The 288,358-nt window shown below is 44.6% G+C and overlaps 4 protein-coding genes across 6 annotated transcripts; 1 reads left to right on the top strand and 3 right to left on the bottom strand.

Annotated features, from left to right (window-relative positions):
- The first annotated feature begins 2,876 nt into the window (after positions 1-2,876).
- Positions 2,877-50,689, top strand: NRGN (neurogranin). Its single transcript, XM_035140203.2, has 3 exons — positions 2,877-3,239; positions 24,262-24,465; positions 46,876-50,689. Exons 1-2 carry the CDS (start codon positions 3,225-3,227, stop codon positions 24,460-24,462), a joined length of 216 nt encoding a protein of 71 aa, XP_034996094.1. The 5' UTR covers positions 2,877-3,224; the 3' UTR covers positions 24,463-24,465; positions 46,876-50,689.
- A 692-nt stretch (positions 50,690-51,381) lies between these two features.
- VSIG2 (V-set and immunoglobulin domain containing 2) lies at positions 51,382-79,451 on the bottom strand. The gene is made up of 7 exons (XM_035139703.2): positions 75,346-79,451; positions 69,485-69,648; positions 68,125-68,332; positions 66,673-66,831; positions 65,326-65,445; positions 54,551-54,704; positions 51,382-53,226 (listed from the first exon to the last, which is right to left on the bottom strand). Exons 1-7 carry the CDS (start codon positions 75,410-75,412, stop codon positions 53,082-53,084), a joined length of 1,017 nt encoding a protein of 338 aa, XP_034995594.2. The 5' UTR covers positions 75,413-79,451; the 3' UTR covers positions 51,382-53,081.
- A 1,600-nt stretch (positions 79,452-81,051) lies between these two features.
- On the bottom strand, positions 81,052-170,896 carry ESAM (endothelial cell adhesion molecule). Of its 2 annotated transcripts, none has more exons than XM_035139065.2 (7): positions 170,508-170,896; positions 102,439-102,596; positions 88,748-88,955; positions 87,318-87,473; positions 85,899-86,021; positions 84,637-84,775; positions 81,052-83,774 (listed from the first exon to the last, which is right to left on the bottom strand). In XM_035139065.2, the coding sequence occupies exons 1-7, from the start codon at positions 170,548-170,550 to the stop codon at positions 83,306-83,308; spliced, it is 1,296 nt and encodes a 431-aa protein (XP_034994956.2). In that variant the 5' UTR covers positions 170,551-170,896; the 3' UTR covers positions 81,052-83,305. The 2 variants fall into 2 exon arrangements, with proteins under 2 accessions (XP_034994956.2, XP_034994957.2); XM_035139066.2 differs by having other exon boundaries at positions 102,439-102,593; positions 170,508-170,629.
- Positions 170,897-182,475: 11,579 nt separating this feature from the next.
- Positions 182,476-201,428, bottom strand: MSANTD2 (Myb/SANT DNA binding domain containing 2). Of its 2 annotated transcripts, XM_035139807.2 has the most exons (4): positions 200,895-201,428; positions 186,876-187,134; positions 185,926-185,986; positions 182,476-184,055 (listed from the first exon to the last, which is right to left on the bottom strand). In XM_035139807.2, exons 1-4 carry the CDS (start codon positions 201,405-201,407, stop codon positions 183,203-183,205), a joined length of 1,686 nt encoding a protein of 561 aa, XP_034995698.1. In that variant the 5' UTR covers positions 201,408-201,428; the 3' UTR covers positions 182,476-183,202. The 2 variants fall into 2 exon arrangements, with proteins under 2 accessions (XP_034995698.1, XP_034995701.1); XM_035139810.2 differs by lacking the exons at positions 182,476-184,055; positions 185,926-185,986 and adding an exon at positions 187,719-187,759 and having other exon boundaries at positions 186,959-187,134.
- Positions 201,429-288,358: the final 86,930 nt, after the last annotated feature.

Consider the following 288,358-nt stretch of genomic DNA (forward strand, 5'->3'; position numbering starts at 1 on the left):
GAACCCTTATCAAAACCTTTTACAGTGGTACCTTGATTCTCAAACTTAATCCATTCCAGAAGTCTGTTCCAAAACCAAAGCGTTCCAAAACCAAGGTGTGCTTTCCCATAGAAAATAATGCAAAACTGATTAATCCGTTCCAGACTTTTATAAACAACCCCTAAAACAGCAATTAAACATGAATTTTACTATCTAACGAGACCATTGAGCCATAAAATGAAAACAATAAACAATGTGCTGCAGTCACACAATCAATCAGTAGCTGAACTGGGTTCCGCACAGTCACAGAAACGAAACAAAAAAGCCGCAAAAACAAAAACGCAAAATAAATAGCAAAACCAGACGGGGCCGGCCCTAAGGCAAGGCTGGGTGGTGCAATGCGCCAGGGCGCCGGGCTGCCAGGGGGCGCCACGCTGTGCCTGCGACAGCCGCACTGCGCCTGCCAGACAGCCCGGCCACCCTCTCGCTCACCCTGCTCCTTGCCTCCCTCCCTCCCACCTGCCGCGGGTTTGGTCCCACCTGCCTGGCGGGTCGGGTCGGGGGCATGAGGAGGACAAGAGGCCGGGCGCTGCGTGGCACCCCCCCCCAGCAGAGGCCTCCGCGCAGTAGAAGGCTGTGCTGGCACCCCGGAGGACAACCAGGCAGCCCGGCCCACCTGCTGCAGTGCCCCTAAGCCTGGCCCACCCTCAGCGCCCGGCCCGCCCATGCCATGTCCCTCCTCTGCATCCGTGGTGAGTTGGGGGGGGGCGGCGGCGGAGGGACCTTTGTGCCACTGCGCTCGATGCGGTTAAGACGGGCATGAAACCAGACAGACCTCAGCGTAACACTCCAAATGGAAGTGTGGCACTCAAAATGGAAGTGTGGCACTCAAATCGGAAGCGTAACACTCAAACCTGAGCACGTTTGGTTTCCGAAAAAGTTCGCAAACTGGAACACTGTTTAGGTTCCAAGTAGTTTGAGAACCAAGGTGTTTGAGAACCAAGGTGCCATTGTACTAGGGCTGCAACCTTTAACTAACTGGTTAGGGACATAGGAAGCGACCTTAACGTTAAAGCAAACCATGTCTCTCCCACACAGGAGAGGAAGGTACAGGCAGGCTTGAGGGAACCTGAAGGTTTGCAAAAGTACAAAAAAGTCTCTCTAGAAAAAACGCAGGAGGAGGAGGCTCCTAAAAAGTCCTTTATGTACTCAATGACATGGCATATTTAGGGTCTGAGAGGGAAAAGAACAACACATGAGAGCCAGGTGGGGAATGGAATGGGATGGAGCAGCTGCTAAGGGATCAAAAGACTTATAGAGTAGATAACAGAGAGAACCACTTCTTTGTCTCGATAGGTTATTTCCTGGCTCATGCTGAGAAGCTATTTTCAAACGTTCCCAGGGTTGGAAGTGACAAATGTTAATAAGAAATCAGTGGAGAAATCCAGTATCTTTATGTAGCTGGGCTTAGGCCTTTTCCCCTCAAAAAAATGGCAACCCATGATCTAACAGTGTAACTGAATGCATTTTTTTGCATAAATAAGTGCCACTGATATCAAGGGGCTCCTAGAGAAGCATGCATGAGCCTGCAACCTGCAACAGGTTAGGAAGAGGGAAAGTGGAGTGCGTTCTCTCCCTGCCACGCTTCTCTCAAAAGTGGGCACCTGCTCATCTTACACACATTTGAAGTTTGCACACAGATGGTATAGTCCAGGTGTGGGGGATTTCTGGCCCTCTGGATTTTGCTGAACTACAACTCCCACAATCCCTAGCCAATGGCCATGCTTCCTGGGGCTGATGGGAGCTGCAGTTCAGCAACGTCTGGAGGATAACAGGCTCCCCCACACCTGCCCTAGACAGCCACGTTTTGCATTTTATCTCATGTTTACGTTTCCCCCTCTGCAGTCACCAGGGCAGAGGCTTCACACACACCTGAAGAGACGGGTTCTACTACTCCATAAGAAAGGCAGCGTGGTGGAGTGGTTAGAGGTTTGGACTACTAGGACATGGGAGATGGGGGTTCAAATCTCCCCTCAGCTATGGAGGTTGTTGGGTGACCTTGAGGCAGTCACTGCCTCTCAGCCTAAAGCGCCTCACAGGGTTGTTGTGCGAATAAAGTGAGGAAGAGGGGAGCCATGCATGCCTCATTGAGCTCCTTGAAGCAAAGGTGGGGTATAATAATAATAATAATAATAATAATAATAATAATAGCTTATGGATCTTCCATGATCGAATTCAAGGCACTGAACACACATGCATACCTTCCAACATTTCTCTGATGAAAAAGGGACATCCTATTCAACAACAACAACAACAACAACAACAACAATATTTATACCCTGCCCATCTGACTGTGTTGCCCAAGCCACTCTGGGCAGCTTCCAACATATATAAAAAAACATTAAAAAGTTTAAACCTAAAAAACCCTTCCCTGTACAGCGTTGCCTTCAGGTGCCTTCTAAGGGTTGTATAGCTACTTATCTCCTTGACTTGGGGGTTTGCATAACTTCATACCCTCCAACATTTCTCTGATTAAAATAGGGGCGTCCTAAGGAAAAGCGGGACATTCTGGGATCGAATGAGAAACTGGGATGGCTTCTGTAAATCCAGGACTGTCCCTAGAAAATAGGGACTACTGGAGGGTCTTAGTCTGCAGGCGACCTCCCCTCTAAGAGCTTGCCAGATCCATATTTGCTTAGCTTCAGTAAGGTCACTCCATCATGTGTCTTCATACTATGCCCTGGGACCAATACAACTATTAATATTTGAGGCACCGCCCTCTAGGTTCTTTTTCTGGTGTCTGATCTGATATAAATTGGGCACTTGCTAGAGACCTGTGGAATTGGCCATTATATGTCGAGCTGGGTACTGTTTGTTCTTGATTGTGTTTCTATGGCACAAAGAGCTCTCTAATGCCAACCGGGCTGCCTGTCTCTTTAAGTATTTAAAGGGTGTTAGAAGCGAGGGGAGTTGCTGTAAAACAAGCTGGGGAAAGAGAGAGAGAGAGAAATTAAAAAGCAAGAGAAGAACTGGAGCTCCCTGAGTAGGTCTGATAGGCTCCCCAGCTGAGAGTAAGTGGGTTACGTAGGCAATAAGCTGCTCAACTTCAGCACCTACGAAAAGATCTGTTCTGGAGGCAGCAGGGATAAAAAGCAAGTTCTCGTAAGTGGAGAAGGAAACGGATCTTCCCAGGGTGTATCTACCTCCTGTTGGCTGGGGAACTCTTAATCAGATTGGCATCCACGATGGACTGCTGTAATGTACGTACACACCTGTACATTATTATTATTATTATTATTATTATTATTATTATTATTATTATTTATGGAATGCGCAAAGAAAAATCATACTAGAATGTAGTAAGCTGGTGGGGAAAGATTGAAGTTGAGGTCATAGCTGTCAAGTTCCCCCCTTTTTAAAGGGAAATTCCCTTATGCTGAATAGGCTTCCTCGCGAGAAAAGGGAAAACTTGACAGCTATGCAAGCTGCGGTGCAGCACTCAGGTTGTTTTGTTCGTTTTTATTGCTGAACTGTTATGAATGGCAGTCTGTGATCAAGTGCTGAGCTGTCTCTGAATCTACTCTCATATTGATATGGCGCAGGGGGAGGGGGGAACACGCCCACCTTTTCTTTAGGGTCTTTTCTTTAAGGTCTTTCCTTTAGGGTCTGAAAGATCCCCGCTCTGGGATGGTTGTGGACGAGGCAAGCAGCCATGGCACACCATGTACCTGAACCCTGTGACATTTTGGAATCTCCCCCCCCCCCCCGTCTGATGGATAGGAAATTTTACCAGCTGCCCTGAGCCTATTTAATAACTTTAAATTAGATGCAGTGCATTGGCTTTTTTATCGCAATCTTTTAAATAAAAGGAGTCTGCTTTTTGAACCCTTTAAGTTGGCTGCTCTGCACGGCACAGCGATTTCTAGTTGCCAGAAAGCTAAGCATGGAAATAGCAATAACAGGACCAGAAGAACTGTTAGTTTCTGTGTGGGAGTTTGCTGCTTATTTCTGCTCCTGTACTGGGGAGAAAAAGAGATGAGGGGAAATAATGGCTCTTTTATATATATATAAAGGGGCTGAGAAAGAAGAACAAGCAGCAACCGCTGACTAAATTCACAGATCAGGATTTTTCTTTTTCCCCCCACCCTTTTGAAAGAAACACACTAAAACAATGAACTTTGGACTGCTGGAAGTCTTAAATCGGATTTGCGCTTTTGGGTGGTAAAAGCATTTGAAGGCTGGCAGCGCTGGGTAGAACATGCATATTTTGCAAGCTCCCCCCCCCCCCCGGGATTCCTTCATTTTTCAACCTTTGGAGCAAGGGTAGCCAACATTGTTCCCTTCTAATGTTGGTTTTCTGGCTCCCATAAGCTCCAGCCAGCATGACCAGCAAGGCAAGTTGTGGTGGAACACTCTGTTGGCTACCCTTGATTGCGAGACTAATCTACACACAGAAATAAGTGCTGTTGGTATGTTCACACGTTCTGTTGGCAAAGGGGCTAAGGCAGCGAAGGGGAACATGTGGCCAATCATTGACCGTGTTGGCTGCAGGGGCCACAGATTCCCTCATCCCTAGCTTAAGGAACTACAAACAATACTGGAAATATGCCCATGATAATTTCCTGCTTATTAGGACTCCTTTGAGGAGGGCTACGTTCAAATTTTCTAAGTGTGGGTTGGTAGTTGTGCAGGATTCAGTTCCATTCCCAGGGGTTGGAGAAGTCTAAAATAACCGAGTGGTTGGGTGAATGCATCTTGATGCCATTAGTTAAAAGGTAAAGGACCCCTGACCATTAGGTCCAGTCGTGACCGACCCTGGGGTTGCGCACTCATCTCACATTATTGGCCAAGGGAGCCAGCGTATAGTTTCCAGGTCATGTGGCCAGCATGACAAAGCCGCTTCTGGCAAACCAGAGCAGCACACGGAAACGCCGTTTACCTTCCCACTGTAGCGGTTCCTATTTATCTACTTGCATTTTTATGTGCTTTCGAACTGCTAGGTTGGCAGGAGCTGGGACCAAGCAACGGGAGCTCACCCCGCCACAGGGATTCGAACCGCTGACCTTCTGATCAGCAAGCCCTAGGCTCAGTGGTTTAACACATCCAGATAAATGCCTGTGCATTGGAACTGTGAAGAAGATACGTCTGGCTACTTCGCCAACTGTTGATAACATATTCTTGGGCAATATTGGGTGGGCAAATATGTTTCTCTGTTATATCTTTAACCGGAAAGGACAAACATGCTCTTGGCTTTTAATTCACTGCATAATCAATGGATATGGCATTTATCTGAGTGGAGAAGGGTGTTCAGCATTTTTTAACAGTGGAGAAGGTGGGTGATGCCAGTTTGAGGTTTCGGGGGGCCCTTGAACAAGGTATGTTCCTGTTGGCTTCGTTCCTTCGTAGAATCATGGAGCTAAACAGGACCTCAAAGATCATCTAGGCCAGGAAATCTGCTGCCACGGCTTCTCTGATTGGTGGTAATACATCACCTGCTTTAAAAAGTCTGAAGTAAGAGATTTCTGATGCAATCTTATTTATTACATTTATATATACATATGTATATGGGACAGGGACCCAGGTGGCGCTGTGGGTTAAACCACAGAGTCTAGGGCTTGCTGATCAGAAGGTCGGCGGTTCGAATCCCTGCAATGGGGTGAGCTCCCATCGCTTGGTCCAGCTCCTGCCAACCTAGAAGTTCGAAAGCATGTCAAAGTACAAGTAGATAAATAGGTACCACTCTGGCAGGAAGGTCAACGACGTTTCTGTGTGCTGCTTTGGTTTGCCAGAAGCAGCTTTGTCATGCTGGCCACATGACCTGGAAGCTGTACGCCGGCTCCCTTGGCCAATAACACGAGATGAGTATCGCAACCCCAGAGTTGGTCACAACTGGACCTAATGGTCAGGGGTCCTTTTACCTTTATATACCACATTTTTTTTTCTTCCAAGCAGCTCAAGGTGGTGTATATGGTTCTCCCCCCCCCCATTTAATCCTCACAACAACGCTGTGAGGTAGGTTAGGCAAAGACACAGTGACTGGCCCAAGGCTGCCTAGTGGGGATTTGAACCCTGCTCTCCAGGTCCTTAGTTCAACACTCTAACCATTAAGGGTGGGGAGCCATGGGGTTGGTACTCTCTATCTTGCCTTTGGTAATTCCCCCAGGGCTACCTCCACCCTTGCTCTCACACTCCTTTGCCAGAGGCTAATCTACACTAGAGCCTCGCTTCACACCCTTTTGGGTGTTTTTACCTGACTGGAATATGCTTCTGAACTCTGGCAATGCTTCTTGCTTGCCTGGATAGAGGAGAGAGGGGTGTGTGTGAAGAAACCAGCCTACTATGCAAAAAGGTGGTAAAACTTGCATTTGTTGCTCCACCTGCTTTTGCCTCTGGCCCCAGCCCACACTGCCATGTGGCCCCCAGAAGCTTGCAATGAATGGAATGTGGCCCTCAGGGTGGAAAAGCTTCTCCACCCCTGTGCTGCAGCTCATGCTATGAAATTCTCCCTGTTGTTTCATTGAAATCCCCTTTGTTGTGAATGGAATGTGTTGGTTCAAGTCCTGCCTTCTGGATCAATGGAAAATCAATTTGATCTATCATCATGACAGCCCTTCAGGTATCTGAAGGGAGCCACAACATCACCCACCTCTTAGCTGTCTTCCCCGGGGAAAACACGCACTCATTCCACCTTAATTCATTGCACTTGGTCTCTAGGTCCCTTCACCAGCATTGCCACTCTTCTGCTATGGACACAATACAGTCCTTACTACCATCCCCTCCCAGAGAGAGAAATGACAAAGTGTATATATGGCTATCTTACATTGGCTCCCAGTATGTATCCGAGCACAATTCAAGGTGTTGGTGCTGACATTTAAAGCCCTAATGGCCTCAGCCCAGTATACCCGAAGGAGCGTCTCCGCCGCCATTGTTCAGCCCAGACACTGAGGTCCAGCTCTGAGGGCCTTCTGGCAGTTCCCCTCACTGCAAGAAGTGAGGTTACAGGGAACCAGGCAGAGGGCCTTTTTGGGTAGTGGCGCCCGCCCTGTGGAACGCCCTCCCATCAGATGTCAAGGAAATAATCAACTACCTGACTTATAGAAGACATCTGAAGGCAGTCCTGTTTAGGGAAGTTTTTAATGTTTGATGTTTTAGCGTGTTTTTAATAATCTGTTGGGAGTCACCCAAAGTGGCTGGGGAAACCCAGCCAGATGGGTGGGATAACAACAACAACAACAACAACAACAACAACAACAACAACAACAACTCTCCCCTTTTCTAAGCTCTTCTTGCTGCTTGCTTGGAAGAGGGAGTGTGAGCAAGCAGCAACAGGAGAAGTAGCAGCAGGGAGACGAATTGGGAGTGGGCCCCTAACCGTGGGGGGTGGGTTGTGCATCGTAGATGCTCAACCACGCAGATTCCTTAGGCTGGTCCTGGGTATGTGGCTTATGACGAGAACCTTGTTATTAGAATGGGAATGTTGTAAGCATGTCCCCATCGTCACCTGTCAGTTACTAAGGCAGGGATGGGGGACTTATCATTGAGCTCTCATCAGCCCCAAAGCAGCATGGCCAGTAGTCAGGAATGATGGGAGCTGGAGTCCAACCACATCTAGAGGAGCACACATTCCCTATCCTTGTGCTGGGAGCATATGCAACTGCACATCCCACAACACTGGCTAGTGTTCACATACCCCACTCTATGTGGGGCTACTTTTGAAGGTGACCCGGAAACTACAATTAATCCAGAATGCAGCAGCAAGACTGGTGGCTGGCTGCTGAGACCACATAACACCAGTCCTGAAATACCTACATTGGCTCCAGTATGTTTCCAAGCACAATTCAAAGTGTTGGTGCTGACCTTTAAGGCATTAAAAGGCCTCGTCCCAGTATACCTGAAGGAGCATCTCCACCCCCATTGTTCCGAGGGCCTTCTGGCAGTTTCCTCCCTGCGAGAAGTGAGGTTACAGGGAACCACGCAAAGGTCCTTCTCAGTAGTGGCACCCACCCTGCGGAACGCCCTCCCACCAGATGTCAAGGAAATAAAACAACTACCTGACTTTTAGAAGACATCTGAAGGCAGGCCTGTTTAGGGAAGTTTTTAATGTTTGGTGTTTTATCGCGTTTAGGGATGTGAAAAACTATAGCAACCTTTCCCCAAGCTGCTATGGTTTGGAATCCCTAGTCCCTGGTCCTGTTGGCTGGGGCTGATGGAAGTTGCCTTCCAACCACACCTGGAGGGCAGCAGGTTGGAAAAGGCTTCTCCAAAGGTTATTGGACTTGCAAGGTAAAATGAGAGTTGAGTCCCCATCGACTGAAACCCATCAGCGTCAAGAGGAAGCCTGGATTTCTTCTAACAGCCTGACCCAGAAATTCTCCCACGTCTGCAGAGCTAGATGGGGAAAGGACGCAATATGCTCACTTAGAGCTTTTGTTGGAATTTCCCCGTGATCCTATTTGCCAAGCCAGGGGGTGTCAGTGCCTGTGTGTTGGCAGCTCCCAAGGGACTTGGGTTGGTTTTCAGCAACTTCAATTAGAAGATGGCTGGCGGAGTCGCATTTCGTTGCATGAAGTGGGACTTGTCTGCAGAAAGCAAAACTTTGTGCCACCTTCTTTGCTTATTTATATATTTGTCTGCCTGCATTCACTGTCAGGGTGTGTGGGCTGCTGGGGTGCCTTATTTGTGGAGGCAGCCTTCCAATTTGAAGGGAGCGCAGCTACTTTTCTTCAGCATGAACATATTACCAAAAGAAAAGGAGAGGGAGGAATTTGGGGATATGGTTTACAATGAACAACAACAACAAAAGTTTAAATTAACCTGCGCCAAAAAGACCCAAAGCCTTTCTCTGAGGTATTATAGGTATAGATATACCAAAAGATTTGAGGACATTATTTATGTATGCAGCCACGGCCACAAGAATGTTATCAGCCCAATGCTGGAAAGGAGATAATATACCGTCAAAAATGGAATGGCAGACAAAATTATTTGAGTACGCTGAGATGGCAAGACTAATGGGGAAAGTTAGGAATCATGACGACCAAAAATTCATCACAGAATGGGACAAATGCAGACAATCCTTAAAAGATCACTATGAACATCTGAAATCTTTGGCAGGCCTTGAATGATTCCTGCAATGTGACATAACTTATGGACATACTGGATAAATATGCACTAGATGTTATTCAATATGCAGTTAATATAGAATTGTAGAGGACCCACGTTCGGGTGGAGGGAAGTCTTAATACTTTTTTACATAATTTTATTTCATTTTCAACATTTAAGTATTTTCTTCTTATGTATATCTCTGATGGAGAATGATAATTGTGATGTATACTATATATAAAAAAACCCCAATAAGGATTAGATGCAAAAAAAGGAGGGTGAGAAAGATGGGTGGTTAGGGGTTAAGTTCTAATAGAGCCTTTAAGAAGGAACCTCAAAGCAGGACCACTTAACTCAGCTGCTCTCCTCCCTTAAGCACACTGGCACAGATCCAAACGATGCATTCCACAATGTGCCACCAGCAGAGAACAGGTGTGAAGGGCTGGTATTGCTGGGATCCCGACAAGGCCCACATCTGAGCAAGTGGGGACATCTGTTCATCCCCACCCCCCACCCCCAAGCCCTCTGGCCCTGCTGCTGCTCTGCCTTCCCTCTGCTGCCTATCACTTGCCTCCCTTCTCCAAGCATGTAAGCCAGGAGGGCTAGCATAGGGCTCTTCTGATATCTTTGATAGTGATGTCCACATGATGGGACTTCACTGAATGCCCACTGTTGGGGGGATGTGTGGCTGCAAGGAGGGCAGCTCAGGACCTTCCTGGAGGCATCAGCTGAGTTGTGGTGAGCAAGTTGATGCCCATCTGTCTGTCTCTCTTTTGCAAAGGATTGCCAACTGTCCAGGAAAAAACTGTTGTGTCCTATTCCTATTCCTTCAAGGGGTTCGCTCTGCATAAATCAGCTGCTATATATCATCAGCCTAATTTCTGCACCTAGCTCAGTATTGTTTTTTTTCTGACCAGCAGTGACTCTCTCCAGGGTCTGGGGTGAAGACAAAACCTTTCACACCATCTGCTACTCGATCCTTTTAAACTGGAGATGCCAGAAATCGAATCAGAGTGTGGCTTTGTCCCTGAGCTGCAGTCCTTTCCCTATAGATGCCACCCATGCATGGCAGCTCCTTCCTTATCCTACACGATGATTCCAGTTTTCAGAGTAGATTTATCGCAAACAAAATGCAACCGATTGACAGGCAGAGATTTGGAGAAAATGTTCCCAGTGTACAGCTTCATTGGCTGGATTTCTTGTTGTCTCGGTTATTAAAGGAAAGGGAGCAAAAAAACACAACAAAACCCACAACCTTGCACACGCAGCACACATGTAAAGCACATTTTCTCCCCTCCTGGGAATTGTAGTTTGTTAAGGGTGCTGGGAACTGTAGCTCTGTTGGGGGGGGGGGCTAAAATACAGTCCCCATGATTCTGTGCTGTTACTACAGGGGAGTCAGTGCAGTTGAAAGAAGCCATCAGGTGAGTCTCAACAAAAGGGCAGATCAACATGGAGGCATTTAGGGGGATCAGGTGGGAAGACGAGTTTTGTCTTTGAGTTCCGAACAGCAAGTGCTTCTGGCGGGTTGACCTTTCTGCACTGAGACGTGCCCCATGCATTTCCTAGAAATATCGTTGCTGGCATTCTCATCCCACTCCATCTGCCCTTATTTCCCTGTATCTCATCATTAGCTGTGACCAGGCACGGAGTCAGCCTCTGGCCTCCTTGGGAAGCTGCTAGGGGTCAAGACTCCCTGGCACGGCCCACTGTCGCCAACACCTCTTGTCCGGGTCCACAAGCCATATGTCTAATTTCCTGGAGTGAACTTGACATCATGTCTCTCCAGGGCATTAGTGTCGTGGAATTCTACTCAATATTGATCCAGAGTAGAACTCCAGTGTGTAGTTAGCAGAGTAAAAACTTAAAACACGTTGCAGAATTCCCAAAAGATAGACCAGAGGCAATTAATATTTCATCCAGCAGAGCTTTACTGCTATTGAAGACAAATGAGCACAACGGTCACAAATCCAATACATTCAGGATTGGCCCTGTCCATAAGAAATCCAGTTGTAGCAGACTTAACTTAAATTTACAATAGCTTCTACTAAGTCTAAGCCTTAACACTAAGCATACTGTGTACCAGGGCCGGCTCTAAGGCAAGCCCTGGTGGCGCAGGGCGGCGGGCCGCCAGGGGGGTGCCGCGCGGCTGCGCCCACCCGCCCACCGCGGTGAGAAACGGGACGGGGGGGAGTCGCCAGAGCGATCATCGCACCACGGCGCCCGGGCGCCCGATATGCTTAAGACGGCCCTGCTGTGTACAGAACACCACACCGGGTGGAAAGAGAGATAAGAAAGAGTGAAACCCAGGCTCCTTCTGGCCTTACTATTATAGTCAGCATGACCTTGACAGAGGAGATCCCAGAACCAGTTTAGACCAGCTATACTCAGCTTCTCTGAAGGAACAACCCAAATATCATGAACCTTCTGCTTGTTTCTTTCACACACACAAGCTTCCAGAACCCTCTTGAATTAATTAGAACAGGAAAGATCTCTACACATGAGAACAATACTTTCTGCACCAAGAAATGCAAACTGATAATTAGTCCCCATACACTCGCACAGGAGGCTGCCTTATAACAAGTCAGACTATTGGGTAAGTCTAGCTCAGTAATTATCCACACGTACTGGCAGAAGCTTTCCTGGGTTTCAGACAGGAAGTCTTTCCCAAATCAACCCAGACTTGCCAGGATTAAACCTGTGACCTTCAGCGTGCAAAGCAGATGCTATAGCACACTGAGCCATTCCACAAAATGTGGGGAATTGTGACCGAGTGTTACAGACCCTCCAAGTGTCCCTATTTTCCAGGAACAGTCATGGATTTACAGAAGCTATCCCGGTTTCTGATTTGATCCCAGAATGTCCCACTTTTCCTTAGGAATGTCCACTTTCCTTTCTTTTCATCGGAGAAATGTTGGAGGGTATGGAGTTATGCAATGCCCGAGCCAAGGAGATACAACCTTTAGAAGACATCTGAAGGCAGCTCTGTATAGGGAAGTTTTTGTTAATGTTTAGGGTTTTATTATGTTTTTATATGTGTTGGAAGCTGCCCAGAGTGGCTGGGGCAATCCAGTCACATGGACAGGGTATAAATAATTGTAATTACATTAATTATCTTACTTATAATTATTATGGAATAGGATGTCCCTACTTTCACCTGAGAAAGAGTATGGTGTTATAGCCAGCTTTCCTTACTAAGTAAGACATTTCTGGGACAAGGGCCTGCAGAGAAATGAATGTCAGGGGCAATGAGATTATCCAATCTGGAAAGTTTTTCATGAAAGTATGACAGCAGAGGTGTATGTGAACATATATCGTTTAAAGCCATCTATAAAAAGAATGCCCACAAAGCTTCTGTACGAACAGAGGTCTAAATGCCATCTTTCCATGAATGAGTCTGGCCATGGGCAATGTATTCTTAAAAAAAGGTTTGGCATCCATGCCACATGAACACACCTAGAACTGCCATGACAGTTTCTGGGTGGGTAAGAAGTGTGCAGAAAATTGAGTGAGGTGGGTGGTCTCGGCAGGGTGGGGGGGATACATCAATAAATTAATTTGAGCTGACTTTATATAGGGACAATTTGAGAGGCCAACAAATGGGAGCTGTTGAAGAAGAATAGGACGGATGTGGAGAAGGATCTGTTGGGAAATTAACCAGGAGTAAATGAATTGAAGAGGAACAGATCTGGGGGGGGGGGTGCAAATTAATTGTAGAATTTATCCGAAGATATGTATGGGAAATTAGTTGGTTTGTCTTCTCTCCTGTGACATTTAAATTCTAGATTTGCATCTGCACATATCAATTAGTCTGTGCAATGTTAATGCAAATGTCTGTCTCCGGGCTTGTCTGTTGAATCTTTTAAGAACCTAGCAACGCCCCAATTCCGCTTATCAGATTAGTCCAAGAGGGCCCATTCTGTATCAGTTAACTATCAAGTAACATTGCACTGTTGAAAAACAGAGAGAAAGTCTTTAAATTATGTATCAAGGTTATTCTAGGGCAGGGACAGCCAATGCGGCGACTAGGGATTGGGCAGAAAATTGATTCAGTTTGTACCTAAAGGCAAATTTCCTGATTTGCACTTCCTGAAACAAAGCGCAAACCGAAAAGTGGTCATCCTATGGGGTGGGGGGTTCTGGGAAATTAAAATGGTAATTAGACCAAGCCCACCACCTTGAGCTTCTCAGAGTGCTGTCCCACAAGTCCACAAGTACTAGTTAACAGGGTGGGAGCAACACCAGTGGTCATTTTGCACAGGGCCCCCTCAAACCTGTTGCCGGTGCTGATCACCACATTTTGCCACAGTGAATGCCATAAGTTAATTACCGTGTTTTCCCTTTTTTAATACGTACTCAGAAAGTAAGCCATGGCAGGGTTTTTATGCATTCGCGAAATATTAGACATACCTCGAAAATAAGACGTACCATGTTGTAGAGCCTCGGAGAGGCTTGAGACCAGATGGGAGGGGGTGCATGAATTGAGCGCGCCACCAGGCGAGCCACGCTGGGAGCCTCCCCGCTCTTCCCAGGACTTTTTTCCACTCGGGCCAAGCGCCCAGACAGGGAAACCTCTCGGCGTCGGGAGCCCTGCTGGCCCCCTCCGCGCCGCCAGAACATTGTGGGCTGCATGGCCCAAGGCAGAGCAGCGGCCGGAGGTCCGCTGGCCCTTCTGCGCCGCCAGAACATTGTGGGCTGCATGGCCCAAGGCAGAGCGGTGGCCGGAGGTCCGCTGACCCTTCCGCGCCGCCGGGGCGACTGACGGCGGCGGGAGCCCTGCTGGCCCCTTCCGCGCCGCCAGAACATTGTGGGCTGCATGGCCCAAGGCAGAGCGGCGGCCAGAGGTCCGCTGGCCCTTCCGCGCCGCCGGGGCGACTGACGGCGGCGGGAGCCCTGCTGGCCCCTTCCGCGCCGCCAGAACATTGTGGGCTGCATGGCCCAAGGCAGAGCGGCGGCCGGAGGTCCGCTGGCCCTTCCGCGCCGCCAGAACATTGTGGGCTGCATGGCCCAAGGCAGAGCGGCGGCCAGAGGTCCGCTGGCCCTTCCGCGCCGCCGGGGCGACTGACGGCGGCGGGAGCCCTGCTGGCCCCTTCCGCGCCGCCAGAACATTGTGGGCTGCATGGCCCAAGGCAGAGCGGCGGCCGGAGGTCCGCTGGCCCTTCCGCGCCGCCGGGGCGACTGACGGCAGCGGGAGCCGCGCTGCCGGAACGTTGTGGGCTGCATGGCCCAAGGCAGAGGGGCGGCGGGGCGACTGACGGTGGCGGGAGCCCTGCTGGCCCCTTCCGCCTTCCGTGAGCAACAAAAAGAAAGCGAGCCAGCCAGCCAAGAGCTTGCGATCGCTCCTCCAGACCACTCCGCCGAGAGCCTCCGGCCTCTCGAGCGGCGATGCTCGGGCGCCCAAATGGGAAGAAAGACCCCCCTCACCAGATTCTGAGCGCTCCCTGCTCCCCGGCGGATCGGGCAAAACCTGGCGCGCAGCGCAGGCGCGGGACGGAAGGCGCGATCCAGCCATTTAAAGCTGTGGCCGCTGCTGCTTTTTAGCCCCCTCCAGCTGTTTGCCAGTTTTCTGCGTCTTTTTTGTGGTGTGTGAGGAGCGCTGCCATCAGGCTGCGCTCCGGCCACCTTTCTAACCTCCCCCCCCCAGTTGTTTGGTAGCTTTTGTGGCGCATGAGGAGTGCTGCCATTGGGACGCGCTCCGAGCTTTTTTCTACCCCACCCCCCCAGCGGTCTGGCCGGCTTCTCCTGCCTTCGCAGAGTGCTGCCAGCCCAGCAGCAGCAACGCCGGTCGCGGCAGGAGGAGGCAGGAACCATACTAAGACACCCCCTGAAAATAAGCCATAGGCTTATTTTCTTGAGTAAAAAAATTATAAGACGGTGTCTTAAAATGTGGGAAACACGGTATGTGCTCTATAGACAGTTACTGTATTGGCCCGAATATAAGCCGCACCCGCAATTAAGCCACACCTTTAAAATTCAAGGGGGGGGGAGAGGAAAAAAAAGAAAATACCTGAATATAAGCCGCTCCCTTAAAATTGGGTTACAGGCTGAAAGTGGCTGCAGTTGGTAGAATTGTAATTCCAAGCCCATTTAAGCCTTTGATCTTGCAAGCCCGCAAAAGTTACCGTACAATCGCTAAAATAGCAAATTGCTATTCAATTACTATGATTCCGCAGGCACTCACACCCGTAAATGGCAAATGTAGAAGAAAATTCTACGGATACTGGAGAGGACCTGCAAGTGGGTTAAAAAACACCTGTTCGTAGCACCATCAATGCAAATAAAAAAACCAATACTGCAGTGTAGAATACGGGGAAAGCGATGAATGACTTTAGAATTAATTGCACAACAGTCTCAAGGTCGCATATCGGCAATAAAACTTTTTTTGTTCTGTTTTACCGTATGTCTGTTTCAGCGGCAGTATCGTAAAAGCAAATTTTTTTCAGGTCGTGAATTTAAGCTGCATGCTAACTTTTCAGTCAGAATTTGGAAGAAAAAAAATGTATGGCTTATATTCTCCTGTCGTGAATCATCTGCTAATCAATAGACCCCCCTCCTGTCCCACTTGTCTTGTCTCAGGATGCAGCAAACAGCTGGACCGTACATCATTTGCTAGGATAAAAAATAGCAGTTTTATGTGATGTCTGTCCACCTCCTCTCCTGCACAAGCAGAGCAAAGTTGTTCATAATCGGACGAGGCTTTCTGAGCATCAAAAATGGAAGCCCACTCAGGGGTTGTAAATCGCAGGGGTGTTAAGAATGATGGTCACCCCGCCAAAAGGAGATGGGCTTATGTAACCATTCCCAGCAATGTAATGTTAATGCGCCAAACGCATGCTGGAGAAAAACGTGATATAACACAGCCAATGCTTACTATGTGGCATGGTTCATTTTAAGTGCACCTCAAAATAGCTTCCAGAAAATTCAAGCCTTCAACAATTTGATGAGTTTAAAATAAAACCAAAATAAAACAAATGAGAGGTTTAAAACATGAGCAGGTTTTAAGGGTGGCAGATCATTTATGCTGCTACAGTGCCGTCAAAGTAATAGGACTTACAGTAGTGTATGATCACATTTATAAGCATACAATGCTGATTTGAAGTGTTGCATTTTGTACAGCATTCTTTGTTTCTGTGAGTCGCTGTCAGACTAACACAGAACACTTCTTAAGATGCCTTGGGTGGATGGCGAGAAAAAGCATCATGTTTATCTCTAAATGCTTGTATGCCATGTGTATCAAGGCAATAATAATAATAATAATAATAATAATAATAATAATAATAATGCCCCACCCTAGCCACTCTGGGAGGCCTACAACAAAATATTAAAAATACGATAAAACATATAACATTAAAAACTTCCCTAAATAGGGCTGCCTTCAGATGTCTTCTAAAAGTCAGGTAGTTTATTTCTTTGACATCTGATGGGAGGGCATTTCACAGGGCGGGCGCCACTACCGAGAAGGCCCTCTGCCTGGTTCCCTGTAACTTCTCGCAGTGAGGGAACTGCCAGAAGGCCCTTGGCTCTGGACCTCTATGTCCAGGTTGAACAATGGGGGTGGAGACACTCCTTCAGGTACACAGGGCCAAGGCCGTTTCGGGCTTTAAAGGTCAGCACCAACACTTTGAATTATGCTCGGAAACGTACTGGGGGCAAATGTAGGTCTTTTTAGACCGGTGTTATGTGGTCTCAGCGGCCCCTCCCAGTCACCAGTCTAGCTGCCGCATTCTGGATTAGTTGGAGTTTCCAGGTCACTTCCCTGAATTTTGCAGCGCTGTTCTCCAGCCAACTTATGTGTAGAAAACTTCACATAGTAAAGTGTGCGTAAAAATGCATGTAATAGTCAAAATAACATTTTTAAATGTGCTACTGGTATATTAATGAAGATTGCTTTGTGACACTGTATATGCTAGGCAAAATTGCATACAAAAATTCTCCGATGCCTTTTTGTGGCAACTTTAAAAAAATAAAAATGAGCAGAATGATGTAGAAATGTGGGGGGAAATAAGCTACTGAGTGAAACCCAAATTAGTATGTTTAGCCATTTTTTTAATAAGGTAGCTTCCCAAGTTCCTGTGTTCCTAACGTGTCTTGGTAGATAGAGGGATCAGCTTTAAGGATTTAAAGATGGGACTGGGATGATCATAATCACTTGTGACCCTTGCAGAACTAGAAATTAAGTGGTTTACGGGAACACCTTGTACACTACAGTTATATGATGCCCTATTTATTATGTTGCTACTGTAGAATTCAGCGAAACCCTAAGAGATGCCATTCAGCTCTGTGTAATTCAGCAGTCTGTTATTAGCCTAGGAAATGAAGACTCTGGAGGTGTTTATGATTCAACACTGTTTGCATGTTGCAATGGAAAGCATTTTGAGGAAGTCATCTATTCCCCTGCTGTGTGTCGACCCCAAGAAATAGATTCCTTAGAGTAGGAGAATCAAAAGGAAACACATATTCACACAACACATAGATAAATGATGACATTTGCTACTGTAAGATATGGTGATGGCCTCCAACTTAGCTTTAAAAGTGGGGTGAGACAAATTGATTGAGGACAAGTCTACCAATGACTACTTGTCATGATGGCTGTTTATTGCCTTCAGGATCAGAGGCGTCCTTGCTGATCAGAAGGTCTTCGGTTTGAATCCCCGTGATGGGGTGTTCTCCCGTTGCTCGGTCCCAGCTCCTGCCCACCTAGCAGTTCGAAAGCACATCCAAGTGCAAGTAGATAAATAGGTACCACTCTGGCGGGAAGGTAAACGGCGTTTCCGTGCACTGCTCTGGTTCATCAGAAGCGGCTTAGTCATGCTGGCCACATGACCCGGAAAAACTGCAGACAAACGTTGGCTCCCTTGGCCAGTAAAGCGAGATGAGCGCACAACCCCAGAGTCGTCTGTGACTGGACCTAATGGTCAGGACCTTTACCTCTACCTTTAATGTCATCAGCTTCTGTTTCTGGGCTTCCCAGAAGTGGTTGACCACGGTGACAGCCTCTATAGCAGCAGCAGGAGCCACCCAGTGAGGACTTCCTAGACTTGGTGGCACTAACATTTAGCTGCTTCAACAGCCAGGAGATTCAGCTACAAAATGGCATTTGTTGGAACATAGAGTACAAGGCGGGGGGTGGGGGGGGCGACAACGGGACTTAACACACACCTTGTACTGCCATAACAACATTTGCATCTGAAGAAGTGTGCATGCACACGAAAGCTTATACCAAGATGATGACTGTGATATGATCTTCTGCTGATGTTTTATTTTGAAAATTTTTCATCATCTATGTGTTTTATATTTGTATGGGCTTATAGCCGTAAATCAATCAATTAATCAATCAATCTTATTATACCAAGAACAAACTTAGTTGGTCTCTAAAGTGCTACTGGATATATTTTTTATATTTTTTAAAATATATTTCAACATTTGTATCACTGTCTGTTTAAAGGTAAAAGGACACCTGACTGTTAGGTCCAGTCGTGGATGACTCTGGGGTTGTGGCATTCATCTCTCTTTACTGGCCGAGGGAGCTGGCGTACAGTTTCTGGGTCATGTGGCCAGCATGACTAAGCCACTTTTGGCGAACCAGAGCAGCGCACGGAAACACTGTTTACCTTTCTGCTGGAGTGGTACCTATTTATCCACTTGCACTTTGATGTGCTTTCGAATTGCTAGGTGGGCAGGAGCAGGGACCGAGCAACGAGAGCTCACCCCATTGCGGGGGTTCCAACTGCCGACCTTCTGATTGGCAAGCCCAAGAGGCTCAGTGGTTTAGACCACAGAGCCAACCACGTTTAATTGTGTTTTAAATATATTGTAAGGCATCTCTAGAACTTCTGTTCATAGGTGGGGTATAAATATTCATTAATACATTAATAAAATATAGAAAACATTCTGGATTAGTTGTAGTTTTGATCTATTTTTAATCCACTAAAAACTAAACAAAAAAAGAGAGAAAATTGTCTGGGCCATATGATGTCAGGGTGTGACCTGCCCATGCTTGTGGGTCCTGTTCACCTTGTAGCTGGGGGTCAGAGACATAAAACCACTTTGGCAAAGAGGTTAAAACTTCAAGCTAGATCTCAGGCTCAAATCCTTGCTCACCTTTGATGCTTGCTGGGTGACCTTGATCAATCACCATTTCCCCTTTAGCTTACCTCACAATGCTGTTGGAAGGATAACTTAGGGGGGAGGTTGAAAGAAGAAGTAATCTCTTTAAAAAGAGGTTTGGACACTAAAGCTGTAAAAAAATAAATAATGTTCTGTGCTTCCTTCTGATGTCTGTGGATAAATGGAAGGTCCCAAAGTTGCAAAGTCTAATTATACGGGCTTCTATTCAATTGATCGCCTGCCAGAATCCTGACAATAATACCGATAAAACAGTAATGGTGATTCAATTGTGGGCAGGAAAAAAAGACTACAATTGTGTTATTGTGTGTAAGAATGGCAGAAATCTAATCTTTTAGAACAGGAAACATTTTTCCTATGCAGCTAGGCAACACTCTGTGCATAGAATACATTCCTCCACCACTCAGCCAAAAAGGCAGCTTCGGATCAATTAAATCTTTAGGACAGATTGAAGCCAGCAAGACACTTTTCTTTAAAAGGCATAGTTCTATTTTAGCACCATGAGAGCTCTAGGAACAGCACTGGAGGTGTGTTGGGGGGGGAGTGCCATTTCATAGACAATGCTCAGGTGTATGCAATATATATTCAGCAATGAATATCACATGTGTGCGAGTTAGCATGGCTGGCTGTCAGAAACTCAAATCTGGCAGGTAACCAATTATCCCATTATGGTGTTTTAGCTTCTTTGGCAGAATCGCTTCTTTACCCTCTCTCCCAGATGAGGCGTAATGTGAGTCACAATTTGGGGCGATGAGCCTTCCTAGATGACTACACAAAGAGGGGGGGAGAGAAGGAGGCTATGTTTTTTATTTCTAAAATGTGTTTTTTGTGCAACTCCTCCGATCCAGTGGCAGTAGGGCTAGTGTTATATAATCTGATTCCTGAGAATGAATATAAGGGGAGGCTGGGCTAGGCTGTTCCATATGTCCCACCTTTTCACAGGTGAAAACAGGGAAACAGTTATAAATACAACACGACGCAGCACCCAATGTTTATATTGTGGCTCGCTACTCAAGGCATATGTTCACACATGCATCATTATACATTGCTAAAGCTTCCCCCTTTGCTTGTTCTACTTGGTCCTGGCTGTCAGTGGTTACTAGCCATGATGTAAAAGGTAAAAGGAGACATGGGCCTAAACCACTGAGCCTCTTGGGCTTGCCGATCAGAAGGTTGGTGGTTCAAATCCCCGCTCCAGTTGCTCTGTCCCAGCTCCTGCTAACTTAGCAGTTTGAAAGCATGCCAGTGCAAGCAGATAAAAAGGTAATGCTGTGACGGGAAGGTAAACAGCATTTCTGTGCACTCTGGTTTCCGTCACAGTGTTCTGTTGCGCCAGAAGCGGTTTAGTCCTGCTGGCCACATGACTCGCAAAGCTGTCTGTGGACAAATGCCAGCTCCCTCGGCCGGAAAGCAAGATGAGTGCTGCACCCCATAGTCGCCTTTGACTGGACTTAACCACCCAGAGGTCCTTTACCTTTACCTTTACTGGCCATGATGTCTATTTTCTGTCGTAGGCAGTATACAGTAATACCCTCCAACATTACTCCAATGCAAATAGGGACGACCTACTTCCTCCTCCTCCTCCTCCTCCTCCTCCTCCTCCTCCTCCTCCTCCTCCTCCTCCTCCTCCTCCTCCTCCCACTCTGGGTGGCTTCCAACATATATAAAAACATAACAAAACATCAACAAAAGCTTCCTTCAGGTGTCTTCTAAAGGTTGTATAATTACTTATCTCCTTGGCTTTGGAGTCACATAACTCCAACATTTCTCCAACAGAAGCAGATACCTCCTACCATACCATCCAACATTTCTCAGCAGAAAATAGGGACATCCCAAGGAAAAGCTGGACGTTCCAGGATCAAATCAGAAACTGGGATGACTTCTGTGAATCTGGGATAGTCCCCGGAACATAGGGGCACTTGGAGGATCTGTGGCATGCCTCTGAATATCAATTGTTGGGAACCACATCTGCACTCAGGTCCTGCTTGTGGGTTTCCCAGAGGTGTCTAGTTGGCCACTGTGAGAACAGGATGCTGAACTAGATGGGCAACTACCCTTATCCAGTAGGGTAGCTCATCTTCTGTCTGCATCTACTCTGCAATAGTAACCTGCCGTCCAGTGAGGAGTCTGGTGTTCTGGTTGGGCAGTCCCTTAACACATCATCAAAAAGGAGGCACAGATTTGCATGAAATTTGCATATGTACAGATGCAATGCTAGAAATCACAATGATAAATTATATCAATCAAAGTAAAAGGTACCCCTGACCATTGGGTCCAGTCACGGACGACTGGGGTTGCGAGCTCATCTCGCTCTATAGACCGAGGGAGCCAGCGTTTGTCTGCAGACAGTTTTTCTGGGTCATGACTAAGCATGACTAAGCCGCTTCTGGCGAACCAGAGCAGCGCATGGAAACACCGTTTACCTTCCTGCCGGAGCGGTACCTATTTATCTACTTGCACTTGACGTGCTTTCGAACTGCTACGGTAGGTTGGCAGGAGCTGGAACTGAGCAACGGGAGCTCACCTCATCGTGGGGATTCAAACCACTGACCTTCCGATCGGCAAGCCCTAGGCTCTGTGGTTTAGACCACAGCGCCTCCCACGTCCCTTACATATCAATCAAACAATCAAATCTTTATTACAGTCATAGACCAGCATAAGTAGGGTGGGGGTACAATCATTTAAAATCTGTAAACCATTTTGGAAAGCTAAAAAGTATTAAAACAGAAGGTAAATCTAAAAGACTACAAGAAGCTAAAATAATCTAAAAGAAGGTTTAGGAGCATTAAACAGATGGGGAAGAGCATAAAAGGTTAGTATATAAAAAACTATAGCTATCAATTTAGAGAGCACTCTGATATGAGTGTTCATTAAATCTAGTTTGTGGCACAGGTCGTCCATCACCTGTGCAGAATCTGGCAGCATTGTATGTTGTAGCAGGGTTGGTATCTGAAAGCAGTAGGGAGGTATAGAATTGTCCGGCCCTAGGTACTTATGGAGTAGTGGGGAGGGGAGGCTAATACAAATGTCTCTATAATATAGGCACTGGAGAAGCACATACTCTATTGTTTCTATTTGTCCAGAGTCACAGAGGCATTGTCTCTCTGAGTAAGCCATTGACCTTCAATGACAGCCGAGGGGAGGGCATGACATTATTTAGATATGCCTTCAAGGGAGGCAGAGTACCTGGTGGATTCATTGGTGATAAAAGTTGGGGTCCTGGCTAGATCCAATTGGCGCTCTGTGTCCGCTACACGTTGTTTAATGAGTGCTTTGGCCTGATTGTATCGCATGCTGAGTAAAAGACCTGGAGAGAATTTAAATCAGGCATCCCCAAACTTTGGCCCTCCAGATGTTTTGGACTACAATTCCCATCTTCCCCGACCACTGGTCATACCTGCCAAGTCCTGGACTGCAGAATCCAGGACCGGCAGCCGTGTGACATCGGAAGTTGCGTAGATGCAACTTCCGGTGTCGCTTTGCCCATCTATGGGCACAAAAAATGGCTGGTGCCAACACCGGAAGTCGCGTCTATGCACTTCTGGACATGCGTAGCTTTCGGCGCTGGCGCCGGCCATTTTCAGTGCCCATAGATGGGCAAAGCAGGGGGGAAAATGGTCGCTGGCAGGAGAATATAAGGGAGAATAACGGGAGACGAAGTGATACGGGGGACTGCCGCGAAACGGTATGAAAAAACGGAGGTTTCCCGGGGAAAACGGGGTACTTGGCAGCTATGCCACTGGTGCTGTTAGCTAGGGATCATGGGAGTTGCAGGCCTAAACATCTGGAGGGCCGCAGTTTGGGGATGCCTGATTTAAATTATATCTCACCTTAGTGAGGAAGACTATGGCCAGGGGACCTGCTGGCTGGCCTGAACAATCTACTATCCAGTTGTGGGTGAGCAGCTCAAAGTCTGCACCCTGCTCTCCCTTTTTATGGTATCTTGATCTTTGAACTAAACTTGGACCACAGAGCCATTCAAATGAGGAATGCTTTCTAATAGAGAACTGTTCTCCTTGGTCCTGGGATGAAGTCCTATACACTAGAATAACAGAATGTCTTTATGAGATATGACCCATTCAAAGGAATACAGTAAGCTGCTTTTCCCCCCTTTCCTTTCCTTTCCTTTCCTTTCCTTTCCTTTCCTTTCCTTTCCTTTCCTTTCCTTTCCTTTCCTTTCCTTTCCTTTCCTTTCCTGCTTTTCACCTCAATCTTGGCTGCCTCTTTTGTTTTGAAAGGAGAGAAAAAATACAATCTCACACTTGTCTGAGAAAACCACAACAAAGCCTAGTCATTTCCAACAAACCTATAGCTATTTGCAGTCTGAAGTTATGGTGGGTTGAAGTCAGCACCAAGCTGTAATTAAAGTTAGCACAAACAGCCCTTGATGAGAACTTCAGGGATAAATGAACATTGGTTAGTTGGTTGGTTTTGCTTTGAATAATATGACAAAAAGCAGCCATGGTCCAGACTGACATCAAACCCATATCTTGGAAAGCTGTCAGTTCATGCTGGCTCCTGAGACCAAGTAGCAGGTTTTTGTCTATGTTTGGATACAATTGGATGACATTTTGAATCAAGATGGTGATCTGAACTTTTCTTTTTCTTTTTTCATTTTTTATTGCCCCCCCCACCCCATAATTTTATCATTTTAACAACCATTTCAGACATTAAAGTACAAGGTTCTTTTGAATCTCCCTTCCTTCCTTCCCTCCATGGGTTCCATGTTTAAGATTAAATTTGCTGCATCTTTTACCATTATCCATCTGTTAATAACCATAATAATCATAAATAATTCCACATTACAAGTGTCCTTACATCCCTGCCAAAGATTTTAATTGTTTACAGTGGTCTTTTAAATAAATTACTCCAGTCTTTAGAAAATCCTTGATCTTCCTGGTTCCGGATCTTCCCCGTCAGTTTCGCCATCTCCGCATACTCCATCGGTTTCATCTGCCATTCTTCTTTTGTTGGTACTTCTCCTTTGTACCTGACCAGAATGTACCTGATGGCGTGAGGACTTCCTGTTTTTATTTTGCTTCCTTCCCTCTCTCACAGGAAGGGGCTTGCACCAAGCTGGATGAAGACATCATGGATATTCCCTTGGATGACCCCAGTGCCAATGCGGCTGCCGCCAAGATCCAGGCCAGTTTCCGTGGCCATATGACTAGGAAGAAGATCAAAGGGGGAGAGCGCAAAAGCAAGGACCCCGAGTGCACGAGCAGCACTCGTGCGGGGGACCTACGCAATGGAGATTAAGTGGTAAGGAGCCTAATGCCCCAGCCCAGCTTACTTGTTTGTTTTTATTGAGAACCATTCTTTTGCATGTACCTAGTTTAATTTACCTTCCTACTAAGAGTCTTGTGGTACCTAAAAGATGGAACAATTTATTGTGGCATACGTAAGCTGCTGTGGTCTAGAGCAGGAATGAGGGGCCTGTGGGCCTCCAGATGTTGTTAGACAAGTGTTATCACCACCCCTGGACATTGGCTAGGCTGGCTGGTGCTGATGGGAGTTGTAGTCCAACAGCACCTGGAAGGCCACAGTTTCCCCATCCCTGCAGTAATCTCTGCCCTTATTCTCTTAACAAAGGGTCAGGGAGCCTGTGACCTTCCAGATATCAATGAATCCCAGCTCCCATTATCCTTGACCATTGTCTATGACCAAGCCATCATGGTCAATGGTAGGAACTGAAGTGTAGGTGGCTTCCCATGAGGCAAGACACAGTGATAACAGCAAGAACTTTGATTGAACTACATAACTAGGAAACAGAGGAAAAGCAACTGCTTATATACATTTCTGAAGGCCTGGGCCACTCCCACTCCCCACGTGATTGGCTGTTTAAACTTGCAAACTGCGAATCACGACTCAGAGTTCAAGGGCCAATGGCAGAGGCCCAAATCCTGAAATGTTCCGTGATTGGAGAACATGTATCAAATCAGAACACCAGAGCTCAGAATCCTTAGTCCAGGCTCAAGCTCAGGCAAACACAGACCACTGAATACATAACAGGAATGACGGGAGTTGGGGTACAGCAACATGTCAAGGGCCACAGTTAACTCCCCAGGGTGTCAAAGATGCCAGATTCCAGGGGGGTTGATTGAACAAAAGCTTCCTATAATTTCAGAGGCAATTTTAAAAAGTGCATATCCTGTACACTTCCCATTGATTTCTGTGAAAGATTCAGACAGTCTTCCGAGGGGTATGGTATCATCTTGGGTGCTTTTCATTCCAATGACATGAAATTTGCAGTCATTCTATTATTCCCTCTGGGCATCAGACCTGCCAATTTTCAGATGGATTGGACAAAGGGTTCCCATTTAATAGGCAATTAAACAAGGAGCAACAGACTCAGCCTAACTGCAGTCAAAACTAAATAGAATTTACCACCAATCTGTCAATTTCATGGCTGTCTCTCCTCTTTCCCCGAGACATTTTGGTGCACAGATAAGTAATGCAAACAATTCAGTCTTTCCCATCCTGGTGTACTTCAGATGTTATGGACTACCACTCCCAGCAGCCCCAGTGGCATGACAGTGCTGACTGGGGCTGCTGGGTTTTGTAGTCTAAAACATCTGGAGGGCTCCAATACAAGCTCATTCCAAGTGCATGCAAAAAGAAAACAAATGGAATTTCATTTCTGGGCACGTTCGTTCCCGTTTTTCATTCGTTTTGAACAATCATTTCTGCAACGCATCCGAAGGACAAAACAAACAGGCTTCGAAAAGCCTTGTTGCAATTACTGCATTGTAACCAATACTATCATTGTACAGTATCATTTTAATGGCCAAGATAACCATTCATTATTCTACGCAGCAATTTTGCAGTAATTATGATGAATACGCCCACTATGCCTGCCCTGTAGAAATATCTTACTTTATTAGGCTGTCATTGTTGAGAGAATGAAAACTCATGCTTTCTATTAATGTTTATGGTCTCCAGAATTGATCCCTGCCCTTTCCTCATTTTCCCACTTAAGCACATACAGTGGTACCTTGGTTCTCAAACTTAATCCATTCCGGAAGTCTGTTCCAAAACCAAAGCCTTCCAAAACCAAGGCACGCTTTCCCATAGTTAGTAATGCAAAATGGTTTAATCCATTCCAGACTTTTAAAAACAACCTCTAAAACAGCCATTTAACATGAACTTTACTATCTAACGAGACCATTGATCCATAAATTGAAAGCAATAATCAGTGTACTGAACTATAAAATAAGTAAGACAGTATTGTAGATGATAAAAAATTCAATTTTTTTTCCTTACCTGCACTGATGATAGTCATTGTTTGGTTGTGGGGCTTTTATCCATTTACGCAGTCACACAATCAATCAATCAATCAATCAGTAGCTGAACACAAAGAATCCCGGGAATTGTAGTTTATCCCCCCCCAGAGCTACAATTCCCAGCACCCTTAACAACCTACATGGATTCTTTGGGCAGATGTTACGTGTGTTACATATGCTGTAAGTCAGGCACCCCCAAACTGCGGCCCTCCAGATGTTTTGGCCTATAACTCCCATGATTCCTAGATAACAGGACCAGTGGTCAGGGAAGATGGGAATTGTAGTCCAAACATCTGGAGGGCCGAAGTTTGGGGATGCCTGCTGTAAGTGCACAGTGTGTCTGCAGCCTTGGAGGAAGACACCTTATGCAAGGTGGCCAGAGATGTGTGGTGGAATCCAGTGCAGCAGAACAGCACATTTGGCCGGTGCATTTTGCAGAATTAATTGCTGCACCAGATAAATTCGTGGCATGGAGGTCCTATTGGCAATGATAGCTAAATGACATCTTTTATACTCAGGGGAGCTCCAAATACAATTTTGCTGAGGTCGGGGGGGGGGCAGGGAGCAATGGAGACACTTCATAGCCTGCTTGTTGGCTTCCTGGAAACAACTGCTTGCCCTTCGTTGGGAAGAGGATGCAGGTTTAGATGGACCCTCAGCCTGGCTCTTTTTTTGTCCCCTGTTGCTACAACATTAATGACAGGAAGGGAGAAAATATTGCATGACATGAAATAATGTCTGGGAATCCTGTATTTATTTATTTTTTAAAAAGAATATTGAGATCATACTGACCCTTTCTCTTTCTCCATGGTAGTCAGCAGCTTGATAGTGCGTCCACCACAAAAGCAGTCTCCCGTGGTCTATTGTTGCTTTTAGATTTAGCTCCCTACAGTTTGGTGAACTTTCAGTTGGGTGAACTTTCCCGCAAGGGTGAGAGGCACCAAAACCACACGTGAGAGCCGCTGTTGATGCTTTTAAAGACGTCCTGGTTTTGTTGCTGTTGCTTTTCATGCACCGCTTATTTGAAGTCGTTTTAATGTTTCCTTATAAGCTGCCTTGATAATGTACTGGGTGCAAATCCCTTCCTCCATTATTGGTTCTCCCTCTTTTTAAAACAAAATGTTGAATGCTGCCATGGAAGGGTAGGCACAGTCCAGATCAGGGCTGCAACAATGAAGGTTTTTTCTAAACCTTCATTAATCCTCCAATACATTTTCCCAGTCTGAATGGTCACACCGCCCCCCCCCCCCGAGCTGCTATTAGCCTTTTACGCATGGGGGGAAAAACATATGCTGTCAGGAGCATCTGGATCGGTGTGCAGCTCCTCTAAGTGGGGAGCCACCAAGCTGCAAATAGCAGCTTTTCTGCAAAGCACCTTCAAGCCCCAGATTGACTCTGCCCACCCTGGATGGCCATTGGATCCTGTTGGATGGGAAGGACTATGGAAGACTTTCCTCTTGCAGTTCAGCCTCACTTGAGCAATGCGAACCTTCTGTGCTCTTGGGCCCCTATAGCCTTGGTTCGTCTTTGGTTCTGACTTCTGGTTTGGCCTAGTCTTCAGCTCTGGCTCACCCCTGACTGCTGCCCATGGGCCCAATCCTGGCACACAGAGTTGTTTCCTTAACGGCTGCCAGCACCTCAGTTCCTTCCTTACCTCCAGCCCCTTTGCTGCCTTTCACAAGCTCCCATCACTCTGTCTTCTACCTTCAGGGCATAGCTCAAGGACAGAACATCTGCTTTGCATGTAAGTCCCAAGGTTCAATCCCTGGGATCTCCAAGTAGGGCTGCGAGATAACACTGCCTGAGACCATGGAGAGCTGCTTCTGGTCACTGTAGATGCAATGCTGAGGCAGATCGACTGATGGCCTGATTAGGCATATGTCAGCTCCCTGTGTTTCTATGGTCTTTCGCCAGTTGCCCGGAGAACTTTCTCCTGCTGAGGCAGGAGCAGACTGGGCTTTCTGCCTACAGACATGTCACAGGGGAGGCTCTGTGGTTTAAACCACTGAGCTTCGGGCATGCCGATCAGAAGGTCGGTGGTTTGAATCCTCACGATGGGGTGAGCTCCTGTTGCTCTGCCCTAGCTCCTGCCAACCTAGCAGTTCAAAAGCACGTCAAAGTGCAAGTAGATAAATAGGTACCACTGTGGCGGGAAGGTAAACAGTGTTTCCATGTGCTCTGGTTTCCATCATGGTGTTCCGTTGTGAAGTGGTCTAGTCATGCTGGCCATATGACCTGGAAAGCTGTCTGTGGACAAACACGGCTCCTTCACCCTGAAAAGCAAGATGAGTGCCGCAACCCCTTAGTCACCTTTGACTGGACTGAACCATTGAGGAGTCCTTTACCTTTTTACTTTTTACAGGGGAGAGAGGACCTGGGGGTGTACAAAGCACAAAGACACCAAAGCAGAAATAGATCGAGAAAAGCGGGCCACGTGACGTATCCAGTACAGCTTGCCCTTTGAGGCTGTCAGATTGAGGACAAGAAGCAAACAATTTGACCTGCTCTGTTCCAGATGAGCGAGTTCAACGTGGCATACTTGGCTCTCCTCCCCACCCCCATCTTTATTCTCATAACAAACCTGCCAGGTAAAGTTAAGCCAAAAGTAGTGACTGGCCCATGGTCACCCTGTGACAGTGGCGTAGCGTCGGTTGCTGGCACCCAGGGCATGGGTGAGGCAGGAACATATGTGCCAGGTGGAGGGATGTGTGTAGACCCCAGCCCTTGCTCCCGTTGAAGTGACCTCATCTACATCAGAGCAAAGCGGGACCACTCTGAGTGACCTGCCTACCTGCACAGGGATGAGCCTGGCTGGCTGACGTGGTGGGCAGAGAGGAGACCAGGCTGGGCCAAGTGGGGTCACCTGTGTGGGGACACCTGGATTGCACCCTCTCTAAATGTATGCCCAGGGCCACGACCCTGTGGCCCCTTCACGCTATGCCCCTTCCCAGTGAGCTTCATGGCTGAGTGAGGATTTGAACCTGGGTCTCTCTCGGCCAAGTCTAACACTCACACCTGGGGACAGGTTTCCCGTTCCCTCCTTCAGAGGTTATCAGGTTCGCAGTTCCCATTGGCACCAGCCAGCATGGTCAGTAGCTAAGGATGATGGGAATTGTAGTCCAACAGCACCTGGGGAACCACAGGTTTCCCATGCCTGCTCTAACCTCCACACCACAGAGGCATTTGTTGGTTCCTCACTGTGATATTCAAAAGCGTATGATGGGATGACACATCCATTAAGCAAGTGTGTAGTGAAACCTGTTGTTGTTGTTGTTGATCTTGTTGTTGTTGTTGGTCTTACTACAGTCCTGTTTTTTGCTTTCTTTCTTCCAATACCCTTTTTTAAAATAATAATAATAATAATAATAATAATAATAATAATCTTAAAATGCCACAGCCCACTTTTCTCTCTCTCGAAAAGAAATGCAGAGTGGCTGATAAGAATTAAAATACATCCATTAAAAACAATTTCCAATGCATGCAATAAAAACAAATTCAAAGGCATCCAATAAAAATGAATTCAGAAAGTGCATCAAACCACCAACGCTCTAAAAACCAAAAACAACAGATTTCCAAAAATCAACAAAAACAACAACTTGTAAACAGCAAAGAGAGAGCAAGGCAAAGATGGCATCTTGCTGCCTCCAGAAGGGCTAAATTTACATTTTATATCATTCATCTATCTGGGTATTTTAAAACCATAAAGCGCTTTGGGTACCTTGGCAGAATCAGCCAGTTGGTGGTTTGGAAAGGAAAATAGCCTTAATAAATACATAACGAGGAGAAGAAAGTTTTCCAGTCCTATGAAAATATTGAAGCAGTTTATAAGTTGCTTTAGTCACATGGCCCTGGGGAAGCAGAGGGGCATCCATGCTGGATTTCTGCAGTCGTATTTTATTCCCTGTTGTAGAGCCTCTTCACAACAACCCTGTGAGGTAGGTTCAGCTGAGAGAAGCAGTGAGCAGCCTAAGGTTACCTAGTGAATTTAGTGGCTGGAGGGGATTTGAACACAGGCCTTCTACATGTGACACTCCAGCTACTGAAAAATGGCTTCTATGCACAATTGTGTGTTCTCTCACTTCAAGTTACTTTCAGGGCAGCTTTGTTGTTGTTTAGTCATGTCCGACTCTTCGTGACCCCATGGACCAGAGCACGCCAGGCACTCCTGTCTTCCACTGTCTCCCGCAGTTTGGTCAGACTCATGTTGGTGGCTTTGAGAACATTGTCCAACCATCTCGTCCTCTGTCGTCCCCTTCTCCTTGTGCCCTCCATCTTTCCCAACATCAGGGTCTTTTCCAGGGAGTCTTCTCTTCTCATGAGGTGGCCAAAGTATTGGAGCCTCAGCTTCAGGATCTGTCCTTCCAGTGAGCTCTCAGGGCTGATTTCCTTCAAAATGGAGAGGTTTGATCTTCTTGCAGTCCATGGGACTCTCAAGAGTCTCCTCCAGCACCATAATTCAAAAGCATCAATTCTTCGGCGTTTTTCAAATTAAAAATTTACAGAGATATATCAAACATAAATAATGAAAACAAGATTCCAAGAAATTTCCTGGACTTCCATCCTCCCCTTTGTGGATCTTCTTATTAATCATTTCCTTCTGCATCTTTTATGATGATCCAAATCTTTTACATCTCCATTGTGTCCAAATTTCACTCTTAGACTACATACAAGTCATATTCCAATCCCACTAATGATTTTAACTGCTTACAATAGTCTTTAAATTTTCCCCATTCTGACTCTTCTGGTCATTTTAGCCATTTCAGCATAGTCCATCAACTTCATCTGCCATTCTTCTCTGGTAGAAACTTTATATTTTTTCCATCTCTGGACCAATAACATCCGCGCAGCCGTGGTTGCATACATAAATATTCTTTTCTGCTCCCTTGGGATTTTGGCATCTAGAATTCAGGGTTGTTGTTTGTTTTTTAAGCAAAGGTTTAAGCAAAGGTTCTTTTAAACATTTTTGAAGCTGAAAATATTTCTATTTGAACAGGCTCTTAAAGTTTATCACTGCTGCTGCTTTTAATATGTAGGAAAAATAAGACCATCTAGATTAGCGTTTTCTACAGTCACTGGAAGCAGTTCTTCAGGGAGAAGTGAGTTTAATGACTGCTTCTTTTAATGATTGCTGTCCAGATTTGTGACTTTAATATTGTGTATTTTATTTCTGTTTCTTTTGAGAGTCACTCTGGCTGCCCATTTGAATTGGAGAACTGGCTACTGGTGCTGCTGGTGTTAAATTTTATACCATAAGCTTAGAATTAGATGCCGGGCAATCTTTTCAGCTCCTTCCTTCCTTCTTTCATTCCTTCCTTCCTTCCAAGTTGCTAGTGCTCATAGTTGCAATGAGAACTGTGAACAATGCCTGTTTAAGCTGATGTGTCGGCATGAGAGCAGGACTTGCACTGGGGGCTTCAATCCTTTGAACTATTTCTTCACACACACACACACACACACACACACACCCCGATGGCCAGCAGAAAATACTTATGCAAAAAAGAAGCAAATGTATTCAATTTTCATAATTTATTCCAGGTGCCAATTTGGATCCCCCTCCTGTTTTATTGTATTTTACGTATTTTTTTTTTAAAAAACTTGTCTCTAGAGTATCTTCCCTGTGTAGTCAGACTAGATGATTCTTGACATCCCTTCCTACTCATTTCGGTGGAAAACAGATGCTACGTGCTGTGCAGACTTGCTGGGAAGATTTCTGGCAGAGAAAAATAATTATTTCCCCGCTACTCGCTCCATGTTGGGTGTTGTCAACTCAACAGCAAGCTAGCAACATCGCACAAATTGTGATTATTATGGATAAATGGTAAGGCAGGCTCAAGCTTAGTTCTGTCCCTGAAGCAATTATTATGATCATGATTATTAGTGGTAGCATTTATATTAATTAGTTGCTTTATTCATAGAAACGACCTATGGACACAATAGACATGCTAAAAGCAATTACAGTCGTACCTTGGATCCCGAATGCCTTGCAAGTTGAACGTTTTGGCTCCTGAACACCATGAACCCAGAAGTGAGCGTTCCGGTTTGCGAAAGTTTTTAGGAACCCAAATGTCCGTTGCAACTTCCGTGGCTTCCGATTGGCTGCAGGAGCTTCCTGCAGCCAATCGGAAGCAGCTCCTTGGTTTTCGAACGTTTTGGAAGTTGAACGGACTTCCGGAACAGATTCTATTCGATTTCCGAGGTACCATTGTACAATGAACAGAACCCATAAAAAGCTTTAAAAAAAAAAGCAACAACCAAACAAACCTTAAACATCTATGCAGAAAAAAGACAGGAGTAGCAGAGGGACTAGCGCCTTTAAAATCCAAATGTGTTTGTGAATTCGGTACTGTCTAGAGCTGCAATTTCCTATCCTTTTTCATTGACAGCTATGTGGCAGGAGTAAAGAAATCAGATGCAATTCTCCTGTACTTCTGTACTCAGGTGGTGTGTGTGTGTGTGTGTGTGTGTGTGTGTGTGTGTGTGTGTGTAGAAACACCCATGCCATTAGCAACTGTGAATAATGGAAAACTTTTAACCACTGTTATAGAAAAAAACTGCTCCTTTTCCCTTATGGGGTATCCAAGAGCCTGTATAGAGTCCTTAAGTGGGTTCCCTATCGGTAGAGGCCAACCAGAGAATCTTGAGAAGCAAAGTGGCTAGTAAGCCTGATCTTTATTAACTGTTGCAACAGGGTCCCCACTCACCACATGCAGGAGGGAGGAGAGAACCCAGAGCAATGGTGCACATGCCCTTATATAGACTTTTGAAAGTGCCCACCCTGTAGCTTAAGACCACGCCCGAAAACATCATACACACATCACAGAAAGAGGTGGTCTACAGCAGAAATCCTGTCTCCCAGGATACCTGACAATGGTCACTGATTGCTTTACCTGGGCAGCCTGGCCGTTCTTCTGCGATGGTAAATACTTTAATTCCTGAATCCAGGTCACAGGCTCTCCCTATTCATGCACAAATACGCCCTTAAGACAGGTAAGCAAAAGACAATGGAGAGGCTTTCCCATTTTTTCCTTCTTGCAGAGAAATATTTGAGGTCAATTTGAGAGAGTCAAAACGGTTTGGGAGAGTCAAAATGACTTCAGGATTGCCCTCCTGTACTATTTCAGACCAGAGACCAAATAGCAAACATGCGCTGGATTATGGAGAAAGCTAGAGAGTTCCAGAAAAACGTCTACTTCTGCTTCATTGACTATGCAAAAGCCTTTGACTGTGTCGACCACAGCAATCTATGGCAAGTTCTTAAAGAAATGGGAGTGCCTGATCACCTCATCTGTCTCCTGAGAAATCTCTATGTGGGACAAGAAGCTACAGTTAGAACTGGATATGGAACAACTGATTGGTTCAAAATTGGGAAAGGAGTACGACAAGGTTGTATATTGTCTCCCTGCTTATTTAACTTATATGCAGAATTCATCATGCGAAAGGCTGGACTAGATGAATTCCAAGCCGGAATCAAGATTGCCGGAAGAAATATCAACAACCTCAGATATGCAGATGACACAACCTTGATGGCAGAAAGCGAGGAGGAATTAAAGGACCTTTTAATGAGGGTGAAAGAGGAGAGCACAAAATATGGTCTGAAGCTCAACATCAAAAAAACCAAGATCATGGCCACCGGTCCCATCACCTCCTGGCAAATAGAAGGGGAAGAAATGGAGGCAGTGAGAGATTTTACTTTCTTGGGCTCCTTGATCACTGCAGATGGTGACAGCAGTCACGAAATTAAAAGACGCCTGCTTCTTGGGAGAAAAGCAATGACAAACCTAGACAGCATCTTAAAAAGCAGAGACATCACCTTGCCGACAAAGGTCCGTATAGTTAAAGCTATGGTTTTCCCAGTAGTGATGTATGGAAGTGAGAGCTGGACCATAAAGAAGGCTGATCGCCGAAGAATTGATGCTTTTGAATTATGGTGCTGGAGGAGACTCTTGAGAGTCCCATGGACTGCTAGAAGATCAAACCTATCCATTCTTAAGGAAATAAGCCCTGAGTGCTCCCTGGAAGGACAGATCGTGAAGCTGAGGCTCCAATACTTTGGCCACCTCATGAGAAGAGAAGAATCCTTGGAAAAGACCCTGATGTTGGGAAAGATTGAGGGCACTAGGAGAAGGGGACGACAGAGGACAAGAGGACAGTGTTCTCGAAGCTACGAACATGAGTTTGACCAAACTGCGGGAGGCAGTGCAAGACAGGAGTGCCTGGCGTGCTATGCCATGGGGTCACGAAGAGTCGGACACGACTAAACGACTAAACAACAACAACTATTTCAGACACGTGGTTTATAGACTTATGTATGTGTTTGCCTTGTACACTTATGAACATTTATTTTATATTTGGGGCCTTAGAATTCTTATAACACCACCCACAGGCAAACCTAGCTCTCCCCTCTGGAAATGCAAACCACCGGCCTTTGTTTAGGCAGCACCCCCTGGGCACAATTGTGCGGGTTTTTGAGCCTGTTCACCCCTGTGGTTGTGGGAAACAACTGAGCAAGGAGAGGAAAATGTGCTTACACATTAGGAGCAATTTGTTTGGAATGGTTATTAGCTCAGCAAGACGCCACTTTTCTCCCACCCACCACCCTGAGAAAGCTGTGCTGGAGCACCAGCCGAGAGGGGCAATTAGACAACCACAAGATGCTACTTTTAAAATCTGGGATCCCTCAAGCATGCAGTTGCGTCAAGACAAATAAGTTGCATCTGCTTCAGCCAAGAATGAAGTTGCATTCCACACACACACACACACACACACACACACACACACACACACACACCCCTTTGGGATTGTGTTCCGCAAAAAGACGGTTTAGAACAGTCCACATCTAGCCCAGGCAACCTGTGTGTAATAAACCATCAATCTGTCTGCTCCAATCATTGCTTTCCACTTTTCTCTGATAAATCACAACACTGTCTGCTAAATCCACCCCACACTCCTGCACTTCTCCTCAATAGAGAAAGTCGCATTTTAAATAACTAAACATACCTTTCAACCTTGGAAATAATTATGCAGATTTGATTAATTCCCTTTGAGATGAATAAATGAAATTAACTAGCTCATTGTTGTCAACACCATTCTGTTTTCTGCATATAAATGTGTTCGGCATCTCAAAAAAGAGCTTTTTAATTCCTAAAAAGAACCCAAAAAACTAATTTAACTTTTAAAGTTACAATTACATGCCGGGAAGAAAAGAAAAACATTAGTTGTCTAGCTTTTTTATGTATTATTATGAATATTAGAGTTTATTATTGTGCCATCAATGTGTGTGGCAGTTCACAAAGTATAAGAAGTCAGGTCCCTGCATTCAAGGAGCTTCCAAACTACAATTCAAATATACTGGTACCTCTGGTTACGAACTTAATTTGTTCCAGAGGTCTGTTCTTAACCTGAAACCGTTCTTAACCTGAGGTACCACTTTAGCTAATGGGGCCTCCCGCTGCCACCACCACGCAATTTCTGTTCTCATCCTGGGGCACAGTTCTTAACCGAAGGTACTACTTCCAGGTTAGCGGAGTCTGTAACCCGAAGTGGTTGTAACCCGAGGTACCACTGTATAGGGGAAATGATAGAGGAAGGGGAGAGGTAGCAAATTCAGCTGACGTCGAAAGGGCTTAGTTCCAGATAGACATGTACAGCAGACTTCCCTAACAGGATGCTCGTCAGATGATTGAACTACAACTCCCATCAGCCCCTGCCAGTGTAGTATGCTAGGTGGGACTGATGGGACTTATAGTCCAAAAGATCTGGAGGACACCAGCTTGGAGAAGGCTTATTTTAGCTATGGATTTCCAGCCTGCAGGTGCAGTGCTGGGCACCTGGTTCAGACACCCTTTCAAATCAGGGTGGGGAACCTTAATGTGTCCAAGGGCCACAGTCCTTCATGGCCAACTGTCAGTCTTCAGGAACTCTGCTCCCCCCCCACCTTTTTGGCCGTAGATAAACAGAACAAAGCGAAAGGAGTCTCTTACCAGTTAGAAATCTTAATGATCACAACGAGAGAACAAAAAATCCCTGTTCTGGGAATGGCGGTGCTCCCAATTAAGGGTTCCACCCACTTCCTCCCGAGTCACCCACTTCACTTCCTCGCCTTGCAACCTGATCTTGCAACCCCTGTGCTTTCTGTGCTGCCACCTTATCCGCTGTCTTTGACCTTGGGCTGAGCGGCTGGACGCTTGCCAGCAATAGTGAGTCTGTTAACTCTCTCTCTCTCCCAGTTCTCCTCCTCCTAGCTGTTCTCCACCCAGTACTTCCCAACTTCTGCCTTCTGAACTATGCCCCTCTGCAAACCACTGTTCCAAATCTATACTACTTCCTTGCTCCTGGGAAGATTCAGGATCCTGATCAGGAGCAGGGGGAAGGGGAGGGGAAGCTCCCACCATTCCTTCTCAGTGCAGCCCTCCTCAGCACGGTCCCTGACACTAACCTTCCAGGGGCCACATACCAGCGGTGGGTGGGGCCAGATGCAAAGGAGGCAGAGCAAATGGGTGCAACTCTTCCCCGCCATGCAAATATCAGAGGAAGGAAGGAATCAGCATCGTTACAGTTCCAAGACACATTCTGGCCAATCAAACCCGTCTGTGGGCGGGTTTGTAACCTGGGGAGAATCGCATACCCTCCAAGTTTTTCTATTTCCCAGTGACAGTCCTGGAATTATGAAAACTTCTGGCTTCTGATTTGATCCCGGAATGTCCCTCCCTCCCCAACCATTGCTACCACCGCCAAGCTGGGAAAGGATGAGGATGTTCTATTGCTTGTCCTGAGCTGCGACGGCGGCAGTGGTGGCTGCAAGGGGGCATACTGTTGCCTCCCCACGGCCTCTCCTCCCCATGGCTGCCACTGCCAGCCTCCTCCCTTGGGCAACTCATAGCAGCTGCTGGGAAACATTCCAGGATCAAATTAAGAACCGGGGCGGCTTTTCTAAATCCGGGACTGTCCCTGGAAAATAGGGACACTTGGAGGGCAATAGCCTTTCCCTGCTCAGGCTCTCCAGCAACTGGCATTCTGAGCCATACCCCCCAGCTGCGTGAGGTATGCAGGAATATAAAAAGTAGTCCCCTGTGATGTTTTAAACACCCTTATCATATACTGGAAGTACTGGAGGCACAATTGCACGTGGAAAGATTTATTGTGTCTTCAAAAGGCCCTTGGGTCTGTGGAATTAAGACATCCTAAAAGACATCAGAATTTGCCCTCTCCATTCCAGGCGCACAGTTTCCCCCCCTGCACAAATAGGCTTGCAATCCTATTCAACAGCATGACTTCATTAGCCCAATCCATACGGGGATATCGGTTGCATATGCAAAGCTTATAGCTTTCCCCCCGAAAGCATTTGCAGACCAAATGTACAGGTTTGCGGGGGAGGAAAGACATTAGAAGGGAAATGGAATTTGGCCTTCTGACAAATTAAGATAGTATTTGATGTAAAAAAGCAACGTAGTCTGTTTCCTTTCATCTTTTCTTTTTAAAATTTAAATAAAAACCCTAAAGCCACATTTGCTGATGAGTTGTTGCATGTATGCTGCGGAGTGCAAGTCAGATAGATGGAGTGTGTCTGACGCTTGTCATATGGGGACTGCAAAATATTGATGTGAATTATTGACCATTGAATCTCAGCCTGTTGCCGTGAGGGGGGAGGGAAGGAAGAGAGAGTGACTGGGCCAGCTTCTAAATAATGGCAAGTAGGTTTTTATCACCCAGCCCAGAAGTTCTCAAATTGTGGTCCATGGAGCAATGATCGTCTTTGAGCCCCATTCAACAGCTGGGGATATCTGTACTTAGCTCTGCGTTTGATTTTTATTTTTATTTTTTACTGATGACAGAGATGGAGGCTGTTTTGACCAGGGCAGAATTAGGGGTGGGTGAATCTGTCAATTTTGGCTTCTCATTTTTCCAGTCCCCAGTTCAGCCCATTTCACATCATTTTACCAATTTTTTACAAGAAGTCTACATGAAAATTTGCATGCGTTTTCATACATGTCTCCCTTAATGCCCACAGTTTTTGCAAGTATTTGTGCCAAATGTATACGTTTTTGCAAGACGTATATGTTTAGCAGTTCGAAAGCACGCCAGAGTGCAAGTAGATAAATAGGTACTGCTCCGGCGGGAAGGTAAATGGCGTTTCCGTGCGCTGCTCTGGTTCGCCAGAAGTGGCTCAGTCATGCTGGCCACATGACCCGGAAGCTGTACGCTGGCTCCCTTGGCTAGTAAAGCCAGGTTTGCGACTGGACCTAATGGTCAGGGGTCCTTTACCTTTTAAGCAAATGGCAGCTCATAGAATATAGGAAGGTCACTTCCTCTGCACCCTATATTTAAAGCACATGGCTTTCCTCCAAAGAATTGTGGGAACTGTAGTTTGTGAAAGGTGCTGGGAGATTGCAGCTCCATTAATACCCGCTGCAGATACCAGGGATTAAGCCTGTGTTCTTTTACCGGTATATAACAAGCTGCATGTTCTCTGCACCCCATGAAAGATCCAGGAGTTGTCTTGCTTGATCTCCCTTTAGAATAGGTTCGTTTTCCTGTTTTCATTTTGAATGTGTTCATTTCAATTGGGCCTGATTCCTTATGTGTGTATGCATGCACTAGAAATCCAAAACAATCATTGAACCCTGCATGGTTCCTCCATTTGAGCTTGAAAACAAGGAAGGAACCAGTTCCGCTTTTCACGACGACTCTGGTTTGTTTGTTTTTTCTGTTTCTTTTCTGCAAACTTCCCACATGTAGAACCAGCAAAGAGTCGCAACTGTATGTCCTAGTTTTTAACGTGGCAGGCAGCAATCCTACACGCTGGTAGTTCGCATGGAAACAAGGACTTAACGCCCCAGCGGAGATGAAGGAGCTGGATTTGAATTTGATTTCTTCCTTAGCAACACCAGGCTGAATGCCTCACATCAGCACATGCTATTTTTAAAACTTGGCAGGAAAAAGGTATAGAAAAGTGGAGTAAATCAAGGGCGGATACCGTTTGAGACTCTCGGGCCTCTCGGTCCCATCGGTGCCTTGCCATGCAAGAAAGGATGAGTGTGTTTTATCTCTCACAAACACATGATCACTAAGGCTGCAAAATAAAATTAAAAATAAATAAATAAACCCTGTCTCCATTTTCCTGAGAAGAAGCCCCAGCCAAACCCAAACTCAAGAGATTTTAAAAGAAGGCAGGAGACAGACATAAGCCAGCTCTCCTTTTAGTAATTAGGCTGAACGGTCGGCGTGGGCGATATCTCCCAAGTGGAGCCTCGTTACTCAACTCCAGGTTTCTAATTGAGATATTTATTAAACGATTCTAAAGGAAAGGGAGGGACAGAAGGAAGAAGAAGAGCAACAACAACAACAACAACAACAACAACAACAACAACAACAACAACAACAACAACAATGTAGCATAAATAATCCTTACACTTCCTATGGATTCCGAAATCAGTTTTAGGTGGGACGGCCCTTTTATTAGGTAGAGTGAGGAAATAGCATTGGGCAGCAGATTAGGGTAGAATAGAAGTTGGATGGGACCCAAAGGGTCATCTATTGCAAACCCCTGCAATGCAGGGTGCTCCAGCGACCCCCCTTTTTTGGAGGACAGAGCTGCGTATGCTGCATGGATTGGATTGCCCATCCTCCCTACACTAGCCTGGAGGTAAAGGTAAAGGGACCCCTGACCATTAGGTCCAGTCGTGACCGACTCTGGGGTTGCGCGCTCATCTCGCATTATTGGCCGAGGGAGCCGGCGTATAGCTTCCAGGTCATATGGCCAGCATGACAAAGCTGCTTCTGGAAAACCAGAGCAGCACATGGAAACGCCGTTTACCTTCCCGCTGTAGCGGTTCCTATTTATCTACTTGCATTTTTACGTGCTTTCGAACTGCTAGGTTGGCAGGAGCTGGGACCAAGCAACGGGAGCTCACCCCGTCACAGGGATTTGAACCGCCGACCTTCTGATCAGCAAGCCCTAGGCTCAGTGGTTTAACCACAGCACCACCTGGGTCCCTGGAGGTAGGGATTGGCAAATACAGTCATACCTCAGAAGTTGAACGGAATCCGTTCCGGAAGTCCATCCGACTCCCAGAATCGTTCGAAAACCAAGGTGTGGCTTCTGATTGGCTGCAAGAGCTGCCTGCAGCCAATCGGAATCCACGGAAGCTGTGCCGGACATCCGACTTTCAAAAATCTTGAAAACCGGAATAATTTCTTCTGTTTTTCGATCATCGGGAGCTAAAACATTTGGCAACTAAGCCATTCAAGATCCAAGGTGGAACCTCGGTTTTCAAATGTCTCAGAAGTCAAACGTTTCGGTTTTCGGAAGTTGAACGTGCCACGCGGCTTCTGTATTGAGTTTTCCGTAAGTATTTGCTTCCGGAAATGTATGCTTCGGGTTTTGGATGTCGAACGGTCTTCTGGAACAGATTACATTTGAAAACCGAGGTTCCACTGTACAGTCATACCTCGTGTTGCGTTAGGTTCATGTTGCGTCTTTTCGGCTTGCGAACACAGCAAACCCGGAAGTGTATACTTCTGGGTTTCACCACGTGCGCACACGCACAAGCATTCTGCGTGCTTCACAGATGCGCAGAAGTGCTCTATCACGCGCCACGCTTGCGCAGAAGCGCCGCTCTATTTGCGGAATATTTGGGGTGCAAATGGCACCCCGGAATGTATCGTGTCTGCAACTAGAGGTACCACTGTATGGCAATTTTGGTTTCTCTCAGTTTCTCGTTTTCCAGTCTCAAGTTCAGTTCTACGCATTTTTGCATCATTCTGTGAGGTTTTTTTTAAAGAAATCATGAAAATTCATTGTCATTTTGTTGCGAATATCTCCTATCATTATTTTTTTAAAAATTTGTCAGTAGCTTAATTGCTCAATCTTGCCCAAGGCAATCTAAAGCCGCTTAAGTTACAACAGGGACTTGTTGGTAAGGGTGGTAAGGGGCTTTTTGCCTGCTGCTTGGCCACATGCCCAGAACATGGGATGGGGCTGCAGGAAAGATCACCCCAGCTCTGTCCTATTGCCATTCTTGTCCAACTTACAGAAGGCAAACATCTGTAGTAGGGACATTTTGTACCTGTGGAGGCTTTTAGACCCTTGGAAAATGAGGGTTCTAAATTGCACAGAGAGCTTTCATCTCCCACAAGCTGGAGGGTGGCAAAAAATGAAGCTCCAGTGAGCTCATTTCAACTGCCTCCTCGAGTGTTTAATTAACACTTAGACATGAACGCACAATGAGGGCTATAGTGAATAAAACACTTTTGGGAAATGGACTTTGTTTTATGTTTTATACCAAATGGTTCCTCTCTCTATATGAAATATCCGGCTCTGCAAATGCATCAACAAACATAAAACAAGATAAGAATTCCCCAAGCGTGCAATAAGATTAAAATATTGAGGGTTGTATCAAAATGTGGCATTCAGTTAAATTCCCTTAGGGTATCCTTGTTCTTCGGGGGGGGGGATTTGTGCCTGTGGAACGTGGCTGTGCTAGGCAATGTATACATGGGTTGTGCAAGAGATTGCTGAGTCTGTGGCAAAATGTCCAAACTTCCCTTTTGAGCCACGCTTGCTAGGCACAGGTCCGGTCTTTAAAGCTCCATGTTTGAGCACTTCCCCCCTGACCCACTGCTTTGCCCCGGAAAACTCACTCTTTAACGCTGAATTCGGTTTCCCCACAGATTGCTGTTTGCTCCGATTCAGCAGCAAAGAGCAGGTTTTTCTGGGGAGAGTGCTGGGGCGAAAAAGAAGCCTCACGCATTGACTAGCACGTGAGCCCTTGCGCTAGCAGAAAGGAAACACTAGACACAAGCCTATGTTTTAAAAGATAAGCAATGCTAGCTCACCTTTCAAGTATCAGTGCAGTTATAGGCTGCCATTATGGGATAGTTTTGCAGCAGCCCTGTTTGAAATACGAGCCCCCAGAATAGGATGCGGATCTTGCAGACTGTTATGGGATGGAGAGGACATTGCAGCAAATCCGCTGTGAGCTCATTAAACAAAGGCAGCAATGATTAATGTTGTTTACGATGATTGTGATTAGAGTTGATGCTTTTCCCTAGCAAAAAGCATTAAAAAAACATAAAAGATGTGGAACTGACAGATAGAACTGATCTAGAAGCAATCTGAGGCTTATAGACTCCCAAATGCAATTGTACTAAGTGAATCAGGAAGAGACAGAAGTGGGTGGATTCTCCTCCTCCCCAACACTGTAATATTTATTGGTACTGTATTCCATAGCTGCCCACCTGCACAACATTGCAATTAGATAATATTCTAGACAACAGTCGCTCATTCTTCTTGCTGGGTTCTGTAGGATGCATGACAGCTGGGAAATTTGAAAACTAAAATTAAGTATATTTTAGTGTTGCAGCTTCTACGCTTAGGAACCCCCTGACCATTAACACCAGGCAGGTTCCAGTGCTGTGCTCTTTTGGGTCCCTGCTTCAAACATTTTTGTTTAGGCAATATCCTATACAGACATGTAGGTTTTGTTGTGTTTTAATCTCTTGTATTGTTATTTTTAATTATTTTTTGAATTGTTGTAACCTGCCCATGGAACCTTGGGAGTGAAGGGCAGGTAATAGTTTTTTTAAAAAAAAATTAAAAAAATGTTTCTAATGGTTTTAAGCTATTTTTAATTGATAAGTTTAATATTTATTGTAAACTGCTTTGAGGTTTCACTACAATCCTGTAGTATACACAAAACACATTTGCCTTTTGGACATCTCTGCATTTGCAGTCGGGAGACAGTCCTGCAGCCTATGGAGCCTGAACAACCACCGTTCTAAGTCATTTTGCTTTACTTCTGTACAAAAAGCAACCAATAGGTTCAAATAATGGTAGTGATAATGAAAAAAACGACGATGAGACGGACAGTTGGAGATGGAAGGCAATGCCGTGCCTCAGAAGGGGTGCTTAAATTAATTTAAAAAACCCAACCCTGAGGTTCATTGAAGCCTGACACACATTTATCGGAGGCTGCAGAAAGTAGGTTCCCTGCAAAGGAGGCAGATTTTGTATAGCTCTGACACACCCTGAGAGATTTCACAGAGGGAAGCGGGGACTTGCCTGTAGCAGCCCCATCCTAGGAACATAGGAAGAAGCTACCTTATACTTAGTCAGACAATTCACTCATCTAATTCAGTTCCGTCTCTATACTGATTGACAGTGGCTCTCCAGAGTGGTTTATTATTATTATTATTATTATTATTATTATTATTATTATTATTATTTACAGTATTTATATACCATTTTTGGGTGGACCTCACAAAACAGTTTACATAAGATTACAGCAAATAGCATCATTTTTTATTTTTATTTTACAATAAAATGGAAAAGAGGACTTGTTTGTTCAGAAAAAGCTGTTTCTGCTTCTTCTCCATTCCCCACAGGGCAAGATGGTCCTTCATATGCCCCTGTGATGGGCATCTGGTACATTCAGCAAACATAGCAGATGTTCATCTGCTGAGTTAGAGCCCCTCCCTAAGACAAGTGCCTTGAGGATAGAACTATAAATGGCAATTGGCTATGATGCCCTTGTGGCAGAAATTTCATGTTCCCAGATAAATGCTACTGAATACCGATTGAATTGCTGCTGGGATTGGTGGTGCCCCACAAGGATGGCAGGTGGAGCTATGGTCTAAACCACTGAGCCTCTTGGGCATGCCAATCGGAAGGTCGACGGTTCAAATCCCTGCGACGGGGTGAGCTCCCATTGCTCTGTGGCCAGCTCCTGCAAACCTAGCAGTTCAAAAGCACGCCAGTGCAAGTAGATAAATAGGTATCGCTGCAGCGGGAAGGTAAACGGCATTTCTGTGTGCTCTGGCTTCCATCATGATGTCCCGTTGCGGCAGAAGCAGTTCAGTCATGCTGGCCACATGACCCGGAAAGCTGTCTGTGGACAAACGCCGGCTCCCTCGGCCTGAAAGCGAGATGAGCACTGCAACCCCATAGTTGCCTTTGACTGGACTTAACTGTCCAGGGGTCCTTTCCCTTTACAGGGATGGCCTATCCTGAACTTTCTTGGAGGCATCTGCTGAGCTGTGTAGGTGCGGGGGGAGAACAGCTAGATGCCAAGCAAGATGGACTTTTGATCTGATCCAGGCATCCCCAAACTCGGTGCCCCAGCTGTTTTGGGACTACAATTCCCATCATCCCTGACCACTGGTCCTGTTAGCTAGGGATGATGGGAGTTGTAGTCCAATAATAATAATAATAATAATAATAATAATAATAATAATAATAATAATAATATATTATTTATACCCCACCCATCTGGCCGGGTCTCCCCAGCCACTCTGGGCGGCTTCCAACAGAAGAATAAAACACAATAATCTATTAAACATTAAAAGCCTCCCTGAACAGGGCTGCCTTCAGGTGTCTTCTTAAAGTCTGGTAGTTGTTTTCCTTTTTGACATCTGTTGGGAGGGCGTTCCACAGGGTAGGTGCCACCACCGAGAAGGCCCTCTGCTTCTTGCAACGAGGGAACCGCCAGAAGGCCCTCGGTGCTGGACCTCAGTGTCCAGGCAGAATGATGGAGGTGGAGACGCTCCTTCAGGTATACTGGACCGAGGCCATTTAGGGCTTTAAAGGTCAGCACCAACACTTTGAATTGTGCTCGGAAACGTACTGGGAGCCAATGTAGATCTTTCAAGACCAGTGTTATGTGGTCTCGGCGGCCGCTCCCAGTCACCAGTCTAGCTGCCGCATTCTGGATTAGTTGTAGTTTCCGAGTCACCTTCAAAGGTAGCCCCACGTAGAGCGCATTGCAGTAGTCCAAGCGGGAGATAACTAGAGCATGCACCACTCTGGCTAGACAGTCTGCAGGCAGGTAGGGTCTCAGCCTGCGTACCAGATGGAGCTGATAGACAGCTGCCCTGGACACAGAATTGACCTGCGCCTCCATGGACAGCTGGAGGGCCGAGTTTCGGGATAACTTGATCTGATCCAACAAGCTTCTTCTCACGGAACCTGTGGTCCTGCAGATGCCGTTGAGTTGAGAGCTCCCATCAGCCAGGATGGCCAGCAGTCAAGTTATGATGGGAGGGGTAGGTCAGCAATGTCAGGACGAGCCACAGGGTCCCCCTATGCCCATCCTTTTGAATGTACTAGCAATGCAAGTCTCAGTAAAGCTACAGAAGCAGAGAAAGGAACCCGGTACCTCAAATGTCAGCTTGTCTCCTGTTTTGAGACACCGGTGCCAGGTTTTGCAGGTGGCGCGGGGCAGCAGTGCAACACCCATCAGTAGACCATGGGGATGATTCACACCTCCCCGAGGATGAGAAAGGTGCCAAGGCTTTGCACGGTATCACGGCAATGTGAAAAACAAGAATGAGAGAGAGAGAGAGAGAGAGAGAGAGAGAGAGAGAGAGAGAGAGAGAGAGAGAGAGAGGAGTTATCAGCAGCCATCTGGCAGAAAATAGCAGGAGCCAGAGTTGCGCACCACCCACACACCCTCTGCAAGAACTGTTTTCAAGTCAGATCCAAAGCCCTCGTCTCCTACACTTCCTCATCCGAATGGAGACGGCGAGTTCTCCGAATGCCTCCTTAAGCTTCCTGAGTGCCCCACTGCTTTCCTGCCTCTTTCCTAAGACCGCTGTGCTTTCCAAACAACGCCCAGAACACCAACTTCCTTTCCACCAGGGATCCGGCACAGCCAGTCCAGGCCTGGGTGATCATCACAGCATTCATTCAAAGCGGGAGGGGGAGATTTCCAATTGTTCACAAAAGGGAGGAGATGCTTGAGTTGCTTGCACATTATTAGCCTGCATCCACGTGAGCTGAGTCCCACTTGAGCGCCCCGGCCTGCCCAATCCAGTATACCTGAAGGAGCGTCTCCACCCCCATCGTTCTGCCCGGACACTGAGGTCCAGCTCCGAGGGCCTTCTGGCAGATCCCTCCCTGTGAGAAGTGAGGTCACAGGGAACTAGGCAGAGGGCCTTCTTGGTAGTGGCGCCCTCTTTGTGGAACGGCTTCCCAGCAGATGTCAAGGAAATAAACAACTACCTGACTTTTAGAAGACATCTAGAAGGCAGCCCTGTTTAGGGAAGCTATTCACGTTTGATGTTTTAGCGTGTTTTTAATATTCTGTTGGGAGCCGCCCAGAGTGGCTGGGGAAACCCAGCCAGATGGGCTGGGTATAAATAATAAATTATTATTATATTATTATAATTATTATCCACCACTGAGAATTCAGAAATGTTATTTGAAGGAGAATAAGGGCAAATTCTAACTCATTGATGGTTCCACTTTGGAAACAAAACCCTGCAATTCGGGGCTCTGAAACCTACCAAGAAATCTGGAGGGGAGGTTTGGAAGCAAGCCCTACACAGGTGAGGAAGGAAGCTGTTGATGCAGGTCTGTGAATGCCAGAGTCAATATGTCTCTTTTTATTTACAGTGGCTAAGAAGAAATGGAATGGCACAGAAGCATCCAAGCTGGTTTCCCATTGGTTCTCTCAACAGCACCCTTTCACTTCCAGAAGAACAATCACCACCCCATTGAGTCTGATCACAGAAGAGATGCAATGCTCTCCTGGACCGCCTTCCTTTTTAGAGCCGCTATCCCTATTCTTTCTGTTAAAAAAAAATCATATTGGCACTCCTTGCTTCTTCTTGCAGTGCAGACCCCTGCATTTATCCTTTGCACGCTGCCTCTAAGCCCTCCCTCTGTACATATCAGTAGTTCTTCAATTTCCCCCACCCAAATTATATACACGTATATCACACCCACACCTGTGTGATATAGAACGGAGCTTTCTTTTGCAGCGCTCATAACCTGTAAGCTTGCCTCTCCACCTCTCAGTTTTTGGGGGGCCTTCAGGCTTTCGCTACTCAGTACTGCATTCTAAGCAGTGTGAGCAAAAAGGCTGTTACTTGTATAGCTTGGCCTTTAAGCCTTTTCCATCACTGGCCAGAGTCTGGAGACAAGGCAGTGGAGCTGCAAGTGGTATGATAGAACGGCTTGCTCTACAGCACACAAGCATGTATTTGGTTCCAATGTAACAGCTGGCTCGATGGGGCATAATATTGGCTGCTGTTTTTAATTAGATCCTTACTGCAAAACAACACCATACACACATAAAATAAAACCACATTAACATCGCCTATAGCTGTGATTGTGAACGCAATGATTTTCTTAGATCTCCATTCGCCCACCTTTCATCTTACTAATTAAACAACATTTTTAAAATAATGGAGTAGGAAATGCATGTTGATGATGTTACGGGTGCCATGTCGAGATGGTTTAACCTGTCAGTTTTGGTTCCTCTCAGTTTTCTCGTTTATCCAGTCCACCACATTTCTGTATCAGTTTTGCAATTCCTTTAAAAAAAGATTCTCCTGAAAATTCATCAGAATTTTAGCCTAATGTACAAATTTTTATATGCATTTTTGCCTAACAGACAAGTGTTTGCAGTCAGTTCCCCCTCATATAATGCACGTATGGTGCTATTTTCACTAATATATGCCTTTATCTGCCTAGTTTCCCCAATATATATATTTTTGTATACTTCATTTGTTTGGAGAACTACGTCACAAAATTCAGAGAAGGGCATGCTTCAAAGAATAGCTGTGCTTCGGTTCATATATTCTCCCTCGTCCCTAACACCAACTCGAATGTGCCCATCACAGCTCTGTGTCCCCACCCCCACCCCCTGTCCCAACACACAGAAAAATTGCAGCATCGTTCCTTGCCTGCTGAACTTGTGCCAGGCAGAAATCTGTACATAATGTTATTTGTGCAAGGAAGGTCCATTCAAACGATCTCCCCACGACTGAGGCTGCAATCCTGTGCTCACATACCAGAGAGTAAGTACCATTGAACTTTAATGGGGCTTGCTTCTGAGTACCGCAACTATGCATAGGATTGCAACATCAAAATCCTGCAAAGCTGTTTCTGAAACCTTTCTCTCCTACTACCTTTCACACTTTAAATTTAAAATATCTCCAGCTAGAAAGGAAACACCCTTTTCCTTGGTCAGCCCAGAGAGATGTTCCCATAAAGCCTTTTCTTGCATGTTGCATGCCGATTTATTCTTTTGCATCTGACAGTTTTAGAAATTCTTTTTGAGGCGTTACGCAACCAAGCTCCATTTTTAATCAGTCTAGCCTTTGTTGAACGTTCCTGTTCAGTTGTGGTTTGAAGGTTGAAATCTTAATTCTGTTGGTGTCCTCAATTCTTGTCATGGTGTGGTTGAGCCCTTTTTAAGTGAACTTACACAGTAGCTGTAGGACAGCCATTGGTTCCCTTTGATTCTTTGGGCCAGTAGATCATGGTGAGTGCTAAGTTGCTCCCAGTTATTAGCCTTCAGGTTCTTCATTTGCACAGACCCAATCTGATAGTCAGTGCGTATCATCCCCCCCCACCACCACCACCATGCAAGCTGGTCGTTGTGGCTGCCCTAACCTCCTAGCCCCAAGTTCTGTAGGGCTGGCCCTACCATTGTACAGAGGGAGGCAGTGACTTTAGGGGTCAGGTGCTGGGGTGCAGCAATGGCAGCCCCTGGGCTGTTGCTCCTGAGCTCCTCTTCCCAGCCACCACCCTCTGTTGGAAGCCAGGACTGCAAACACTGCCTCAAGTGTGATGGAGAATGTTGTCCCATCACCATTGCTGAGGTAAGATTCATGTACCAGTCCAGTTGGTTTGGGGAAGTAGGGCACCATTCTTGTTTTCAGGCTGCAAAATATACAGTGGTACCTTGGTTCCTGAACAGCTTAGTTGTCGAACAAATCGGCTCCCGAACGCCGCGAACCAGGAAGTGTTCTTATTTGCGAATGTTTTTTGGAAGCCGAACGTCTGACGCAGCTTCCGCTTGAGTACAGGAAACTCCTGCAGCCAATCGGAAGCCGCACCTTGGTTTTAGAACAGTTTCAGAATCCCGGAATGGATTAACTTTGAGAACCAAGGTACCACTGTAATGGTCCAGCCCTAGAGTTTGGGGATCAACTGTGTGGTCCAGTTAAATCATTTTGCCTTCCACATTTGCTATGAACCCACCCTTGCAATTAAGCACTAGCCCAGAAGCCATCTGCAACCATGAAAATCTTGCAGCTCGTAGAGGAGGAAAGGAGCTTTCCATCCCTCCTTTGCACCCAGGGTAGGAAGGCAGGGCAGAGGAAAGGAAGAGCACACCACAAGGCAGGCATTGGTGGGCACCTGCATGAGCCCACTGCTGTTTTCTGGTATGTCTCCCTCCTCTCCTGGAACTGTCTGTTCATCTGCTCTTTTTGAGCCTGCAAGCCAGAGCAAGGAGACAAGAACTGTCTCCACCCCTCTCCCCATGCTCAGCTTCAGGACATTGTGCCGATTAGGCCCAGAGGGAGGGAGCAAGTGAGAGAAGAGGAAGCCACTCAGTGTACCTTGTCATAAGAACATAAGGCGGCCTTGCTGGATCAGGCCAAGGGACCGTCTTACAGTGCCCCCACCCCCCGATGCCTATGGGTAGCCCAAAAGCAGGACCTGAATGCAATAATACACCAGTTCTGTCCCTCCAATGCTAGCCCACAGCAGGCTAGTAAATATTTTTGCAGGCAACCACTTTTTTTTTTTGGCAAGGCTGCATTAATCCGATCCCCCTTCCCCCAATTGGCTCCCACGACTCATCAATTCCCTCATTCTTGTTTTCTTACTTGTACTCAAACCTCTAGCTTTATGCGCTCTATAGAGCACCAAGAACGGTCCAAGTTCTCTAAAAGGCTGGCAGGTTAGGAAGAAGATGTGATCCTGGCTTTTTATGCTTTCTTCTTCTTCCCTCGCTTCTTACAGGGCTCAGAGCAGGCAGGAGAAAGGCTGATGGGGTGGGGAAGAAGGCCATGGGATAAGCAGAAGTGCAAACTCAAGCAGTGACTGTATTCTCTGCTTTGAATTTGCTGGGCTTTTAGGAAGATTCTCTAGGTAGCAAGAAGGACTGGAGAGATGATACACCATCCAACCATTCCAAGAAATGTTCAAAAGGCCTTGACAGCATGCAGGAATTTCCTTTCTGCTTATTCAGCTACATTTTACACCATCCTACACTGTTCTTCCATCTGCCTTGTGAACACCCCACAGTCCCTCGGCCTCTCTGCACCATGCCCCACTTTGTAAGTCCCCCCCCCTCTGCATCCATACAGTTTAGGCAGGAGCTGGTGCAGCTTTCTTTCTAAATATCTTTTAAACATTTTGCATGTGATTGCTTCTACCAAGATGGAATGTTAATAAAGGAATGTTGATATGAAAATCTGGACCCTTTGTTGTTGTTGTTGTTGCAGCTGCCAGCCATCTTGCCCATTGCGTGCCAAGGCACCCAAGCCACAAAGTTCCCAGGAGAACAATAAAACGCACTGGGTTCAAATAGGCCACAACTTTATTGATTACAGATGTGAGGGGTTTGGCTTAGGCATTGGAGTGAAGCCAGGCTATATCTTGACTCCTGCAGGTCTGCAGGGAGTCCACGGAAGGCTAAACCACCAATAGGGGGTGCCCTATAATTTACATCAGATAGTGGGGCAAGGAGAACAACGTGTTAAAAGCTCTTGTTTTGTCCTGGCTGGTGTGTATGCAGCACGACTCTGGAAGTAGCAGCTCCTCTGGTATGCTCTCTAGAACTATCTTCTCTAGACTAAAACCCAGACCATTCAGATTTCTTTTACCAGCTGACAGCTCTAAAAATAAGTAAATATATGCAGAACAGCCTAATTTGTGCACAGTGGGTGCTGGTGACAGGTTTGAGCTGTGTGTGTGTGTGTGTGTGTGTGTGTGTGTGTGTGTGTGTGTTTGGGTTGCCTGGACACATTTTTTTGGCAGGGGCACACATTGAAGAAGAGAGAAACAGAACAGCTCCAGGGGGAAAAATCCCTAAAACTGGGATACTTTGGGCAGCCGTGTTTAGCCTTAAAGCCAAGGATAAAACCTAGGGTTGTTCAGTTTTAGAAAGATGGGGCTTAATACAACAAGACACTCATTATTTATTGGGGGGGGGGGCGGCTTGGTTAACTTACTCTTCATGCAACAATCTTCATGGTAAGGAAATGATTTTTTTAAAAAAGAGAACAACATGAAATACAGAATCAGAACAATGATGGTGGAAACACACAATGAGAGAAACCAAACCAAGAGCATTAACACATGAACCTGACCGTAAATAGCCTACGGATACAAAAAAGAAAAGAAAAAAAAGTTAACAGTCTCCTCTAAAGGAGAAAATTCCTGGATTATCTGGCATTCTGTAACATGAACCTGTTTCCAGTTCCAAAGTTGAACCTGTTTCCAGTTCCAAAGCCATAATTGAAGAAGCCTGATTGGTAGTCATCATCAGTGAAATACACTGTGGGAACCACCAGCAGAGTCTCAGTGACCCATCTTCAAGAGCAGGGAGGTACTTATGGGAGAAGGCACTCTCTCAAATAGCCTGGACTAAGACCATAAAGCAGGGATGGGAAACCTTTGGTCCAAGGGCCTCTCCATGTGGCCTTTGGAATTATCCCCAGGCTAACACCCCCCTCTCCGTGGCTACATCTTTAAGGGCCCTGCTTTGCACCCTCCTTGAAGGTGTTTGACTGGCTAGACTGTGCCCTTGAACTCTGATAATGCCTCTTGTTGGTCTGTATGGAGGATAGAGAGGGTGGTGGTTGGTCTATTAGCATTTATTGCTCCACTCACTTCTGATTCTGGCTCCGTCCACCAGCATGTGGTCCTCAGAAAGTTGCCTAGAAGCAAATGCAGCCCTCAGGGTGAAAAAAAGGTTGTTCCCTAAAAGGGATGCAGAAGGAACCCGGAAACAAATGGACAAATACAGAATCAAAGTTTAAACGCTCCCCGCATTTCACACTAAAAATAAGCCTGGCTCCCATGTTCCAAAGGAATTTTCCGAACAACTTTCGAGCACAGGTCAGGTAGTCCAGCTGGAAAGCTACGGCAGATTGCACAGCGGTGTATGGTCACTGTCTCCAAGTCCTGTGAAAATTCACAACAGGAGCTAAATTCTAAGGGTAGGAAGTCCACAGAAAAGCTAGTGTTCAGTGTTACCTAGCAGGGAAGCTTGAGGAGTCATAGTAAACTACACTAAAAACTCTGATTGGAGAAGGGGGCAACTGAAGTTGAGCCACAGCTCCTGAAGGAAGTAGCTAGAAGTTATTATGAAAATTCACCAGGATTTTAGTGTGAATTATACATATTTTTGTTTGCAATTTTTTCCTAGTAGACACATTTTTGCAAGAAAATACCCCCCCCCAATATGATGCATTTTCATATGTGTTTTTCACAAAGATGTACTTTACCCTTGTTTATTCGTTTTTTGTACACATTACTTTGCTGGAGAACGGCATTGCAAAATTCAGAGACATGAGAATTTCAAAGGATAGCTGTGTCTCTGTTTGCATATTGTTTTGGAAAGTGAAAGCAAGGTAGGCTGAAATGCTAGCTGAACAGAATTTCTCCACCATCTCTAGTCAGGAGGAGCTCTCAAAAATCTAATTCAAGTTTTGACAATGCAGCAAGCAGATTAGGGGCAGTTTAGAACACCCTTTGAAGGATGTCCTAAACATCTTCAGAGGAAATGTTCTTTGTGCAGCAAAACGAAATGATGTAAAGCGACAACAGACCAACCCCATGGTCACAGAGCAAGCTTAGACAAGAAAATTCTTGAGCTGGGATTTGGTAGTGCTGGTAGTAGATGCAGGCCTGGTAGATATGCTTTCCAGAAGATGATTTTCTGACTGGCTTTCTCCCTGCAGAGAGGCCTCAGAGATTCCTGGAGCTGTGGCATCTTCCCTTTGGAAGAGGAGAAGGAAAAAAAGAAGAGATGTTGAAGCAACTAGCATCAGCCAGATGGTCACTATTTTCAAGTGAGATACCAGTGAATTCAGACTACACAATTATACTCTAGCTGGAGATGCTAGAGATTGATCCCAGGACCTTCCCCATGCAATACATGTGCTCTGTCCATAAAGGACCCCTGGATAGTTAAGTCCAGTCAAAGAGGACTATGGGGTTGTGACGCTCATCTCGCTTTCAGGCCGAGGGAGCCGGCGTTTGTCCACAGACAGCTTTTCGGGTCATGTGGCCAGCATGTCTAAGCCGTGTCTGGTGCAGCAGGACACCGTGACGGAAACCAGAGTGTACGGAAACACCGTTTAGTTTCCCGCCACAGTGGTACCTATTTATCTACTTGCACTGGCATGCTTTCGAACTGCTAAGCTGGCATGAGCTGGGACAGAGCAACTGGAGCTCACCCCGCCACAGGGATTTGAACTGCTGACCTTCTGATCAGCAAGCCCACGGGGTTCAGTGGTTTAGACCACAGCACCACCCGCTCCCCTATCCATGAAATACATAGATGCATGGATTTCTGCCCATGAAATCAAACTTCTCTCTACATTTAGATCCTGAACAGCAGACTGAGCAGGAGCACACATCAGCTGGTCACAGTTTCCCCTATTGTAGCCTTTTAAGTGGAGTAGACTGCATTGAAAGCTTTTTATATTTTATATCCCATGCCTTGAAAAGTCAAGATGGGTAGCACACAGACAATAGCGGAAAAGACTTTTTAATTATTATTTTTTAAAGTTTCAGTATGAAATTAACTAAACCAGAAGCTCTTTACAGCTGTCTGGTCAACATCATTTTTTTAAAAAATTACCACTCAACAGGACCTAGGAATTGGGAAGGGAGACTTCTCCTTCACTGCACCTCCTTCACTGCACCTTCTCCTTCTCCTTCACTGCACCTTTACCTCTGCTCCATCTGATTTGCAGAGCTATCAAACTTACCGGTTGAATTGGACCTCGTGCCATCATAGTGGGAAGAGGGAAGATTGATGGCATTGCATAAATTAGCCTTAGTGTCAACAGGCCTCTGTGTATTTCTGACCTTTAGCCAGCCTTCCCCAACCTGGTGTCCTCCAGAGGTTTTGAACTACAACTCCCATCACCCTTAGCCAGCACTTGCGAATTGTAGTCTACAACATCTGGAGGGCACCAGGTTGGGGAAGGCTGCTTTTAGCTCCTGGCTTCCTTGTTTTTTGCATCTTTTAAGGATCAGTTGGCAAATGATGCTTGCTTAGAACCAAGGTGACCTCAAGGCGAGCCAATCTAACCTGATTTCATTCCCGCTGTATATGGATTGGGTCTTCTTCTTCTTCTCCTTCTGCTTCCTAAAGCGTAAGAACCAGAGGACTATTGCACAGAGCAACAGAAGCGCTAAGAGGACCCCTATGACAGCTCCCGCAATCGCTCCAGCTTCTGCAGTGCCTGTTTTATGGAGAGACACAAAACGCAAGGCTTCATTCCTCAGCAGCGGCACAAATATCTTAACGATTTAGTCTATTTATTAATTGCTTTTCACAAAGCGGTCTCCAAACAACTTGCAGTATTTTACCAGGACAAAGGACAACAAAATCAGGAAAAAAAATAAAATCGCTGTACTGTACAATGCAAACCAGCAGGACAGACCCAATAAAACAGTGTTATGCCTCTGAATACCAGGGGGAGGGAATCACAGAGTGCTGCCCCAAAGCTTCCCATTGGGGCATCTGTTCGGCCACTGTGAGAACAGGATCCTGGACTAGATGGGCCATTGGCTTATCCAGAGGGCTCGCCTTATGTTCTTAGCAGCAAAAACATGCTCCCAATAGAAAAAAAATCATTATAGTCCAGCCAATGCCTGGGAGAAAAGATAAGATTTTACCTGGTATGAACTCATGGAATGCCTGAATAGGGCTGTCATTTTTTAAAAAAATTCTGTTGTATTATTCTTCCTTGCATCTGGTGGCAGAGAGTTCCACATGCCAAAAGCATTTCCTTTTCTACCTTCCTGCGTTAATTTCACTGGAAACCTATTCTTACACCTCAATCATGTGAAGATCTTCTCCCTGTTTTACACACCCTCCTCTTGTGAAAGTGTTGCAAACTCCTATTTTTGTTGCTGCTCTCTACTTCTATTTCACTTCTATGAGAACCATTTTTTCCTCAGATACTCCCTGACCACGTGGTGCCAATGGAGATGCTCAAGATATACCACTTCACACCATATGGCTCTTCCCAACTGCTCTGCTTTTATAAGCCATTCATTTTCAGAAATGGATTTTGAACATGAAGATGCTCAAGATCCTACTTTCTCTACTTCCTATAGATATTTTTTTCCCTCCTCAAAATCTGAGAGAAACAAAAATAGACTTGTGAGCTGGAAACGTCAAACTGTTAATTTAATTTCAGAATATTTGACTTTTCTTTCTTTCTTTCTTTCTTTCTTTCTTTCCTTCCTTCCTTCCTTCCTTCCTTCCTTCCTTCCTTCCTTCCTTCCTTCCTTCCTTCCTTCTCCTACCCTGATGTAAGGAGAGACAAGTTCTCAGCTCATTTATTTCCAGTACCCTAAAAATGTGGACCTTTTCTTGACAACTTAAGCATGGGTGAGAAACCCTTGACCCTCCAGGTGTTGTTAGTCTGTTTATTTTGAAATTTTCTTAATCACTTTCCATTCAAAGAAATCTCAAAGACACGTATAAAACTGAAATCTGATGCAACCTATTAATTGTTAAGCTGGGGATTCAATCAACATTGGTGCACTCCCAGACCAATTAATTTGCATCCATCTGTCTTGAGAGACGATGGAGTGTGCCGGGGGTGAAGTGAAACTGCTGTGCTAACAGCACCCAAGTGTGACATCCCCAGGGCACAAGCCTGGGCAGCATGTATGAAGGTCCTGGGCTGCCCAAACAACAAGATCCCCCTCTCAGCCTCACTGATGTGGTCAAAAGAATCTGCTTGGCTGCAGGAGTCACTGAAATCCAACCCTCTTAGGGACTCCACTCTGGATTTGTGTAGGCCAAACTCCATAGCCTTTTGTGGGATGTAACCTCACTAAAGCAGTCAAATACAACATTTCCTGTTTGCCCAGAGTGGACACATGGGGGAATGTTGCTCCAGACAGGAGGCCTTCCTATCACACCTGGTCTGGAGCATCCCCCTGCGTGTGACCAGGTAGATGGGTATGACCCTGGCAGACCCTACAAAAGGGCCAGTCATGTAGCCATCTCTCTCTCTCTCTCTCTCTCTCTCTCTCTCTCTCTCTCTCTCTCTCTCTCTCTCTCTCTCTCCATTTTGACTTTTGCTGTCTGCTGGCTCTCAGCCAGCAGCACATGCACTCATCCCTCACAAAGGATGAACCCACACTTTTCTCTGTAACTCCAAGCTAAAGCCTGCCTTCAGGACTATACTGTGAACTGAATGTAAGTAAACCTTACCATTACTTTTAAAAGAAGACTGTTGTGTCATTATTGTTCTTAAGAGGGAACTAAAGGGGATTTATCAGGAACAATCCAATCCGGACAAGCCAGACTGGATTGCTTAACTCAAATGGTTCTAACGAATCCATCAACTAGCTTCCAGCAATGTGCAAGGGAATGTGCTCTGCTACTAGCTCACTAGCTTGAGTGAGGCAGGATAATATTTAATCAATATATCCTCTCCTACTATCCTCAACATTCCCACACCTTTTTCTTCTCCCAAAGCTATCCTGCAAGACAGTGGAGGTTTAGGATCAGAGTTTTTCTTCTCCTAGATGGGATACTTTCCCAGGCTAACAAACCCCTCTGCCCCTCACTCCCCTCCGGGGCATGTGCAGAAACCGCCTTGTTGGCCATTGCAGGTCCCGTTTCATCACGGTTTATAGCTTAACAAATAAAATTATTACCTACCTACCCTTCTAACCTGCACATATTTTGGAAATAAAGATCCCAAACAGACCCCAAACAGAGAATATGTTTAAATGCATGCGAAAGACGTAGAGGGGGGGCCCCCAACAAGATGTGACTTAGGGGAGGGTGAAGCTTCTCTCCTGCCTTTTAAAGTTAAAACCAAATGCAGTAGCGATTGTGGGAGAATTGGATCAGGGCTGTAGTGCAGGGAAGGAGGGTGTTAATCCTAGACCATTTTCCCAGTTTAAATTTCCTCCCTCCGTGGATGCTGCTACCTGCTTCATAGGAAACAGCCAGGTAACCTTGAAAGCTTTTTGGAAACTGAAGTGAAGCAGTTTCTTTCAGGATAGGATATGCATTTATTTACTCACATTTCACTTTGTTTTGTATAGCCCATCACTGAGTGCTTCTCTCTCTCTCTCTCTCTCTCTCTCTCTCTCTCTCTCTCTCTCTCTCTCTCTCTCTCTCTCAAATACTCGTTTAAACATCCTTAAAATATCAATGACTTCCCTTCTTCTCCTTCCATGGTTCATTTTGCATATCATAAATCCCCGCATATTTTACAGAAACTAAACCATTCAGTATTCCATTATTGCATCCATCAAAAGTTATATTATTATTATTATTATTATTATTATTATTATTATTATTATTATTAGCCGGCCCATCTGGCAGGGTTTCCCCACCCACTCTGTTGAATTTATATTAATCCTGCCAATGTTTTCAGGTGTACACAATTCCCCCCCCCCATATATTCAATAAACGTTTTCCAATCTTCTCTAAATGTATGTTCTTCTTGCTCTCTTATTTTATATGTTAAGTCTGCAAGCTACGCATATTTTGTTAGCTTAAGCTGCCATTCTACTCTAGTTGGGACCTCACTCGTTTTCCATTTCCACTTTATCTTTTGAGGCTCTTCCAAGTCCTAAGAAGTCTCTAGTATCATTTTTAATTATATATTTAGCCATTTCTCGTGCTTCCCCCATGTTTCATTTTCACTTTCTGGGGAAGGGCTGTAGCCCAGGAGTAGAGCATCTGCTTTGCATGCCAAAGGTCTCAGGCTTGATCCTGGCATCTCCAGCTGGGGCTGGGAAAGATCTCTGCCTGAAAGCCTGGAGAGAAGAAGAAGAGGAGTTTGGATTTGATATCCCGCTTTATCACTACCCAAAGGAGTCTCAAAGCGGCTAACATTCTCCTTTCCCTTCCTCCCCCACAACAAACACTCTGTGAGGTGAGTGGGGCTGAGACACTTCAAAGAAGTGTGACTAGCCCAAGGTCACCCAGCAGCTGCACGTGGAAGAGCGGGGATGCGAACCCGGTTCCCCAGACTACACCACACTGGCTCTCCAGTCAGTGCTGCCAGTCAGTGTAGACAATATTGAGCTTGATGGAACACGGGTCTGACTCAGTAGATGGCAGCGTCCTATGTTCCTAAACCAAACCAGTCCCTTGCCTTCAATTAATATCACGTTTGTGTGCCGCCATCCTCTCCGCACCCTCACACCCCTCCACATGTACGCTTGGTGTTTTTATCCTTCAATCGTTCCCAGACGCCGTCCAATTTCTCCTTCTAAGTCGCCGTTCAGCCAAGAAGCGAAGCCAGCGAGTGGGGGGAATCTGCCCACGGAAATGAGAGCTAATTAAATGAAAGGACCTGACCTGAGTAGGAAGCAAGTCAGAAAAACGGGATGTGAGTCGTTGAGGCGGCAATCAAAGCCCAGCACATTCTGGAAAGCTGTCAGAGCATAAATGGGCCAGATATCTTGCTGGTACCAGAAAATTCCAATCAGTGAGTACCAGCAATGCTTAATTTAAAAGAAAAGAACGCTGCTATGTATTTATTTGCATGCCAAAAATACGCTTCCAGTATAACTGGGAGTCACATTCAGTCACCCAGAACTCTTTTCTCCTGTTGCCAGAGTTGTTTGTGGATATCTCAGGCTGCAGCAGAATGAGAGACGAGGGCTTCTGGGAGTGGCTGCCGAGATCATATAACACTGGTCCTGAAATACCTGCATTGGCTCCCAGGTACGTTTCTAAGCACAATTCAAAGTGTTGATGCTGACCTTTAAAGTCCAAACAAAGTGCCTCCAACAACAATTTCACAAATTGCCAAAGGCATGGTGGACAGAGCTTGGTTTCTTGGTGTTCATGACGTCATGGACAATGACCAATAGGTACCTTTCTATGGCACTCACATAGCCACATTTCTGTTGGTAGCAATAGATGTTCATTTTAGAGGAAATACCACAATTTCCCATGTAAAGGATCACCTTTTCCTGTGTACAAGGTGTGTTGTTGTTTAGTCGTTTAGTCGTGTCCGACTCTTCGTGACCCCATGGACCATAGCACGCCAGGCACTCCTGTCTTCCACTGCCTCCCGCAGTTTGGTCAAACTCATGTTCGTAGCTTCGAGAACACTGTCCAACCATCTTGTCCTCTGTCGTCCCCTTCTCCTAGTGCCCTCAATCTTTCCCAACATCAGGGTCTTTTCCAAGGATTCTTCTCTTCTCATGAGGTGGCCAAAGTATTGGAGCCTCAGCTTCACGATCTGTCCTTCCAGGGAGCACTCAGGGCTGATTTCCTTCAGAATGGATAGGTTTGATCTTCTTGCAGTCCATGGGACTCTCAAGAGTCTCCTCCAGCACCATAATTCAAAAGGTGTATGCACAGGGAAAGGTGAGATCCTGTACATAAGCAGCATTAATCCAAGGAGAGGCAGCTGTAATGTGCGAAGCAAATGAACTCCACAGCTGGCACAGGTTTGTTTGTTTTTTTAAAGCACCTTCTCGTGGAGAAAGGTCTTACAATGAATTCCCTAAAGACTTTAATGACAACCTTCAGTACAGCTGCAGCAATTCATATCCCTAGAAATATGATCGAATGCCTATTATGTCCTGGGCATTGATGAGAACTGGCTCTGAGCCCAGAATTCTCTTGTAGAATTAACAGCAACATCGTTGGGGTGTCAAAACAGAGATTCGGTGAAGCAGATTTAGCTCTGCTGAATAGGTGGGAAAGTGTTATTTCAGTAGGAACTGTTGAAAGCTGACAGCGAGAGGTGCAAAAGACAGGCAGGCAGGCAGGCCAGGAGAAAGTTGTTGGAAATACCTGACTTCATTTTAAAGGTGACTCTATCTGTCTCCAGATTGCATGACTACCTTCCAAGGATCCTGTAATGTACTCTAGCTATTATTTTAGCCATCCTGTTACAAATTTGTTCTTTGCATGTCAAGGACCCCACAGCCACCCTCAAATAAAGACACAACTCACACAGAATTTTTGTTTAAGGTTTTTGGCATAAATTTTGGGCACAACTTTTTTGATTGTAGCATGTGAGTGGTTGCTTAGGCATTGGTTCGCAACTATCTGTTCCCGCCTAGAGGTAGGAACAGAACTGACACCCGCAAGCCTGCAAAAGTCAGTAAGGGAAAACATTTTGGGGAGAGCATAGAGCTGGGCGCCAGGCTCTTACTTCTCCCCAAATGCCCAGCTCTTGCATGGCCCAAGCCCCTTGACAGGGGTTTGGAGAAGAGCATGACGAGCCCCTGGATTCCTTTAACAGAATACCCTTGCAGCAGCAGCATTGGAGGGGCCAGCACAGCCAACCATACCCCCTCCATCCACCAAATTAACCTAACTGCAACCTTACAAGTTGTGACGATTTGCTTCGCAGTAGTCGAAAACCAAATGGCACCAGCCAATCAGCCAAATGGCAAAATTCCTACCAGGCCCCTGCCCCAAAAGCAGATGACCTCATGACAGGCATAGCAAAGTCAATGCGAACAGCCCTAAATATAGGGAGGGTGGGCGGGTGATCCAATGCGCGCAGCGAAAAAAGGAAGCTCAACGCTGCGCGCAGGGAACAAATAGCCCCTCAACAGTCACTCATAAAATTGCTACACCAAATTCTCCTCCACAACTGAGGGGTAACCAATCAGATTTGTGGCCATCTATGCTAACCCGCCCAGCGACAGAGGGATGCCTTGGTTGCCCCCACCACAACACATGCTCTCCATGATGGAGAACACACTTTATTTCAATGCACACTTAGGCATGAGATGAGGATTCAGATTCATTAAAGCGTTTGTGAGGCAACTTTGGTCTTTCTCCCTCTGCAGTGCAGGATCTGTAATGCAGAGGTAGAAAAGGTAAAGGTGAAGGACCCCTGGGCCCTGGATGGTTAAGTCCAGTCAAAGTTGACTATGGGGTTGCGGCGCTCATCTTTCTTTCAGGCCGAGGGAGCTGGTGTTTGTCCACAGACAGCTTTCCGGGTCATGTGGCCAGCATGACTAAACCGCTTCTGGCGCAACAGAACACCACAATGGAAACCAGAGCACACAGAAATGCCATTTACCTTTCAACCGCAGCGGTACCTATTTATCTACTCACACTGGCATGCTTTCAAACTGCTAGGTTGGCAGGAGCTGGGGCAGAGCAACGGGAGCTTACCCCGTCACATGGATTCGAACCGCCAACCTACTGATCGGCAAGCCCAAGAGGCTCAGGGGTTTAGACCACAGTGCAGAACACAACTGCAGCATATCTAACAGATGCCCACCCAGGATCTGCTTAAATGCCTCCAGTGAATGAGAGTCCGCTGCTTCCCAAGGCTGCGGGTCTGCTCCACTGTCAAACAGCTCTTGCTGTGAGGACATTTCTCCCAATGTTTATACGAAATCTGCTTCCCTGTCATTTCCAGCCATTAGTTCTCCTACTGCTTACTAGAGCAGAGGTAAGGAATCTCTGGCCCACAAGCCAAACTTGACCTGCCAAGGGTTCAAATATTTGGAAGGCTACAGGTTCCCCACCACCATCTTCTAGTGTCAGGGAGTGAAAAGTCTAGGATTCATTAACACAGATGCAAGGCTGCAATCTCATCATGTGAGATATTATGTACAATTTCTTAATTTAACACACCACTTGGGAAGGCAGGCAAACTAATACCAGTGTACTGGAAGAAGCAAAGATCACCAGTGTTGAAGCAATGATTCTTCAACTTTGTTGGACAGGCCATGTTGCTCAGATGCCTGATTTTCATCTTCCAAAGCAACTACTCTATTCTGAACGCATAATGCTGGTCGTCAACAGAAGAGGTTTAAAGACTCTCAAGGCAAATCTAAAAAAATGTAGTATAAACACCAACAACTGGGAAACACTGGCCTGTGAGTGCTCCAATTGAAGGACAGCCTTTACCAAAGGTGTCATGGACTTTGAAGACGCTTGTACTCAGGACGAAAGGGAGAAATGAGCTAAGAAGAAGGCATGCTTGGCAAACCCTCACCGTGATCAACTCCTGTCCGGAAACCTATGTCCCTACTGTGGATGTGTGGATCCAGAATTGGCCTCCACAGTCATTTACAGACTCACTGTTAAAACCGAAGTCAATCTTACTTGGCTACGAGTGATAGAAGAAGAAGAAGAAGAAGAAGAAGAAGAAGAAGAAGAAGAAGAAGAAGAAGAAGAAGAAGGGGGGAGGAGGAGGAGGAGGAGGAGGAGGAGGAGGAGGAGGAGGAGGAGGAATTTCTTAAGCCGGAGAACATGTTGAAGGAAGACAGATCTCTTTGCAGTCCCAGCCCAAGACATTTTGTTATATTAAAAGAAGCAGCAAATGACTCCTTATCTCCACTTTCTGCCAGCCCCATTTCAGTAAACCCAGACTGCATCGCAGGGCTGTTGGTTGCCATTCACTCTCTCAATTTCAGCTCCTTCTTCCATAATATAAAAGTAACATTGGAGGGATGTTGTCAGCCACTCTCAGCTTTAGACATGCTTCCAACCTGCCAGTGAACTGTCTTGGAGCACTACCATTAAGTCATATTCTCTCAGACTCACCCCACCCCTAGGGATGGGGGACAAATGGGATTTAGTTCACATTTCAAGGTGAATCTGCCTAATTTGTACCTTCAGAAACAATATGGCAGCCAAACTTGGCCATCCTTCAAAATTCTCACTTCTTCAAATTTTGCAGTGCAGTGATACAGCTATGTAATGCATGCAAAAATCCATTTACTGGGATAAGGTGTGCATAAGAATTATCTATTACTGAAAAACAACATACAAAAATGAATTCTATCAGGGGAAGTTGCTTTGCGAAAACTTGTACGTTAGGCAAAATTGCAGAGAAAAATTACACACAAAATTAGGAGAATTTTCTGGTGCGTTTTCATCAGGACTTAGAAAAAAGTGGTGTGGAAATGTGAAGAACTATATGAAACAACGGCAGCGAGAATGCTACTAGCCCAGAGATGGAAGGAAGGAGAAGTACCAACAAAAGAATAATACCAGATGAAACCGATGGAGTATGCGGAGATGGCGAAAGTGGCAGGGAAGATCCGAAACCAGGAAGATCAAGGATTTTCTAAAGACTGGAGTAAATTTGTAATTTATTTAAAGGACCACTGTAAACAGTTAAAATTTTGGCAGGGATGTAAGGACATTTGTAATGTGGAATTATTTGTTGTAATTATTGTTATATAATAGATGGATAATGGTAAAAGGTGCAGAAATATGAATCTTGAATATGGAACCCATGGAGGGAGGGAAGGAGGTCCGAAGGTTCAAAAGCACCCCTGTATTTTATTGTTTGAAATGGTTATGTTTTATATGTATAAAATTATCAAAAACTCAATAATTTTTTTTTAAAAAAAGGAAATGTGAAGAACTGAACTTCAAAACCGAAAATGAAAACCAGGGAAAGTTAAACTGATAGATTTGCTCATCCCTACCCCCAGCGGGTGGCGCTGTGGTCTAAACCACAGAGCCTAGGGCTTGCCGATCGGAAAGTTGGCGGTCCGAATCCCTGCAATGGGGTGAGCTCCCGTTGCTCGGTCCCTGCTCCTGCCAACCTAGCAGTTCAAAAGCACATCAAAGTGCAAGTAGATAAATAGGTACTGCTCCGGCAGGAAGGTAAACGGCATTTCCGTGCGCTGCTCTGGTTCGCCGTAAGCGGCTTAGTCATGCTAGCCACATGACCCGGAAGCTGTACGCCGGCTCCCTCGGCCTGTAGAGCAAGATGAGCACCGCAACTCCAGAGTCGTCCGCGACTGGACCTAATGGTCAGAGGTACCTTTATCTTTATCTTTACCCCAAGCACACCTGCAATGTGGGAACATTTATGCTGGAGTATACTGTTTCTCTTTCTCTCTCAACCACATCCTACAGAGACAAGACCCATCTTGTAATTTGGCTCAAGCCCAGATTCTGACTATACTGGGACACAGTTGGGAAGGGGGGAAAAAATCGCATGTCAATAAATAAATAAATGCAGGTACATGTTGGTCACTAGATGGCACTGCAAGCTCAAGGAGATTTGCCTGAAATAGAGGGATAAATTTTTGCAAGTGGGGTCTATATTGTCAAAGAGCATGAGCGGATTTATCTTTCTCAAAGGTAGCAGGCACCCCTCATTTCTCTCCTAGGCTGTGCTGGTGTTGCATCAGGGATAGCAATAGCTCAATGATGGGGCCTCTGCTTTCCATGCAAAAGATTCCTGGTTCAATTCCCGGCATCCCTGGATTAGGATTAGGACAGCTGCTGCCAGTCAGTGTAGACAATACTAAGCTAGATGGAACAATGTTCTGACTCAGTATGAAGCAGCTCCCTATGATCCCAAATATTCCAAATAAGAAGGGTATGGCTATCAGAAGTTATTTGCCATTATATGGCTGTGTGCCACCTCCAACACGGGCTGGCCCTGTTAATAGGCAAAGTGAGGCAACAGCCTCAGGCATCAGATGCTAGGGGCAGAAGCAGTAGCATCCTGGACAGCTGCGAGGATGCTACTTGCCCAGAGATAGAAGGAAGATGAGGTTCCAACCAGAGAAGAATGCATGATCAAGACAATGGACTATGCCAAAATGGCAAAACTGACCAGGGAAATCAGAAACCAAGACAAGAAATTTAACAAAGAAGGGTGGGGGGTACAGATTACCTTGAAGAACACTGTAAACATTTAGAAACGTTAGCAGGATTCACATAACACTTGTAATAACTTTATGGTTAAAATGGTATGAATTTCTTTTGGATAAATATTATAAGATGCAGTAGAAAAAAGATTTACAATGGAAAGCAAGGGGAAGCAGAGGGAGGTCCAAGGAATGAGGGAATCTTATACATGTATAAAATTGATTATCTTTGAACGTAAACGACATTCCTAAAATAAGGCATGTCCTCACCTGTCACATGAATGGTGAGCTGGCATTTCTGCTGTCCAAACTCGTTGGAGGCAAGACATTGATACGTCCCAGAGAATGCGAGTGAGATGTTTCTCAGCCACAGACTCCCTGTTTTGTCATCTGTGGGGAGGGAAGAAGGAAAGAGTGATGTTTAGGGTCAATTTGCCCAATCTCAAAAGAACGGCACAGCTTGCCTATTAATTGCTGGACCCTGCAAGCAGATGAAAACATTAGCAGGATTTTAATCTCACTTGTAATGTAACAAATACTATGGACAACATGGTTAGATTTGAAATATAGATTCTGAAATAATATGCAAAACGTTGACAATAGGACCCATGGAGGGGATTGGGGGGGGGTGTGGATCTTGAGATTCAGAGAAATCTCTCTATATGGATAAGTACTTGGTTTTGTTATAAACTTGTACAGTGGTACCTTGGTTCTCAAACTTAATCCGTTCTGGAAGTCCGTTCCAAAACCAAAGCGTTCCAAAACCAAAGCACGCTTTCCCATAGAAAATAATGCAAAATGGATTAATGGATCTTCCAATCCGGGCTGTTGTCCAAGCCTGTCATTTAAAGTTTAATGACACAGTAACTCCCAAGTTGTTAAATTGTAACTGTTCACGGTAATTTCCCAGTGTTAAATTGTTAAGCATACTGTTTGCAATATTGCAATGTAAATGAACTGTATTCCACAGATATAAGTCATTTGGCAATCAATCAGCTTTCCCGGAGACCACACAAACCTCCTCTCTGGGCCCTAGAAGGGGGGCTGCTAGACATCCACTTAGCCTTCTCTCTCACTCATAATGAAGTGATTGGGTAAAGGGTAAAGGGGCCCCTGACCATCAGGTTCAGTCGTGTCCGACTCTGGGGTTGCGGCGCTCATCTCGCTCTATAGGCCGAGGGAGCCGGCGTTTGTCTGCAGACAGCTTCCGGGTCATGTGGCCAGCATGACAAAGCTGCTTCTGGCAAACCAGAGCAGTGCACGGAAACACCGTTTACCTTCCCGCCGGAGCGGTCCCTATTTATCTACTTACACTTTGATGTGCTTTCGAACTGCTAGGTGGGCAGGAGCTGGGACCGAGCAATGGGAGCTCACCCCGTTGCAGGGATTCAAACCACCGACCTTCTGATCAGCAAGCCCTAGTCTCAGTGGTTTAACCCACAGCGCCACCTGGGTCCCCAAATCAACCAAATCAACCCCCAAATCAACCCTGAATTACCGGCATGGCTTAGGCCCAATCGTGTGGGAGTCAGACATTTCTTACCACCGGAAACAGGAAGCTCCTTTTCCAAAGTTTTCCTTTGGATACATATCTGAAGAGAGCAGTTATTCACTTACCTTGCACCATATTGTACAGTGGTAGTGGGGTCTTGGTATCCAGCCGTGTCCAGGAATAAGTTGGCGAAGGAACACCTTCGGAAGAATTGCAGGTCAGGCGGGCGTCCGAACCCACGGAAGCAGAAGTGGTCCCTTGGCACACTGGAGTGGATGGAGGCACTGTTGGGAAGGGGGGGAGATAATTCAGTGCCAGAACACATAGAATCATAGAATTGTAGAGTTTGCTTTTAGATTTATTTATTTGGTTTTTCAAATTAAAATTTTACAGAGATATACCAGACATAAGTCATAAAGTCATAAAGAGGAAGCAGTCCCGACTAAAGAAGATTGGCAAACCAAGTTAATGGACTATGCTGAAAAGGCGAAACTAACTGGAAAGCTCAGAAATCAAGATGACAAGAAATTTAAAAAAGAATGGGAAATGTTTATTTTGTATTTGCAAACGTATTGTAAACAGGTTAATTAATACATTGGCAGGATTTTAAGAACACTTGTAATTTTAGAAATAGGACAGGAAATTTGAGGTGAAATAATAATAATTTGGAGTAGAAATGATATGCAGTTGAAGGAACCAGGGATGGGGGAGGGAGGGAAGACAAGGGATTCAGAAAATCCCATTTTATGGATTTGACATTGTTTTTGTGTATATTTTTCTCTGTTTATGGTTGTTATCGTATTTGTTATTGTGTGTCTTTTACTTTGGTTATTTTTGTTGAAAATTTAATAAAAATATTATATAAAAAAGGAAGTGGTTCAAAATGGACAAAGCCCCCTTGAAGGCATGCTCCTAGGCCCCCATCTGCACTATGCATTTAAAGCAGTATCATACCACTTTAAACAGTAAAGAAGAGCGTGTGATGTATCACTGTAATAAATGTTAAACTGAACAATCATGTGTTCTTGGCTATTTGTGTGCAGGGAGAGAGGGACTGGGGGCTTTCAGGTGTACCCCTTTCCATGGAAACCCAACACACTCTGAGGGATGTTTCCAGGGTTTGGGGTGGGAAGAGAGAATGTGCTTTAAATGTACGGTATGTTGTCTATGCAGCCATAGAGTCAAAGATCTGAAAGGGGGCTTGCCATCTCTCTGGTACAATTCCCTGCTAACTTCACGAAGTCCAAGGACGAGAGCATCCCCAACAGATGTTTGTCCAGATTCTGCTTGAAGATGTCCTCTGGAGATGAAGATCCGCCATCCTTCTAGGTAACTGGTTCCCTTGGCGAACTGCTCTTAAACTGAACACATTTCTACTTATACATAACAAAGTTCTCCCTGCCTGCAACTTAAACCCATGCAACTGAGCGGGTTAACATGAACCCAACTTAAACCCATTCCCTACCCTGCCCTCTGGGGAAACAGAGACAAAACGTTTGGCCTGCTTTCAGCCTGTCATTGAATGGCTGCAGGACTGCGTCCCTCCTATTCAATGATAAAAGGGAAATGGGACTTACTTAAAACTGTGAGCTGGATGAGCCCAACACTGGTTCCATAGAAGTCCGGGGGATTGTTCACCTCGCAGATATAGGTGCCAGCATCGGATGCGTGCAAGTCAGTCAGTTGGATGGAAGCATCACCCAACGTGGGAGGATCTTGAAGGAGGCTTAGCCGTTCACTCTGGGAGCCTGGTTTGTACAGCTTGTTATTTGTGAAGTAGAGAATCTGTAGAGGGAAGGGAGGCTTCACTGGATACAGGCACCTCTTCAGAGTTAGTTACCTGGGTGTATCCCTAACCCGTTGATAAACCCATGAGGTTACTTGAAGGAAAGACACTTTTAACATGGGCTGTTGAACCTGTGGCCCTCCAGCTGTGGTTCTCCACCTGGATCTTTGGTTGTGTTGCCACCCAACAACATATGGGCAGCATCAGGTTCCCCATCCCTGACATACAAGCTATAACTGAATCATGCACTGGAAGGTAAAATAAAGCTGCAATCCAAACCATGCTTATTTGAAAGTTAACACCATCAAGATCAATGGGACTAACTTCAAGTAGGTGCATAGGCAGCTATGGATTATGGCCCAGGCTACATCTGTGCCACAAAATTTTTATACCAGTTCAACAGCTGTGGCACCCTAAAGAATGTTGGGAACTGTCATTTGTTAAGGGTTCTGAAATTTGCTAGGAGACCCCTGTTCCCCTCCCAGAGCTACAATCCCCAGAGTTCCCTGTGAAGAGGAATTTAGTGACCCAGAAACTACAACTAATCCAGAATGCGGCAGCTAGACTGGTGACTGGGAGTGGCCGCCGAGACCATATAACACCAGTCCTAAAAGACCTACATTGGCTTCCAGTATGTTTCCGAGCACAATTCAAAGTGTTGGGGCTGACATTGAAAGCCCTTAAACGGCCTCGGCCCAGTATACCTGAAGGAGCGTCTCTACCCCAATCGCTTCTGTGCATGTCCAGATGCGATTTTCAGCTTCCAGACAGGCGCAGGAGCGATTTCTGGCGCTGCGGACATTTTGGACATGGGCAGCACGGGTGCCGGAAATCGCTTCTGTGCATGTCCAGGTGCAATTTTTGGCTTCCGGACATGCGCAGAAGCGATTTCCAGAACCCGGGATATGGGCAGCGCAGGTGCTGGAAAACGCTTCTGCACATGTCTGGTGCATGTCCGGCCCACAGACGATTGTCCGTGGGAATGATCCAGCCCATGGCTGGAAAACATTGCTGACGCCTGGTTTAAGCAGAATGTACTCTCTCTCCCCCCCCCATTTTTTTTTAACTCCAAGGTTAGGTTGGTTGAGATCAACACATTCTCCTTACGCAACCTTCGTTATGGGTCACACCATGGCCCCCAACCCCTTCACCTGCTTCCCGTGGTCGGGAGGAGTTGAGCCAGGGGCAAACCTCCATTCAAGCACAAAGTTTTTGTCAACAGACGTTTTGTAATGGCATGGCAGCTCCACACTCGAACCTCTCTGCTGCATGACTGGATCTTGTGGTACAGTCACCTCCACACACACCCCACAGCCTGCAGGGGAAAGGAAAGAAGAAGCTCACCAGTTTGATCATTTCATCTCTTGGATTACTACAGGAATGAGGAAGTTGTCCCCCACCCCCAGATGTTGTTGGGATTCCAACCTCCATCAATTTCAGGCAGCATAGTCACAGGTTAGGAATGACTGGGTGTTTTAGTCCAGAATGAATGAATGAATGACATCTTTATAGTTAAAAGCTATAAGCCGTCACACTTGGTCACAATGCATAGAATACAAATAATTGATTTAAAACTGAACAACAACAGCAAAACAGACATACAAAAATGCCAAAAATCACACCTGCATAAGTTAAGCACTCCACATCTCACACTCCCCCCCTTTATGATACTTGCCTTGGTGCCTAGCTCTCAACTTACATGCAGCCAAGGCAAATTTTGCAACCTGTGCAGTAATAAATACTAGCTATTCCCCTAATCGCTTCCAGTGGTTTGACACCCGCGGGCGCTGCCTGGCTTTAAAAAATAAATTAAAAAATACTAGATATATAGGTAGGTAGCCATATTGTTCTGCCGTAGTCGAAACAAAATACAGTAATAATAATAAATCCTTCCAGTAGCACCTTAGAGACCAACTAAGTTTGTCATTGGTATGAGCTTTCGTGTGCATGCACACTTCTTCAGATACACTGAAGCAGAGATGAGAATCCAATGTGTCTATTCAGACCAGGTCTCTCCATGGTTTTAAGTTTGGTAAGTTTGGATTCTTATCTCATTATACATGATAAAGCTATTTTGAGCCATCTCATCCCTTGCTTTTTCCTGTAAGACCAATTGCAGTCGTTAACAGTCGTCAACAGGTTTACCACACCTATCAGCCAATCACCCATTCCCACCGCCCTTCTGAGTAATACTCCTCCCCACCCCCTCACTATATACAAAGGTCTGGTGACTTCTGTTTCAGTGTATCTGAAGAAGTGTGCATGCACACGAAAGCGGGTGGGACGCAGGTGGCGCTGTGGGTTAAACCACAGAGCCTAGGGCTTGCGGTTCAGAAGGTCGGCAGTTCGAATCCCTGCCACGGGGTGAGCTTCCGTTGCTCGGTCCCAGCTCCTGCCAACCTAGCAGTTTGAAAGCATGTCAAAGTGCAAGTAGAGAAATAGGTACCGCTCGAAGCGGGAAGGTAAACAGTGTTTCCGTGTGGTGCTCTAGTTCGCCAGAAGTGGCTTTGTCATGCTGGCCACATGACCTGGAAGCTGTACGCCTGCTCCCTCAGCCAATAACGCGAGATGAGCGCCGTAACCCCAGAGTCGGTCACGACTGGGCCTAATGGTCAGGGGTCCTTTACCTTTATCTTTAAGGTGCTACTGGAAGGAATTTGTTTGTTTGTTTAGTAATAAAAATAGAGATTTGCTCAAGGGGAGGTTGGTTGGAAAGAGAGCAAAGGATGTAATCGAGGAATTATTGTCTAGGGCCCGAGGATGTATATAAAGGGCATCATAACAAATAGTGTTGGATGTCCTCCATGTCTCCTGACTCACCGATGCAGAATCTTTGGTACACATGGGTGTTAGTTTTAGTCCAGCAACACTTGTAGGGTGTTTTATATTGTGTTTTATTCTGTGAACTGTCCTGAGATCTTTTGATGAAGGGCAGTAAATAATAATAATAATAATAATAATAATAATAATAATAATAATAATCCTAGGGGGCACAGGTTCCGCATCCCTGGATTGTTAGCATCTTCCTATCTCTGGGTTGTTGTTGTTTTGGTACTTCCTGTATCATGAAACTGCTAAACACACCTTTAGGTTGCTTGTTCCACTCACCCTATCCCTGCAGCAGAGGGATGAAAAAACCTCTGGCTCCCCAGATGTGCTGAATGACAACTCCCATCAGCCTCAGCAAATAAAGCCAATGGCCAGCAGAGAAGGGCAACATCCAGAGGCCAAAGGTTCTTCACATCTGCAAAATCCAGAGGTTTGCACACACACACGCAAGCACAAGACATCGTCCCAGCTGAGGGACACGTTCCAGCCAGGCAAATATCGCTTGAAGAAGGAGCAGGACCAGTGAGTGATCTGGTCTGGGGAGATGATATTTCCAAGCAACTATCCCAGTGACCAGATAGAGATGTCTGCAGAGCTATGGTTCCCCACCTCTGATGTACCTAGTAAACTAACCATAAACGGCTTTAGATGGTTTACTTTCAGAATTGACATGCCTGTGGTTCCTGCAGATTAGCTGTGACGCAAAGATACTCAGCCACATTTACAATCGCCCTGCCCATTCTCAGAGACTTAAAACCCTAGTGATAGGAAGCAAGTCCTGCTTTCAGGACATAATGGTCTCTTTTTTATGTGAAATATTTTTGTTGGTTTTTACAAATACAAATTCATAGCAAAATTATTTAAATAACCTATCTCTGAGATTCTCTGAATCTCCAGACTTCCCCCCATCCCCTACATGGGTCCTTATACCAATGTTTACAGCTACATATCAGTCCATTTTCCATAGTTTTTTCTACTCACGAATTATCTATAATTTTCGTTACTTTACAAGTGAATCTTAATAGTCCAGCTAAAGTTTTAATGGTCTCCTAAATAAATTATTTAAAAAAATTCCCATTCTTTTTTAAACTTCTTGTCTTCTTGATTCCTGAGCCTCCCGGTTAGTTCAGGGCATAATGGTCTCTGATAAGTGTGATTACGACTGCAGCATGCTAGGACTAGGCAGAAGGTAGATTGTGGGCAGATCTCTGGGTGAATTGAAGACTTCTGACTTCGAGTTGCTTAACGATGGTGACAACTAAAAGACTCCCCGCCCTCCCACACGTATGCTGCTCAAATGAAGAAAATTGGGGTGGGGGAGTTGTAATCAAAAGTGGAGGCAGGTCTACTCAGAAGTAAGTTTCAGTGAGTTCAATGGAATTTGCACCCAGGCGTGTGGGTATAGGTCTACAGCAGGCATCCCCAAACTTCAGCCCTCCAGATGTTTTGGACTACAATTCCCATCTTCCCCGACCACTGGTCCTGTTAGCTAGGGATCATGGGAGTTGTAGGCCAAAACATCTGGAGGGCCGCAGTTTGGGGATGCCTGGTCTACAGCTTTCCTCTCCAGAGAGTTAGGAATGGGGTGGAAGCAGGTTCCCTGGTTTGGTTTTTGTTAGGTTGGTGTTGGTTAATTGTTCCCAGGTGTCAAAAAAGGTAATTTATGTATGCTACTACTGTGGCCCGTGTTTTGTTATCCCCCAAATGGAAAACAGGCGAGGTCCCAACTAAAGAAGAATGGTAACTTAAGCAGACTTAACATATAGAATAAGAGAACAAGAAGAACATATGTTTAGAGAAGATTGGAAAATGTTTATTGTAAATACGATTTGATGGATGCAATAATGGAATACTGAATTTGTTTAGTTTTTGTAAAATATGCAGGGATTTATGATATGCAAAATGAACCATGAAAAGAGAAGAAGGAAGTCCCTGATATTTTAAGGAGGTTAAAATGAGTATTTTAAATGGTAAAACAGAACATTGAATAAAAATTATATTTTAAAAAATGTTTAGTTGGGGTTGGCGTTTCTTTTAATTTGGGTATAACTATAAACTGTTCGTTGTTGTTGTTGTTGTTGTTGTTGTTGTTGTTGTAAGCTAACCCAGCCAGGTGGACGGGATATAATAAAAGTTATTATTATTATTATTATTATTATTATTATTATTATTATTATTATTATTATTATCAAGCCTCTGAAGTTTAACAGACTGTCTCACAGATCAAGATGAAAGCCAGCCACCAATGTGCCAGGGATACATTCCCACACAGTTACAGAGAGGATTAGAGAGCCTATCATCTTATCCTCAGAAAAAAACTGCAGATTGAAGGACACACAGGGCCTTTTATTTGACGGGGATCTTATGCTCCTTCCCTAATTTGTTTTGATTTGCAAATAGTTCACATGGAAACTATCAGTAGATCAAACACTGCTTAGCAAATGCACTGTCAAACATGTGCAATTCCAGTTGCCATTTATGCACTTCATTCTGTAAAATGACTCCAGTTTACAAATACTGTGGTACCTCTGGTTGCGAACGAGATCCGTTCTGGAGGCCCGTTCACAATGTGAAAAGGCCGCAACCTGAAGCGCCGTATCTGCGCAGGTGCGCGGTGCGATTTGGCACTCGTGTGCATGCGCGAAGTACCTTTCCGGTACTTCCGGGTCCGCAGGATGCAACCTGAGCAAACGTAACATGAGGCATTACTGTATTTAAAATGATATTTCACACCTGCCCATAGCAGAAGGAAGGCGTGCTCTGGCCTTGACCACTGGCCTAGGCACCAAGGGCCTCTGTATGCTGCCTGCACCCCTTGATGCCCCAAAAGACTAGCACAGCAAGGGGAAGACTACCTGACCCCCCATCAAACAGCCATGGAAGGTTCAGCTGCCCCAACACATGCTTTCCTCTTCCCTCCCCCTTCCTTCTTCCTTGTATATCACATCTATGAGCCTGTGGGCAATGGCTACCTTATGGTATTAGCTTGTTGGGGAGGCAGTCTGGATGATGCCCTGAGTCCCTTCCAGTTCTTGGGATCCTGTATCTTTGGGGGTATGAGAGCAAGCTTGCCAAACCAGTTCCTTTGTCTAGGTAATGGCTTTGGCCGACTGGTTAAGCATTAATATAAGCAAAAATGTTGCTCTGTGTATAACAAATGCTTGGTTCTCTCTGCCCCCCACCAACCAGCTACTAAGCAGGAGAACAATAACCTACATTTGGGAGAAATAGCCAGGAAGCCAGAGACACTGATTTATGCTTGCTATGTGCTGGAGCCAAAGCTGTGACAAATGGTGAAGCAAGATATTTTGGGGTATTAATCCTGTGAGCGCCTCTAACCTTATGCTCAGGCTGGATATATATGTAAATAAAACTGTATATCCTAAAGACGTGATGCAGGTGGCGCTGTGGGTTAAACCACAGAGCCTAGGGCTCACTGATCACAAGGTCGGCGGTTCGGATCCCCGCGACGGGGTGAGCTCCCATTGCTCGCAGGGCCGGCCCTACGTGCAGGCTGGGTGGTGCAGGGCACCATGGCGCCAGCCCGCCAGGAGTGCGCTGCGAGCTGCGCCCACCCGCCCACCGCACTGGGAAACGGGGCGGGAGGGCGCCAGAGAGATCGCGCTGTGCCTGCTTGCCCGCCCGCCGCGCAGCGCGCTGCGCCCACCCACCCGCTGCACTGGGAAACAGGGCGGCAGGGCACCGGAGAGATCCGGCGCACCACTGCGCCAGGGGCGCTTAAGACGGTCCTGGTTGCTCGGTCCCAGCTCCTGCCAACCTAGCAGCTTGAAAGCATGTCAAAGTCCAAGTAGATAAATAGGTACCACTACAGCGGGAAGGTAAACGGCGTTTCCGGGTGCTGTACTGGTTCGCCAGAAGTGGCTTAGTCATGCTGGCCACATGACCTGGAAGCTGTATGCTGGCTCCCTTGGCCAATAATGCGAGATGAGCGTGCAACCCCAGAGTCGGTCACGACTGGACCTAATGGTCAGGGGTCCCTTTACCTATCCTAAAGACACCACAGACTCTGCTGATCTTCAGTCCTAGAAAACTGAACACTGAGAAAGCTCTGGAATCTCTCATGAGGTGGCATGTAGCAACACATACAGGGCTTAGGAAGTATTCAGTGTCTTGTGAGTGCCAAATATTCAGAATCATGTATTTGCAAATCTTAGGTACTCACCAAAGAGTGAGATGAGAATCAGCCCGCAAGAGATGGAGGAAGTCAGGAAAATCACCGTGAGAGCCATTCTTCTGCTGGGAGGCTGTCACTTTTGGTGCAAAAACTGAAACTCTACTGAGACTAAGCAGGATTGTTCTTTATCTCGTACGTGAGCTAAAGCAAACAGCCGAGTTGAAAATTCTGAACCACCCTCAAGCACAAGAACCTCCCTTGATGCGAAAGGGTGTAGATGTTTCTCCTTTGTGCTTGCTGCAGCTTAGGGGCAGTTCATACAAAGGATGGAGGAACAATTCAATTCAGTAGGTTCTACCTACTCAGTGCTTTTATTTTCTAGAAAAATAGGTGCCGGTACTCACCATGAAGTTACTACAGTAAGTGCCACACTTTATAACAACAACAAAAAGAGGTACTGGTACTGTGTACATTTAAGTACCCCCCTGAAAAATTGCTTTGCCAAAACACTGTATATTAGGAGACATTTGCTGGTGAATTTCCACGATGGCGTTTATTTTAATATATATATAAAAATACTAACTGATGTGGAAAAGTGGAGAAATGAACTTGAGATTGGAAATGGACAGATGTATCCACCTCCAGTTCACAAAATAAGAAATACACAGTGGTATTTGTTGTGTATTGAGTCAAAGGATTTTTATATCTGTATTGCTATTGTCTGTATTTGCATTAGGGTAAAGTAACTGCCTTTTGGTTCCAGAAGGTACAGCTACTATTGGTTCATTTAAGCTGCTGTATTTGGATCCTCTGTCTTATTGGTTTCCTCTAAAAGGCAGCACTGTAATTGCCTGATATTGTTCCCTCCCAAATGTATCCCTTTCTAGCTAGTCCCCCATCCCTATAAATGTAGTTTTCCTCTCCTCAGAGCTTAGTCTTGTTTGCTTTAATAAAGAAGTGTTACTAGAGAACTGTCTCCAGCATATTATGTCAAGAGAGCTGAAATCACGAACCCCACGTCACAACAGTATTGCTATTGCAAACAATAATTTCCTTTATTAGTTGCCTATTACAAAAGGTTTCTAGGAGCAAAGTAAAATGATTTTGTTTTCCAAGCCTTTTCCAATTCCAAGTATTTTGCTGGCACAACTACACACATCTTCACTATTTAATTTGCATTCTCTCTGTGTGTGTTTAGGTTAATTGTTATTAGATTTTTTTCTAATGCCAATCTTTTGATTATTTCATTTTCAAAGAACAGGTTGTCATGCAGACATGGGAAAGCAAGATGCAAAATGTTTAAAATGTATTGACAAGACAAGGGAAATGCAGACATCACTCAAAAACTCTCAAGAGTTTACCCAGTACACCCAACATTACATAAATCTGACCCCACATTTTGACTGGAGACTGTTGGAATCCAGATGATTTTAAACACACACACACACACACACACACACACACCTGTGATTGGGCAGGTGTGTGCACTCAGTTTAGTCCTTATGGGAATCTTCCAGAGTCCAAGTAGCTACATCCTTTGTGATGGATAAGAGGTAACCTAGGAAGAGAAATATCATGGGCTCTCTCTTGTACCTCTCACCCAAACCAACAGTGAAAAATTGGTATATGACTTCTCTTTAAGGAAAAAAGTTAGAGATGTACAAGAGACAGAAAGAGATTGCTGAACTCTGGAAAGACAAGACTCACCACTTTTTAAAAATATATATATATATAATTTTTATTAAGGATTTTACACAGGTAGTACAATGTCTCATATTCTCATATTCTTTCCCATGCATCATTTTTACACATTAAACTTGACTGTTAAGACATTAGGAAGAAAGGGGGGGAGAGGTAGGTGGGTGGGGTGGGGTGCCAATGTTTCTATTTTCCTTGGTATGTGTAGGGGTTCAGTGTCAGCGTTGGTCGTGCAGGTTCTCTGTGGTTCGCTTGTGCTCCTTTGTTGGTGAGAGAGGTCGGGGGTTGGCATAGGATGCACTTGTTCATTTGTGTTTGGCTGTGGTGGTCTTTGGTTTCTTGTGTGAGTGGAGTGGGTGGGTGTTTTGTTTGGGTTAGCCATATTGGGTTGTTTAGGAGAGCCTGTATTTGGTTTTGTGCTAGCCAGGGTATTTGGGTGTCTTCTAGTTTGTCCTGTATTTCTTGTGTTGTCAGGGGTTTGTTGTTTTTATAGAAGTCTGATAAGCAATATAGGCCTTTGGGTTGCCAGGTTTTTATTTGGAGGTTTTGGGCTGCGTGGTGGAATAGTGGGGGGTAGGCCAGGGGAATTAAGACTCACCACTTTCACGTTCTACAGGGCAAATTGGTTCTCCTAGTTGACAGCTGAAGTTATATGTGCAGGGATCAGATTGGCATGTGCTTGTGACGTCATGAGACATGGAGCTTTGCAACAATTTAAAACTTTACTCCGATCCGACCCTCAAACCTCCTCCCCAATAAGGCAGCAAATGAAATCCTGATTGCTTAAACATTTCAGCTGGTGGCACCAGCTGCCCCCTTCATGGCCACTATCCTGCAGCTTGGTTTGACTATCTGAATGCACACTGCCTTTGAAGAACAGTCAGAAAGCAGTTACAGGATGCTGTGGGCCAAGGGCAGATGTTTTCTTGAGGATGTTCTTCTATTATCATTTTAGTTCCATTGGCTCTTGGCCTGGTTCCAGGTCTAATTCAAAGCGCACTTCGAATGCCTTAAATAAAGGATGGGGAAAACTTGTGGTCCTCTAGATCTTGTTGGACAACAACTCCCACCAGCCCCAACCGACAGGAACGAGGGGAGCTGTGGCCTAGCAAGAGCTGGAGCACCATAAATTCCTGATCCCTGTCCTAAATCATTTGGGAACCACCTTCTCCGACATGATCCCACCTGTCCACTGTGTTTGGATCTGCTCTGCATCCTATCACCACCAGAAGCATCATTGCTGAAAACATGGATCAGGACTTCTTTGGTTGCAGCACCCAGACTGTGAAACTTCCTCCCCTGGAAGGTCCTTCTGGCCTTTTCCTTGTCAGCCTTGTGGCATCTAGATGTCAGCGCTGGACCATGGCTGGGAGCTAGACATGAGTCAGGAGGTATGGGACAAGCTAGTAGTCATGAAGCCGGAGCAAGACAGCTGTCAGGACTAAAGGACAGCAAGGATACAGGAATGCACCAGAGCTCAGGAAGAAGTTGTTGCTTGAATGAGGAAGTCATCTTCTGCTCCACAGATCCAATGGCCAGTCTGAATGAGTGGATTCAGTCTCCAACCTGAAGGCACTTCACCAAGGAGGCTGCCACCAGCAACTCAGTGCTGCTTCCCCTGTGCAGTTTGGCGGCATGCAGATGTTCCTTTGTGTGCAAAGTGTGGCGTGGGGCTGTTTAAAAGCCCTTTTGTAAACACCCTTGTGCTGCTCTTTAAACCTTGCACAAGCTGCCTGCCTCCTCGCTGACCACCCCACTTTTCGACCACACTGGACCAATCTGGCTGGGCAAACCAGATCCAGGGTTGTCTCTCAAACCAGTGTAGCTGGCAATCTAGATCCAGTGTGCATCCCTAATATTTTCCTCCTGTTTAATCTGGAGTTACACTTCCCAGAAAAAATCCATTGTTGGGGGAACCCCAAAAAGCCTATTGCCAGCACCTGATTGCAATGTTTGAATGACCTGCTTACAATATTAAGTCCCCACCCTTGCAGTGAAGTTATTAAACTGAATCATCCATTTGCATGCTCCTGAACTTAACTAGATGGCTGTTCGACTCCTACGCATAAATGCAGGCTTCAGAGTAGATGCAGTGGTACATCTGGGGTTTTTTTAATTGGAAGCAACAGAAAGTTCCGTTTATTGACTCTGCAAAGGAAATACAGATCAGACTGGGAGATTAATTATTAACAGAGCTGTCAAAAGAATCGGGCAGCACCTTCCCAGCACAAACACTATTCTCCAGATAAGCTGAGAACAGGGCTGAGGACAACTTCCCCCGAATGGTTCTCCTAGCACCGTGATCCCTAACATGGGGCCCACCCCCACAGGGGGGCAATTTAATTTTTAAGGGGGGGCAATTTGATAATGTTTAGACCAAGTTGATGGCCTTTTAGGCTTCCTCCATGTGAATAGTTCACTTTTTGAATAATAAGGATTATGCCACCGGGGGTGGGGGGGGTGGGAATCAGGATTTTTGAGATGCTTAGGTGGGACATGGCCAAAAAACCCAGGTTGGGAACCATTGTCCTAGCACATCTTACCAAATTTCTCCACTGAGCACAAAATACGCTACCCGGACATTTAGCTGTTGCAGGATTGGTTGTTTGTGGACATGGGTGCAACATGAAACTTGACTTGACACATTTTGGCCGTCATACCTAAGGTTATGAGTTCGAACAGGGGATCTTTCTGTGACAACTGGATCAGGTGGCATTGTGAAAGTCCTGAACCTGTGACTGAACTCAGGTAATGGGCTGGATGACAGCCAATTACCTGAATCCCAGTGAGATGGAGGCTCTGGATTCAAGTGTGCCCAGGTCGGGGGAATTGTCCATTTGCTTGTTCTATATGGCGTTGCGCTCAATCTGAAAGAACGGGCGCAGCGTTGGGGTTGCTCCTTGATTCAGCATTGCCTCTGGAGGCTGAAGGTCTTACGTGTGTGCAGAAGTACCTGCTGTCAGCTTTGGCTGGTATGCCAGCCACAATGGTGGTCTAAGCCCTGGTAGCTTCTGGACCCAATAACTGCAACATGCTGGGGCTTCCTTTGGTTAGGAAGCTGCAGCTGGCATAAAACTCTCATGTGTGGCTGTGGTCTGGGGCAACCTATGGACAACTTATGACACCCCTGTTAAAAGTGTTGTAAAAGGTAAAACAAAAGTTAAAGGAGCCCTGGACGGTTAAGTCCAGTCAACGGCGATTATGGGGTTGCGGCGCTCATCTCACTTTCAGGCTAAGGGAACCGGCGTTTGTCTGCAGACAGCTTTCCGGGTCATGACTAAACCACTTCTGGTGCAATGGGACACAGTGATGGAAACCAGAGGGCACGGAAATGCCGTTTACCTTCCTGCCACAATGGTACCTATTTATCTACTTGCACTGGCGTGCTTTCGAACTGCTAGGTTGGCAGAAGCTGGGACAGAACAACAGGAGCTCACTCCGTTGCGGGGATTCGAACCGCCGACCTTCTGATCGGCATGCCAAAGAGGCTCAGTGGTTGAGACCACAGCCCCACCCGCGTCACAGCTGCCAGTTTGCTACTGTGTTAGATTCAGAGTTTTGCTACAGGTATATAAAACCCTGTGTGGTTCCAGACCAGGGCATTTGAGAAGCTGTCTCTCCAGCTACATCCCAAACTAGTCACACACACTTTTAGCAACATTGTGCCAACAATGTTAGATTGCTGATATTTGTTGAAAACTTTTCTTTTCACCTAAGCCTTTCCAAATCAATCTATTTTATTCCTGCTGTTTTTAATTCCTGCCAGTTTTTCTGTTTTAGTACCATTCTAGGATCTTTAAGCGATTCCTCAATAGTTTAATTAATTTTTCAGTTTGCTCAGCTGGGAATTATTTTCAATTGCCCTCTTAAAGCATGCTTTCTTATGTGGTTGCAGTTTTATGTCAGACACCTTGCAAGGTCATTGACCCTGAAAGGCAGGCTGAAAATATTTAAAATAAATATATAAAAATAATGAATGAAGCAATCTGCTTTGAGGTGGAACTGCTTTCATACGCAACAGGCCACAGAAACAAACACTTTTCCCAAAGTTTTTTTTTTAATATAAAAAACAAATACTTTTATTTATGAAAAATAATATGTTTTTCAAACTGTACATAAAAATATTTCAGTGCTTTCCTAGCTTCTCATGTAACAGAAGGATCTCATTGCCATTTAAAAAAATTAGCCAACATGAAAATGGTTAGAGGACTCTAGCCAGGATTCACAGACCTGTTGATATCTATAAGTATAAATTATGTGCTAGATCTACTTTTATAAAAAAGAAAAGAAACAGAAGATCAAAAGTCCATTGAATAAACATAATTGCACAATATGTATTAAAATACTGAAGGCGCCCTTAGAGAATCCATTGTTAGGATATTCTGATATAAGGTTACATACAGGTTAGTTGCAGAAGCTTTTGGGAGGGGCAGGAAGAAGAAACATCTTATTATTGAAGATGCAAAGAGTCTACTCATCCCCAAGGTGGCATTGTTGACTGGGTGCAGTTCCTCTGTGCATCACAAGGGGGCAGAAGAAACCAACCAAATATTCTCCGTTCTTAAAGCCAAAACTGCGAGGATTCATCCAAAACTGGGCTTCAAGTTACTGTGGGAGTTTTTGGAGGAGACGGGAGTGGCTCAGTGACACAATGAAGCTGTTTAGAAGGGGTTACTCAGAGAAAACAAAGAGAAATTGCAGGGGAGGTCCAATGCCTGCACTACAGATGTTCCCCACTCATCCCAGCATTTGCAAATCAATTTTGAAATAGCTTTTTTAAAAATAACTATTTGCAGTTGTAAAACTTGCATTTCTTTCCGCATTTAAAAATAGCAGTAAAAGTTGGTCACCTAAATGGCAACGAAAAGAAAAGCCAAAGGCAGCCTCCCTCCCTTTGCTGGCCACTTTCGTCGAGGGGGATTCCTGCTCGGTGACAAAAGACACACTCTTGCCCTAACCTGCCTAGTCTCCCCTCCCAGGTACTCTTGATAGCAAACAGAAAATGATCCAATTTACACATCAACTTTCATATCTGAATAACTGGGAACTGCAGGTGGACAGAGGGCTCTTGCTATTTTGAGTGGCATGGAGGACATCCCATTTCATCCCCCCCCCCCGATAATAATAATACTAATAATAAAAGCAATTTAAGAACAGAGACTGGACTATAGAAGAAGAAGAAGAAGAAGAAGAAGAAGAAGAAGAAGAAGAAGAAGAAGAAGAAGAAGAAGAAGAAGAAGAAGAAGAAGAAGAAGAAGAGTTTGGATTTGATATCTCGCTTTATCACTACCCGAAGGAGTCTCAAAGCGGCTAACAATCTCCTTTCCCCTCCTCCCCGACAACAGACACCCTGTGAGGTGGGTGGGGCTGAGAGACATCAAATGACTAGCCCAAGGTCACCCAGCAGCTGCATGTGGAGGAGCGGAGACGCGAACCCGGTTCTCCAGATTACGAGTCTACCGCTCTTAACCACTACACCACACTGGCTCTATCAAAGCTCTTTGTCCAGTGCTGAGATAATACAAATTCTGCAGCAAGAGACAACCTGCAAACATTCTGCAAACCAAACTAATGTGCATTCATTTCCTTTGCTTGCATAATTCATTCTGCTGCAACCAAGTTATGGAAAGCGGCCAGTGATCTAAAGGTGCATCACACATTGAATATCCTACAGATATTCCTACTCTGAAGAATCTCCCATGGTCTAGAAACTTGAAAAAGGAGAGGTGTCATTCTGCAGCTTTCCCGCACTAACTCAAGTTCAGAGAACATCCCCCCCTCTTCCCTTTAACCTAAGCTGCACTATTTCTTTGCCATCTGCTCCAGAGCACCCAATGCCCTCTGATCCTTTTGGGATACTCCAAGGAAAGGTGGGTCAAGGAAGCACCTCACTCTGGCTGCAGGTTTCAGATCTGCCCTGGCACATTTTTTCCATGTCAAGAAGAGCCAATCCCAGCATGGCTGCTTCCTCCAATAAGAGAGAGAGAAAAAGGAATGAATCACATCTTGCAAAGCAAAGCAAAGACCCACTGGTATTTTTTCGAGTAGTTGCAGCCTCTTGGACACGACTCGGGCACCAAGAGGAAGAGTTCTGAAAGGTGTTACAAAAAGCTCATCTCACAAGTCCTTGCGAAGTCTCATTGATGGTGGTTCCTTGAAAACTGCTCCTTCGAAGGACACACCTGCAAAACCTCACCCAGGAGCTCTGAAGGCAGGCAGGCAGACATCCCAGAGCCAGTGCTTCCAGCTTCTCTGCATTGCATGGGATTGCTAGAACCACTTGAAGCACTTGGAGGGTGCTGCCAAGCCCTTACACCAAGGATCCTGCTTGGCTCTGAGCAGGCACCATGACGGGTACGGCCCCCATGCGGCTCAGGGTGGAGGAGGTGAGCCCTTGGGTGGGGGCAGCAGGCTCGTGTAGTCGGGGGGCCTGTGGCTGAGCCCCGTTTGTCCTGTGGAGGGTGTTCCTATGGATTGGCACATTGGCGTGGTGGCAATGGACCCCGTTTGCCATTGGGGGGAAGTAGAGGGGCAAGGACTGGCTGGAGAGGCTGGGCGTTGGCGTGTGGGTCCCGCTGCAGTGGTTGCTGAAAGGGGGCTTGTAGCCCACCGTGCTTCCAGTGGCTGTGGTGATGGAGGCCGTGTCTGAGGGCGGCTTGGATGGGTAGAGTTTGTGATCCCGGGTCGTGTTCATGGAGGACAAGGTGCCGTTTTTGGAAACGATATCAGAGCCAGGACTTTTCGCCCAGGAAAGAGTCTTTGGGGCAACAGCATCTTCCCTGTGAAGGTGGGGAAGGGGAGAGAAAAAGACGAACTCGTGAGGGGAAAGGAGCGAGAGGAAGAACCTGTCCGTTTTGGTTTCCTGTTTCTGTTATAAAACAAGTGCTGCAACCTGATCCTAGGGCTAGGTAAAGGTAAAGGGGCCCCTGACCATCAGGTCCAGTCGTGTCCGACTCTGGGGTTGTGGCGCTCATCTTGCTGTATAGGCCGAGGGAGCCGGCGTTTGTCCGCAGACAGCTTCCGGGTCATGTGGCCAGCATGACAAAGGTGCTTCTGGCGAACCAGAGCAGCACACAGAAACGCTGTTTACCTTCCCGCCGGAGTGGTCCCTATTTATCTATTTGCACTTTGATGTGCTTTTGAACTGCTAGGTGGGCAGGAGCTGGGATTGAGCAACGGGAGCTCACCCCGTTGCAAGGATTCGATCCTAGGGCTAGCTTTTATTAAATCTGTTTATAGATGACCACAAGAATTTACTGTTTAGGAACTACCAATCTTTTTCATGTCTGCAGGTGGAAATATGTTAACACAATACTGGAAAACAACTACTAACCAGACTGGCCTAGACTATGGAACAGCTATGGTGGATATGAATGTAATCAACAATGCATTGTACCCGAATGAATCTCAGGGAAGGGAGAAATAAGGGACAATTTCTCCCTTCCCTGAGATTCATCTGGGTATCATGCGTTGTTGATTTCTGTTTGATATTATTGCATTTGTTTCTTTCAAAGACAGCAATCTGTTCACTGCTGTTGCGTTTAAAAGAAGTATTTCCAAACAGCATTTAGCCTCTTTAGTTGTGCCTGGTCACAACTTGCCTGCCTTGTGGGGCAATTTAAGAACCTCGTTTTCACTCACTTGATCTCATTGGCCATTTCCTCCTGCGTTTCTTTCTTCTTCCTTCTGTAGAAGAGCATCTGAAGTGGAAACAAAATGATCAGGCCAAGTCCAATGAGGGCTCCTATGACGGCACCAGCCACCATGGCTCCATTGATCGCTGCAAAGGAAGTCACAGCAGAGAGAAAACAGAAAATGGTAAGAGTGGGAAGAGAAGAGATTCTAGGATCACAGCCGTGGGAAATCTGATAGGAACATAAAGAAGGGCCCTGCTGGATCAGACCAGTGGTCCATCTAGTCCCGCATCCTGTCCTCACAGTGGCCAATGAGATGCCTATGAAAAGCCCGCAAGCAGGAACCGAGAACAAGAGCACTCTCCCCTCCTGCGGTTTCCAGCAACTGGTCTCGAGGAGCGTTACTTTCTCTGACAGTGGAGATACAACACAGCCATTGAGGATTGTTGTCAGGCGGCAGAGGAACCAACCCCCACAGCAGGTTGTCAGGAATGGACAAGGCAAGGAAAAGTCCTTACCTTCTGCTTTTATTCAATATTCACAGAGAGAAGCTTGGGAATGCAGCCTCTCAGAATAATGGCATTGTCCCAAGTGAATCTCCACCCCCTCCATCTCTCCCACTTCCTCTTGAGTCATCACTATGGGTGCTGATAAGTGCCCTCTGCTTTTGAGCTCTTTGCTCTCCTACTTTCAAGGCTCACCAGGGTCGGGGGGGCAGGAATCCTTTCTAAAGACACTGAGTCCATCAGCTGTTGCCCCCCCCACCGGTGCTTCTTCTTCTTCCCTCTCCCCCATTATTTCTCAGCTTTTCCCCTCATCTGCCTCTGTGACCTCCCTCAAACCCCTGTTGTGATTCAGAACTGTCTTCTCCTTCTCTGGGTCAAGGCTAGGGAGGCGGTCTCTACCATTCCTCCTCTGCCCAGTCCCTGACATCAGTAGAGACTCAGCTACACCTGTCAATTATAACATTTAAAATGTGTTATAAAAAATGTGATACCAGATAGCGCTACAGAGCAGCAATATATCGACAGTGGTAAATTGCATTGGGAGCTATATAGTGTTTTTATAGCGTTTTTCATATCTGTGTAGATCCAGCCTTGATGTGGCCCCAGAATGCAGCACAGGCCCTCTTCTCCTTCCCTAGTCATGTCAAAAATGTGCAGCAGGAGAAGAATCTGAATATGGAAGGGTTAAGAACCCTTGACGCTTCCATTTCCATGCAAAGGGTTCACTGGCAGCTCCGTAGGGTGAAACCAAGATTGCACTCACGTGGATACACCTCCAGGGTGATGGTGCAGCTGGAAGAGCCAGCATCGCTGGAAGCATTGCAGAAATAGGTTCCGGACATACCCGCCGTGAGGTTGTTTAGCCTCAGAATCCCCCTCTTGCGGTCTGCAAAAATTACAACAGAAACAAGGCTTCAGAGCAACAGCTTATTTCGGTTGGGATCTTTTCATCCAGTGATATTGTCCTAAAAGCCTGGAATGAGCTTGGCTGGGTCAGGCCAAAGGCTTATCCAGGCCAGCTTCCTGGTTTTTGTACAGTGTGAGATGCCAAGCAGGGCAGGAGCACAACGCCCACTTGCTCCTGCCTGTAAATCCCAGAAACTGTTATTCAAAGGGATACTGCCTCTGCTGCCACAACCAGTAGCCATGGATAGCCTTATTCTCAAGGGACAGATCTACACTTGTTGTTTATAACGTTAAAATGCATTCTTAAAATGAGACACCAAGGGGTGCTGCAGAGTGGCGAACTACTGACAAAGGGAAACTGCCACTGAACCTTATAGAAAGTTCAATTTAATAATGTTTGGAAGATCAATGTAGATCGAGCCCAGCTGTAGACAGGCTGTGTTTGCGCATAAAGCTAAACTGCCATTTGCCAGTTCAGAGACAAAGCTGAACCCCTCCTGTACTTCAAACATCTTTACATCTAAGATAGGCTTGGGGAACCTGACTCTAGCTCCCATCAGCCTCAGCTAGCATGGCCAATGATCAGGCATGATGGGAGTTGTAGTCCAACAATATATGGAGGGCCACAGGTTGCCCCTCAAGCCTGGTCCTTAGATGTAGTCTTTGTCTTCATCTGTGCAAGAGGCATTAACTCTATGTAAACTGCTTTGTGGTTTGTTTAGAATTAATCAGTGCACAAATTTTATGAAATAAATAAAATTTATTAATTAATGACCACTTGAGCCCTTATAGTCCATAAACTTTATGAGTTTTTCTTTAAACCAAGCACTATCTACTGATGTTTTCTTATAGAACCATGGAATTGTAGAGTTGGAAGTGACCACCAGGATCACCCTTGCAATGCACGAATCTTTTGCCCAACCCACGACCCTGAGATTAAGAGTCTCATGCTGATATTTCAAATTCCATCTTCTAGATATTTAAGGACCAGCTGTATTTGTTTTATATGTTGTAGGCTAGGTTGTTCTATTTTATGAAAGAGTGGATTATAAATATTTTAAAAACTCATTAAGAAATTTGCAGAATGCTAGTGCATGACTAAACAACAACAAATTGCATGGGCTCCCCAAACCCTCTGCACCTCAGTCTTCTCTCTTCTGAGGTAAGCCTACCCAGTTCCCCCAAGCGTTCCTTACAGGACCTGCTTTGCACATCCTCAACCATCTCTGTGACCCTCCTCTGAATCTGTTCCCACACGGACATATTCATTTCCTACCTTGCACGGGTTCAAAGAAAACTTGACTGGTGGGTCCAGTGCGTCTCCAGTTGTACATAGGGATAGGCTTGCCAAAAGTAGAATTGCAGGTCATGGTAATGTTCCCCCCGACACGAGGGCTTCCATGAATCTGACACTTTGGCAGGGATGGTGGAACTGCAAAAGGAAAGAATGAGGCTTAAAAATCTGTACCAAGTGGCCCATAGTAATGAAGGTAAACAGATGGAAAGTTATAACATTGCCATCTACTGGCCACAAGCAACACTGCAGTTGGTTCTGCATAAGGAGGGGGAGAAATCCATTCAGTTTGCATTTTAATGCAAACCTATCTAATTTGGTGCCTCCCATGCACTGAAATGCAACTATCATCTGAAGGCAGCCCTGTTTAGGGAGGCTTTTAATGTTTAATAGATTATTTCATTTCATTTTTCTGTTGGAAGCCACCCCGAGTGGCTGGGGAAACCCAGCCAGATGGGCGGGGTACAAATAAATAATCATCATCATCATCATCATCATCATTTGAAATTCACACTTGCCCCATTTTTGCAGTGCAGATCTCCAACAACTAAAATGTGTACTGAAAAAGCATGCATAGTCGTACCTTGGAAGTCGAACGGAATCTGTTCCATAAGTCCGTTTGACTTCCAAAATGTTCGGAAACCAAAGTGCAGCTTCTGATTTGCTGCAGGAAGCTCCTGCAGCCAATCAGAAGCCCCATTGGATGATCGGCTTCCAAAAATAGTTCGCAAACCAGAACAGTCACTTCTGGGTTTGTGGTGTTCAGAAGTCAAAACGTTCGAGAACTAAGCTGTTCGAAAACCAAGGTACGACTGTATTAGGGGAAAGTGTGCACCAAACAACACATACATTAGTGAAAATAATGTGCACAACATCTTTATATGCAGGAAAATTGCATGCAAAGATGCAAACATTAGAAGATATGCACACAAAGGCACATGTGAATTTTCATGAGGGCATTAGAAAAATGGGGGAAAGATCACAGGAATAGGGTGTGAGCAACTGAAATCAACAGATTTGTCAATTCCAAGTACTGATAGCATTGGCAATCATTGTAGGGCTGTGTCCACATCAGCTCCCTCTCTTGAAATCCTGACTGCTTTGATTCTTAATGCCTTGGTTCATATTGCCCTAGTGACACTACAGGGGATAAACCTTGTTGCTACGTTTTTGTTTTAAAAATATTTTCAAAATTTGTCTTTGTAAAATGTTACCACCCAGAAGAAAAACAACGCCCAACTATTAAGCACATTTGTGATATGAAATTATGATGCAGAATTTTCTGGCGAACTCAGTCTGGTGTACTAAAACGAGGGCTGTAAGCAGCTGCTTGTCTAGTGACCGTAGGACAGCAGAAAATACCTCCAAGTTCAGGTTCCCCCAAACCCACAGCTAGTCAAGGCTCAATTCACCTAGGACTGTAAGGTTGATGAGTCCAATGTTTTGCTCGCTCCCACTGTTGAGGAGGTTAACTGTGCACATGTACTGCCCTGAGTCGGCTTCTTTGGTATTATTAATTGCAATGGAGACATTATTGAAAGGCATGGGATAGAGGAAGCTGAGCCGACGGTTGAAATCCGAATCTACCACCTTTGTCCCGCCAGACATGTACACCATGATCTGAAAGGCAGAAAAGACAGAAAAGGGATTTAATACAGCAGCATTGCCAAAATAGGAAAACAGAGAATTCAGAGTGGCTAAACACAACAACAACAACAATTTTTTTTTATTTTTTGCATACTGCCCTTCATCCAAAGATCACAGGGTGGCTCACAACAAAAGGCTGAGACAGAATGCATAATCAAAACAAGAAGAAACCAAAAACTCCCACTCCCAAAACTTTATGCTAGGAAAAGTAGCTTGACGTTAAATCATAGCTGCCAAGTTATCCCTTTTTTACAGGGATTTTCCCTTATGCTGAATAGGCTTCCTCGCGAGAAAAGGGAAAACTTGGCAGCTATGCATTAAATGGATGCTGTTGTTTTTATTAACGATATGCATATGCTGCCCAATCAGTTCAGTTTTTATTACAAAGCCAGCAATACAGAATAACATAATTCCAAACGAAAGAAAATCAGCTATAACAACACCAGAAATAAAACAATTACACAAAAGGGATTTGCAATGTGTCATTCAATAGAAGGGATTTACGTTTCTTGATAGCTAAAGTGCAGAATTTAGCCATGTCATATGCTGCCCAATAACAGAGCCGACTGCGTTGAAGTGTTGGAAAAGTGACCAGTACCTGGAGGATGTCACAAGAAGGAGAATTGTATGTTGAAACAAATGCTGTGGCGCCACAGAAGGTGATTTGTTTTATAAAAGAACCACAAGGAAGAAGAAGCAGAGGAGGAGGAGGAGGAGGAGGAGGAGGAGTTTGGATTTGATATCCCGCTTTATCACTACCCTAAGGAGTCTCAAAGTGGCTAACATTCTCCTTTCCCTTCCTCCCCCACAACAAACACTCTGTGAGGTGAGTGGGGCTGAGAGACTCCAAAGAAGTACGACTAGCCCAAGGTCACCCAGCAGCTGCATGTGGAGGAGCCGAGACGATTGGGTATCTATCTTCTTAGGTCAGTGTTTGAACCAGTGTGCCATGGCACCCTGGGGTGCTTTGAATGATGGTCAGGGGTGCCGCGGTCAACACTGGCCTCAATCCCTTTTCCTTTCCCTCCCTTCTCTGATGCCTTCTTGCATCTCTGGTTCCCAAAGGCTTGCACACAAGAGTTTGGAGTCAGTGCTAGTTCTACTCAGAGTAGACTCATTGAAATCAATGGCCTTAACTTGCTTAGGTTCTGTTATGAGTTTGGGGTGGGGTGGGGGTGTCAGACCTGTCTAATCCCTGGAGCCAGCAAGTGTTAAAATCTAATCAAACCTTCTAATTTCTGGATCCAGCACAGATTCCATTGCTGGAATAGCCAGCCTGGTAATGGCCCACTAAAGATGAGTTGTTATGTGAACACAGGGAGTGGCTCTGTGCTAGAGGGCAAATGGGTGGGCCTGCCTCCCTGGTTAGTTAGTTAGTTTATTGAATTTATATACCGCCCTATACCCGGAGGTCTCAGGACGGTTCACAGAAAAGATTGCTATATATAGATTCAAAATAAGAACAATAACCCAATAACACCCCCACCCCCAAAGAGCCACATTTTAAAAAGGGTATAGGATGTCAATCAGGTCAACCAAAGGCCTGGTTAAAAAGGAACATTTTTGCCTGGCGCCTAAAGGTGTATAATGAAGGCGTCAGGTGAACTTCCCTAAGGAGAGCATTTTACAGTTGCAGAGAAGACCCATTCTCATGTTGCCACCCTTCAAACCTCTTGAGGAGGAGGCATGCGAAGGGGAGCCTCAGAAGATGATCTCAGGGTCCGGGTAGGTTCATATGGAAAGAGGCGGTCCTTGAGGTATTGCGGTCCTGAGCCGTTTAAGGCTTTATGGGTCAAAACTAGCACTTGGGCCCAGAAACTAATCGGTAGCTGGTGCAGTCGGACCAGGATCGGTGTAATAGTTGAGAGTTTTGTAGTGGAGCAGGCAATGGTTGGTTTCTGTTTTGAATCCAAGGCTATGGCTATGGGAGAAGCAAGTTCTTCTTGAGGTGTTAATGTTGTGAACCCCTAAAGCAGAGGCTCAGGTAGTATATATGTGTAAATAAACCATATATCATAAAGACACCACAGTTTTCACTGTGCCTCATTCCAAAGAAATTCAGACTCTAGGTAAATGCCTGGGACCCCTGGGATTTTGCATCGCTTGGAGATTGGGGTGGAGTGCAACAGTTCATTAATTTTAACGAGTCAGCTCATTGAACCCGTTATGTGAAAATATACATCAATAAATGCATACTGCTGAAAAATAGATGCATGTCACATAAAATGGAAATATTGCAATTGATTTTTCATCCTTGTGCATTTTTGCTGCTGGCTACAATGAAAGCTACCATGGTGCTGTTGTATGTGCAGGAAGCTCCCCCCCAACCTCTACAATGTTTATTATTATTATTATTATTATTATTATTATTATTATTATTATTTTCATTGCCACTGATCCCTGATTTGTTGTTACTTGGTCATCCTTTCCTGAATGTCAACAAGACAGTCCCCCCCCCCGACTCCTGGGGAATTCCAACAGGAATAGGAAATGGGAGGAGAAGTTGATGTTGGTCACTTATTCCAGAATTGAAATCTGGAAAGGAACTCATGGTCAGAATGGAAATCAATCCAGTCTGTTGTTGTTGTCTTCAGTCCTCAAACAGCATGAAATTGGCAAGAGGTCCCCACCCCCACACATTTCATATAAATTGTGTCTCTATTGCATTGAAACAAATGGTGTGGAAAGAATTATGTTAAATCCAAAATTTACACAACCAACCAATTCTGTAAATTCTGTAAAATAATGTGGGCAGTGAGATGAACAGCAAAGCATTTGATGGCACCTGAACTGCGGTGGAATGGAAACAGTGCTGCTTGTGGCAAAGCAAGGCCATAAAGGAAAACAGCCCTCTTACATCCACACCTGTACTGCATGGTCCTATATGATCCTCCACCAATCTGGTGCTTTCTAGAAGTATTGGTCCCCAACTCTGTTTAGGGAAGTTTTTGATGTTTGAAGTTTTCTTCTGTTTTTAGTGTTCTGTTGGGAGCCACCCAGAGTGGCTAGGGAATAATAATAATAATAATAATAATAATAATAATAATAATAATAATAATAAGTGCCCGTCAACACAGCCAAATATCACCCGTGATGGGAGATGCAGGACAACCCCGCTTCCTGCTGAACTTCCACTGAAGACCTTTCTATTTCAGCTGGCATTTTAAGTATTTTTTTATGGTTTATTATAGAGCACAGCTTTCCAAACTTTTCATGTTGGTGACACACATTTTAGACATGCATCATTTTGTGATACAGTAATTCAGCTTTACTAGCAAACATGAGGTTAAATGAACGCCTTTCCAGCTCCGGGAGGAGTGTAGGGAGCGTTCGTGCCACACACCTATTCACTGCTGCCGACACACTTACGTGTCGCGACACACAGTTTTTTAGAAAGCCCTGGCTTAGAGGGCTATGGTGCTATAAGCAGCATATAAATTGTTGAAATATATAAAATGAACAATAACCCAAGGCATCTAGTGTGGTCAGGGGAGGCTATCTTATACAATTGAGGACCACACGGCGAACATCATAGAAGGATGCGCCAAGGACATAGTGGGGAGGGCTGCCAGGGCAATGACCTCGGGCAGATTTCTTTCGGTGGCACATTTGGCTCCTCACTGGACAAATAATTCGGATCAGATCCCAGCATCGCAAAACGACTCCGGGCTGGCAAGGCAGCATGAGAAGGATGCAACAGCCATGAGCCAAGGCTGGGATGCAAGGGCGCATGGCTGTTGCGTCTTTCTCATGCCGTGGCTGCCCTGCCAGCCCCGAACTGGAATCAGCCTCACAAAGTGGCTCAGAGCTGGCGTTGCTCCAGCAGCACTGGCTGGACTGGCACAGCAGGCTCCGTTTACCTTCTGCGCCCTGCGCCATCCCTTGGTTTGTTTGTGTGCCCCGGGTGGCAGCAAACCATGCTATGCCACTGGGATGTCCTCATATATCTGAGTAGCTCTGTGACATCATCACAGTCACTATGTGATCCCTCTTTGTACAGGTCAGCCATTTGCAACCTGGTGCCCTGAGCCAACTGCGGCCTCTCCAGAATGTGTAAATGGATGTGCTTTAGCATGTTCTGGTGCAAACAGAGCAGTATCAAGGGTTTCACTACTGCAGCATGGCTCCAGTCTGGTTGCTAAGGTAACAGCATATGTTCCCTCTCCCTTCCAACAAATACTTCACAGCACATTCAACAATCGCTGTATACAGAGAACACTTTGAGGGACCCAGAAATGTTTCCGAAAGGTATCCCCAATCTGACCTCTAGTTAGGGTCATATTTACTAAGAAATCCCTGTTGCCTTGCAGCCAGTGTCTTTGCAAGTGAAGATGCACTTCAGGAAGAAAATGTCATAGATGCACACATACACTTAGCGGCTGAGTTTGAACATCACATTCTATAGTTTATCGTGATGGGAACAAGGCCTATTCCCCTCTTCAGGTTTCCATCAATCTGCCTCCCCATTTTTCCTCCACCGCAGTGACAAGGAAAAGACTGGAAGCTTTTGCATCCAATTTCAGTTAGCCACAGTTTAGTGTTACGTCTGAACTCTAAACTGTAGTTCATCTTAACCAGGGTTTGTTGAAAAAAACACCACACACCTGGCTTGAAGCTGTCTCATTTCAAACAAGCCATAGTTAAGATCAGTGCTTTTTTTTCCCTTAAAAAAATGTTCAGGGGTACAATGGAACCTCTACTTATGACCACAATCCGTTCTTGAGGCCCGCCCTTATGGCAAAATGGGTTGCTGGTAGAAGTGCTGTTGTGCGCAGGCGCATTTGGCGGCACCCCGCTTCTGCGCATGTGCGAATCATGGCAAACCCAGTGTTTACTTCCAGGTTTGCTGCAGTAGCAACTTGGAACGGGCCTAAGTAGAGTGGGACGTAAGTAGAGGTTCTACTGTACTCTCATTTTGACACAAGAAAACCACCATTTTATAGTTCAAATCGGGAAAAATAAATACAGTAAATGGATAAAGTACAAAGATTCACAAAATGTTTAGGGGTATGCGTATCTTTGCGTTACCCCCATAAAAAAAAAAAGCACTGGTTAAGATCAACCACAGTTTGTTGGGCTTGGAGAACATGGCGAGGTTCAGTTAGTCAAACTTGAAAGCCCAAGCTTCTAAACTTCTCCTCGTGGCCATGTTGGAAATGAAGAGGAGGGGGCCGTGTGTGAGCCAAAGGCTCCCCATGTCTCAATCCTGATATGACACTGTAGTCAAAGCAGAACCTGAGATGGAGTGGAAAATGCCCCTGCTCCTCCCTGCAAGGTGTACAGTACCCAAGGCAAAGCAACTCAGAAAGGATTACTGCCACCAAGCCAGCTGTCTGAGGGAAGAACTGTGAGGCACGAATCGCTCTGTGCTCCTGGTATGGATGCTGTTCCCGGTTCTGCTCCTGCAGGGCAGAGGGGAGACTGCTCTTTATTCAAGGGCAAGTAAAACTGCTCCTGACATTGGCTGTACCTTTAAGAACTGTTAACCTGTGTTCGACTTTTCTTTTTCCTCCTCCCTCCCATTTAGCTTTTCTCGTGTGCCATGTACTTTTAGATTGTGAGGGGGGACCATCTGAGAACCGACTGTTGTAAGCCGCTCTGAGAGCTGTAAGAGTTGAACGAATCAGCCATGTTTGTTAATTTCAGTGCGCCTACAATTTTAAGTTGTAAAAAGGGACGCGGGTGGCGCTGTTGTCTAAACCACTGAGTGTCTTGGGCTTGCCGATTGGAAGGTCGGCGGTTCGAATCCCTACGACGGGGTGAGCTCCCGTTGCTCTGTCCCAGCTTCTTCCAACCCAGCAGTTTGAAAGCACGCCGATGCAAGTAGATAAATAGGTACCATTGTGGCAGGAAGGTAAACAGCATTTCTGTGCGCTCTTACACTCATCATGGTGCCCCGTTGCGGCAGAAGCGGCTTAGACATGCTGGCCACATGACCCAAAAAGTTGTCTGTGGACAAACACTGGCTCCCTCGGCCTGAAAAGTGAGATGAGCACCACAATCCCATAGTTGCTTTTGTCTAGACTTAACCATTCAGGGGTCCTTGACCTTACCCTTTACAACGATAAGTAAGTAATATTCTTTTGGTACCCCGAACAGAAAACAACACCTCTCAAGGGAATATTAATAAATTAAACAACTTATGATTTGCTGCCCTTTCATGGTACCCCAAATCAGTTGCCTGGCATGTCCCTCTCACTCTCTAATGGGAGGGCTGGCCCTAATAGAGACCTGGCCACATTGACCTGGACCTCCTTCTTCCTGTCTTTTTCGAAGAAGCAGAAATGAATAAGTGATGCTCCAGAGCTCCTCCGCTTTGACAACCCATTCCCCATTTGCCACAGTGACAAGTCTAGCACATCAAGCGGATGCTGCTTGGTTGCCGTGGCAACAACATCCAACAGCTTGGATTCAGGCACACAGGGAGACCAGCATTGCTCTTTGGAGGCAGAAAGGTGTGGCTGGAGAAATCAGGGCAGACCTCGGCTGAAGTCACCTGCTAATGCCAGACTAAAAGCGCCCTGAGAGTGCTCGAAGCTTCAATTCCCAGAGTTCCCTGGGAAGAATCGTAGAGCTGGAATAGTCCACGAGGGTCATCTAGTCCAATCCCCTGTGATGTAGGAATCTTTTGCCCAATTTGTGACTTGAATAATTGATTGTTAAACCACATTGGGATTCTGTGAGGAGAATAGGGTCTCCTGACAACGCTTGGCACCCTTGACAAACCACATTTCCCAGGGATATTGGGTGGGGGGCAGGTATGATGGCTCAGAGCTTGTTGAGATTTTGGTCCTCCAGGGCAAGGTGTGGGGTGGGTTAAGGTAAGTCTGAGATCTCCATCTTTCTGCCTTGCTCTAGTTATTTCTGTGCATCAAATCAAAACACCAGAAATGAACACAGGTAAGCCTAAGAAAGATCTGAGGGTGCCTGATGCTAAGCGGGTTTTAAGCCAGGCATAGGCAACCTTGGCCCTGCAGCTGTTTTGGGACTAGAATTCCCATCATCCCTGACCACTGGTCCTGTTAGCTAGGGATGATGGGAGTTGTAGTCGAGTTATAGGGCCGAGTTTGCCTATGCCTGTTTTAAGCAAACTGCAGCAAGCAGGAGTCCACCCCCCCATCTAATGCAAATAGCAGACATGTGGTCTCAGATATGGATTAATTTCATTGAGTAAAGGTGAGCTGAATGTAATCCCTACTCTCTTCACTAGGGTCCCAATCCAGGTCAGCTACCCCCAATACATCTGCAATTAAAAAAAACACAGAATATAAATCATCATAATCATCAGAACTTCATTTTATTTCGTTTAATGGTTTTTTTGGAAGCCGCCCAGAGTGGCTGGGGGAACCCGGCCAGATGGGCGGGGTATAAATAATATATTATTATTATTATTATTATTATTATTATTATTATTATTATTATTATTAAAAAAGCAAGCGAATTTGCTAAAGTGGAGGGAACTTATCTATATACTGGGGAAAGTTTAGCCTGCTTAAATTTATGATGGATGTTCCCACCTGGGAACTAATAGTGGCTTGTGAACAGGGTAGCGATTTTAATCTGGAACTCAGTACAAGCTAACAGAGGCAAATTCTCCATCCTCTGCTGCATGCTGTGCTCCTGATAACCCCCAACACTAGTTATTTGCAATTTATTAAAAGGTTGTGCAACTGCAGGTGAAGCACTGAGTGGGATAGGTAAGTGTGTGGACAGCAAAACTGCCCCTACCATCAAGGCAGCTGCCTCAGGAACAGAGTTCTGTTTGGATTTTGATGTGAAACCACCTAATTCACACTTATGCAAACAATTCACACATCTCTGAATATTGTGATGCAACCAAATTATGAATACAAAAATGTGTCTATGAGGGAGAATTGTCCATAAAAATGCACAGACAGTATTACTGGGCGGCAGCGGGGGGTGGGGAGACGACACATATCGGAATTATTTATATTAGGGAAACTTGCAAACAAAACTGCAAAATTGCAAACAATGCTCGCAGTAAAATACCGATTAATTTTCACGATGACTTTAAAACAACAACAACACTGATGTGGAAATGTGGAGAACAGAACTTTAATATAAAATGACAGAAATTGAACTTCAGTCATGCCTACCCAGGAGGGCGGCAGTCCCCCAAGCCATTCCTTCTGAGTCCTCTCTGGATATTTGCCCCAAACCATGAAGCCTGACAGTTCTTGCCATTGGTGCCTTTCCAATGGGCTCCTAAGCAAGCCTCTTGTCCACAGGTGCAATCAAGGATGCTGTACCATCATCAGTTTGGAAGTACAGTGGTGCCTTGCTAGACGAAATTAATTCGTTCCACGGGTCAATTCGTGTAACGAATTTTTCGTCTAGCGAGTCCCAGTTTCCCATAAGAATGCATTGATATGATTAAACTGCCTGTCTGTGGAATTTAGGTAGGGGAGGAAGTCTTTTGTTGCCTCAGGCAGGAAAATGTATTGGGCTAGCCTGGGCGAACAGAGAGGGCAGATTTTACTTTTGAATCAGTCCGCGGCTTCATGATCTGCAACCTCTCTAGACTGCGTCAACTCACCCAGCTGTAAAATGGGAAGAATGCGGCTTCTCAGCTTCCAACGGTCTTTGGGGTCTGAATCCATTACTAACTGTAAAGTGCTATGAGATGTACTTAAGGTGTGCATGCACACATGCATGCAAAAATTGGGGTGTGGGTGGGTGGGGAGAGACTCGGGGACGCGAAGGGAAGGGAAGGGGGGGGGAAACAAAAAACTGGGAAAAGTCCATTTGGATTTTCGGAATGGTGTGAGAAATGCACTTGGGCATCAACAGCAAAGAAACATTTCCTCTATCAGCCGTGCTCTCTCACCCCTCTTCAGCAAGGAATAGTCCTTTCTGAAGTGCCTGTGGCTACTTCCTTTATGACGTTTGCAAGTGATTGCAGATGACGGACAGATGGTGGCACTTGATTGAAGTGTGGGAGGGGCTGGTTTAGCAATAAATAAATAAAAGGGCTGGAGGGCAAAACTAGACCTCCTGGCTTGCCAAGAATGGCCCCTACGCTGGACATTCCCCCACCCTTGGTCATACTTGCAGAAAAAGACAACATTCTCATGATAACATCTCTTAGCTGACTTTATTTCCTTTTATTCAGTTAATTATCCCTTAAAAATAATAATTCTCATTTCCCAGATTTAATTCCTTTTCGATTTGTTACTTTGCAGTATGCCTGCATTTGTGCTGTGCCTAATTATCAATGACAATCTTTTCTGTTACTGTTCAGTGGTATATTTCTTTTTTCATTTATGAATTGCTTCCCATATAGATCCGATCATATAAGCCCCCACCTGCAGCCTGAAGAGATAACAACCTTGACCTCACTCCCCATGAGAACTGTGGCTGCAAAAGTGAATAAATGGATTTTGTTTTATATTTATTTCACAAAATGGATTGCAAAAGACCTCGAAGCTGTTGACAAATGAATGAAACAAGATTAGTGGTAGAAACAGTTTAAAGCAACTACCTAGAATGTTGTTTAAAAATAAAATAAAATCATTGCTAAACTAAAAACAGATTAAAACACACAGAAACTTTCTACATTTCTGGGTAGGTTTCTCTAAGCAAAAATGTTTCTTAGCAGGCATCTGAAAGTGTGATGAAGGAGCCTGCCTAATAATAATAATTTATTCATACCCCACCCATCTGGCTGGGTTTCAAGAGGCAGGGAGTTCCAGAGTCCAGGTGCTGTGACATTAAACAATTGATTCCTTATAAATGTAAAATGGGTATTATGTAATAGTGCCAGGTCTGCTGCCTCCCACTCCCAGCTGAAAATATCCTTTTCTCCAAACCCCTCTCTTCCTCAGAGACTCCATCTCTGCTCCCACCCTGATTCCTGCCTCTCCTGGTAACAGCCGGTGCTGCTGTCACCTTCCTCTTAAACTCTTAGCAGAAGCTCCCTTTGTATGTGTGGCAGAGCCTTCCCTATAACATCCACAGAGGCAGAGGGCAAAAATAAGCAGATTGAGTCGCAGAATACATTTTCATCTTGGCACCATAGCAGCCGCAGTTTACAGTACTCCGATTTCTTACAAGCTCCTATTCATTTTTCTTACCAATGAACACCCCCCCCCCCCAAGAAAAAGCCCCTACCAGTTTTTGTATGATAATTTGCTTAAAAGTCTCAAATTTAGACAGACCTTGGCGACCTTTCCTTTTTGTCCCATGTAATTGATACATATCTATCTATCTATCTATCTATCTATCTATCTATCTATCTATCTATCTATCTATCTATCTATCTATCATCTCTATCTATCATCTATCTACAGTGGAACCTCGGTTTATGAACACCTCGGTTTACGAATTTTCGGTTTACAAACGCCGAGGACCCATCTGGAATGGATTAATTCACTTTCCATTACTTTCAATGGGAAAGTTCGCTTCAGTTTATAAAAGCTTCAGTTTATGAACAGACTTCTGGAACCAATTACACCCATGCTTCGGGTTATGTACGCTTCAGGTTGAGTACTCCACGGACCGTCTGGAACAGATTGATCCACTTTCCATTACTTTCAATGGGAAAGTTCGCTTCAGTTTATGAACAGATTTCCGGAACCAATTGTGTTCATAAACCGAGGTACCACTGTATCTATATCTATCTATCTATCTATCTATCTATCTATCTATCTATCTATCTATCTAATCTGCAGGTCTTCCCTGAAAGGTGAGTCCATTCCCTTATGAGAACTGGTTGGCAGGGATTTCTGCATACAGTTGTACCTTGGAAGTCGAACAGAATCCGTTCCATAAGTTTGTTCAACTTCCAAAACATTGGCTGCAGGAAGCTCCTGCAGCCAATAGGAAGCCTTGCCGGACGTTCGGCTTCCAAAAATAGTTTGCAAACCAGATCAGTCACTTCCGGATTTGTGGCGTTTCGGAGCCAAAACGTTCAAGAACTAAGCTGTTCGAAAACCAAGGTACGACTGTAATTGAAATGAATTGTACCTGTTTGACTGTATTTTATTACGGTTGGTGTCATTGAAATTTATTGTATTGATGGCTAGTTTATTTTGTTAGCCATCTTATGAAAGTCTTTTTTTTTTGCTTTTGCTTTGAAAAGCAGGGTCTGAGTTTCTAAATAAAATAAAATAAGTGGCAGAGTATAAATCAGTGTTAGCCAATGTGAGGCCCTCCATATGTCATTGGACTACAAATCCCATCATCCCTGTCCATTCACCATGTTGGCAGAGGCTGGTGGGAGTTTCATAGATTTCATAGAATTATTAAGTTGGAAGGGAGTACGAGGGTCATCTAGTCCAACCCCCTCCAATGCAGGAATCTTTTGCCCAATGTGGGGCTCGAACCCATGACCCTGTGATTAAGAGTCTTAATCAATTGGGCTATCGGGAGTGGAAGTTCAACAACATCTGGACGGTCATAGGTTCCCCTGCAGGGCTGAGAGCTCCCGGCAGATGCCCAACTACACAGACTGTTGACGCCAGTTCTACACATATATAGCCAAATGTGTGGGTGCTGGTGTTATAAGAATTTTAAGGCCTCAAATATAGAATAAATATTCATAAATGCAAACATAGCTAAATGTATGAGCCATGTGTCTGAAATAGTATGGGAGAGCAATCCTGAAGCCATTTTGACTCTCCCAAGGACCTCAAATATTCCTCTGCAGTAAGGGAGGCAAATGGGGAAAGCCTTCCCATTGTCCTTTTGCTTGCAAATCCTGCCTTTAGGGCATATTTGTGTATGAATAGGGTGAGCCTGTGAGAATGGCCAGGCTGCCCAGGTAATGCAACCAGTGACCATTATCAGGTACCCTGGCCAACAGAAGGCTGCCTCCTTCTGCGATATATGTATGATGTTTTGGGGGGTGGTCTTGGTCTACAGGGTGGGCAATTTCAAAAGTCTATATAAGGGCTTGCACACCATTGTTCGGCGTTCTCCCTCCTGCGTGTGGTGAGTGGGGTTGCAACAGTTCCTTGAATAAAGATCAGGCTTACTAGCTGCTTTGCTTCTCAATATACTCTGGTTAGCCTCTGTTATTTTCTCCTACCGATAGGTAACTTACTTAAGGACTCTATACAGGCTCTGGAATACACCATAAGGGAAAAGGAGCAGATTTTTCTTATAACACTGGGATGTAACGGTCAGGAGAGGCTGTTGTCCACCCAGCCTGAGAACCTCCCTAACATGCTTATTCGATGCCTAATCGGGACATTTAAACCACCATCTTTTTAATAGCAATTCTTGGGAGGCTAGGAAGCTCTTCAAATGTCCTGAAGCTTCATCTTAATGCTAAGGGTTGTTACGTGGAGACGAGAGGCCCATTTTCTCCTACAGATTAGTTTAGGGGAAATGTATGAATCCCTGCTTGCAATAACAGACCCTTCAAATCATCACAATTATCTTTGCACAACGCTATTTCTCGGTGACGGGATGACAGGCTGCTAAAATCCACTCAGCATTGAAGCAAAGCTTTAGGAGTCCGTCAGCTAAAAATTCTCTCAACTCAAGTGGGCTTTGGACAATTTTTAGCAGCCTGTCAGCTGGTCAAAGAACCGAGCAAAGATGGAAATAGGAAATGAAAGAAACAGTCTCTCCCCAGTCACAAGACCAATTATAAAATAAATAAATAAAAACATAAATTAAACTGTCATTCTGGACTGGTAAAGGCCACTTCTACCCCAGGAAGAAATTCTGCAAATTGACTGTGCACATGCAACTTTGCTTACTGGCACACTAATGATACCTTTGAGTATGAAGCTAAGCCTAGGATGGGAAACCTATAGACCAGGGTTTCCCAAACTTGGGTCTCCAGGTGCTTTTGAACTACAGTTCCCATCATCCCAGACCACTGGTCCTGCTAGCTAGGGATGATGGGAGTTGTAGTCCAAAAACACCTGGAGACCCAAGTGTAGGAAACAATGCTATAGACCTTCAGGTGTTAGATGCCCTGGTAAATCAAAGCTCACAGTCATCAAATATCTCCCTCTGATACAGTGTATATTTCATGCTTTGCCATCGCAAGGAACCCAAATTGCAACACAAATATTACAGAGCTTTAAATCAGCAACAATTACAACAAGGAAATTCAGATTTCAAATTTCATTTCTGGGAGGGGAAGTCAATTGTGAAAAATGGAAGTGTGTGTGTGTGTGTAGGGGGGGGGGACAGCCCGCACTGCAAACATCAACCAAGAAAATCTTTTTAAACAGCGAAGTGACGTAGATTAATAGGGACGGAGGGGGGGGAGTGACCTTAATTAGGAGCACTGCCATTCTGGTTAGATGCTTTCTTTTGTCCTTTGATGTATTTATTAAAGAAACTAACTGGCAAGAATTTCCTTTCATTTGATCTGCTCATTTACGGCCACGGGGGAGGAAGCCGGTTCCCTCAAGCCTGACACTGGGTAGGCTAGGCCAACCAGTGAGCTTCCTGCCCAAGCAGAATTGGACTTTACCTGTGAACGTTTATGAGGCCTTTCAAGATGCCATGTGACAAAGGGCTGCTCCGTGCTCTCAGGTGTATACCAAATGGGCAGGATGGCCCGCTGTCCTTGAATCACCACCACCGATTTTGCTCCAACCTGGACCTGCAGCGCACCGTAAGAAAGGCCTGCTGAGAGAAAGAGAGAGAGGTGTCAGTTGCTTCTCAAATCCTAGGATCCATCACCTATGAATATTTAGTAGGCAAGGCCCCGGAGCAGGGGTCAGCAAGGCTTACCGGGCATGGGCTGGATCACTTCCACGGAGATCCTCCGTGGGCCGGGCCGGTGCAGCACGATGCCAGAAATCGCGTCTGCGCATTTCCGAAAATAGAAGCGATTTTCGGCATCTGGGCATGTGCAGAAGGGGTTTCTGGCACCGTGGGCATGCGGAGATGCAATTTCTGGTGTATGGGCATGCGCAGAAGCGATTTCTGGAGCCGTGGAAGAGAGTCCCCGCTCTGCGCTCCGCCGGTTTAGCGCAGCGGGCAGGGACTTGCCGAGCGGGCGGCTCAGTTCAGGGGCGGCTCATGGCTGGTTAAGTGACCCTCATGAGCCGCTTCTGGCCCATGGGCCTTAGGTTGCCGACCTCTGCCCCACAGCATCACTGCATACCTTCCAAGTGTCCCAATTTTTGAGGGACAGCCCCCAAATTACAGAAGCCATCCTGGTTTTTGATCTGAACCTGAAATGTCCTATTTTTCCCTTTTCCTCCCTGCTACATCTCACAGAACTATTAAAAGTGGTGGAATGATCAGACCCCCTCCCACTCCAGTCCTTTTTCGAAGCAGGAACCTTTGCTGTGGTGTGTGTGCGTGCAAAAACAGAGTCCTGTTCCTACTGAAAATAAAATACCTGCACCAAATGAAAGAAATGGCAAAGCTGACATATGAAGCCCTTCCTATAATTTTGAAGGAAAATGTTACCAATCCACTTTAAATTCTTTAATTGCAATGCTTCGGCAGCCAGTAATATTTAAAAAGACACATGGAGTGTTTATTCCTTTCTTATAAACGGAGCCTTATCCTGTAAGCCTTTGCATGTCTACTCAGAAATAAGCCCCAATATATTCAATAGAGCTTAGTCCGAAACAACTGAGTAAAGACTGCAGCTTGACCGGAAGAATCAGAAATCAGGAAAACCAAAACTTTAATTAAGAAGGGGAGGAGATTATAATTTATTTTAAGAACCATTGTAAACAGTTAAAATTGTGAGTAGGATTGGAATAACACTTTTAGTCTAATGGTGAATTCTGGATATAATGGAGATGTAAAAGATTTGGATTATTACAAAATATGCAGGAGGGAATGATTAACAGTAGGACCAAGAAAGGGGAGGAGGGAAGTCCAGGAGATTCTATGGAATCTTGTCTTTATGTTGTATGCTGGATATGTGATTGTAAAACTGTAACTTGAAAAACCAAATAAATAAATTTACAGTGGTACCTCGCTTTAAGTACACAATTGGTTCCGGAAGTCTGCACTTAACCTGAAGTGTACTTAACCTGAAGTAAACTTTCCCATTGAAAGTAATAGAAAGTGGATTAATCCATTCCAGACAGGTGCGTGGAGTACTTAAACTGAAGCGTACTTAACCTGAGGTATGACTGTAATTGGTTCCGGAAGTCCGTACTTAACCTGAAGCGTACTTAACCTGAAGCGAACTTTCCCATTGAAAGTAATGGAAAATGGATTAATCTGTTCCAGATGGGTCCGCGGAGTACTTAAACTGAAAGTACTCAAACCGAAGCGTACTTAAACCGAGGTATGACTGCATTAAAAAAGACTGCAGCCTTGCACTACAAGCCTATGCATTTTTACTCAGAAGTAAGTCCCACTGAGTTCAATATTCCTGAGTTCTATTCCTGATGTAGAATAGAATGCCCGTTTTCACCTAAGAAATGTTGGAGGCTATGTCACTGTGTAGGTCAGACATACACACAACCCTCCCATGATGCCATAAAGGTTGGATTAACAACAGTGGTAAATCTGGTTAAGAACTTAATTCGTTCTGGAGGTCCATTCTTAACCTGAAACCGTTCTTAACTTGAGGCGCGCTGTCGCTAATGGGACCTTCTTCCGCCGCCGTGTAATTTCCGTTCTCATCCTGGGGCAAAGTTCTCAACATGAGGTACTACTTCCAGGTTAGTGGAGTTTGTAACCCGATGCGTTTGTAACCCGAGGTAACACTGTATCTAGTTCAGTATGCTATAGATCAGAAGAGGAGCAATCAACATGATACCCCCCAGATGTGGCTGAACTCAGCCCCCCTCAGCATGGTTATCTGAAGCCAAAGTCTATGCTGGGTATTCCTGGATTAGAACATGCTCAGCAAAAATAATAACTGGGTAGCACAGACACAGATGTTGCTTATTTACTATAGGTGGTGCAGATGTCATCCCTCAAATGAAGCACCACCAGGAAAATGAAAGCTTTCCTCAGCCATTGGAAGCGAGAGTGCCAGCTACCAATCCGGTTGTGAAGTTTTTATGGGCTCCTATTGGAGAGAATCCATCGCATGACTCAGTGTTGGCAATTGGTTCTTTTTCAGATTGTTTGGTGATGTTTAAATGAATTAAATGTACGCCATCTGGAAATTCTGCTACCCTGCTGGCAGTGTATAAATATTCTCGGAATAAATACATTTTAAAAACCATGGGCAATGACCAAAGCTCATCAGACTGCCAACTTCCCATGCCTGTGCCATTTTTGTAACTGTTTCTGACATTATATTTGGTGGTTGGAGATGAGCAAGTGGGCGTAAATCTCTTCTATACTCCATTTGGGTTCATTATTAAATTGCGCAGCTACTTAGTTATTCGTTTGCTAAAATGACACTTGGTTTTTACTCATTCATCACTACTATTTCATGCGTTCTGCTTAACTGTTGCTTTCAGTGGGAGGTAGGGCTGCCACAGCCGGAGGCAAGATTGGTAGGTGTGCTTTAGCATTTAGGATGGTGTGTACAGTAATTTAGCCCTGAGCTTGCCCAGCTCTCATGTTTGTGCTCCTTTATTGTGGTTATGAGCTAAATTTAAAAGTGGGAGCAGGTGCTTCCAACAATAACACAGCTTCCCTCCTATAACTGGGAAATGTGGTTTTATTTATTTACTCTAGTTAATGAAACAAGCCAAAATCAGAGGAGGGTTTCAGGTTGTAAATTGCTCTCACTAAGCAGCACTTAAACAAACCACAGTTCCCTGAGTTCTGATACCAAAAGGAACAGAGGTTTGTTTAAAATTGGAAGCAGGGCTGTAGGATTCCCATATCATCCCTGCAGCTGCAAATGGGGAGGAGAGAGATGGGGAGGGAGGAGCACAGGACCTTAAGCTTATGCAAGCTCATTCATGTTGCAGAAAACCATGGTTTCCTATTATGTCTGAACCAGGTTTAAAGTTAATATGGTGATGGGGTCTGAAGAGGAAAACAGCTAAATGGGAGGCCGATGAATCAGATAAGTCCTCAGTGTGCCTAGTGACCCAAATGATCCTTCCATCACAGGGGTGTGTGTCAATGACATATTTTGCCTAACAATCTTGTTGCTATGGGTTCCAACATCAACTGCTCCATTAAAAGAGATTCTAATGGAGTTTTTTTTTTTTTTTGCTTTATGCTAGCTCTTCCAATGCAACAGCCCGCCCAGTGCAATAATCCAATTTGTAGCAGTTCTTCCAAGAGAACAATGTTCACCATTTCTGGAATGTTCCACACATTCTTTCAGTGTAATTCCACCGGTTTAGGGAGGGAAAATGCTTGGACAACTCTGGTCTACCATGCAGAATTTGCATGCAGCAATCCTTAGAATGGCAGGTAAAGACAGTTCAATCTGTGCAAATTAATTGGAGCACAGTTGTCGCCTCCAGACATCCAGCCTTTCTGAGGGTTGCGCTTTCCAAAACAACCCATCAAACTCACAGAGGCCATAGCGGTGCTACCCTCTCTCATTAGTATTTCTATTTTGGGACTGTGAAAGATGATTAATTAAAGAAACACACATGCCTGAAGAGGGCAACTGTTCTCTGAACTCTGAGCACAGAACATTCTTGATGCCAAAGCATTTTACATCAGCTATCGACAAAACAACTCCATTCCAGTATCCAGCCCACTCGCGAGCGGAAAATCACGCAAAGGGGGAAAATGGGAAACTTGCTGACCACGACTGCAAGCCGTGGTTCTGCTCATTCAGGCCCTGTCTTCACTATGCATTTAAAGCAGTGTCATATTACTTTAGACCATCATGAAATCTCCCCAAAGAATTCTGGGAATTGTAGTTTGCCAAGACTGCTGAGAATGGTTAGAAGATTCCTATTCCCCTCACGGAGTTACAATTCCCAGGGTTACCGGGAAGAAGAATTGATTGTTAAACTACTTTGGGAATTGTAGTTTTGTGGGGAGAATGGCTGGGGCTTATGGGAGCCAGTACCCTGAACAGTTTGGGGCCAGGATACCCAGAAGATCACCTCCCCACCAATCAGTGCATTTGCCAGCAGATATCATCTCATTCGGATGCCTCTTCCGTATGATGTCAGAATTAGGCCTTCAACATGGCGGCACCTGCCCTCTGAAACTCCCTATCTACACACATCCATGTGCACAGACTTTATACAGTGGTACCTCGGTTTATGAACACAATTGGTTCCGGAAGTCTGTTCATAAACTGAAGTGTTCATAAACTGAAGCGAGCTTTCCCATTGAAAATAATGGAAAATGAATTAATCCGTTCCAGACAGTCCGCGGAGTACTTAAACTGAAGCGTTCATAAACTGAAGCGAACTTTCCCATTGAAAGTAATGGAAAGTGGATTAATCCGTTCCAGACGGGTCCACGGAGTACTTAAACTGAAGCGTTCATAAACTGAAGCATGGGTGTAATTGGTTCCGGAAGTCTGTTCATAAACTGAAGCGTTCATAAACTGAAACGAACTTTCCCATTGAAAGTAATGGAAAGTGAATTAATCCGTTCCAGATGGGTCCGCGGCGTTCATAAACCGAAAATTCATAAACCGAGGTGTTCATAAACCGAGGTTCCACTGTACTGTATTATATACATAAATAAAAACAAGTGGGACCTGCAGCAAAATGTTGCAGAGCGGAATGTGCCTCCGTTCAAGGAAGCCATGCCCTCTTCCAGAAAACTCCATTCCGTACCGCTCTACATCCTTGATGGGCTGTGTCATGAACAGGATGTTTTCCCCAATCCCCTCAAACCTTAAAGGATCTCTATCTCTCCCCACCCCTCTTGGTTTTTGTTGTTGTTGCAAACCTAGCAGGTCCTCTAACTATGCTGACACATCTGTGTTGGGCATGGATAGTGTCCTTTTAGCGATTTACAGATCACCCCTGAATATGGCAAAGAGAAGGAGCAGTATCCCCCTTCCCCCACCCCACCTTCAATTTTCTTCCACTGAACATTTTGCCTGTAGCCCTGATGACCAATGACCACTGGGCAAGGAGCAAACATGAAGGGGAGATTGAAGGTGTGGCGCTGCATTCGTGTTAAGCCCTTTCCAGGCATGAAAAAATCCTCCTCATCATCATCAGAGGTCCGCTTGGGGAGCTCTTAATGATTTAATTGTAGCAGCCCCAACCAGCATGTTCGAGAGAGAAGCTAATGGCTCTTGAAAGTGATGGGCTCGATTCTGACTGTTCCGATTGGAGCGTGGAAGCTCCGGGGCAAAACATCAGCTGAAATCGCATGCTCTTGGAACGCTCTGCATCTTCCTGACACTGCAATACCACAGAAGATGTCAGTGAGAAGAGAGAATTGCCCACGAGGTTGGGAGAATTATCATGCATCCTTCAGACATTGCCCATCGCCTGCTCCTCGCCTAAGTCCCAGAAATAATATGACGGCAATGTTGGTTAGCATCAGAAATGCAGTCTGTTACAGGGGGAGCTTGGTGTGCAAGAACTAGTGACCAGAAACCAGTTGTCTGATGAATTTCGATGCACCAGCACCCTTGCAATTCCCTTTACAAAATATCAGTCATCTGTGCTTTCTCTAGGCATAGTCACTAATGAAGTGGGATGGGCAGGAATTTATTTATTTTTTGCAGCTTTGAGTGGAGGGCTTTCTAATCTGACATGGAAAATAACTTGAGAGCAGGGAAGGATCTGCTATGAAACTAATGAAACTTTAAAAGCTTCAGGGCCCCTAATCCGGGAAGGGCCCCCAGAAACGATGTTTGGCTTGCATGTATATAAGATTTCCTTAATTTACACACACACACACACACACACACACACACACACACACACACACACACACCTCAAAAACTATAAGGCATAGGAATGTTTTGTTTTATTTACAGCGGTGACTTTTGACATGTAAGGTAATCCAGTAGATGGAACAACCCCATTAAAGAAGGTAACAGGTAACAATGGTTACTCAGACCTTGTTGATGGTTGCAAAGCCCCCCCCCCCCCCCCGCAAAACAGTTCAAGCTTTAGGACCACCAAACTGTAGGTCCACCACCGTGTGGAAGGGCACTAGGACCCTGCCAGAGCCTTCGCCTTCGCCTCCATCCCACCTAATTTATTGGACTTAGGCCATTCTGCGAGGGCTGCAGGTGTCAGTTTGCATTTCTTAGTGCAGAAAGTATTGTTCTGATGTGTTTCCTATTCCACTTAATTCAAGAGGGTTCTGGAAGCTTCTCTGTGTGAAAGAAACCAGCAGAACGTTCATGATCAGGGGTCCCCAGACTATGGCCCGGGGGCCGGATACGGCCCATAAGGCTCGGTGACCGCCACCGCCCACTGCCCGCTCTTATTGGCACAGCATGGGTCCCCACTTCCAGGTCGCCGGGAGCGTCGGAAATAGCTTGTGCGCATGCGCCCGCATCATTTCCGGTGCACTTCCGGGTTGGAGGAGGCCATGCACATGTGCACAAGTTATTTCCGGTGTTCCGTCACCCCGGAAGTGCACCGGAAATGATGCTGGCACATGCACACAAGCTATTTCTGATGCTCCGAGCGACCTGGAAGTACGCCGGAAATTGTGTATGGGCGTGCGCTCCTGCGCGCTCTGGCCCGCTGCACAATTCGGCGCTCGAGGCACCGGCCAAAGGGCAGGTAAGTCTGGGGGGCCCTATTCATGATGTTTGGGTTACTCCTTCAGAGAAGCTGAGTACAGCTGGCTTAAACTGGTCCCAGTTAACTCTTTCTGTTAAGGTCATGCTGACTATAAAAGTAGGGCCAGAAGGAGCCTGGGGGTTTCTCTCTCTCTCTCTCTCTCTCTCCTTCTGGTGTTGTGTTCTGATAGTATACTTAGTGTTAAGACTGTAAGTTTAAGTCAAGTCTGCTGCAATTGAATTTCTTATGGACAGTGCCAATCCTGAATGCATTGGATTTGTGACCATTGTGCTCATTTGCCTTCAGTAGCAGTAAAGGTCTGCTGGATGAAATATTAATTGCCTCTGGTCTATTTTTTGGGAATCCTGCAATGTGTTTAAGTTTTTATTCTGCTAACTCTACGTCGGAGTTCTGCTCTGGATCATATTGAGTAGAATTCCATGACAGCAGGAAGGGTGTCAACTGTTGGCCTCACACAGGGCAGCATATTACCAATGCACACCCCTGCAGATATAGTTTCTGGCCCAGCCTAGTTCACCGTAATTTTTATATATTACACTAGCTGGCCCTGCCACGCATTGCTGTGGTTCAGTCTGTTAAATGGAGTCTCAGAGTCCCCCTTCAGACTCCCCTCACCTTCAGAGTCCCCCTGTTTTACATCCTGGCCCCTCCTCCCCCCACCCCCGGCTCATCCCTGTGATTGGTCCCACCCTGTCCCGACCCATTACCTATCCTGCCCCTCCCCCACCCAGGTAAGCCCCCACCTCCACTCGGCCCAGTCTGGAAAGCTGAGCCAAGATGCTGTGGAGAGGGAAGTTTTCCTAGGTGCAGTACCAGTGTAGCCGTCGCTAGAGGGCGTCATTTTGCAACCTCTGCTGTGCTCCCAGCATGCACTTTTGTCTGATTTGTGAGTTCTGGAACACGGGGTTTTCCCTGGCCCAGGTGCGACATCTGTCTACGCAAATGGTATGGGCTTGCTCTCGTACTCACATTTGACTTTGTGTCCAAATTTGAACGCAATCGGTCAAGCGGTTTCGTTGAACATTGGAGACGAACACACATCCCCAGTTTACATTTATATATAGAGAGATTTATATTGCACCCCTTCCTCCACGGAGCTACAGGCAGGGAAGATGGGTTTCCCTCCCTGACTTTAGCCTCACACAACCTCACAAGGTCAGCCGTCAGCCTGGCCCAATGTCGCCCAGTGAGCTTTGGGTCTGAACAGAGAGAAGTTTGAAAAAGAGAATCCCCCAAATGGACCTGAACTCTGGTTTAGTCCTAGGCTGTTCCTCATATATCAGCTGCTAAGGCGGCTCCTGTGCATGAGGAACGGCCAAGGTGCCATTCTTCTCCCACCCTGCTTGGTCTCCTTAAAGGATGCGCCATCTGCTTTCAGACCAAAGGGATTTCCTGCCTTCCAAGGCCAAGCGTTTCAGTGGAGGATGCAAGACAATGGCAATAAGATGCCCCCGCCTTGCGTCACAGGAACGGCACGCTGACATCGGGCCCAGCTATTTCCACAGAACACTTTGGTGGAACAAAACCCTGGAAACGGCTGAGACAACAACAGGAAGCCACACTTAACATCCTGCTTGATAAGGCGTCTAGATGATTTACCAAACAATTCCGGCTCCTTCACTTCTATCAGCTCCTTGCAGATTCAAATGGAATCACAATTGCAGACCTCAGCGTTAGCACGAGCCTTTCCCCATCTTCTGACATGAGATCCTCCCCTCTGCCCCTAAACAAAACAGGGACGACCCGTGCTGGCTCTAGGATTTTGTGTGAGCATAGTGCCCTCAGCAAGCACCCTTAATACGGAAAGGGTGAGGCATGCAAACTCTTTAGCTGCCTCAGATCTTCTTAGGGTTGCCATACTCTGAAGAGCAAAAAAAATAGGACACTATGACGACCACATTCCTATAAAACTGGGATAGAAAAGCTATTCACCACATGGCTCCTAGAATCTCAGCTGAGGTCGCCAAAACAGAAGGTCTAGACGTATTTTTTTATAAATAAAAAATAAATTAATAAATAAATCAGCAACAATTTTTATTAATTTATTGTGGCCCTCTGGTTCGAGTCCCAAGCTTACCACAGGCTGGGGAGACAAAACACTCCAGCTTTTAGTTTAAAGTCTCTCTCCCCTCCCCACCTCACAGCCTTGAAGAATGAAGCCTCCTCTTGCCCCAGAAACTACGAGATGCTCCATTTCTGTAAGGATACACCTTATGCTAAATAACTGCAAACCAACGGCAGGCACACTATATTTTCCTTTGTTTCAGTGTGTCCCTCACAAGGGAGCGAAGGGTCCACCCCCCCCCCCAAAAAACTGCTGCTTTTCCACTGCCAGCGTAACTTTCGGCCAGGTGGCTGTGGTGTCCCTTTCTTCAAAAGTGTTTCACATGGACCTGAGGCTCTGCCATCCCCCGCACGGTTCTGAAGGAATTCCCCTTTCGCACAAGACAGCCAACACACTTGTCCTGCTGTCACCGCCACCCCCTCTCCCACCCCCACTTCTGTCCCTACATCTCAGCCCCCTACCTTGGTATGTGAGGCTGGCATGTATGCCCACCACCACCAGCAGGGGTGCCAAGCAGACCAAGGGGCTCCACATGTTGCACTTGGTCAGGCACCCCGCCAGCTCCCACTGGAAGGCGTGAGACCTGGGAGCATGCTGAGTGAACAGGCAACAGGGGCTGCCATTGGAGACTTCTCCCTCTGCATCCTCTTCCCTGGGAAACACTCCCTGTGCCCTCCTTCCTCCCCATCCCACACAGGACACTGAGCCGAGCTGAAAATGGTGCTGAGAGAGCACCATTCTTTTGATCTGCCCATTCTATGCAGATCTTAGACAAAAACTCATAGCTCCACTCCTTGGCCAACTTAGCTCTGTAGCCAGAGAAAGACAGGTTTTGTTTCTGCTGAACAAGTTTACTGGAACAGCCTCCTTGGTGGCCAAATTTCTTTTTCTGGCCCTTAAGCGTCATAAAGTCAAAATTGACAGCATTGACATGAGTCTAAATGTATAGCCTATTTCCTATTGTTGGTTTAAGTTTTAAGTTCCTTTAGATGTTTAGATGTTTTAATTTTTGTATGGATAAACTGACGGTCAGATAAAATCTGATTGATTGAGAGAGGCTGAGGTGGCCCCGATTGGATGCCTTCCTAGAAGCATCCATGCAAGGCTCCCAACTCACTCTCTGTCATCTAAGCCTCCTCTCTCTCTCTCTCTCTCTCTCTCTCTCTCTCTCTCTCTCTCTCTCTCTCTCTCTCTCTCTCTCTCTGTGCTGTTGAATTCCTTCCCAATTCTACCAAGTCATTAAGAAGAAGAAAAACAGTTACCAGCTATAAGAGCCCCCCTCCCACATGCATTTTCACCCCACTGTACTTAGAACAGAGGTGTGTGCCCCATGAGCTGGTATGGGGTGTGTTTACTTGGGAATAAGCCCCACACAATATATTTCAGAATAACAAAAATAAGCAGAATGAAAGGGGCTGTTCAGGGGGCTCCTGCGTAGGGGGCAAGCCGAGAAGGGCGAAGGGAGATGGTGAAGAAGAAAATTAATCAAACTCTGGAGGGGCTGCCTGCTTATTATAAGGCCAATGGGGAGAGCTGCTGGTGGGGGGGGGGGAGATGAAGGGAGAGAAGAGGGGAAATGGATCATGCAGGCTGCCTTTCTTGCTCCCTTCTCCTTTCCTCCTCCTCCACAAACCAGTGAAGAGTCAGCAGCCAACCGGTCCCTGGCACTCCATCCATGGCTCTTTCTCTGTCTCCAAGCGCCTGCAGCACCTACCAGCTGAGCCACACTGCACAACAGGTCACTCGGGTAGCAGTGGCAGCAGTGGCAATTTTAACCTCAGGTGCCATAGATTGCGACTTGGGTTCTGAAATTGCTCACGACTGGACCGCCACCTATCGCTAAACGAGCCTGGCATCCAGTTAGTCTTGACCCTGGTTGGTCCTCATCTGCACCTACCCCCTTCATAAGTTCAGTCTACATACTTTCCAAACTTCTGGAAAGAGGTCATTAGAGGCATGCACAAGTTTGAACAAGGAGCCTGTGGCAGATCTGGAAAGGGTTCCAGGCTTGGTTGGATAAGAGCCAACACAAAAACAAACACCGCAACCTTCTCCTCTCATTCTCATTCAAATGCCTGCTGTTTGCTGCTGCTGATCTCCGCCAAGCCGTCGGCAAGAGGGCTCCTTTTCACACACAGCACCCCCATTTTTAAGTGGTACTTTAACGCTGGCAAACAGAAAGATCTGCACTCGTTTCCTTGGAGATTGCCCAAAGCAAAAAGGCCACCTGTCACTGTGATGTTCACAGCAACAACAAAATGCAGGCAAATCTGATGACACAAACCATAAGCAAAGTGTCAGGAAATATTAACAGGTTAGGACGCAGAATGCCAGCATCGCCGCAGCCTCATGGACTTCGGATGAGAGTCCCGGGGACAATGCGGTGATGCAGTTCTGAGGCCAGCAGGGCAAGCTGGTTTAATTGCTGGAGTTACAGCTACAGGGATTATTTTGTGACAGTGCAAGGGAAGGATCAGCTGGGGGGAATTATCTCCTGAAGAGAGGTCAGCGGGGCACGGTTGGAAGGGGAGAGGCAAAGAACATCTGCTTGGGAAGTCGCTGCTGCCACTTTCTCCCCAGCATATACATGGCTCTCGCTTGAGATTGCGTGTGCATTAAAAAGAAAGAGAGAAGACTCTGGGGGAAGACCTGGATTGTGCTTACAAAGGTGGCACGACTCTGCTTATCAGTTGCTGGAAGGGAGAGAGGAAGTGAGCAGGAGGGAAGAACGGCTGCCCTCCCGCTCTGCTTGTGGGGATAAAATCTGATCCAGTTCAGATTCAAAGGCAAGCTTAGCTAATTCACATTTTCCAAAACAACACACGGACCAAAACACAACTGCTCTCCAATGTAGAATAGTGGGTAAGAAGGATGAAGACACAGCTCTCAAAACAACCAGCTCTTTATTCCAGCTCTGAGTCCCGACTGAACAGTAGCTTAGCCAACTGGCTTATATAGCACTCAGTAACTTGCAACAGTAACAAACTTCCCCTAGCTACCCAATCCGTGAACAGCACTCTCAATCCTTCATTTGCATGTTGTGGACCTGAGTGAGAACTGCAGTCACAGTGAGCAGGGTAAGAACTGCAGCCACGTTGGCCAGAAGGAGTACTGCAGTTAACTTAATACATAACATCCAAAAATCATACTTCTTTGAATTTTGCAGTGCAGTTCTCCAACCAAGTAATGCGTACAAACATGCATCTGCTAAAGTGTGCATAGAGGTGCACATGTTAGTGGAAGCAGTTTACAAAACTGCACTATGTTGGGGGAAATGGCTTTGCGAAAAACTGTATATTAGGCAAAACTGCATCCAAATGTGCACCTTTTAAGAGAAACCTGCACTGAAATGCTGATGAATTTTCATGAGGTTGTTTCTCTCTCTCTCTCTCTCTCTCTCTCTCTCTCTCTCTCTCTCTCTCTCTCTCTCTCTCTCACACACACACACACACACACACACACACACTTCACTTAAAGACTGGAAAAATGAGAAACCGAAACTGACAGGTTCACCTGTTTACTACTCTCTTCTGGGCTCTCTCAGAAGCATCTGCCTGTTGGAAAGAGGATGATGGATTAAAGAGGCCTTCCAGCAAGGTGCTGCTTCTTACATTCTCAATTTTCATCTTCATAAATTCACTTTGTAGCATCTAGAGATGAGGAGAAGTTTTCTTCACAGTCTGACATGACCCTACCAAATTCATGCTCCCTGAACCAAAAAGGCAAATATGAAATGCAGCTATTCTTCAAATACATTCTTATCTGAATTTTGCAACATGTAGGGATGAACACACAATGGGACTTCTCCATCCTGTTGAAGCCATTTATGGTAGTAGCTTTTTGCTCCTGCCTGTGACCCACCCCACAAGGATGGCAACTGCCCCCAAATCTTGCCTAGGACCAGCTTGTACTGAGCACAGTATCTGGTTCCACTACCCAAGATGAGGCCATGGAAAGAGGTCCCACTTGACATCTCTTGGTGGAGACAGATGAAATTGGTTTAAACTGGTGCTTTTGTTGATGCTTTGCCATTCTTTTGTGTTTTGTTTTATCATCATTGCTATTATATTTGCTGTATTATTGTTGACTGCCCTGAGCATCATTTGGTGGAAAAGCAGGCTACAAATCAAGCAAATTCAAATAAAAACAAATAGTAGGACTTGTCGATCAGAAGGTTGGTGGTTCGAATCCCCGTGATGGTTCCAGCTCCTGCCCAACTAGCAGTTCGAAAGCACGTCAAAGTGCAAGTAAATAGGTACCGCTCCAGCAGGAAGGTAAACGGTGTTTCCCTGCGCTGCTCTGGTTCGCCAGAAGTGGCTTAGTCATGCTGGCCACATGACCCGGAAGCTGTCTGCAGACAAACGCCGGCTCCCTCGGCCTATAGAGCGAGATGAGCGCCGCAACCCCAGAGTCATCTGCAACTGGACCTAAAGTTCAGGGGTCCCTTTGCCTTTACCTTAATCTGCCTTTCTTTGGTGGCTAGGAAAACAACCATCACTACGACAGATGGGATGGCATGAAGGAATCTGAATCTTTTTATTTAGCAATAACTGGAAGTGTCTGGGGTGGGTGGGGGGACAGAGAGCATCTGTGGACTAAGCAAAACTAGAAACACATAGGAACATTAAAAGAGTCCTGCTGGATCAGGGCAATGACCCATCTAGACCAGATCCTGTTCTCATGATGGCTACCCAGATGCCTATGAGAAACCCTCAAGGAGGACCCAAGAACAACTCTTCCCTCCTGTGGCTTCCAGCAATTCGTATTCAGAAGCATCACTGCTTCCAACTGTGGAAATGTTTGAAATGGTCCAAAACATCCCGTAGTTTGGCAACTCGGATCTACTACACTTCGGGGTAGTAGGAAGGTTGTGCCCTCCTCACAAGAGTCCCAAGTGCTTTGCTTCTTCCTGCGTTTGTGAAGGGCTAACAGGATGCGCTCAGGAACCCCATTAGCATAGCAGCATTCTCCAAATACCCGCGTGGCCCCAGCCATTGAGAATGCAAAGTGCCACCCTGGGTTCTGCTTTCTGATCACAGCAGAAACTCCAAAACCAGCCTTTATTTGGGCGGTTTCTCAGCAACCCGGCTCTACATGATCCATGCAGCTTCATTTCAAAGGATCGTTCCGGGGTCCCATCTTGGTGGCAGGGCACATGCTTTGCCCTGCGCAAAAAGGTGCTCTCGATCCTTAGCACCACAGGTTAAAACTTCCTCATGCAGCCGGATCCCTGCCTCAGATCCTGGCAAGACGATGCCAGTCAGTTCTGAGCTAAATGGGACAGTGAGGCTGATGGGGTTCGAGCCTGATTCTCTCCACATTGCGGTTTTGAAATGCTAGCATTGATTACCTGTCATTGACCCAAGATTCTAATGTCTCCGCTGGCAGAATATTCATAGAACAATGGAGCAACAGCTCCATTACTGCACAGCTCAAAGGATAGGGCACCCGTCTCTTCCACTGGGTGAGCAACATGGGTGCATTAGCCTAACGTTTCCCACCTCCTCACGCATTATCTGCTCATACCAACTCTGTGCCCTAAGGACCCAGGCAGCCTGGCTCTCTGCTGTATGCATTAGCCACCCACGAGGCTGACAATTTAACTCTGAGTTGTAAACCAAACCCGAATGCCTCCCAGGCCCCAATCTGTAGAATTCCTTTCCTTTTCCCCCCTACGTAGAATCATAGTAACACGGAATTGCAGAGTTGGAAGGGACCACGAGGGTCATGTAGTTCAACCCCCTGCAATGCAGGGATATTTTGTCCAACGTGGGGCTCAAACCCACGATCCTGAGATTAAGAGTCTCATGCTTTATTGGCTGAGCTATCCCAGGAATTTAGTATAAAGGTTATTTGTCATAGGAGGTTGGGAAAGTAACATGATGGGATTCATGTATGTGGGTCCAAAGGCTAGAGGTTGTATTCAAAGCAGCTCTAAGCCCAACGTTCCACCAGTGCTAGGATTGCCTTTGCACAATGGAAGTTTCCCCCTTTCTCCCCACTCTCCATGCACCTTAAATCTGTTCAGGGGTTTCCGCCAACCCTCCAGAGCAGGGCACGCACGGGGGAATCCCCATTGTACTAGCGGAAATCCTTCTACTCACTTCCACTAGTACAATGATTTCGTTGAATACAGCCCTAGAGTGTTTCTCTCTTTCTTGGAGGGCCGGGGAGGTCTAAAGCAGGTGTGAGCAAGCAGAAGATGGGCTGGTAAATCTCTGAGTGGTTTGTGACAGATCATCAAGGGTTTGCAACTCCTAGTTGCCTAGCAAGAGCAACAGCCTAAAGAGCATCTTACATATGCACACACAGAGAGAGGTAACCACGCCATACATTCAAAGCATATGGCTTCCTCAAAGAATAATGGGAGCTGTAGTTTACCATTCACAGAGCTACATTTCCCGGCACCCTTAAACAAACTACAGGTACCTATTACCATAACCTTTTAATTAGAAATGCCAAGGACTGAACCTCCATCAACTGTCACCTAGCAGCAGCGGTTATATGAGGCTTTAAGAGAAGATGGAAGGGAAGGGATGCAGGTAAACTCCATCAGTGCACCTGAAATACGAACAACTTTGGAAGGGGCTGCCTCATCTTGAAGTTTTCCACCCCAACTGGTCATTTTATTGTGTTTTTAATATTCTTTTGAGAGCCGCTCAGAGTGGCTGGGGAAACCTAGCCAGATGGGCAGGGTATAAATTTGTTGTTGTTGTTGTTGTTGTTGTTGTTAACTAAGAATTTATACCTGGGTTTGCTTGCTTCCTCCTCTTCCCCAAACCATTTTCCTTTTGTGTCATGTCTTTTGGGATGGTGAAAATGAGTGCAACGCTGATCTTCATAATCAGATAGCCTTTTTTGCCACTTAAAAGTGGGATAAAGATCCACTAAATATGCAAACAAACCCAGGACTTTGTACATGCCAACGTCATGTTCCGCATGCTCCGCAATGGCAACTCTTGGATTCACTGTGTTCCCTGGAATATCAATAAAAAAACCACCAAAATGAGACATCAATGCTATGGCCAACATAAAAGGTGACACCTTCAAAGCATGAGAACCCATTGTTTAACCAACGCCCAGCAGCAATGCTTGCATTCTGATGCAAAATGCATTGGGGGGGGGCATTGGCCTTTCATGGAGGCTTAGATATTTTTAAACTCTTTGTAGGTTATAAAGATATCTTTGCTTGGCAATGATTCCTGACAAGGTCTTGCAGCTTCCCGGCAGGAAGCTCTGCTGCAAGGCGATAACTAAGGTTCTCAGGAAAGTACAAGATTCCGTTGTGTACCGCAAAGGCAACTGGAACAATGGCGGGGAATTGCCTCCGCCTAAACGGCACATGGAATTAAGACGTTAACACACAATTCCAGTTTCCTGGAACACCAATTAAGCTACATGCCTCCCCGATAGAAAGCGGCTACAGGATTCGCCTTATTTCAGCTTGCGGCCACAAGAAATTAGATTAGCCTAATTGCACCGGACACTTGCTAGGGTGAAACAACTAATTGCCTAATAATAGCTAACTCCATTATAAGAACGCAAGAACTCAAGAAACCCCAGCAGAGGGAAGCCAGTGAGCTAATGGTCTAGAGTCTGTGAGACGTCAGCAGGGTAGGGGGCAGAGGTGCCATCTCGTGCCAAAGATTGTGGGTGCCTACAACGAAGGGTTTCAACCTCGCGCATTGACTTTGCAGGAGCCCAGCCCAACAAATATGTTATTGTGGGTACCAAAACACCCACGGCCCTCTGGAGTTGGCTCCAGTGGTGGGGGGCATTCTTAGGGGGTGGGCCAGGAGCATTTCTATTAGGAATTACAGGCTCCAATATCCCAAAAGACCAAAAAAGACAACAGCTGCAAGGATACTTCTAGCCCAAAGATGGAAAGAACCAACAGTTCTGAGCAAGGAAGAATGGCAAGCCAAATTGCTGGGCTATCCTGAAATGGCAAAACTGACTGGGAGACTCAGGAATCAAGAAGATAATGACTTTAAAAAAGTCAATGGGGACTTTAAAAAATTCAAATGGGGAAAATTCATAACTTACTTAGGAGACCATTGTAAACAAATAAAAACATTAGCTGGACTTTAAAAAACAACTTGTATCGAAACGGGTGTGGGTGTGTGGATAATTCAGAGAGATGAAAACTGTGGAAGACGTAATGATATGTAGTTTTAGAAAAATTATGTTAAGGACCCAAGCAGGGGACGGGGGAAGTCGCGAGATTGAGAATCTCATATATGGAGATGGTATTTTTTTTCTTTTTATTATGTTGAATTTGTTCTTGTAAAAAGAGAGAGAGAGAGAGAAAGAAAGAGAGAGAGAGAGGTTGTCTCGAATGAAGCTACTGCATGAGAGGGACAGCTTCCACTCTTCTCCACCCCCATTCCCGATGCACCCCCTGCACCATCCAAATCTGCTCTAGGGAGCTGGGGGGGGGGGAATACCCAGATCTGGAGTGGAGCAACGCGGAGTGAGGAGGAGGAAAAGTTCTGCTGCACAAGCAAAAGCTGCATTTCCCTCTCCCTGATCCCCATCCTTCTTCTCCATATTTCCACAGCAGTTTGCATTTTTTTGGGGGGGGGAGAGAAACTTCACCAGCATTTCACCATGAATTCCTCTCAATATGCACATTTTTGTATGCAATTTTGCCCCATATACACATTTCTGCAAAGCGATTTCTCTAATATAATGTTTTTATGTGCTGTTTTTGACCAATACATGCGTTTTCATGCACATTTTACTTTGTAGTATATGCATTTCTGCACATATTGCCTGGATGGAGAATTCCATGGCAAAATTAGGAGAAGCGTGAATTTCAAAGGATGCAAATTAGGTAGGTTTGCCTTGAAACATGAACGGAATCAAATTTCTTCTCCATCCCTAAGCTGGATACTATTCTTAATTTCTTTAAAATTTCTTGGCAGGTGGGGTGGGTGGAGCTACTGAGACATTAGCTGGCCACCATCACCATTTCTAGTGAATTATTTTTTGGGGGTGTTATGTATTCAGTGTTCTGCATTTGCCTGAGCTTGAGTCTGGGCTAAAGATTCTGAGCTCCTGAGTTCTGATTCGATACATGTTGTCCAATCACAGAACATAACAGGATTTGGGCATCTGCCATTGGCCCTTGAACTCTGAATTGTGATTCGCATCTTAGAAGTTTAGACAGCCAATCACGTTGGGAGTGGGAGTGGCCCAGGCTTTCAAAAATGTATATAAGCAGTTGGTTTGCCCCTGCTTCCCAGTTACGTAGTTCAATAAAGGTTCTTGCTGTTATCACTGTGTCTTGCCTCATGGGAACCCACTTACACTTCGGGGGGGGGGGGGTGTTATTGGATTGTTGTTTTTATTTTGATTATATAAATATTGTGGGTTTTATGTTGATCTTTTCTGTGAACCGCCCTGAGACCTCCGGATATAGGACATTATTATTATTATTATTATTATTAATTTGCCCAGAGACATTTATTTAAGAACTTTCATAATCAGCTTGATTTTTTTTAAAAACAAATAAAACTCTATGTGGTGTACAGGAGTCCCCACTCCCCTGCTCTACCTAAACATGGCAAGTCTTCCCTCAGTTGTGGCTTCAACATCAACCACAACTCCCATGTTTTTGTGGTTAAAACACAGGTGTTTATGCATAGGTGTGTATGTCCTCCCTACAAGAGAAGAATGGGTTAAAAAAACCCTGATGGACTATGCTGAGATGGCTAAAATGACTGGGAAAATCACAAACCAGGATGATAAAAACTTCAATAAGGATTGGGGAGAACACTGTAAACCAGGCACCCCCAAACTTCGGCCCTCCAGATGTTTTGGACTACAATTCCCATCACCCCTGACCACTGGTCCTGTTAGCTAGGGATCATGGGAGTTGTAGGCCAAAACATCTGGAGGGCCGCAGTTTGGGGGTGCCTGCTGTAAACAGTTAAAACACTAGCAGGATTGCAATAACACTTGCAATGTGAAAAGTACTAATAAAAACAGAGTTTATAGAAATATAGAAATATAGCGAACGATATATGATATATGATGCAGCAAAAAGCGATTAAAAGTGGACTCCACGGAGAGGAGGAAGGAGGTCCGAGAATTCGGTGAATTCTATATTTATGATTCTATGTTGTCTGTGAATGCGAGATTAAATTGTAAAACCAAATAAAAGATTATATAAAAAATAAAAATAATACACAGGTGTGTATGGCGGGGGGGAATCACCCTGGTTCTAGTGAAATAACTTCCCATGTCGGTTTTGCAGAGCCACCCCTGTGAATTCGTTGTGCCCACAGCTGCAGCCAGAGAAAGAGAGAACTCGTTGGAAGGAGAAAGAGTGTCTGAAGGGACAGATTCTGTAAATAAATCTGCAACCAGGCTCTGCCGTGTTGTAGCAGGCTGCCTGGGAAAAGAGTCTCTTCCCGTCATTGTTCTCAGCTCCTTCTTATTTATTTGTTCCCTCAGGAACAGAAGGAAAGCGGCTTCCAGTTTACTGGCTGGGTTTCAAGTTAAATATTGAAACTCCCCAGCAGCTTGAGGCTGGAGTGATGGATCGCTCAATACAGAGAGAGACAGCAAAAGCCAGCAGCTCCTGGAAGTGGATCCTTTGGGGAACCGTCGCTGGCCGTGTGTGACGATGCCCAAAGGGAGGGCTCCACCCACTCTTTGCCGTCTCAGAGGGAGGGGGGAAATAACTTGGTTTGAAGGGACACCCACATGTGCAGAGAGCAGAGGGAAGGATTGCAAGTCTCAGGGTGAGGGCCGTCTCGCACATGGGCACTCCAAATTTGTCGCTGGGTATTACATACTCAAGAGGCAGCTGCAGCCAACCCTTGTTCCTTGAAGGGTGCCCCTGTATGGCACGGATGTTTGTTGCACGGGGGTGGGGAAATTGGGGGAGAAATCTGATTGAGTTTGCATTGGAGAGCAAACTTACCTAATTCACACACTCCAAAACACAGCCATCCTTTGATATTTCCACTTCTCTGGATTTTGCAGCATGGGTTTCCAGGCAAGCATTGGGCACAAAAGTGCAAATCCTGGCATTAAGTGTGCATAAAGCTCAGTTGGAAGAGCATGAGACTCTTGATCTCAGGGTCATGGGTTCGAGTCCTACCATTGAGCAAAAAATCCCTTCATTGCAGAGGAATAGATGACCCTCATAGTCCCTTCCGACTCTAGAATTCTTTGATTCTATGGTTCCACATAAGGGTATATTAGTGAAAACAGCATATAATGTATGCATTATATTATGGAAAATGTGTTTATTAAGCAAGCTTGAATACAAAAATATGTTTATCAGGGGAAAAATTGTACTAAAACTCCAGTTTGTAGCTGGAGGCGCGTGGCTTTGGAGGCGCGGGGGGGGCAGCAATACCCCACCACATAACGACGCATGCGTTGTTATGTAGCAATGCCGCACCCCCCGTGTGCATGGCAATTTGCCACCCCGGGTGTCGCAGCACCTCGCTAGGCCCCTGGGAAGGACCATCTTGGCTGTGAGTCCTGGAAGACCTGCTCCTTGCCTTGGCCTGGAAGGGCAGCACCCTGACTGACTCCAGCTACAAAAGTTGAGGCTGCTGATGAGGCCAGAGGTCAATGAGCCTGAGCTTCCACGGCTGTCACCTGCCACGAACCACCATTGGCAGGATTGGCAGCAACAGCAGCATATAAGGCTTTTGATAATGTTCATGGGGTAAGGCAGGTTGGAAGATAGTTACTAGCCCAAGTCATGGCTTGATGGGGGGATCCAAATCTAGGTCTAACTGGATACTCCAAATATTCATGATCCTTCTTATGTCTGAAATGCTATGCAATTTTTGATGGATTTATTCCCACCCATTGGTACAGATGGGGAGAAACTAAAGTTTGGTTCACATTACTTTGCAGAACTATCAAATCTTAAACAACAAACCAACAGCACCAAAACTGGCTATGAATATAAAGGACAATTTTACTAGAATAAGTATATAAACTCATAAACGTATTGGACAATGAGCAAACTAAAGTGTAATGTGCATAACCAAGCCAGGAGATACTCATAAACATATAATGCACCAGTGCCTCTCTCGTTGCTATACTGGTTATGTATGCGGTAAGTATGTGATTACGGCTGGAACAAACAAAACATTCTTCAAATAGTCGTTCACTGGAACCACAAAGCCATAAACATAGGAGCGGTTGCGATAAAGCGCTATCCAAATAGTCGTTAACTGGAAGCGCAAAGCCAAATGGTCAATTGAAGCCAAATTGATGAGACCTGTTCTCCAGATGTTATCCAGTTTTCACAACAAGCTTCATCAGTCAATGATACTAAATAATACAAAATGGCATTCCAGTTACAATAAATGAACGACCACAAAATACATGCAATACCCATCTCATGTTGCATCTTACCTCATCACTCAACATACTGTAGTTTGCTCGAGACAAAAGGTCACAAAAAATACTCACAGGCACAGCAAATGTAGAAACTGGTAATACCAAACATTTAAATACATTACAGTGGTACCTCAGGTTGCAGACCCGATTCATTCCGGGGTGCCGTTCGCACCCTGAAAAGTCCGCAACCCGAGCAGGGCTTTCACGAATGCACGAACATGCAATAGAGTGCTTCTGCGCATGCGTGAAGCGCATAGAATGCTTCTGCACATGCGCGAAGCCTGCAGAACGCTTCTGCGCATGCGCTGCGTTTGCAACCCGGAAAAACGCAACCCGTAGCGGTCCATGGAATCAACCACCCCATTCATATATGGTTAAAGGTACAGTAACACCTCTCTGTTATTGCTAAACAAACAAAGGCACAAAAATTGGTTTATATATAACAACCAAGGTCAAATTTGGTATTCAAACCTTTTGGAAACAAGGTTCCTAGTTGAAATATTAATTTGTCCTCCTTTGTAACAAGGCTCTTCGTACATCAACAGATCTAAATGGTAGTTTTTTAAAAGTCCACCGAATGACAAAACTCAGGTCATTTTCAGTATGAGCCTCTTGCTGGAAATGCTGGACTAACAGGGCGTCCAGACAAGCACTGCGTATTTTGGACCTATGCTCAGAAATCCTAGTCCTGATTGCACCTTCATATAAATGCCCACAAGCACAACGGATACATTGCACACAGTTTTTTTGTAGAACAATTTGTAAACTGTTGCAAGATAATCTTTCACCCATTTATTGTGTTGGTAAATGATTTCACGGGCAAAGCAAATCTGCAACATGTGCGATGACCGCCTCTATAATGCCCTTTCAGCGTTGTGTGTGGGTCATCATTATGGTATTCAAGTAGATCAGTGTGGGAAAGAATAATTGTTATTACACCCGATACTTTTTGTGTATACTGAATTACCAAACCTGCCATTCCTGGAACTATACACGAACCAGGAGCTCAGCAAGCCTTCAACAGTTTCACTTCTCTGAATTTTGCAATGCAATTGTCCGACTGAGTCACGGGTGTGGAAATGTTAGGAGAAATGTGCCCAAATGCATATATTAGTGGAAAAAAACATTTAAAATTGCATTATGTTAGGGAAAGTATTGTGTACATCTTTTTAAATATGGACTGTATTTAGTAATGTATAGTGCCTGCCACCACATCTGCAATAAATAGATACTGCACGGTGTCAATAATAAAAAGAAAAAGTAAACAGAACTGCAAAGTGGATTTTGTTCAGGCTAAGACTCCCAGGTTGCAGAATCTGGCACAGAATGTTAATATCAAAATCTGCACCTCCTGCCTAATTTATTCATTATTATTTTTAAAAAATATACCCCACTTTTCACCACATCTGGGTCTCAACATAGCTTACTATCAGGGAGACTCCCTACAGTGACCCTCTCGCCCCCCCCCCATCATCCTGAGGAGGGAAGCGGAATGGAGGGAAGGCTCAGTGATGTATCAGAGCCCACAGCTAGAGGAGGAAGCACAGCCGCTTCCGGCGCCTGAACTGAGGCGCGCCCCCAAACGTAGGATGAGAGGGAGGCATTTTGGGGTGCCCAAGCTATTATGCTGGCCCCGAAGCAGACAGGCGCCATTGCCGGATTCTGCGAGTGACTAGGAGGTCATGTTTTCTGCTATCTCTGCACTGTATATAGTATGCACAAGAAAACCCTTAAAGACAGAACAGACTGGCGCGTCTTTACTCGGGAGTAGCCGCAACGATCCCCTGACACTTACAGAAATTAGAACACCGAATAAACAAAATTGAATACATAGGTGAGAACAGTGAAGCACTAAACATTAGAACAGCACTTATAGTGCAAAGGCCTCCTGAAATAATGGAATCCACAAGTCCTGAGGACTAGAAGCTTGGCACTGATGTGGGTTATGTGACACAAAATCCGTTCAAAAAAATCTTAAGAAGTAGGAGATTTCGGGGGGGGGGAGAGGAGGGAGAATAATGAATGTCACCACTTTGCAACATGTTTCTTAGAAGGCAGACAGCTTGTTTTGCAAGCAGTACGAACCCAGATTTTCTCCCTAAAGCCTTAGATGGCAGAGAGTGCTATTTCAGGTGGTGGGGGAGCAATTCTAGCCCCACTATACATTCCATTTCCTTCAACTGGCACAAGGAGATAGAATCTGATTTTTCTCACAACAAACATCAGCCAAAAACAACTCTCCAAAAACTGGCAGTCTCCAGCAGTGCAGACTGGAAATGTTCTTCGAGCATAGATGCTGATAGGAGCTGGCCTAGATAACAGCACTTCACACATGATTTATTGATTTGCAACTCATCACGGGATGATAGGCCATCAGCCAGAGTTATTAAAAATGTCCTACTTGTTTGCCTCTCGAGAGAAGTTAATGCAAAGGGATGAGCAACTCCCAGGTGGTGGGGAGCAAAGAGAATGCTGCTTGCTCCCGTTTTACCCCACCTAAAGAATGTACAGCTACTTGGAAAAGGTCAGAACACTTGCACAGTACCAGAATCCTGGCTGGTACGGTTACGTCAGGCCTGTGTTTACTCCATGCTTTCAAAAGAAACACAAATCCTTCGGGGAGGTAACACCAAGTGCTAAGGAAAGGTGAATTCTGTAACCCACCATAGATTATACAGATTTAAGAAGAGCCTGGTGTATCAGGCAGACACTGTCCCTCCCATCCAATCCAGCACCCTGTTTACTTTCTGCACATCTGCCAAAGCACAGAATATACACACATCTGAGGACCAGAAGACACTTGTGTTGAAGTGTGTCATGCAGCTCAAAGAGTGATTCCAAGCCAAAATTGAGGGCCATCTTGTTATGGAAATACAGTGGTACCTCGGTTTAAGTACACAATTGGTTCCAGAAGTCTGTACTTAACCTGAAGTGAACTTTCCCATTGAAAGTAATGGAAAGTGGATTAATCCGTTCCAGACAGTCCGCGGAGTACTTATACTGAAGCGTACTTAACCTGAAGCAAATTTTCCCATTGAAAGTAATGGAAAGTGGATTAATTCGTTCCAGACGGGTCCTGAAGTGTACTTAACCCAAAGTATGAGTGTAATTGGTTCTGGAAGTCCATACTTAACCTGAAGCGTACTTAACCTGAAGCGAACTTTCCCATTGAAAGTAATGGAAAGTGGATTAATCCGTTCCAGACGGGTCTGCGGAGTACTTAAACTGAAAGTACTCAAACCGAAGCGTACTTAAACCGAGGTATCACTGTAATTCAACCTATGCTAATCCAACTATGACTTTGGAATGTTTAGATATTACTCTGGGTTTTTTTCAAGGATAGATTGATCTTATATTTGTATCTTTGGAGATTCTTAGATTTACACCCTGTTTGTCAGTGGCCATAAACAATAACCAGTGGTCACCGCGATACAGTGGTACCTTGGTTCTCGACAGTGCCGGGCCTACGGCCAGGCTGGGTGGCGCAGGGCGCCACGGCACCAGCCCGCTGGGGGGGCGCCGCACAGCTGCACCCGCCCGCCGGCCGCTCCGCTGCTCCGCAGCGCCCTCGGCAGCAGCGATGCGCGCTAAGCCCGCCCATCGCGCAGCAGCGGCCCCGGCAGCCGCGTTGCGTGCTGAGCCCGCCCGCCCACCCGTTGCGCTGGAAAACGGGGCGGCGGGGGGCGCCAGAGGGATCCATCGCACCATGGCGCCAGAGCGCCAGAGGTCCTTAAGACGGCCCTGGTTCTCAAACTTAATCTGTTCCAGGAGTCCGTTCGAGTCCCAAAACTGTTTGAAAACTAAGGCATGGCTTCCGATTGGCTGCAGGAGCTTCCTGCACCCAATCGGAAGCCATGTCGGATGTTCAGCTTCCGAAAAACATTCGCAAACCGGAGAACTTACTTCCAGGTTTGCAGCATTTGGGAGCCAATTTGTTCGACAACTAAGCTGTTCAGGAACCAAGGTATGACTGCACATGTTAAATTGGAGCTATTCCGTTTAAAATGGATGCATTTGGGGGAAAGCTTTATCAGCTTAAAATCTAATATATTTTGGTTGAGAGGGCATGAAAGGGAAAGAATAACAGAATCGCAGATTTGTAGAGTTGGAAAGGAACCCAAAGGTCATCCACTCCAACCCACCTGCAATGCAGGCATCTCAATATATGGTCCCCCCCCCCATACAATCTGAAACCATACCAAACCTGCTTAATTTTGCAAATGTGCTAGCAGTTTTATTGAATGGCTAAAGTCCCTTTCCTTTACTCTGATTTGGCTTTGTTATGTCATCATACTGTCTGTGTCAACCATGTTTGGATGGATCATCACGGAACCGGCAAGAACCAACACCTGCTTTGGGGGCAGCGGCACCAAAACAGCTACATGAAGACAAGAAAGGAGAATTCTAGCCTCCCATTGTAAATCACCCTTATTGTGTTTCAGAGCAACATCGTAAGGAAATTGCCTATGAGATTCAAGCTATGTTAGAATTGGGAGTTATTAGGCCCAGTTCTAGTGCCTAAGAAAGATTGCCGGGGGGGGGGGGATAAGATTTGCTGCAGACTGCAGATGTTAAATGCTGAATGTTTATCTAGAATCTACATGGATTGTGAGGATTAAAGTTAATTTTAAATGATGTATTTTAATCTTGCAGTAAGTCTTGTGGATATTGGTTCAGGTATATTTCCTGTTTTGTCATTTATTTCCTCGGATATCGTTGGTTGCAGAATGGTTGTAGTAAATAATATTGTTTATGGTCCAGGTCTACTTGAAGATGAAAAGTCTAACATTTAGAATTTCATCTTCGGAATAAAAGAAGGGGTGTCATGAAGGAGTGTTTCTGTGAGCAAGTTTCACTGGGTGGGGCCCCTCAGGCAGGTGTTAAAGTGGGAGCAGGTGATGGGGCTGCCAGGATTCCTCAGCCCCTACAAATCTTCGAGTTAACCTGCCAAGGGGAGGGAGAGAACACACTGTAGGTTAGACTGTCGTTTGATGTCTATAGCTGGTGCCAGAGAAGACGCCAATAAAGCCTGTTAACTCGTTCAGTGCCTGAGTGAGTTATTAGCAGCTTGGAGGGAGAACTCGGGAAAGCGAACCCCCCCCCCCATGACAGGTAGTATCTGGTTAGCAGTGTTATTCATTTAATAATGGTATTTATATCACACCTTTCTTCCAAGGAGCTCATGGTTCTCCACATTTAATCCCAACGATTAATTCTCCACATTTAATCCCACATTTATACCCAGCCAGATGGGCGGGGTATGAATAATAAATAATATATTATTATTATTATTATTATTATTATTATTATTATTATTATTATTGCTGCATATAACTCGTCATGTTATGCAAATCAGTGATGCCTTTCCTCTTTTTGAGTGATGCACAAGTAGTTGTCCTTAGGAGAGATCTGGTTTTTATAACTGGTTCACAATCACCAGTTCTAAATCCTAACAAAAACAGGAAATACTCATTTCGGGAAACTCCCATATTCTTGGCAACATATAACATGGTATTAGAGCTATAAATACTTTGGGGGGGGGAATGTCACTGGACATTGAAGGGCAAAGCTGCCACTTAATTCAGAGGAGTCTGTCCGGATTTCTAAGTATTTAATCAGACAACATTTCCTGATACCACACCTTTCTGAATAATGCAGCTGGGGTGGGGAGATGAAAGTTTTAAAAAGCGTACAGGAAGTGGGAGGAAAACAAAGAATGCTTCATTCTCACCTTGGGACCTTTCAAAACCATGGATGGTCCTGTGGGAGGGGAAACAAATTCAAGAGGACATTTGTGGGGAAACCAGAGGCGTTTTTTGTTAGGCATTTTAGGTATAGAGATTCTGAGAGTTTTTAGTTTTTGAAGATCGCCAAAATCTACACTTCCGGCATAGGCTGCCATATGCGCACATTTTCCCGGACATTTCAGTGATTTCCAGAACATATAGCAACCCTACCCTATGGGACAGCTGTATATTCCTGCATTGCACGGGGTTGGAGTAGATGATTCTATGATTCCAGGAGAGGCATCACACAGGACCAGCATGGGAGAAAATAAAACTCTGGTGTTTCAGTGGCAAAGGAGCTCAAGACCCAAGAGCTTTCTTCAGGTTGGGTGCCAAACAGGCCAGCATCTCCCCTAGACATGTGTGCATCTGAAACAAACAGGTCACAAAACGGGTGCAGAGAGTTCCAGGCCTGACCAATGTTATTATCTTTCCATAGCTGTGATACAAATTGCACCACTTAAGAATATTTTTTCTACTGTTCGCAATTTTTTTAGCACATGGGATTGTTATAAAAAGTTGTGGAGCTCCGAACTTTCTCCTTTGGAATCAATGGCAGATTTTTTCCAAATTTAAGCTGGGGGAGAGGATAATGAAATAATAATAATAATAATAATAATAATAATAATAATAATAATAATAATATATTATTTATACCCCGCCCATCTGGCTGGGTTTCCCCAGCCACTCTGGGTGGCTTCCAACAGAAACATTAAAATACACAATCCAGGAATTAATTACTATGGGGAATATAATTGCATAACTAGAGGCTAAGTCATGGGTGCAAGGCAGAAATGCTTTGTGGTTTGAAGACTTTCAAACCTGCTCTCAGTGGCAAGAATTATATTGTGACCTTTAATCAAATTAGAGAAGTAACGGGTTTTAAGGAAGCAGTAATCAGAGCAGGCAAACACAGATTGGTGAAAATATATCATTTGTTATTGAAATAATGATACAGAGCTAGAACTGGTTAAGGAATATATTATTCAATGCGCCCAGAACATCAGGGGAAATATACCAAGCTGGGTTTGGGAGAAGCTGTGGAGAATCACACACACACACCCCATGATGGAAATAAAAGACTAGGGATGATGGGAGTTGTAGTCCAAAACATCTGGATGTCACCAGGTACTGCAAGGGCAAGGAAGCCCAAATAGCTGAGAAAGGCAGAATCTATCTTTCCTCCTGGATTGTCCTTGTCTTGTTATGTGGGTGAAAGCACACAGCCAAGAGTTAATGTTCTTCTCCAGGGAGAAGATTAAGTTTAACATAATCTAATAGTTTAAACGTGCAATTTGATTCAATGTGATTAACTGCAGCCCCTGCTGATGTACAGTGTGAGTAAAAATGCATCTGGAAGGAGGCTCATTTAAGTGAAGGCATTTGCCAGACTAATTCAGTTGGACTATCCACTTAGCAGCAGTAAAAGTCTCTCTCGCTCCCCCAGACACACACTCTTTCTTTTGCTAAAAGGGGGGAAGGGGGGGGCTCTTCATGGCCCAACTGCCACAATGTCTTGTGTTCCTCCAATGGTAGAGCTATTTTTTTTAGAAGCAGCAAAAAAATAAATTCCCTCCTGCCACTACCAGTTCATGATGCCAATATTTGGTTCAAAAGCAAATTTTAAACAAACAAGAAGTTGGACCTGCCACTCAGCATTGCAGTTTGGAGACAGCCTGCATGTTCCAGTCAGCCATGCCTTTCTCCATAATACTCCATTCTATTCACCTGTGTCCACAATTTAAAGATATAACGTAGATCGTTGCAAGGTTACTTTATAGTTTTCTCATACGGTAGTACCTTGGTTCTTGAACTTAATCCGTTCTGGGAGTCCGTTCGACTCCTGGAACCATTTGAAAACCAAGGTGCCGCTTCCAATTGGCTGCAAGAGCTTCCTGCACTCAATTGGAAATCACGGAAGAGAAGTTCGGCTTCCGAAAAACGTTCGCAAACTGGAAGACCTACTTCCGGGTTTGCGGCATTCGGGAGCCAATTTGTTCGGCTACTAAGCCGATTGAGATCCAATGTACGGTATTTCTTTTCTTTTTTCTTCTTTGCCAAAAGAGGCTTGAAAACCTGGCTGCTGTCGCAAACTTCATGCCCAGGTTCAAAAATGGTGCTGCAGTAACTAGGCCATCTACACACTATTGTGATGTTTTTCCTAATGTTATGCCATTATTGGTGTCTGGAGGGGGGGGGGCAATGGAGCACAATAACAGCTGGAAAAACCCTAGAACAGGGCTTCCCAAAGTCTCCGGCTGGTTTTGGACTACAGTTCCCATCATCCCTGACCTCTGGTCCTGCTGGTTGGGATGATGGGAGTTGTAGTCCAAAAACAGCTGGAGACCAAACTTTGGGAAATCATGCCCTAGATCAAGCATCCCCAAACTGTGGCCCTCCAGATGTTTTGGTCTACAACTCCCATGATCCCTAGCTAACAGGACCAGTGGTCGGGGAAGGTGGGAATTGTAGTCCAAAACATCTGGAGGGCCAAAGTTTGGGGGTGCCTGCCCTAGATCCTTTGTGGTACAAAAGTTACAGGGTTCATGCAGGAAGCTACAGGCCATGAGCTGATTGGAAATGAAGCAGGATGACCGCCCAGTTTTGCAAGTGCAAAGCATATTGAAAGAGGCATTGCATATTACAGCCCTGGTACCATCGTTGTCACAATATAAAGAGTGCATGGAGAGGCCTAGAGTCCATGCTCACAGGTGCAAAGCACAGCATATTCAGTGTGCCCTGTGAAAAGTTATCCCACACAAGAGGGAAAATACGTTTCTACCCTGAACCGGGTCGGAGAGCAGCCAAGCTAGCGATGCCAAGGAATTTATTTTCTTCTGACGCACGCTGTTGGAGAGTGCAAGGCTTTGTGTTACATGAGTTTCTCATTCCAGTTGTCAGTGGAGGTTTATAGATCCAGTTTTAAATGAGCAGGTTAAGATGATTCGAGCTGAAGCATCTTGCTTGCAACCTGCCATAATACAAACTTTCATTTTAGTGGAGAGAAAGATCCCAGGTAGGAGATTACATGGCCTTTTCCACACCACACCTTCTATCGTACACGGAGGTCTTTGGGTCAAACTACATGCGATGTCACATGGGGCAATTCCTAGTCACGAATAGGAATACAGGAAGCTGCCTTCTACTGAGCCAGACTATTGGACCATCTCATAGGGTTTCAGGCAAGGGTCTTGGTCAGGGATTGAAGCTGGGGCCTTCTGCATACAAAGCAAATGCACTACCATGGAACTACGGTGTGCTATCCTGCATACAACACACCATATACTGTCTCTATATACAGTGGAACCTCGGTTTACGAACACCTCGCTTTACGAATTTTCGGTTTACGAACAATTGTAACCTGGAAGTAAGTAAATCGAGGTCTCCGAGGCCTACAGAGGCCTCCGTGAAGGCCCAAAGCAAAGGCCCGGTCTCCGCGAAGGCATCAGAGCCTCCATAGCTGCCAAGTCTCCCGTTTTTCCCGGAAATCCCCGTTTTTCCAGCTGTTCCTAGCTGAAAAAACAGGGTTTTTTTGTTTTCCCCCGGTTTATTCTGGCACGGTGGCCATTTTGGAACTGGGCGGAGCATGCTCAGAAGTGACTTTTGATGCTGCTCTGCCCAGTTCCAAAATGGCTGCAGTGCGACTTCTGGAGCGGCGGCCATTTTGGAACTGGGCAAAGCAGCATCAAAAGTCACTTCTGAGCATGTTCCGCCCAGTTCCAATATGGCAGCAGCGCTACTTCCGGTCTGCTACTTCTGGCCCGGTCCCTTATTTCTCCGACAGCAACTTGGCAGGTATGAGAGCCTCCACAACTGGGCCGCAGCTGCGGAGGCCCTCCCATGGCTCCACGAAGGCCCAGAGCGAAGGCTGGCCTACAGAGGCCCCGCAATTGGCCTCCAGCTGCAGAAGCCCAAAGGCCTTCACAACTGCACCAAGCCAAGCCGTGACATCCACAAGATGCCCAGCAGGTTGCTTCCCAGCCCCAAAGTTAGGTAAGGGACACTTACCTAGCGAAGACAAAGAGCTGTGAAGCTGTCAAGAAACAAAGATGAGACTGTGCTGAAAAGCCCTTTACCCTTGCCCCACCCCCAGCTGTAGCAAAATGGGTGGCACCTAGCCAGGTAAGCCCACCTACCCTGTGGGGGTGGTGGGGGTGGAAGATACAATACTGTATTATTTATTTTATAGTACAGTGCATTGATTATTGCCTTCATTTTATGGATCAATGGTCTTGTTAGACAGTAAAATAGGACCCATGGAGGGGATGGGGGAAGTCTCGAGATTCAGAGAAATCTCTCTATACGGATATGCATTTGGTAGTCTTATAAATTTATATTTGTAAAATCATATAAAAACTATTTTTTAAAAAAAAAACAGGTAAGATTCAGACCAGGGCTTCCATGTCCAATTTCTTGGCAAGGAAGAGAAACACACCTCATCCCAGTTTTGGAGCTCAGGGGTGCTAAGACAAAGCTTGCCCACTGACTGAGGGTTAATCAGCTAATCCCATTTACACCCTGAGGTGTGATTGGTGTTTGTCCATTCATTTCCCAATCCCATTAAGGGGATTAGGGGGGCTCTATCTGTGCTTGGAGGGAAACCATCGGGACTCTGCTTACATTTTAATGACCAGCTTTTCTCTTCTTTAAAAGAAAAGAAGTGCCTCGGGGAAGCCAGCCTAGTGTGCTCCATGTAGATCCCAGGCAAATGGCCTAAATGCAGCTACATGCTGGTTCTTCTCTGAGCACATGGTTTCCTGGCTTTGCACCCTCCCTGTTTCTCAGACGGCACATATGACATCTTGCAACAAATGTGCCTGAAGCAATCACTAAAATCACAGAGACCGATGTCATGCAACTCCCGGACTACAGAATGAAGAATGGAAAGGGAGCGAGTGCACTAAGTCATACATTGGAACCTCCTGCAGTTTCCACAAGAGAAAGAAGTATACTTTGCACAAACACATGCAGAAGCATAAGGAAACCCTGCTGGATTTCATCTAGTCCAGCATCTGCTCCACTTTAGGGGCCAACTAAATTCCTATGGGAAGCCCTCGGCACAACAGCACTGTACGTGAAGTTGCTGAACACAGAGTCAAATCGTCTCTCTACCCCAGAATTGCCCACTACCGGTATCTATTGCTTGGTGTATTGTGCCAACAACATGCAGAAGCATAAGGAAACCCTGCTGGATTTCATCTAGTCCAGCATCTGCTCCACTTTAGGGGCCAACTAAATTCCTATGGGAAGCCCTCGGCACAACAGCACTGTACGTGAAGTTGCTGAACACAGAGTCAAATCGTCTCTCTACCCCAGAATTGCCCACTACCGGTATCTATTGCTTGGTGTATTGTGCCAACAACATGCATGGAATTGTACAGAGGGCAGCAAGATGGGTCCCTGCCCTAAGGAGCTTACAATCTCAAGTTGGACACGAGGGAAACAAGAGGGGTAAGCAGAAGAAGAATACGATGCCATACTTTCAGTTATACCCTGTTTCTCATATTTTAAGACATACCCATAAAATAAGCCATAGCAGGATTTTTAAGCATTCAAGGAATATAAGCCATATCCCGAAAATAAGACATAGTGATAGGCGCAGCAGCAATGGCGGCCGCGGCAGGAGGAGGAGGAAAAAAATAAGACATCCCTTGAAAATAAGCCATAGTGTGTTTTTTTGAGGAAAAAATAAATATAAGACATGTCTTATAATATGAGAAACACGGTACATAAAAGGTAAAAGGGTAAAGGACCACATGACGATTAAGTCCAGTCAAAGGTGACTATGGGGTGTGGCGGTCATCTCGCTTAAAGGCCAAGGGAGCTGCTGTTTGTCCACAGGTAGCTTTCCGGGTCATGTTGCCAGCAGGACTAAAGTGCTTCTGGCACAACGGAATACCGTGACGGAAACCAGAGTGCACAGAAACGCTGTTTACCTTCCCACCACAGTGGTATCTATTTATCTACCTGTGCCGGCGTGCTTTCGAACTGCTAGGTTGGCAGGAGCTGGGACAGAGCAATGGAGCTCGCTCCATCACGGGGATTCGAACTCCCAACTTTCTGATCGGCAAGCATACTTAGGCATGGTTACAGGCATAGAAGCCAACTCCTAGGGGTTAAGGTCCCTTCACCCCCCTAAAATATTTGAGGGGGCCACCCTCCAAAGTTGATGGGCATTGCCATTCAAACGGTGTGTATGTGCCGTGTCTTGTGGTTGATTACGTGGGGTGGGTTTTACCTGCCCACACGCATATTTTATTCAAGATGGCCCTGGTTACAGGCCTAGTTCCCCCTCCACAGGAACAGAGTAGACCCACTGAAATTAATAGGCATTGCTAACTAAGGTCAATTCTGGGTCTTTTTGGAGTAGAAGCTAGTTTGATACAACCCATCAGAAGTTGGCTCATCTATCTCAGCATTATCTACAGTGCCTGCCAGCAGTTCTTCAGAATTTCAGACACAGGACATTCCCAGCCCTACCTGGAAATGTCAGGGATTGAACCTCCGACCTTCTGCATGCAACCCAGATGCTTTAGGGCTTACCTATGCCCCCTTCTCCTTGACAGCTTTGAGACTTGGTATTATGCAGGAGGGATGCGAGCATATACTGGGAAATGTTAGGTTTGCCAAATCAAAGTGGATTAAAGCACTCTGTTGCCCTAGCACAACAAGTCCACCTTTTTAAAATGGACTCTTTGCTGTTAGGAAAGTGACAGGAAATGAACTGAAAAGGAAGGAATCAATGAGAAATGGGAATGCATATAACAACTGTGCAAGCAGATCAGGATAGATATTAATTGCTGCATTACCTCCCTGTAAATAAACTACCAGTAAATGGACGATTTGTCAGAGACGGGCACGAGTACTATAGCGCCCCAGGAGGCCAAAATTTGGCGCTTCCCTCCCAGCGCTCACACTGCCTTCCCAAAGGTGGGTAAGGAGGCACAAGGGCTCTGGTAGGGTCCTAACCCCCCCTACTTTCCCCAAGCTGGGAAATAATATAATAATAATGTATTACTTATACCCCACACATCTGGCTGGGCCTCCCCAGCCACTCTGTGTGTCTTCCAATAGAATATTAAAACCACAACAAAACATCAAACATTAAAAACTTCCCTAAACAGGGCTGCCTTCAGATGTCTTCTAAAAGTCAGATAGTTGCTTATTTCCTTGACATTTGATGGGAGGACGTTCCACAAGGCAGGCGCTACTACCGAGAAGGCCTTCTGCCTGGTTCCCTGTAACTTGGCTTCTCGCAGCGAGGGAACCACCAGAAGGCCCTCAGAGCTGGACCTCAGTGTCCGGGCTGAACGATGGGGATGGAGACGCTCCTTCAGGTATACTGGGCCAAGGCCATTTAGGGTGCAAACTAGGCTTCGGGAAGGAGATGGGAGGACTCCATGACCCTCTCAGAGCCTCGTGCCTCCTCCTTAAAAGCCCAGCACTACACTTACTGGGCTTTGAACCCTAAATCTGCCCCTGGATTCATCCATCCCTTTTTGGAGGTTCTGTTTGGTTCATAGCGAGGCAGCCTAGTTGCCACAAATCCACATGGTGCAAAGTTGCCCAGAGACCTGCACAACTCCCTATTTCCACACGAATGCCCTAGACAGGCGTAACAGGATGTTCCTGTGCTTACAGGGCTGCACCAGCTGGTTGTCCCATGATATATGTCACAGGAAGCAGTGCAGCCTCCTCCCTGGTGGCCTCCTTGATGATGTGTCACAATGGGAAATACAGGCATTTTTCAAACATGACACTTGACAGCTGCACATAAACAAAACGGTTGGGTCTCCATCCAAAGGAGTCCAACAGGGTAAGTGGCAGTGTGCATCTCTTAGTAATTTGCAGCTAAGGGTCTGAGCTGGCTCTCCTGAAGTGTCTTATGTCAGAGGAGACAGAAAAGTTATTGCTGTGCTGTTTGGAGATTGGGGCAAGGTCATTTCACATACAACCTTACTTGATGCAGTCGAACAGTATTTGCAGAAGGAGCACCAGGGAAGTGCTGGTAGTCGCAAGCATTAGGGAAGTCAATTTCATTTTCTCATTGTTCCAATCTTAAATTTGGCTCTCCGCATTTCTGCAGCGATTTACAATTAAATTTTTTAAGTCCTCAGGAAAATTAATCAGCATTCAGTGTGCACTTCTTCTAATATACACCTTTGCTGTTGGCATCCATCTGCCTCAAGAGACAATGGAGCGCACCTTCAGGGGTGAAGTCAAGCCACTGTGTTAGCAGCACCAAGGGGATCTCCCTGGGTCACAAGCCACGGCAGTGTGTATGGAGGTCCTGGGCTGCTGAGATGATTAGGACTCCCCCCCCCCCCGGCCTCACTGATGTGGTCCAAAGGAAAGCAGAGCAATACGTTTGGCACCAGCTTGGCTGCAAGGGTTGCCAGAAGTGTTACCCCACACTTCCCAGTTTTAATTTAGTTACTGCAAAAAATTAAAAATAAAAAAATATTTTGGGAGAAGTGGGTTTGTTGCACAAGCGCTGCCAATCAACTTCAGTTGTTTAATCTGAATTTGCTGTTAAGTCACTGATTTGCATGAAACAGAAACAGCCTGGAAGCACCCAAGGAATACAAGTACAGCCCAGAGTTCCTGCTGCTGTACCTGCACAGCCTCACCTTTGCCCTTTACCTTATCCAGGTGAACTACTGCAATGCCAGTGTCAGGAAGGTGGTCCCACAGCTCCAGTCCCACAACATGGGATGGTACTGGGCAGTGCCATAAAAATACACACTAACTCCTCCTCCCGCAGGAGCTTCAGTAAAAGACACAAATCTTAACTAGTTTGCTTAACAGATGCACGCCTAGTGCTCCAGTCGAACCTCTGCACAGCTTTTAATAAACTTCTGCCAAGGCATAGAGGAGTCGGTTGCAGCTCCATCAAGCCATGATTGTAGGCATGGCTCTGGTTATGCAAGGAAAAAGTGTGCAGGACAAGAACTTTTTTTTTAAAAAAATGTAATTTTGTCCAGGCTGGATTCAATGACCTAAATTCAAGGATTTTCATCTCCCCACCCCCGAAATGATGGGTTTGATCTGTTCAGCAGGATTAAATTCACTGTGTTCTAGGATTCAATCATCGCCACTTCTTCCACAGTGTCTCGCAAATCGCTACTCACCTCTCTCATAGCAAGGAGGCTTCTTAAGAACAGTGTGCTAAGAGATAAACATCAATGCTGCTGGCAGGTAGTGTGAGAGCCCCTGATACCTCTGGGTTTAAAAGTTATTAAGATCCAACTGTTTAGGGCCAATTTGCATGGCCAAATTGGCATTGCAAAGATAGTCATGTAGGCAGGTAATAACTCCTTCGGGTGAGTGGGTGTGTTCTATGATATCTCCTCCTACGTTCCCTGTGGACCAATCAGGAACCCTAACATTTTTAGTCAGTGGGTTACCTGTTGAACACATTAATTATTGCCCTAACATTAAAATGTGATCCACAAAAGGCAACACGTGGGCTAATAATGTACAGTGGTGCCTCCGGATGCACACGGGATCCGTTCCGGAGCTCCGGCTGGATCCCGAAGAATTCACAACCGGAGGTGCTGCTTCTGCGCATGTGCACAGCACGTAGGGCAAAACCCGGAAAAATACTTCTGGGTTTGCCGCATTCGCATCCTGAAGGATACGCAACCAGAGGTCTGCGTATCAGAGGTACCACTGTATTGGCAATATTTATGAAACACTATCAACTGTTTCTTAATTCATAAACAAAAGCCATATGAAGTCACAAACTAATAGAAGTCAAATAAACATACCATCAACAGGAATGCTTAGAATGGTGTGTAACCACAAAGAAACACTGAAGTGGAGGCAGGAAGCCTTTCCACAGTTCATATCTATATCAAAGTTTGGTTGAGAATGAACTGGAGCCGAATGGTGCTGTAAACACAGCAGCAACAAACAGCAAACAGAACAGTTCTTCCGGGATAATGAACTGTTTCAACGATATTTCTTCATCAACAAACCCTAGTACACTTTTGAGTGAGAGCTGATCCATGATCACTTTATGTACCTTTGGGGACTATTAACTTGCTGATCGGCTAATTATCTGCTTAAAAGCTGTGGCTTCAATTAATTTGTAATGCAGCATTTATCAAAGAGAAAAAATGAGAGGTAACTTCCTAGAAGTTTGCTAAGGAGGCAGTCCAAGGGTAGCCACCATGTGGGTCAAAGGCTGGCTTGTTTGCTTATGGGGACCACAAGGCTGGCAGAGAACCACCTGAAAGTTTCTTGTGAAATTTATCATCATTGCAGTGTCAGAACAGATGCTTACAGCTCAGAAGGTGGCGGGAGGGGAGAGCACTTCACAGGCTGCGAAACTAGCAGAACCAGCAAGGATTCTGCTTCTGCCTGTGTTCCCAAGTGACACAGAACACAGGCAGGAAGTCTAGAATCTTGCTGGGACATCTGCCTCAGAGAAGGCAGATGCACCTGAGTTCTGGGATGAAGCTCACAGTCACATGTAGAGAACGGGGGGCGATCAGTGGGGCACTATGTTGGAGATAGACCACCTTATATGGCATCTGGGGTGTAAGAACTGTGTAAAAGCAGGAGGTTAAGGACATGATTTTGCATGTGTGTGTGATGCTTTTGGACCTGGATCACTAGGTGAGCTGTGAGCTGGCGAAAATGGGATCCTGGGCTGGCAGCCACCACTGCTACCTTTAATATCTACTGCTTCTTTACATACTTATGCCTTCAGGGGATATTTGGCCCCTATGTAGCCAGGCTTACAAGACAAGTGAAGGCCACTGCCTTCTCGAAGGGCATTTGGGGTGTCTAAGGAACAGCTCTCTATGCTGTGTGATGCTTTGGGGTTGTTGTGGCAAACGTTATGCTTTACCTTGTTTTACCACCTTTTAATTATTCATTCTAGGATTATCCATCCAGGTACCATTGTGCAATATTGTGGTTGAAAAGGCAATTTACACACACACACACACACACACACACACACACACACAAAAGAGTATAAAGTAAAATGCATTTGTGCTTGAATCATGGGGTGGGGAACCGAAGGGGGTCAGAATCCTTTCACATTTTGTGCTGGCCACTCAAGCTACTGGTTTAATAAGGTTTCCTGTGGGGCACAAGTAAGGTAAAATGGGGGAGAATTCAGGGGTGAGTTTTATGGATTCCATTAATGACCCACACTTGCTACCTATAATTCATTAACTGACAAATATTTATTATTATTTATTAAATCTGTATGTTCATCCGTACATTTCAGGGCAGTTCACAACATAAAATGGCAGTATAAAAATAACACAAAGAGCTGTTTGTTCACCCAGTGTTCTTAAAATTATCAGGGAAGTATGAAAAAGTAACACCAAATGTTCTTAAAACCCCTTTCTGTTTTTAAATATTGAAATAGGCACACAGACATTTACACTTTGCTGTGAACATTCCCCCAGAACTGAACTCTATTTGCAAGCACATACACACACTCATTCCAAAAATAGAGAGCTGGAATCCAAGCTTGGAATTAACCCATACAGGTTGGCCAGGTGAAGCGACCAGGTGAGGTGGTGGGATCCACAGGGGTGGCAGATCACGATGCCAATCTTCCTTCCGTCCTTGCTCCTGATGTAGCTCTTCCCTCACCTCTTCTACCCTAGAGCCACTTTGGGGTCTACCTCAGGTGCCAAAATGCCTGCTGACTGCACCACATCACCACAGTGGCTGGTGCTCATTGAGGCAGAAGACAGAGAGGTCAACAGGGTTATGCATAATTGCAAATTGTACATTGAAATGGAAAATAACTCTGCATATGCCTGTATGTGTATTGCTAAAGGGGTAACTGCAAAACTCGACTGAAGCTAAGTAAGAGCTCTCTGAGTGCCCAATAGGTCAATGATTCACGGAGAACGTATCTCTGCTGCTCTCTCAAGTGGTGTTTAACTTAGATCACATGGGAGGGGCATTCAGCTACAAATCACTATTTTGTGTGAGCTAGAATTTGTTCTTAAGCCACCAAAGACAATGATGTCTCTCTCCTGGAGAGAACACAGCTTCAGACCACAATCAAATTTGTGTGGAGGGAGAGCTTTAATTTCAGTTCTGTTTGAAGTCCTTATATATTTTTAAGATGCTGAACCTGTGCTTGGACAGCCACATGATTTTATGCAACCATTTGGATTCTTGTTGTAAATCTGTTTTGGATCAAATTCTGTTAGGAAAGCTTTGAAACCATAATTTTTGTCTGGACAATTTATATTCCAAGAAGAGTCAGTTTTTATTCATCATATTGCTTCCATATGTGCAATATTCAAACGGCAATAAACACTAGGAGGAGCCAATGACAAGCAGAGCCAACTAGTTTTGCCCCCAAGCTTTTTCCTGCCAGGTTTTACAAGGGCGATACTGAGAGACTAAGAAGCAGGAATCTGATTGCCAGAGAGCCACACCATAAAATCATATAAAGAGAGCCTGGGACCAATGGCCCATCTAGCCTGGCATCGTGTTTTCACAGGGGCCAACCAGATGCCTGTGAGAAACCTGCAAGCAGTATCTAAGCACTAGAACACCTTTCCCTCCTGTTGTTTCTGGCAGTCAGAAGCATCACTGACCAAGGAGGCACAGCAAAGCCATCGTCACTAGTAGCCCCTAGAATGAGTCTAGTAAGGTAAAAAAGGTAAAGGACCCCTGGATGGTGAAGTCCAGTCAAAGGCGACTATGGGGTTGCGGCGCTCATCTCGCTTTCAGGCTGAGGGAGCTGGTGTTTGTCCACAGACAGCTTTCCAGGTCATGTGGCCAGCATGACTAAACTGCTTCTGGCGCAATGGAACACCATGACGGAAACACCATTTACCTTCCCACCACAGCGGTACTTATTTATCTACTTGCACTGGTGTGCTTTCGAACTGCTAGGTGGGCAGGAGCTGGGGCAGAGCAACAGGAGCTCACCCTGTCGCGGGGATTTGAACCGCCGACCTTCTGATTGGCAAGCCCAAGAGGCTCAGTGGTTTAGACCACAGTGCTACCCACGTCCCTGTGGGTGCAAGTAAGAAGTCAAGGAGGTGAGGGGGGGGGCAGGCTGACTGAAGTCAGATTGAGTTTGGTGGGTCAGCGCTCCATTTGCTCTAATGGACCAGCCTCCAGGGGCACCTGTGCTGCAGAGAATAGGAGACAGGAGGCAGCGTTCAGAGACTGGCAATACCAGGTACGTAAAATGGCTATTGCTCGACATGTCTGGATACTTCTTTAATTCTGGTTGTCTTTGCATCCACACACAGTCATTACAGAATCCTTGGGGAGAAGTTAGAACACATTGCTTTCATACACACACACACACACACACACACACACACTTCCCATCACCCATCTTCAGACTTGCCTCTCACACAGCCCTCCTGGCATTTGCTAAAGGTTTAGCGGATTCTAAACAGTTAGGTGGCTAATGCTTTAATCGGCTCTAAAAATTAATCTGCTGCAGAGATGCTTATGCAAAAATATGGCGAGCATTCCAGCCAACAGCGTAATAAACACAAGATGGTGCAATCCCAACCTGTTTATTATATATAAACATTAAAGAACCAATGCAAGAAGGCACTTAAAGCTTTGCCACTCAGAGATTTAATAGAAGCATACTACTTCGCCTGCCTTGCTTTTTGCTCAGCACCTGCCACAGGTGCTCCCTCTGCTGTTGTGCCAATCTTAGAGATCCCCCATCCTCATCAGGTCAGAACTTGATACCCAGCAAAACCATGTGCAAAGGGGTAAAAAGTAGAAATTCAGGTTCATCCAAAAGAAGTCCATTTGGCAGAAGGTTTAGCACTGAGAAAAAGAAGCACTTTTCACACAACGTACAACAAACTCAACAAATTCTCCACAAGGTGACATTGTGGGTTGTTGGATTTTTGTTGTTGTTTAGTCGTTTAGTCGTGTCCGACTCTTCGTGACCCCATGGACCATAGCACGCCAGGCACTCCTGTCTTGGCTTTATTTTTAACAGAGGCTTAAAAAGAAACAGGATACAAGCTCATGAAGAACAAGTCTATCAAAGACTGTTAGCCACAATAGCTCAATGGGGAATCCATGTAAAGATTCAGTATACCTTTGAATACCATTTTCTGGGGACAAAAATAAAAAAGGCCTATTTCTTTCTTCTTCTCTTCTTTAGCAATCACTCGTGGCCAAGTAAGATTGTCTTCCATGAATGTGCGTGTCCGTAAGTGACCATGGAGACCAATTCTGGATCCACACAACCTTCCACAGTGGGGACATAGGTTTTCGGACATGAGTTCATCACAGTGAGGATTTGCTAAGTACCCCTTCCTCTTAGCATGTTTCTTCCTTTTGTCCTGAGTTCATGGTTCTTCAAAGTCCATGACACCTTTGCTAAAGCATGCTCTCCAACGGTTGGCATTGGAAGCCAGCCATTGGGCTACCTAGGGAGATTCCCAAGGGTCCCATGGAGAAGTCTGGGCCCCCATTTTTGGTTCCAAGGCCCTGAGGTTCCTCACATTGTGTAGACAACACTGAGCCAAATGGACCAGTGGTCTGCCTCCGTATATGGCTCCCTAGGTAAAAAGGACTCATTCCACTGTTGCAGCTGTCACAGAGGCCAAAGGCAGATTTGTTCTTACTGGAAAGTGGACCAATAAATGTCATTTTTCTTTATATTTATTTCATTTTCCATATGGGCCATGGTGTGTTGTTGTTGTTTAGTCGTTTAGTCGTGTCCGACTCTTCGTGACCCCATGGACCATAGCACGCCAGGCACTCCTGTCTTGCACTGCCTCCCGCAGTTTGGTCAAACTCATGTTCGTAGCTTCAAGAACACTGTCCAACCATCTTGTCCTCTGACGTCCCCTTCTCCTAGTGCCCTCAATCTTTCCCAACATCAGGGTCTTTTCCAAGGATTCTTCTCTTCTCATGAGGTGGCCAAAGTATTGGAGCCTCAGCTTCACGATCTGTCCTTCCAGGGAGCACTCAGGGCTGATTTCCTTAAGAATGGATAGGTTTGATCTTCTTGCAGTCCATGGGACTCTCAAGAGTCTCCTCCAGCACCACAATTCAAAAGCATCAATTCTTCGGCGATCAGCCACCATGGGCCATGGTGTAACAGTTTTGAATTCTATGAATACGATAGATAGCAATGTATTCTTTTTGGTCATGCTTTGAGTACAGTGTATGTAAAAAAGGGGGTAAATATAGCATGACTCTCGTTGCAACTTCTATCAGATGACCCTCTCCAGATGTTAAGATCTGTCTTCCAGGACTGCCTTGATCTCCCTGACTTTTAAGGCAGTGGGCAGATAGTTCAGCAGAAGAGCACCTGGCTCTGAGCACAAAAGGTCACGAGTTCAATCCACGGCATCTCCAGCTAGGCATGGAAAAGATGCTTGTCAGAAACCCTGGAGAAATCACTGCTAGTGAGACTTTGCTGGGTGGGTCAAGCACTCAACTTGGAATAAGGGAGGTTTCTATGTTCCCAACTGGAGGTGGGGGTGTTACCATCACCATAGAGCCCTTTCAGTGGAAAGCTCTTTCGGATGCCATGCAAACACCTATATCATTGCCCATTGCCTATTTAGATCTTCTGCTTTAGACTTACAAATGGCATCCAAGATTCTTTGTCAGCTAGTGCAATAGTTCTTAAGCCAGCAATGGTTCTTAAGCCAGCAGGTTTCAATGTTGCACGCTGGAGGAGTGCAATGCAACAGCTATGCTAGCAGAAACTTGTTGTGCAACAGATCGTACAATCTACCCTACAAGTGAAGTTTGCAGCAACCTGTTTATACATTCCTCCTGCACTACCAATTTCTGCAGGTGATGAACATATTGCCAGCAGAACTAGTCTACTGCTAAGTAACTTAGTGCAACATTGGACACAACCCCATGATTTTAGTTTGACATTAAAAAAACAACTATTATCATCATACTGCTGTTTTCCTGATCTGTTTTCTGAATTTATAACCCACATTTTCTAATAAGCACATCACGCCTTAGAATCACAACAGTAGAGAAGTACAGAAAGTTGAAAACAAAAATGTCCATAAAGTCACAAGACACCCCCACACCCCACCCCACAAACATAGGGGCAGGGCTGGTGCTAGGGTTTTTTGCGCCCTAGGCGAGATCACCTTCTGGCGCCCCCCCATTAATAAAAAATAAAATAAAAAAATTAATAAAAATAAAAATGGGCTGTTTTTTTCCCTTATCTATAAACTGAACTTTGTTTGGCTTTCTGCTTTATTTGGTAACTGGTTTTTAACACGCCCAGAAGCAGTGCGCTCTCTGCCCATGCCCCGGGGCATCCTGCACTGGGCATTGTAGCGCCTAAGTGGCGCCCGGGGAGGGCAAAGGTGCCTGGGCCCCGTGGGGTGCGCCTCCTCCTGGGTGTGCTTTGCGGAAAGGAAGCGTTGTGCCGTGTGTGGGGTTCGCCCAGTCGGGGAGCCGGACACCTAACCCACCTGGGATCATGGCGCTCGGCCGGGCGGCGCCGTCACTGCTGCAGCTGCTGCTTGTTGCCTCGGACTTGGAGGAAGTGAGCACGGCCAGAGGAAGTGAACGCGGCCGGAGAAAGGGGAAGGAGCTGGGCGCGCGCTCAGGTTCCACCGCTTCCCTGACTGTGCGGCCCTGCAGGGAAGCGCCTCTGCAGCCAGCAGCAAGGAGGGAAAATGGTGAGCGGGCGGCAGGCTGGCAGCACCCCTCGGATGACGGTGCCTAGCTCGCCTCTATGGACACACCGGCCCTGCATATGGGGCAGTAGCAGCATAAAAGACAACCATGCAATCCTCCTATGGCTGACAGTTCCAGATTTTGAGTGCCACAACCACTGCAACCACCACCCTATTTCTGACACGAGGGGACCCAGAGCAAGACTTCTGAAGATTTATGAAGTTGTTGAGCATGAGCAAGTTCATGTGGAGGAAGGCAGTTCTTGAATTATTCTGGTCCCTGGTCATTAAAGGCTTTAAAACGTCAAACACAGAACTTTGAATGGAGTCTGGTAAGAAGCTGGCTGCCACTAAAGCTAGAGATCTGTGTATTCCAGGCATCCCCAAACTGCGGCCCTCCAGATGTTTTGGCCTACAACTCCCATGATCCCTACCTAACAGGACCAGTGGTGAGGGATGATGGGGATTGTAGTCCAAAACATCTGGAGGGCCGAAGTTTGGGGATGCCTGGTGTATTCTGTCAGCTATGAACTTCATACTCTGCTTGTGAAACAGCTGGAAGGTCTCTGTAGGAAACAAGTTGCTGGTCTGATCCAGCAGGAATGTTCTTTTGTTTTTAGGATCACCTGGCTGTACTCTAAATTCTGTCACCTGCATTTCTTTACCTATCAGTGACAAGAGTCTCAGACTGAAAAGCAGGTGTGACTCTCTTTTTTTTGCGAGGGGGCGGAGGAGGAGAAGAGTCCATCACGAGACAGGTCTTTGTTTGCTCCAGTAAAGGCTCCTTCACACTTTCACTTGACCCATATTTTGATGCACCAATTAATTCTTCTCTGCCCCCGGTCTGATAGCTTCTCTTGTTCTGAGGCCATGCCTTGCGGAAATCTGATCTTACCCACTGAATTGAAGTTCGGTTAAGCAAAAGCTCTCTTTGGATTTTCGGCACATCTGATAAGATCTGGTTCAGTGAGTAGGCTTGGATTTTCACAAGGCAGAGTCCTAGAACAACGAGGAAACCTCTCAGACCTAGGGGAATTAATCGGTATGTAAATACGGGCACAGGTGAAAGTGTACAGGCAATCCCTATTTTCTTAGGAAAAGAAAGCACTTGGGGAGCCAAATCTTAAGAGAGACAGTGGGAATCCTAAATCATTCTGAAATTGGCTGAAATGCCAATATAGGAAGGTCCTGGTTGAAAGGGGTCCTAAGTCACTATTTCGCTTAGAATTGGCAATGTCATTTACTGCCTCCAGTTGAAGTTCTCAAGAGGGTTGATGTTAGTTTTAGCTGTATTTTTGCACACGAAGCAATGCCCCGCTGCTGTGAACTAGAGCTTGCCGTTTTTAAAAGCCTGGCGCAGAAACCAATGCAGTGTGTGGTGCCCTCCCCACTCTCACTCTATGGCCTGAAGCAACTTCTTCATGTTGGCTCATGTTTAAGGCCTGCCTTTAAAGGAGTCGTTGGATGCACATTTGAAGACACAGCGAGCACCCCGAGGTGCTTGTACTGGACTGAGTAACCCGCACAAAGTCATCCACAATCCTTACATAGCACAGCAAGGACAATCGCAAGAGCATTGCCTGCTAGGCAGTCAGCACAGCTGACATGTGGTGTCGGCACAGAAATTCCACACTGGGTGGAGAATACTTGCATTTCCAAAAGGCTAATTTGCAACACCTCCAATGTAGCACTTGAGAACACTAAGCTGAAAGCATCATCCTCCAGTCATTGTCACTTAAAACGTATGTGACATTTTAAAGGCATGAAATAACTTCACAATCTCCACTTTGGTGGTCTTCACAACTGACCTATAAATCGGTTGCTATTATTTCTCATTTCCCAGACAAAATATTGAGATGATGGACATATTTCACAGGGTCTACAAGATCAGCACCAACCATAGCTGCCAAGTTTCCCACTTTCCCCGGGAAATCCCCATTTTTCCAGCTGTTCCTAGCTGAAAAAAACGAAATTTTTTGTTTCCCCCCCCCCCGGTTTATTCTGGCGCGACGGCCATTTTGGAACTGGGCGGAGCATGCTCAGAAGTGACTTTTGATGCTGCTCTTCCCAGTTCCAAAATGGCTGCAGTGAGACTTCTAGCGCGGCAGCCATTTTGGAACTGGGCAAAGCAGCATCAAAAGTCACTTCTGAGCATGCTCCGCCCAGTTCCAAAATGGCGACAGTGCTACTTCCGGTCTGCTATTTCCGGCCCGGTCCCTTATTTCTCCGACAGCAACTTGGCAGGTATGACACCAACTATCAGTTGGCCTCCAGGCACAATTTAAAATGCTGGCTTTGACTTGGTGTTTCCTTATGTTGTTATCTCATCCTTTCTCAAAGCAGCACAGCATACAATGTTTCTTTCTATTAAACAACTACAGTATCTGATGTTTAGAAGACACCTGAAGGCAGCCCTGTTTAGGGAAGTTTTTAATGACTGATGTTTCAGTTTATTTTTAATCTTTTGTTGGAAGCTGCCCAGAGTGGCTGGGGAAACCCAACCAGATGGGCGAGTATAAATTATTATTATTATCATTATTATTATTATTTCTCTACCCCGCTTATTTTATCCTCCCAACAACCCTGTGAGGTAGTTTAGGCTAAGAGATGATGTCTGGCTTCAAGGGCACTCTGTGGCCGAGTGAAGATTTGAATGTGGGTCTCCCTGGCCCTACCTAGTCTAAAGCCTAGTTTGTACATAACACAGAAAATTATATGAAAATGATATATCAATGGTATCTAACACCAAGTAAATTGGCAAAAATGTATAACTCTAATTCAAGTAAGTGTTGGAAATGTAAAAAGAAAGAAGGTTCTTTTATCATATGTGGTGGTCTTGTAGTAAGATTAAAGCTTACTGGGAAATGATATAAAATGAATTGAAGAGGATGTTTAAAATAACCTTTGTAAAAAAACAACAACAACAACAACAACAACCAGAAGCTTTTCTTTGGGGAATTGTAGGGACAGAACTACCGAAACCGCATAGAAACTTATTCATAGAAACTACTATAGCGGCAAGAATGTTACTCACACCAAAATGGAAAGAAGCAGAGGTCCAAGCAAAGGAAGAATGGATACAAAAATGGCAAAACATTTGCAGAAATGGCAAAACATACCGGAAGAATAAGAAATCAAGGTAACAAACTTTTTATAAAAGAATGGAAATGGTTTATTGAATATTTGCAGATAAATTGTAAACAGATAAGAACATTGGCAGGATTATTGTACCATAATAACCTGCAGTTTTGTAAGAGTATATATTAAAAGTAGATGAATAAATGAGCAAATTAAGTTAATTTGGATATACAGAAAACATTAAAAATAAATTTAAAGAACCACAGAAAGAGGTGGAAAGAAGTCAAGTTTTGAAATGTTAAAATGATTGTAAAATTAGTGAAATGTATAAACCTGAAAATCATAAAAAAATAAAAGTTTGTGCATAACACTGAACATAACCATGGCTAAATGTGAATTTGTGAGCATGTCCCAGTAAACATTGTAGCCATGTTGCCCCTCTCAGAGTGCTACCTAGAGCCAAGCCATGGTTTGGCTTAGCATTATGGCTGAACCTGGCTTTGCAATTCCGCTTGCTCCAAACCATGAGCTGTAACAAAGACTGTCTTTGGCTTCCCACTGAACTTCCATCATAAGAATATAGGAATAGCTCTACTGGATCAGACAAAAATCACATCTAGTCCAGCATCGTGATCTTACAGTCCTCAATCAGATGCCTACAGGGAGCCCCCTCAGCAGGACCTGAGTTTAACAGCATTCTCTCTTCCTCCCATGGTGGCCGGGGCTGATGGAAGCTGGAGCTCAATGACAATGGAAAATGCTTTTCCATTTTGTCCACTAAGGATGCCAGCTTCAGTAAATGTGAAGAGGGAGCCAAGATAATCCCGTCTACACAGAACGCAGATGGGATTATTTGCATCCTGTACAGCCAGACTCAGTGATCAAGCCAGGGGGAGACTATAGTTATTCCATATGAAAGCTCTGTGGGTCATCTAAGGCTGCCTTAAGGCAATTCTGCTCATCTGAATGAGTGTTGTGACTCAGCTCAAGGTCACTTTTTAAAAAAGGAGCTAGTTACAGTGTGCAAGACTCCAGAAGGCTACGCTAAGCCCCCTTGAAAGCCCCACTATTCATCAGTTAAGGTGCTAGCACAGGCCAGCCTATAATCCACAGACAAAGGGAATTGAAAACAAGGACACAAAATAAAGCATCAATGAATAGAGGCTCTCTGCAGAGATTAATCCAAATTAAGATATTCTGGGAGGGGAGGGGGATAACCAGAGACAGAGCTGTTCAGTAAAAGTAAGAGGTAGGAGAGAGAGAAACGCAAAAGAGACTTCAGGGCAAAGGCATAGTTTGCATCACTGCTTTTCAAAGTTAGGGGGCTGAAGCAAAGGGAATGCATAGCTGGTTAGATTTAATCCTGAATTATCAGATGGGAAATCATACAAAGCGGAAGGGAAAAGGGAATGGGGGGTGTACAGCTCCAAACCACTTCTCACACATAACTTCTGATGCTTGTTGATAGAAATACGTGGCAGGAAGCAGTCCGAAAACATGCTCGTAACTTGGCCCGGCAGGTACAGGTGTCTCAATGCATTCACCAGTTCTCCAGAAAGCTTATTGGCCATGCATGCAGAAGATCCCCGGCATCTCCAGGTAAGGCTGGGAGAGCCACTCCCTGGAGAGCCACTGCCAGTCAGTGTAGGCAACAGGAAGCTAGATGGGTCAGTGGGTCTGACGCAGAATAAGGCAGCTTCCTAGGTTCCTAACCAGGCATCCCCAAACTTCGGCCCTCCAGATGTTTTGGACTACAATTCCCATCTTCCCCGACCACGGGTCCTGTTAGCTAGGAATCATGGGAGTTGTAGGCCAAAACATCTGGAGGGCCGCAGTTTGGGGATGCCTGTTCCTAGCCATACGATGGAGACCAAGAACTGGACAGAAGACTGAGAAGCCGAACAGGCCATCTGGTCACAGTCTTTCCTACTATTGCAAGATTTATTGCATTTCTATTTAAATTATGCTCATTGTTCCAACTTTTTGCATCTCTACGCATAGATCGGCATGTGCAAATTTATGCAAAGATGGTGACCCATCTCTTCCTCCCCTCTTTTTGCAATGAACTAATGGCCACCCTAGCAAAGAGGTACCCCAGCAATTGAGTGAAGCAGGGAGATTCCACTCCTCCATACGAAATACATCACCTGCCAAGTCATCAGGCTGATTCCGAAAGGCTCTTCTTCACCAGTGAAGATCAAGCTGATACAAGGGTTTGATCTGATCATCGGAAATACGTGGGGCATCTCTCAGGCTGGCCCCAGGCACTCTTTGACCAGAAGCTGGCTCTGAACTTTTAAGAGCCAGATTCAACTAAATGGTTGTGCTAGCAGAAGCCAGTGCAATATGCCCCACTAGTGTAATGGGGCTTTCCCCCCCCGTCCTCCCCCACATACTCCCCCAGTAAGTTAGATGTTTGTGGGAGGACCTCCAGGATAGTGCTTGGGGTGAAGAGAGGAGGGATCGTTCCACCAGGCAAGCAGAAATGCTTGTACGGGCGGAGATATCTCCTTAACGCTCCTTAGAATTCCACCCTAAGAAGCTTAGGTTTCAAGCATTAGGAACTAGCCCTGGCTCTGACAATTCCAGGGTTTGGAGAGCACATTTAATTAACACATGCAATTCAGTCTGCTGAAAGCCTAACTGCCAGCTCTCCTTCTGGTGCTTACTCGGAAGAAACGCCAAATCATTTCACTGGTGCAGACTCCCATGTAAGCGTACCTTGGATCTTAGCATCGGCTGATTCATTGTCAGGGCTTAGATTAAAAGTCATATTTATCTTTGAAGCCATTTTGGCACTGGTGTGTTGTAACTGTGGGATGTGAAACACACAGCAGTCAAGTACAACATTCCTAGAGTGTTACAGGTAGGTAGCCGTGTTGGTCTGCCATAGTCGAAACAAAATAAAAAAATTCCTTCCAGTAGCACCTTAGAGACCAACTAAGTTTGTCATTGGTATGAGCTTTCGTGTGCATGGTATCTGAAGAAGTGTGCTTGCACACGAAAGCTCATACCAATGACAAACTTAGTTGGTCTCTAAGGTGCTACTGGAAGGAATTTTTTTATTCCTAGAATGGACATGCTAGGGGATGTTTTGTACCACCCAGGAGAAAACTTCCTGTTTCCTCCTGAGTTGGGACAAACTTCCTCTGCATGTGACTAGATGTGGGTGTGGCCTAATCTGGGTAGGGAAGCACACGTTCTTCTTTTGCTCCTCTTTCTCCATTTTGTTTTTCTACATGTTTTCCTACGTATTGGCAGTCACTTGGAACTAACTCCCTTATGGGATAGCTCCACATGTACTTAGGATACTTTTGTAACCTAAGTCTGCCTTCAGGAATCCAACTGTGAACTGAATGAATGTGAGTAAATTACTTTGATATAGACTTCAATAAGATTGTCGTGTCTATTCTTTTTAAGAGGGACAAGGGGGGATCTTACCAGGAATCTTATATAGAGATGCTCAGACGAGCCTGCAACAAGCAAACCGCTGTGCGTTTAAAGGGGAATGTTAAAACTCTGCTAAGATACAGAACTTGCTAGCGCAAGTTAGGAAGGATATCATTAAACAATATATCCTCTCCTGCCTCCCTGAACATTCCCACAGTAACTGGGGGCGGGATAATGATTACAAACAGCTTTCCTTCTGACTATGGTTTATGAATCAATTTAGAAGTACCACATGCGGAGTAGATATACCAAAAGACTTGAGGACATTATTTATGTATGCAACCACGGCCGCGAGAATGTTATCAGCCCAATGCTAGAAAGGAGACAATATACAGTACCGACAAAAATGGAATGGCAGATAAAATTATTCGAGTACGTGGAAATGGCTAGACTAATGGGGAAAGTTAGGAATCACGATGACCAAAAATTTAACACAGAATAGGATGAATACAGACAATACCTAAAAGATCATAGTAAACATCTGAAATCTTTGGCAGACCCTGAATGACGCCTGCAAGGTGATTTAGCTTATGGACATATGGGATAAATATGAACTAGATGTTATTCAAATATGCAGTTAATATGGAATTGTAGAGGACTCCCTAATACTTTATTACATAATTGTATTTCATTTTCAACATTTAAGTATTCCTTGCGTCTTATGTATATTTTTGATGGAGAATGATAATTGTTATATATAATTTTAAAAATCGATAAAGATTAGATTAAATGCAAAAAGAAAGAAAGAAAGAAAGAAAGAAAGAAGTACCACATGCACCCCGGCTGTCCCTAGTAAATCATATATGAACATAGGGGGATGCTTTACCCTGACTCTGAGCATCGATCCACCTAGATCTGCATGGTCTGCACCAGGGATGCGTAACTTTGATGCTCCTGGTGTTGTCCTGTTCCACCAACTCCTTTCATCCCCAGCCAGCAATCCAACATCATCATGCTCATCTCTGCCCCATACGTTGTCTGGCAGCTGCTCTCCAGCTTTTCAGAAAATAGGTTCTCTCAGCACTGCCTGGGAGGAGCTTAACAAAACCTGGGACCATCTGTATGGAAGCATGTGCTCCACCTCCGAACTATCGCCTTGAAACTTTTTTTCAGTTCGAAAGCACACCATGAGAGTAGATAAATAGGTACCGCTGCAGCGGGAAGGTAAACGGTGTTTCCATGCACTCTGGTTTCCATCATGGTGTTTTGTTGCGCCAGAAGCGGTTTAGTCATGCTGGCCACATGACCCGGAAAGCCATCTGTGGACAAATGCTGGCTCCCTTGGCCATAAAAGCAAGATGAGCACCACAACCCACAGTCGCCTTTGACTGGACATAACCGTCCAGAGGTTCTTTACCTTTACCTTACACAGATCTACAAGGACTCACATTTTATACAGAAAGATGACAATTGAGCATTGCTTTGTATACTTCTAACTTAAGCCCAAAGAAGAGTCTGCTAGATCAGACCAATGGCCCACCTAGTTCAGCATCCTAGTTATGAAATAAATAAACACTGAACCTAGAGATTCTATGTGGCCATCATGATGAACAGCCATTTTGAACCTTTCCCAACTCTGCAAAACCCTTGACCTGAAAGCGAGACGAGCACCGCAACCCCATAGTTGCCTTTGAGTGGACCTAACTGTCCAGGGGTCCTTTACCTTTCAGCTTTTTGAAATTTCTGCAGCGGGGCCCCTGCCGAGTCCCTCTTTCCAGCACCATGGAGCTCCACAATCAACATGAAAAGGGAGGTTTTTAAGCCCCTGTATGCGCCAAAGCTGAGCATTTACGAACACTGAAAGCACAGGGTGCTTCCGTTTCAGGAGAATGGTGTGTAAGTTCTGTTATGTACAAGAGAACTTCACAGTAAACACAACTTAAGTCACTCACAAAGAAGATATATTTCCCACATATGTGCCCAGAAAATAGTAGATCTAGCTGAAAGGCAACACATGCAGATTTGCCTCGATTGCTGCCATGTACCCCTAATTATTATTACTGTTTTATGGTTGTTGTATAATCTTAGTGGGTCGCCTAATCTTGGAAGAGACCCACCTAACTATCGTGAAGGAGCCCTGCATTTCTGAATTTGCCATTACATTGCTGCTCAGCCAGGATCCTCACAGAAAGTCATTACACTTCAGCCAGATCTACTTCGCAGGGTCGTTTGGAGGATAAAGTGGGTAGGGTGAGAAAAAGAGGAATGCCACCCTGAGTTCCCTGGAGAAAAGAACACATGCAAGGATATTAAAGGTGCCCTGTATTAAACAGACTGCCTTTTCATGTGCTGGTGTGCCTCCGTTTTGAACTGCTGATCAACAAAGCACAGAGTCAGAGGGGACCTTGCAGGACTTGTACTTCGACCTCCTACTCAATGCAGACAATCTGGAGCTACAGCCTCCCCAACAGAGGGCTGCCCAGCCTGTTTGAAGACCTCCACTGCAGGAGACTCCACCACCTCTCTAAGCCCCAACTGCTGCAACCTGATTGTCAGCTGAAACCTATCACCCCGTAACTTATTTAGGTGAGTGGAGGCTGGTCCATTAGGGCCAATAGGGCATTGCCCCATCCATCTCAGTCTACCTACAAGAAAGCCCCTCTGCCTACTTACAACTTGCCCAGGGAATGCCTCTGTTTATCAGCTTCCTCCTCCTTACTCTCAGGGTTGCCCTTGTAGAACTCAACTGGGAAGAGGATGGTGAGAAAACTAGAATCCATTGGCTCTGCCTGGTCTTTGGCTTTAGCTCTGCCTACTATTGGGTTTCCCTGCCCCTTCTGCCTTGCCAGGCTCAAGGGGCACCAGCCACTGCTGAATTGTAGTCTGGGCAGCAGAGAATGAGTCTTTGACTTCTCCTGTATGATAACTCTTCAGGGGTTCAAAGAGCATTATCTGATAACAGATAGTAGGATAGTTATGTTTTTCTAGCATATCTTTAAACCTAAAGAACACTCACCTTGGCTTTTAAAGACAGCGCAAGACAGGCTGTTGCAGAGTAAATGCTGCAGATTGATGAGTGGTTTCAGCAAATTGTAAGGGCAGGGCAGGGGAGAGACAAGCAGAAATGAATGGTATGAGAATAAGGGTGTTTCAGGGGTGTCCACCAATTAAACTGTAATACATAAAAGCCTGATGCATAGGCTGAAAGAGAAATTCCTCCCTCCCTACAAGTCCTGAGAAAACTGCTGGCCGGGAGCCAGAGTATTTGTCGTCCTGGAAAAAAGTGCAGCCTTTTCCAGATGTGTGAGCTTTAAGCACCTGGCTCAGACAGAAGGGTCTTATCAGCTAGGCCACATCTGCACCGGTTTTCCCTTTTCCTCTGTGTCTCTATGTGCAGAGGGTTATTTCATTTAAAACAAGGCGAGCCTCTCTGAGTTCAGGATCACAATTGTTAGCTGCCTGCCTTTGACACCCAACACGGTGCTGACTTTTCAAGCCCTAAACGGCCTCAGCCCAGTATACCTGAAGGAGTGACTCCACACCCATCATTCAGCTCGGACACCGAGGTCCAGCTCCGAGGGCCTTCAGGCGGTTCCCTCCCTGTGAGAAGTGAGGTTACCGGAAACCAGGCAGGGGGCCTTCTCAGTAGTGGCGCCCGCCCTGTAGAATGCCTCCCATCAGATGTCAGGGAAATAAACAACTATCTGACTTTTAGAAGACATCTGAAGGCAGCCCTGTTTGGGGAAGTTTTTAATGTTTGATGTCTAATTGTGTTTTTAATATTCTGTTGGGAGCTGCCCAGAGTGGCTGGGGAGGCCCAGCCAGATGGGCAGGGTAAAGGTAAAGGGTAAAGGGGCCCCTGACCATCAGGTCCAGTCGTGTCCGACTCTGGGGTTGCGGCGCTCATCTCGCTCTATAGGCCGAGAGAGCCGGCGTTTGTCCTCAGACAGCTTCCAGGTCATGTGGCCAGCATGACAAAGCTGCTTCTGGAGAACCAGAGCAGCACACGGAAACGGCGTTTACCTTCCCGCCGGAGCGGTCCATATTTATCTACTTGCACTTTGATGTGCTTTCAAACTGCTAGGTGGGCAGGAGCTGGGGCCAAGCAACGGGAGCTTACCCCGTTGCAGGGATTCGAACCGCCAACCTTCTAATCAGCAAGCCCTAGACTCTGTGGTTTAACCCACAGCGCCACCTGGGTCCCCTGTTATTTATTTGGTATAAATAACAAATTATTGTTATTATTATTATTATTATTATTTGACACTCAATATGGCTCACCTATTTGAAGGAAAAACAGGTACATGGGATAAACTGTATATAATGTAGCCAAGATAAGCACTGAGGACAGGATCTGCTGAGCAGACAAAGTACATCTCCAAAGCCAAACATAACATGTGCATTGTTATCTCAGAGGTGTTTTTTTTATAAAAACAAACAAACAAACTTATGTTTAAACATACCCCCCCCCCAAGAAAACACCCACTTCCACACTCAGAGTCTTTGCATAATGCTCAGCACAATAACAAGGAATGCATGGCGGGATCATGGCCCCATAGCAATTAGCTCTTATTTCCATCTTTCTTTCTGTAGGTTCCTGTGATACAGACCAGCTGCTCTCCGGAAACAGGTTGCTGTCCCGGCGCCGCTTCTTGCCCCCGACACGGTAAGAACACATTAGCCTTGCATTAGCCCCGGTTGACCACCCTGATCTCTACACTGTGTCGTTTCAAGTGACTTAGGTCAAGCCCAGATGGGTGCTTGATCCTCCATGAGAAGGAAGCAGACAGGGAAAGAGCCTTTTGGAACAGCCAACTGACTGCTTTATCAGGGCTACCTCCTAAGCCGCTCAAGATAGACCATGCTGGCTCCCCACTGCCCTGCTAATTCTAAAACCCAGGCTGATTTTTTTTAAAGACTTCCCCCTTTTTCTTCTGCTGTCACTTAAGGCAGAGGTTCACAAGTTTGGTTTCTTTTTAAAATTAAAGACCAAACTATATGGTTGTTTTCTTGCAGTGGCTCCCCGTTTATGAAATGCTCTCTTCAGGGAAGCTCGCCTGGCACCATCCTTAGATATCTTTAGGCTCCAGGCAAAAAGATTCCTCTGTAGTCATCCTTTGGCATTTAACTACCTGTGGCCTTTTTAGAAGTGGGTGGGATGTTTTTAAATGTATTTCTCTTTCCTCTTGGTTTCAATGTATCCAGGTGGTGCTTATTATCTATCAATCTGTTTGGTTGCAAGTTGCTTTGAGTTGCCCTGGGCAAGATACAGCAACTGCCAAATCTAATAAAATAAATGGTGTCATTGTGGATGTTCCACAGTGCGGGGGGTGGGGTGGGGGTGGCAGGTCAGAAGACAGTTAGCCCTCAGAATTTGTTCTTCTCCCAATTTTGCGATGGTGTTCTCAGCTCAAAAAAAAAAAAGTAGCAGAATGCATACTGTATTTTGAAGAAAATCCACAATGCCATTTTTTTGTGGATTTTTAAAAATGCAGATCACAAAGTGAAGTTACAGGGAACCAGGCAGAGGGCCTTCTTGGTAGTGGCGCCCTCCCATCAGATGTCAAGGAGATAAAGAACTACACAACTTTTAGAAGACATCTGAAGGCAGCCCTGCATTTAATGTATTTATGGTTTTTATCGTTTGGTGTTTTGCTATACTTTTATATTTTTCTGGAAGGCGTCCAGAGTAGCTGGGGAAACCCAGTCAGATGGGCAGGGTATAAATAATAAAAAATTATTATTTATTTATGTATATATTTATCATTACCTTCTTAAGTGGGTGTGGGTGCCCATAAGAACATTAAGTCCAGAGTCTAATATTGCCAAAGTACTACTGCTTCTAGAGTCTGTTACAACTCTCCTTCCTTCCTTCCTTCCTTCCTTCCTTCCTTCCTTCCTTCCTTCCTTCCTTCCTTCCTTCCTTCCTTGTTCTGCCTTCTGAAGCTGGGTCATTAGCTCTCTCCCCCCTTTCCCTACTTATTGGATCTGATTTTATTTGATACTGCCTTGTTATTAAACTGTTTTGGGATTGCAATTTGGCCGTCTTGAGCTTTGGCTGCAGTGCACAAGTCATTGGGAATATTGTATTGTTAGGAAAGCACTGTTAAAAGAAAAACCCTCATAAAATGAATACAGATTTTTGTGCTCATCTGCCAATCAGATTGCTGGTGCCAAGTTAGAGAGGCTCAGAAAGAGGCATCTACCGAGAGCACCCACTCCCCACCCAGGTAAAAACCTTTGAGATCTCCTGTTCTCCTTTCAGAACCAAGGAGGATACAAGGGCACTTCTAAAGGGGAGACATCAGTTTTGGCAAAGTACATCATCAGCAAAAAGAAAGAAAGAAAAAGAAGATGAAGGAAAGTCTGTAAATGCCGACTCAGCAGCAAAAGCCCTACGGCTACCGCAGGTGGCCTTCCCACAGGCAAGGAAACTCCTTGCTAGCAAGTTACAGCGCTTGTGCTTTCATTTCCTTGAGCTTCCTCCAAGTATTGTCTCATGCATGTCAATCCCAGCTGAGGATTAATCTGATACAGAAGCAGTTGCAAGGGTGCCGTCAATCACAAATCAACCCTGATTCGCTTATCAATCAAGCCCAGTGTACCCGAAGGAGAGTCTCCATCCCCATCGTTCTGCTCGGACACTGAGATCTAGCTTTGAGGGCCTTCTGGCGGTTCCCTCATTGCGAGAAGTCAGGTTACAGGGAACCAGGCAGAGGGCCTTCTTGGTAGTGGCACCTGCCCTGTGGAACGCCTTCCCACCAGATGTCAAGGGAATAAACAACTATCTGACTTTTAGAAGACATCTGAAGGCAGCCCTGTTTTGGGAAGTTTTTAATGTTTGATGTTTTATCATGTTTTTAATATTGTGTTGGGAGCTGCCCAGACGGGCGGGGTATAAATAATAAATGATGGTATTGATGATGATGATGATGAAATTGGGGGTCCAGGACAGTAAAAGGAGCACACAGGAGACGGGTGTGGAATGCACTTCCCAGAAGGTTGATCCAGGAACATACGAAACAGTCTTCTATTGAGTGAGGACCCTGGTCCATTATCTAGATCAGCATCCTCTGCACTCAGTGATAGGCGTTCTCCTGAGTTTCAGAGTGGCCACATTTCCAGCTCTATCTAGAGGTGCTGGGGATTGAAGCTGAGACCTTCTACACACAAGGCAGATGCTGCAGCCAGGGTCAGATGAAGACCTTTGGAGAGCCTAAGCACTGAAAAGATTATGGTGTGCTACCCACCATGTAATTCAAAATAAAAAAAGAACACTAAAATAAAATTTAAAAACAAAAAACTTAACATTGATCCATTGCAACATTGGGCAGGATCCGATTTCCTTGCATCGTTTTGATCTATGTCAGTAGAATGCACCCCAGCTTAGGTGGGGATAAGTAAGTGAACAGGAAAACAGGGGAGGTGGAGTGCAATATAAGACAGACTTTAAAAGATCTTATTTTCTCAAGGTGTCACCAGGATGACACTACTTTGTGGGAATGATTCAAGCGCATCACTGGGAAATTTAGGTTTGCGCAATTAAAGTGGATTAAAGCTGCAGCAAAGGAAATCCACATTTCAAAAATGGGCTTTTTGCTGTTTGGAAAGTGACAGGGAAATGTATAGAAAATCATGAGGTGAAAAACCACTGCATGAGTAAGCTGGGGGTGAATGTTTGTCGTATAGCCTCCCCACAAACAAATCAGAACAAACACTCAATAAAGACACAATCTAACCTCCATGTAAGCTTTGTGCAAGCAAATCAAGATGGACACTCAATAAACAGGGTTGTGTGGAGGAGCCCAGACTCTGCTGTATAGGTGAATGGGAAGAAACCTATTCATCACCACCCCTCTACTTTTGCAAAACGAATCCTGAATGATGAGAAAAGAGAACAAAAGGTAACTGGAGGGAAGGTGGGAAAGATGAGAAATGCCCCATTAGAAGGGAGCCACACTATTCCAGACTTTAAAAATCGTTGTTCCTGAGGGCTGGGTCTCTTAAAAAATAAATAAATCCAAAATATGCTTTCAAAAGAGCCAAGTGAAAACCTGAACCGCAAATCAGAGGGGAGGGAGATTTTTGGGCATTTCAGAGACCCATCCATAATTCCCAACCATAGTCCTCCAATCAGAGATTCCTCCCCTATAAGCTATTAAACATTTGGGAATTAAAGGATGAAGGCGGATTTCATTTGATGACCTGGCTCTATAAGATTAAGATGATTACGCGATGTGAAATGGAGACAGAAATTAAACCAAGAGACCAGCACTCTCCCCTCTGTCTCAGTATTAGTTTGATGGACCCTTGCTGGTTTGTGAAGGTGCCCAGCTGGCAAGTAGGCAGAGGGAGGGGTAATAACCCTCCAAAATAGAGGACTAAAGGTTGCAGTTCTTTGTTTCTCTGGAGCTGATAACTACCCATACCGCATATTTAAAGCATATGACTTCCCTCAAAGAATCCTGGGTCCTGCAGTTTACTCCTCCCAGAGCTACAGTTCCCGGCACTCTTAAACTACAGTTCCCAGAATGCTTTGGCAGATGCCATGTGCTCTAATTGTATGGTGCAATTCTGCTCGCAATTAGACATTTTCCTAGTAAGAATGGGAGTATCTCATTCCCAATTCAAAGTTGCAAGGGGGAGGAAAAAGTTTGTTTGCGAGCAGGAACTATTTATAAAATTAACAGATATGAGTTGGCCTTAAGCACAACGCTTGTTGAGAAAGTCCCTCGTTGCATTTCTCACGACCCCAGGGCAGGAGGAACTTTAAGACTCAAGAGAATAAAAATTCGGGGGGGGGGGAGAATTGGCTATTCTGTAATACTTAGCAGCTAGCTGACTGCTTTTTAACTCTTACCATTCTGATTTTGTTTCATGGGGGGACCAATTTAATTACAGTGGAACCTCGGTTTATGAACACCTCAGGTTACGAATTTTCGGTTTACGAATGCCGCTGACCCATCTGGAACGGATTAATCCACTTTCCATTACTTTCAATGGGAAAGTTCACTTCAGTTTATGAACGCTTCAGTTTATGAACAGACTTCTGGAACCAATTGTGTTCATAAACCAAGGTACCACTGTAGCAATAGTGAGTTGTCTTTCAGAGGTAATTTAGATCAGAAAACACTTAGAGGTTTGAAAGGGTTGGGGTTTTTTTTTAACTCAGCTGAAATCCCTTGAAGAGCAGCAGGTGCCTGGACTGATAGCCAAGGTCCTAGGTGGGCTCCAAGACAAATCGTCAAGGTGATGTGACGATCACCCAAATTTAGGGACAGCATAGAAGGAGTTAAAGGGATTAGCCAGTTAGAACCCTAGGGGGCGGGGTTAGGACGACTATATAAACCCACCCCTGGGAGGAGAAGGGGGTTGTTGTTGGGGCTGGTTGTGGGAGGTTTGAGGAGGTGTGGCTGAGAGTACTGAGAGGGGGCAGTTGAGAGAGTCTGAGGGTGAGGCAGAGGTAGTGAGGTAACCAGAAGGGAGAGAGAGTTTGGAACTGTTATTGATTATAAGCTATAGGTATAGGCCGGTATAGGAACTGTTATGAAAGAAAATAAGAACTAATCTTTTGGAAACCACATGCTTATGTACTAAATCTTAAATAAACAAAGTTTGTTCCAACGTTATCCCTGACTGGAGTGAGTGGAGAGATTACCAGACATATACTGGTTGGTGGCAGCGGAATTAAAACGTGGTTGGTGCAGGTACCAACAGACCGTGAAATGTCTGGGGGTTCTGTGCAGGTTGAGGTAACTGCCACAGGTGAGTGCAAGACATTTTGAAGAAAAGACAAGATGCTCCCCCATCTCCCAATTTCACATACATAAACTAACTGGAGAGGCACTTTTGTCTAGAAAGGAACATTATACCAAAATAGACTATTTGTCCATCTGGCTCAGTATTCCCTATGCAGGCAGAGCAGCTTTGCCTCTAACTTGCTACCTCAGAGATGAAGAACCTACATCCCTCCAGATATTCTTGGCCTACAACTCCCATCATGCCTTATGACTGGCAGTGCAGACAGGGGCTGAAGGGACTACATTTGGAGGGCCAAAGTTTCCTCATCTCTATACTACCTAATCCAGATAACTGGAAAATGCCAGAGATTGAACCCAAGCCCTTCTGCATGCAAATGAAACTCTCTGCCACAGATGTCTAGTCCCTCCCTTCAAATCACTTGCTAGTAGCCCAATAGCAAACCTCCTTTTTGCTCCCTTTTTTTACAGATGGCTAAGATTATGACCTCGTTTCCTTCCGGTGAAGATTTGTGTGTGAGCAACCTTGGGAATTTTCCCACAGATCAGGCTGGCCAAAGTTTATTCGACAAAGGGGAAACTAAAAGCTTATCAAATCAACCAACTATGGGCATGTTATGAGCACTGAAGAGCATAAGGCAAACCAGCCTGCTGGATCAGGCCAATGGCCACCTAGTTCAGCTGGACATGAACACAACAGCACTCTGCCCACTTGCGATTCCCAGAAACTGGTATTCAAATGCACGATGCCTCTCATGGAGGTAGAACATAGCCATTGTGGCCAGCAGCCATCGATGACAACAGATTCCAAAGCAAACCAAGATGAAAGATCTGAGAGGCGCTACAGAATTCAGGCATTTAAATGAAATCCATCAATGGCAATGTCAGCAAGAACTGCAGGGTATTTTAAGATAGCTGTTTCCACCCTAGGCGAAAACGAGAGTGATAAGTTTAGTGGTGTTTCTTAAGGACCCACTGGGAGATTCAAGACAGACGATTTGGGAGAAACAGCTGAAAGACCAGAATCCTGTAGGACTAGGAGGCTGCTTCTACGGGATGAGAAACTTTTTAAACTTGTGGCAGTTAAGTTGTTTGGGTGAAAATTTCCAATTTCCAAAGAATCCTGCAATTAACTAGAGGAACCAGTGGCCCTCCCGAGGTTGCTAGCTACAACTTCCATCATCCCTGACCGTTGGCCATGCTGGCTGGTGGGAGACAAACAAAATCTGGAGGGCCACAGGTACTCACCCCCTGGCAGCAGCCTTGCTATTTCCCAGGTCCTAGTAGCATATAATTTGGTAGCTTAGCATCAGGTAGGGCTAAAATACCTCACTTCCAGCTACCAACTGCACACTGCAAGTGGAAGCAGTTGCCTGCAGGTGTATGTTTGTTCATTACCCAGAAGCTACTGGGCTTACACAGCCCAGAGGGGACGGACAGGTAAGTCCTACCAAGTTCAGTGGGGCCAATTCGCATAAGTGATGTCTGTAGCTATGGGAACTGTCTGCAAGACATGGAAAGGAGCATTGGAATTACTGCTTCCTCTACAAACTTGGCCAAGGTGTAGGGTTGCCAGACTCAATAGAGGACAGGACTTCTGTGCCTTTAATTGCCCTGCTCTCTTTTGAGTCTGGAAACCTTAAAGCAGGCATCCCCAAACTTCGGCCCTCCAGATGTTTTGGACTACAGTTCCCATCTTCCCTGACCACTGGTCCTGTTAGCTAGGGATCATGGGAGTTGTAGGCCAAAACATCTGGAGGGCCGCAGTTTGGGGATGCCTGCCTTAAAGAGAAACCAGCAGCCCCTTTGCTTGGAAATTAAACAAAGGGTCTGCTGGTTTCTCTTTTAGGTTTCCAGACTCAAAAGAGAGCAGGGCAATTAAAGGCACAGAAGTCCTGTCCTCTATTGAGTCTGGCAACCCTACCAAGGTGATGTTCATTTTGCAAACTGCCCGCTATGGACCCTTTAACTTTACAATGCTAGGTGTGTACACAAGTCTCCCCAAAGCAACAGAACCCATATTGGAGTTAGTTACACTATCAGGTACAGAGCTTGGGTCTCTCTGGGTGTCCTTTTTATTGTGCATAATTAATAGGATTCCTCTATTTAAGCCTTGTCAGTACGTAATTTTCCTCAGCATTGCTGTGCAGCTCAGAATGTTACAACAGGATCCTGGAAAACAGAGCTAGAAATAAAAGCCATGGTCCACCCAACTCATTCCCTGGGGAGAATGCAATTTTTTAATAAAAAAAAAATGTTCCCAATGTTGTGTTTTAGAGTCATCGTTTCCATCTCCTTTTAAAGCTATCAGGCAAATGCCACTTCCTTTACGTAGAGGCAGTTCCACAAACTTGCAGAACCCGTGCTTCAAATGTCCTATGTCACGTAGGGCTGGGTGGGGGGAGGGGAGGAAAGCATAATAAGACTTAAAGGAAACATGCAAGGGCAAAGATCCCAGCGGAGATGACTTAGGAAGTCAACGTCTTTAAATAGGGGCACACACACACACACAGTACACCACACACACATTAGAGGCTGGGCTTAATTTCTACAGTGAAGTGCCTGGTTTTTCAGTCTATTCTCATCCACCCGCAAAATCATCCCAGAGCAGGTCTTAAGATGGTAAGGCATTCTTAGGATCTGGCTGCTTTTGTATTTTAAGTTGTTTTATCCTTGTTTTTAATGGTCATTTCAAGTTCCATTTCTTTCCCTTTTTTAAAGCAACCAATAAATACTATTATTAACAGCAACAGCACTGAGCCTCTTGGGCTTGCCAATCAGAAGGTTGCCAGTTCGAATCCCCGCGACGGGGTGAGCTCCCGTTGCTCAGTCCCAGCTCCTGCCAACCTAGCAGTTCAAAAAGCACACCAGTGCAAGTAGTTAAATAGGTACCACTGTGGCAGGAAGGTAAAAGCGTTTCTGTGCGCTCTGGTTTCTGTCACGGTGTTCCGTTGTGCCAGAAGCGGTTTAGTCATGCTGGCCACATGACCTGGAAAGCTGTCTGTGGACAAACGCCAGCTCCCTCGGCCTAAAAGCGAGATAAGCGCCGCAACCCCATAGTCGCCTTTGACTGGACTTCACCGTCCAGGGGTCCTTTACCTTTTTTTTACCCATATTCCCCATATTCCAGGCATTGCCAGAACTCAAGCACACATTCCAGCCAGGCAAAAACTCTCAAGGAGGGAGCAAAGTATGGTTGGTGAGGGGGCATGGTCTAGGGAGAGGGATGTGCAGTTTTGGGATGACTTAAGGGGGCTCGCCACACTATTTTCAATGCTATTCTTACAGTAGCCCAACTCTGCAAAGCCAATAAACTGCTCTGAGTAAAAATTTACAGAAAATGTAAAACAATAACAACAATGGATCAATAACACACTGAGAAATTTTCATCTCCCCCCAATTTATTTTGATGGCAAAGTTTTTAGTTTCCCTGGTACAGATCATGTGTGTATGTACGTGCCCAGAATACAGTCCGCTCAGCTCTCTTTTAAGCCTGTGTGATTTTGTGCCCCTCTTTCCTGGCTGTTCGTGTCTGGTGGAATTGTGGTCATGAACTAGACCCTGGAATATATTGCCATGGATTAGTACTCTCACGGCCTTTTGCAGAAATTATTTGCAGAAATGTTTGCTAGAGGCCCCCGACATTTACACAACATTATACAGATTATCAGCTGCCCTAAGAAGGAGAAGTTGCCGGTCCAAGTTCTACCAAGACAAACAAACAAGACAGTAGTTCAGAAAAGGGCAGAGGATAAGAACAACAGAAAGCCAACAGTGATAACACTGTGTGCCCTCTTCTGACTCTGGGACCCAAAAGTTCAAGACATCCTAATCTGTTATCTGTGTAGAGGGCAAAGTGAGTGACCGTGTTGTCTGCACCTTCAATTCCTGGCAAATGTTTGACACCCACGTTTACACAGTGATCTAGATGCATAGGCTCAAATCACATGGGATGCAAAAAGCAACCCTCCAAGCCTCTCTTTTGGACCCTTGGGGCTCCCTCCAGGCCACACCCCACACCGGCCCAGTTTGTACCCTCCACGACTGTTTTCCTTTGGCTGGAATGTACCCTTGAAGTTTGATTAACATCTTCTGCTTTTCTTGATGAAGGATAGAGAGTGGCGCATCATGTATAGAAACTAGCCAGCTGTGCCAAGACAATGCAAGGCTTAGATCTTCTTCATGCAGTGCAAAGTTAAACTATGGGACTTTCTCCCCCAGGGAGGCTGCAATGGCCTCCAATTTGGGTGGCTTTAAAGGAGGACTGGGCAAATTCGTGGCAGGAAAGGCCATCGATGGCTACCGATATAAAGCATACAGTCAGTATCTTCAAGCATTGAGAGTCTATGTGAACAGATCACTGTGGGAACACTGAGTGTCAATGTGTATATAGCGTAAAAACAGCTGTCTGAAGTGATCGTGATTCCACCTCTCTGCATGTGTTAGAACTGGCGTAGGGTTCTAAACTCAAATATGCTAGCACCAGAGACAGACAGTCAGGGAAAAAAGGACAGCTTTGTATACGTACTTGTCTTTTCAGTACTAACAAATAAAAATCTGTGGATTGTATCCAATGCTAGTTGTACTCAGAGTCGACCCATTGAAGTTAACGGGCTTGACTAACTTAAGTTCACTAATTTCTATTGGATACAATCCTGTGGCTGCAGTCTTCATATAAGAGAACATTAACGAAGCTAAATTTACCCTCCCAGAGTCACTATCCAGGAAAAATCTGACACGCTGACAATAGTTTTCATTTCTCGTTCTGGTGACCACCATGAGTCAAATGCTCTCACTTAAACCAATTGGGCATCAAAGTTGGTTTCCTGTGCTCAATTTCCCCCCCCCCATCATCAGACAAATGTTACCACTAGTTACCACCTCAACACCATCCAACAGCTACCCCAAGATGTTCCATGAAATAACAAAAACCTGCACAGCAAGTAAAAAAAAAACCTACAACTGCACACTATCAGTGGTATTAGAATATCACACTCAGTCTGCTACTAGAACAGGATTATGAGGGAAACGTGCAGACTGTGTGGAAGCAACAAGTGGTGATAAAGTGATGCTTCTCCACCTTAAATCCCAAGCTGGGTGGTCTTTTGACCCTCGTTTCGTTGAGGAGCATTTTATCCATATACACCCATCTTGTTCCTCTGTTTGGCCCTCCTCTTCTCCTCTCAAGCAAATGAAAGATGCCTATGATGTTGGGAGGATTCCCAAGCTGAAGGCACATCTCACAACCTGAAGACCATTGTCCTAAATTGTCCCCAATGTATCATTCAGGATGGATCCATAAATGATTAATAGACAGTCTGATGCATGGGTAAGGAACTGCTAAGGAACTGGGGAAGGGGGGGAGGTGCAGGATATGTGGACCTGCCAGTTCCAGTTCCTCATGCTTTTCCCCTCAACCTTGTATTTAACTCCACATTTCTACATCATTGCTTTGTTTTTGACCGCAATAAACATGGATTGACTGGTTTTCGTGAAAATTCAGCAGCATTTTGGTGCAAATTTCTCCTAAATACACATTTTATATGCTATTTTGCCTGAAATACACATTTTTTGCAAGCCATTTCCTTTAATTTAATGCATTCTCCATGTTACTTAACACTAATATAGACATTACCATGCACACTTTTAGTATTTGCATTTCCGTATCCAAAATTCAAAGTAGTGCAAATTTCGAACAGTAGCTGTGTCACAGCTGACAGACTGTTCCAGAGAAAGTGTGAATTAGGTAGATTCACCTTTAAATGCAAACTGAATCAAATTTCTCCCCTCTCCCTAAGAGTAGGTCAATAAGTCACTTATAATCACAGATTCTACACAGGTCCTACCAATCTGCTTAGAGCGCACAAGCTGTCCCCAGATTCAAATGCGCATTGTGGTTTACAACACATTTGTTAACTCCTCGCATTGACTTGCATTGGCTGTTTTCTCATGGCTCTCCTTTCCCAGAGAGCAGGTTATGTTAACTAAGGTTTGCGTTGGCCTGTTGAGCGTAATTCCACATCTCCATGTGTTTGATTAAAGAGTATTCAACAATGCGATGGATGCATTTCAGAGTGTCTGAGCTGCTTTGAACTATGGAAAAGGTGGTTGGCAAATACAGTAAGGAGATTAAAGTAAACAAATGTTCCTCTCCTTCGGGATGGATTAAGAAAAATGGTAGGGGAGCAGAACTTGGCTGGAGAGATTAGCTGCAGAGGCTTATTGTAACCAGGCAGCAAAGGAAAGGGAGGGCCGAGGAAGGAGAGAAACCTTCCATTCTAGATGAGAGTTTAACTTGCACCTCAGCTCACATCCAAATGATATCAAGCACCTCTCGCCCACTGAGCAGAGACAGGGCATCTGTGACCCTCTAGATGATTAATATGATGCTCTCTCCAGATGTTGTCAGACTCCCAATTTTCAGCAGTCGACATGCCAAGTGATGATGGGAGCTGTAGTCTAGCAAAAGCTGGAGTCTAGCAACAGTTTTCTCCAACCCATGTACAGCATTTAACCATCTTTCCTGCCTTCTCTCACCACTATCCTGTGACGATCATTTCTAAGATTTTCCTTTGGGGGTGGGGGAGGGAATCAGAACTGAAACACACATGTCCTATTTATTTTATTTTGTCGCTGACCCACCCTCTCTCCAAAAACTCAAAATCTTCTCTCCCCCTCCCCGTAATCCTCACAACAACCGTGCAGGGGCAGTTTAGGCAGAGAGAGTGGCCATGATCCACAATCACCCAGAGAGCTTCATGTTTTGGAAGCCCTGCTCTCCAGTGTCTAAGCACAACCGCTAAACCACGCTGGCTCTTACCAGTGGCAGTGGATCTATGGCAGAAGTGGGACTTACAGGCGTTTTTGGAACCATACAGAGCTATTCGTTCACTGCCCATACATGACAATTAGCCAGGACCACCCAACAATTGACTGCAACCACACAGCCCATAGGGCATCATACATGTCTCCCATCCAGGCACTGACCAGAGCCAGACCCATTTAGCTTCACCAAAGTACCATACTCTGGCACCACCTACCCACATGCCAGCATATACATCTATGTCTGCAGACACAGACCTCAGGTCACAATCATGCGCCTGGGTGCAAGTCCAGCACTGGTGAGATTTATGTCCAAGTAAACACGCATAGGGGTCAGCTTGCTAGATTCTCACTTAAAGGGAGCCCTCTCTCCGATCCAAACTCTACCCAAACCCAAGATTACAGCCTAGCTGGTTTTACTGCGTTAATCCGTGAACTCACACCACCGGATTCTTGCCCTGCTGCTGACAATCCCTAACGAGGATTTAGAAGATCTCCTGTTTCCTCCATCAATAGCAGAGGAAAAAACTAAACCGACCAAAAACCCTACTCCAGTTGCACGCTGATTAGCCAGGTTCTTAAGGGAGGGCAGCTAATTCGCAGTAAGCAAGCGGAGCAGCCCCCTGCCACCCCCGGGGTTAGATAGAGAGCACAAGTTCGCCTTTCAATGCAGCCGAGCGAAAGCTGCGCCGCCCGCTCTCTCCACCTCCTTGCCGCGGGAGATCGCGCAGCACAATCCTATTCACGATCCACCCCATCAACACCCTCAAAAAAAGTGCGTCCCCAGCAGCGCTAGACGGAGCTTACTCGCAGGGAAGGATCGCAGCCACTTCGGAAACTCTAGGGAGATGGGGACGCGGGGCAAGCCGGGACGCGTCCAGGCGGAGGAAGGAAAGCGCCTCCGAAGGAGCACCTGAGGCGCCCAAGGGAGACCCCGGCCGACGGGCTGGGCGAAGGCTCGGGCCCCGTTGCCCCGGGTGGAGAGCCGCGCTCTCCTCGCCCTCCGTCCGATCCCTCCCGCCGGACCATCTCACTCACCCAGCAACGCAGCCAATCCCAGCGCCAGCGGCAGAGGCTCCATCGCGCCCGTTCCCCGAGGAGGCGCCCGACGCGCGGCGACGAGAAAAGCGAGAGCAGCAGCAGGTGCCGGAGCCCGGGAGCTGGGGCGAGGGGGAGGCGGGGAAATCGGAGAGGGGAGGAGCCACTCGAGTGGAGGCGTGTCCGGCAGGTGGGGGAGGGCAGGGGGCGGCGCCCTTTGGAAAAGGAGGAGCCCCGTCAGGTGCCAAGCGGGCGGAGCGCACAGGTGGCGGTTAGAGACGACGGAGGCGAGGAAGGGATCCCGGGTTGCAGCTCTTGTTTGGAGGAAGCCGACTGTGATCACCAGCGACGGCTTCTTGTTTCGTCTTGTTTTGAACCCTTCCAGATCGCAGAGGCGGGGGCTAAGCAAGGGGGTTTACGTTGCAAGGCACCCGCCAAGCAGGTAGAGAACTGGGGCCGATTTGGGATATCGCTGCAACTGGTGATGCTGCAGGATGGCAGTTTGCCCGCTTGACGCTGTCGCTGCCGCCGGCAAGAAGGGAAAAGGGGGGGGGAGAGAACCCAAAGGAAAAAAAAGCTAAGCCGATCCTTTCATTCGGACCCACGAAGAAGTCAGCGAGCTGCGCAGATATCTTCGTAAGAACCACTGGTCCTGCTACCTAGGGCTCAGAGGTGCCAACTTGAATAAAACACTGGGGGCGGGGGCAGGTAAACTCCGCCCCGCATAATCATTCACATGATGCGGCACACGCACGCTAATTTGAATGGCAATTAACTTGGGGGGGGGCGCCCCCTCAAATATTTTATGGGGAAGCAGAAGACCCCCTCGGCCACAACCGATCACAAGATGCGGTGCACACACACCATTTGAATGGCAATGCCCATAAACGGGGGGGGGGGGCTCAAATATTTTAATGAGGGGGGCGAAGGGACCTCGACCTCTGGGAGTTGGCTCCTATGCTATGGATGATAGGAGTTGTAGTCCAAAAGCAGCTGTAGAGCCATAGAATCATAGAGTTGGAAGAGACCACAAGGGCCATCCAGTCCAACCCCCCGCCAAGCAGGAAACACCATCAAAGCATTCCTGACAGATGGCTGTCAAGCCTCCGCTTAAAGACCTCCAAAGAAGGAGACTCCACCACACTACTTGGAAGCAAATTCCACTGCCGAACAGCTCTTACTGTCAGGAAGTTCTTCCTAATGTTGAGGTAGAATCTTCTTTCTTGTAGCTTGAATCCATTCCTCCGCGTCTGCTTCTCTGGAGCAGCAGAAAACAACCTTTCACCCTCTTCTATATGACATCCTTTTATATATTTGAACATGGCTATCATATCACCCCTCAACCTTCTCTTCTCCAGGCTAAACATCCCAAGCTCCCTAAGCCGTTCCTCATAAGGCATTGTTTCCAGGCCTTTGACCATTTTGGTTGCCCTCCTCTGGACACGTTCCAGCTTGTCAGTATCCTTCTTGAACTGTGGTGCCCAGAACCGGACACAGTATTCCAGGTGAGGTCTGACGAGAGCGGAATACAGTGGTACCATTGCTTCCCTTGATCTAGATGCTATACTCCTATTGATGCAGCCCAGAATTGCATTGGCTTTTTTAGCTGCTGCATCACACTGTTGACTCATGTCAAGTTTGTAGTCTACCAAGACTCCTAGATCCTTTTCACATGTACTGCTCTCAAGCCAGGTGTCACCCATCCTGTATTTGTGCGTTTTTTTATTATTATTATTATTATTATTATTATTATTATTATTTTGCCCAAGTGTAGTACTTTACATTTCTCCCTGTTAAAATTCATCTTGTTTGCTTTGGCCCAGTTGTCTAATCTGTTAAGGTCATTTTGAAGTGTGATCCTGTCCTCTGGGGTATTAGCCACCCCTCCCAATTTGGTGTCATCTGCAAACTTGCTCAGGATGCCCTCAAGCCCATCATCCAAGTCATTGATAAAGATGTTGAATAAGACTGGGCCCAAGACAGAACCCTGTGGCACCCCACTAGTCACTACTCTCCAGGATGAGGAGGAGCCATTGATGAGCATCCTTTGGGTTCGGTCAGTCAGCCAGTAACAAATCCACTGAATGGTAGCATTGTCTAGCCCGCATTTTACCAGCTTCTTTTCAAGAATATCATGGGGCACCTTGTCAAAGGCCTTGCTGAAATCAAGATAGGCTACATCCACAACGTTCCCTTCATCTACCAGGCTTGTAATTCTGTCAAAAAATGAGATCAGATTAGTCTGACATGACTTATTTTTCAGAAACCCATGCTGACTTTTAGTGATCACAGCGTTCCTTTCTAGGTGCTCACAGACCGTTTGCTTAACTTTGGGAAGTCCTGGATTAAGCACACACCTTGAAAATGCCAGAATTTATCTGTTTAGTTGGTTATTTATTAATTTATTCGTAGATTGCTTTTCTTCCAAGGAGCTCAAGCTCAAGTTCTCTCCCCCTCTCCCTCCTCAGGAGAAGGGTGGTGACTCAGTGGTAGAGCATCTGCTTGGCACGCAGAAGGCCACAGGTTCAATCCCCCATACCGGTAGTATCTCCAAGTAAGACTGGGAGAGGCTCCTGTCTGAAACCCTGTGAGCCAGGGTAGGTGTTACTGAGCTAGAAGGATTAAAATTCTAACTTGGCATAAGGCTGCTTCCTGGGTTGTTTTACCTCCACAACAACCGTGTGAGGTAGGTTTGGCTTAAAGGTAAAGACCTAGGTAAGGCCACCTAGGCCTAAGTCACCCGAGTTTCACAGGTAAGGGGGATTTGAATCTGGGTCTCCCTAGTCCTGGCCTGACACTCTAACCTAGGCATCCCCAAACTGCGGCCCTCCAGATGTTTTGGCCTACAACTCCCATGATCCCTAGCTAACAGGATCAATGGTTGGGGAAGATGGGAATTGCAGTCCAAAACATCTGGAGGGCCGAAGTTTGGAGATGCCTGCTCTAACCACTGCATCACCTGGAAACCAAGCCTTATGGAGAACAGTTCAGGGGGTTGGGTATGTTTAGCCTGCAGAAGAGACTGAGAGATATGATAGCCATCTTCAAATATCTAAACAGCTTTCATGTGGAAGACGAAGCGAGCTGGTTTTCTCCTGCTCCGGAGGCTAGGAGTCAAATTCAAGTTACAAGAAAGGAGATTCCAACTAAATTATCAGGAAGAACTTTCTGATGGTAAGAACTGTTTGACAGTGGAACAAACACCTTTAGAAGGTGATGGATTCTCCTTCCTTGGACTTTTAAAAGCAGGTGTTGGGTGGCCATCTGTTATGTTTGATCAAGCTGAGCTCCCTGCATTGTAAGGGACCAGAGGACCCTCAGGGGCCCTTCCAGTTCTATGGAGGCAGCTTTTTATGCTGACTTTAGGAAATTAGTACCTATGTGCTTGGTACAAACAGGGCCACCACTTCAATTGAATTGCCACTGTCTGTATATCTTGCATTTAACTGCCATCTGTCCTCAAGCATTCCATTTTCTCTTTCTTCACCAGGATGGGGAACCTGTACCCCTCCAGATGTTGCTGGACTGCCAATTTCCACCAGCCCCAGCCATCATAACTAGTGATCAGAGATGATGGTAGTTGTAGTCCAATAACATCTGCAGGGGAGCTTGTTGGCTATCCCTACTATACACTCAAGGGTGTGTGTGTGTGTCATATACCTGCTACCAACTGAGAGGCTGTGGTCTAAACCTCTGAGCCTCTTAGACTTGCCGATTGGAAGGTCGGTGGTTCAAATCCCCACGACGGGGTGAGCTCCCATTGCTCTGTCCCAGCTTCTGCCAACCTAGCAGTTCGAAAGCAAGCCAGTGCAAGTAGATAAATAGGTACCGCTGTGATGGGAAGGTAAACGGTGTTTCCATGCGCTCTGGCTTCCATCATGGTGATCCACTGTGCCGGAAGTGGTTTAGTCATGCTGGCCACGTGACCCACAAAGCTGTCTGTGGACAAAAACTAGCTCCCTCAGTGTGAAAGCAAGATGAGTGCCACAACCCCATAATCGCATTTGACTGGACTTCACTGCCCAGGGGTCCTTTACCTTTTTACCTTAACACTTCATACACTACATCAGGCATCCCCAAACTTCAGCCCTCCAGATGTTTTGGACTGCAATTCCCATCTTTCCCAACCACTGGCCCTGTTAGCTAGGGATCATGGGAGTTGTAGGCCAAAACATCTGGAGGGCCACAGTTTGGGGATGCCTGCACTACATAGTTTCTGCTACAATAATTGTGTTCCTCTTTAACAGAGCTGCAAGATGCATTGTTTTTGGGACTGACTAACACGGCTACCTCTCTGGAAACTGGGAACACTCCACAGCATCCTTCCCCAACCTGGTGCCCTCCAGATGTTTTGGATTACAGCTCCCGCCAAACCCAACATCTGGAGGCTGCCCTAGATTACACTCAATAGGTGTAAGCCACCTCAGCTGGCACCCGTATTGTTTGCAGAGTTGCTTTGCATAGCTGTGTTCTCAGTCTGGCAAGTTCCAGTCTAAAATCAGCAGGAAAGTGCCGCTCTCTTATTAGAAGCACAAAAACACTAACACCCTTGACTGCAAGGAGTCAAAATGAGCACTGTGCAATATGGCTGTAGTGCTTATATGCAAAAGTTGATGGCCCTTGAATATTAAGTACACTGAACCTTGGTTTTCCTTTGCAATATCCACAGGGATTTTCTCATACTGTGGATACTCTGGAAAGGAGAGTGTATGAGGAAATCTGGATTGTGGAAAGTGTGGGAAGGCAGTCATTCGGAGGAGATTGCCACGTGGACAACAGAATTAATGGAAGCAAAAGAAGCTTGCTATCCTCAGCATAGATTAGCCCCATTTCATACCGAATCAGACCATTGAACCTTTAACCTCACTGTTTATACTGACTGGAAGCAGGATCCAAGACAGGAGTCTTTCATAGCCCTACCTGGAGATGCCAGGGATTGAATTTGGGACCTTTACCCCCCTAGACTAGCATTTGCTGTGCCCAGTGCTATTTTTCTAGAAAAAGAGGTGCCGGAACTCACCATGAAAGCCTCCCTTGTTCTCTTATAATGACAGTGGCACCCACCTGAGAGGTGCCAGAACTCAGTTCTGGTGAGTTCCTGCTGAAAAAGGCCTTGACTGTGTCTACTCAATTGTGGCCCCCTTCCCCTGGCACACTTACATTTAGGATGGGCTATCTCCCTGCCACAGTGGAGGAAGAAGATTTAGCTCTGTCAATCTTCCCTGATGCATTGAATACTCTGCAACCAGTTCATAAAGAGCTTTACAAGCAAGCATGTTGGCACGACAGAGCTGCTGGTAGGGTAGAATGCCATTATCCCCATTTTGCAGATGAGGAACTGAACCTGCTCACAGTTTACCCAAGGACTGGGTTTATGCTTAGGGATTATGTAGTTGAGCAAGAAAAGGAGCACAAGTCCAAGTCACTTGATGGCCCTAATCCAGCATTCATGAAGCAATGCTTAGCTCAGGCACAGGGAAACTCGGCCCTCCAGATGTTTTGGGACTACAATTTCCATCATCCCTGGCCACTGGTCCTGCTATCTAGGGATCATGGGAGTTGTAGTCCCAAAACATCTGGAGGGCCGAGTTCGCCTATGCCTGGCTTAGCTATTAGTCTCAATCCTAAATATGCAGAGGAAAGAGAGCTGTGTTTTATAACCGCTTATAATAATAATAATAATAATAATTTATTATTTATACCCCGCCCATCTGGCCGGGTTCCCCCAGCCACTCTGGGCGGCTTCCAAAAAAAAACAGAAATTCTAAAATACAGAAATCCATCAAACATTAAAAGCTTCCCTAAACAGGGCTGCCTTGAGATGCCTTCTAAAGGTCTGGTAATTGTTCTCTTTGACCTCTAGTGGGAGGGCATTCCACAGGGTGGGTGCCACTACCGAGAAGGCCCTCTGCCTGGTTCCCTGTAACTTGGCTTCTCGTAATGAGGGAACCGCCAGAAGGCCCTCGGAGCTGGACCTCAGTGTCCGGGCAGAACGATGGGGGTGGAGACGCTCCTTCAGGTATACCGGACCGAGGCCGTTTAGGGCTTTAAAGGTCAACACCAACACTTTGAATTGTGCTCGGAAACGTACTGGGAGCCAATGTAGGTCTTTTAGGACCGGTGTTATGTGATCTCGGCGGCCGCTCCCAGTCACCAGTCTAGCTGCCGCATTCTGGATTAGTTGTAGTTTCCGGGTCACCTTCAAAGGTAGCCCCACGTAGAGCGCATTGCAGCTTACTTCTGAGCAGGGCCTTGATTCTTGGTTGCCATAAAAGTCCATTCCCACCAGTTATTTTTTCTCAACAGGCAGGATGTAAAAGGGGCACCCAAATCACACTACTGGGTCACACTTCTTCCTGGGAAATTGTCCTGGCTTGATAGAGGGAGAAATGCTTTCCTAGTCTGTATATTTAAAAATGCCTAACATGGAACGTTGTGGAATGTTATGCTTGGCATCAGAAGGAATGTTTACATCTGAAACTTGGACCCCGTTGCTCAAATGTCAGTCCTTTGCAGTGGAGAAGCATGTGGCCATCTTTTCCTCCAGGTAACTTTTGAGCTGGACACCCCAGGTAGGGCCCTCTCCATTCAGATTGTTCAGAGATTCCAAGAACAAATAAGCAAGTTTTGGTGGCTGAGAGAGATGGGGCAAATTAGGACTTTGAATGTGGCAAACTCTTTACAAGGCTCACTGATCAGGGGGTGGAACAAAACCCCTATGAAAGGTGACAGCATTTAAGGCTTTTTGTTGAGAGAAAAGGTAGGAGGCAACCTCATCACAGAGTTATAGACTCAGGGTGGAAGATGGGGACAAAGGTTGAATTAGCTGGCTCTGCCTGGCTCTGGCTCCCCCTACTGTTTGGCTCCTTGCCTTCCTACTCGCCAGCCACCAATGGGGGCCAGCCATTACTGGAACATTTTGCCACTTGGGGAAGTGGGGGAGAACATAACAGTGGGGAGCACATAACTCTTTGAGTTGCAGATAGGTCATGTGTAATCTAATGAAGCACCGTTCATGGGCCAGCCTTTGAATACACCAAGACAAAATGAACTGAAGCAAGGATTTGATACTTTATTGTGTTTTTAATATTCTGTTGGGAGCTTCCCAGAGTGGCTGGGTCAACCCAATCAGATGGGTGGCATATAAATAATAAAATCATTGCTGTTATTATATAGGGAACAGGGGAAGCAATTCTGAGCCTAGTTTCTCTCTATGTGGAAAGTGGCCCACTTGGCTGACCACTTAATTTAGCAATTCACCTCTAAGTATAATAGATCTGTATCCCTCTCCCTCCAAAATAATTACTAGCTAGTGAAATGAACCTCCAAATGAACACAAGCAATATCCAGTGGATGCCTAATCAGATTTGGTCGGTGGAGTAACAACTTTAACATGTTCTTAAATCAAATCAGGATTTAAGCAAATCTCTAAATATGAACAGATTAGATTTGTTCAGCCCAGCTGCATGTTAATCTATTTTGTCCTCCTGGAGAAATCTATTGCCTGTCATTTTGAACCATCAATGTCAAGAGTCCCCAGAGCTAAAGAGATGAAAACAGTGATGCTGATAAGATCTCTGACCTCATCTCATCACTTCTAGTTTGCTGTGCACCATGGGGGCCTGGGTAGCCTTGTTATATGGAACCAGACCACTGGTCTACCTAAGCAGAGTATGGTCTGCATCAGCGCCCCCCCAACCTCTGGTCTCCAGCTGTTTTTGGACTACAACTCCCATCATCCCTAGCAGGACCAGTGGTCAGGGATGGTGGATAATGTATTCCAAGACAAGCTGGAGATGCAAGGTTGGGAAACCCTGGTCTACATGGACTGGTAGTGTTTTTCCCTGACCTGTCTAGAAATGCCAGGGACAGAATCTGGGAATTTCTGCCTGCCCCTCCTCTTTTCCATCCCTATATGAAATTGGGGGCAAAATCATTCTCAGGTGCCCTTCTCCATTCTGCCAGATATTTTGGACTACAACTCCCATCATCCCTAACTACTGGCAAAGCAGACGGCTGGGGTTGGTGGAAAGTGCAGTTTAAAACATCTGGAGGGCACCAGGTTGGGGAGGGCTGTTGAAGGACATGGCCCACTTCTCCCCACAGCGAGACAATGTCAGTATATCAATGATCAGTGACAACTTCTTTTTTGCTCAGTGTTTGGACATGAGAAATGTGGGGCGGTGGGGAGGAAGATCCTTCACCCTTTCCAAATAAACTACAGAGCGCTCAGGTCACTTCAAAACAGAAAGATTCTAAAATGTAAATTAGGGGTGAGCAGCCTGTGATGCTTCAGAAGAGGGGGATTTAGGGCAGCACAAGCGGTGCAGGAGTTCTGGGTGAGCATCCGAAGAGGGTGCATTTTCAAAGCCCAGTAAGCTCTTGTCAGGCTTTGGGAATAATAATAATAATAATAATAATAATAATAATAATAATAATAAATAATTTATTTATACCCTGCCCATCTGGCTGGGTTTTCCCAGCCACTCTGGGCGACTCCCAACACAACATTAAAAACGCAATAAATACATCAAACATGAAAAACTTCCCCAAAAAGGGCTGTCTTCAGATGTCTTCTAAAAGTCAGATAGTTGTTTATTTCTCTGACATTTGGTGGGAGGGCGTTCCACAGGGTGGGCGCCACTGCCGAGAAGGCCCTCAGCCTGGTTCCCTGTAGCCTCACTTCTCGCAATGAGGGAACCGCCAGAAGGCCCTCGGAGCTGGGAAGAAGGCATGAGGGGTCTGGCAGGATCCTAGAGTCCTCCGCTCTCTTCTCCAAAGCTGGGCAAGCACTTACCATGCTTTGGGAAGAAGGGAGGGCTCTAGGACCCTGCTAGAGTCTTGCACCTTCTTCCCAAAGAGTGATGCCTTGTTTAGCCACCTTAAGTTGGTGCTGCCAGGAGGGCATAAAATGTTGTCCTTGCACAAAGTGGCATATTACCAAGGTCCACCCTTGCCTTCGGATGTTGAACCATATCCCCCATTTGCCCCTGCCAGCACCACAAATGGATAGGGGCAGTGAGAGGTATAGTCCACCTACATTTGGAGGGCCTTGATGCAACTCACGGATCCAAAGACGATCAGATAGTTTCATGGTAGATCAATTGTATAACACTAGTCCTATGAACCGTAATACTGGAACTCAGTTGTGCAGTGTAGTGGTTAGTGTGCCGGACTATGACTTGGGAGACCAGGACGCAGCTCCCCAGCTGTGTAATGCTGCTCCAGATTTTTTTGGGAGGAGATAAAGGTTCAGGAGTGGGCAAGAAGAGTTCATGAACCCTGGCTGGGAAGCTGAGCACTGGTCTCCCAGGTCCTAGTCCAGCATCCGTTTTATCCTCTGCCCTATACATAGAGAGTTCCCTCTGAGCTATACAGGTGGGACCTGCAGCAAAATGTTGCAGTACAGAGTATACTTGCTCAGGTTTCCCATTAACCACATCCTGCTGTCAGGACATTCCATTCCATTCCATTTTCCATCCCTAAAGCTTTCTCTCCCCCCCCCCCCCGCCAAACTCTGTATTTTCTGCTCACAAAGCATGCTCACTACTCAGTGGTCAGGTTTGAAGTCCCCACCCCTTTTTGTATTTTAGAAACATTGGGATCCAGTATACTAAGCTTGTTTTTCAGTGACCCTGTTTTGGCTACAGCACTGTCAGTACTCAGCAGCTGAGTTTGTTCTTAGAGGTAGTGGGGAGAGAAAAGGGGAGAGTTCTGGAGACTGAACCATCCCTGTGTAACACAGGAGAAGAGTTTCATTTTAAAACTACATGACACATATACCCTCTGCCCTCAATTCTCTCTCCAAGGTACTAATGATAAGCTGCCAGAGGTTTGAGTGAATCAATTTCCCCGTTTTTCATTTCCCCTTCTGCTTTCATTTTCAACTTTCTCCCAAATATTTGTGTCACAAATATTTGATTCACGCAGTCTCTCCAACTTCTGGTTTCTTTGTAGCAAGGCTTCCCAAACTTGTCTGGTTGTGGGCATGTTTGGAAATGGGAAAGAAGTGTTTTTGCAGATATGGGGTGGACCAAATGACCCTTGGGACCCCTTCCAACTCTTCAGTTCTATGATTCACAATGGCAACCCACCCCCACCCGGCGTTATAGTTTCCATTGTCATCAGCCTCCTTTAAGCTCAGAAGCTTTTGGTCAGGTGGTTTTGGGAATTTAAACAAATCTTTTTGTTATTTTAATTTACATACAACTGCATCTCCCTCGAGAATGTAGGAACAGATATACCTAAATTTCTGGCGGCCTTGTCTTACTTCCCAACTGTTAAGTTCAGTCGGTGGAGCATGAGACTCTATCTCAGGGTGCTGGGTTTGAGTTCCGCTTTGGGGGGAAAAGATTCCTGCATTGCAGGGGGTTGGACTACATGGCCCTTGAGGTCCCTTCTAACTCTACAATTCTATGATCCTAAGTTAATTCAGCTGCTTGAATGCCGATTTGTGGACTGATAACAGGGGGCTGTAACTTGGCAGAACCTTTGTGTTTTTTACTACATGGCTCCCTCTGCTGACAGAAACAGGAATGATATTCATTCCTGGGGACAACTGGAGATTTATAAACTCTCGGGGGGGGGGGATATATTCAGTTCAAGAGAGGTTTGTGTGTTTTTTGATAGTACTGTGTCGAGAGGTTTTGAAAACTGCTTCCACATTGGAAATACACCTTTTGGGTTTGTGCTTCTATCACCATCTCAAGTAAGTTTAGCCTTTAACTCTTGAAGGACACAGATTATCTGGACCTTTTCCAACCCGGCTTCAGATCTGGGTTTGGCACGAAGCCAGCCTTTGTCATTCTTGTGGATGACCTTTAGCAGGACAGCAAAAAGGGGGAAGGCAATCCCAGTGCTCTTTCTCGGCCTCATCTGCTTTTGATACCATCAAACATGTTTTTTCTCCGGGTTAAATGAATGAGTTGGGGGGAATGTGTGTGTACCACGTTGCATCAATTTTACACTTACTTGCAGGGTCAACCTTCTCTGTCTGCTAGCACAAGGGCCCTTGTGTCTTATACATGGGGACGTCTTATACACAGAAAAGTACGATAGGTAGGAATGAAACACTTGGTCTTATCTATGTGACAGTCCAACAGGAAACTTACCCCCAAAATTAATTTCTCCAGTCTGTTGGGTAGAGGAATAAAGCAGGAAGACAGAGTTGTGATTTCATTCGCAGGTGAGGAAGAAGTGTGCCTCTCTTTCCAGGTCTGGAGTGTTCAGGTATCCTATACCTCAGTAATGGAGAATGTCTTCCTATTAAAGAGAGGTGATGTACTTGTACTAAGTGCCAACACAACTCAGAAGAAAACTTGATTTGAAATTCTGGCTACGTACAACCCCAGAAAAGTGCAAGATTTCATCCTCCATGCTGATCCCACTCACTGTTGATACTAGAAAAATGTTATATGTCTACATGTGCTTTTAAAAAGCGGTATTTTATAATGCCAACCAGTTCCTGCACCTCTCTGTTAGAAGTTACCACAAATTTCCACAGACCCGTAATTCAAGAATAAAGGGCAATTGTGAACCAAGCTCTAACGCTTTGTAACTTACAAGCTCAGTTTGTTTTTCGAAACACAGTGATGGTACCTTGAACCCACAGACATTCCTACCAAAGGTATTTACATCCTTACCTTCTGAAAGTACAGGCATTCTTGCTTTATGCCAGGTGTGAGAGCTGACGAGCATAAATAACTGTGAAGATCCTTTCTACGTCCAGGGAGACACCACTGAGTAAGAAACACATTTCTGAAAACTCACGTTTGTTTGTTTTTATTTGGACTGACACATTCATTGTATGCCACAACTTCCACTGATCAATGAGGTTTTTTAAAAAAGAACTTTTAAAAAGCCGGAACTTGCCAGCAGTGTAATGGGGATTATATAGTCACATTTTGATGAGGCATTAAAAAGGCTTACTCCCCCTGGTCCATAACTTTCCCCTCCCCACCTCCCACCCCCTTCTCACAGCTTTGATTGTATTTGATAAAAACACGGTATGGCAAAATGCATCCCAGCAGTTGAGTTACTTTCACTGCCACATAAAGAGGCGAACTAAATTTGTTTAAAAATGCCAGGGATTACTTTAATGTAAAAAAATAAAATAACAAAAAAAAGCTGATATGGCAACACTACTAGTAAAGTGGGATACATCACAGAAACAGAAGTTTTTGCAGGCAACACTGGTTGGAAATAGTAAAAAACACTTGATGGGTGAAAAAAGTGAAATGCTAAATTATATACAAGAGGAGCAAAGGGTGGCACTGAAAAACAGTCTCAAGTGACTCCAAATTTAAACTTGCCATTATCTATTGCTTATTTATTACATAATTGTAATAACACTTATCGAGACAAGATGTGTAAAAATGAGACATTGTGGAAAACAGCTTTTTCATATGAAACGCAAAGTGTACGTTTGTCCAACATGGAATGTACCAACAGTCATTGTATTTACAGGCTCCCTTTCAGAGTCTTCTCTTTACAAAACCAGCTAACTGGCCCAAGGCAAGTAAGCTGTATATTTTACTGACTTGGGATACACATTTTGTAAAATCAATTGCAAGTGTCTTTTTTTGTTCAAGTTCATTCAGGAAGGCTTATTTCGCCCAGTCCTGTACTGCAAGATTCTGTAAGACGCCCCAATGCCACGGAAGAGTCAAACCTGCAATCCTTATGAAGGACGAAATTCAGTTGTTAAATTTCAAGGGGTATCCAATGGCTTTTTCCAGACACTCTACCAAAGAGCCAGCAGAAAGGAAGTCCCTCTCCACTTCTACAAATTTGATGTAGATGGACTTGGGAGAAATTCCCGGGTCTACAATGCAGTTTTGAGATAAAAAGCCATTGATTCCAACCCACTCTTTGCTGAAGGTTTTGGTGTTTGCTTGAAAATGTAAGAACAAGCACTGCTGAAGAGTTCTGACCTCGGCAATACCAAGGTAACAATATATTATTCGGGTGGATTCCATCTCGACTTTGAGCGATGCTTGTGACAGGGGCATATCTGCTTCCCCCAGTGTCTCATTTTCAGGGTCTTGGCTGATGCCCTCATGATCAGGAGACTGTAGTTTCTCGTGACAATCTTCATAACCAATGGCATACAGACCAGGGCTCTTAGGAATACCCCCAGGTAATAAATACTGCACAATATTTCCACCTGTTGGCTTAGAGTGAGCAATAGGAATCCAGTCAATCTCCATGTGCAGCTCTAGGCACCTGGCTTCGCTAATAGTGATCTCTAGGAATTTGTAGTAAACGTTCTTCCAGTTCATTTTCTGTACCCTGGTCATTATGATCCTGCCCTCTGGTTTCTCCGAGTTGAAATATTCCCGGAGCCGCTTGCCAAGGGGGACTTGGGAACTAATCTCCGCATAGTGGTAGCGGATATCCTCCTTCCACCGTGTGTTGTAGCCAATGCCAAAAATGGCCAGTTTGTTAGAAAGATGCAGCCTAGAGAAGTCTGTCCAGCTCTGAAATAATTCCCATTTTAACTGGACGGATTCCAAGATCTGTACAATATTCTGCATCATATCACGCTTCCTTAAAAAGAAAGGGAAAAAAGACAAAGTGTAAGGTTTAAGGCAGGCAAACAAGGGGTTTAGAATAAGGTTACAAGACGTCCCTGTTTCCCAGGGACAGTCCCCGGATTTACAAATCAATCCCCATACAAAATCCATTGAAGTTGAAAAGTGTCTCTGGATTCATTGAAAAAAAAAAATCTGGTAACATTAGTTTAGAAGAGCACAAGAAGAGGTATAAATTTTAAACACCATCTTTCATATGCAAGAACATCTGGCACTGTAAACACATTAAGTAGCTACAGAAATTAAAAATGTTGCCCTGGATCTTACTAACCTGACCGGCTTGCTCCAAAGGCATTTTCTGGCCAGTAAAGCTTATCCACTGTGGAGAACTGGGGTGGTGCCTTAATCACCACAATAATTCTAAATGCACCATTTAAAATGGTCCTAGCGTTATCTAGCATAATTCAAAGAAAGCTCAGAGGCAGGGCATGCAGAAAGTCCCAGGTTTGATCTCTAGATAGCTCAGTTGGTAGAGCATCAGACTCTTCATCTCATGGTCATGGGTTTGAGTCCCACATAGGGATCTAACATCTCTCCAAAAGTTTGTTACAAGTACAATTATCTTAGCTTATTCAGCAGCTTCTTCACCAAATTATTTCAAAGGTGTACTGAGACTTAACTAGTAGTTACCCTCTTTGGTGTGGGGACACATGTAACTGGTGTACTGCTGATTTAAATGGCTGTGCGCTGCCTGATAAACCCACCCATATGAAGACTATTGTGTCTGGCAAACAGGATTTTCCAAGTAGCTGCATTCAACACAGTCAATCACACACAACGACACAATCCTACAAACTGCCAGTTAGATAATAAAAGGTGGTCTGGAGTCACCCTGGAAAAACAGGGTTGCACATGTCGTCTTCCTAGGGAACAAGCAGATTTTGGAAGCCAGGACTGTGCACAACACAAAAATATGCTCTTTTCATAATCTCTTTTTAATATTTCCAGAAGATTATTCCTTCCAAGCAAGACTTTGCAGTAGCGTGGGTGCAATTCAAGTGCTGGCTATTACCTTTAATGGATTGAGACCAGAATACCTAAAGGATCTTCTCTTATTGTACAATCCTGCATGCCCAATGAAGTTATCTGGATAATTCTGCTTGTGTGTCCCTCTCCCATTTGAAGGGCTATTGCTGTGACTGCATGGAACCTCTCCCAGTTGTGAGCAATCAGTTTTCAAAAATTCCCTGCCTCAGAAGATACGATTGGCCCAAATGACATTCTATTTCTACCTGAATGGGTTTTGTGTGTCAGAGAGAGACGGGTGGGGGTGTGCAACAGAGACAGAGAGAAACCTGAATGTTAGTCAATTCTGCTGGTTCCCTCCTCCTGTCAATTTTTATCTGTAGCCTGTTTGCTTTTATTCTAATATAAGGTATAACAGCTTGCTGGATCAGGCCAATGGCCCGTCCAGTTTCATGTTCTCACAGTTACCAAACAAAGAACTGTTATAACTGCATTTTTAATTTGGGTTAGCTACCTTGAGTGGCTCAAATTTTGAACTGGACAGGATAGGAGTATCATTACCAAACAAATAATTTGGTGAATGTCAACTTGACTCTCCATCACCTATCTGAGCTTGAGAAATAAAATGGGGTGGGAGATACAAATTTAAAGTAAGAACATTACATAGACCAGTGTTTGGATTTCAGTGGACAACATACACACAGCTGATGGTCTGTATGTGTTACAGAGGTTAAAGACCCATTTTATACGAATGAGTTCTGAACAGAGAAAGCTTGAAGAACTTTATAGTTTTAGATGCCCTCCTTCTAAAATCAACTACTGTAAGAGATTCCCAGTTAGGACACTCATAAATTACTCACTGGGATCCTTCAGAAGATTCCTGTTTTATCTTCAATGATTTCTTCATAGCAGGCATTTCATCTGAAAGATTGGGTTACAAATAATTGTTAAAAACAAAAACAAAAACTTGCTACTTTTTGAATTTGAATGTCCTGACATACATTTAAGTAGCACTTAAAAGTGCAATAAAAGTTAGATTTATTCAGCATTATGTACAGATTAGAGAACCACACTCTTCTTAAGAATAATACCAAGAATCAAGCCAGAAGGTCACTTTATTGAATATTTACATAAGGCAATTCTGCCCTACTTATATTTGAAGATTGCATATAACAAACCTTTGCATCTGATTTACCGTAGATTTCCTGTGTACCACCAATTCTCATTTCAAGTAATATCAAACAGAAAAAAAACATTTCTGTAAAAACACCCACATGCATCCATAACTAGAAGGAAAATAACAATCAGCAAAACATAGGGAAACTTGCAATATCTAAATGCACTGTTTGAAACTCTCAAACTCTGTAACTTTTGTTTCTCATGCGTGAGCTATTTTATAGAAATGGGGGTGGGTGGGTGTTCTTGAGAGCTTGTGGGTGCAGTGGCCAGTATGGAAGCAAGTGTTAAGCCAGGCTTCCTCAAACTCGGCCCTTCAGATGTTTTTGGCCTACAACTCCCATGATCCCTAGCTAGCAGGACCAGTGGTCAGGGACGATGGAAATCGTAGTTTCAAAACATCTGGAGGGCTGAGTTTGAGGAAGCCTTTGTTAAGCCTACAAAGGCAGAGAGAGGGAGACAGAATGAACCAAACTGGCCAAAGAAGTACAGCAGTCCTTCCCTGTGCATTCCATTTCCCTTATTTATAATGAGATGATTTAAACCTCTTCATCAAGATACACAATGGCAACAAGCAGCATAAATGGCAACAGCAGAATTATAGTTAGCAATGATGAAGAGTAGTATTTCATACCTAACTCTTGGTCTCCTGACTGGTAGCAATGAAGGTCCTGACTGTGGTTCCCCCATTCATCCTGCGAATATTCCTCCATAGTGCTGCCGTCTGACTCCAACTCTTGGTATAGGCCACTGCTGTTGATAAGCACAGGCTGGCAGGGTTGAGAGTCCCATCCTCCTTGACCAAACACCTGCTCCAGCTGTTCAAAGGTGTAACTGCTTTTCCTTTTCCCAACGCCATGCTCTTTTACCCGGCTGTAACACCTGCGAAGAGTCTGAAAGACAGAAGGCACCTGGTCAGTGTAAACTAGCTTACCAAGACTTCTAAATAAGCTACACAATTTTATTTAATTTCTAACTTTGGCTGAGCAAAGCTCTACCATATATATTTTACTATTTTTAACCAAAACAGGATGCTACCAAGTAGCTTTAAAGCCAGGTTGAACTCTTGCAGCCATTTAAAGTTTCCAGCATACAGCACTTTCATTTGTATATTTGCCTCAAGAGCACAGCACATCTAAGTGATCATCGTTTTAAGACATCAGTTTTTACTGGTTCTTGTCAACTACCAACGGCTTTCCCTTCTTAGCCCCCAAACTTGCTATATTATGAAGAACTAAATCCCAGTAAGATACCAACAAGCCCATAATATGTACACCTTTACAAAGGGAGGAGAAAGAACAGCTACTGTTGTGCCCATAGTTTGGAGAAGATTAAGGGAAGGGAGAAAGAAAGAAAGAGAAACAGGAGTCACCAAAAGCAGACAGTTGGATCATCCCTTACTCCAAAAAGGAAACATTTAAGAAGTTTTAAAAAAATGTTGGCCTAAACTCTTTAGCTAGTAAAATATATTACTTACATATTTTGCATCCTTACTAACTCACTCTGTCTCTTGGGAAGCTGCTGAAATTTAAAAGAAGTGAAATCAATAATACTCTGAATTCCCACGCTCAAATATCATAACACACAGTACTACGATGGTCAGGTCTAATAATAAAACATTAAACCCAACAGTCTGCTCTAGATTCTGAAGCATCTTAGACACCAAGCTTCAATCAGGTTTTGGCCTCTTTCATTCTTACGCTTTGGCTGCAAGCAGTATGCATTACACAGCAGCAGCAAGCATAAAGCTTTACAAATACTTCCTTCCGCGTCTTCCTTCCTGATTTCCAACTGCATACAACACCTGTTCTTTGGAAAACCTTAAATCTGTACCTATTAACACAGTCTGATGTAAAGAGCGGGCTATAGGCAGAATACTGACCACACACCGCATCACAGGGCACCCTGTTTGCAAGAGCAAGTATGCTCCATTGACAGAAAAAAATAAAATAGGAAGGGCAAAAGCTGTAAGGATTTGAAGAAATTCAGTAACTCAAAGCACCGTAATACACTCTTGTCACCCCCAACCACTTTGGATTTTTATTCTTATAAAGTGTAACTTTGCCAGCTTCTCCTATCGCCCCAGTGACAATGCTGCTGCTCATTTCTTAATCATGCAGAGAAGAGTTAATCAGTGCCCTAATGCATATTTGGAATCCCAGGAGCTGAAATCATGTTATTTTGCTGCTTAAAGCAGAGCAGCAAATTGCGCTCCCCCGCCTATCTCAAGGGACAGAGTACCCAAGGACACTCAATATAGAAAATCCCACAAGCACCTTCTCCTCCTCGGAATATAATGCAACTAACAATATATTGCCCTTTGATGACACACAAAACGAGCTGCTTAACACACCATACTGGTCCTAAGAATGGTTAGTTTCTTAATGTTAGTTAATTTCATACTGCTAACTTTGGAGATGTGAAGACAGGGAGAAAAAGACAGGGAGAACATTTTCTCTTTCTTTTAGAAAGGAAAAAGGCTAAATATATTTGAAGTGTTTCTAGCCTTCTGCAACATGTTTAGTGCTTTTGTACACTTTTCTGATATTTTCCAGCAAGTTTCACAATCCGCTTACAGGTGTGGGGGAATTGTTTCAATACTTAATCCCATTGGGAAGTCAACAGAACTAAACCGACTAAAATCCCTATACAGTTGCTTAACTGTGTGACAATGAGTTGATTCTCTAGCTAAGCAGCAGAGTATTACAGGAGACACTAATACGAGTTCATTAGAGATAATAAACGCTTTTATTAAATGCCAAGCTAAAACAAACATTTCATCTAGCACAATTAGCCAAGAAGTCTTAATATGATCTACTGAGGTCTTTTGGGAGTCCTAGCATTCACAAACACTACTTCAAATATTTGGGGCTCAATTTAGCATTTCCAGGTATTTTCTCACTGCTTGTTTCAGTACTAAAAAAGGATCCTGACTAGCAGCAATCCTACTGAGCATTCAAAACTATTTTAACACAGCCTACCTACTAAAACCCAGAGCAAGGGAAACAGGTGTACTACTGGTGTGTGCACCATGTGAGCCTAGCTGCACACATACTGATTTGTAGTTCCACTGATGTGCAGGCCACGTGGCTGCATCATTTGGAGGTAGGCCTTGCCTATATTGCCAACAGACAGAGCTTAAATCTGACAAGAGCAAAATGTTCTGCTTATGCTGTGTGAATCCTTTGCTCTAAAAGGCCACAGACCACAGATTCCCTTGCCATGGATAAAACATACTACTCTGCTCAGGACATGCAACATTTCCCTTCAAAAGCGCTGAAAATATCAGTACTCATTTCCACACACACACACACACACACACACAGGAGAGAGAGAGAGAGAGAGAGAAGATAAGGGTGGGAGATTCCCAGACATCTGGGAATCTCGAAATGTTATTAGGGTTGCCATATGCCCTCTTTTTCCAGGGTAAGAGTCATAATAGCGATCCATAGTTAAAAGTAGAAGTCTGCAAATGGGTCCTCTTTTTTGCTCTTCAAAATATGGCAACCCTAAAACTGAGACTGCCAAAGAACAACCCAAGAGGGTTACAGTGTGCTCCTATTTGCTTCTTGGCACATTTTAAATTTGGCATCAAATGTGAGCCTTACTGTGGGCAGAGGTTGGTTTCGCTTGGGAATTCCTTATTGGAGATGATCCCTAATGCAAGCTGTTCATGCCATCTTCCTCTGCAGAGACAGTTTGATTAAAGTGAGGCCTGCAAAAGGAAGAACAGAAAGATTTGAGAAGGCACACTAAGTGTGTGTTCCCAAGTCTTTCCTTTGAAGTTAAGTCCCCCAACATCATGGTGACATCCGTTGATAACATGTGGGCAGCATTGCTAGTTTGACTCAATGTTAAACTGACTTCATGTATTCTATATGTAATTATAATAAAAAATAAAACAGAGTATATTTGCCTGCCACTAATCATTGTTTGGCTGAGTCGCTGGGCAAATTAAAAGAAAACAGAGAGCACAAAAGCACAAGTCAGAATTAAGTGCCCCCCCCAGCTTATTCTACCCTTTGCCGCCTCCTACCCTACCCTACCCTACCCTACCCTACCCTACCCTACCCTACCCTACCCAACTAGCTGTTCCACCTTCAAAATTGATTCACCTAGACCAGGCATGGCCAACAGGTAGATCGTGATCTACCGGTAGATCCCCAGGACGTTTCTGGTAGATCCCAGGTAGATTGTGGGTTCCTTAGTGATCGCCAGCCTAAAAGAAAGAGCTCTCCCCCTAAAAAAAACCTCAAGAACTTTTGTCTCTCCCCCACAAAAAAGCTCAATAACCATGGGTAATTGCAGGGAGAACTCCTTCCCTCTTTCCAATACAGAGCTTACCAGTATGTGTGTGACTGTGTTAGTGCGTTGCACAGAATGGCTGGATTGCTCCCTGTCCCTCTTGCCTGCCTAGAGCCCCCCCGGCTCCTCCTCCCTCATGCCGGCAGAGAGGGAGGGGTGTGTGTGAGTTTGTGTGTGTGTGTGGGATGGCTCTGCTTTCCTCAGGACGTAACAGGGCCTGAGTGAGTAGCTGGAGGAAAGCGGGAGCCCCGACTCACAGAGGGATTTCCCCCCTGTCCCTGTCTCTTTGAGCCACTGGGAGCCAGAGAGAGAGAGAGAGAGAGACGCTCCTAGCTGGCTCCCAGCTGTGGGGGGGGGGGGAGAAAGAGAGAGAGAGAGATGGGTGCCCCTAGCTGGCTCCCAGTGGCTCAAAGGGGCAGGGAAACCTGGTATATACCAGCCCCACACGTCAGCACATTTGCTTTCATGGGAATAAACTACCTCCCAGCTCACCACCACCACCAAACAACAGTTAGGGGCACCCTGTGAGGTCTTTCAGCTATGTGAGGCCTAAGTTATTTGGGGCTTAAAACACTAAAGTGAGTACCTATAAAGTGAGTACTATAAAATGCAGCTCTTAGGACAGGGCCTACCGTGTATGAGGACCTGGGGGGAAAACCCGGAAAAATGGGAGGATAAACAGTTTTTTCCCCATTTTCCTCCAAAGCAGTTTTTTAGAAGTCCATGAGGAAAATGACAAAAAGGAAGAGGAAGAGAAAATGGAAAATGATGGCAGTTTTTTAGAAGTCCATGAGGAAAATGACAAAAAGGAAGAGGAAGAGAAAATGGAAAATGATGACAGTAGTTCAGAAAATGAGATAGAATAAACTGCATGTATATGTTGTATCTTCTGTTTCTTCCTTTTTTAAATCACTACTCAAAGGGTAGACATTCTATGTTACTTAAATATTGAGGTTTTCTTTTCCCAAGCAGCAGATAATGTGTAAGTGTGGTGTCAGCTCCCTAAAAAAAGGTCAACAACTCTGGGGAACCTTTCCTTAAAAAGTCAACAACTTTGGGGTCCCCCCCTTAAAAAAGATGATGAGTGGTTGTTTGATCTGGCTTTCCTTCCTGATTTCACAGGAAAACTTAGTGATATGAACCTTGAGCTACAAGGTAAAGGTAAATGCATTGGCGACATGATTAAAATAGTTTCATCCTACAAAACAAAATTTAAGCTAATGATGGCTGACCTTACAATCAAAATTTTTGATCACTTTCCTAATATGCAGGACCATCTGGGGAACAAATCCTGACTTTGTTTTTCAAACAGAGAAGTATGTGGCTGAAACTGGTTCTGTTATTCTGGAGTTAGAAAAAAGATTTGGCGACTTCCAAAAAATTGAATTAATTGTAGAGTACATGTCATTTCCATTCAAATCTGATTTGGACATTTAAAAAATTGCTGTCACTATCAGTACAAATTGTGTACTGATGGTGGCGCTGTGGTTAAACCACTGAGCCTAGGGCTTGCTGATCAGAAGGTCGGCGGTTCGAATCCCTGTGACGGGGTGAGCTCCCGTTGCTTGGTCCCAGCTCCTGCCAACCTAGCAGTTCGAAAGCACGTCAAAATGCAAGTAGATAAATAGGAACCGCTACAGCGGGAAGGTAAACGGCGTTTCCATGTGCTGCTCTGGTTTGCCAGAAGCGGCTTTGTCATGCTGGCCACATGACCTGGAAGCTATACGCCGGCTCCCTCGGCCAATAATGCGAGATGAGCGCGCAACCCCAGAGTCGGTCATGACTGGACCTAATGGTCAGGGGTCCCTTTACCTTTACCTTTTATCAGTACAAATTACTCATTGTGGAAAATATCTTTGAAAATAAGATATTAACTCTGAAAAATGACATTTTTCTGAGGGCCCGTGCAGAAGAAGAATCATTTTGGAAGTTTGTGCCCAGACAGAAATTTCCAAATTTGAGAAGATGCAGTGAAATTTTACACTCATGTTTTGGTTCTACTTATTTGTGTGAATCTGCATTTTCATATTTAAAAATGACAAAGGAGTTTGTGCGGCGTACAGTTTTGTGAGTGCTTTTATGCAACTCTCTCCCAAGAAATCTCTAAAGGTTTCTGTTGTCCCCCATAAGAAAAGTATTTGGTCAGTGCTCCCCCCCAAAAGGTTACCAAATCTGGTCACCCCCCTTTCTTTCTCCCTAAAAAAGCTCAACAACTTTGAGCTGAACCCCCAAAATGGGGGTAGATCACCGCCAGATTTTAAATCTGAAAGTAGATCACAGTCTCTTGGAAGTTGGCCAACCCTGACCTAGACAAAGGCACAAATAGAAAGTTGCAAACCATATGAGCAACCATGTTTGATGCCAGTTTGGTTCAGTTCAATTCTTACTAGAATATTCATGTGATCTTTTGCTTACTCAGAAATAATTGCCAGTCCTAGAAAGTGAATCTGCATATGATCTGCAAGCAGGGTGGATAAAAATCAATGTTTTTTTTTAAAAAAATAAAAAATCGGGTTTTTTTATTTAAATCGGATTTTTTTATTTAAATCAGATTTTTTTTAATAAAATGCTTTTTGAGGAAAATATATTACCATCCAAAGGTTATTCCATCATGAAATAAAGATTAGTTTTTTTAATTATGTAGAATAAGGTTGTATATGTTTAATTTTTTTGGTAAATAAATTCCATTAATCCATTCACAATGTCATGCTCTTCCAGAGGTTTTTGTAAGATTATTGGGCAGTTTCTCTGCCTACAAGATATTATCACAGATGCTTGGTTTACTTTTGCAGTTCTCAAAACTGAATTTGACTCAGCAGAGATCACATGCCTCTTCTTCACAGCAAAAATGTTATAACATGAACAGAGTTGAGAAATAGACCTTAATCCTATTGTTCTACAAACCTATGAATACAGAATCAACCCCTTCAGTGCTAAGTTTCCAGAAGTTCAGAATAGAATAGAATAGAATAGAAACAACATTTTTCTGTTTGGAGTGGACAGTATTTAAGTTTTTCATGTGTAGGCTGGGCTGACAGTCTAAGTTTCTTAAAATATATATATATATATTGTTTTAGTTTAGCCAAATTAGTTAACAAACATGGATGTTTGTTTAAACAAATAACATATGCTGTAATGTTATTGTTTCAGTTGGATAAATCTATTTAATTTGTTATTATTAATGTAATGATTATTTTTCTCCTTCCTAAGTACAACAGAAAAGTTGTCCAAATACAGTATGAATGATTAACCTATTAAACTGGGGATTAAAAAAAACTAATATGAAAAGTTGTTATTCTAAAAATCTTCATCTACTAGCATATTAAAGTTGTACCAGCAAGAATTAGTCTTTATGTAGAAAACTATGATTTAAATCAAGCCTTAGTGACTAGTGATTTAAATCGTGATTTAAATCAGATTGATTTAAATCAAATCCACCCTGTCTGCAAGACAGACGGAACTGAAATCACATGTCCTGAAACACTCTTGCTGTGTGCAGACAAGCCCAGAGTACCCAATTTGTGTACCTGAGTAACTACTAGTTCCTTTGAAAATTAATCCCTTCCATTATTTTGGACAAAAGGGGAAAAGATGTATCCAGAAAGACAAATGATGATAATAAATCAGGTATTAGATAAGGAGATTAACTTAGCAAACCATTATATAAAGTAGCCAAGCAGAGTATTTTCATATTACAGACATTTCAAAGGCTCATCAAAGAAGTTGCCCAAGATCTAGATTAATGCTGCCCACTCATCACATAATAATAATAATTTATTATTTATACCCCATAGGTAATAGCTGTCCAATATGTACTTCATGATTCCAGTAGATGCTGCTTTGTTCAAAAGGAGCAAGATATCTGCAGACATCAAATTAACACATTAAGGACAAACTTGTTTTCACTTCCAGTGTAGCCCAGGCTAGAAAATTTCTGCTACAAGTTATGAAGCATGTTGCTTGATTTAAACATATTTTCACTTTGAGAATGAAAGCGATCGAGAGCTTTTAAAGCAAAGTTGAACCTTATTATTCATCCAAGCCCGTCCAACTTTAGTTCCTTTCAATAGTGTCATGCCATTTTCTAATTAAGAAAGAGTTCTTTAGAATTTTGAAGTCCTTCCTTTCCCGAATATTTATACATACATGCTAATCAACTCTTTCTTTCTTTTAAAAAAGACGTGTCAGCTCATTAACTGCTGACTTGCTCTGCAGCATCAATTTGTTTCTGTAGAACTTTTTAGCACTTTCTTTATGAAAAGCAGAGGCATACATGTACCATGTAAAACCATTTCACTGATCTAACTCATTAGCTTTCTATGTCTTTCATTAAAGAAATGAAGCACTGATCATGAGAAACTCAGAACTTTTCAGTTACATTATAATTATTTCAAATCTGCATACATTAGGAATAGTTTAATAGCCCCATTTGATGCTCTTGTTGAAATTGTTTAGAACAATTGGGTGCCATCTCAAACAATGGCTGAAGGTCTACTCAACAAAGCCTGTACTGTAGACAGACACTGATTTGCAGTGCAATCCTATGCATGTCTTCTCAGAAGTCAGAATCATCAAGTACTGTACAATAGTATTTATACTCAGGTAAGTGCTGATCACCGAAGAATTGATGCTTTTGAATTATGGTGCTGGAGGAGACTCTTGAGAGTCCCATGGACTGCAAAAAAATCAAACCTATCCATTCTGAAGGAAATCAGCCCTGAGTGCTCACTGGAAGGACAGATCCTGAAGCTGAGGTGCCAATATTTTGACCCCCTCATGAGAAGACTCCCTGGAAAAGACCCTGATGTTGGGAAAGATTGATGGCACAAGGAGAAGGGGATGACAAAGGATGAGATGGTTGGACAGTGTTCTCGAAGCCACCAACATGAGTCTGACCAAACTGTGGGAGGCAGTGGAAGACAGAAGTGCCTGGCATGCTCTGGTCCATGGGGTTACGAAGAGTCGGACATGACTAAACGACTAAACAACAAGTGCTTTTAGGATTGCAGCCTTAAAACTCATAACAGACAAGTAAAAGGAAGTATAACTGCTCATATATAAGTAGAATCTTCTGAATTTATCTCCTTTGTTAAAAACATATAGCTCAGTTGGTAGAGCATGAGACTCTTAATCTCAAGGTTGTGAGTTCAAGCTCCAAGTTGGGCAAACGTTTCCTGCATTGCAGGGCGTTGATGACCTTCGTGGTCCCTTCCAACCCTACAATATTCTGTAAGACTGTATGACCCTTATGTTAAGCAAGTATAAGCAAGTATACATTCATATGTAACAGGCTTTAAATTATATTGACAACTGGGTAAGCTATTTGTAGAGATAGAATGGAAGCTGTATAATGTTGGGTAAGGGAGTTTAATTACTTTATCCAATGCTTTCCACAATGTAAACTGCAAGCTGGCTAATACAGCTGGTAACTCAAGTTCTTCAACTATAGTGGGTACCAGTGATACAACAAATCAAACATTAGTCTCTTCCCTAGAGAACACAGCTTTCAGCTGGCATTATTGGGCCTGCATCAATGTGGCAAATGGTATTAAAAACATGAAAGGAAACTTTTAATTTCATCTGAATCAAATTAAGCAATCCTGTTTTGGATTAGTCAATATCATATCAGTTTTGCAAAAATGGGTGACCAAACATCCAGTCTTATCTTATAAATCTCCATTAGGATCATGTCTTCTCCTGGAGCTTTATTAGCTAGTTGGTTTACAATTAGCCTCTTGATCTGATTGGGCGTGATGTCTGGCCATTCTGACAGTTCTAATAACTGAGCATAGTAAACTTGTGAGGGTGAGTCAGAATGGGGGCCATATATTCCTGAAAAATATGTCACCCAAGCCTTTCCTTGAACAGATGCTTCTAACGAGTAGCCCAGCCCATTTATACCTTGAGCGACCAAATAATATTGTATCAATATAGCAAGTACAGTGGTACCTCGGGTTACAAACTCCGCTAACCTGGAAGTAGTACCTCGTGTTGCGAACTTTGCTCCAGGATGAGAATGGAAATCACGTGGCGGCAGCGGGAGGCCCCATTAGCGAAAGCGCGCCTCAGGTTAAGAATGGTTTCGGGTTAAGAACGGACCTCCGGAATGAATTAAGTTCGTAACCCAAGGTACCACTGTATATAAATATATTAGGTTTAGGTCACCTGCCAAAATACATGTGACCTCCTCCAACCCCCCTTGGCTAAAGATACAAAGGTGCAAAATGAATGCCAGCATGAACAATTGCTCATGTGTAATGGTTATACTAAAGTCAAGATAATCGATTCAAATTGACAATCCTGAAAACTCCTGCCTTAAAGTCATAAAGGCTTGTCATCACTTCAGGTTACAGAGAAGAAAGCCCATATCATTACCGGTAGATACTCTTCTAGATACACACCTTTCCCACATGAGCCTGACTACCTATTCATCTCTGGAGGCTCTCTTGACAGTTTGAAACCTAAATTGTTTGAGTGCAGGGTGGATAAAAATCAATGATTTTTTTAAAAAAATCAAAAAAATCGGATTTTTTTTATTTAAATCGGATTTTTTTGATTTAAATCGATTTTTTTTGATTTAAATTGATTTTTTTAAAATAAAATGCTTTTTGAGGAAAATATATTACCATCCAAAGGTTATTCCATCATGAAATAAAGATTAGTTTTTTAATTATGTAGAATAAGGTTGTATATGTTTAATTTTTTGGGTAAATAAATTCCATTAATCCATTCACAATGTCATGCTCTTCCAGAGGTTTCTGTAAGATTATCGGGCAGTTTCTCTGCCTACAAGATGATATCACAGATGCTTGGTTTACTTTAGCAGTTCTCAAAACTGAATTTGACTCAACAGAGATCACATGCCTCTTCTTCACAGCAAAAATGTTATAACATGAACAGAGTTGAGAGAAAAGACCTTAATCCTATTGTTCTACAAACCTATGAATACAGAAACAACCCCTTCAGTGCTAAGTTTCAAGAAGTTCAGTGAATAGAACAGAAACAATATTTTTCTGATTGTTTGGAGTGGACAGTATTTAAGTTTTTCATGTGTAGGCTGGGCTGACAGTCTAAATTTCTTAAAATATATATATTTTGTTTTTGTTTAGCCAAATTAGTTAACAAGCATGGATGTTTGTTTAAGCAAATAACATATGCTGTAATGTTATTGTTTCAGTTGAATAAATCTATTTAAATTGTTATTATTAAGGTAATGATTATTTTTCTCCTTCCTAAGTACAACAGTAAAGTTGTCCAAATATGAATGATTAACCTATTAAACTGGGGATAAAAAACTAATATGAAAAGTTGTTATTCTAAAAATCTTCATCTACTTGCATATTAAAGTTATACCAGCAAGAATTGGTGGAGTCTCCTTCTTTGGAGGTCTTTAAGCAGAGGCTTGACAGGCATATGTCAAGAATGCTTTGATGGTGTTTCCTGCTTGGCAGGGGGTTGGACTGGATGGCCCTTGTGGTCTCTTCCAACTCTATGATTCTATGAATTAGTCTTTATGTAGAAAACTATGATTTAAATCAAGCCTTACTGACTAGTGATTTAAATCGTGATTTAAATCGTGATTTAAATCAGTTTGATTTAAATCAAATCCACCCTGTTTGAGTGCAACAGGAAGAAGGGCCTTTTTCTGTTACTGCACCCAGACTTTGGAACTCCCCCCTCCTGTCAGGGAGGTTTATCTTGCCTCCTCCTCCTTGCCTCTAAGTGGCATACAAATATCATAAACAAACATTAGCCTACCATCACAGTATGAATACCTTCCTCTTCTGGAAAATTTTCAGCTATTAGAGGCTGATTTTATTGCTTGCCTACCAATCATAATTTCATGTAATTCTTCTAGATGTTTACTCTGTAATTTAATTCCTACGACCATTTTAATCCTTCATGGTTCTGTCCTACAACTTGCTATAATTGCTCTGAATAAACACTTATTCTGAAAGTACTTCCTCCTTGCAGGGCATAACTGCTTAACCAACTTTGCATGTTTACCACATGCACTGGCTTTAAACAATTTCTGACTCTTGCATGAGAATAGCCCACTTACAGCAATCTTGTGATGCTTAAAATAAAATTTCAAAATCTTCCTTTCTTGTAAGTTCTTAATGGTAGGCTGTCTCTAGAGGATGCTCCAACATGAAATTAAAGTGCTTGGGACTAGGCTACCCAACAGATTGCTTTCTTCCATACGTATCTACCAGGCACTGGATTTTTATCCAGTCATGCCCTGCCCTTATCTTAGTATTAGTATTAATATCAACACGTTAAAATTAAAGGAAACTTATCTTCAGCAGCACTGACTCAAAATAAGCAAAATACAGTAAGTTAGTTAAATGGCATCATCTTCAATATTAGTCAGAGTGAAGAGGAAAATAAGAAAACTTGGGAATATGAGCAAACTTAATTTGCCATTATACTGTACTAATTCCTGCTACCTTTCCCAGCTAATAAGAAAAAACTACTAACCGAACCAACAAAGTTTCACTCTAGTCACTAACAAATTTCATTATTTGGAACCATTTATTCTCATACTGCAAAATAAGGAAAACTACATGCTTTTTATGCTGATTAACTCTGATTTGTCAGATACCACTTTCCGGGAGAAGACAACCACTAAACTAGGAATCTGTATTACCCAGACTGCAGCCTCCTGTTTTTAGCTCACACCCTTCAACTCTGGCTTTTGTCTTTTTAATACAGTTGAGGGATGGGGGCCCACCCATTTTGCCACTGGCACAGAGCCACTTCCTTTGTTACCTTAAGGACCCACACTTAGGAGGACATTACTAAAAAACTTTTCCAGCTATTCTAGCAATTGGATCCTTGTTAGATTCAGGAATTAGAAAGGACTCAGGCGCACAGCCTACTTCTGCACACCAACTCACAACAATACTTACTCCATAAGATGCTGCCATTCAGCTAAAAAGTCACTCAACTAAACAGAAACATTGAATTGAAATACTTTATTGCCACATGTACAACTTGTATACAGTGAGATTACACACCGTAATATATATTACATATAATATTACATAGATAATATTCATTTTTAAAACAACAATATGCACTCTTGTAATCTGGCAGAAAATGGAAAGAGATGATTTGACTTGCATGAGATTTAACTTGCTTGAGACATTTTTGCTTTGAGTTCTACTGGCATTCCATATGAATTTGCCCACTTGTTTTCCAAAAGCTAACATTCTTCAACACATTCGCTGCTATATCCCTTTTTAATGCTGCATAATAAAACACGGGTAGTGCTGTGGTCTAAACCACAGAGCCTAGGGCTTGCCGATCAGGAGGTCGGCGGTTTGGATCCCGATCAGGAGGTTGGCGGTTCTGATCCCTGTGACGGGGTGAGCTCCTGTTGTTTGGTCCTAACGGTCAGGAGTCCCTTTACCTTAATAAAACTAATGTTCAAATACCATGAACAAAACTAAGCCAAGTCCTCAAACCTGTCATTTAGAAAACATTTAATATACTTGAATAGATAAAGCTACCACTGGATACTACTCTTCACCATTATGGCACACAACCACCAATATAGGCTCTGGATCTTGCCCCTAAATTTGGGATTGGTCTGCTAAATTGTAAAGAAAACACAGGAGTCCAAATTGAACGAGTTCCTAATATTTTTCAAGCTGTGGAATTTTATCTTCTGGAAGAACAACTCTAAGCCTTGCTTCTCATATCTAGAGCTCTGCTAGCAGTGATTCATTGGACCCCTGCTGCCTGTGGCAGATAATTCAGAAAGTTTCTGCGTGGGAACTCTTTTGTAAAGGGAGCATCCTGCTCTTGAAGGAAAACAGAAGATAAAATAGTAGCCTGTGGCCTTGCCAACCCTACAAAATCTTTTGGAATGAGTCCAAAAAAAACCTTTATTCAACTGCTTGCATTGCTGGATAGGATTCTACTTTCAATGAAGAGTTGATTGCATGTGATTTCTTGACCCCCAAATAAGACCAAGAAAGCAATAAATGGACTGTCCCCCGCCCTGCACTTAAGCTAATTTAGTTGGTCACAACGGACCAGAGAATTACAAAACCAAAACGTGGGCACTAGGGGATGAGTTTTGTTGGCTGTCAAAAGGTCCCTGGAGAATCAACCCGAAGGCTTACAAAGCAAGACCGAAGGGAGGGCAAATTCTTTCCTCGGCCAAGACCTAAGTGCGCTGGGATTTCCAAGGAAGAAGCGGCCCGCCAGCCAGCCAGCCAACCACATGGAGAAGTCCCCAAGCTATGAGCCACCCTTTTCAGGGAACGCCCAGATACCTCCTCCGCCTCCTCCTCCTCTCTCGAGCATCACTTGCTGGGCAAGCGGCTGCGCTCCGTACCTTGATGCGCTCGCGGCACTGGGACGGTGTCCGCTCGTAGCCCAGCTCGGCCAGGGCCCGGGAGACCCGCTCGTACATGGCGGGCCCGGGGGCCTTGCTGCCGAACACGGTGCCGGCGCCCTCCAACTGCTGGTACCGCGCCTCCACGAGCCGCTCGTTGCCCCACACGGCGATCAACGCGTTGGTCTCGGCTGGCGTCCACGACACGCCTCGGCAGGCGGCCGCCGTGGCTGTGCCTCCGGGCGAAAAGGAAACGGACGGGGAGGCCCCGCCGCGGCCCCCGCCGCCGCCGCCCCCCGAGCCGGCCCCAGTCCCCGCCGAGGTAGCCGCGGCCACGGAGCCCGGCCCGGCGGGGCCTAGCGGGGAAGCGCCGCTGGGTGTGGAAGGGTCGGAGAGGCTGGGGTTGCCGTCGCTGAGGGCCCCGGGAGAGCCGGGAGACAGCACCTCCATCTTAGGGATCTTCAGCGGCGGCTCGGCGGCTGAGAGCTGTGAGGAGCCACAGGGCGCCGCCATATTGGAGCTGCGGAGCCGAGCGGGCGGAAGTGACGGCCGGAGCCCAGCGGGCGGGGCTTCCGCCAGGCGGTGACAGCCAACAGTGGAAAGCGGGAGAATAGGGTGTGTGTGGGGGGGGTGATGGGGGGGCAGAGTGGGGAAGCGAGAAGGGAGCCGGGTGGTGTGCGCGTGCGCGTTAGGGAGAGCGTTGCAGCGCGTGCCGCGGCTGGAGGCGCGCACGGGCCGAGGGCGGGGCGTGTGTGACGGTTGTTAGAGGATGAAGGCGAGAGAAGGCGCGTGAGGCGCCTCAGGCGCTCCTCTCCTCAGGAGCAGCAGGACCATGTTTCTAAGTAAGTGAATACAATGGTACCTTGGTTCTCAAACTTAATCAGTTCCCTAAGTCCATTCCAAAACCAAGGAGTGTTTTCCGATAGAAAGTAGCCTAATGCAAAACGGATTAATCCGTTCCAGACTTTTAAAGACAACCTCTAAAACAGCAATTAAACATGAATTTTACTATCTAACGAGACCGTTGATCCATAAAATGAAAGCACTAATCAATGTACCGAACTGTAAAAAGATAAAGGTAAAGGTACCCCTGACTGTTAGGTCCAGTCGCGGACGACTCGGGTTGCGGCGCTCATCTCGCTTTATTGGCCGAGGGAGCTGGCGTACAGCTTCCAGGTCATGTGCCCAGCATGACAAAGCCGCTTCTGGCAAACCAGAGCAGCGCACGGAAACGCCGCTTACCTTCCCGCTGTAGTGGTACCTATTTATCTACTTGCACTTTGACGTGCTTTCAGACTGCTAGGTTGGTAGGAGCAGGGACCGAGCAACGGGAGCTCACCCCGTCACAAGGATTCGAACCACCAACCTTCTGATCAGCAAGCCCAAGAGGCTCAGTGGTTTAGACCACAGCGCCACCCGTGCCTACAGTATTGTAGATGATTTAAAAAATAAAAATCTTACCTGCACTTACGATAGTCATTGTTAGGATGGGGGGCTTTTATCCATTTCCGCAGTCACACAATCAATCAAACTGGGTTCCACACAGTCACAAAAACAAATTAACCAAAAAAGCCTCAAAAACAAAAACACAAAATAAATAGCTGCAAAAACAAAAGCGCCAAACTTAATCCATTCTGGAAGTCCGTTTGACTTCTGAAATGTTCGAAAACCAAGGTGCAGCTTCTGATGGGTCAGGCACCCCAGAAACAATAGCCTATAACAGCATCGGATGTTTGGCTTCCGAAAAATGTTCAAAACCCGGAACACTTCTGGGTTTTTGGCTTTTAAGAACCAAGGTGTTTGAGAACCTAGGTACCACTGTAACTAGACAGTTATTCAGGGTGTTTTCCTTCTTCACGAGAGGGGGGAAAAACCTAAATGATTTTTCTGAAGTTTGTTCAGATTTTGTAGTGAGCAGTGGGACAAAAGAAAAACTGCTTTCTAAGCACTGTGCAAGTGGAATAATAATACAGTAATAATAATAATTACTTGTACCTCGCTCATCTAGCCAGGCCTCCCCAGCCACTCTGGGCAGCTCCCAACAGAATATTAAAAACACAATAAAACATCAAACATTAAAAACTTCCCTAAACAGGGCTGCCTTCAGATATCTTCTAAAAGTCAGATACAGTTGTACCTTGGAAGTTGAACAGAATCCGTTCCGGAAGTCTGTTCAACTTCCAAAACGTTTGAAAACCAAATCACAGCTTCTGTTGGGCTGCAGGAAGCTCCAAGCTAACAGGACCAGTGGTCGGGGAAGATGGGAATTATAGTCCAAAACATCTGGAGGGCCGAAGTTTGGGGATGCTGTTAACCACTGCACCACACTGGGCCTCTAGGAGTTAGATCCAGATGTAGCCATCTACTTAGAGTAGACCTATTAAGATCAATGGGACTTAAGTAAGTCACTGTTTACTTAGGTATCATTGATTTTAGTTGGTTTAAGCACGGCTATGTCTGGATCCAATTTTCTGAGAGCAAATGCGTAGCAGTATGTGTAAAATGCTAATAGTTGATGGGTGACCAGCTTCGATATCATCCTGGACCTTGCCTTGGTTTTCAAAAAGCAGGTTGCTATAGTTTCTAGAACAACTGTCAATTATATCTACTGCACATATTGTTTTTCTCTTTTAGAAAAAGATAGATGCTTTTAAATTTCAGGGTTTGATGATATGAGCTGTCTCAGGAGCTTCAGTTAGTGCAAAATTCTGCAAGTGTCTTCTGTTAAATGTCAAGAGATGGGAGTATGTGTACCTTTTTCTCTGTGAAGTGTGCTGATTGTCATTGTCCTTTGGAGCCCCCCAAAGGTGCTAGTTTTAGCAGTATTAATCCGCACATGGCAAGGAATCCACATACTTTGGACTCTCCCTTTACCAGTCCTTCTGTTCCCTCTATGCATCAAATCAGACAGTTTCAGTTACCATTAATAGAAACAAGTGGGAATTGCAACAAAATGTTGCAGTATAGCTTTACTTCCTAATAGGAGTGCTTGTGTGTTCACTGTACAAGCCAGCTAGCTATGCCTCCTTCTAGCATACTAAGTACAGTGGTACCTCGGTTTATGAACACAATTGGTTCCGGAAGTCTGTTCATAAACTGAAGCGTTCATAAACTGAAGCGAACTTTCCCATTGAAAGTAATGGAAAGTGGATTAATCTGTTCCAGACGGTCCGTGGAGTACTTAAACTGAAGAGTTCATAAACTGAAGCGAACTTTCCCATTGAAAGTAATGGAAAGTGGATTAATCCGTTCCAAACGGGTCCGCGGAGTACTCAACCTGAAGCGTACTTAACCCGAAGCATGGGTGTAATTGGTTCCGGAAGTCTGTTCATAAACTGAAGCGAGCTTTCCCATTGAAAGTAATGGAAAGTGAATTAATCTGTTCCAGATGGGTCCGCGGCGTACGTAAACCGAAAATTCGTAAACCAAGGTGTTCATAAACCGAGGTTCCACTGTATAAGCTATTAGGAGCTTGTAGCAAGCCAATGATGTCACTCAGCTTTCCATTCCAAATGCCATTCAGTGTTCTGAGGCTCCAGTACTTTGGCCACCTCATGAGAAGAGAAGAATCCTTGGAAAACACCCTGATGTTGGGAAAGATTGAGGGCACTAGGAGAAGGGGACGACAGAGGACGAGATGGTTGGACAGTGTTCTCGAAGCTATGAACATCAGTTTGACCAAACTGCAGGAGGCAGTGCAAGACAGGAGTGCCTGGCGTGCTCTGGTCCATGGGGTCATGAAGAGTCGGACACGACTAAACGACTATACAACAACAACAACAAGCTTTTAGTGAACAAACATTCAGTATGGTGGTTTCCTATATGCGCTATAGTGGAATTTATTGTTTTCTTTCCTCATGACTGCCCTGATGCACCTGGATTCGGATTCACCCAGCCAAATATTGCCTGGCTATATGTTCAGAGGCGGATTTAGGGGAGCTCAATGTGTTTGGACATACTGGGCATGGAACCTCTGGGTGCCACAGAGGACGCTGCAACTATTACAGTATTAGAATGAGGGCAAGAGGAGGAGTGGGTGGGTGCAGTATTTTGGTGTCGCACAGGGTACTGCTGAAATTTGAGATCCCAAGATCCACCACTGCTATGGGAACCAGATGAGGCTTGCAGCAAAAATTTATTTGTGTGGTTTCTGAATCTGCATGCACTGTTGTGGTTTAATGCTGTATTTGACATTGTCATTTTCTTAATTGTGGTAACTCTCCTTCAGGAGTTCCATTTTGTAAATATTTTATAGGGCAGCAAGTCTGTTCAAATACATGGCAATATCATTTCTATACTTTTCGCTTCATTATTGTAGTTAAAATTTACTCTCTTAATCCCATTGAGACCAAGTAGAGTATTAATATTACCCTATGCCCAATGTCAGGACTAGGCAATTCGGAGCCCTTGGCCTAATGAGTAGTGAGACACCAGAGGGTGAGAAAGGAGGGGAGATAGAATAGCTGAAATGGGTGGAATGATTGGGGAGGGGAGCCCTCTGCAAGGGAACAGTTTAGACTTCTGGCCAAGAGCAAGCTCACAGTCTCCCAGCCTATTTTTAAATAGTGTTTCTTCTAACACATAAAATCCACATCATTCCTTGGTAGAAGGGAGCTGGTATTTTCAGATAGTTTGTTAGCCTTTCTGCTTTTGATCTTTAAAATTGTAGTATATTTGAAAATGAAGCATCCCCAGTAGCATGTCTTTGAAGGAAGCTCCCAAACTGTAGCATCATCATGGAACATGTGTTCCAAACAGTTTCCCAATCTTGGCGCATATACAGTACAGTTACAGTAGCTTGATTGTAAAATGCTATCCTGCATCAGAGCACTAGAGGGAGCCATTACTCCCTATAAAACTGGCAGGTTTATGACTTGTCTAGTGACACTGGACTGTCAGTATTATCTTCTTTCAGGGTTGTCTTCATTGAGATAACAGAACATTTTATCAGAATGCATTCTGTTAAGTCTCTGTCCTAAATTAGATTCAATTTATGTGTGCAGGAATCCACTAAAATGTGATCCCCTATCTACATGAGTGATGAAAGGCTGCACCATAATTGACTATCCATGTGCATTTTCTGTGGCTGGGTTTGTAAGCAGAATCGCAGGTTCAAGCTAAATTTGGCTATGTTATGGAATTGTTCCCAGAAAATAGTTATACTAGTTCAGTCATGTGGATAATCATAAACTATGTGTCTTGGTGTAACTTCAAATATTTTATATCAAATATTTGTACTGCTTTTTAATGGTATATTTTTGTATAAAAATACTGTTTCCTCATATCAATAACTAAAATGGATGCATAGGACATGTTTTGCAGTTCAACTTTCCTCAATATGTGAAGCATTTTACCACTGCAGTCAAGTCCTGGATGGTTTTCACTTATCCTGGCTGTTTGAATTTAATTTTAATACCTTGCAGCCAAGTCACATTTATTCTATCTTTCTCTGGACTATAGTGCATAGGTTAGAGAGTTCCTCTCTGCACTGCAGTGGTTTGAATGATTCCACTGAAATTAAAGGTTACTGAATAGCCCTGGAGCTCAGCGTTGCAGCATAACTGAGCACAGTCTTGCCGCAGGACCTGCAGGGTTTGGTGCACATAATCTATGTTTAATGTGTGCTGCATTTACAAGGTGCCCTGACTTCAGATTAAATTATGGGCTCCCAGACCTGCCTTGCAAATTTTCTAAGAGTTCTTTCACACAAAGAACTCTAAAGGCTGAAGTGAAAGGCCATGCGTCTACAAATGAAAACAGCACAAAATTCCAGCTCCTTCAGTCTTCAGAGCCCTCTATTGAATAGCAGTGCTGATCACATGGAATGCAAAACTAAATATTTGCTTGTTGTTATATATATGCATGTTTTGGCTTTCTTTTCCTTGCATAATGCAGTCAGGGTCATCTGTTTTGCAGAAAACCATGACTTGGCACTACATGTCATGTCAAGCCACTGTCCAAGACAGAGCTCTGAAGGAGTTGAACCATACAATATTTTGTAAGTTTGGTTTGTAGGACAAACTTTAATCATACTTTGTCGGCTAGGGTGTAACTGCTACATATGGTTTGCTGCAAAAGAGGGCAAGAGAAGAGGTTGATGTGTCAGCCGCATAATGTGGCCACATAATGCCAAATGAGCTCTGTGTTTCTTCTTGCTATGTTAGTCAAGGTTTCTGTGCAAATAGTTCATAGTTTAGGACTTCACAATATTAAAGGATAAAATTTACATTGCGATAATAGTTTTGGAATGGACCTGGATATCATGTATGTATATATGTGTTATGGCAAGGTCCTTCATAAACATCTTACACAGGAATTCGATGCCCAGAGTGCTCCTGTGTTCTCAGTTGCAATAGTATATTTTCTGTAGCTTTTAATGATAATTGATTGATTGCTGGATACTGATTGAACTTGGTTTAATATTTTATTGGTTTGTCTCTTTTTAGTGAGAGATATATGGTTGTTTGCCATCTTGAGAACTTCTGGTAGTCTCTATCTTTACTGGAATGGTTTTTTTTTTTTTAATTCCATTCTGCGGAGGGCAGCAGGCAGCAACCATTGACTCATGATGTAGCCTGAAACCCCATATTGCTTCTTTCTATACTGCCCTGTCAGTTGCTCCCACTTCCTTATTATTCTCCCCATCACTTTCTCCTTTACTCACGACAGTAGAACTTCATTGACATGTGGCCAGCAGGTACTTTTTCATAGCTCTGCTCCTGCTGAAGCAGGCTCACTGGATTTTGGCAGCAATTATCCTTCCTCTCAGTGCCTCACATATCTTCCTCCTATGATTGTGGTTATGAAGGTATTCTGCAGATTCCGAAAGACAGAATCTGTGTTGCAAATTGGGGGGCAGAGTGCTGCCAGGAACTGGAAATGGTTTTTGGGTAGTGGGGAGAAGGGATCATGTTTGTGGGTTTAGAACAGTGGTTGGTAAGGAAGGAATGGTTAGTGGTATAAACAGTCTCAATTTCTGAAATATTTTTGAGCACAGCAACTTCCAGGTCTAACAAATATGTAATATGATTGTGTGTTTCAAACTTGGGCAACACAGAAACAGTTCTTTATAATAAAACAGTATTGAACTCGCTGATAGATCAAGTTCAGCAGTGCTCCAGTTCATCAGCTCCCTTTTAGGTGTCATATGATCTATTCCAAGGTTTTCCCTGGAAGGATTTCCCCTTGTTTTTAATTGCCATGTCTATGGTCCTCTGGGAGAAAACAGGGAAAGATTGCAGCTTGAATAGTTTGTATAATAATAAACTTAAGTTAAACTTGGATAGACTCTCAGAGACTTCCTCCTGGTGGAGGCCAGAGTCTTTCAGCAATCACTTTGTTGGCAGACAGCTCATTTGAAGAGCATCTGTTTCAAATTTATTGTTCTCTGTTGTCATACTTAAGTGTAACAGATTCTGGTTCTTGCTTCTCTTCTCTGCAGACCTTTTTACCAACTGCAGCCCCAGCTGAGCCTTCTCCCAGAGGTCTCAGTAACACCTTAGGCCAGCCTGCCCCAACGGACAGAAGAGCAGGTGCTAAGCGGGCTATAGATAGTGGAGTAATTCTCTTTCACATCCCAGAACACACACATGGGCATGCAGGGTGCCACACACAGCTTTCCTATTACATAGCCTCTCATTAGCTTGATGTGTGTGGGGTTATTGTAATGAGGGGATCTGTGGTGTCTGTAACAAAAGATCTCTGTACCGTGTTTCTCCTTTTTTAAGACGTAGGCATAATATAAGACATAGCAGGATTTCTAAGCAATTGTGCGATATAAGCCATAACCCGAAAATAAGACATAGTGATAGACCCTTCCCCCCTCCCGCCAGCAAACTCCCCCCCCTAAAAATCTCTCCCCATTTTGCTGTCGCTCCAAAGACACGTATTTCTTTTAAAAGCTTGTAAAAATGCACCGAAGAGCCATAGCTGCTGGTTGCTGCAGACTCGTGATTTCCCCTCCCGTTCGATTTTTTTTTTTTTAGCTAGGCTGTGTGAGTGAAGAGGAGAAAAGTGGCATTTGCGGTGGGGAGGAGATGAAACAGGAGGAAGAAAAGAGGGGCGATTGAAGACGCTGCCTTCCCCTTTAGGGAGAGACTCTGTGTGCGCGTCTCTCTCTCTCTCTCTCTCCCCTGCGTGTCTCTCTCTCTCTCTCTCTCTCTCTCTCACACACACACACACACACACACACACACACACACACACAGAGCCCACCTCTCGCTTCCCCCCACCTTCCCCCCTTTTAAAAACCTTTTAAAAAGTGAGGATTCTTTTTCTTTCTATTGCTTGTCTGTAGAGCTGCCCCTTTAAGGATTTTTACTGGTACCGGGATCGCTGCCGGTGGCTTCTCGCTGTTTAGGAGCTGCTAAAAGTTAACATTTTGTGGGTAAGAGAAGCAGTTAGGACCAGCAGATTATCTCACCCCGCTTTCCTGCTGGCTCAATTGCTACAATTGCTACCATTTACCATTTTAATTGCTGCTCAACTGCCTTGTTTTCTACAGTATCTCTTATCAGCCGGTAGCCTCTTTGCTATCAGTGCTACAAAGTGCTACATTGTTGGAACTTTCGCTCTTAAGTCTTGGGCTGGCTGGTAGAGATCCTTATTTGCTATACGTACTGCATCACACAGATAGATTCCATTATACTGTACTGGTTTAAATTTAAGAAGCTCCAGTGTAGCAGATTGCTATTAAGTGAGTCCCCACCTGGGAGGAGAGAGAGAGAGAGAGCAGCCCTTCGGAGGAGCTCCCTCCCTCCCTCCCTCACGAACATCCCAGGGCCGGGGAGAGAGGGCTGGGCCAGGGACGCACACACTTCCCTTCCCTCAGACTCCCTCTCACGGAGTTTGGTGGTGGCTGTTGCCCGTCCTTTTCTTTCAGTCAAGAATCCTGCCCCGCAGGGAGCCAGGGAGCAAGAGGGGCACTGCTCCTGACGTAATAAAAACAAGACATTCCCTGAAAATAAGCCACCCAGTGTTTTTTTGAGGGAAAAAAGTTATAAGACGGTGTCTTAAAATGTGAGAAACACGGTAGTAATAATGATAATATTGGAGCTGGGTGGACTGTCATGAGCCAAACTCACACACTGACACTGCCATTCCTACAACAGAAGTGTTCCATAGAAAAACTTTACATTTTCTCAGTTTTTCATGCATTGAACTGTGTCCTTCTGAAACTTCCTAAGGTTTTGCCATATTTCTCACTCGCCATTTCTTAGATCAGTGCAAAATCTCAAATCAATCAAGAAAACCTTGCCTGTGCTTGACAAACATAATGTTTACCTATATGCTGCGAAATATGGTAAGCACTTAAATGTATTACCCCAATGCAAATTATGATTCCTTTAGCTTGTGGCCAGATCTTTATAATTGCTGGTAGAAGGAGATGGCTGAAGATTACCCCTGAGAACTGAGAATTGTTGAGGCCTCTCTTTGGCAGGTTTGGTGAGAAATGGAGAATCTCTGATTAATATATTCTCTGAAAGCAAGCAAGGTGATTTTGTACCAGTGTAGAGATGTTGAGGGGTAGGGAAAGGGACAGAAAACTAAACTGGGCAGGCGGAATGCAATAGAGTATTTTGAAAGAGATCATGGTTGGGTGCCTTGAACTGTGAAAGGGGAGGGGGGATATTTATTTATTTATGCAAATCCCACTTCCCTTTCTAATCAAATCATGCAGACAATTCCTCCTACTGGTCTACATTTGGATGTAGGAATGCATGGAACAGATCATATGCTCAGAATGTCTTCATAAAAACAAGAAGTTTCAAAATCAGAAATATAACTGGCCAGGGGAATGGAGAAGTATTTGCATATTTTAACTTTTTACACCTGAGACAGAACAGCTACAATCTTGCATAGTAATTGCTCTGAAATGCAGGCATCCTTTGACCGCAGTGCTAATTTGTTGCAGTACAGTATATGGAGTTTGCAGACAGGGAAGACAGCAGCCTTTCTCACTTCCTACTTACCATTTATAGCTTTAACCCACTTCTCAAGAAAATAGAAGAAATCTGGGAGCAGCTCAGTTTGAGACCTACAGTGCAATCCAATACATGTCTGCTCACAAGTAAGTTCCATTGAGTTCAGTCGTGTTCCAAGTAAGTGTGTATAGGATTGCAGCCTAAATCAGTATTTTCTTATATTTTGCTCTTTCCTGAAGGAGAGCTAGCTTGGCTGCGTGCCCGCCTGCCTGCTGGCCTATTGATCCCCTCAATGAGGGATTTGTATGCATTTGATTGCATATTTTTCTGCTTCTGGTAACCTTGTGCCTACCTTGTCCACTGCCAGGGAAACCCTGTGAAAAGAAGATTTATTGAGAAATTCAAAGTAGTGCTATATAAAAATAGAAGCTAGCAGCTCTTAGCTTCCCTTTCTTGCCCTTTCTAGTTTAAAGCATTCAGAATGCAGCATAGGCCAAAGGGGACCTCAAATTAAGTTTCCTTCCTTTTTTCAGAGAGTGGCGGAGGGAAGGCCCACACATTTTGTGAGGGTTTATCTGATTTTCACTACTGATTTACAGCAAGCTGGAGCCAAAGTACACATGATGTGGGATATCTATTTTCAGACCTCCAAATACTTTTTTAAAAAAGCTCAAAAGTAACTGGGTATGGCTTGGGGCCACAGCACTCTGAGTATGTGTAGTCTTTGCCTCCCTTACATATTTCTCCAAGTAAGTAATACAAAAAAAAAATTGCCCTATATTACCCTTTGAGACTGCTATAATGGCCTTGCTGGGTAAAAAGGACAGAAACAACAAAAGTATATTTTCTTCCCTGTGGAGTGTGTATTTTAAAAAAATAGCACAGAAGAAAGGATTAAGTACCCTCCCTGACAGCACCACTCCCCATATCCAGTTTCTTCATATGGTTGCTTTTAAGTGTTTTTAAAAAAACTGTTAGGCACCTAAACACTGATTTCTCACATCACGTGTAGTTTGGCTCAAAGTAATTCTTGAACTGCTATCTTCTCCTACCTCAAATCCATTCTGGTTTTGAGCCTGGAGAGCAGCTTGGTGCATAATCAACGAAATTTAGGAAACTATTTCCTTCATACCACTTCCTGGTTGTAGAATGTCTTGCCAGAGCCTATGGTATTTATTGTAAGGCAAGGGCAGGAGGGGTGTATTCATAAACCAGGCTCTGGTATCTTGATGTCCTGTACCACTGGTGCCTTGCCAAAAATGGGGGATCAAGGGCACCATCTAGGCTTCAGTACCAGTCAGCCTGAATACAGTTGACTAATTTGGAACAGCCATTTATTACAAAACTTGGGCTTCAGAAGCTGCTTTTCAGTCTGAGCAATTTTCCAAGCCCATGGGAGTAGCAGTGCAGATGGCTCCTTGGATCCTGATTTGCGTACTTTTGAACTGGTCCTGACCATATTCTTCCTGTGTTGAAAATCAGCTTACCTGTATCTTTGCACCAAACACCTGGAACAGACTCCTGAGGCCTGACAGTATATTTAAAAAATAGTACATAAATACAAACCAGTAACATAAATAATTTTCTGTGTAATTTTCTCTCTGGTGGAAATCCAATTTATTGGACTGAAAAAGATTTCCATGACGACAATTGAAGAATGTACTAAGTTGCTATAAAACATAGTTACCATCCTAGTTTCAGAAAATGCAAAGTTCTTAGGTCACATCTACACCATGCATTTAAAGCACATGACTTCTGTAAAAGAATCCTGGGAACTGTAGTTTACCCCTTAGAGAGCTATAGTTCACAGCCCCATTAATTGCAATTCCCAGGATTATATGGGATGAGCCATGTGCATTAAATGTATGATGTGGGTGTGTGACCTTACATAGTTTTGAACTTTATTCAAGTTTAGAATTTCAGATAGTTTAGTCTAGAGAAGATTATGAATCTCAAGAGCTTGCACACCCTTTAACTTAGTGGTGGGAAACCTATGACTCTGCAGCAGATGTAGTTGGACTACAATCCCATCATTTCTGTCCATTAGCCTTGCTGCCTTGACTGACAGAAGCTTGAGTCCAACAACATTTGCAGGGCCACAGGTTCCCTACCCCTGCCTTAATTTGAACATAGGTTACCCATCACTTTTAACACCCCTTACCACATATAAATAAGCATCTATCCCTATTAGTGACTCCTTGCAATCTGGAAAAGCAGTAATTGCATATCATTAATTGTGTTTGTGTTAATACAGATCTCAGCAGTCAGGGCTGATATAATAGCTGTTGTCAAAAATGAATTGGTACCATCTGGCTTTGTTGGGTTGCTATTGGGTTCTGCTGCTTTGTACTGAAGTGAGGTCTCCAAAATGCACTGGATGAGAATAGATGAAACAACTAATTGACTCTCTTTTCTCTGTCATCTTGGGTACTTCAGAGCTATGAAGACGCACATGTACTTGTCAAGTGGACACAAAAAAGAGGTCAAGATGTCTATTTTACTCTGGCCAGGTCATGACCTGAGGCTCTGTGACCAGTGTCTCCAAATCCCTGTAAGGCAGTGGGCCAGTAGTGAGCCTGTGTGTGTAAGAAACCATCCCACTGAGAATGTAATTAAAGCAGCTTGGAAACAGAGGGGGAAACGCTGCATTCTCTAGGGCTCATTTTATTCCAGCTTTGATTAATGAGGTTGGGTGGAGTTAATGAACAGGGAGTTTAAAAGAGTGAGCAGCCCAAGCTGATACATCTCCTTTCTCTTGGGAACTTGCTAAGGGTTATGGGCAGCAACAATGATCCAGCAATGGGGGTTTGGGGGATCAGGTGCTGTCCCTCTCTGCTTAGATCATTTATGCAGAGAATTATCTCCAATGGTATTTTTCCTGCTCCTCTGTGCAGGGGCACAACTGACTAACCTCTTCAATTTTGTAGCTTGAACAGCCAGTGGGAGCTCCTTGAGCAGATCAGGCCATCATGAAGCAGTTAACTTTAGTCTTGATTCCCTTAGGAGTTGCATTGTCTGGGCATAAAACTGCCCTTTTCTCTTGTGTAGTTAAAGAATGTCAGAAGTCCTTTTTAACTGAAACCATCAGAGAGTAGCCCACGGGTAGACCTGCCTAATCTATCACTGCAGGTCTTTCTCACCTCTAATAGCAAAGAAGAAATAGATACTGCTCTGAACTAAGGAATATCTCCATAGGTCTAGGGAGCAATTATTCAGTACATGATGTGGAACAGAATAGTACCATAGTTAAAATACTACTGTGAATCTTTGGGGCTAATTCCCATTTTCATCTAGCAAGTTATCAAATATTTTTCTTTTTTCTTTATTACTGATAAATAACTTTCGTTAGAATTCTAATATCCTTTAAAACACACAATACATTTCTTCCTGAAAATGCACACTTTCTGTGTACCTCTCTGTTCTTACATTCTGTCTTTCTTTTTCTTTGTTGAGCTATGTGTCTGCACTTTTGTCCCAATAATATGCATAGACATTGGCTGTGATGTGCAATTTAGTACCCTTTGCAGAAGCAAGTTTATGGTCTCAATGATTGCAAACAAATATCTGAAAATGTGGGCAGTTTTGCTAAAGATGTTGATACCTGAGAACTACCATTGGTCAAAATCTTTTGAATTCACTATAGCTCTTATTCATTTTCTATTTCTTATTCCTTCCCTTTAATTAGCATTGAAACAAAACAACAAGAAAACAAGCCCAGCTGTGGACCCAGAACTTCCAGGAAGGTAAAGGTAAAGGGACCCCTGACCATTAGGTCCAGTCGTGACCGACTCTGGGGTTGCGGCACTCATCTCGCGTTATTGGCTGAGGGAGCCGGCGTACAGCTTCCAGGTCATGTGGCCAGCATGACAAAGCCACTTCTGGCGAACCAGAGCAGCACACAGAAATGCCGTTTACCTCCCCGCTATAGTGGTACCTACTTGCACTTTGATGTGCTTTCAAACTGCTAGGTTGGCAAGAGCAGGGACCGAAGAACGGGAGCTCACCCCATCACGGGGATTCGAACCTACCTTCCAGGAAGGTAGCCCCATTCTAAAAGGCCCAATAAATGTTACTGTGGCTTTTTTTTGGGTGGAAATTTTATTTAAAGAGGTCTGCTCTTGACAATGGGGCACCACCAGGCATGGCTTCAATATCGCCACTGGGGATAATATATTCTTAAAGTTGTTTGCCCTGGTACCTAAGAGAAATAAGAACTGAGGGGAGAGAGAAAACCTCTAGGGTAAGAGACTAGTTAGCTGAAAGAGTTGACTACCAGGTACCTGCATGAGCCAAATAGTTAAAGGAGATTACAAGTCTGAGAGACAGACAAGTGTAGATGTTCATTGGGTTGTCCAGAAGGCCCAGTTTAACATCTGATTCACATTATAGCAATTCTTGTGATGTCATGATTGTTATATTATAATATAACATATCAGCCGGTTTTCTTGTACTAGAGTACTTTATAAATGATTTTGTTACATTAGATGGTAAGTACCAATTCACAATCATTGAAGGCCCCGTTTGCTCTTTGCATGAAGATGGCAGCATGTCCTCCAGGTGCAGAAATGCCTCTTAAATCTGAATGTTGGCCCCCTCTTTTCTTCCCAACTCTACCCTCATAGAACACCAATGTCTCACAACAAATGTAACTGAAGAACCTGAAGAAAGAGACAATGCTTGTGCTTTTGAAAATGAGGGGAAATTATATTTTTTTAAAAAGAAGAAAAGGAGTATGTGGCAGCCCCTAGTATTTACAGAGCCCCCACCCCTATTACATCATTAGAACCAGAAGATAAACCTATGAAACTAGAAAACAGCGAAAAATATCAATGTTTGGTCCAGATCCTAGGTACTGCACCCTCACTAAAGGAGGCTGTATGGATGATTCACTAAATGATTGTAGGATGATATGTGTACCTGAGCTCGTAGCCTCAAATTCTCTTTATCTTATACGCTGTTTTATTACGAAATTACGACTAGACTACTGATCCTAAACTGAATAGTTAGTTGCCCAACCACCCCCTCCAAAACCCACTGCTCTCAACTGACTCTCAACTGCCTTGCATTCAAACTCCCTTTCAAATCCTCATCCAATCATCACTCACCACCAGGATTCCACAATCTCTCTTTCCCCCTCCCTCCCTCCTTAACATTCTCATAAGAATTCTGATACAATTACCTTAATAACTCTTATTACATTCAATATTTTATACACACTGCTCCCTATAACCATACTGTTAGAAGCACTTGAGCTTCCCATTCCTGGTTCATAGGAAATGGGGGTGAGCAAACTGCAGATTCTCCATCCCTGTTTTAAAAACCAGATGTCTTGCGCCAAATGATCCTGGGAATTGTAGTTTGTTCAGGGTTCTGGGAATTGTAGGTCTGTGAGAGGGAAGCCACAATGGCACGAATCATTTCGGGGGAAGTCATGTGCTTTAAAGGCGCACTGGATGCTCTTTAAAACATACTATCATAGAATTGTAGAGTTGGAAGGGACCCCGAGGGTCATCTAGTCCAAACCCCTGCAATGCAAGAATCTCAATTAGATGATCCATGGCCGATGGCCACCCAAGAGCTGCTTAAAAACCTCCAAGGAGGGAGAGTCACTGCTTCAGGGCCTAAGGGCCTCTGGAGCAGGAGAAAACAAGCTTGTTCCATCCTCCATGTAACAGCCCTTTAGACTTTAGTTTTTGAAAGGTCTGCATTGTGTTATGTGTCATATCAGTGTTATGAGAGTGTAAGCAACACATTTCTTGCTCCCCTTTCTCCACACCATGCAGAAGGCTGGAGTTTGGAGCCCAGCCAGGGCTGGCTGTGGGCAGGATCCTTGCATTGCTGGGCGTTGGACTAGATGACCTTTGGGATCCCTTCAAACCCTGCCATGCTATGATTATATCAAGCAGCTAAAGGAACAAAAAGATGCTTCTGAAACACTTGGGAATCATAGGAATACGTTCCCCACCAGTGGCTTCCAGCAAGAGCTTGCATCTTCCTTAGGAGAGAGGCAGGCCAGAACAAGGGCGAAAAGGCTCAGAGTTCAGGTAGGTGGAAATGCCAATTAAGTGCCCTATACTATAGGAATGCTTCCTTCCTGTGTCACCCACCCTCATGCCAAACTGCTGCTAGCATGGCTGGGAGCCAGGTGCCTGCTGATTACTCCATTTTCTTTGCAGCGAGGGAGCCTTTCCCCAACATATATCGGTACTTGGTTCTGGCCAAATCCCTGGAGAGATGTGATGACCCTCAGGTACTGGGGCAGAGGGAAGGAAGGGGTCCTTGTGAAATACGTTTGGGGAGTCTGTGGCTTCCAGCAAGTGCTTTTCAGAAGTATTGCTCCCTCCAACAGGGGAGGCTGAGCATAGGAATCACAGCTAGTTGCCTTTGTTAGCCCTCTTTGAAAGCCATCCCATCCAAGATGCTCTTGTGGTGCATCTAATTCTCCTATGCTTCCTTGCTCCTGCAAGGAGATTAAAGAATCAGAGGACTGGTGAGCATACCCTGATCAAAGGCAAGCATATCTGTTAGCATCTTGATAAAGGTGCTCAAACGATGAAGGATGCTATCATACCCTGCAAGCATCTCAGAGAAAGCTCCCAAGCTGATGGAGAAGAGAGCAGTTAAGTGGTCAGTGGGGCTCCAGGTTGCCATTTCTGGATTCCACCACAGCCCTTCCAAGTTGCCAAAGAAATCAGTGTCAAAACAGTTTTTTCCTCGCACCTCTTCCTCATGATCCGTCCTGGGGCCTTCTCAGTGTCTGAACCAGCAGATCGCACCAAGCCAAGGATTCAAGGACCCAGTCAGAAAAGGAGTGTGCACAGTCATACCAGAAATAAGCAAAATAACTAAACAGATATTAGAAGTCAAGCCAGAATTGGCCCTACTGAACATCTTTCAAGATATAAATGCCCACACAATAACCCACTGACAGCATATAATTCAATATGGCTAACTTAACCCGGCAACCTTCCTCACCCACACACAACCAAATCCCACTGCAGCCAGACAAAGATGACCAAACACACCCTAGGCCACCCCAAACTCTCTCACCACCAAGGAAACATAGCAAGCGAATAGAAAGAGAACTTCCCCAAGTGACGTTGACAGAAAAAACACCAAGCATACACTAAATAAAAGAACTTGAGCTTTGCAACCCCAGTGCCTCTCTCCCATCCCGCCCCCTCGTATATTTCTACGGTATCTACAGGAATTAACACTTTTAGTACTATAGAATTGTCTTGCATTTAAAAAATCATGGTACACATTTTGAGTGAATGAAATCTTGTCTTAAAGAAGTTCAAAAATAGAAGGAAAAAAATCATTGCGGTTTTTCAGTGTTTTCAATTTTTCCCAATTGGAAATCTTGGGAAAGTCTTTTGGGGGGGGGGACAGAAAAGCATGTGTCTTTTTTTCTTTTTCTTTTTTCTTTTTGCTTAGCCTTCATATATCTACCTTTGCCCAGACACCCTTGTGTCAGAGTAGGTAGAACTGAGCAAAATGGGATGTATAGGCTAACCTGGTCCAAGGTGACTTCCTGCATACGAAGGAAGTACAGGAATTGTGAAAGCAGGAAGAACCCACACCACCTTTTGTACCTCTTATTTAGAATATGTGTTATTCCCCTCACCTGTATCTGTGAGGTAATAGAAGCATGGAAACTGCACGGGGAGAGGAGACTGTTTAGAGAGAAAGGAAGAATTTGCAAAATTATTGTAACTTTTAAATTGTATTACCACATTAGCTGAAAGATATACGGTAATTTGTTGGTTACACTTTAAAAGTAGGCACAATTATGTCATGACAAATAGTATGTAGCTTAAGTCTTTAAGAAACCTGTAGTTATTCAAATGGCCTATCATTACAAAGAGTTTAGCTGCTAAAATCCCTCTGAGAAAGGGGCTTAACAAATAGAGGCTCTCACAGTGAAGGAGGAATAAAATCCTTACTATATTTAAGTCAGTGCAATTGACTAATTCCAGGAACAAGTTTCACTTGCACGTCCAAAGGAATGGGAACATCTTTACTCTTGGTAATCATCCATTCCTTCAAAGCATTTTTGCCCTGTTCTTTAGCCAAAAAAGGCTTCCAGTGTTGCTTACAAATGCCAATGGTAGGACAGTCAATTCCCTGAAATTTACAATCTAAAATACATAAACGGGGTTGGGAGGGAGGAAAAGAGCCTTAGGCACTAGGTATTTTTAAAAGTTCTTTTTATGATCAGCGGGAATAGAATGAATTGCGAGGGAGGAGCCAAAGGTTTCTGGTATTCCCTCAGAATCTATGGGTCCTGCAGTCTTAACTCTCCCTTTGCTAGTCTGATGGAATGGCTGCAGATTGATGACACTTTAGCAGGGAGCCTGATGGAGCTGGTGTTTCAACAGAGCTTATGGAGAGGACTTGCAGTCCTGATGGAAATGGTTGCTTGTATACATCATCTAATCTAGCTCCAGAAGCAATGGCCTTTAAATAGGATGGCTTTGTAAAAAAGAATTACAATATGAGCAGGAAAGGCAAACAAACTGAAACAGATATTTGAAATCAGAACTTTTCAAGGCGGCCAGGAATGTCACCTAGATCACAAAAAGTGCCAGTATGCTGTAGAGGTTAGGGTGTTGGACTGAGACCCTAGAGATTGGGGTTCCAGTAACTATTTAGGCATGACAGTGTTTCGAAGCTGTACTACAGAAAGGAAAGACAGCTTAATAATAATAATAATAATAATAATAATAATAATAATAATAATAATAATAATAACAACTTGAGCGGGCTTGTGTGTGTGTGTGTGTGTGTGTGTTGAAATATAAAATGACTGATTTTTGAATGCTGTGTTGATTTGCTCCATTTTACTAGAGAATTAGAGTGGAATGGAAGAGTATCATTTGGAAGATATTAATGTATTTGAAAAGGAAAAGCTGGTGCTAAGTCTCTACTAACTGCTTTTTAGCCCCTGGTAATTGTGCTTCATGGTTGGAAAAGCTCTGTGTTTGTTCTTGCCTGCTTAATTTAAGTTGCCTTTGTTATGGGTATTCCACTCCTCACATTAACCAAAATGCTTTAATTGCAAAGCCATTTGTACCAATGTTGGTTAAACAAATCAGTGTTTGGAGAAAGCAGGATTCTGCCTGCAGAACTAATTTCCTCAGCTGGGTGGGAAGGGTGTGAGGGGGGGAAATCCCCCAAAAAGTAATGTGGAGATCTAAGCAATCACAGCTGTCAGGACTCCAGGACGGGAGCAATCAGATACGTAATTATACTATTCTAATTACAGGGATTACAGAGATCGTGGCATTACAAATTGCATGAGCTGCGGGCATTAGAATACATTAAATGCTTACTTGAAATCAAAGCAGGTGACTAAGCCAAGGATGCCCTGCTCTTTGTGAAGAATAAGACTTTGTGTGGAATTGATGACACAATCCCCTATTATCTAGATGCAATTTGTTATAAAGTGTGGAATTCAGACTCAAATGTTTCAATGGAAAAAGAGAAAAGTTTAACCTTAAAAAAAGATTTCTAAGATGGACTTTGAAACCTGAGGAACCAGAAGAAGGGCTGGACAGGATTTCAAGGGGCTGGACTCGAGGTTAGTGCTTCAGAAGATGGCTATTGAGCTCATGTACTATACGTGGGGACACGGGTGGCACAGAGCCTAGGGCTTGCCGATCAGAAGGTCGGCGGTTCGAATCCCCCCCCCCAATGGGCTGAGCTCCCGTTGCTCGGTCTCAGCTCCTGCCAACCTAGCAGTTCGAAAGCACATCAAGTAGAGAAATACAGCGGGAAGGTAAACGGCATTTCCGTGTGCTGCTCTGGTTCGCCAGAAGCGGCTTAGTCATACTGGCCACATGATCTGGAAGCTGTATGCTGGCTCCCTTGGCCAATAACACAAGATTAGCGCCGCAACCCCAGAGTCAGTCACGACTGGACCAAACGGTTAGGGGTCCCTTTACCTTTACCTTTACCTTTACTATATGTGGACTTCTCATACACCTCTGGCCACTGTTGAAACCGGATGTTGGATAGGCCTTTGTTCTGATTCAGCAAGTTTCTTAATGTTCCTTATCTGTAAAGCAAAAAAATACATGCAAGTAGTTTTGCTCAATATTTACAGGTAGCATTATTTTTCTTCATATGGTGTAAAATACGTTTTGATTATATGTGTAGCCTTAATGATACTGAGCTAGAGAAAAATGAAGGAAGTTGTAGGCCAACACTAATAAAAGGCCAACATAACTTTACAGCAGGGTGGTAGCGTTAGCTCTGTTGTAGCAATAACATAGAATCATGGAATTTTAGAGGTGGAAGAGGGACCATGAGAGTCATCTAGTTCACCCCCTGCCCCCCTCTGCTATGCAGGAATCTTTTTGCTCAATGTGGGACACAAACCCACGACCTTGAGATTAAGAGTTTTATGCATTTACCCGCTAGGTTATCCTGCCTTGGTGTCTGTTCATTTCATTGGGTTTCCTTAGAGCAGGGCTAGCATTTGAAAAATGTGGTTATGTGCAATGTGGAAGTGAAGCAGACCTTTCCCAACTCCCCAGCTTTTTGATCTCATTTTTTACTGACAAGCATAACCAATAAAACATGAGATTTAAAGAAATCACAAAATCTTGTACATGCACTTTGCTGTTCATGTTACACAGAGCACTTGAGATTTAAAACGTCTTTATAAAATTTGTGTTATTCATAACAATTCAAGAGAGAGCATAAGCAGATCTGCTACCTTGCATTAAATTCTTAGTGTTTGCGAGAGAAAGACTGTACCCCATAGAACTTCAGCCAACTTAGAATACACAGCTCCGATTGAGGAAACTGACCACTGTAAACTATTATTAACCAGTGGTGTGCCCGATAAAGCAAATGGTTGACCCGCCTCTGTAATACTGTTATTATTGGAAGGATAGAAACAAATTCATTATTTTGTACCTTCTTACCACATCTAAATAATCAGTGTCATGAAAAGAAAAGAAAGGAAATGTACAGAAGTAGAGGTTAGTCAGTGTGATGTAGTGGTGTAATGGTTAGAGACAGGAGTTCAGATCCGTTCTCAGTCACAGTCTCTCAGCCTAACCTACCTCACAGGGTTGTTGTTAGGATAAAATGGAGAGGGGGAAAACAAAGCACACCACCTTGAGCTCTGGAGGAAAGGTGGGATATAAATGCAATAGACAGATGGTCTTGCGTGACGAAGCTCCCAGAAATCCCAATAACTCACACCTGACACGATATTTTAGGTTTGGGTTTTTGGCATTATTTTGGCCACAACGTTATTTAAAATACATATTAATTCTGAGTGTTGGCTTAGGCTTTGGTTAATCCATCTGTCCACTCTAAGGGACAGGACCATTTCCATCTGACCCCCGTTGGGTCAGGACCATTCCATCTGCCCTGGTTGGGCAGGACCAATTCCATCTGACCCCTTTGGGTCAGGACCAGCTCCGACTTACCTAATGGTAGGCAAGTCAAGTAAACACCCCAAGGGATTGGAGGAACTGTTCTCGGGCACTCTCCTCCCCCAAGGAGTGTTCCCCAAGGCTCAGCTCTGTAATGGACGCACCATCCTGCCTATGGCAGGATGAATGGACTAGAGTCCCTGAGCCCCAGGATTCCTTTAACGGAATACTTCTATAGGGAGCAAGTAAGGGGGTAGGCATTTTTATGCCATGCCCCTCCTATACCAATTTTAACCAAAGCCTAACGGCCAACCTAACAAGTTGTGACAAATTGCTTGTCAGTAGGCAAAAACCAAATGGCAACAGCCAATCAGCCAAGTGGCAAAATTCCTACTGGGCCCCTGAATACAGGCGACCCCCACGAACGGGCAAGCAGTGTCGTCTAAGCCTAAAAGCAGCGGCGGGCGGGTGGGAGATTCGAAGGCTTGCCGAGAGTGAGGGGGAAAGCGAAACCGACCTGGCGTTAAGTAAAATGCTGATGTCAATCAAATCAGAGGCACGCCCCATGACTCAGCCTAACTACAGCCCACCCCCCTCCCAGATTTCTTTTGAGCTCGTCCGCAACCCCCACTACCCTCTATGAGCGTAATGGGCTTTATAATCATTGCTCTTCTGTCACACAGTTCTTACCTTTGAACCCAGATTTTCCATCTGTATTGCCAATGATAATGTTGAGATCTGGGATTAACAACACCACATTTTTTGGTTACTATTTTAATGCCATTCTTTTTCAAAGCTGAGGAAATGTTTAAGGGAACAAGAAGCAAACTCAGCAGGTGGAGTGAGAATAGGTTGCAGAATATGTTTGGAAATTGAGAGTCCCATGGTGTCCTTAATGCATTAAGTTGAATAGGTGTCCCAGCAAAATGCATTTAACCCTGGAAGATTTCTGAAAGCCACCTCTCCTCCCATTTGTGATGAGTGCTTGTTTGCCTTTCGCACTTGTCAGTTCCCCAAGCAGCCCTAGAAATGATGAGTAGCAAACTCATTACCCCAAAATACAATTTGCAATTCTAATACAGATGTTATCCAAAGGTGCCTCTTGCGCTTTTATAGATCTCACCACCGTAACCCCCAGCAGGAGACATTCCATGTTTCACAATTGATTTCCTTCCTTTTGCTATAGCCGTATTGGTTCATTGGATGTAATACACATAGTTTTATCTCTATCATATGATGAATGTACATATCAGGCACATCAAGTTAAAACACATTAAAATGTGCACCATTAATCTGCAGGCTTCATGGTTTTTTCGTTTTTTTAAAAAAAATCTGAGTGCATGTTATCCTTAATCCAGTTGTGCATTTTAAAACTAGAAGCATTCTTATGTGTAATGCTTGCATGCTGATCTGATCTGAAACTGAGAAATTGAAAGATGAGGATGGTCACCATGATTGCAAAGTAGAATGAGACACAAAATAGCCACTGAAATTCTATAATTATCTTCCTACATGTTATCGAGCCTCACTCTAGCAAAGGGCAACAGACTGAATTCTTAGGGTTATGAAGACTGTTGTCTTATAACTAATTTTGTCTGTTCTTGGAAAGTGATATGTATATCAATTGATTATTGCAATTTTAGTATTAATAAATCGGGCCGATAGGCTACAAAATCAGACAATTCATAAATGTTCAAATCTAGAAAAATGGATCATAGTTTATTCTCCCCATAACAAAACAGTTGAACATTCATCATTGTTTATCACTTTTGAGAAATACATTTCAGAAGCTAAGGATCCTGTACACACACCCTTGCTGATCTCTGATCCATATGGTAATGAGGCTGAGGCAATGTGTCTGATTAGTGCAGCTGGTTATTCACAAAGTATGGCTCACAAAATTGAAGTTTTCACTGTGTTTAAGATTAGTGTATGACTATTATAGAACAGGGGGCACTGTGGTCTAAACCACAGAGCCTAGGGGCTTGCCGATAGGATAGGAAAGTCGGCAGTTCGAATCCCCACGATGGGGTGAGCTCCCGTTGTTTGGTCCAAGCTCCTGCCCACCTAGCAGTTCGAAAGCACATCAAAGTGCAAGTAGATAAATAGGTACCGCTCCGGCAGGAAGGTAAACGCCATTTCCGTGCACTGCTCTGGTTCGCCAGAAGCGGCTTACTCATGCTGGCCACATGACCCAGAGTCGTCTGCGACTGGACCTAATGGTCAGGGGTACTTTTACTTTTATTGTAGAACAGCTATCCTTTACCCTGGTGCATTTTGGGGGGGAGACAAACCACAAACCTGGGTTCAGACATGGCTTACCCGGTAGTAGTGCTGCAGAACCAAGGAAGGAGCACAGTGGCTATGATTTTTACTCAAAGAACTCATTCATTTGTGCTAAGTCATAAATCCACTTGGTGCTAAATGTACACTGGGCCTCTGAATCCAAGTACAGGATAATATGTTTCCTTGATCAAAGTAATCCAGCATTCAGCCTGTTCTAGGCTTTTATGGAGGAAGTGTCTCTCTCTGCATATGTCCAGATTAGGTCATCATTACAAAGGACAGAATCTGCTTTATATTCAGGAGGCCTAATCCATTCTTTGAATTCAAATGGCCAGTATTCCAGAAGTTGTCAAATGATCCATGATAGAATGTTATGGTTGCAACCTGGAGATTCCATGTACCTAACAGGTCAGCAACCACAACAGAATATATTATTACCCGGTAGTGCTTTATCCCCCTGCCTTCTCCCCAGGCAGTCATGGAACAAAATGAGTCCTGCTGGCTTAAGTAAATGGAAGAGACGAAAGGACCAGTGCAGGGAAAACCTTTTGCAACCACAGAGTTCTTTTAAAAGCCTATGTGTTACATCCAACAATTCTATGTTACATGGCAAACAGTATCCCAGCAGTTTGTTTAATGTTTGCAGTGTTCAATAAAAGTGTCTACAGTATCTGCTTTCTGGGCATCCTCATATCAACTCCTAAATCTCCCGTAATTTTCCAAGTATTTTGTGGATTATTATTTGACCCATGCAATCAGATCTTCATTTTCTGATTTCTTAACATTTCCTCATGAATCTTTTCATGACTCCTGATTCAGAGATAGGGAGCCTGTAAACTGCCAGATGTTGCTAGATTGGAGCGCACCCCACCAACTCTGGCCTGGCGCTGATGGATTGGAGTCCAGTACATGGGAAAACAGATGTTTTACCCCAGCATGCATTAACCTAGTCTTCCACCTGTGCAAGATTTGAGTGATAAACAGGTTTGAATGGTTTCTGCAAAAAATGTCGGATGATTACCTTCATTCATCCTTCACCTTATGGTTTCCTTGTTATAGTGGCCATTCTGTGCCATGTACCATAGTAGTGATCTTGGTTCTGGGGCAAGGCTGATTTATTGTTAAGTCCATACTTTCTCTTACTCATTTCTTCTCTGATCTGACACATCACTTTGAATTACTTGGGCTGAGACTTGCACTACCTTGTTGTGCGTTAATTGCCTCTCTCTCTCTCTCTCTCTCTCTCTCTCTCTCTCTCTCTCTCTCTCTCTCTCTCTCTCTCTCTCCTTCATCAACGATTCTTTAGCTATGCTTCTGTCAGCACTAGAGTATTACATAGCAAATACGTATTTTTTTCCCTTGTGCTTCTAAGAAAATAGAGTGCAGTGTCTCTCTGTCTCTCCATCTCCATCTCTTTTACAATTTGCAGCACATCAAAATGTAATTCTATCCTGTATTTTGTTAGTTATGTTTGTTCTAAGCAAGGTTCATGATGGGCAAATCCTCCTGTTTGCTTTATGACAATCTCCCAGTTAGAGAGATAATAAGAACAAAATTAGGAGGACTCTTGATAATCCAAGTGGTCCAAAGTGAATGAGGAATGCAAATAAGGTGAACAGTTAATTACTTTTTGAAAAATTCATTATTTGTCTAGAGCAGCTGATTGAAAAGCAGTGTTGCAATTTAAATTAGGACTATTTGTTCATTTCCAGAATGAAATAGTGTAATTTGACTTATAATCTGCTACAGTTTAGATGAGTAACAGTGATCTGAGCGCCCAAGGCAGCTTTGGCCAATTGAATAACAAAGCTTACTGATGAAGCAGGTAGAGGTGAAATAAGGGACCTCTTCTTCTGATTCTAACATACAAGCACACCACACACTAGCAATTAATTGTTGTCACTGTTGGAAACACAGTAGCGCTTTTTATCCTACACCACTTGAATTTGCATATCATGTATCATTCTCCATGTTGCCCTTGGACATTATTATGATTGGTTGGAGCATAATACACAGTGATTCATCTTACACATGCAGCACTTTCCTTTTAATGAAGTTACAGGCTTTGCATATGAGTTAGCTTAGGGTGACATCACAATTAGAAAACCTATCAGATCTTACTCTGTAGGGAAACAAGAATGTTTCTCTGCTACTATTGCAATAGTCTTATTCTTCTGAACAACGGGGTGTTTAAGAGGATGCAGCTGATATAAAAATCGCAGTAGTGAGTTCTGCACGCTTCAAAGGCATTCTGGGACATATTGACTATCTCATTCTATACAGCTGCAGTTGACACATACATTTTCAATTGGCTCTGTCCACTTATAGCAGTCTGTGAAATGCTTATTTATGCTTCAGACTTGTTTTCGGTCATTCTGATTTTGTGGCTTTTAACGTAAGTTAATATATCAAACCCTTTTACAGTCATGTTGAATGCAAAGCACTCTGGACAACGTAGGATTCTGTCTGTCTTGCATTGGCTCCATTGGCACTTGCCGTTATTTATGTAACTGTACTTATATCTTGTACTTATAGCTAGGGATGCGGGTGGCACTGTGGGTTAAACCACAGAGCCTAGGGCTTGCCGATCAGAAGGTCGGGGGTTCGAATCCCCACGACAGGGTAAGCTCCCGTTGCTTGGTCCCAGCTCTTGCCAACCTAGCAGTTCAAAAGCACGTCAAAGTGCAAGTAGATAAATAGGTACCGCTACAGCAGGAAGGTAAATGGCATTTCCATGCGCTGCTCTAGTTTGCCAGAAGCGGCTTGGTCATGCTGGCCACATGACCTGGAAGCTGTACGCCAGCTCCCTCGGCCAATAAAGCGAGATGAGCGCCGCAACCCCAGAGTCGTCCGCGACTGGACCTAATGGTCAGGGGTCCCCTTTAACTTTCTAACATCATGAAAACAAACACATAAACATTGAAATTACAAAATGACAGTAAAATAACCTAACAATGAAACCTAGTGGCATCAGTTTAACAACTATCACCAGAAGTTTCAAAGCTCATGTTCTTGGATGGAATTAGTTCTTTCATCTATCATCTAATCTTACTTCAGAATCCTTAGGAGAGGGCATAAGCATAAACAAATCACAGTAGAATTAATTCAGGAATAGGAGAAAAGAAAAGATTTCTAAGCCTCTGTCTATAATCTTTGAGAATTCCTGGGGAACAGGTGAGGTCCCCGTGGGCTGGAGGCCAGGAAATGTTATCCCCATCTTCAAAAGTAGGGGAAAGGAAGACCCAGGTAACTACAGACCAGTTGGCAGTAAGAACTACTGGTATTCAAAAGTGAAACGGATTCCTTTTGGAGATGGTGGACTCGCCTTCCTTGGAAGTATTTTAAGCATAGGTTGGATGGCCTTCTGTCATGTATGATTTAGTTGAGATTCCTGCATTGCACAGGGTTGACTAGAAGACTCTCGGGGTCCCTTCCAACTCTACCATTGTAGGATTGATAGATGCTAGAAACAGTTTGAGCTCTCTTCCTTTCATTAAATGAACAGCTTCCATGACTGTTGCTGCTGCATATTTTCTCTGAACATCTTTTGCATGGGAGACTACTTCAGCCAGCAGCTGCACCCACCTCCTATGAATGCAATCATAGATGCAGGGCAATCTATTGCACTATATGAAAAATTAGAGCATTTTTATTCTTGTCTTTATTTTGATTCCTTCTAGGAGTTAGGAAAATAGGATTGCTGATTAAAATGGATACACTTCAGCTTCGCCCAAAGCCCTTCCTGACTGACAATAAGATTGACCTGAATCATGCTAATCAACAATTGCTGTATGTTCGGCTTATGGAAATACAACATCTGCACGGAAAGGGAGGAGGATAATCAGTTGCTGATTACAAAACTTCACTTTATTTTAAAATGATTTTTTTGTGTGTGTTTTAAGGTCAATTTCTGTTGGGACAGGAAATATCAGTATGAGACTCCCCAAGCCACTTGCTCATTTTATATTAATGAGATCATCTCACACAATTGAATTAATATTTGCAATACATTTGCTCAGACTGCTGGTCTTCCTATAGTGACTCGTGGATGGATACATTATTCCTACCATATAGATTTGCTGAACTCTCTTCAATTAGAAATTGCTTCATGCAGAGAGAAATCTGTGTCACACAATCAAAATTATGAACACTTTCTGAATTGCATTGTAGACTTTCCCCATGAATATTGTGAGTAGCCATCAGTTAACTTCACTGTATACGGAAAGTAGCTAAATGAATTGTAAAATACTAATATTCCTATATTTATCTTAATGCCTGATCAAACTTATTTAGCATGTATTTTTGAAGGAGTGTTTAGAAATCCCATTAGTTATTTCATTTTTGTTGCATCAGGGCCAGTATAGGCCAGAGGTAGGCAACCTTTTGCTAGTAGCTAACTGAATCTCTGCAGCTCAGGACAAAGTTGACTTGGGAAACCTAGGCATATTTTATATTGCATATTAACATGCTACTTCTATTTGAAGCCTTTCTTACATCTTTTTAAATATTGTAAGGAATTTTGTGCTTCATTGCTTTTGCTTTTTTGCTATGTGGAGTATAGTGCAAGTCTCAGCTCAGAGGGCTCATCCAGACTTCCAACTTTCCCCTGAGAAAATGCGCTCTTTAGTGCTGAATCAGAGCAATCAGCAGTTGGGTTTTCTGTGTATTGGCATTTGCTCCAGTTCACTGCTAAAGAGCGGGTTTTCCCTGGAAAAGCACTGGGACAAACAGAACACTGCTTGGACACGTGCAGGACAAGTGAGAAACCACTTTGGACCCGTGCTTTCTATGCACAAGACAAGTGGAAATGTGGATGTGCCGAAAGTCTACAGCCTCTGGTTATATCTATGTTGCCACATTCTACAAACAGTTCTTGAAATCTTTTGATTTTCCCCCCTATAAGGATATAAAATAATGTGTGTTCTTGCTTGGGCAAAAGATTTGCTTCTCATCTTTTAGGCTTATGTGGCATAATGCCAGGAGCTACATGCCATCAACTCCTGAACAGACTGCCTAAGAGAAGAGGAACTTTCTTCTTTTCACACAGGAGGGATGACTTTTCCTAAAATGTTATCATTACTTGCTGTAATACATGCCTGCACCACCTAAATACAAAGTAGGTATGCTTTTTTTCATGAACTGGTTTGTGTCCAATGCAATCTGTCTGCAGGTGGAAAAGACTTTCCCTTCCTCACCTCTCTTCTGCACCCCCGTGTCCTTTCAAAACCTGCTCTTGAGTGTTGGGAAATCCTCCAGAGCAGATTTTGATGGTACGCAGATGAGAAAAGAAGATGATGGAGTCCTATTACATGAGTGGAAATTTGCTCATGCACTGTTGAGTTCTGCCCATTGCTTTAGCTATATGCAGATGAATGCAAATTGGTCGATTCATTTGATTAAGATTTTTTTTAAAAAATTGGGTGGGAGCCCTACAGCAGACCAATATTTAATTTAATGTGTGTATGTGTTCTATATAAAAAAGACTTGCAAAGTGAAAACACCTCTCCCATCCACTTTGCTGTCCAGAAAGTCAGAAATCAAGGCTAGTGGGTAGAGATATTAGATGAGAGTGAAAAGTGAGATGACTTTATGTTTTTGGAATCAGTAAATCAGCCAGCCTCCTCCTGAAGAATCGAGCCTTTTATGGTTGCTCAGCCCCTTTTCAAGGACTGTTTTTCATGCAATTGGCAGGAGGCAGGGATCCAGCTGTTTCTCAAAGGACAGCAGGAAGTGGCAACCTCCTTGTTTCTACTGGTGAGTGAAGCTTGGTGAAGACTCTCACCCTTGGAAGCAAAAAGATCATCTGCAGACATCTGATGGGTCCCACACAGCCTCTTTGTAGCTATCAGCATGGGCTGGACTGCTTCCTGATGGGCATAGAGCATGTGCATTGAAACCCCTGCCACATGTAGAATACTAACTCGAAATTCAAATTAAATAAGGATAATTAACAATTAACAAAAAGCTAAGCAGACAAGTAATTAGATATTCCCTGACTAGTGTTTACTGTAATTTCGTGACCCATTCATAATTAACCTCAGATTGTAAAGTATATTGATGAGAAGCCAAAGTATAAACTTGTATTAACAGTGACAGAATAAGGTGCCAATTAAACTGCATTTCATTCAAGCTTGGGAAAGCAAAGCTATAATGGGTTTTTATTATCTTCCCATGCTTCCCTATGCTTGGCACGTGCCAGAACGAGATTAGGAGTTGATGAAAGGGGATAAAAAAAACTGCCTGATGTCTGTAGCAAGTTGAGGGAGGGAAGTAATAATAAAGAGGGTTTAAAGAAAAACAATAAAAATGTTAAGCAGCCTTCTGCTGTACAGGAGTGCATACGCATGCTGAATAGGATCAACACATTCATCCCAAAGTTAACCTTTTTCAGGTATGGCCTGAATAACTGGACTTCCAGTGCATTCTTTACTGACAGACAACCAGAAAGCTAACTCGGAGGCATTATTCACCTATCTGAATGTCATGTGCTATTCTATTGATATTTTGTTAAGGATAATCAATGGTGATAACTTTTTATTCCCTCCATTAAGTTTTGTTCTTCCTTGAGAAGCCACCTTCTCCATCACAGCAGATTGATTCTACAACAATGCCAAACCAAATGTGAGGAAACTGCATTCCTAGGACTTATTCTTTCTTGAATAAAGAAACGGTGTATGTGCGCGCTCAAATGAAACCCCTGGCTCTTAATTTCTCTACAGCGTAGATGGGGGTGCTGTTGGATTCCAACACTCATCAACCCCAGCAATGAGCATGACCAGTGGTTAGGAATGATGGAAGCTGTAGTCGAGTAACATGTGGAAGGCCACAGATTCTCTTCTCCTGTTCTACAGGACATTGCCAGTGACAGCTGAAGCTAATCCCTGCCCTGTCCTTTAACTTATCTTCCATTTTAAAAATCAGTTTATCCTCCAGCAATTCAATAGATAATTTTTTTAAAAAACTGCTTCTTACACCCCTTGCCTCATTATTCCCAATACTTTAGTTTTCACTGTAGGTTATGGTTTTGCTATAGCCTATTCCTTCCCAACATCTTACTACTATCTATCTCCGTATTGTAATGGATTAAAGGAAACTCATATTGTTAGCCTCACAGCTCCTAAGCACAGTTCCCATAGTTGCATATCCTCCAGATAGTTGACTCTTTTAGATACCCTGCTTGGCAGCTGCCTGATGTCTACTGTCCCCTGTGACAGCAGAATTCTCTTTTATGACACCGTTTGCTCAAATGTATGCCATTGAAATCAATGGGATTTACTCCCAGGTAAGTGTGTATATGATTGAAACCTTAGGCTTCCATCCTATGCCCACTGACCTGGAACTTGTACCTCTGTAGACATGCATAGAGCTAAAGCAGAGAGGAGTCAGGTGCTGCTCTACTTGTAGTGTGTTGTGTTGGTAAGTATGGAATGGCAGTTACTTGAATGCTGTCCTTTCTACTCCCTTCATATTGGGATATCTTTTAATATCTGAGAAAGGGTCATAGCTTGGTAGAGCATCTGTTTTGCATTCAGAATCTCCCAAGTTCAATCCCTAGTAGCATGGTACGGCTGGTAGACACCTTTCCTGAAACCCTGGAGAGCTGCTGCTATTCATTGCATATGAAATTAAGCTAGATGGACCAAGGTTCTGGGCAGCTTTCCATGTTTCTGTGAGGAGCCAATATAAGGAGGATCCATATAATGTGTGTTATACATGTGCTAAAGGTGGTTCTTCTCAACTTTGTGTGTACTCCTTAAAGAACAGTTTTGTATGTCCACACTACAGACATTTGGACCAAGCCCTGCTCTATGATACCTCCAGGTCTAAACCACTTACCCATTGATAATCCTTGAGTAGCAATAGCTTTAATGTTGCTTTGACAGCATTGCCCAACAATTGATGGTCAAATCTGGCACTAGCCACCTAGGCAATGTGATTTGTGTATGTAGACCGGAAGTCTACAGCGCTGGGACTTCCGGTCTACAGCGCTGGGGAGAGGACGCAGGGACCTCGAGCTCCGAGGTCCCTGGCATCGCAGGGGGGGGGGGAAGCCGCGGGGCGAGTGGATTCCCCACAAGAACCCAGAGAAGAGCGTCCCTGGGGCGCAGGTCCGGCAGGCTCCGGTCTGCGATTCCTCCGCTGCCCAGGGAATCAATAGAGACCCTGCGAGCCGGCGGAGTGGAGTCACGGGAGCCATTTTCGGACGATATCTTACCTCCGAGAAGCGAAGCCTCAAGTCTTCTACCAGTTAGCTGTGGATTCTTCCAAAGGAATCAAAAGGAAAGAAAGTAAGTGGAATCTCTAATTGGACTTTCTGTTAATTTCGGCAAAAATCGGGAAAAGGGAAGAGATTTAAAAAACGGAAGTCGATCTCTTCCTAATGGACAATTAGGAGGCGCATTAATTATGCAATCCTAAATCGAAGGGAAACTATTTGATTGTGGATCCCAAAAGAATGAAAGACTTTGTAAACCTTTCTTAGACCCTGGAGCCGGCACCCCTTGAGGATCAGCAAGGTTCTAAGGGGAAGGTGCATTGACAGCTGTCAAAAGCTGTCAAAGCTGCAAAATGATTTGGAAAATTTGCTAAATCGTTGTGGTATAAGATATTTCACAAAAAGAAGAAATCTGATGTTCGAAGCTGTGACAGACCGGAATTTGATTTGACTTGTGGATTAGTTAAAACAATGGGAAGGATCAGCCAAGATGGAGACACCGTGCAGCTGAAAGGAAATTTCCAGTGCCCTTTGTCTGCTTTGTCTGCAAATCTCCTGTCTGCTTGTGGTTAAGAGAGGAATGAAAACAATGTATACTCCGGCCTTCAAGGAGGCGGTGTTGGGTTACTTGGAAATATTGAAGGACATGAATAAGACACTGCAACATTCCAGCTCGTCATGGGCAGAGACTGTGGCTCAAGAACAGGATTTAGAGAATGACTTTGAAAGTGAGACTAAGGAACAAGAAATAGAAGACTTTATCAAAACTGTCAAAACTGACTTTACTAAAACTGACTGGGACTGTAAAAAACAAGTTTTGGATGTTGCACAACAAGGAACTGGAAAAAAAGAAGATGAAAGCAAGGAGCAACAATGTGAAAAGAAGACTGAAGAAATGGAGGAACCTGGAGGGACTGAAATTTGGAGATGTGTGTTGGTGGAAAGGGAAATGCAGAAGGAGGGGGGTTAGAGGCCTGGATTTGGAAAGGGGAAAGATGTGGTGTGGGGTAAAAACTTTTTAGTTAGAGACTTTTGGTAGCTGAACAACGGTTTCTGAAATCTTGGCCTGTAAAAGGAAATGTTGATCCAATTGGGGGAAGGGCATCAGGGGAGGGGAAGGAGAGTGTTTTTAAGTATAAAGTTAAGATTTTGATTAGGGAAATGAATATATATGAAAATTGAGTTTTTCTGGAGGGAGAAAGAAGAATGATCTAGGAAAAAATTTGAGATTTGCACTAAATATTTTCTGTTTAGATAGGCATCTGGACAGAGAGCCATTTCCCTCCTCTCTGCACTTGGGAACACCTGGTGGCAGGGGGTGTCCTGAGGGGAGGGGAGGGGGATGGAAGGAAACCCAGATGCAAAAATGGATATCCTTTGAAGTGCTGCGCCTTGCGGGTTCCTCTGGTGGCAGGAGAGGACTGGCGGAGGTGCAGCATGAAGAAGGAGGAGGATTGAGTGAATATTATAAGGGTAAGATTTTGAATTAGAATACGAAAATCGCCACAATTTGATATAGAAATTAAGAAAACCAGGAAGAAGAGAATCGAGGAAGTCACAAATACAATGTTAAGAAAGTAGGATTTAGAATATGTTATTGTTTTATTGTTTGTTGGTTGGTTGTGTTGAAGGAGAAGCAGGGAGTAAACCAAACCTCAGTGCTCCTCCGTCCCCGTCCCTTCAGTGGCAGGGGAGGGACTGGGGGGGAGGAGAGGGGGGGAGGTCAAACCTAGCCTTAAAATGGACCCCTTTGACTCTCCACCTCCGCGGGTGTTACTGGTGGCAGAAGTGGGCCTGTGGGGGGGAGGGGAGGAAGGGACAGAATTTATATTGCATTTTTTGTTTGTCTTGTCTATATAAAAACCAATAAAAATTATTATTAAAAAAATGTGATTTGTTTATGTAGTTGTGAGTTGGAAGTGTACGTTGAGGAAAGAATATGCAGGTTTGATATGGTGCTCTTCAGAGTGTCAAACCAAACCAAAGGACGCACCCTACCCCAAGGAGTGTATAATTTAAATTATTATTTCAATAAAAACCGCTTCTTGGAAACATAGGAAGTTGCTTTATACCAAGTCAGACTATTTGTCCATCTAGCTAAATATTGTACTTTCACTGGTTGCAGCTCTCCACCACCTGGATATGGCAGGGAGATTGAACCTGAGGCTTGTTTGCAAAGCGTGTGCCCTTGCACTGAGCTACAGTTGCTCCCCTTAAGTAAGAATCATCCCCCCAAACCAGAGGTAGGGAATCTGCCCTGTTGTCTGACTCCCATAAGTCCAAGCCAATATAGCTAGTGATGATGCAAGTCCAACAGCATCTATAGTGCCAAAGGTTCTCATCTCTGTTCTGAATGGACAAACTTCAGCTAAGAAAGCTTCCAGTAGGGGAGTTCAAACCCTTCCAGAGACTGGAACTCCTGGTTAAGTCTGGCACCTTCGATCCCTGAGCCATTGTGCTGCAGAGAGCTTCTTTAATTATTTCTTCTTCTTCTTCTTCTTCTTCTTCTTCTTCTTCTTCTTCTTCTTCTTCTTCTTCTTCTTCTTCTTCTTCTTCTTCTTCTTTTCTTCTTCTTTCAAACAACTAAGCTGGGAAATAATAGAGGCTTAAAAATTATGCATGGTATGGATAGAGAATGTGGTTAGTGAGGTTTTTCTCTTTTCTAATAATACCATAATTGTGGGTCATGTATAACACACATTGGTAGTAGATTAAAGATTGACACAATAACATTTCACACAATTTATGGAAGTTGTTGCCACAAAATGTGGTAGTGCCTTTTTACTTAGAAGGCCCCTAACTTTATGGTGCTGCCTGTTTTGCATATGATACAGCTCCCTTGCTCAAGGCAGCTAAAAAGTTCTGGTCAGTGCCTGGGTGGAAAACCAGCTAGAAAATCTTGTATGTTGCCTTTAACTTCCATGATATGGAGAAGAAAAGAAGGATATCAATGCACTGAATAAATAGAGGGGATTAATCAGATTCATGGTTGTGCAATATTTGTCATGACTGACTAAATCACACCTCTACGTTCAGAGGCGATAAACCTCTACCGGTACATACCAGCTGGGGTGGGAGAACAGCATAAGAGGACAGTTGCCTTTTTGTGTGTGTCTCAAGAGCATCTGTTTGGCCACTGTGGAAAACAGGATGCTGGACTAGATAGTCCTTTGGTCTTATCCAGAAGGGCTCTTTTATGTTCTTACTTACTACCAGCTCCTTGGCATGTGAAATTACATGAATGTATAAAGTACAGGGTAAGATGGAATTGACCCCTCTGTGTTAGATATTGAATCTAAGGAGAAGAATAGCCCTCTCTCTCTTTAGCTGCTATTGAAACCATAGAATGGGTCATGTCCTTTGAAACATCATCTGCCTCATTATGCAACTAGAGCCCTCTCCCCCTGTGTTCTGACTTCTGGATGCCCCCACATTACCCTGTCTCGTTGGAGTGTGGGTCACTGCTGTTATTTCCCTCCCAAGTTACAAGAGCCATAAAATTATTCTCCAAAGGGAAACGATTGCAGCAGATGCCACCTCCCCAATTCCCTCAAGTTCCAGACATGGATGTGATCAATGGCATAAACAAACAAGCGCATCAGCGCTCCAGCGTCTGCTGTGAAGAAGGACAAGTAATCTTAATTAAGGTATTGTCCCAAAACTTTCTAAAATATGGAGAGCTTGCACTCTCAGTCTTAATAAAGTGCTACAAATGAAGAACTAATTTATATTTAACAAGGCATTTATTGGATGTTAGTCAACTAAGGATTGATTTATCTAAAAACAAAAAAGTGGAGAGTTATAGCTGTCTCATCAGTTTATAACTGTCAGATTCTAATAAAAGTTTTAGTCTAAGAAAAGGCATCAACCTAGTGTATGTTAGCAGGCACTATACATTTTGCTAAAGTGCTAGTGATCATCAGCAAGGAGGATTGTATGTCGTGGGGTTTAAAGATTCATTTCATTTATTCATTCTGAAGATTCATCTCCTATCCATCCAATGCATTCAGTTGCTCAGGCTATCTTACAATGATTATAATACAACTACCCTGTAATCAAACAATTTAAAACAAAGTAATATAAAAATGTAAACAAGCTCAGCCAATAAAAAACACCATCTGCCTGGCAATACAAAAGCTTACCACTAATAGGCAGAAAACAACAAGGGAGGGTGCCAAGTAAACCTTATGATCACTTGGGTGCAGCCACCAAGAAGGTCCTATCTCTTGTCCCAGACAAGCATTCCTCCAGGTCAGGCATGATACAAAAAAGGGGCTCTCCAATGGAGATTAGGGAGGAGACAGGTTATTTAAGATAAGTTGGCCCCTGAATTTTCCTGGACCCAAGCCATTTAGAGCTTTATAGGTAATCACCAGCACTTGTGGCCAGAAACAAATTGGCAAGTAGTTGCAGGATAGGTGTGATATGATCCCATGCTCGAAGACCCGCTAACATCATTGTTTCCACCTTCTGGACTGACGGAAGCATCCAATGAATCTTCAAAGGTAGCCCTGTATATAAAGCATTGGATTTATCTAAGATCTTTGCTGAATGTCAGGTGAAGAAATAGGAGTACCTCTGCTGATGGAGTTCAGTGGCTTCAACTGGCTTGTGATGTTTTATTGAGGCATTACAATGTGCAGCCCTTATTGCAAAATTTTATTTGGAAGGGAGCAGTTGTCCTATTGGAGCAAACCATCCTTGAAAAAAATAAGACGTAAGCAGAATAACATGGTAGAATCCTGAGATGGAATGAACTCTTATCACTTCAGACTGCAGATAGGAAATTACTCCTTTTGAATACACTCTTGCATTTTTAAAAAATGCCAAACACATCAATGCAAGCAGAATTCTGGGACATCAAAAAGTGAGGTGGATAAGACAACCCTCCCCCCAATTCTCTAGTTGCAGGGAGATTTTTTAATTTAACACAAAAGAATAGTTTTTAATAAAAATTCCCCTCTAGATTCTACCACCACATTCTAATTTATGGGCATGACAAGCTTAAGTTTCCATGTATAACTGGGTAACATTTGTAGGACTAATTTAATTGTGTGTTTCACCATTTCCCTAAGCTGTCCTTCTTTCCAGACTTGCTGAGAAAGCACCTGGGGAAAGGGTCATGCTGTTCACTTCGGTGGACAAATTTCTTAAACAAACAGAGAGATACTTAACCACAAACAGACTCCAGGAAGAGAAGTATCTTCCTGCCAGGGTGGGAAGCTAGAGAGTGAGTTCAGTGTCCCTGGGTGTTTACAATTCCAGCTGCCCTGACTATGAATTGCTTATTTTTGGACAATACGGCACAGACACTATAATTTGGTGTGTGATCATTGACACACCCTCTCCTTTGTCTTCCTTTCAAAGCCAATATCTCAGGCCCAGATGGGTTAATACATAATGCAGACATGCAAGTAATTGGCTGCCTTTGTATAGCAGTCAGTCATAGCTCGCTGTCCCTCTGATCCACTATTAGTGGCCATGCAAACACTCCTTCCACCTAATTAAGCACAGCTTTGAAAATACCCTTCCCAATGATGTTCCAGTCCCAAGCTAGTGATTCACATATGAGCCCCTACCTGTTAAACCTGCAATCTTACTCTCTTCTGGGATAGAACATCCCTGCCCGCCCCCAGGTGACCCAGCTGCTTGCTGGGGATGCTTAGGACCTAAAGGGAGTGGGGAGTGATAAATGATCTTTAGAATAGTCTGTATTAAAGAGTTGGAAATGGGATGTTAATAAACCCCAAGCCACTAATTTAGAGAACACATGCTCTCCAGGCTAAACCAGTGCCCTGAAACAATGGCCAATGATAAACATGGCCTTTGCCAAGCAACTATCTTCCCAAAGGCAGCATTTGTGCATTTGTGTCTCTATGCATGGTAAGTCCAGCTAATTTTTTTGCCCTGTATATACCACTTACCTGGTGTAACATGTATGTCTATTTTACTTAGGTGCTAACCTGGGAAAGCCTGTCTTGCCTTTCTTTCAATAACACATTTTTATAACGTAAGTGTAGTGTTACTTGCTAGTATGGTGTGAAGTGCTTATCTGAACTGGGAAGATTCAGGTTCGAGTCCCCACTCAGCTATGAAGCTCCCTGGGTGAATTTGAGCAGGTCATCATCTCTCAGCCAAATCTACCTTAAGGAGTAGTAGTGAGGATCCAGTTAGCTGGGGAAAGAACCATGTACACCACTCTGAGCTTGAAGGAAATGTGGATATAATTTAAAGAGAATGAAATGATTAAAAGTGTTCTTGAACCACTGACTACCCTTTGACTCCAGCAGTAAATATATTTGTATTGCCAATCTGTTATATTGATTAGGATTCAGGCATGTATAAACTATATGGTGATATTTTTTTTCCAGAATTATGATCATGAGAACATTATCTCAGTATATTCCAACTTACCATGCCCAACACCTGCTCATCTAATGCAAGCAGAAATGATGAATTTGAACCACCAGTGTATCAGGCTCCTTTATATTTTGCTCATCTGCTAGCCATGTGTGCTGACGTCTCCAAGCGCTGCCCCAAGGACATCCTGAATAAAAGCGAACACTCCGTACTCCTTTATTAGGGATTATCAAAAAATAAGAGGGGAAATTTGAATTTTGCTGACTCTGGACTAGGGCATAAGAGTGAAAGCTAAATTTGGTTTAATTACAATGAGGATAATTGTCACATTAGGAGTCCTTGAATAATGTTCCATGTTACTGTTCTTTGCAGCAGGTATAATCTCATACACCAGCTAGGGTATCAAATGCCCTGCAAATATTTGTGCAAACTCTGCTTTAATTGTATCTTCTCAATTGGATGGACATAGTCCCTCTCCCCAATCAGGACAATCCCAACTCTTGATTTTCACATGGGATTTGAACAGAGATAATGTTGCCCTCATCATTTCAGCCTACTCATTGTGCCTAATAACATTAACACTTAGCACTTCCCATGCATTATTGTGTTGGAATCCTTACAACAACCTTGTAAGGTAGGTCAGTATTATCTCCATACTGCAGGTGGCGTGAAGGACCAAGCCCACCTAGTAAATTCATGGCAGAGGTGAGATTAAATCAGGTATTTGTTGTTTGAGAGTGGCTCTCTTAGGCAATATGCTATTTCATCCGCTAATAAAATTCAAAATATGCCTACTGTAATATAGTTTTGAGACTCTAATTTATTTCTTAGTTGAATACATAATCTCATTAATCAGATGGTACTTTTTGGTGAAAGAGAACTCTAACTTGAACACTGGCCATTTCAAGATTCTCCAGCAGTTTAAGTAACCACTTTTCCTGAGGCTGGTGGTAGATACACAGACAAAGTGGTACTGCAGAAAGAACACAGCCTTATAGCACCTCAGAGATTAGCAGTTTTAACATGGTATCAGCTTTCATAGGATTCCATTCAACATTTATACTGTTGTGAGTTTGGGGGGTGAGTAGCCTATAAGCCTGAGTCCCTTCTAATTCCTGGACTCAACAAGGATTCAAGTGCTGGAATAGCCAGGCAAGTTTCTTGGTACTGTAATGGCCTAAGTATGGGTTGTTAAGGTAACAAAGGAAGTGGCTCTGTGCCAGAGGACAAATGCTGTCTGGCAGTTAGAAAGCTGAAGAGCAAAGTTGAGGTGTAGGAGCAAGAAGCAGGAGGAAACAAGCTGGGAAGCCAGAGAGCAGAGTCATGCCTGATTTCTGCTAGGAAACAATGCCTCCTTGGGGTTTAATGCTGTGAGCTTCTCATCATAGATTCACGTTGTAAATAAACCATATATCAAAAAGACACCACAGTCTCTGCTGCCCCTCTTTCCAAGGAAACTGAACCCTGAGTTAGCACCTGGAACCCTTGGAGTTTTGCAACTCTCAGAGATTGTGGTGGCGTGCAACAATACTATAAACTGCCCTGTGATCCTCAGATGAAGGGTGGTACGTCTATCAAAGCAAGTAAGCCTTCCCTGTAATGAATGTGCTGCTGCAAGATTCTTGCTGTTTTTGGAGAGCTGTTAAGAATTTAAGGACTGGATTAGGCCAAAGGCCTATCCAGTCCAGCATTCTGTTTTCAGTGGCCAACCAGATGCCTGTGGGAAACCCACAAGCAGGACCTGAGGGCTGCCGTGCTCTTTCGACTTTTGAATCCTGACAACTGGTATTCATTCAGAGACGTACTGCCTCCAACAGCGATATATTGTATCCTTGCAGCAGCACTGTTCCCTTGGAAGCTTCATTTCTGCTTTAGCACATGCAAATGTGCTAAAAATAGACAAACATGAGAAGGAAGAAGAACAAGGTAGTCAACATGTTGCTATTTAGATGTGGACTGCAGTTCCCATGATCCCATTGGCCTGCTGACACGGGGTTGATGGGGGTTGTATTATAAAATATCTAGAGGGCAGCAGATGTGTCTTCCGTGGTCCTCACATTCTTTGCCCTTCTGTGTCTGATCTTCAGCTTAAGTCAAACACCACCGGGATGACAAAGCCTTCTAAGCTTTAGGTCAGGCATCCCCAAACTATGGCCCTCCAGATGTTTTGGCCTACAACTCCCATGATCCCTAGCTAACAGGACCAGTGGTTGGGGGAGATGGGAATTGTAGTCCAAAACATCTGGAGGGCTGAGGTTTGGGGATATATATATATATATATATGCAATGCATAGAACAGTTTTCAACAGTTTTCAACATTTAACAAAATATGTGATTATGGAAAGGTCCATAAAATCCACAAGCACCACCCCTAGATTCTCCTCAATTTTAACCGAATCATCCTTCCTGTCATCTTCTAAGGGAGCCATCACAAACAATCAGGGAATGACCCCACCTTGTCATTTGAGCACTGCAAACATTAAAATAATAAATAAGAAAACAAAATTCATTCAAAACAATGAAAGCAGACAGTTTTAAACCAGCAGTTTGATTAAAAGCAGCAATAGGAAGACTAAATTTAAATATTAAGAGCATGTTGGCTTTTAAAAAGTGTTTAGCAGCCATCCAAAGATTGCAAGAGAAGGGACCAAGTGGATCTCTGCAGAGAGGGTATTCCACAATAATGCTCCCAAGCTGTTTATTAGTCTCTGCACATTTTCTGTTGGTGGCCATACATCCTAACATTCAGGATGTTTTCTACCTCTGAGAAGCAATGTTTGTACTTCTAAAGGTTGCTAATGATTACAGAGGAAACAAGGCTTGTTGAAGACCCTTCGGAAAACCTGATCCAAAATCTGTGTGTTTTTCTCATTTGAAAGTCATTCTTGACCTGCTATATCTTGGAGTGGATGGGGGATTTGCAGATGTCCTACTGTCTCATTCATCAGCAGATCCCAGCTGAAAGTCCTCCCCACATGGGCAGCAGCAGGAGGAAGCACACCAGTATCATTATTCTGCATTAATAGAAGGGCCGGTCTCCTGCTGTAGCATTTTCCTCTGTTGCCAATTCACATCTCCTTCAATCTTCCCTGACTAGTTCTGTTTTAACATGGACAACCCCATGTCTTGAAATGTCTTCTTCACAATTGAAACCATTTCATTTATTTGTTTTATAAACAGAACTCTTACTTGCCAAATTGCCTATATGATTTATACTAAGCAGTCACTACATACCAGCATGTATAAATATTCAAACAGATGACTTTTCAGACAGCTGAGCAGATAACAGTCAACAGAGGAAGAGACTACGGGGTCTCCCTAAGGATATGCTAATAGTTTGGTCTGAAAGGGATTTACATTCCAAGCATAGCCACTTGAAGTACAGAGCTTTGTATTTCAGTCATTTGTCCATGTACATTTTTTGTCACTCACCGTTATTCAGGACTTTGTCAGTCTTTGGCCAGGAAGCACCTTTTCTGTTCTTGCCAGTGGTTAACTAGCATAGGGAAACATTTCCATTTAATACTTACCTTTTTAAGTCAGCTGTGTGCTCCCTTTCCAGATACTTAATAACCAGCAGCATAAAAAGTACCAACTACTGGTGACCGTTGATCCCAGTTCCACAATTTCCTTCCTTTTCTCTCATTTTCCTAGTTCACTAAGTTTTAGTTTCCAACCTGATGCATTAGCTGTGATAGCCAACGTTATGGCAATGAATTCCTTAAGCCCGTGTTGTGTACACTGACTGGTAATGGCTCTCTGGTTTTCAGCGGGGATCCTTCCCAGTCCTACCTGGAGATGCCATGGATTGAAGACTTGTGGCAGGCAAGGATTTTACTCAGTCACTGAGATATGATCTCTCAGGGTTTTTTTTACCACCCACACCAGCTTAATGGAGTGACCTGTCCTAATTTGCATTCCTCTCTTGGTTTTTTGTTAGTGCGTTCCATATTTTTTTATTTCACTTCAGCTGGAATTATGGAATTCTAGAAAGAGAATTCAGGTTTCACAGTTTAAAAAAGAATGCATATGTTGTGGTATGTAGGTAGGGCAATAATTATGTCCAGAATGACAAGCAGTAGGCATGTGTAGGAGAAAGTAGTCGGTACCCCACAACTTAGATACAAACCTGATTATGATGCTCATTAATACTAGAAGTGATTGACTGAGCAACAGCTATGCATAAAACACAAGGATTTTAGGTTAATGGGCTAAATAAGGCCACAACTTTATTGGTTACAGCATGTAAGTGGTATTGGCTCAGGCATTGGACAGGAGCACAACACGTGACTCCACCCTGTCCGACAGGGAGTCCTTTTGGGGTTAACAACCAGTGGGAGGAGCTTGTTGATGCAAATACAACTGGAAGCTTCCCCTGATGTCACCGGGGGTCGTGCCATGGCCCTAGCCACCATCAGAGCATCGGACAGGATCCACGACCACTGGATCCCTTTAATGGGATACCCAAAGGAGGGGGTTGGTGGCCACAACCTGCCCTCCGACACACAACACAGATTACATCACATATTGCATATTCCAACCGCCAATACCAAAAAGTTGTGACAAATGGCTATGAGGTAGGCAAAAAAACCAAGAGGCCAGTGCCAATTTGCCACATGGATAAAAACTCCTACCAGGACCCCTGGGCAACCAAGACGACCAACCGAAGTCCATAGCAAGGTCAAGAGCATAGCAAAACCTAAAGGGAGGGAGGCGGGAGATCCGATGCACGCAGGAAACCGAGTGGAGAATTGGTGCCACGGTGGCTCCTTAAATGCAGCCAGGCTCCACCCCCCAGCTGGCTGTATTGGCCGGCTGAGGGGCTTGGCACAGTAGCGGAGTGGGGCTGACGCAGGGGGCCGAACACGCCCCCTGCAAGCGCGGGAGATCGCTCCCGCTCGTTACCCCTCCCCTCTGCAAGGAGGAGAGGTCTTATCAGAGAAAGTTCCTCACTCAGAGCTGTCTGGCATTGAGAGACGGGGTGGGGAGACGAATGGCTTGTAATGAGCAGAAGGCAGCTGAATGGCAGTCACTGAAAACAAATGCCCTTGCTGCTAGTACATGGTGAAGAAGCTATAAACACATGAGATACTTATAGTTCGTGGTAAACTGTTCTTTAAATTTTAGAGGCAGAGAATCTATATATCTATCTGTAAAGTCCAAAGCAGCTTGGGGTAATATGTTCTGCCATTATGATGACACAGAGAGAAATGAAGTATTAAAGGATGGAGTACAGTACTTAAGATTGGCAGGAGAATAATAGTTTTGCCAATTTGCTTCCAAAATCAGATAAACGTGACAAAGGGGTGAGGGAACTCTTAAGAAAAAAGTAAACAGGGTATTTGAAATTTCCGTAGATAATGACTTTGGGATACTGAAGTGAGAACAGTATACACACACTTGTATTCCCATGTCTTGCAAGGTAGCATGGTGCTCAGCCTACCAAAGAGACCGCTTCTTCCTCTGTCTACTGAATTCTTTAGGGGAAGAACCTGTACTTGAAGTATGTGAAGAGGAGGCTTAATAATGTTTAAAAACACACACACAATGACCTACACATCTCTCAGGCATACTGCATGGGGGAATACAGAAAGAATTCAGTAGAGCAGTGCTAAAGTGGGTCTGGCCTAAGAGCATGTGAGTGATATCCCCATGTAAAGCAAACTACAGTAGTTTAAAAGAAGCCTGAATTGCTACTAGAAATAAATATTAATGTGTTGGTTTCCTCAAAGTAAATATATCTATATGGGGTGGGGCCCTGGATTGTAGAATTAACAGCTTGAAGGTTGTCACATCTGTAGAAAAACCCTGTAAAGTAGGAACAAAAACACAGTCAGAAAATAATGTATGGTCAACAGAGTACTTGGACCTTGTAATCTGATTGCATTCCTGTGTCCTGAGATACCTTCCAATGGCTAAAATCGCCCATTATTCTACCCTTGGAGTCTATTGGATGTTCTGTTAGGTTACAAATACATAGCAAAAGTGGTGACTCAGTATTGGATAGCTAGGAGTGTCAAATACATAGCAAAAGTGGTGACTCAGTATTGGATAGCTAGGAGTGTCAAATACATAGCAAAAGTGGTGACTCAGTATTGGATAGCTAGGAGTGTCAAAATTTGGTGTGATCCCTCCTGATGATGTATTTCCTTTCCTTTTTATGAATCCAGGGCTATTCCTCCACTAGACTTGGGGACAGTATTGTTTTCATTTTTCATCTTGTAGAATATAGTGCAGTTTGCTCCCAGCTGCAACTTCCTTGTGATCTGTGCTAACAGTTGGAGACCACATTTCATTTAGGTCACCCATCTTCCTCGGTTGCAAATGCATATCACTGCATGAGTTGATTAGATTGTCTGGAAGTATTAATTTCCCCCAAAGTCTTGCCTCCGTATCCATTAGCTACTCGGCTGTGTGGCTAACAATTCCAGAGAGCACCTTCAGAGACACTTCATTACCATGCAAATGGAGACTGGCTCCTTTCTATGCAACGTAGCCCTAGCTAGAGGATTACACTATAGCTTTAAGGAGAGCATATGCAGAACACAAATTATTGCAGTCATCAATATTTATACAGCTGCTAAAGTTCATATCTGTCAGGAACAGCTTCTGCCACCACAACTCATAAAAGCAAGAGAGATACACTGAGACTGAGAGGTACCGTGCTCACAATTAGGAGCCCCATAATCAAAGTATTTCTGTGCTGTTGAAATAAATTGGAATTGGGCTGGTGGTGGGGATCTTTTCTAGCACTAGTTAATCTCCAGGGGGTAAACTTTGGCCATGAAGGATGGTGTGTGTCCCTTTCTTATCTATCAGATTGAAGATTGCAGGTGGTTGATACTTGCAGATCTCTATAGGAGTGTATTGTCATGCATGCTGAAAGATATACTTGATAGCATTCATGTTCCTTGATATTGTGTCATGGATAAAATTTATCAGTATTGTATCCCTTGGAGTCTGTTCATGTTCTGTGTTAACACACATCAATTTGCAGCTGGGTTTGGGAGGAAAGGAGTTGGGATTTTACCTGCAGAAACCTACCGTGTTTCTCCGAAAATAAGCCATAGTGATAGGCAGTTTAACCTTGTACTATAGGTTAAACTGCACCATACTTAATAAAATAAATAAATAAGACATCCCCTGAAAATAAGCCACTGTGTGTTTTTTTGAGGAAAAATAAATATAAGACGGTGTCTTATTTTTGGAGAAACACTGTAGGTTTGACCTCTCCTGATTGACCATGGATCTACAGTAGCAGCTGAAGTACAGAGGAGCAGCATCACCCAAAAGAGGGTTCTCAAAGGGGGTGTCTAGGCTGTGGAACTCTGCCTCATGAGATTTGATAAATTACTTCCTCATGTATCACCTTAAGATAACCACGTTTAGCCCCCTAAATTTGACTTTTAATTTTTGCAGTTATCTTTTCTTAATTCTGGGTTTTTTTTAATATGTTGCTGCTGTTCTACAGATTTGATGGTTTTATTATCCATGTTAACTGAAGCTCACCCACTTAAATGGCTTTAAAAGGTGGTTAGATAATTTCCAAATCAGAATTATATTTGTACCACCTGTAGGGTTTAACCAAGGGTGTCTGCTTCAATATATTTTTTAACTGATTTTGTATTGTTATATTGTAATTCATCCTGGGACTTTATGGTGAAGGGCAGTAAAAAGTCTTATAAATAAACAAGCAAACATGGGGAATATTTCAAAACATTGTCTTGAACGCATTTGTGCATAGGAATGGGACTCTAGGGTGTGATGCTAACCCCACTCACCTGAGAGTAATCCATATGGAATTCAGTAGGACTTAATTCTGAGTAAATAGGGTTAGGATCACACTGTTAGTATCTTATAAAATTATTTGCAAAGATGTCGGTATTTCAGAGCCATGCTGCTTATTTTCATTGTGGAGGGATTGTGCATGTCCAAATTCATAAAAATGAATTATAGTTTTGATCTAAAATGTCCTTAAGAACTGTATCCTGGTAAAGATACAAGTAAGATCACATTATATTCAAAAAATGCTGGCAGACATTATTGGCTTTCACTTTGGCTTTTAACAAAATTAAACCTACTAAAGTATGGGGACCAAGGCCATATTCACACATCTTTCCAAAGCATATTCTTTATATCTTTTAAAATAAATCTGTTGCATAAATTTGCCATGGCAATCTTGGTGCAATCCTTTAAAAAAAATTAAGTGGGAATAACAGTCCACTTAATAGACCCACATTGTACTCAAATAGTTTTAATTCTGTCCATAGCTGGGACAGGAAGCTCGGTTCACAAAACTTGGGGAAAGTAATGCTGTGTGTTTGCCACTTTTCCAATTGGTGAAACTGGTACCTGAAATGAGTTAGTCTTTCTACTCATTTCTACGTTCTACACCAGCTCTTCACTTTTTAACAATTTGTTCCTCCAAATGCCCTCACCCCCTTTAGAAGAAACCCAGAATGTGCAATTGTGGAATAAATGATATTCTGCTATATTTTCTTCCTGTAATTTCTCTTTGTCTCAGAATGCTGTCTATTGGATGAATTCCAAAGTCTTGCTTCATTCTGTGTGTCTGAAAGCTAGCCTTGATTTCCAGTGGAGTCTTTGTTCCTATCTTAGCTTGTCTCATGCAAATCACTGCCCTGTGTACTTCAAAGGCCTCTCAAGATAAGGAATTCTTCACACTACTCTATGATTCTTACTGACTGGGAAGGCCCAGATTACCTAATTGATGGCTTTGTTCTTGATAGCTTAGAGACATCTCACTGATCTGAGCGGCCTCATAACCACACCTTTCGGAAAATGGATATTAGTTTGATTTGAAGTCTGTTGTCCTCACTAGGAGACCTACATGTTTTAATTAATTTCTGCCTTTTTAAGAGATTAGTATCCTTATCCCAAACAATCCTGGGAATTTAACAAGTCTTTTTCTTCCTTCACACATAATTCCATAGCATTATCCTTGGACTAGCACAGTCCCTCCTCGTACATGCTTGCATTCCCTCCGGTGCTTCATGGTTGTCAGCAAATCATTGCTTTCAAATAGGGTAAACTATGGCTTGCTTAAACCTTAATTTGCTTTGTTTGGAAGTAACAGCAAACCATGGTTTTCTGAGAAACAGGAAGCATAGGAATGAATTAGAATCTGTAAGGGGAGGGTGGCCGGACCGTTCATGTCCAAGTCTTGATCATGCAATGGCCAACCATGATTTGGTGTTTCATATGAACCATGTCGTGGGACCCAGGTGGCGCTGTGGGTTAAACCACAGAGTCTAGGGCTTGCTGATCAGAAGGTTGGCGGTTCGAATCCCTGCAATGGGGTGAGCTCCCGTTGCTCGGTCCCAGCTCCTGCCCACCTAGCAGTTCGAAAGCACATCAAAGTGCAAGTAGATAAATAGGGACCGCTCCGGCGGGAAGGTAAACGGTGTTTCCATGCACTGCTCTGGTTCGCCAGAAGCAGCTTTGTCATGCTGGCCACATGACCCGGAAGCTGTCTGCGGACAAACGCTGGCTCCCTCGGCCTATAGAGCGAGATGAGCGCCGCAACCCCAGAGTCGGACACGACTGGACCTGATGGTCACGGACCCCTTTACCTTTACCTTTGCCTATTACCTCTGAACTGAGCCTTAGAGGAATAGAAGGACAACTCTACCAGATTGATTTTGGACTTAGGACAGTCACACCAAAGTCTCCTTCAAACGTATATGTGTTCATAGAATAAACAGTTAATATAGAAAACTCCATTACATAGAAATGTTCTAATATGCATAGGTCCTAAAGAGAGAGAGATTGCACGCATCACATCAATTAAGCACACACATATATAAATCATAATGAATATTGTGGCACTTTTAAAAAACTAGCAGATTTATTGTGGTGTGAGCTTTCGTGGACTAGAGCCCAGTCCTCTGGAGGATATAAATTATCAAGAGCCTTCTTATGCATGCACATGCATCCACTTCCATGCAAATATTTTAACATGTGTAAGCACCCAGAAAGATAGCTGGCTTGCAACATTAAAAGCATCCCTCTTTCTCTTTCAGATATATATAGAGAGAGATCACACACAAGCTTTCCCACATGCATCTGGATGCAATATGTGCAGATGTCTTTTACACATCTGAGCGAGTGGCCTGGCAAATTTCCGAGAGTGCAAAAGATGGAGAAAATGATAAGTCAACTGTCAATCTTTAAAATTTTAATGAAGTGAAAATACTGCCTGAACCAGCATGTGAGGAGGAGAGAGACCTCCTTCAGTTTGAACAGATTAAACAAAAAACAAAAAACTCAGGGGGATCAAAGAGGATTAACACTCCCAATGCTAACACTACTGCTTGGAGTGATGTTTGGGAAAAGGCTATGTAAACCATCTGACAAGAGAAGCTAACCTCCTTTTGGAAAGCCCTGAGCAAACAAATACTAATCACAGAATAAAGGGACAATTAGCGGTGATGTCTCCTGTAATAAATCTACTAACAAGAATACAACCTTCTGGCCATTCACAGCCAGATCCCCAGCCTTGCTGTTTGCTGAGCAGATTAATGGGGACAAATTGGGCAGCTTATTGCAAGGGACAAGCACATTTCTTTGTCTGTCTTGACACAAGGAAGCCAAACCTGCCTGGAATTGTATTTCCAGCTTGATCAACGGGGCATCTGGTCTAACGATTGCTCCAGTTCCAATGTCCATAGGTGGCACCTAATTTCCTCATAAAAGATGCCTCTGCTAGAATAATTGAAAACTAACAGTCAATTTCAAAAGGACGACACAGCTAGTCCTGTTGTGACTCACACAGTCATCCTCTAACTTTGGCTTTCTGTGTAAATTACATGGCACGGAGTGCATCTGATGTAAATTACTGACTTAAATCCATTAAGTGTCACTTTTGATTCACATCTGTGAATGTAAGGTGAATCGACCCCTTATGCCAAGCCATGTTTGCTCTTGAAATGCTTTAGCTCCGATTTTGAGGTGACATTTGGTGCTTATGTAACGAGATTTTTTGAAGTGGTCCCATGGTCATATATACATTGAAGAGTTATGCTGGGTTTGGGTATTCCTCGACATAACTTTTCTGGGAACAATGCCATGAGTGACATCCTCAGTTCCTGCTGGGTCTGCATACAAGATTATCCACAGAGAAATGATAAGGATATTATGTTCAGACAGAACATGGCTGAAGCTCAGTGGAAGAGAATCTGTTTTTCATGCAGGAGGTCCCAGGTCCAATCCCCAGGATCTCTAGGTAGGGCTAGGACAGAACCCTGTCTAAAATTTTGGAGAGCTGCTGCCAGTCAGTGTAGGCACTACCAGGGCCGGTGCATCCATTTAGGCAGATTAGGCCATTGCCTAGGGCGCCAAAATGGAGGGGGCGCTGCCGAGCCTGCCCCACAATACCCCCGCGCCGCCACCCGCCCGCTCGCTCCCCAAGGAGCTCACATCGTACCCTCCACAGGCGGGAGGAGCGTGAGCCAAAAGGAGAGCTCAGCGCCCTCCCGCCTATTGAGGGGACGCTGAGAGCTCCCCAGCGGCAGTGGCCGCAGCGAGCGAGCAGGGGTGGTAGTGGCGGCAAGCGCCCGCAGCCGAAGCCTTCAGCTATGGGTGCTGCCGCCGCTGCCGCCGCCCGCCCACTCGCTCGCCGAGGAGCCCCCAGCGTCCCCTCCACAGGCGGGAGGAGCGCAAGCCAAAAGGAGAGCTCAGCGCCCTCCCGCCCATGGAGGGGACGCTGTGAGCTCCCCAGCGGCTGCAGCGAGCAAGCGGCAGCAGCGCCCACAGCTGAAGCCTTCAGCTATGGGCGGTGCTGCCGCCGCTGCCGCTCACTCACTGCTGCCACCGCTGCCGCTGAGGAGCTCATGGAGGGGACGCAGGGGCATCAGCGGCATGCGTGCATCATGACGCATGCGCCTGGGGGGCGCCAGAAAGTGTTTTTGTTTAGGACGCAAAAAGCCCTAGCACCACTCCTGGGCACTACTGAGCTAAATGGATTAGCACAGGCATCCCCAAACTTCGGCCCTCCAGATGTTTTGGACTACAATTCCCATCTTCCCCGACCACTGGTCCTGTTAGCTAGGGATCAATGGAGTTGTAGGCCAAAACATCTGGAGGGCCGCAGTTTGGGGATGCCTGGATTAGCAGGCTGACTCAAGGTAAGGCAGTTTCCTGCGTTGTAAGTATCTATGTTCTCAGGTTTCCATTCTCAACTTTCTCTTATTTCAACCCAATCAACCCAGGCCCAAACCTCAGACCAGTGCTGTCAACTTTCCCTTTTTCTTGCAGGAAATTCCCTTATTCAGCGCCCTTACTTTCATATCCGGGAGTTGACAGCACAATAGGATTTCCTTATCTTCAAATCCGGAGGTTGACAGCTATGCCTCAGATGAATGCACAGAAATCTTCATGGTCAAATCTTAGCCAGAGCTGTTATGCTTAAGGAACTTGGGAGCATAGGAAGTTCCCTTATATGAGTCGAGATTAATTGTCTCAACTAATATTGTCTTCTCTGTAGTTCTTCAGGGTCTCACTGTCACGGTCCGGTCGGCGGGCGTCAGGACCAGAGGCAAGATGGTGGTGAAGAAGCAGGGTCGAGGAGCAAGGCAGAGGCGAAGGTCCACGGGGCACGAAGCAAGGCGAAGGCGAAGCAAGGGTCCAAGGAGCAAGGAGCAAGGCGAAGGATCCAGGAACAAGAAGCAAGGCGAAGGTCCACGGGGCAAGAGCAAGGCGAAGGCGAAGCAAGGGTCCAAGGAGCAAGGAGCAAGGCGAAGGATCCAGGAACAAGAAGCAAGGCGAAGGTCCACGGGGCAAGAGCAAGGCGAAGGCGAAGCAAGGGTCCAAGGAGCAAGGAGCAAGGCGAAGGATCCAGGAACAAGGAGCAAGGCGAAAGTCCACGGGGCAAGAGCAAGGCGAAGGCGAAGCAAGGGTCCAAGGAGCAAGGCGGAGGATCCAGGAACAAGAAGCAAGGCGGCAGCAAGGCAAGGGTCCAAGGAGCAGGAGGCCAGATGCAACCAGGCAGGGATAGCGTTGCTGTGGCCAAGAGCTGAAAGGAAAATGCTGGGCTTTTATCCCTCCCAGCTCTTGCCACCAGGTGCAGTGAGATCTCAAGTGGCCTCACCTGGGTGACTACTCCTTGCCTCTCCAGCACAAGCTGAGGTCTTCACCTGTGTGGCCACGCCTTGCTTCCCAGCACAAGCTGAGGCAGGCCCCAGTCCTGCAAGGCACCACAGGCCCCAGAGCCTGACTCCTGCCCATACTCCTGACACTCACGCAGAGAGTCTTTCTCATTTTCTGCTATCTGAGATCCTTTTCACTTGGAGATGTGGGGGCTTGAAACTGGGACTACTTTGTGTGTAAATTGTGTGCTTTACCATTGAGTTGTGTTTCTGCCTAAAGAGCCTTAGAGTATATGGGGCAGGGGGTTCATTGTAAATCAAAGTGAAGCTGCAAAAATGTAAATTGGATATATGCAAAATTATTTAATTTCTTAATTTATCAGCATGGGAGCCTGGTGTATTTTTAAAGAATACAGCCTCACTCACCCCTATGGCCATGATCTTGCACAAAGTCAAGTGCATGCAGCCTGTGCTTCTGTACTCTTGAATCTGTGGATCTGGACAATAATCAAACAGTGGGTTTAGAAGAGAAGATAGGAGATGTCTTCAGCAGGGTTCCCTGCCCCCTGCCCTGGGCCAGAATATCAGGTAAGGAAGCAGTATAAGGTCGACTTGGCAGCTGTCCTTATTGGACCTCCTTTCCCCCCCGAAGAGCCCTAATAAGGGCGCGAGAGCGGGGATAGTGGAGGCGCGGACACGGCAAGCACACCGCTTCCCTTCAAAGGAGCAGCTCCGTTGACTGGCGGTGGAACAGCGATCAACTTTCTTCAAAAAAACTACTGAAAATTGGAAACCACCTTGGCTACTGTGAGTAATTGAATCAAAGCCTAAAAATTAGAATTAATCTGGCCATTGGGAGAGCTCTCAAACATGGAGGTCGGGCTCCCCCCCCCCCCCCGCGGCAGAACTGAAAGCAAAAATCAGTCTCCGCAGTGAACTGTTTATAGAGACTTTGTATCCTTCTTTTCTTGGACACTTTATAACTAACTATGAAAGAGCAGGGCTCTGAAATAACCCTGCAGAATTGAACTTTTGAAACGTTTAGAAAATCGCTCACCTTAGCCACTCATTGTGACGCCATAGAAGAAATTTGCTTATGAACTTCTGTTTACCTTTTGACAGGCTTTGATCTGCCTGCAGCCTTCCGCTAAAGGAATAAAAGCCTATTTAACTGGAATTTGCAACTTTTTACCCTCAAAATACTTAAGAAGCTTAAATTTACATTGTTTTCCTTGTGAAAAACTGTTTCAGCTATAGTGCATAGACCAGCTTGTTGTGACTGTGTGCAGCTGGCTTATGCTGGGAATCTACAGATAACACTGACCTTGAAAGCCTGGCTGGACAATAGAAGGACTGTCTGTGTATTTTTTTTTCTGGTGCTTGACAAAAAGACATCTTGCACAAAGTCAAGTGCATGCAGCCTGTGCTTCTGTACTCTTGAATCTGTGGATCTGGACAATAATCAAACAGTGGGTTTAGAAGAGAAGATAGGAGATGCCTTCGGCAGGGTTCCCTGCCCCCTGCCCTGGGCCAGAATATCAGGTAAGGAAGCAGTATAAGGTAAGGAAGGTATAAGGTAAGGAAGGTAAGGAAACAACCAATGTTGCAGTGTTATGTGTGTGAGCCTTCGATCTATATGGCACACATGCTACGGGTATAATGCTACTGTACATTGTTGTAGCATTGCACTACAGAGAAGCAGATTCCCTCATGTCTTCTGAACCAAGCAAGGAAGCTCTCCAGCAATATCAGCAGTCAGAATACCTAGTGCTGATCAGGAACTGTCCAGGAGTACAATAGACTGGGAGTAGGACTATGAACCTATTGCATCAGTAGTTTCCGTACAGCAGCTGAAAATCTAAGTACTCAGCCTGGTTTATTCCCTGCTGGCCTGGCCCCCACCTTGAAGTACTAGTGAAACCTTGATCCTGACTGTACTTGTGATAATGATTCATGTTGATTGTGGGGGTTCCAGAGCTGTAGGATGAATCCAATGGAAGCACATCAGATCTCCTGTTTCTGCAAGTTCCCTGGGTAGGGGAATTGCATTTCAGTAAGATCTTTGGGATTGCCTCAAGGTGCCCATCTATGGTGTTGTATGGTTTATTTATATGTTCCTTTTGGGCTCAAAGGCCCTCCAAGCATGAACAACAGTAATGCATATTAACAACTGGGGACCAGTTTATCTACAAGATTGCCTTACCCCACATGTGCCCACAAACCTAGCCCAGGGGCTTAGAAAGTTGAGGTAATTTGAATCTCTTTTTAGTATTTTAACTTCTGCATGTTTTAGAGTATGGTTGTGATCCCTCCCTCCCCCCCCCCCCGTTTTATTTTTCTGTAAACCGCGTTGAGGCTTTTTTACATTCAAGCAGTGTATAACTTTCATGAAACAAATAAATAATATCAATGCAAAAGAAAGATGCAGTAAAATTACAATACATGCCATAAATTAATTAAAAACAATATCAAATAGTTTTAAAATTCAGACATGGACACTAACTATATGATGATATCCTTCCATTCTCCTTTGCTTCTTTGCAGGAGCAAAGATATCATTAGAACTACCTCAGCAGTGTTTATCCTGAGACACCATGTTAGGCTGCCCCAGGTCATCTGGGCCTGGTTCATGCTGGGACTGATAGTGATATTTTGCTCCTCTTCCTGAGGACGTCTCATGATAATCCAGCTATAGGAGCTTGGCAGGTCCCAATGCTTCTGCACTGCCACTCAGGACTGGGTCTCAGGAGGTGGCTCAGTGGTGCTTTAGGGCATAATATTCAACACCACAGATTAATCATGTCTTAAAGGTAAAGGGACCCCTGACCATTAGGTCCAGTCGTGACTGAATCTGGGGTTGTGCGCTCATCTCACATTATTGGCCGAGGGAGCCGGCGTATAGCTTCCAGGTCATGTGGCCAGCATGACAAAGCCGCTTCTGGCAAACCAGAGCAGCACATGGAAACGCCGTTTACCTTCCCGCTATAGCGGTTCCTATTTATCTACTTGCATTTTGACGTGCTTTCGAACTGCTAGGTTGGCAGAAGCTGGGACCAAGCAACGGGAGCTCACCCCGTCACAGGGATTCGAACCGCCGACCTTCTGATCAGCAAGCCCTAGGCTCAGTGGTTTAGCCCAGAGCGCCACCTGGGTCCCTCTAATCATGTCTTAAAACCCTTTAAATACACTTTTCAGTTGTTGTTTAGTCGTTTAGTCGTGTCCGACTCTTCGTGGCCCCATGGACCATAGCACGCCAGGCACTCCTGTCTTCCACTGCCTCCCGCAGTTTCGTCAAACTCATGTTCATAGCTTTGAGAACACTGTCCAGCCATCTCATCCTCTGTCGTCCCCTTCTCCTTTTGCCCTCCATCTTTCCCAACACCAGGGTCTTTTCCAGGGAGTCTTCTCTTCTCATAAGGTGGCCAAAGTATTGTAGCCTCAGCTTCAGGATCTAACTTTTCAGTTAGGGTGGCTTAAAAATGTAGTTTCCCTTCTTTTGCTGCATATTTATGCATGAGGATTTTACACTATGTTAACTGTACTGAATATTGCGGCACAGGAAGGAAAAGTTTCAATATTGTTTAATTGGGGATAAACAGTGTGTTCTTTGTCCATGTCATTTAAGCTCCAGGTGCAGAGTTTTGTGAATGTGTCATATTTGGGGCTTTCCACTGTTTCATGTAGGAGACAAGCTTCAATACCCCTAGGTACAAGGCACCAAGGCAGCTCCATATCACCTAAGGTTCTCTCTGCAGCAGGGTTGGGAACAAGTAGCCCTCCAAACATCATTGGACTCCCACTCCCATCACCTCTGGCTGTTGCCCATGCAGGCTGGGGCTGATAAGAGTTGGCAGTCCAACAACATGCTTGCTGTTTCATGGTGATTTATGTGTATTCATCTAGATCATTTACTCAGAGTGAACACTACTCTTGGACTTGTCTTTAATGTCACCTTTCCATTCTGTCAGATTGAATGCTGACAGTTAACGGACAGCACATTTATCTATTTGTTTTGGCTCTTTATATCCCACCACCTCAAGAAATGTTTGAAGTGGCTTGCAACAGTTTGCTCCTACTTGATTCCTTTAACCCAGCATACTGTATTACATTCACCAAGCCAACATTTGGCTTAGTAGAAGAGTTTGGATTTGATATCCTGCTTTATCATTACCCTAAGGAGTCTCAAAGTGGCTAACATTCTCCTTTCCCTTCCTCCCCCACAACAAACACTCTGTGAGGTGAGTGGGGCTGAGAGACTTCAGAGAAGTGTGACTAGCCCAAGGTCACCCAGCAGCTGCACGTGGAGGAGCGGAGACGCAAACCCGGTTTCCCAGATTACGAGTCTATTGCTCTTAACCACTACACCACACTGGCTTAGTGTGTTGTCAGAACCCAATTATGTGGTTAAACTCTGTCCTCCTTAAGCACAACCTGTAGCCAAGAACAAAACTGCTGCGATCTCTTTCTGAGAGCCAGCATTTGCACTAAACCATCGTTTTTGCCTTAGCATTACACACAAACACAGTCAGTGTAGCTAGTACAGTGGTACCTCTAGTTACGAACTTAATTCGCTCCGGAGGTCCGTTCTTAACTTGAAACTGTTCTTAACTAGAGGCGTGCTTTCGCTAATGGGGCTTCTTGCTGCCGCTGTGCTGCCGGCACACAATTTTTTCTGTTCTCAACTCAAGGTAACTCTTCCAGGTTAGCAGAGTTTGTAACCTGAAGCGCTTGTAACCTGAGGCATTTGTAACTTGAGGTACCACTGTACTGAGCTAGATGGACCAATGGTTTCATTGGGAATGAGTCAGTGTCCTTTGTTCCTAGTTGTGGCCAAGACCCTTAAGGAGGAGCTATTGGTGGTGGAGCATGTGTGTTGTATATGGAAGATTCCTAGTTCAATATTCATCATCTTCAATACTACTAGGAAATAACCCTGTCTGAAACACAACAGATGTATTATCAGTAAATGACCCAGAGCTAAAAGGGGCTATAGTCTGACTTGGTAAAAAGCTATATCCTTATGTTGTGACTTGGCAACATAAAGGAATTCCTTCCAAGTATATAGTTGGTACAGCTAAAATATTAAATACACTTCCTTTGTTGCCCTCCATTTCATTTACATGTATTTTCACATTGATGGCTACAACTTAATATTTGTTTACCACCAACATTTATAACCAGATGTTATACAAAGCAAGAAAGCCATATAGAGTCCTTTGGAGTATAAGTATTTTTCCATAAAGCTTTTTCTAAGAACTGGGGGTTTCCAGCCTCACTGAGAGAAGCCTTCAATTTCCTGGTTGCCTTATATACAGTGGAAGCAATTTCTTCCAAGTTGTTGTCTGTGAACTTGATTGCTTAAGAATCCAGCCCAATAGGCTCTGTTTGAATAGCATTAACCAGAATACACGTTAAGATGCTACAAGTAATCTGGATAAACAGTGATAAGACAAAAGAAAATAAGCATTATGCATGCTAAGCACAAATAAATGAAACTTATTCGATAGGCCAACCTCTGTCTACAGTGGAAATGACAAAGTAAATTGGAGGAGTGAGATTGGAGCGGAGCGGTAAACATCTGTCACAGGGAGCATTTTACATAAGGCTGGGACCGAGGTGAGATGACACAACCAGAGTGAACGCATTTCGAAATCTTCATTTGGCTAGAGCTCATTAAATTTCACACTCAATAAGCAGGATACATGCAAGAATGTGGGGGCTGGATGGGAAGAGGGTAGATAACAGAGACACTGCATCTAGCCTTGCTGAGTGAATTGAAACTACTAATCAGTCTACTCCTGATTATTTGGAACTGAAGCTAGATGAAACTGTGCATAACAGGACTGGAAAGGAAGAAAATGAACATGAGATGATCAGATTTCTTTAATAATAAATAATTCTTGCATTTCATTGCCTTTTGGTCTCACTGTTCACATTTTTCCTGTATTCCCTGCTGTGTTCTTAATCTCATTTGTCACCATAGATATTATCTTCCATATGAGGACAACACTTCATACATCTGATAATGTGGGTTCAGGTCAATGGAAGCTTATGGCATAATAAATCTGTTAGTCAAATTCTCTCATTCTCTCTCTCTCTCTCTCTCTCTCTCTCTCTCTCTGTGTGTGTGTGTGTGTGTGTGTGTGTGTGTTTGCGTGTGTTTGCTGTAACAGACTAGCATGGCTATCTGGAATTTAATCAGAAGTTGACCCAAACTCCTGAATACAGCAAGGGGATAAATCCTACCCTGCAACTCAAAGGTGTGAGTATTTCAGCTATCCCCACCATATAACTCAGGGGGGGCACTTCAAGCCCATTGGCCAAATGGGGGCCCCCATGCCTTTCCATCTAGCCACTGGGACTCTTCCCTGGCCAAGCTCTTGTGCAAAGTAGTCTTCCATGAACACGGTTTTAACAGTAAGTGACTGTGGAGGCCAATTCTGGATCCACACATCTTTCCACAGTGGGGACATAGGTTGCCGGGTGGGAATTGATCATGGTGAGGGTTTGCCAACTTGCCTTCCTCTTAACACGTTTCTCCCTTTCGTCCTGAGTTCAAGTGTCTTCAAAGTCCATGACACCTTTGGTAAAGGCTGTTCTCCAACTGGAGCGCTCGCAGGCCAGTGTTTCCCAGTTGTCAGTGTTTATACTACGGTACATTTTTTAAAATTTGCCTTGAGAGAGTCTTTAAACCTCTTTTGTTGACCACCAGCATTACACTTTCCATTTTTAACTTGGTAGTTGCTTTGGAAGACGATCATCAGGCATCCGAACAACATGACCAGTCCAACGAAGTTGATGTTGAAGAATCATTGCTTCGACACTAATGATCTTTGCTTCTTCCAGTACACTAGCATTAGTACACTGACACTACTCTTGTGCAAAGTAGTAGCTCCTGTGCAAAGTACTAGCAAAAGCAGCATGTGATGGTGGTTTTTACAGCTCTATATGACAATGAAATCCATCATTGTCTCCAGGATAATATCTGCAAGCTTGGGTTCTTTTCAAATACTTTGTATAACTGACACTGTGTGGAATCATTCATAAAGTAAATATGTGTAGTAACCACGAAAGAGTGGGAGGATTCTCAACATTAATCTGGAAGTGTAATTAAGGAAGTTATATAGATCAGTGGTGATGAACCTATGGAACACATGCCAGAAGGGGCACTCAGAGTTCTCTCTGTGGGCACGTGCACTGTTGCCCCAGCACAGAGCCGGCAGAAGGTGAGGGCAGTGCATCGAGTCCTCAGCTCAACTTGTGTCCAAGTAGAAGCACCTCGGATGGAGCATCAGGGTGTGTGTGCACAAAACAGAGCCACAACCTCCAGGGTGCGTGTTTTCCCTTGGGGAGCCTCCGCTGTGGGTGGGGAGGGCGCAACGCTATGTACGCACTCAGAAGCGTGTTGACACATTGGTGGGCCTCCAAGAGTTCCGAGCAGCTCCCCTTCTGAAAGATCCCGGCCCTGCTCCTGCTTGCTTGCAAGTAGGAGAGGGATCAGGCAGCTCAGCTGGGGAGCGCGAAGCCTCCACTCCACTTCTGAGAGATCCTCGCCTCCACTCCTGCTTGCACGCAAGCGGGATCGGGCAGTTCAGCTGAGGAGCATCTGGCTGCCTTCAGGTGGTGCAGGGGCTCTCAGATGCAGCTTCCGGGCTGCCTCCACCTTCCCCAACCCCAGCAACTATTCAGCCTGCCTGCCTTCATGGGGTTGCAGGGGATCTGATGCAGAGGTGGGAGCTCCTTTAAACTTCTCCCTTGAAAGGAGTGCAGCTGTTAACCCCTCAATGGAAAGTGTGAGGGAGCCTGCACCTCCCCATCTGAGCAGCCCTGATCCAGCTCCGGTTCCCGTGCAAGTAGCAACACTGCCTAGCAGAGCAGCCTGATCCCACTCCTACTTGCCTACAAGCAGGAGCAGGGTCGGGGTGGGGGTGGTGACATCCCTTGCCTGCTCACTTGCCACCCAGCCTTCCCTGAAAACAGAAGTGTGGCAATCAAAATGGAAGTTATACTGAGAACAGAGCACTTTCCGCTTCCGAAAAAAGTTCGAAAACCTGAACACTCATTTCCAGGTTTGAAGTGTTCAGGTTCCAAGTAGTTTGAGAACTAAGCTGTTCGAAAACCGAGGTACTGCTGTATTGCTCCACTCTCTCTCCACATGGATGCGCCGACCTTCCCTTCTAAACTAAAACCTCAGTATTCAGGTTAAATTACTGTGTTGGCACTTTGCAATAAATAAGTGAGTTTTGGGTTGCAGTTTGGGCGCTCAGTCTCTAAAAGGTTCGCCATCACTGCTATAGATGTACAGAAACTGTCGTGGATAATGACAAAATATTTTGTAACATCTATGATTCCCCTTGTGGTGTGTGTGTGTGTGTGTGTGTGTGTGTGTGTGTGTGTGTGTTGATAAGAAAACTCAAAGAGTTTGTGTTCAAGAATGCTGGTGGGTTTATTCTTTGACCCGGATGTGAAATCCCCTCTTCCTTTCAGTGGTTTATTGCACCTAAAGTTAATACCCTATCTTAGAGGTTTAGCTGACTTTCTTGACTCTCAATGCGGGTTTACCAAGGCCATGAACATTAATAGCAGAACTTGATCTGACACCAGGAGATCTATGATCATATCACTTGCTACTTTCAAAAGTGCAATTAGGGTCACCATATATGATCAGGATCATAACACTGGAGAAGGGAGGGATTACCTTTTTAAAAAAAACACCATTGAGAAGATTTAATAAAAATGTAGAAATGACAAGCAAAAAGGAAAGAGACAGTTGCACAACTGAATTGGGTCCTAACTCATTTCACTTTTCGAAAAAGCTACTTGGGACCACTTCACTTCACGTCCTTTTCCCCACTTGCCATTTTCCCAATGAAAATCCATCGCTGCAATTTGCATTTATCACAGTGCTAGTTTTGATCTGGTCCTCTCCTCTTCCTTTTAAAACTGAATATTTAAAAACTGGGCAATTCTTTTTAATAATTATTTTAAGGAAATGCATTGCTACATGTTTTTATTGCTGTTAGTTAAGTCAAAAGTAGACTTATTAGACCATAATTGACTGTCTCTGATGTATAACAATGCATTAAGGTATAGTCCTTGATTGAAAGTAGATTGAACTAGTTTCCATCACTTCTCTTTTAGCTAGGGTGGGGTGGGCAGGCAGTGTTTTCCTATGAAATGGCTAAAAACAAACAGACTGAACTCCTTTGGGCCTAAAGACAACACTTCACAAAACTGATAAATCAGACTCTGACCCAGAAAAGGCTCCTTTCTATTATAATAAATTTAATAATCTTTTAAGGATTTGCTGCAACAGGCCATCACTCTGTAATCTATCTTTAAAGTTTACAATAACACTTCGTATGAAACTCATAACTATGATCAGCTATAGCTAAGATTTTCAAAAAATCTGTATGGCTTTAATAGTTGAAAGCCATGATAACGGGAGACAGTTAAGGTCACTGGTCAAGGGCTCAAGTGACAGCTGCTTCCACATACCATAATGTAGTAACAATTTCTGCTTTTCACCGATTTATTGCTGAATTTGTCCTGTCAGGAAGCAGACCAATTCAGAGCAGTGATTTAAGGAAATCTTTTAATAAAGGCACTTGGCAGAACTCCCCACTTGTCACCTTGCACAGCATTTAATATTCCAGTGTAACGTGACTGTTCATTTCTATTACAGTGGAGAATAATTGTTTTGATAATTGTTTGATAACGTGTTATTTTCAGGTAATTTATTTCTACTTTTTCCGCGTGGTGGATTCTCCTGTGTCCCTGGAGCAACGAGAGCTGCTGCAGGAGAAATGGAAGGCTTTGTATTACTTTGGAATTAATATTTATTTGGTTTCTTCACTTGCTCAAGAACAAGAGACTCCATGAATAATACATAGGCCCAAAGATGCCAAGATAGGAGGCTTTATATTCTGAATGCCAGTAGGATCCAGAAAACTTAAATCGAAGGTAAGAATCATCGTTGCCGGGTGCATCAGGCATGGCTCAGGCAAATGGGAATTCGAGTTCACTTCAAGGCCTGTGTTTTTTTAAAAAATAAAAATAAAAATGAAGGCAGACCCATTATTATCTTGGGGTAAATGAGGGTAGGAATGACCAGGGAAAAACAGACCACCAAAATGAAATACAGATCCCTAGGAGATTTGCATGTTGCTTTCTTGACTTGGATATATGACTCCTGAGGGTAAATTACTGGGCATATTTCCTAGCTTCAGATACTGCTCTGTTATGTATTTGACTTTATATATGTCCCAGAACATGATCTGAAGGCACATGATGCAACAACCTTGCCAAAGCTAAATAGGTCAGGGTCTTGATTAGTGCCAGTATGGGAAACCACTGCCGGTTCCTCTGGTTCAGGATGTGAAGCAGCCCAGTCTATGATATAGGAGCTGGAGGCTCCAACCTTTTCCTGATCAGGACAGGTGTTTTCATGAGCTTCCCTATCCTGAGTAATTTCATATGTGGTGGTGACGGCCCTGAAGCTCTTGCCCGGTTGACTGTCTCCTCTGATCCTGTGAATGTTGAGCGGGTGACCTGAGGAGCCAGTCAGGAACCCATGGATCTGTTGTGGTGCCCTCCAACCCTGTGGCAGTGATGTCTAGATCCAACAGCTTTCCAGGGTTTCCAGTGGTGTGGCGATCTGCTGAGTTGTCCTGTTCTGTGTCTGGGGATACCTCAAGTTCCAGAGATGCCATCTACCCAGGAATCCCATGCACACTGCATATAATAAAAGAAAGGCAGGATATAAAAGTAATAAATATTAGCAGAATAATCTATTTTACAGCTAAGAATTCTGCAGAAATGTAAAGGCCCAATGTAACCTCAGATAACTTCCCAGGTTCAAAAGGGGGGAATGACATGCTGTTGATCCTAAAGGCTGCTTTTTCTTAGTACAAGTAGTAGTGTGTAGTTGTTTTTCATGCCTGCCTGCTACACATCCCAAGAGAAACTCCCGCTTAGCTTTTGGGTGACATGTTTTCCTTTGTTATCTCACATCAGTCCTGACACTGAAATTAGTCCGCTAATGCAGCCATCATGGTGCAACAAGATAAATGGTCAAAAGATGCAGACATTTCTTATCACGCACTGGGTGGATAGATGTGAGCTGGTCAATAAGTGCTTAGTAATGTGTTAACGTTGTATGGAGCTTTTGAACTAATAGACATGTCAGCATAGTCCAAGAAGCTGATGTTTGTACATTTGGGATTGGCGTTGACATTCCACTTCTTCCAGTCTTGCTCTTCTGAATGCAATAAGCAGAACAATTGCTTATCTGATCAATCATCTTGTTCCAAGTTGCTTTCTCTCCACCCCACAAACCTTCCCCATGCTTTCTTTCATCAAGGGGTGCCTGATAAACACCATGTTTCACTAAATGAAAGGATAAGTGATGAGGCAGGCCAACAGCTATCTATTCTGAGACTTCTTATTGAGAGAGACACAAAATTAAGGCATGAGCATCAATGATGATAAGTCTACTTGGTTTTTGTAGTTCCGAGAGCATGAAATTATTGGGGATTTCCTATTGCATCTTCCTTACTTCATGCCTTTCAGATTCTATAATATGCTGGATACTACAAATACACAAAGCAGAGTGAGTTCCTATCTCATCACTAAGGTGCAGTGTACTGAAATCTGAATTGTGCCCATCACTTGAGTCACCATGTCTATCCAGTGGTTGTGTTTGCCATGATAAATCCCCAAAGTGGGAAAGAATGGTACATGTCTCAAAACACTTTGGGTTCTGTTATTGGCAGCCTTGAGCCTTTCCATTATACTGGAAAGGTTGCGGAGCTAACCCATTAGGCAAGGCACAATCTATAGCAAAGTTTGCTTAAAGCAACAGGGGAGCTGTCCAGCACAGCAATCCATGCCAGAGCAGAAGCATCAGCCTAGGTCATTGATGGGCAACCTTTTGAGCTTGGGGTGTCAAAATTTGCCAAAAAACCGAGCATAACTCGGGTGGTGTGCCACTTTGAGAAAAAAAACACCATAATTTCGCGATATTTATAGTTTAAATAACAAAAATGTATAATTGTAATATATAACTGTATTTAATAAACAAAAAAAAACCTAATTATTTAACCAAACCAAACAAAAAAAACCCTTATTTATCACAAAGTGCCCAGAGTTTTTGAGCTTTTTGGGGGGAGCTGCTGACCAAAGTTTTGGAGGTTTTTTGGGGGGGGTCCAAAAGTTGCTTTGCTTTTTTGGGGGGGGTGCTTTGCTGCGCTTTTTGGGGGAGAAAGAGAACAGAAATAGATGACAAATAATACCTTCGCTGGAACTAGCACGCAGTACTGACATAGTCTGCCAAAGCGCCAAAAAACCCAGCACAGAACGGGTTAAAAAACCAATTTCTGGCTACCAGCAGCAACAACAACAACAAAAAGGATCCTAACAGCTAGCGTGAGGAGGAGCGGGAGAACAAATGGGGGGGGGGGAACAACAACAACAAACAACAACAACAACAACAACAACAGAGCGAATGGGCCGATGGGGCGCATGCCAACAGTGAGGGCTCTGCGTGTCACGTCTGACACGCATGTCATAGGTTCGCCATCACTGGCCTAGGTGAAGGGCATGAAACCTTTTTGGCTGTCAGCCAGATCCTAGCCCATAGGCCAAACGTGACATCACAGTGCCATCGGGCAATTGGGTGCTTTCAAAGCACCACAAAAGGGTTGTAAAGAGCACCCGAGGCTTCCGTTTTTGCACCCTATTAGTTGCCTATAACCTAAACAATAAATTAACTAGACATATAAGTTGCATACAGCATTTCAAGACTTGCCAGCATTGCCTGTGCAGCTTTGATGACAGTTCAGAAAATGCAGTTAGTACAAAAATGTAGTAGCTGGACTGCAACCTGGGACTACACACCCAGTCTTGCTCATATTAAAAGAGCCTAACTGGCTGCTGATCTATTTCCAATTGATATAAAGGTGCTAGTGCTAACCTATAAAGACCTAACTGGGCCCAGGTATCTCAAGGGATACTTGCTGCTCTATCAACATGCCCACATACTGAGGTCATCTGCTGATGGCATTCTCTAATGACCCTGCTCTCGGAAGAGAGGCAGGTAGTGGTCAGAAGGCATCTGCTGTACTTCCCCCATTGTGGAGCTCTCTCCCCAAGGAGGCTCAACTGGTGCAGGACAGACAAAAAAAAGGTACCAACTTGTTTTAAATGAGGATTGGACAAATTCACGGAGAATAAGGCTATCAATGGCTTATTAACCCCGAGGACTATATTATGCCTCCACTGTTGGAGGCCATACATATGCCCCTGAATTCTAGTTGCTGAGAATCGTGAATGGGATGAGTACTATTAGGTCCTGCTTGTGTGCTACCCATAGACATTTAGCTTGTCACTGTGAGAAAAAGATGCTGGACTAGATAGGTCACTGGCCTGATGCAAAAGGCTCTTGCTTTTTTTTGCCCAGGCACTAGGGTAAGACCCTTTTGTTCACCCAAGGTTTTTAGATAATGCTAGTTGATTTTTTAAAACTATGGTTTGGAAAGAATAGGTCCATTGTTAATTATATTTTTATTTGATTGTACATTGCACTTAATTCAATTTATATAGGTTGATATATACATTTAAAAATAGATTTTTAAAAATGATGGGGAGTTCACAAATACTAACTGTTGCACCCATTCATAAGAAGGGCTCATTTAAAGTAGCATATTAGCATTAATACATTTCCCACTGTTATAAAAGACAGAAATACATTGTTAATTTCCACCCTTATTTTAATTTGAGACTGATGAAGAAAGGGATCTGTGCAGCCTGGAATCCTGCTAGTTCAAAGGGATTAATTAAAATAAATGCTTATTTCATCTCCCTTGTAATTTATTTAGCAAGGCTCTATAGTGTAGGTAAAACAGCCATAGTAGCCACCCTGAGAGATAAAGGTATCTCAAAGTATGAGGGATGAGTTTCAATCTTAGACATTATTATTTATGGATTCTGGAAATGAAGTGAATTTGCTCTGAAAGCAGCAGTTGAACCCACACAGATGTTAAGAAAAATCTGATACTGACAAACTGTTAGTTGATCTTTAATTAGTTGCCGGGTTTGGAAACTGGAGAGAAACCTTACAAACGTGGCTCATTGTAGGCAAGTAAGTGTGTCCTTTGTGAGTTTGCAAATTGCTTAATAGAGCAGCAGAGGGTTTTTTTGATAAAATAAGCAATGGGCAGATTTTCTTGCTCAGAATTTGCACATTCAAGAGACACTTTGAAGTACTCAGGTGGACCTATTTACCTGAAATGACAACACACCTTCAAAAGAGACATTCTATGTTGGTGTAGATGTTGTTGGACTGTGACTCCCATCAGCCCCAGCATGCAGGCCACTTCAGATGATATCCCCAAAGCTACTCTTTGCTTTGAAAGTTCAGGATCCTGGGCAGTGATTCTGGTAAAGCTCTGAACTTCCACTTTCAGAGGCTTGGAATGATCAAAAAACTGTGCTAACGCTAATGAATAAAAGCAGCCTTGAAGACTTTTAGTTTGCTTGGGCCAAAAATTCTGAACCCCAAGAAAGTTTCTTTGGCAAAACATTTTTGCTAGTTCACAAATATACCTGTTTCAATAGGATCTTACATTTAAACTTAAGAAAGCCTTCACAGTTCTAAAGACAAAGGTTCCAGTTTTGTTCAGGCCTTCCAGCTTTGGAAAAACCATCTACACTTTTAAATATTTATTCACAATTTACCCTGACAGCTAGAAATTTGATTTTTAAAGCCAGCAACTCAACTGAATACAACTCTTGAGTTTGTATGTGTGTATGGGACAAACGAACACTCAATTCATGCTATCCTTTCAAATTGTAGTGTTGTGGAACTATTCACACAAACTATCTCTTCACAGGAAAATGAATGGTTTTATTTAAAAAAGCATCCCTTACTATATTAGAATTATGAAAAAGATCCTAGATTGCATTGCGTGATTTGTGATCATGGTTTTTTTTTCAATCCTAGGCATTTTTCCTACAATATACTTTGCAGCATGTACACATGAATAATTTTCATCCCTGCCCATTCCTCTCTTTATTAGTAATCCCACTGAGCCCTCTTTGTCCCTCTTCATTCTACATTTCCAACCCCCCACTGCCTTGCTCTTTTCAAATGTAATCATTAATATCAGAAAATTAACTGATTCAAATGAGCGCAATTGTCTGAGCTTTGACTATTCCCAGGGTTGCACCCAGGGGTGGCACTCACACATCTCATTTGCATCTCAGAGAAATGGGCTCATCCGGTTAAATGTTATGTTAAATGCACCACCTTCTGATATGTGTGAAGCAATGTATTAATAAACTGGGTAATTGTCAATTAGACATTCTAGAGGCATTTTGTCCACAATGGAGAGAACTGCAAATTTTCTTCTGGTGGAAGCCAGCGCAGATCTGAAATCCAAGAAGCTGCCCCCATTTTAACAGTGTGGCTAACAACACTATCCTATACACGTCTACTCAGAAGTAAGTCACTTGAGTTCCTTGGGGTGTACTCCTAAGACAGTGAATGTAGGATTAGAGCCTTAGTGGACAGAGTAGAGGACACAGCATTGAACATATCAGGGAAACCTGGGTTCAAACCTCTGTTCAACAATGTACCCTGTTTCTCATATTTTAAGACATACCCATAAAATAAGCCATAGCAGGATTTGTAAGCATTCAAGGAATATAAGCCATACCCCGAAAATAAGACATAGTGATAGGCGCAGTAGCAATGCCAGCTGCGGCAGGAGGAGGAGGAAAAAAATAAGACATCCCTTGAAAATAAGCCATAGTGTGTTTTTTTGAGGAAAAAATAAATATAAGACATGTCTTATAATATGAGAAACACGGTAGGTGATAAGTTCCTAACTCTCACCCTAACTCAACTCAGAGAGATGCAAAGAAGCAGGGATATCATGTATGCTATTTACAGCTCCTTGCATAGTTGCCAAGTTTTCCCTTTTCTCGCGAGGAAGCCTATTCAGCATAAGGGAAAATCCCTTTTAAAAAGGGATAACTTGGCAGCTATGGCTCCTTGTAGGATGGAAGAGATCAAAGTGTAATAATTAGTATTGGCAGTTACTTTGTTTGACTAATTCCTGTTCTGCTCAGAAAAGCCCCAGATTTTTTCTTTTTGTTTCCAACCTTGTGGATGCTGTGGACTTTCATCTAAATTTGCAAAAAGAAAAAGAAAGAAAGAAAGATAATTTGAGGAATGAAAATATATATCAGGGAACACTTTGAATTAGCTGGGACTCAGGTGGCGCTGTGGTCTAAACCACTGAGCCTCTTGGGCTTGCTGTTCAGAAGGTCGGTGGTTCAAATCCCCACTATGGGGTGAGCTCCCATTGCTCAGTCCCTGCTCCTGCCAACCTAGCAGTTCTAAAGCACGTCAAAGTGCAAGTAGATAAATAGGTACCGCTCCAGCGGGAAGGTTAACGACGTTTCCGTGCACTGCTCTGGTTCCCCAGAAGTGGCTTAGTCATGCTGGCCACATGACCCGGAAGCCAGTAAAGCGAGATGAGCCCCGCAACCCCAGAGTCACCCGTGACTGGACCTAATAGTCATGGGTCCCTTTACCTTTTAAAGGGGATTTACCAGGAACAATCCAATCTGGACAAGCCAGACTGGATTGCTTAACTCAAACGATTCTCACAAATCCATCAACTAGCTTCCTGCAATGTACAAGGGAATGTGCTCTGCTACTAGCTCACTAGCTTGAGTGAGGAAGGATAATATTTAATCAATATATCATCTCCTACTATCCTCAACATTCCCACACTCTTGACCATTGGTTTATTTTTACAGAGAACCCTGAATGTTGCATTATTCCAGAGCATTCTTGAGGGTAAGTTGGGAATGTCAGCCTCTACCAAAAACATGACTGACATACCATCCCCATTGTAAGGGGGAGGGATTATAGAGAACCCCCCCCCATCAGAAGCAGTCCATTTCCAAGCAGTCATGAGAGCGAGGGGTTTGAAGGGATGAGTCAGGAAACGGAGAGGGAGTGCCAGGGCTCAGGCAACACTAAAGAGCCCCTGCTCCATAGGCAGGAAGAGAGGGAGGCAGGAAGAGTGGATAGGTCAGACAGAAGACCCCTCCCTCCGACGCCAGAATTGAGAAAGAGGAGGAAAGGGAGGCGCTTCTCAGTTCCGAGGCTTTTATGCTGGTCGCGAACGCGGAAGGAATCAGTGCAGGAATCTGACTCGAGCGGGTAGACATGAAATGAGCAATCATTTCAAATGAGTTACACTGTAAATAATGTGCACCAATAAAAACGTCTGAAAGACAAGCATGTGGACGACCATTACTCAAGAGTAGTCACAACAAACCCTGACACCCATCATCACCCAGAATGCCCTGGAAAGATGCAATGACCAAGACATTTGGGGAAGATACAATGGTGACTGTGAGGAAGCAGCAGTCAAAAGGATCTCTGGTGCCACAATCGGCAGCAAAAAAACCAAAACCCATGAATGTGGATAACAAATAAATGAAATGAATGAAGTTTATTAAATGTTACTCTTTTCCAATGCAGAGTGGTTCTTCCCTCAACAAAAATCTAACCTTTCTGCTTCTAGAATTGGCCAAAGCTGTCAATTGGCCAATGCTATTTCTTGAAAGTTTTCTGATAAATTGGTCTTGCTCTGCTGACCAGAGAGCTTTGCCACATAGATCTCTGTGTGACAAGCAAAGGTTTAGTGACAGAGCGTTTAGGTGAGAGAGATCAATGAAAATGGCTTTTTGCCAGCCTCTTGGGTCTATTCCCTTGGGAACACATTCCAAAGATTACATTTGATGACATGAGCTCTGGTGAGCAAAAGCTTATCCCACGATACATTTGTTAGTTTTTCAGGTGGCATGGGACTCTGTGTTGTTTTTGCTGCAATGGTTAGACTCCCACACAATGTGTTAGCAGGCCTCCTCAGTAGACACGTGTGTCACATACACACATTCTAGGAGCCTCGTGAAGTAAGGGCTTTAGACAGTGGCAAAGGTCATCTCGGCATTTTTACCCAGTGGCTTACACTCACACAGGTCTTGAGGTGGGGAAGCCTATTGCACACAGAAACAAAACACACACATTTAACATTTCAGTAACTCAGCAAATTATGCATATCTATTATGGTAGTGGAGATCTCTCAGCAACAATAAATATGCATCTATTTGGTTTGGGAGAATTAGCTAATTGTAACCATGACAAAACAAACACACTCACGCCATACATGCAAGAAGAAGCAATCACATCAGGCATAGGGGAGGGGGAGTGATTTTTAGTGCTGCTAATTAGGTCCAGTCATGACTGACTCTGGAGTTGCGGCGCTCATCTTGCATTATTGGCCGAGGGAGCCGGCGTACAGCTTCCAGGTCATGTGGCCAGCATGACCAAGACGCTTCTGGCAAACCAAAGCAGCACATGGCAATGCTCACTAAAATCTATTTCTTTGGCATTGTCAATGCCTGAGGTTAAGAAAGCTAAGCCCATTTCTTGCATTATAAAAAAGGTAAAGGTACCCCTGACCATTAGGTCCAATCACAGACAACTCTGGGGTTGCAGTGCTCATATTGCTCTATAGGCCAAGGGAGCTGGCGTTTGTCCACAGACAGCTTCTGGGTTATGTGGCCAGCATGACTAAGTCGTTTCTGGCGAACCAGAGCAGCGCACGGAAACGCTGTTTACCTTCCCGCTGGAGCGGTACCTATTTATCTACTTGCACTTTGCTTTCGAACCGCTAGGTTGGCAGGAGCTGGGAACAAGCAACGGGAGCTCACCCCGTTGTGAGGATTCGACCTTCTGATCGGCAAGCCCTAGGCTCTGTGGTTTAACCCACAGCGCCACCTGCGTCCCTCAGTGCTGCTTAGGAAAGCACATTAGCCTGCTCTTTCTATTTCAGCTCACTTTGCAGGCCAGGTGTTAGTCAAGCACAGCTGGGGAGGGAGAACTAGAGAGTGACTTCTAAAACCCACAGAGGTAGGAAGCCACAAACAGATCTAAATACACAGTCACATACACACTCTTCCAGAACCACCTTGGCCAACTCAGTAAGGGATGCTGCTGAGCAGCAGAGTGGTTAGTATACCACCCTATCTCTACGTCTCAACACCAGGCGCAGGCCCTCCAAGGCAGAGAGTTCTAATAAGGGAGATAGAATGTCTATGAACTATGGCAATGACACACCCACCCCACAGCCCATCAGTCTGTGTTGATTCTGTGCCAAGGATCTCTTCTGACACCAGTGTTCCATGCCACCCCAATCTCCAAGTGGTGCAAGATTCCAGTGGTTCCATGCGCTTAGCCAGAGTTTGTGTTTGCTTTTGGAAATGAGGCACAGTAGAGACTATGATGCACAGTGGAGACAGTGGTGTCTTTATGATATATGGTTTATTTACACATGTATATAACCTAAGCCTACGATGGAGGGGTTCACAGCATTAACACCCAAGAGGGTCTTATTTCTCCCATAGCCGCAGCCTTGGATTCAAACAGAAATCAAACATGGCTCTCAAACGTTGTTCTGACTTTCTCTCCAGCTTGCTGTTTTTCTTCTAGGTCACATCATGGCAACTCAGCTCTAACTCTGGCTTCGGCCTTCTAACTAACTGTGAACTGGGGAGGAGCCCCACCCCTTTGCCATCTCACACAGAGGTACCTTTCCTTTGTTTCCCTTAATGGCTCATCCCCTAGGCTACCTAGTCAGACATACCGGTAGCTGGTTCAGATCAACACTATCTAGGACCCCCTTCCAAGTATCGGTGATGTTTGCCTGGTCAGTTTCCTCATCCATGATTAAATGAGAGATGAGTATAGACTTGTTGTGAACTGTCCTGGTATTGCGCAACTGTACTACCAGACTGGAGGATGCAGTGGCAGAGTTACTGGAAAGGCCTAAAAGGGGAACAGTGCATAAACATCTGTGCCACCTTCTTCCATGATGGTATGCTTTCCCTCCCATCCCATAACTTCTGGAAGCCACAACCACTGTGACTAGTGCATTCTTACCATGTTCTACTGCAGCCAACTTAGGCACATTCAGGAAGGACTGCATCCACCTCTTGCATCTCAACCCATCTCACCACATGTTGTGTTTTTAAGTTGTACGTCACTTTGTTATATTTGTGGGATGGAACACTTGGGCAGACAAGTCACAACAGTTCCTAGAGTGTCCACTAATAGGAACTCACCTGGGGGAACACCTGACTAAGTTCCTGTTCCTCCAGATATACAGATGAGATGGATTAGCTGGCAGACAAAAGCCGGGAACACATCTCCAGAGAATCTCCAGTTAGGATGGTTCTCCCTCTTGGCCTGCTGCCAAGAGAGAGACCAGATGGAGCCTCACTTTACTAAGTAGTCTCCACATGTACATATTTGTAACTTCTCTACGTAAGCCTGCCTTTCTGAGATTATGCTGTTAACTCAGGATGTCATGTGAGTAAACTCTATCTTATTTTAATACTACGGTATTGTGTCATGTATTTCTTTTAAGAGGGACGAAGGGGATTTGCCAGAAAGTATAATATTGAAGTATATTTGTTGTAGAGGTTCTAGCAAACCTAATGCTCACGCTTTGCTGCGCACAACAGGGGAATGTCACTCTGCTGATAATGGAAGCTTGCTAACACAAGCTTGGATAGGATCTATCTAATAATATATCCCAATCCACATCCCTCACATTCCCACAATATTGCCTATGAAAACATGGTTTATCAGTCTCCGCAAACAGACCTGCACACCCCATTTTTATCTGCAGCCAGCCACTGATAATAAAAACAACAAGTTTGCCACATATATTATAAAACAGACTAGTAGAGATCTACAGTTGGTATCATTCCGTCCACCTCACCATGCACCTGGAGCAAATGAAATGTCCCCCATCTCAACCAGAGAGGTCCCCCCCCACTATTAAATAGCTTCTCACCCCAAATGGTGTTGGGTTGTGATAGAATGCAATTGTCCCAAAAGCCCCTTCTCTTATGTGGAGTAATTATGCATTCAACCCATTTTTCTGAATTCATCAAGCTTACCTCCTGGGACCAATAGAAGCTGTGGGCCATGTGTGTATTTATATGTAGGTAAATGGTAATACCCTCTCCCTGCATGCTATGGTCCCATTTCTGATCTGTCCTTAGTAAAGGTAAAGGGACCCCTGACCATTAGGTCCAGTCGTGACCGACTCTGGGTTTGCGGCGCTCATCTCGCATTATTGGCCGAGGGAGCCGGCGTACAGCTTCCAGGTCATGTGGCCAGCATGACAAAGCCGTTTCTGGCGAACCAGAGCAGCACATGGAAACGGTGTTTACCTTCCCACTGTCCTTACACGCCTGCTATTTATCAGTATTTGTACCAATTGGCTTTGAAATAAAACAGAATTCAGAGTTGTAAAAACAAGAGATGTAGTTTGTTCCTTAGAGTCCCAAAACTTCCTAAATGCCCTCTAAACCTGTTTATCTTCTGTGCAGACTCTTCATTTTCTTTTCCTGCAATAAACTCACACAACTACCCCTCTGGAAAGTGGAAGCAAACTGTTACTGCTGTCCTTACTCCACAGCATCGGGTCACTTGTGTTAGTTTGCGGTTGCAAAAGCAACAAGTCCTGTGGCACATTTAAAGACTGCAAAATTTATTGTAGCACAACCTTGGGGGGGTCTGGGCCCATGAAAGCTTACACCACAATAAATTTGTTAGTCTTTAAGGCATCGCAAAACCCTTTCTCTTCCGTAATGGTTCTTCCTAAGCCAATGAATCTCCTGAGATCCTGCTGGTATTTTTACGGGTCAGAACATTTTTTGTTGGAAAAGTTTTACAAGGCTTTGAGGAGGGAGGATTTACACAGACTAGAAATGTTGTCAGGCTGAGCTTGTGTTTCTGCCGTAGAACAGAGTTGCCTCCTGGAACTAAAGAATCCCAGGATCTTGGAACAGAATGGGGAGTGGAAAGACACAGATGAAATGGAGGGCTCCTGATTTCATCTCCCTGCTTCTCTTTTCACAAATCATTTAACCTTATTTCAATTTTTCCCCTGACACCAAAAATTGCAAGTGCAGGAGACTAATTATAAGCTGCTGTGTTCCCTCCCTCCTCCCAGCCCACCCTGTTCAATAGCGACTCCTTATCTCCTGCCATTCTCTGAATGGTGGGGTCTGGCTCCCATCAGAGGATCTGCTGCAAGGAGATACACTATCTCCCCTTATTATCTCAAATTGCAGAGCTCTGCAAAGTCTAATAGCACTTGATGACTAATCAGATCTCACTGAAAGTCCATTGGCTTTTGCTCACGCCATGAAGGTTGAGCACTGCTGATCCAGTTAGTTATTCAGTGAAATGCAAATTCAGTTCCTCTCCTGGTCACTGCACTGATCTCTAGCTTGACCAACATGGGTCATATGAGCCCCTTCCTCCTTGGCCGCGTTCTTCTGCCTAAGTTTCCCAAGCAAGTCTCATTAATATAGATTGTACCACTCTCCCTCTTGACATTCATTTGTCATGCCTTTTTATCTCTGTTGTACTCTCTGACAGTTTTCTCTCTGTCCCCTCCTGGTGTGTGTGAGTTAGAATGTTAATCTCTGCCATGCCATCTCTCCCTCCTCATGTGCACCCCTCTTTCCTTTCTAACCTCAGCAGCTGCCTTGCTCTGGGGAGTCACAAAATGAGGAGGAGGAGGAGGAGGAGGAGGAGGAGGAGGAGGAGGAGGAGGAGGAGGAGGAGGAGGAGGGAAGAGAAACTCAGCTGGGAGAGGCTGGTAACATTGCAGCAAACCACATGTGCCCCAAATGGTTTGTGGGTGGACAATGGCCATATATATATGCCATTCACAGGCAGCCAAAGCAGTCCATAGAGCAAAAGAAAGGGATGTTGGAACCACGTGGGCTAGTTACAGCCCTGTAAAGTTGGGATTGGGTGCCATTTAATTCATCTCCCTGACAGCTGTGCAGTCAGGCCCTTATCCCTTATCAGCACCATACCCCGTCACTAACATATGTAGTTTCTGTGTTGGAAGGATCCTAAGGGACCACTGCACAAGCATAATACTGGCTACGATATTGGCTTCAAGTCTCTATTCCTCTCTCACACACACATCCAGTCTCTTCCCTTTTCCTTCCTTGGAGACTGGATGCAATATTATTCTTTGCTATGCTACCGTAATTTAACACCTGTAGTGGACGAGAAAACTTCCATGTCAATTGAGTCCTAAACAAATACAATCAAACTTAATTATACATTCCGGTACAACACTGCTGTGTAAGCAAAGCTGGAGGAGGTGACTCTTGGGGAAGGTGAATTATAGCTCCGTGTATTATGTGCCACCATCAGCTCAAATTCAGACTAGGGCAGCTTTTGTCAACCTTGTGTCCCCCAGATGTTGATGGACTACAATTCCCATCAGCGGCTGATGGGGGCTGTAGTACAACACATCTGGAGGGGGCATCAGGTTGGCAAATGTTGAACTAGAAATATAATGTGTGTGGTTGCTGGATGAGTTTCTAAATGGGATTGCCCTTCTCCAGAGCCTAGGCTGACTATCTTCCTTCTGTAAACGAATGTGGAGGCACATCCAGGGCCGTCTTAAGCATACCTGGCGCCCTGGTGCTGTGGTGCGAAGATCCCTCCGGCGCCCCCCTGCCCCGTTTCCCAGCGCGGCGCCCCCCTGGTGGCCCGGCGCCCTGGCGCCTTGCACCACCCAGCCTTGCCTTAGAGCTGGTCCTGGGCACATCTAAACAATTTATAAGCAATAGCGGACAGTGGGGTGGTGTCATGAACTGGCAGGACAACAGGGAGGAGGAAGTGGATCCTGGCGAGGGGTGAAGTTGTGACTAGGACCTACTAGGGCACGTTGGGGATGGGAAAGGAGAGGTTAGGGTTGTGGAAAGTACATATCGGATGACAGAGGATGGTGAGGGGTTGGGGGTCAGTGTGCAAGGACCAGAAGTGCAGGACCCCTCACCAGGGCCAGAGAGGACCCCATCTCCATGAACAAGGCAGGCTCTGAGGCATAGGGAGCAAGTGAGCAGGGCACTCCAGGAAGCTGAGGCGGGCAAGGGCCCACAACCCAGCTCCCTAGCTGCCCAGGTGGGGCTCACTAACTCTGGGAGGAGATGTGTGATTCTTCTGCTGGAGTAGGCTCAGAACAGGTGAGGGTCACATGCCTCAACAAGCCCAGAGGCTGCAATCAAGATGCAATGTATAAAAGGGAAACAGAGCTGAGGTGCTGTGTGTCACGGTCCGGTCGGCGGGCGTCAGGACCAGAGGCAAGATGGTGGTGAAGAAGCAGGGTCGAAGGTAGAGGCGAAGGTCCACGGGGCACGAAGCAAGGCGAAGGCAAAGCGAGGGTCCAGGAACAAGAAGCAAGGCGAAGGCGAAGCAAAGGTCCAAGGAGCAAGGAGCAAGGCGAAGGTCCATGGGGCAGGAGCAAGGCGAAGGCGAGGCAGGGGTCCAAGAAGCACGGCAGCAACAAGGCAAGGGTCCAAGGAACAGGAGGCCAGATGCAACCAGGCAGGGATAGCGTTCCTGTGGCCAAGAGCTGAAGGGAAATGCTGGGCTTTTATCCCTCCCAGCTCCTGCCACCAGGTGCAGTGAGATCTCAAGTGGCCTCACCTGGGTGATTACTCCTTGCTTCTCCAGCACAAGCTGAGGACTTCACCTGTGTGGCCACACCTTGCTTCTCCAGCACAAGTTGAGGCAGGCCCCAGTCCTGCAAAGCACTACAGGCCCCAGAGCCTGACTCCTGCCCATACTCCTGACACTGTGTCTGCTCATCTGCCCATGTTGATAGACCTCTGGGACCTCTTCAGGTTTGACTCCGGGCTGTGTTTCCTGACTGCTGGACTTTGAACTTTGCTTATGTGGATTGATCTCTGGACTGTGTTTCCTGGCTGTTGAACTTTGAACTTGACATACTGTATACACCAGCGGGTCTTGCTGTCAGGTAGGCTGGGGGTTCAAGACAGGTGGCTGCACTCATCTGACCACTACTCAGTTGTGTAACTGCTGCTTAATTGGAGGTAAAGGGGAAGAAGTGAAGGTGGCCATGGAGCAAATAAGCTAGTGGAGCGAATCTGGTACTTTGGCTATGCGGACACTGTGCCCCTCCCCCTCTCAGTAAGAAGCAGCAATGCAACTCACCAGAGGTGAGTTAAGTGCTGCTCCTCCACCATTGTTGTTCATTAAGGTTAATGTTTATTTTTCAATAATTTTACAGTATAAAAATGAAATGATCAGTAGCTGATCATCACAACATCTCTAAAGTGGGCCTCATTCCTTTCATTCCCATTCTATATGGTCAGAAACAAAGTGACACTGACTTTTCCCACAGCTATCTGTGTTTTCATATTGGGTTATGGTAGATGTCTGAGTCCATGTTCATGCCAAATCATTTATTTACTGGATTAACTACTTTCTGCTATTAAAGTTGCTCTTTTTGTGAACTCTCTACTTTGCGGTGGGCTTTTTGCCATAGCTGGATTTCCTCTCTACAAAGAGCTTTAACTCTAAGATGCTTTGTGAAGAAATAAGGAGCACCTTGTGAGTCAGAAAAACAGGGGCGTATTCATTAGGTAACTCAGATTAATCTCAGGCTAAAATGTACTTGGAAGTCCAACTATGTTCAGTGTGGCTTATTCACAGGATAGTAACCTCAGAGAATGATCATCTGAACTTTTTAAAAGCCATCTGCAATTAGAATAAATAAGAGTTGCACAGAATTCGCATGGCAATGCTCACTAAAATCCATTTCTTTGGCATTGTCAGTGCCTGAGGTTAAGAAAGCTAAGCCCATTTCTTGCATTATAAAAAAGGTAAAGGTACCCTTGACCATTAGGTCCAGTCACGGACAACTCTGGGGTTGCGGCACTCATGACTAAGCGAACACTCGACTGGCGAACCAGAGCAGCGCATGGAAACACCATTTACCTTCCTGCTTGAGGTGCTTTTGAACTGCTAGGTGGGCAGGAGCAGGGACCAAGCAACGGGAGCTCACCCCATCGCAGGGATTCGAACCGCCAACCTTCCGATCGGCAAGCCCTAGGCTCCGTGGTTTAGATCACGGTGGCACCCACGTCCCTTTCTGGTGTTACAGAAGGTGAGAAATTCCACATTTATGGTGGAGGCTGACAGGGGTGTACCCAGGATCAAAACTGGGGGGGGGGGCAAGCCATGGTTGTTCAGGTTGTGACATTTCAGCACGGAAAAGGTGAATGAAACCAAAATTTTAAGAAAATTATATATAATTATAGGAGAGGCAACTCTGCCTTACTTTCCTTTTTGGAAAAGAGGTTCAGAGATAAAATAAACCAGCAATCGGAAATAAAGCAACTGGGGAGAATTGGACACATACAAGTCAGCGCGTGCGCATGCACATGGACACCCTAGAAGGAGTGAGGTCTCACCTTTGCAGGGAGAGCAGCCCGGACGCCCCCACCATAGTCCAGCTGCCCCGCTGCTCACGTGGTCGGCTGCATCTTCACTCCGTCGTCTCCTCCAGATAGAGGCGAAGCGGGCGTCTCGCACGCCTCGTCCATTCGCTCCATCCCACTTCTTTCACTCCCTATCCAGCGCTGACATAGATTCCTCTACCAGTCGCTAGGTGGCTCTAGATACTTCTTGGTTTTTACACCATTTCAGTGTAGTAAACAACTGATTATTCGCCATCGCCCTATCTAATTTTGTTTCGTTTCATCACTTTATAACCATTTAATTTTTTTTTGCTTCCGGGGGGGGCACCTGCCCCCCTGCCCCTCGCTGGGTACGCCCATGGAGGCTGGTCCATTAGGGCAAGTGGGACCAGTCTGTCTTCAGCCAGACCTGATCTCTCTGACTTATTACTTACAAGTTCAGGGGGATAGCATTGGCTGTCAGCTTCCTCTTTTTTAGTCTACAGTGGTACCTCTACTTACAAATTTAATGCGTTCCGAACGCACATTCGTAAGTAGAAAAAAATTGTAAGTCAAATCACATAGGAATGCATTGGGTTAAAAAATTCGTAAGTCGAAGCAACCCTATCTAAAAATTTGTAAGTAGAAAAAATCCTATCTAAACCGCATCCAAGATGGCGGACGGAGCTCCATTTGTAAGTAGAGTTATTCGTAAGTAGAGGTACCACTGTATTTTGCTTGTGTAGAACACAGAAGTGAGGTTGAAGAGGGCAATGCTAGAATTGGTTGACTGCCTGTCATTGGCTACCTACTGTTGGGTTTCCTGCCTCCTGCCCTACCAGTTTAAGTGGGCAGCAGTCAAGGGTTATAAGCATGTTAGCTCCACCAGCCCCCTGCCCCGTTGCTCTCTGCAAGTTGATGGGTGACTGAGATTAGGCGTGGGATCCTGTACTCATGGGGGTTCCCCGTGTAATTTTGGATTATCAGGGTGTTTCATTCTACGTGAGTGGAAGCAGGCTCTCTTCTTCAGACAGTTGCTCTTCACCTCATGGATAGAGATTCAGGTGGGGAAGAGCCAGATCACTCTCTGCTCCCCCCTGCCACATTGCTTGTGAAATTTCCCTCTTTTTATAACACCTGAATCAGTCAGTAAGTGATTTACTCTTCTATATAAAAGAAGTATATGTTGTTCCGTACTGAACAGGCTTCAGGAACTGCCATCTTTCCCAGCAGATATTCTCTGCATTTAGTGCATACAGTCAGCAGATTCTTGTGATTCCTTGTAAAGTGAATAGCTTTTGAAAACTGATAGGCTGTAATCTAGCTATACTGTGAAGCGCTCCCCCGAGCTCGGCTGAATGTAGCCAAAGTCCCTGGGAAAACCATATGATTTTGTGCATTAGCTCCTTGCCCAGAATTCTTTAGCCTAAACCCACCAATTAATATTACATCTAAATGGAAAATGCTGGGGCTTCATTGACTGTCAAAATACTGTACAGTATTAAAGTTTCCAGAATTCTTTAGCAGGTTGCCTATGTATGGAAATCCCAACATTTCTGATGGTGAGAGCTCTTCAACAGTGGAATGGACTACCTTAGAAGGTAGACTCTCCTTCATAGGAGGTTGGATGGTCATCTGTCAGCGAATCTTTAGCTGTGATTCTTGCATTGCAGGGAGTTGGACTAGGAGGTGCCCCTTGGACTCGGAGCCTCTTCCAGCTTTACCATTCTTATTCTTTGTTGTGTGACTCTTGTTTGGTGACACCCCATTCCTGGTTCAGTCTGGGCCTTGGCAGTTTCACAGTCACTGAAATAGAATAGCATGAAACCATCTTGAAGCACAGATATACTTGCTGCTGTGCTGTGAACCTTAATGTAATGCATACATTAAGGGTGAATGAACCAGTCCATTTCCATGTTGCTTTTGTATATGTGCTATCCCGTTCTTCCGCCTTTATCTACTTTTTTTAAAAAATTCCCATGAACATTTGCATTTAAATGCACATTTTAAATGTATTTACTTGCACAATACACATTTTAAAGGGACTATGAGTTTTTGCTAAAGCCAGTGTAAATGCATGCTCAGCTGCTTTCACGGAACCACAACCTCTGGAGCCATTCACTGTTGCAGTGGTACTCTACCAGGGCGCTCTTGACACTGGGTGATGCTCAGAAATGGACCCTTCCTAAGAGGCTGTCCTCTAAGCTTCCTAATTAACACAGAATGACAATTCCAACAGCCAAATCCAAAACGTATAGACAAGAAGGGTCCCTTGAGTTGTGTGCTTGCCTGTAGTGTCTGCTGTTTGAACATCTGGAGAATTTCCCCTGCTGCAGAGGGAGAAGCTGGTAGCAGAGAGGCCTCTTGCCTATTTAAGCGCTACCTCTGACATGCTGGAAATTTCCCTGTGCCCAAAGGTGGAAAGAGACAGGTTCAATCTGCCATGTGCCATTCAGCAGCTACAGATTAGCACAAGCAACCCACTTAAAATTCAAGTCCCCCTAAAGAGAGCCTTCTTGGGGCATACTTTGATGGAGCTGGGATGGTAACCACCTGCCCCCTTTCATTCAGTCCTGAGTTGTTATGGCACATTAAGGAGCTGTCAGGAAGTGATGTTAATGGGCTGAAAGACGTAGGAGTCCTGCAGTTCTGAGATGCCATGGTGGGAGTAATATATATCTGTTATATTCAATGGATAGATGAGATAGATAACCTTTCTAATTTAAGAGCGTAATGCGTAAAGAGCATTGAGGTTAGTATGCTCCATTTGCATTATGTTTCTTTAGCCTATATAGTAAGATTAATGGCATGCAGACAGAATCATTTGGCCAGAAGAATAAAGATCAACAGTATCCAGACCTGCCTGCCCCTCAAATGAGCCCATTGCTCTACCTTTTGGCACACAGCTGTGGCTTGTGGGGGGTGATGGCAGGTATGATTTGTTAGACCATTCAAAGCACTTCACTCATAATCTCACTAATCCTTACAACACCCCTGTGAGGTAGGTCAGTGTTGTCTCCATACTACAGATGGAGAACTGAGGCTGAGAAATGGTGGCTTGCCTACAGGGATCAGTTCAGTGTGTTGGATTTTATATAACTAAGTTAGAACAGACCCACTGAAATTAGTGGACCTAAGTTTGCCCGTTAACTTTGATGAGTCTTTTCTGAGTAGAACTAGCATTGGATACAACCCATAACGGGCAAGATGATCTTGTAGTTCAATGAGCCTTATTTCCAATGTGTGTAGGTTTATGATCAGCCTTGCTGATGGATTTAGGCTTCAATAACTGTATAATCCCCCTTCATGGATCAATGCCTTGTCGTGGCGAAGGGGCTTGAATAACTCAGAGAAGCTATGAGCTATGCCATGCAGGGCCACCCAAGATGGACAGGTCATAGTGGAGAGTTTTGACTAAACGTGATCCACCTGGAGAAGGAACTGGCAAGCCACTCCAGTATCCCTGCCAAGAAAACTCCATGGACAAAGACAACAGGCATATAAAAGTTATGACGCTGGAAGATGAGCCCCTCAGGTCGGAAGGCGTCCAACATGCTACTGAGGAAGAGCGGAGAACAAGTACAAGTAGATTCAGAGCTGATGAAGCGGCTGGGCCAAAGCCGAAAGGACGCTCAGTTGCGGATATGCCTGGAAGCGAAAGGAAAGTTCGATGCTGTAAAGAAAAATATTGCATAGGAACCTGGAATGTAAGAACCATGAGTGGAGGTAAGCTGGATGTGGTCAAAAATGAGATGACAAGAATAAATATCGACATCCTGGGCATCAGTGAACTAAAATGGAAGGGAATGGGCGAATTCAGTTCGGGTGACTATCATATCTACTACTGTGGGCAAGAATCCTGTAGCAGAAATGGAGTGGCCCTCATAGTCAACAAAAGAGTGGCAAAAGCTGTAATGGGATGCAATCTCAAAAATGACAGAATGATCTCGATACGAATCCAAGGCAGACCTTTTAACATCACAGTAATCCAAGTTTATGCACCAACTACCGGTGCTGAAGAAAGTGAAATTGACCAATTCTATGAAGACCTACAACAACTTCTAGAAATGACACCAAAGAAGGATGTTCTTCTCATTACAGGGGATTGGAATGCTAAAGTAGGGAATCAAGAGATAAAAGGAACAACTGGCAAGTTTGGCCTTGGAGTTCAAAATGAAGCAGGGCAAAGGCTAATAGAGTTCTGTCAAGAGAACAAGCTGGTCATCACAAACACTCTCTTCCAACAACACAAGAGACGACTCTACACATGGATATCACCAAATGGGCAGCATCGAAATCAGATTGATTATATTCTCTGCAGCCAAAGATGGAGAAGCTCTATACAGTCAGCAAAAACAAGACCCGGAGCTGACTGTAACTCAGATCATCAGCTTCTTATAGCAAAATTCCAGCTTAAACTGAAGAAAGTAGGAAAAACCACTGGGCCAGTAAGATACAATCTGAATCAAATCCCTTATGAATACACAGTGGAAGTGAGGAACAGGTTTAAGGATTTAGATTTGGTGGACAGAGTGCCTGAAGAACTATGGATGGAGGCTCGTAACATTATACAGGAGGCAGCAACGAAAACCATCCCAAGGAAAAGGAAATGCAAGAAAGCAAAATGGCTGTCCAACGAGGCCTTACAAATAGCGGAGGAGAGGAGGCAAGCAAAATGCAAGGGAGATAGGGAAAGATACAGGAAACTGAATGCAGATTTCCAAAAAACAGCAAGGAGAGACAAGAGGGTCTTCTTAAATGAGCAATGCAAAGAAATAGAGGAAAACAATAGAATGGGGAAAACCAGAGATCTGTTCAAGAAAATTGGAGATATGAAAGGAACATTTCGTACAAAGATTACCATAATCAAGGACAAAAGTGGTAAGGACCTAACAGAAGCAGAAGACATCAAGAAGAGGTGGCAAGAATACACAGAGGAATTATACCAGAAAGATATGGAGGTCTCATACACCCCAGGTAGTGTGGTTGCTGACCTTGAGCCAGACATCTTGGAGAGTGAAGTCAAATGGGCCTTAGAAAGCATTGCTAATAACAAGGCCAGTGGAAGTGATGATATTCCAGCTGAACTATTTAAAATTTTAAAAGATGATGCTGTTAAGGTGCTACACCCAATATGCCAGCAAGTTTGGAAAACTCAGCAATGGCCAGAGGATTGGAAAAGATCAGTCTACATCCCAATTCCAAAGAAGGGCAGTGCCAAAGAATGCTCTAACTACCGCACAATTGCGCTCATTTCACACGCTAGCAAGGTTATGCTTAAAATTCTACAAGGCAGGCTTAGGCAGTATGTGGACCGAGAACTCCCAGAAGTGCAAGCTGGATTTCGAAAGGGCAGAGGAACCAGAGACCAAATAGCAAACATGCACTGGATTATGGAGAAAGCTAGAGAGTTCCAGAAAAACGTCTACTTCTGCTTCATTGACTATGCAAAAGCCTTTGACTGTGTCGACCACAGCAAACTATGGCAAGTTCTTAAAGAAATGGGAGTGCCTGATCACCTCATCTGTCTCCTGAGAAATCTCTATGTGGGACAAGAAGCTACAGTTAGAACTGGATATGGAACAACTGATTGGTTCAAAATTGGGAAAGGAGTACGACAAGGTTGTATATTGTCTCCCTGCTTATTTAACTTATATGCAGAATTCATCATGCGAAAGGCTGGACTAGATGAATCCCAAGACGGAATTAAGACTGCCGGAAGAAATATCAACAACCTCAGATATGCAGATGACACAACCTTGATGGCAGAAAGCGAGGAGGAATTAAAGAACCTTTTAATGAGGGTGAAAGAGGAGAGCGCAAAATATGGTCTGAAGCTCAACATCAAAAAAACCAAGATCATGGCTACTGGTCCCATCACCTCCTGGCAAATAGAAGGGGAAGAAATGGAGGCAGTGAGAGATTTTACTTTCTTGGGCTCCTTGATCACTGCAGATGGTGACAGCAGTCACGAAATTAAAAGACGCCTGCTTCTTGGGAGAAAAGCGATGACAAACCTAGACAGCATCTTAAAAAGCAGAGACATCACCTTGCCGACAAAGGTCCGTATAGTTAAAGCTATGGTTTTCCCAGTAGTGATGTATGGAAGTGAGAGCTGGACCATAAAGAAGGCTGATCGTCGAAGAATTGATGCTTTTGAATTATGGTGCTGGAGGAGACTCTTGAGAGTCCCATGGACTGCTAGAAGATCAAACCTATCCATTCTTAAGGAAATCAGCCCTGAGTGCTCCCTGGAAGGACAGATCGTGAAGCTGAGGCTCCAATACTTTGGCCACCTCATGAGAAGAGAAGAATCCTTGGAAAAGACCCTGATGTTGGGAAAGATTGAGGGCACTAGGAGAAGGGGACGACAGAGGACGAGATGGTTGGACAGTGTTCTCGAAGCTACGAACATGAGTTTGACCAAACTGCGGGAGGCAGTGCAAGACAGGAGTGCCTGGCGTGCTATGGTCCATGGGGTCACGAAGAGTCGGACACGACTAAACGACTAAACAACAACAACTGTATAATCCTGTTTAACCCAGGTGGCGCGACTGGACCTAATGGTCAGGGGTTCCTTTACCTTTACCTGTATATACTTATTTGAGAGTAAGCTCACTACTCAGTGAAACTGAGTGGATGTGTACAGGATTGAACTGTTGCTCATAGATGTATTAAAATAGGTGAAGTGCTTCTCCATCCGATAGAAAGCTGAAAGTTGGAATTGGCGTAATCCAAAACATCTTGATTACAACTGGACAATTTATGCTCCTTTTTCACCTAATGGTCAAACCTAGGAACATTAACTCTGCAACCCTAAACTCCCTTGCAGCACAGTAGGTCCTACTGAATTAACGAGGGCTTCCTTTCAGGCATGTTGAGTTAGCATTGCAGCTTCGCTCAGGAATAAGTCCCAAGGAACTCAATTGGACTTCCATCTTCCATGCTTATGATGGTACTCTGCATATATGCTGTAATTTATTCTATTTATTTAACAAAATTTATAGACCACTTCATAAAATAATAATTGGGTTACATAAGGTAGTATAAAATACTTACAAAAAACCGCTGATAAAATCAACAAACTTAAAAAAAGAGTAGGTATGATAAATTAATCAAACTATAAATAAAACTAGCTGACTAGTCTAAACAAAACAAAGGGGTTTTTGTGAGTATCACAAACATATTAATAGGCAGGGACTTTTAGATTTGTAAGTACTGCCATCATACTAAAAAGACACAATTCAGGTTTCAATTTGCATGGAGTGTGGCCTCCAGTAGCAAACAGGATTGCCACTGGTAATCTGGCTGGTCCCCGTGGGAGACAGGACACAAGACTAGAAAGGCCTTTGGTCTGACCAAATTCTTGTTTGTCTATGCAATCTTGCTTCCTTTACAAGCATAGAATATTGAAATAGGCTGAAGTAAGATTTTTTTAAAAAAATCATTAATATTCTTTAAACTGTCATTAACCAATTGGATTGTTTTTTGGAAAATGTCTTCGTCAGAGAAGCAGCATGTGAATGAGCCCTCACCGGGGGCAAAACTAGGCTTTATTTCACCTGGGTTAAAGACCCAGTTTGGCACACACACCACACACTTGCATGTGTGCACACACAGGCTGGGAGCCTCAATGGCACCCCTCTGGAGACTTCACCTGAGACAAGAAAACCAGCTAGCCCCCTGCCCTGCTACAGCTCTGCCCTCTCTCTCTAACAAGCCATGCCTTTGGGATCTGGGTCACATAAAGCAGTTGCTCCACAGAGTATAGGAAGCTGTTGTGTACCCAGTCAATTTGTCCATCCATCCCAGTATTTTCTGCTCTGACTGGCAGCAGCTCTCAAGGGTCTCAGAGTGTCTTACCCATCACCTGCTATGTGTGGCTTTTAACTGCAGATGCCAGGGATTGAATCTGGGGTCTTCTCACAAGAGTGAGCTCTGCCGCTGAGCTGCAGAGCTTTCCACTAATTATCAGTCAACTAAACCTCCACTGTTAGAGATTGAGTACAATGCATTCTGGTTCTGGCAGATATCTGGGGATATCAGGTGTGTCAGGGCCATGAAATGGTACCCTAGGACATGCACTAATTAGGAGTCACACCTGTGCATGTGTTTGCTCAACCTATGTGTTAAGCAAACACAAGCTGGTAACACATGAGAGCAGTAAGCTACCAGTTTGTTAACACATGAGCAACGAATCACTCCCCACAACAGCTGACTTGGTGATTAATTGACACAAAGGATCCAAAAGTATTCTGATGTGCCAAGGCACTTGCCAAGCAGCTTCATATCTGGCTCTCCCCACCTTCCTCTATTCTTGTATTCCCCCCCCCCCAATATTAAAATATAGAAAGCCTTCACTTTCTGCTTTATTGACAGAACCCCCAAGGTGGCAAGCAACAGCTTCAATAAAAGCACTCAAGATTCAATAATAATTCAATAACCACCCCCAGCAGCTAACTTAACAATGCAGTAAGGTTATTTTTTTCTTTTCTTTTACATTTAAAGCCCACAGGCTCTGGTGGATTGAGCAGATGAGACCAATAGTGGGTCCAGTGGTCAAGAAGGTAATTACTGCATGTGCTATAGAGGAAAATGAGGGACAGATGGGGCTCATCAACCTGAGAAGGTAGCCCATCAAGGAGAAAGGAAACTGATCCTAAACCTGCACTACCTTGCAGCTATACTCATTCACAAGAAAACCTTTGGGAGCAAACCCCAAGGAAAAATCTGTACCCCTGCCTTGCAGTTCATCTTCAGGAAAAGAAAAGGCTAAGGAGTAAACCCTACACCAGGCACCCCCAAACTGCAGCCCTCCATATGTTCTGGCCTACAACTCCCATGATCCCTAGCTAACAGAACCAGTGGTCAGGGATGATGGGAATTGTAGTCCAAAAAATCTGGAGGGCCGAAGTTTGGGGATGCCTGCCCTACACCAATCCAGGGTGGAGTCTCCAAGACAGTTGGATGATGTCTTGTATGCCTCATTCTTGCAATCTCTGCAGCCAAGCCAGTGCCAAATGTATTACTCTTTCCTTTGGAGTACATCAGAGAGGCTGAGAGGGGGGTATTGTCATCTAGGCATCGCAGGACCTTTATACCAGTGTTTCCCAACCTTGTGCCTCCAGATGTTTTGGGACTACAACTCCCATCATCCCTAGCTAGCAAGACCAGTGGTCAGGAATGATGGGAATTGTAGTCCGAAAACAGCTAGAGGCACAAGGTTGGGAAACACTGCTCTATACACACTGCCCAGGCTTGTGCCCCAGGAAGGTCACTTCAGTGCTGCTAATGCATCAAAAACAACACAGGAGGTGTCAGTTATGAGTTATCAGTCTTTGCAGCCAAAGCACACCCTGTGATTGTCCAGCAGTTTGACTTCACCCCAGAGACTCACAACAACTCTATAATGTAGGCTAGGCTGAGTAGGGGTGACTGGCCCAAAGTCCCCTAATGAGCTGCATGCTGTCTTGGACTATGCTCCCAGTTTCTAGACACTGATCCTTTAATTCAAGGCTGGGAAACCTCGGGCCCAAAATGGTCCTCTAAGCCTCTCTACCTGGCTTTTATATTTCTTCCCAGGCCACACCCCCTCGTCAGCGTGCTTTGCACCCTGAGTGTCTTTGCCTGGCTGGAATGTGTCCTTGATCTCTGATAATGCCTTTTCTTTGTTTGAATGGAATGCTGCATGTGTGCATAGAGACTAGCCTATTGTACAAAGGTAACATTTGCGTTCATTGCCCGGCCCACTTTGGCCTCTGGCCTCTACCATTATTGGCGTCTGGCCCTC

Source organism: Zootoca vivipara, chromosome 15, assembly GCF_963506605.1.
Source record: "Zootoca vivipara chromosome 15, rZooViv1.1, whole genome shotgun sequence".
In the NCBI taxonomy this organism is placed as follows: domain Eukaryota; kingdom Metazoa; phylum Chordata; class Lepidosauria; order Squamata; family Lacertidae; genus Zootoca; species Zootoca vivipara.

Bases quoted from the DNA above. Each gene is read 5' to 3' on its own strand.
- VSIG2 (XM_035139703.2), bottom strand. From the start codon at position 75,412: ATGGCTCTCACGGTGATTTTCCTGACTTCCTCCATCTCTTGCGGGCTG. The intron at 69,649-75,345 runs GTGAGTACCTAA...TTTCCCCTGCAG, and splicing joins GATTCTCATCTCACTCTTTG to GCTGTGGGGTGTGTGTGGAG. The intron at 66,832-68,124 runs GTAAGTCCCATT...CCTTCCCAACAG, and splicing joins CATCCAGCTCACAGTTTTAA to TGCCTCCATCCACTCCAGTG.
- ESAM (XM_035139065.2), bottom strand. From the start codon at position 170,550: ATGGAGCCTCTGCCGCTGGCGCTGGGATTGGCTGCGTTGCTGG. The intron at 87,474-88,747 runs GTGAATTGAGCC...TTCCTTTTGCAG, and splicing joins CATCAACCTTACAGTCCTAG to TTCCACCATCCCTGCCAAAG. The intron at 86,022-87,317 runs GTAGGAAATGAA...TAATTTTTGCAG, and splicing joins TTTCTTTGAACCCGTGCAAG to ACCGCAAGAGGGGGATTCTG.
- MSANTD2 (XM_035139807.2), bottom strand. From the start codon at position 201,407: ATGGCGGCGCCCTGTGGCTCCTCACAGCTCTCAGCCGCCGAGCCGCCG. The intron at 187,135-200,894 runs GTACGGAGCGCA...TCTGTCTTTCAG, and splicing joins AGTGCCGCGAGCGCATCAAG to ACTCTTCGCAGGTGTTACAG. The intron at 185,987-186,875 runs GTATGAAATACT...CCAATCTTTCAG, and splicing joins GTCAGGAGACCAAGAGTTAG to ATGAAATGCCTGCTATGAAG.